This window comes from Athene noctua, chromosome 1, assembly GCF_965140245.1.
Source record: "Athene noctua chromosome 1, bAthNoc1.hap1.1, whole genome shotgun sequence".
NCBI classification, from domain to species: Eukaryota; Metazoa; Chordata; class Aves; order Strigiformes; family Strigidae; genus Athene; species Athene noctua.
Window position 1 is genome coordinate 84,710,834 of NC_134037.1, and position 288,358 is coordinate 84,999,191.

The 288,358-nt window shown below is 42.0% G+C and overlaps 3 protein-coding genes and 1 long non-coding RNA gene across 6 annotated transcripts; 3 read left to right on the forward strand and 1 right to left on the reverse strand.

Annotated features, from left to right (window-relative positions):
- Positions 1 to 2,537: 2,537 nt before the first annotated feature.
- On the forward strand, positions 2,538 to 182,669 carry SLC35F3 (solute carrier family 35 member F3). Of its 2 annotated transcripts, XM_074925402.1 has the most exons (8): positions 2,538 to 2,598; positions 2,895 to 3,124; positions 132,114 to 132,438; positions 169,098 to 169,317; positions 175,467 to 175,592; positions 178,051 to 178,243; positions 179,796 to 179,885; positions 181,055 to 182,669. In XM_074925402.1, exons 1-8 carry the CDS (start codon positions 2,546 to 2,548, stop codon positions 181,297 to 181,299), a joined length of 1,482 nt encoding a protein of 493 aa, XP_074781503.1. In that variant the 5' UTR covers positions 2,538 to 2,545; the 3' UTR covers positions 181,300 to 182,669. The 2 variants fall into 2 exon arrangements, with proteins under 2 accessions (XP_074781503.1, XP_074781511.1); XM_074925410.1 differs by lacking the exons at positions 2,538 to 2,598; positions 2,895 to 3,124 and adding an exon at positions 116,144 to 116,297.
- Positions 182,670 to 192,527: 9,858 nt separating this feature from the next.
- On the forward strand, positions 192,528 to 194,311 carry COA6 (cytochrome c oxidase assembly factor 6). The gene is made up of 2 exons (XM_074925422.1): positions 192,528 to 192,806; positions 193,877 to 194,311. Exons 1-2 carry the CDS (start codon positions 192,663 to 192,665, stop codon positions 193,970 to 193,972), a joined length of 240 nt encoding a protein of 79 aa, XP_074781523.1. The 5' UTR covers positions 192,528 to 192,662; the 3' UTR covers positions 193,973 to 194,311.
- Positions 194,312 to 194,988: 677 nt separating this feature from the next.
- Positions 194,989 to 233,599, reverse strand: TARBP1 (tRNA guanosine 2 -O-methyltransferase TARBP1). The gene is made up of 30 exons (XM_074896750.1): positions 232,750 to 233,599; positions 232,551 to 232,648; positions 231,595 to 231,664; positions 230,596 to 230,744; positions 229,434 to 229,486; positions 227,925 to 228,022; positions 226,548 to 226,683; positions 225,377 to 225,473; positions 224,463 to 224,552; positions 222,560 to 222,698; positions 221,693 to 221,789; positions 221,212 to 221,387; positions 217,915 to 218,012; positions 215,824 to 215,985; positions 213,995 to 214,185; positions 213,046 to 213,301; positions 212,767 to 212,955; positions 209,385 to 209,584; positions 209,189 to 209,260; positions 207,934 to 208,054; positions 206,493 to 206,603; positions 205,816 to 205,965; positions 203,825 to 203,911; positions 202,729 to 202,925; positions 201,720 to 201,801; positions 200,223 to 200,394; positions 199,788 to 199,979; positions 198,677 to 198,801; positions 197,453 to 197,589; positions 194,989 to 195,372 (listed from the first exon to the last, which is right to left on the reverse strand). The coding sequence occupies exons 1-30, from the start codon at positions 233,588 to 233,590 to the stop codon at positions 195,207 to 195,209; spliced, it is 4,752 nt and encodes a 1,583-aa protein (XP_074752851.1). The 5' UTR covers positions 233,591 to 233,599; the 3' UTR covers positions 194,989 to 195,206.
- Positions 233,600 to 272,558: 38,959 nt separating this feature from the next.
- On the forward strand, positions 272,559 to 280,630 carry LOC141956315 (uncharacterized). 2 transcript variants are annotated; one of them, XR_012632889.1, is made up of 4 exons: positions 272,559 to 272,745; positions 278,782 to 280,024; positions 280,106 to 280,260; positions 280,389 to 280,630. It is a non-coding gene; the product is annotated as an uncharacterized LOC141956315 (long non-coding RNA). The 2 variants fall into 2 exon arrangements; XR_012632890.1 differs by having other exon boundaries at positions 272,573 to 272,745; positions 278,782 to 279,000.
- Positions 280,631 to 288,358: the final 7,728 nt, after the last annotated feature.

The following is a 288,358-nucleotide window of genomic DNA, read 5'->3' on the forward strand; positions in this document are numbered from 1 at the left end:
AATCATGCAGGATTCCATACTTTATCTTTTAATGTCCAGTGCCATACTGTAATGTTTGTTTTAGCTACAATGCTTAAGCACAATTAAAATAATACACACAAGATTTTACTTGCATGTCTCCAGCAGCTGCTATTTTTTTAAGAAGAAATATCACTACAGCAGGGTTTGATAAGATCCTAGGAGCTAGCTATGTTGATGTTGCCTCTTGCTACACTTTTGAAATATCATCTTTATTAAACATTTCAGTGAACTTTACAATTTTCACTCCCATGCATTTTTTTTTCCTCTCTTGCAACATGCATGCTCACTTTGTTTGTCAGCACTGCCACCCAAGGTGTCCAAAGTCACTTGCCTGCACGAGAGGAGAAAGTATTAACACCCATCCATCATTCCATTTACACCTTGAAATGACAGCAGCTGGGAAATAATAAAACAGCAGAAAAACAATCTTTATTAGACAGAGGAATGAGATGGTTCTGGCATATTAAAGCAGAGATGCATCTAAGAGGGCCTCTGACTTCATGGCTCCTGTTTGGGGCTAATACTTCAGTGATGGAGGAGAAATTTCTAGCTGGGCTAACCAAGCTAGTCCCTGCCAGTCTGCACCAGCCCATGCTGAGAGGTAGGCGAGTGCTCAGCAGGTGTCACCACTTGGCTGGTCAACAATATCGCTTCCTTTGTTGTTGGAACCTTTGCTTGCTCTGAGACTCAGAACTTTATACTAACTGTTCTCTCTCAGAATGTGGATTAGCCCTGTAGTGAGCACAGCCAGCCCAGGCTTATATTTCTGGACCTGTATTATGTTATTTTTAGTACACTTTGAGATTTGTACCTACAATAATGGAGGAATTTGACACTAGATACATGAAGTATTACAGGCAATTCTCAGATGAAATCCTATCCTTGTCCATCACTTAAAGCCAGAGCGAGCATGAGCTCTCCATACGGAATGATGCTGGACTTCAGAGGCCTGACTGAAATGTTTAATACCGTTCACAAGTGTTGTTATCGCTACTCCAGCCCTGAACTTCCTGAAGAGACTTAAATCAAGCCATGTAATCAGTATCTGTAGACTGAGTGAGCGCTGTGTTTTCATCCTCTCATCTTAACCCAAATCATCCTTCCGCATTGGTTTGTGTACCTTGTGAGGAGCTCTGTCACTTTGTAAGTAGGCAGCGTGAAATGCTGGCACAGTTTTTCTCTGCTTACACAGCTGTGCCACTGCTGTTCACCTGTGTTGGGTTTTGAAACTGACCTCCTCAGCAACAAAGCCTTTCGCAGCCTCCAAAGAAGGATTGCAAAGGAAATAAATTTATTGTATTATTTTAGTATGTGTGTATTTAAAATGATAATCAGTCTGGCTTTCATCTGCTAGCGGTTTTTTTACTTCCCCTTTCTGATAACGGTACGGTGATCCTGTAACGTTACCTTCAGTGAGAGCAAGAGGCTGCATTTAACTGACACCGCCTTGCTTCCACTTTCAGTCCCCTGATGTTTTAGTTTTCCAGGTGAACTGAGCTTGTGCAGTGGTGAAACGGAACAACCTTTCCTCCTTGGACTTCATGGTTTTTCCCTATGAGAGACATATACACAAAAAATTCCTTTAATTTCACTTTGTAGGTGATCCAGTTTTGTCTAGTATCTCTTACGGGATTTTAATTTGCCTGCTTGTGAATAAAACGCCCGTGCACGGTACACACCTGCACTTACAGCAGCTTAGCCGTGCTCTCGGCGCTGGAGCGAGGGGCGGCCCCGTACCGCGGCCGCGGGCTCCCTCTGCGCCGGGGGACCCGGCGGCCGCCCCACGCGAGCCCTCCCCGCCCGCGGGGGCGCAGCCCACCCCACCCGCGCCCCGGCTCCCTCGCATCGCCGTTCCACCGCTCCTTCCTAGCGGACGCCGGACGAGGCGACACGGCGCCGAAGGACGCGGCCCTTCCCAGAGCCGCGCTCCCGCACTCCGGCCGGCGGCGGCCGCCGCCCCCGCCTCGCACCCCGGCCGTGGGGCTCCCTCAGCGCCGGGGCCGCGCCCCGGGCACCCGACCGGAGCCCGCCCCACCGGCGGGGCGAGGCGAGGCGAGGCGAGGCGGGCGCCGTCCGCCCCTCGCTCCGCTCCTGAGCCGGCACCGGCCGGGCCTGCCCCGGGGCTGCCCCCGCCCCGCCCCGCGGCCGCCAGGGGGCGAGCGGCGCGGGCGGTTGGGGCCGGCGGGGCTCCCCCTGCTGGCGGCCGGCGGCACGGCGCGGGGTGGGGGGCGCGGAGCGGAGCGCGCCCTGCCCGGCCCGGCCCGGCCCCCGCCGCCGGCGCTTCGCAGGCGGCAGCGCCTCGCAGGCGGCAGCGGCGGCCCGCCCGTTCTCCCGGCCTGCCCCTCCCGCCGCCGGCGGCCAGCGCCAGCCCGGGGACCCTCTGCCGCGGGAGCCGCCGCATCCCCGCTGCCTCCCCTTTTCCCTTCCTTTCTTCCTTCCTTCCCGCCTCTTACCGGCCGGTGAGCGCCGCCGGCTCGCCCCGCCGTGAAGTCTGGGCGCCCCCCAGCCATCGCTGCTGCTCCCCATGGGGATCCGGGAGTTCCCCAACGGCTCCGCGCGGGGCAAAGCCGCCACCCTGTGAGTACCAATGCGGGGCCGGGCGGGCGGGCTGGGAGGGACGGGGACACCCCGCTCACCCCACCTCACCTCACCCGGCGGCGCCGCCCGCCCCCGGGGGTCCGCTCCGGTGGAGGGGGAGGGCGGTGAGGAAAGTTTGCGGCGCCGCCGCGGGCGCCGGGCCCGCTCACCTGCCGGTGGAGGTCCCGCCGCTCGCCGCCAACTTCTCCCGGGGCCGGCGGGGGGGGGGGGGGCGCGGCCCCCCGGCCCCGCTGACGCCCCTCCGGCCCCGCTGACGCCCCTCTCCCGGCCCCCAGCGGCATGCGGCGCTCCCCCGATGTCAGCCCGCGGCGGCTGTCCGACATCAGCCCGCAGCTGCGGCAGCTGAAGTACCTGGTGGTGGACGAGGCCATCAAAGAGGACTTGAAGTGGTCCCGCTCCGTGGAGGACCTCACCAGCGCTTCCGTGGGGCTCACCTCCATCGAGGAGCGGATCCTCCGCATCACCGGCTACTACGGCTACCAGCCCTGGGCCGCCAGCTACAAACGTGAGTCGCCGGCGCGACCGGGGCTGGGGGGGCTGCGAGGCGGGGGACGGGCACCGGGGCTTTGCGTGGGGGGCCCCGCGACCCCGAGAGGCCGGTAAGTGTGGGCGCAGGGGTCTGGTCGCTTTACTCGTGGGAAAAACTCGCCCCGTGGAACGCTCCCGCTCTCTGCAAAGCGTGCCGTGCCCGTGTTGCACTTGTGCTTAGGCAGCTGCCGGCTCGTAGGAGCGTCGCGCAGTAATCGCGACAGTCCCGTTCCATTAAGAAAATAGGTCAAATATTTGTCTTAATGTTGCAAACACACTTCGCGACGCTGTGTTTTTGACGGCTATGTAGAAGCCCCAGTGCGCTCACGCACATGCCGTTTTCACAAGTAACGCGTTATCAGTGCGTCTTTCCGTTGTTCTGGGAGTCTGTCAGATTTTCACAGCACTTGACCTGAATGCTATGCCTCTTCCTATGTCAAATGGAACTGGTTCTTCCATATGCCTGCAGTTGAGGAAGAAACAGGCTGATATCATTATGAAGAGAGACCTAGTTGTATTCCTCCATGTACATTTACAATGTGATACCTTGAGTGGTTGTAATATATCACCTAGTATTTTTGCATGTAACACATCCTATTTCTTGTCCATCTTTCATCACCATGATGGCAACTTCATATATTAACAAGTTCTAAGAGTAACTTACCCATTAACTGAAGTCATAAAGATATTTTGGTCGTTCATAACATCACAGAGATATTGTTGTAGAAAGGATTCTGCTGCAAGAGAAACCATTGCTCTGCTGGGAAGACTGGCTCTGGCAAAGTGATTGTTTTCACGTTGCACTTTCCTCAGTATTACATGTAAACACTCTGAAATGTTTACTCATGGATTATCTGTTTGGCAATGTGCTTAATCGTGGAAGAGAATGATACCTGGTGCATGATGCACGGTTCTAGTTCATTTTTTCTGAGGAAGAGATCCTGATTGCCCGACTATAGGACTTTACTGATAAATATTGTAGGACTTCTGTAAAAGCCTTTTATTTTTCTTGATTGTGCTTATGACAGAAATATCTGATGTTTGCTACTTTACTCACAGGGAGTATGGGATTTTTCTAAGAGCAATTCCATTGCCTGGACTGGGACCATTCCTGAGAGTAGAGCTTATTCAGGTCAGTTTTCAGGATCAGATCATATGCTGGTGCCAGACTGAGTTGGATGTTAGTGCTTCTGTCTGACAGAGTGACTAATAGTCCAGCTGAAGTCTCAGTGAGCTGCTATGTCTGAACCTTCTGAAGTAATAAAGGTCATGCTGGCTTCTCAATTATAACCTATTTGTTGAAATTTATAGCTCTGTCTGAAAAAGTTAATCGCAAGCCTAAGCCTGCTATTCTAGTTATATTTTCTCTTGTAACTTGTTCTGAATAACAAAATTACATACTTGAGGTGTAATGGTGGGGGATAAATATACAAAGTGTCTGAGTTTCATAAATAAATGTCTAAAAATAATAGGTTATGTGAAGTCACTGCCAATTTAAAATCTGTATTGCTAGGAATGTAGAAGAACATGCAGAAGAAAAGACCCATCTCTCTAGCTGATATAATATGGCATGGCTGAAGAAGATCTGTGCTGAACTGCCATCTGTTGAACGGTTGACTGCATGTAAATGGGGTAGATCATCAAAAACAGGAAGTTAGCTTTGTTAGAGCTACTTTGAAACCTCTTTGAATGGTCTTTCAGGGTGGGCTTATGCCCGGTTTTGGGTTATGGATTTGCCTTGTGATTTTCCAGTTAGAAGGTTTAATTGGCCCAAGTACTGTGAACAAATGTTATTTAGTAAGTTCAAATTCCACTGTGGGTACTTTTTGTCATCTTATTGTGCCTGTATATTTAGATTTAGATGCTGTTGGAATGATAATTATGGAGTGCATTAATAGTGGACTTGTTTTCTGGAAAGTAAATCTGTAATCTAGTGTGGTCTAGATTTGATCTCTCTCTCAGTGACATTCTTTTTATTGTGACTAAATCACCTGTAGGGCCAGATCTGGGTTTTTTTTTTCACACTGGAGTGTATTTGTCTCATACTTAATTTAGACTGTTTATATATAGAGATGTATGTATGTATAAAATTGTTTGAGACATTCAGAAAGCTTTTGCTGGTCTTTTTAACAAAATTCCGTGAGAGAAAGTAGAGAGGTAATCACAGGTAGTGTTGCCATGACCCCAAAAATTGGCTGCAGTCTAGTTTTGTTGTGGTAAAAACCTGGCCATTTAAAACATACTGGAATACCTCAAGGTTATATATCAGCTCCAGTATTTAATATACTTACACATTAGATGGAAAGAGGGGAGGAAGAAGTGAAAATCTGCTGAAGACACAAACTGATATGGGATTGGACAGAATGAGACAGGACTTGACATTACTCTAGGGAGACCTGACCTAGCCAGGTGAATAGCCCAAAGGTCAACAAATGACAGTCACATTTTATCACAAATAAAAGCCTCATGTTTCCTGAAAATGCTAAAATTACCTGCAAAATTTCACATCATTACATCAGCTAGTGAGAGGGAATGGTTTGAGACTGTACACAGCTCAGGGAAGACCTCTGCTGTTTGACTGCACTTGCAAACCAGATTTTAGGAACTGGAGTAAGGCAACGTACTTCTGTATTATGATGCCTTCAGAGAATTTAGTGGTACAGCCTAGTGAAATACTGTGTAATATTCGTTATCGCCTCTCAGAAAAGATTACGGAAGGCTCTGAAATGAGTAGGGAGAAAGAGTACAGACAATCTATAAAGAGTCTCAAGAGTTTTGGCTGTTTACTTTAAAGAGGTTGAAACAAAAGTATGGAAAGTATTGGCACATATTGCTCAGGCAGATGGATATTTTTTCTTATTATTATGTCATAAGAGACAAACAGTCTCTTATGGTGGACAGTCAATGAAGCTGAAAAGCCATCAATTAAAAACTGATAGAAAAAGAAATAATTTTTAAGAAAACGCATAGTTTGTTCTTGAGATCAAGAATTCAAGGGCTTGTAATTCATAGCACTGACAAGATCTCGAATTGTAAGATGGGAAAAACACTGGAGAGGATATTAAACTTCACTATTCAGAATTCAAATTAGGCCATTTTAGGCTGGGAGGGGACTGCTTCTTCAGGGCTTTTTGCATTTTCCTCTGTAGCGTCTGCCCACCTTCAGAAAGATTATAGGAGTGTGTCCTCATCCAATTTGGCAGTTCTTATTTTTCTGAAATTCTGACTATTGATTTTCAGGGTAACTAATTATGTGAATAACTGCTCTCTAGTCTAAATCAAATATTCATACTTGTCCCATAGGGACTATTTTGCAGCATCTGATTTGATTTCTTAAATGCAAAGGCAGAAGGGAAGAAACACATGTAAGATGTCGTCAGATTGTAGAATAGTGCTCTGATACAGCTACATCAATAACAGAGCTTAGCATTTGTGAAATCTTAGTTATCAGCAAGAATTATGTTAATTGACTTTTAAATTTTTTTTTAAACACATAGGGATCAAGCATTTAATTAAAAAAACTAGCAACAAACAAAACACCACAAAATTTTAGATTGCAGTGACAGGCTTTTTGTTGTATGGAGATCAAACTGTTGTTAGGGCTGTATTAGCAATGCTGTTCTCTTCCATGAAGGTTAAATAAATTACCATGATTTCTGCCTCTAAAAGCCTGTGACTTCAGTTTAATAGCAGAGACAAGTTTGGAGGTGAACTGCCATATTTTAACGTTTCCATTTCACGCCATTATCAGTAGGAGTTAGATTTCTAAATATGTTTAGAAATATCGTCCCTAAGAGCTTTTCTGTACTTGAGAAAATCAGGTGTCACTAAACACTTGAACTGTCTTACTGATCTGTATGGAAGACTTGTCTGTTTTAATTACTGTAGCAATTGTCAGGGTGCTTGTTTCCACCTGAAATGTGCACATCTAGCACCTTTGCCAAACATTCATTTTTCTCTACATTAACTATGTCTATTTTGTGGTGATTCAATATCCCAGTCTGTCATTATGTGATTAGTATTTTAAATATATTCATGTGGGCTTGAGCCAGCTATCCCTATTTTGCAGTCTTTGCCTCTTCCTACAGATCACCTGTTTCTACTACTTGTTTAAGATTAGGGTCTGTCTTCTACGGCAGGGACTTTCAAATATCCTTAGCATGTGTTCCTAAATACAGATGTGTTATGGACAGATCAGGATTATGTGGGTCCCTTCCTCCTTTTAGATGCCCAAGAGACCACCTGGCTTCCCACCTTTATTCACCTACCTTCTTCGTGTGCTTTACAGATGTTACTCTATCTGCAGAAAGAATATTAAGAAGTTCAAAGACAGAAGTTGTATTGTTTTCTCTGGGGAAAGCCATTTTCAGGCCAGCTGTGATTCATCTAAAACTGATTACTTGCTTTCCAATACATAAATACTGAATGTAATGCTCATGTAACTACTGCAAGACTTGGTGGTATTGTTGATGTTGCTGTTCCTGAGTCAAATGATTATGTGAGAATCTTGCTGGTCAGGTGGAAACATGGAGTAACCTCTAGATGTCTTCCTCTGTGAGAGGAATTTGGATAGCTGCCCCAGGGTCAATCTATAGGTAAACCATCCTCCCCCCCCCCCCCCCCCCTCAGCTTAGAAGACAAGTAAAAATATGTGCTTTATCACATTTTTTTTTTTTAATAAGCCAGACTTATAGTGCCTGAGGTCTCTCTTTTTTTTTTTTAATGCTTTTCATTGGCAATACTAACATAACTAATTATTATGCTAGTAAGAAAAGCTAAGGAAAAGTGGTAACCCCCACAGGTGAAAGAAAGCAGTGGTAATGAATTGCACTGCAGATTTAAAAGTACTGTAGCATTGTTGTTTCAAATGTCAGCTGTAGTTGTCTGATGCAAGCTAAACCTACAATGTGGTTATACACAAACCAGGGATATTACTGATTTATATCCACATGAAAGCTCATGCAAAAACTCCGAAAGCCATTTCCCCATATGGATAGTACTCATTGTAACTAAGAAGAACTGTCCCCAGAGACAGTCTCTTAAAACATTTCAGAGACCTAATCCTAGGTCTGCAGTGGATGTCCCAGAATATTACAGACGTTTCTCATGGGAAAGGGAACCCATTTGCCCCAGTGGGCTTTAACTCTTTGAGTGGTCTTGCAACTGAGAATGAGTATGGAGTAGCACAATCTGGCCATGGGAGACAGGGCAGAGGAGTACAGGTGATGAATACTGAGCAGCTGTGAAGATACCATATGAATATTTAAAGATAAAGGGAGATTGAAATATAGCCAGTCTTTCAGAAGTTTCTTTTTCAACACAGTCCCAATGGGGAAGAGACATGAAGGTTCTTTGGCTTTTGGCAGGTGGTAAGAAAAGTAATTTTTGGCCAATGCTATGCAGCAAACTGGTTCCTGTTACAATATAGAACTTCATTAATCACAGATTTTAAGTTTTAAATTACTTGCTGTCAAGCCAAGCAAATTTTAAATTAAGTCGGTTTACTAAACATTTTGAATTGTTTAGTAAATGGTAAATGTTTAGTGAACATTTAGTAACTTGTTTACTAAATAATTTTAATCTTGTAAAGTAACCACCACTTTTAACTAGGCGGCTGGATAAATATTTTGTATTTTGTATCTAGTTTTCATGGTGAAGAAACTAAAAATTACCATCTACAAAATGACCCCTCTTTTTTGTTTGTTTGCTGTTTAACAAATTAATTGGTCCTTTTTTTTTTTTTTTTTTCAGTGCAGCTTTAATTACATGTCATCTACAGGATGCCATTTAGGCAAAACAGTCTATGGGACAGCAAATAGGAGGCTGTTGGCTTCCAGCATTTGTTTTATACCTTTAACAAATGTTATCATTGAACATTGTTATTTTGGTAGAATATACTACTGAAGTCTCCATCATGAAAACCTACTACTAAAGCTAGCTGTACTTTGTAAAGTCAGGGCCCATGTTTTGAAGAGTGTTATCTGGCATTTGAGACTCCTTTCACCAGTGAATTGTATGTTTTTTAAATAGAAATATGAATGTGTTCGCTAATTAATGTGTTGAATCCATAATAATGGATTGTTGTTAAAAACACAAACTATTCTGTCTTGATGTGGAATAACGAAGGAGCAAGCTAATTTATTAAAAAAATAATTTGGAAACTATCAAGAATTATGAACAAATGCTGATTTTTGGAATTGTCTTTATTGAAGGCCTTTCCTTCACCAGGCTAAATTTCTGTAATAGTTCTGGAGTGTACTGTGTGGTGTATATTTGTAACTTAAATCAATAACTTGTTTAATAAAAGCAGTGAATTACATAACATAATGGCATTGGAATCTGGCTGCAAAGGCTGTGCTGGTCTACCATAATATCAGATACTTTTGTGTAACTGGAGTGTTACTGAAACACAAAGCCACAAAAGGACAAAGACTCTTGGGCCCAGATGTTTGTCCCTCTTGGAACTGCTTAGTGTATCACCACCCATGCTCATTAGCCTAATAGCTAATTTTACCAGATTCTGGCTCATTTTTTCATGTCTTCAAGGTGAGTTTTTCTGTCCTAATCTCTCTTTAATGTATGACTGTATGTATGTTTCATATTCCTGATGTAAATCAGAAGCTGCTGGTAATTGCTGCTGTTTACTTGAGGTTAAATAAGCCTCAGGATAAGGAGAGGGATGGAAAAGTTATATAAAAGCAACTTTAGCCCTCTGGCAAAGTGCCTTTTTCTGGAGCATCTGAGGGTGTACTTCTGTCCCTCTCTTTGTTTTGGAAGCTGAAGCCATAAACTTTCCACTGTTGCTTGTGAATGATGACCACTCTGAGAACAGCAATCCAATGAGCATTTGTACTTGGAGAAAGAAATTTATCTGCAGATCATGGTTCCTACCTAGGGAATAGCTAGCCTTTGCATGATACATCTTGTAGTAGAACCTGCTTCCCTTAACATTTTTGATTCTCTGACTATCTCCACTCTGCACACGTTATTTCATTCCTCAGCACATCCATGGAAGAAAAAAGATGCTGTGATTGCATGGAAGACCATAGAGAAGTATTTGCTTTATGAACCACTCCATGAAACATGTCATAGATAGGAGGGATGCAGGGGTGATATTCCCTGATTTCATCGTCTTTAAACTTTGGTGAGCTTGTGCTGCGCTCAGCCAGCTCCCCTTATAAAAAAGTGCATCCAAGTGCTTTCAGACACCTCTATTTTTCTCTTGAACTTGAGGGCCTCGTGAGGTTCTTTTTTGTAACAAATACACCTTATTTTGCTTGCTGTCATTTTATTTCTCTGAGTATATCTGGCCAATGTAAGAATTGAGCTTTTTTTTTTCTGAGAAAAGCTATTCCAGTAGTGTAGGAATTTAGGTGGCCTAACATTTAGAAAAATAAGGATGACATCACATAGCCAACAGGATATATTAACTCAGCAAGCCAGTCATACGAGGCGGGGGAATTTGAATCTTTGAGCTTCTCCAGGACAAGGGAGGATAACTGCCTCCTAAGTGAAATAATAAGGCCTTGATCTTGCAATTAAATATTCTTTTTGCTTTGCTGTAACTGGCCCCTGTGCAGTAGTTCATGAAAAAGGGCCTTATATGTCTAAAGGGAGCAACCATATTTTCAGTTTTGAACAGTGGCGCAAAGTCCTACCAGTCCCACTGCAATATAGATAATAGGTGGTAGCACTGATCTGGTAGTGACAACCTAAAAGGTTTCAGCTTTTTTTCCTTGACTTTTACATTGGAAATAGCACAGATTTGATGCTTTTCCTCACTATCTCTTCTTCACACCAGCTAAGGTACTGAAGTAGCATGAAAGTTGAGCTTGTTGTCCACTGTCCATGTGTACTAGAGCAGGCCAAATCATTTGACTCTTAAACTCTCTGACACTTTGTGCTGTGCGTGAGCCCTGTGGCAGTCTGGCAGCTCTGTCTCAACCCTGGTATCTTGCTTTGGCTTTGCCAGATCCCTGCAGTTGTGTGAACAGAGCACAGGCTTGTGATCAGGTGGGAAGTGAACTGAGGACCTGCCCCTTCACAGATGATGTGTTTGTGTGAGGATGAGGATGGTGTCTTCATGGTCATGTCCTGAAAGCCTGGAGTTGGCTTTCCTATTTCAAACAGTAACCTGTATCCAGACAATGTGGTTTGTCAGGTGTTCATTAGGGATTATCTGCTTGCAAATTTTTGCCCTATCTGAAATACTCAGTGCCAGGATTAACATCAACCATGCAGTGTTTGCATTGTGAAACAGCAAATATATCTTCATGGCTTTATGATTCTGTTGTCTCTCCTGCTCACTTTATGCAACATCTTTGGAAAGCTTTGAGACTGATTTAGTAAAATATGCAGTCATTTATACTAGTATTTGTTTGGGCAAACTAACATGGTAGTCTTATGTAACTCTTTAATTTTTCAACTTAAACACTAGCTACTGCTTATATTTTTGGGTTGTACTTTCCATGAAACAGAAATTAATAACAGAAAACATTGTTCTTTGTACTTCTGCTGCAGTTATTTTTTGCTGTATGACATTTAGTTTTACAGTGTCCTGCTGGCCTGATAACTTCTCAGTTGTGGATCTTTCTTCCTTTCAGAAACAAAGCATTTATAATGTAAAGAAGAATGTTTAGGTTTGATTTTCAGAGGCTAGTTAAAGAGAAGAAATTGCAAAATAATGTAAAACAAATGTAATAGAAGAAGGCGGGCAAAACCTTAAAAGTCAGTAGAGCCATGGAAAATGTCTGTAATCAAAGTTAGGCATTTGGATCACTTTCAAGTTGAGCAAGAGGAGTGAGAAAAGAACAGAAAGGGCTTTTTTTCCCTATATATTTAGTTTCCTGACACTTTTACATCACGTGTTGTGACTAAAGGCCTCTGTTGTTCAGGACTTGTATTTCAGCTATTTCTTATATAGGTTACAGGTATATTCTGTGGGCCTGAATTACAGTGCATTCAGGAGTTCAAAACTATATTCTGTGGGCCCGAATTACAGTGCATTCAGCAGTTCAAAACTAATCCAATCTGTCTCTATAGTCATGGGAATGACAGGTGGGTCTTGACTTGAAAATTAACATAAGTCCACATTTTATTAGTATTGTAGATATATTGTGGGACTCCTGTACCCAACGACATGAACCTTCTCCCAGTATACAGGGAAAAAAAGCCCTTTTCTAAAAGATTCTTTTTCAGTGTGGGAAAATACATGTGTTGGAATGAAAACAAGATTAACATGGAGGATTAGAGCTACAGTATGTATGGCTGCAGGGATTTCAGGAGGGTATCTGACTCCGGGATGGTTTCTTCAGCTTGCCAGGTTATCCTGGGAGAATATATGAAGAGTGCAGAAATGCATCTTAAATCACTGCTTTTCTACAGTTGGCTTGTGAGATTTATGATGATACTCTTAGGGGGTGCAGCGTAGAATTTGACCTCATGGTTCCTGCTCATGAAATTATTTCCTAGTCTTTGGGAAGTATCATTTAGTAAACAACATATTTAATAAAGAACTTCTTTATTTGCTTTTCTTGTTTCAAAGACAGAAAGAAAATATAGTATCCTTTGCTATTTCAAACTTTACACCTTAATAATGACTAGTTCAATTTCTGTAGGAAATTCTTTGTCTTTTGCAGATAGTGATGTCAAGAGATAGAGGGCTGTATATGTGTTCTGACTTCATACAGGATGAGAAGCAGTTTTGTATTTTATACTATTTCTCCAAGTGGCAGCAAAAATGGTCAGTAAGTCATAGAAGCATGAACAAATATATTCTTTGTCGAGAAATACATGGACAAGAAACATGTCTTGAATCTTGTACTGGGAGCAGTAATTTGGACATTCTGTTTCTGGCACATGCATAGTAGAAGTTGAATCTCACTGGAAATTGTTCTGGCAAAAATATTAGGAGTTCTGTATTTATTTCTAGAAAACTCAGAAAATGAAGATTTTTTTGCATGGCATCTTTACATAGGAATCTTTGCTATTAATATTACTTTAAAATGACACTTATATACCAGACAGTGTTTTCTTTTTGCGTGTCAGATTCTTTACATCCTACAATAACACTTCTCTAAAAGCACAAAGTCTCTTGTCTACATAATAAAAATACATTGGAAGTGGGAATAATATCAGAATCTCTGGAGTGTAAACCTAGACTCACTTATGATTCCCTATGTACTTTTTGTTTCTTGATGAACTTACTGCACAAAGGAAACTGGGAAATGCACCTCCAGTAGAGCACTTCTGGCTCAAAGTAATGTACTATTCAGCTCTGCACTCATAATATTGCAAATATGAGAGAATTAGAAAAGCTGCTGGAATGAATCCCTGACTCCAACCAAGCCCATGGCACTTTTGTCAGTAACTTCAGTCAAGCCAGGTTTCACCCACCGGGCTTAAGCCTGAGTTTGCTTTTTAAGCAGGCTTTCTGCTTTATATGCCAAACATCTGTTCCTAAGGCAACTGCATCCAATTACACCTACCCATACGTGGTCTTTATTATGTGTTCCTGAGCACTGTTGAAGAGCTCTATTTAAATTATAGAATAATTATTTCTTTTAATAGATGTGCTGTTTTAATTTTCTTTCATCTTGAACCTGGTATTTAATTAGTACTTAATAGCTTGTCCCAACATGGGTAGAAAGCATCTACAGCAATTGAGAAGAGACTACTTGTTCTTCCCATTGCCTAGAAAGCTGACTACCCAGAGCCCAGGTGCCAAAGGGAGAAAGAACCATATTACAGTCATCTGCAGTTTTAGGTTAGGGTTTAAGGATTGAGACCTCTAACAGGGCATGCTATAGAAGCACTGGGATAGGACGAGGTGGTCCTCAGACAGGTCTGTTACCAATAGAAAACTCATATTTCCCTAAGCCTGGACTCCCTCATTTTTACTAAATGCTAAATCACTGTTCATGTCTTTCCGATGAGGGTAAAGAATCTGCCTATACTAGTCCTGGGGACACTGAATGGGTCTGAGGTAGGAGCCTTTTAAAACAATAACAGAAAGGCATTCTAGTTCATCATTTGTAAAAGCTATAACTTGGGAGCTAGTTAGGCTTTGATAGCCCTGACTCAGTCAGCTGAGGAGTAAGAACATATAAAACCAGACATCTTTGCAAACTTAGACAAAGGATGGCGTGCAGTGGGATGAAATTACAGTGTTCCTGGAGAAATTTGAAAGGCTAAAGATAACAAAATGCAACTTAGTTGTTTTGGTTATTGTTAAACTATCCCACCACAAAGCCATATGACTGATGTGTAGAATACAGCTTGGAGAAACTCCTAGGTAGAGTTTAAAATCCATCTAATGAAGTTGGTTGATTGGGTTAGTACATTAACCTCCTATCTCTTTATTTTCAGAGACCGAAATCGTTCAGTCTTCATGTTGGTAAAACTGATAGAAGCTAAGAGGAATTTTGCCTGACTAAAACCAGCAACTAATGGTGTGAAGGAATACTGTAGTCCTGAAGGGAAGTGAGGGTTCTGGTCTAACTGGTTGTAATAGGTGTGTGAAAGCTGTGCAGTTTGGTGGGCTTGGACACTCATAAACCTCCCGAGAGTCCCAGGAGTAAATTAGCCAAAGTATTTTTTCAAACACAACGTGCTATCACAAGACCAGAACCTCTTTTCCTTCTAATTCTAACGCCTTCTGCACTTTTCAAATGGAAATGCAGAGTGGCTGGATCTGGTTCCAGCTGAGAGCATTCCTGTTGTAGCTATCTGTTGATGTAAACATGCATAGTAAATCCAGCTAAGAGCATTCCTCTTGTAAACGTCTAGCGAATTCCTTTGTTTTCTTCAGTGCAGAATGCAATTAGTAGGTATTTGTGATCTTCCAATTATTTATAAGAAAATGATCCTTTTTATTTATGCTAGGTGATGATAGCATGAGAGCAATGAAACTGTCTATCTGAAGTGCTTCAAAACAGGAAGAGGTGAAACAATCTCTAATGTTAAGACAATTTGTATCTTGAAACACATTTTTGGAGGGAGGATTGTAGAACCTTTGCCAAAGTTGCATGCCCAGCTGTAGGAATTGTACCAGAAGAGTAAGAGAGATCTAGATCAAGAGATTTAATACTAGTTATTTTGGATATTAACTGCTCTAGCTGAATTACTGTGCACTGAAGAATAGTTGGAAGGTACAAAAGCATCAAACAACAAATACAAAGGCTTCTTTCACTTGAGATGTATAGCTCTCAGCTAGTACAAGGTTAAACCAGTTGCACTGTAATCTGCTTTGTGCAACAGCAGCTAATTTTACTAAAAGAAAATTGATTATATAAATCTGAGCTCTGTGTTGAAGCTGGAGAATTTCTCTGACATTAACCAACCTTGCAAGTCCTGATCTTTCTTGCTTTTTTGTTGCTGTTGATTTATTTCTAATAGGCAGAATTATTCTATCAACTCATAAGGATGTTTCATTAGATTATTTTTAGAGTTAAAATTGGAGAAATTTTCAACTATTATCTACTTTAAATAGTATTTCTCAAATAATTTTGCATTTATGAGCTTTTGGGACTAACTAATGAATGGAGTTTAAACCTTATAGTAGTTACTATAAGGTAATTCCTCAAGCCTGTCAGTGTTGAAGAGGCATTTGGACAATGCCCTTCGTAACATGCTTTAACTTTTGGTCAGCCCTGAAGTGATCAGGCAGTTGGACTAGATGATCATTGTAGGTCCTTTCCAACTGAAACTATTCCATTTTATTCTATTCTTCATCTCTATCATTATTTTTATTATTAAAATATTAAGGACCTTAGCCAGTAAACAAAATAGTAACTGAAAATACCCATGGGTGTAAGTAGAGGGTCATGCATCTGCTTTATATTTGAAAGATAGGCCTTCAGTGGTTTTTATTCAGTTAAATAATAAAGGAACTATATTTCCTTGGAGCTACAGAGTTCCAAGGAAGTATCTCTGCAACTATTTAATACACAAGTTTCAAGCCTACAAAATTATATATGAGTAACTTAAGCTGTGCGGCAGCTGTGTGACTAAAATTATTCATTTGGATATATTAACTTCTAGTATGTTATTTATTTGCATTGCCCCATATAGCTGGTTTCTACTGACTGTGAATTTAAATTTGTTTTGAAAATGGTAATTTAATATTCTTCACAAAATAAAATATCATTTTTATTTGTCTATGCTAATTATAGCAATCTAGAAGATGTCATCATTGCTATTATATATACATTGTAAGTCAATTTGTGTGTGAATAAACCAAATAATTTTTCTGTGCAAACAGAAATAATTCCATTCAGTGTCAAAATACTTACATTCCCTTAATCGTTTTGTCCTGTCCACAATAATCATTGATGTGTTTTGATTTTTTTCGTCAATCTGATCTTGTTGTTTTTCCAGAATGTAATATCATAGAATGGTTTGGTTTGTAAGGGACCTTAAAGATGATCTAGTTCCAACCCCCCTGCTATGGGCAGGGACACCTTCCACTAGACCAGGTTGCTCAAAGCCCCGTCCAGCCCAGTCTTGAACAATTCCAGGGAAGGGGCAGCCACAACTTTTCTGGGCAACATGTTCAGTGCTTCACCACACTCGCATTAAAGAACTTCTTCCTTACCTCTAATCTCAATCTGTCCTCTTTCAGTTTAAAGCCATTATCCCATGTCCTATCACTACATGCCTTTGTAAAAAGTCCCTCTATGGCTTTCTTGTAGGCCTCCCCTTTAGGTACTGGAAGCCTGTTATAAGGTCTCCTCAGAGCCTTCTCTTCTCCAGGCTGAACAACCCCAACTCTCTCAAACTGTCTTCATAGGAGGGGTGCTCCAGCCCTCTGATCATCTTTGTGGCCTCCTCTGGATTTGCTCAAGCAGGTTAATGTCCTCATAACTGGGGGCCCCAGAGCTGGACACAGTACTACAAGTGGAGTACTCCACAAGAGTGGAGTAGAGGGGGAGAATCACACACATTGACCTGCTGGCCATTCTCTTGATGCAGCCCAAGATACAGTTGACTTTCTGGGGTGTGAGCGTACATTGCTGGGTCATAGTCAGCTTTCAATCCACTAATACTCCCAAATCCTTCTCCTCAGGGCTGCTCCCAATCCATTCTCTGCCCAGCCTGTATTTGTGCTTGGGACCTTGCCTTTGGCCTTGTTGTTTGCACAGGCCCACCTCTCAAGCCTGTCCAGGTCCCTCTGGATGGATCCCTTCCCTCCAGCATGTTCCATCCCTTCCCTCCATCACCACACAGCTTGGTGCTGTCGGCAAACTTGCCGAGGGTGCACTCCATCCCACTGTCCATGTCCCCAACAAAGATGTTAAACAGCGCTGGCTGCTCTCCTCTTGGACATCAGTTTTCCCAGTTGAATTGTGCCTCAATGTGGCTTGGGTAGCCAGCTAATGGCCTTCCTGATGTAGACTTTAGCAAGGGGAGATTGGCAAAGAAAAGAAAGGGTACCCATTTTTATTCTTAGATCGCACACACCGGTTTAGCAATATTTCAGATAATAAGTTGCAGCCAACAGCAGCCTGGAAAGCTAGAAATAGTTAGTTACCTAGTCTAATTTTCAAGTTTTGCATGGTTGGGCAGAAGACCAAGATCCCCAAAAGTTCTTTCTTCGTCTCTATATCTCATCTGTCACCCTTAGGCCTCTTTGTTTCTTCTGACAGCCAGCTGCACTACTAGCTGCAGTACTAGTCTTGGATAAGTGAAGATCAGACCTAAAAGAAAAAGAGACCCAGGAAGACTAAACAACATGTTGGGCACTGATATGCTAAGAAGAAAAACTACGAACACGTTCTGAATTTTGTATAGAAAGCCCAGAGCTACAAGGTGGCCAGTGCCAGAAAAGCAGTTCTCAAAGCAGTTGGGGAAAAATGTCAAGGGGGGGAGGCTGGGAAATCATGAATTATACCAGTTAATTTTAACATTTAAAATGAGTGAAGATAGGTTTGTAAATCACAAAAGGGGGTTTCAAGTTGGTATCAAGCTGAAAGTTAGATTTGTTTTCATGCTTTATGACAGGATCTGTACGACTCCTGGGCACCAGTACAAATATTATGAATATAAAGTAGTATTTGTCCTGCAGAGGAATGTATTTCCCAATCTGCTGTGTGCAGTCAGTTGTCTCTAAGAATTAAATGTTAGTAAATGGTATTGAAGCCCTCTGCCTCCTTTAAGCTAGCATTTTCTGGAGAGCCTGGGCAAGCTTTTTGGCCTTCCCTCAGGGATCCTGCAGGTGAAATGAGGAATGTCAGTTCACAAAGCAAAGGTCACATAACTCACCTGAGTTCTGGTTTTGATAGTTACGATAAGCTGGAGTATCCATATGCATATATGACAGGGCAATTAACAAAAAAGATTTTGGCAGTAACAGAACAACAGTGATAAAATGCAGAAATAAAAGGAAAACATTCTGAATCAATTTAGTAAATAAAAAAAATACAAAGCAAAATAAAACATAAAGTAAAAGAGATTGTTATGGAAGTGTAAAAGTATGTGGGTGAGAATGCCATATGGAGCATTGGATTTCAGGCAGCCAAATTCACATCTGATGTGAGTTCTGTGAAAACTTGTAAGGAAATAAATAGTATAAGAAAGACACTGAAGAACAGCAAAGGCACAGGAGAGGTTGTGAAAGCTTCAAACAGGTCTGAAGAGCCAGAACTAGGAAGAAAACTAGGCTTCTGCTGAAAATATAAGTGTCATAGTTTATGGTATGTTCTCATACTCTTACTTAAATAGATTATGAGCTGAAATATTAACACATGAACTGACTGTACACTCAGCATGTTTTGCTGAGAGAAGAGTACTAGCTGGGCTGCATTGCAATTGTTGTATTATTTTGTTTTGCAGGTAGGCAGATAGGAGAAAGCAACTTTATCTGAAATAACCAAACCAGAAAACCAGACAGCCTAGTATCAGTCAGAAATTACCTTTGCTTATAGCCATATAAATGCTAAAGAAGAGTATAGGGAAGATTCCTTCAAATAAAACATTTCCTTCTCTCTATCCTATATCCTAAGCATCTACAATAAACAAAAATAGTGGACAGATCTTGGTTATGCTTTTTGCTTGCTAATAGTAATGGGCTTTAAATTGGTTTTTGAGTATTTCCCTGACTTGGAGATTCTTTGGCCAGTAAACTCAGCTGTTTCTGATAAGGGAGAGGAAAGACAGCTCTTCCAGAGAAAGTAGATTTTGGGGGTAGGAAAAGGACATACAATTGGATGATCTTTGTACAAACAGCAAGTCCTTACATGTTATTATCTACTGACATTGTTTAGACTTGCCGAGTCCTGGACCAGTCCAGGACCAGTCCAGAATCACAGGAATGGAAAGGATGGAGTTACATGTTGATGTGATCCGTGCCATCTCCAGATGTGCTATGTACTGGGAATTTGGTTGAGAAAGGTACACTTTCCCCACTTTCCCCCCCCCCCCCCCCCCCCTCTTTTCCAGATAAGCTGTTCTTGACAAGGTAACATTGGAATCCACAGTCCTCTCTCCTTCCTTTGCTTAGTGGCTGAGCCTATACATGTGCAAAATCACACATACGCAAATCAAGATTGTAATCCTGATGTTACAGTGTTCTGTACTTGTTCATAGTTTTAAATATAAGCACGTGATTCAAACACATGCGAACCAAGTGCATGTGTGTGCAGTGTTAGCCAATGCTGTTGGGATTTAAGTGTGGCCTTTCTTGAACAGAAACAGTTAAGTTTTCTCATAACAAGTACCCTGAGAGAACATTATGTAATGATCCGCACTGACGTGTTTGGATGGTTTCTTTACACTGACTGATTGTCCTTACAGCTCACTTTCCCCCTCCCTTTGTAATAATTTAATTCATTCGCTTGTATAAAGCCCATTAGTTTTGCACTGAATTTATCATCTGTATCACAGCTATGGATTTGTTCATCTAAGGCATTTTTACAGAAGTCTTAATTTAGCCTTTTCTACAGTTGCAGCAGTGAATATTGTAGTTTGACAACTAGTTATTTCAAACTGCATACAGCACTCCTTGAGTGGTGTTCATAGAGACATGGAAAAATGAATATGGGAGTTTGATAGAAAATTCTATCTATGTATTATGCTTTTTACCTGTGCAGAAGAAATAAGGTAAACCTGTCTAGGGAAAAATAGAAGGAAGGCATCAGAAAAGAAATTTGTGCTATTTTCCTGACTAAACCTTAGTCTGTTTTAGCTGCTGTGCTAAGAAGTCTGTAAGCACCAACAGTGTATTAAAATCACTAGCTTGGGTACTCAGTAGAATTCAGACATACTTTTTTTTTTTAATGCAGAAAATGGAACGTGCATTGAAAAATTATTTTAAAATACTGTAGAAGTTTTGTGTGCTCATGATGCATAATGTTTAGCAGGTGATGGATGAAAGTATAATTTGAAATAATGTGGCAATACATTTATAATGAGAAAGTTTGAGGTTTTTTAATTACTACTTATTCAGTAAGACCTAGGATCCAGAGACAGGATACTGTAACTACAAGAAGCCACTTCATCTAGTATGTTTGCCAAACCCCAAATCAGATGTGCTTATTTGCCCTGGTGCTCATGATAATTTAGACTTTCTAACACTAAGACATAGCCCATTACCACTCAGAGCACTCCTTGCAGTGGTGTTACTTGTCGATAGAAACATAAGAATTGCCATGACTGCTATGAGTTGTGGCCCACCTAATTGTTATTCAGCCTTCAAGAGAAAGCAAGGTTAGGCAACTCTGAGAAGGTGTTATGAGAGAACCTCTCTAGAAAGTGGGGGTTTTTTCTGATCCCTAAGAGTTAGCCAGTAAAAATAGGAGTCAACATATTTAAATTCTAATTTTGAATGTTTTGGCAGCTGGTGTCTTATAGGTTCAGATATAGCCTTAAAATAATCCAACAGCTTGTCTATGTGTATTTAAACCGCAAGATAAAAAATACTGTGCCAGTTATGATAAATGATATAGAATAATTATCTTTGGCCACGCAAATAACTGGACTTTATTGATAAGATTGTCACTGATTTACTTCGGAATTCTTAGATAACTGAAAAGATAGAGCAGGATTAGATGATAACAGCAAGCTGATCATGAAATGATGTTTTGCTAAGCAGTGAGCAAAGCTTAGCTACCAAAGTAACAATGAATAAATACCAGAACATGATGCCATCCCCCCTTATGCCTTATACCTTATGAAACAAACTTATCTGAAATAGGAACACAAGCAGGTGATCCAGGTAAAGGAGTTTAACCTAAGGTCTTTCTGAATCTTAAAAATGTAAAAAGTAACTATACTGATACCTAAACATCCCATATTTCATTTGATGAAAGACAGGAAGATGAAGAAGGTAATTTAATTTTTAAAAGTATCAAGAGAAGATAGACTTATTTTAGTCTTGGTCTATGTCTCAAATTATATTAAAATATGTGTGTGTTTTTCTGAAACTGGGAGGCCTGTACAAAAAAAAAGTATATAATCCAGTTGCATAGGTATTCATCCCCATTAAGTAAGAAACAAACTGGTCACATACTTAAAGTGTTGAAAAGTACAGATAGATCTTTGAATGTAAAATATAAGTAAAAATGTACTTATTCTATTTCTCAATATCATCCTCTTACAAGTTTGACTTGATCTTTAATGGAGTTCAGATTTTCAATTATCTGTGCTTGAGCTCCATTGTCTTATAGAACTGTTCCTAAGCGGTGATGCATGGTGGTTTAGAGTTTTGAAAAAGTGAAATGGAGCAGCTGCTTAAAAACAAAGTTTCCATGTCTGATGATGAGATCAAAAGTGAATTGGCTCACTTTAGTCTTACTGGCATTTTCAGTGTAGGAACTGAATAAATTGTTTAGACAGTTTTAACAAGCTTAATAGACTTGCAACATGCTTCAAGACTGTAACTGAACAAGGAAATAAGAAATAACTTCTGACAGACTATTGACACTGACATGAGGCCATATGCATGTGTTGATACTCGGTGGAATGAAAGTATCAATAGAAAATGACATGTAAATAGCAGTTGTGGTTAGTAAAGCAAGGACACTTGTATTTATAATGCCTGTAATATGTTAGTAGTTCAAAATTCTTTGCTGGAGTATTTAATTCCAACAAAATTGAAATGCTTTTATTTTTAAACAGAAGATCAAAAACAATTAAGGAAGGAAGTATGAAGAAAATAACATTATTACTATTAACTGGAAACACTTTTCCCCCAACATTAGAGCACTCGCAAGGCCCACTTGACAGTGTACTGTTTAGAATGACCCAGGCTATGCTAATCATCTGCATCTTTGTGCGAAGTCTGTAACACAACATTAACCACCCCATGGTGAGTAGTAAGATGGGTTTTGGTTTGTCCCAAGACACGTGTTCCCAGCCATGCCTTCCTATCCCAAGATTTAGCACTGTGCATTGGCCAGGAATTCCTTTGCTTTTTGGGAAGAAAATTGCTTTAGGATAGTGCAAGAAAATTTAAATTGTGTTAATGTATTTAGATATGTAGATATTTTTTGTTGCATATTAGTATTATTAATTTTATTGATGTAAAAATAATCCATCAAAAATAACAAGCCACCGTGTCATAGTAAAATTGAAAAAAAGGAAAAAAGTTTCAACTTTACTGATTCTAATATATAGGGATTTAGTGCCTACTGAAGACAGAGGTATGCTGACCATATACTACAAGGAATGTTATCAGATCAGACTTGTGTTGGGTATGTGTTGTAAAGATTTCTTAAAGCAGGTTAAATGAGGGAGTCTAAATAAAAGCCTCTACCTCAATAAATTTCCCACTACAGGAAGAGGTGAAGAGTTTTGTGATGAAAGGACAAGAAGAGTCTAATTGTTCTAGCATCCATGGAGTTCTCTACCATTTCTCTTATTTAGGGTTTTATTAAGGCAACCTAGAATTGCATTGGGTTTAAATGTATTTGTGCATTGCTGAATTTTATTTTTAAATTAAAGTATATAGCTTAAGTTCTTGTTATGTTTTCAAATGTATTTACAGCATGTTATACATAAACCCTTTCTCCTGTGCTAGGTTTTTTTACATAGTGGAAGCACTTCTTCAAAATTTCTCTTCCATGCTATCTATTAAAAAACCCACCTATAACCTGAGAACAGGAATGAGTTTTGAGTATTGCTTCCAGCTGGGCCAGGAATTGGGTATATTCTGTGATTTTTGCCACTGCGTTTCCTCCCCAGTCCTGTTCTATCTGTCCTCTTGTTATACCCTTCTTTTATCCTGTTTAGCTTGTATGCCATGGGGGAAAAGTGCTCTGAATAATGATGCTTTTACTGTATGTAGTACTGATGATCCCATTTTAGCTGGATTCTGAATGTTACCACAATATTAATGTTATGCCCACTGGTTGTACTGCCCAGGGTCAGTGTGGTTCTTGCCTGACATGGGGAGGCTGCATACCTGCAAACCAGTTAAAGGACATACGTTGTGACACAGCTGGGAAGGAGGGACTATGTGTGGTTTAATATTTAATGAGCACTAGCTCACAGAGTCAGACAAAGCATTTGAGTTCTCCTGATTTTGCTGGATAAAAGACATCTGTAGTAGTTACATAAATGTTTCGCTTTAATAGGAAAAGGTAATCGAGAGAACTTTCCTGTTTATAACATCTATAAATATGAGACGGGGTGTTTGGATTTGCTGTAGAAGTTTGTTAGATAATGATTAGCAGAACAACACTGTTCTCTTTTCATCTGTCCTATGGCGTAGTTTTGGACCTTTACTTGCCAGCATGTGATGATCACGTTGTGACATGAGTGATCTCAAACCAGGGTGTAAGCATGGATCTTTCACCTGCATGCTGCTCTGCACCTTCGATCTTTTACAGATTTTTATTTATTTTGTTTCACTGATTCCAATGTGACTAGTGCATTCAGAATTATTATATAATGTTAATTACCAAGAAGTATTTGACAAGCTGTGTTCTTTTCCAGGGTGGAAAGGTGAAGTGCAGGAACATAAATCAATGGTGTTAAGCATTGTGCTGTACAGACTTTGAGATATGAAGTGACTAGTGACAGGATAGACAAGAGTCTTCTTTTTTTATAAGCAAACTAAAGCCATCTCTGTGTTCTTAATGAATGTAAGTTCAAGAGGAAGGGAACTACATTCAGTGCTGTTCTTGGCAGTGTTTTTTCTTAACACCTGGTCAGTTGGCCTGTGAACAGGTATGTGCAGGAAACAGCAGCAACCCAGGGAGGGAAGTAAGCAGCTCGAGTGATTGGCCTCTTCCATCTCAGGTTACTGCTGATGATGCCTCCCTCCTGTATTATTTTTCCCATGATTTAATTCCTTTATGCATTGCACAGGGAAGGGAGCACACTGTGCCAGGAATGAACTTCTGAGAGGACTTCTTTTCTTGGTGTTCATTCTTCTGCAATATGATAGCATCTGCAAGGAAGGCATCTCTCTTATTCTATGTCAGGCTTAACTATCCACTATACAACTGTATGATACAGTTGAAACAGATATTTCTCACTGCACATTCCACGATTTTCATCTTTTTAGGGTAGGGATATGCCTGCCTAAGGCAATTTATAAAGAGCTTTGCAGTGATGAAATTGTGCTTCACTTCAGAAACATTCTGAGGTAACAACTGAGGTGGGAGTTTCTGGGGGTCTGGACAAAGGGAACAGGCTTGTTTGATTAGCAGCACTGCACTGCATTTTCTTCCTTTTACTAGGATGAGATTTGCAAAGCCTGAAGCAGTCCTGGCATTTGCCACTGTTTTTTAGGGGACTGTGTTACACATCTCGCTTGTGCCTGTGGAAGTTTAGAGTCGCTTCACTTTCTTAAATGAAATGGAATCATTCCTCAACTGCAGCACAGTGGTTTCTTGCCTGAATTTTAGGATTGTTAGTGATGGACATGGTAAACTGCAGTAAATTTTCTTTTCTTTATACAGATAATTAAATATATAACTTTAATTATTTAAAGCGCTATGAAAAAAGTCTCGAGTATAAGTAAAGTCTCATTATGAAAATTTATGGGACTTTAATTATGCCTAAGTAAATACATTGTAATCTATCCAGATAATTTCAATCAAGTTTTTAAAACATGTGAGTGTAACAGCTTTCTTTGCTGTTGAAGTTTTAAGATATATCAATCATGAAAGAGGTGGAGATCCCTGGATGTTTAACCGGGACTGTATTTTTTTAAATAGCTGAGCCCACTTTTGGTATTTGTAGTCTCTTCTGGGGGAGTGGAAAGAATTTTTTCTCGATTGAATAAATCGAATGAATAAGCTTAGAAGCTGAAGATCAGGTTACAAAAAACAAGTTTCTTTTCTGGTCTGTGAATGAAGATGCAGTATGTGACTTTTTTTTTTTTTAATTTTTTTAAAAGGATGTATTAGTTCTGGACTCTTGAATGAGACAGTGACTGGGCATACACCATTACCACATCTCAGTTTATTACAGGAAATTAATATCTGTGTAGAGTGAACTATTTTAAAATTCAAGATATGTTATGGTAAACTAGCTTTTTGCCCCAAGCATCCACTTCACTTAGGGCAGTTGAGTTAAAATTAACCACAAAATTTTATGCTAATTTTGCAATGCCTATATCAAGTTGCTGTTTTCATCCAAAACCAGCATGATAAAACCATAACATATAAAAGGTTAATTATCATTAACATTAAGCAGGAACCCTATTACTAATTAAGAATCTGAGTAAATTACATCACTGTTTAAATGCTTGTATATCCTTACACTTGTTGGGTTTTGTTGTTTGGGGTTTTTTTTAAAGTAATTTAAGAAAAAACACATATGATCAGAACTATAATACACCTTTAATCTGAGGAGACACTAATTAGATTGCGATAATATGACATGAGACAAATGGGGCAATGTTACAAACCTATAAAGAAATTATCTGGTAAATTCTCGTAAAGAAATAATTATTCATTAGCTACTCAATGAAATGATCAGACAGCAATTTTCAAGCAGCCATGGTTGATTGGGGTTTTTAGTTTGTTTCTTTTCTGCACTTTTGTCATAAGATTATGTACCCCACTGACCCAGGATATCTGGAAGCCAAAAAGGAACAGGGCCAATGTTGGAGAAGGAACAAGACATTTATGGAGAACAGCTGTGTTGCTGGTGTCAGTCTAGATGCAGCCTCTCACTTGTCAGGTGCGTAGATGTCTGCTGTCTGAAACATATGTGAGAAGAGTAGGCACACTCTGCTTGCTCACACTGTTTCCTATACTTTTCAACAGGCATATGTTGTTGGACACTGATAATACTGGTTTTCCCCATCAGGACAGATGCCAGCTGTGCCTTAGCAAACAAATCCCCTCCCTCTCTGTCTTTGTGTTTTATTAACAAAAATGAAAAGAGGAAGATTGAAGATTAATTAAAAAATGTGAAAAGAGGGGGCTGGAGAAGGGAGGGAAAGTAGGGAAAGTATGGACAGATATTTGGAGAGAGCAACCCCACTGCTCCCTGAAGGCATCAGAGGATCTGGATGAACATTGCCCTGTAGTGCTCTGCTCATGGACATGACAAAAACATGGAATTATAGAACCATAGAATGATTTAGGTTGGAAAAGACCTTTAAAATTATTGAGTCCAACCATAAATCTAACACTGCCAAGTCCACCACTAAACCACGTCCATAAGCACCACATCTACATGTCTTTTAAATACCTCCAGGGATGGTGACTCAACCACTTCCCTGGGCAGCCTGTTCCAATGCTTAACAACCCTTTCAGTGAAGAAATTTTTCCTAATATCCAATATAAACCTCCTCTGGTGCAACTTGAGGCCATTTCCTCTTGTCCTATTGCTTGTTACCTGGGAAAAGAGACTGACACCCACCTCCATACAACCTCCTTTCAGGTAGTTGTAGAGAGCGATAAGGTCTCCCTTCAGCCTCTCTTCTTCAGACTAAACAATCCCATTTCCCTCAGTTGCTCCTCATAAGACTTGTGCTCTAGACCCTTCACCATTGCTCTTCTTTGGACATGCTCCAGCACTTCCATGCTTCAGCAGTTCTGCTGCTTGATAGTCCCACAGTGTGATGGGACCTCAGATGGGAAGGGGATTTAGAAAAGTGTAAGGGGAAAAGCACAGCCAGTAGTAGAGATACTGTGGAGGAGCTGTCAGAGAGGCTGCAGCCTGGTGTGTTTAAAGTACCTGTGCACCAAGGGCTCCCTTTGGCCACTGAAGAGGTTTCTCTCAGAGCTCCCATCACCTGTGGGCATGGTGGGGCAACTGCCCCGTGGAGCGACTCTTCTGTTCCTGCCCCCCATGGCTGTGGAGTTAGCTCAAGATATGTGCTGGCCCCCTGCAGTGCCACGTGGACCACCTCCCTGTGCCAGGACATCAGTTTGTGTCTGAGTGGGACAGTAAAAAAAGGAAATGGTGTGAGCAGAGCACAGCCATGAAGATGTGTTTCCACAGAGCCATTTGGAGGGAGCTGCCTGGAGTTCATGCAGCCTACTGAGGAGCAGTGTGAGTGATGTCCAGGCAGACTTACCGGGCAGAGGTAGATGTTGCTACTACGGCTAGGTGTGACAATGATTGAAGAGACTGCCTGTCTGCAGGGTTCTTGAGATGGAGAAAATGGTTGCCAGATCCAGGGCACCACTCGTCTCTTGGAGCCAGCAGTGGGAATGCTGCATGTGGGTTGTCCTGTCAGCCTCTGGACTCACCACGCCCTGTGACAGCCTTGATTATTTAAACCATAGTCTTTGGTCTCCTGGTTAAACTGGAACACAGCGTCTCTGATTAAATGGGGAGAAGAATCAGTGGAGCAAGTAATATATTGCTGATACAGTTACACATTCAACACTAAGTCTACAGAGCATCAGCACAGACAGTGAAGTAAAATAACAGGACCAAAACCATTTAGAAATATGGGCAGAAAAAAAACTGTTGAATTTGGAAAACTGTTAGGTTACATCTACACGTGAGTTTTACTTGATACAGCTTCAGAAAAGTGATTTTCAACACAGATATTTGGTAGAAAAAGGAAAAGCGTGAGACACAGCAGTACTGAGTGTGGTCTGAGAGTAGGAAGAATACTGTAGTTGTGAGTTTACAACAGGATATACTCATGGAGAAGAAATGTGACTGTTTATGCATCATCAGCCCATTCTGGGAAAAAGGCAATTGATGCAGTTATGGAATTGAAATGAATATATACTTAATTTGGTTCTGGACACAGTTTCTTTGGTATATTGTGAAACTTGAGTGAGCCCTAGGGAAAAAACAATTGTATTCAGTGGCTGGAGGGGACCAGCTTGTAAGTGAAGACTAGCAGAAATTATTATTTGCTTAAACATTATTTAGCTTGATTAAGAAATAAGGAAGAAAGGACAGAAATACAATACTGTTGGTCTCGTAGTTTAACAATTGTGTCTTGAAGTAGCAAAGGGACTATGATTCTGCTATTTTCCACATAGATTACCAGAATCAGCATTGCCTGAGAGAAGCATGTTCAAGAGCACATTTGATGTGCTTTTCTGCCTGTGAAACATTCCACCTATTGGAAGGAAATGTTTCTGGAGGTCTTGCTGGAGTTATACATCTTTGGTTTGCTGGCAGTCACCACATCATTTGTAATGCAGCTACTGAACCCTGCATTGTGCAAGAAACTGCCTTGAAGAGGAGTTGATGTGTACTACCAATGGCATGTTTAAAAAAAATAGATCCTGCACTGTTTGCAGGCATATAAATAAGTTGTGCCTTTCTGCAGGGTCTTATAAGTTATTAAAAGGCAGCATAAGGAGTAGAAGCTAGAAGAGATTTATATCCAGGTGGTATGGGCTGACACAAAGCAAATGGATCAAGGACACTGAAAGCCTGAGAAACTCAAGGAAAGAGTGAGCCTCCTGAGACATTTGCTGCAAATAGCCAAGCTTGCTTTGTTTTCCAGGCCATTTAATTTAATGAATAATGACTTTTTACCCATAATCATGACTGATGACATACCTCTTTGTCCTGAGGTTGAGACCAGAAGATGTTATTCTTACTGCAACCTTGCAGAGGTTCCCTATTAGTTTAGTTCACTTCCTAACTAATAGTCAAGTCATTTTTGCAGTAAATGAAGCCTGTAAATATTGCAGTATAATATGCTAGAGCCTCTGCTGTGCAAAGACCCAGTTTTGATGCCATGAAAAACGTAAAAGGAACTGTGGCAGACCTAGAGATGGCATAGCTGACTTGTGTTTCATATCAGTGACCTTTCTTTCAACGATCAGGGAAGGAGAGTACCATAGTATATTCCCTGATTTCTGCCATGTGGGGCAGGACCTGGATAGCTACTCTTATGAAAACTGGGAGACCTCCCTTCTGCCAGCTGTGTCTGAGAGTTGAGCCTCACACACCAAAAGGCCGTTTCCTGTCTAGCTATGGGTTAATGAGGTCACAACCCAAAATCTTAAATAAATAGCTTTTTTCTCTTCTTCCTTGTATGAGGCGTTTTGAAACATTTTCTTTTTCTTGATTTTTCTGTGAATTGTCTAAATCTGACTTAGTCATTGTTGTGGTTTAAATGCAGAGGGCAGCCAAACACCACGCAGTCACTCACCCTCCCCCACCCCAGAAAATGGGGGAAGAAATTGGAGGGAGTAAAGGTAATGAGACTTGTAGGTTAAGATTAAAATAGTTTAATAGTTTAATAATTGAAATAAAATGAAAATAATAATGATAATTGTAATAATAATAATAGAAAATACAAAATGAGCAATGTACAGTGTGACTGCTCACCACCTGCTTACCGATGCCTAGCCTGTTCCCAGCTAGCAATCCCAGAGAGGATTGCAACCACAATCTTGGAGCGAGAGAGAGCTTCCTGATCAACCCTTATCTATATACTGAGCATGACATTACATGATACAGAATATTCCATTTGTTGATTTGGGTCTGTTGCTCTAGTTGTGCTCCCTCACAGCTTCTTGTGTACCTGCACACTAGCAGGACATGGGAAACTGAAAAGTCTTGATTTCTTAGCAACAACTACAAACATCAGTGCATTATCAACATTCTTCTCATACCAAATCCTATACTGAGTCCAAAACAATGCACTATATATATTCTAGCTACTAAGAGCGGGGAGAAGAAACCCTAGATCTATCCCAGTTGAAACCAGGACAGTCATGTATGAAAGGGGGCTTGTATGAAGATGGCCTGACATGCACTACACAACATCACAGGAAAAATGTCAATAACCTTTGGTGTCCTGCATCATCTTGGAAGACTTAAAAATAAAAGGGAAAATAATGTTTCTTACAGTTTTTTGCCTTGATCTAGTTTTGTTCCTGTAAGTGTCAGTGGTGGAATTCCCATGGTTTGCAGAGCAGTCAACACCAAGAACTATGAGTGTGCAGAAAAGGGCTTTCAGAAGCACTAAATAAGGACAAATAGATCAGCTAAGTGCCCAGTACCCCTGAGGGATGTGATTACAGCTCAAAGGTTTTTTTAAACAAACAGAACCAGTACTACCCTGTCTTCCATTCACCTTTTCAATCCAGTGACTGTTGTAACTTTCCTGAGCAGTTGTGAGAGGTTTAGGGCATATTTTAGACCTATTTTGTGCAGAAGTTTTAGATGTCACCCATAGTCTCCTACCCTATGACAGACCTGGCAAGAGTTGTTAGTATGCAAGCCCCCTCAGTACAGTCCCATTTGCAGTGCACTTGCTTTGCTCAAACCTGGTGTCACCAGCAGTTCCAATTCAGATGCTTTAAAACCAAAGCTTTGCATGGGAGTGAGGCATTAAGTTTGCATTCTCTTCTACTGCTGTGAGGTAGGACAGGCAGCACAGTGGAAAAAAGAACTGGAAGTAGTGAAATCTTACACCACTGCAGCAAGATTGCCACAAAACATCTGCTAGTACTTTTAGGACGAGTTGTGGAGGAGCTGGACTATTTACTGTATTGTAGGTGAGATTATTGATAGTGCATAACACTGCAATTGATCATATAGTTGGTGCCATGTAGTGGTAGAAGTATATGGCCACATGGTTACTAATTGGGCTTGTCGTTATTATCAAGAGATGTTGAGAGATACTAAACAGGATTGAAATTATGCATGCCCTACACTGCCAATTAATTTAGTCATGACTGTTACCTCAGTCATGTACCTTCTATGTTTCTTCATCTCTTGTACATGTTTTGCAGATAGAAATAGAATAATTTAAACATGCAAAAAATTTTCATGTATATATCTAAGGAATCCCTTTTCATGAAGTGCCATTGAGATACAGGCCCGGTCCACGTGAGGATGAAGGATGAGCAATGTGTCGATCCCCATTCAAACGATGCTCAACCCATTTTTTTTCCTACGGTTGTTTCATCTACTGTAATTTCAACCTACTAGCAACTCCAGAGGCTTATACTACAGTGCAAAGCTTAATTATACCCATCTGAAGAAAAGTGACGATGAATCACCTCTTCACCAGGCTGAATATTAAAATGGCTCAAAATATTTGCTGCATTTACAGATGTAAAAGATTCTGTGGTTGCCCAGCAACCAGGGGAGAAAAAGCAAACAGTGAATGCTGCTCTTCATTAGTGGTGGGGAGCACTGGTGCTTCATCGTCACTGGCAGTAGTCCAAAATGGAAGACCACGTTTACTAATCTAGGTTTCTGCTCAGATGAACACATCCACCTTCTTTTGGACTTGTTGACCTTCACAAAAAGCAGGCATCATTAGCTAAAAGATCAATTGGCCATAGAAGCACTTGCACAAATTGCTAGTTGTGTAGCCAGCCTTTCTAAGGAGAATGCATGGAAGAGGAGTCGTCTCTGTAGAAAATTCATGGGACTTTGAGGACTGTCCGTGCCTCTGAGGATTTAATGGGGCTACACCCATGCTTGCTGTTGCCAGTAGCCACCCATCAGGGTGATGAATAGTTTGTCACAAACATCAAGCCTGGATCTATCTGGCTGTGTCTGAAGCGCACTTCTTTTATCCTTTCCCCCATGGATTGCAGACCATTATTCCCTTCCCCCTTGCAGCAGCTTTTCATGTTTTGGTAGAGTGTTAACACCTTCACCTCTGTCTTCTCTCTGTGGTTTTTGCATCCCTTTGACTTCTCTTAGTAGCTCATCCTTGCTAGACTTCTGATCATTCTCAGTGTTTTCTTCTGAATTCTGTCCAGATGGTCTGCGTTGTTGACAGCTACTCCAGCCATGACCTTGCCTGTGCTGAATGTGTGCAGCTCCTTTCCCAGCTGCTGCAGAGCAAAGAGGGACCTGCTTCACTCTGCTTAGGCTGCAGGACTGTGTGCCCCTGCGGCACTTAACCAGTAGTGAAGCATGTGCTGGTTGCTGTGCCTAGGCTCACACTGCGTGTCTGGAAGTCTAGGTGCTGGAGGCCACTGTAGGTGAGTCACTCCATGTGCCAGGGAGCACCCTCCCAGCCATAGCCTCACCGTGGGGGAAAGTGAAATGAAGAAATTGACTCAACACTAAAGTTTTTGCTGTTAAGCAGGTATTCTTTATTAGCAGCGCTGGGGTAGCCCTGGGGATTCTTCACCATAAGAGCTCCCAAGAATTAACAAGGGGCATCAGTTTACACACACACAAATCATACATATTTATGAGACTTCCTGGAAAGGGGTGTCTTTTGATAATGAGTTCCTGGAATTCATTTACATAGTCTAGGCATGCATAGTTAAAATAGAGTGGGGGTCTTCAGTGGTGGAGGGAAGAAGTAAGCAGTCTTCTTCATGGTGTTCACTAGTTGACCTTCTTTCCAGAGCATGCACTGTGAAGTAAAGTCTAGGTGCCTCCTTCCTAAATCAGCAAAATCATCCTCCCTATAATTGGGTCTCTGTGTCCCTTTGTTCATGTCCCCCTTATCTTAGTTTTCCCATTCTAGGAATTGCCCAAGTGTCCACTGAAGGCCTTGAGTACTGCTATCAGTGATTTATGTAGGGAGCCTAGAGCGTTTTAATCTTACCTAAACAGACGAAGAGGCCTAGGGAAACAGTTAAGGAGTCAGTAGTCCTTGAGAAATAAATGAAGCAAAACACAAGCAAAGCTTTCATACATCACAGTTTAGTCTTAATAATTGTCAGAAATTAATTTGTTTGAGCCCTTTCAAAAGTACTCTGAGCATACTTGTGCTAGATGTACCAGTATGTCTCCACATCTCTGTTTCATCAATGTCCTTCTCTTTATACATCCCAGAAAACTGCATGGTCTCGATGACTTCTGTTCACCTTATGATCCACATCAGCCCACATTTTTGCAGAAATACTACTCCATATTAGTGTTACTGGGTTTTTCCACCAGCACTCAGGACCTTGCGCTTAAGCTTGCTGAACAGCATCCAGCCTTTCCATCAAGGGGTTGGTGAGAAGGCACAAATTAAGTTGGTGTTTGGAAAACTGTTTCTGCCTTCCTTAGTGTAGAATTTGGGTATTGGGTACCAAGTGAACCAGGAAGGAAAAGTACATAATTACCCAGGGAAATTATGCCATTCCATAATGACTTGTGGAAAACAAACTCTACAACTCAGAGAGAGTTATAAGCAGGTATGTTTACTCCGGCACTGGGGTGCAAGGGGATTTCTCCACAAAGCTTGCACACCCACTGCACATTTTACCAAAAACTTATAGAGTGTGGATATCCATATTCATTGGGTTACATCACACAAACATACATATGCATGAGTAAGGCTGGGTTAGTTCGAAAGGCTGATGTCAGCAGTTTATGTCATCTTTGCACCTGCGCATTGCCTCCTGGTGGTCGTCTTCAGGGACCTCTTTGGGAGGAAGGCTCACAGTCCTCCTCACCTTGTACTTTTCCCTGGAGTATGCACAGATTCTCTTGGCCAATTTACTGAATAACAAGAGTGGTTTTCATCTGGTTTACACATTCTATCTTATCTAAGAGAACCAATGAAACTTCTACCGTCTGTATATGGCTATCTTTACTCATTACCAAGACCCAACTAGTTAGAGCACATCTGTTTCCCAAGGACAAAAACATGATATTTTGCTGAACACTGCAGTTCTTGGTAGATTTTCACAGTGAACTGCTTTGTTTTGATGAACACAGTAGTCCTTGGTAAAATGCCACAGAGCAGTCTGGGCAAGCAGGATTCTTAGCAATATTCAAAAATACTGTAAGTAATACTATAAGTTGCTATAAGTAAGTAAATATGTTGCTAAGCAGTTTGCTATAACTAAATAAGTAAAGAAGTCTCAAAACAAGTAAGCATTTCTCTGTATCAATAGGGAGGGGGGGAGAGAGTGAACAGGTGCCTGTGGTTTGAGGAGTAATGCCAGATTCCTCTGCTTTGACTTTAATCCCAAGGAACAGTTTGAGTGCTGAAATGGTGAAAAATAATGGAGATTTAAAAAATTATTCTCATACTAAAGAAATTAAAATGAAATTTTCAGTATGTAGGGAAATTCAGTACTGAAAATATGTTTTTTGCCTGCTTAGTGACCAGTGCTTCTTGCTGTGGTTTTGTCAGGCAGTCTGTAGGTCTGTAACGTGTGCAGAAAGGCACTAACTAGAAACTAACATACTTGCTATTTGATGCTGCCATTGTTGCAGATGAGAGTATTAACACAGTAATGATTTAACAGGAATTTTAGATTAATAAATAACAGCAGTTGATCATCTACAAAATAATTTAGAAAATGTTATAAAATAGCGACCTATTTACAGATTCTAGGATGACAAGATTCACACTAACTTACTTCATGGTATCTCAGTTTATACATGTGTACATGCACATACACAAAATGTACAAACACACACACAGAAACAAAAGTATTTGGATCCAGTAGAACAAAGTATGTACCCACACACCAGTAAGCAGAGAAAGAGCAGGTGAAAGAGAAGCTAGCTCAGAGTAAAATTTCCCTCTTCTTTAGTTTAGGGTAAATACTCACAATGTAATTGAGACTTGAGTGGGTTGACTTTGTCCTGGCCTTCCATCAGCTCTAACAGCAGATGACACCTTAAGGGTTTAGATACCTGAGAGGCGTCCCAGCTCAGGAGAGATGCTGGTCACAGACCCGCTGCAATCCAGCAGAGCTCAAAGTGTCTCCCTTGTGGTTGCAGTTTATAGGGTCCAAGATAATTGACTTTTGTCAGATACCTTTTGCTCACGCCCAGCTTGAACAACGAAGTATTCTGGTGCTTTCCAGCAGTTGCACAAGAACTTGATGAATGTACAACTCTGTTATTGTTCCCATCTGACCATATCCCAGGCACAGGTGTGCCAGGCCCTTAGGAGATGATGGGCTGTTATAACCGTGCAATCAATCAGGAGGGGCAGGAGCCAGGCTCATTTAGCAGTTCTTATCTCCATGGATTGGTGTATAGCTCAGGGAAGATGGATGGAATCACACGTAGCACCAAGCAGCCCGGCAGGGGAGAATTGCACCACCACAGCCATCAACCCTTCCTTCTTCGCTTTTAAAAATCTGTTATTTTTACTTTTTTCATGTGAAGACAGAAAAATGCCATTGTTTTTTTTTCTTTGGGAGAGTTCTCTTGCTGTTAAGAAGGAGAAATACAGAGGGGCAATATTACTTTCCTAATATTCTGGCTGGTACTTAACCAGCTTCTCAAGTGTGTACTTGTCCCTGGCACCATAACAAAGCCATTCTCATAAGTCTGTGCTTCATAATTGGCCTTTATATTTTTCCAGTGAATTTCTTCCACACAATTTCACACCCTGGATAAAACTGTGATTAAAAAAGAGAATCTTGCATGCTCATTACTTTCTGTGCTTTATAAACTAAAATGTATAATATCTATATATTAACTTTTTCAATTGTGAAAGCCTCAGATTGTATAGAGCTTTAGAGATTTCTAAAGCTTCAGCATGTGTAGAGGGTTTTTTACTACTACCTTTTGGTTTTAAATGCTTGTCTAGGCTACAGAATACAGTTTCAGAGCTTCATTAGTATCCTCTACCACAGAAACAGTATAGACAAAGCTGAGAAGTAAATGGTGGGAGCAGTACTTGTAGCCACTATTGATATGCAGTATCCTTCATTTCTGCATGTCAGGAAGGCTGATGATTAACAACTCTCCAGCAAGATGTGCAGGTGAGAGCTTTGGGGCTTATGCTTCAGTGTCATTTAAGTGTTTTTGGAAATTTTCATCAGTGTGTCTGAGTATGAATTCAGGAACCTCTCAAAGGCTCTTAAACAAATCTGTATTTCAGAAGTTCATCATAACTCTGCTAAAAGGCTGAAAATACAATTACTTTCCTTTCTTAAGGCTGTGCTGGCTATGATGGGGTTTTGTGATGGAACTAAATCTTACAAAATTAAAAAATAAAAAAACTTAGCTCCTGATGCTGCAGTAATTATACACATGCTTAATTTTAAGTACAGAAGCAGTTTGTGGAAGACTTTAGGATAACTGTGTAAGTAACATTTCACAGAATCACCTAGGTTAGAAAACACCTTGAAGATCATCCAGTCCAATCATTAACCTAACACTGACAGTTCCCAACTACACCATATCCCTCAGCGCTGTGTCAACTCTACTCTTAAACACCTCCAGGGATGGGGACTCCACCACCTCCATGGGCAGCCCATTCCAACGCCTAACAACCCCTTCTGGAAAGAAATGCTTCCTAATATCCAGTCTAAACCTTCCCTGGCGCAACTTGAGGCCTTACCTCTTGTCCTATCACTTGTTACTTGGTTCAAGAGACTCATCCCCAGCTCTCTGCAACCTCCTTTCGGGGAGCTGTAGAGGGTGATGAGGTCTCCCCTCAGCCTCCTCTTCTCCAGACTAAACACCCCCAGTTCCCGCAGCCGCTCCCCGTACGACCTGTGCTCCAGACCCTGCACCAGCTTTGTTGCCCTTCTCTGGACACGCTTAAGTCATTCAATGTCCTTTTTGTAGTGAGGGGCCCAAAACTGAACACAGGAATCGAGGTGCGGCCTCACCAGTGCTGAGTCCAGGGGTAAGATCCCTTCCCTGTCCCTGCTGGCCACGCTATTGCTGACACAAGCCAGGATGCCATTGGCCTTCTTGGCCCCCTGGGCACACTGCTGGCTCCTGTTCAGCCAGCTGTCAATCATCACCCCCAGGTCCCTCTCTGACTGGCAGCTCTCCAGCCACTCCTCCCCAAGCCTGTAGCGCTGCTGGGGGTTGTTGTGGCCCCAGGGCAGCCCCCGGCATTTGGCCTTATTGAAGCTCCTCCAGCTGGCCTCAGCCCATGGCTCCAGTCTGTCCAGGTCTCTCTGCAGAGCCTCCCTACCCTCGAGCAGATCAACACTCCCACCCAACTTGGGGTCATCTGCAGACTGACTGAGGGTGCACTCGATCCCCTCGTCTAGATCATCAGTAAAGATGTTAAACAGGAGTGGCCCCAAAACCAAGCCCTGGGGGACACCACTTGTGACCGGCACCAACCGGATTTAACTCCGTTCACCACAACTCTTTGGGCCCGGCCATCCAGCCAGTTTTTTACCCAGTGAAGCGTGTGCCCATCCAAGCCTGGAGCAGCCACTTTCACCAGGAGAATGCTGTGGGAAACGGTGTCAAAGGCCTTACTAAAGTCAAGGTAAACAATATCCACAGCCTTTCCCTCATCCAATAAGCAGGTCGCCCTGTTATAGAAGGAGATCAGGTTTGTGAGGCAGGACCTGCCTTTCATAAACCCATGCTGACTGGGCCTGATCTCCTGGTTGTCCATTATATGACATTTAATGGCATTCGAGATGACCTGCTCCATGACCTTCCCTGACTTGTTGTATTCTTTCTTATCTTTGTTTTACTGTTCTGTTGCGGGTTGATGCAGCATTGCCAACTCCTTTGATTTGCTTAAACAAACTGCACTGCAAAAACAGTACCTGTCTGCTGCAGCTTTGATTTGAAAGTACAGGACCTTTCCAAGGCCCCATTGTCCTTCAGCATCGAGGGCAGCAAATATTTTAAGAACATGCTGCTCAGCAGCTGTAGCGTATTATCTCTTATGACTGGACAGCAGTATTTTCCCTCTAGACTTCAATCTGTAAGCTCATAAACTCTTTTACAAAGTGTCTGGCATCTGCTCTCAGGAAGGTGATTTGGGGATAAGCAAAACCTGTGTGGGTTAATGAGATTATTCATAGGTGGTTTTTAACTGGTGATCTTGTATGTTGAGTAGCAGATGTAATTAATTGTGCTTTTCCCAACAGTGGAAGTATTCCAGCAGCAGAGATAATTAGTTCAGATCTACATTAGTGCAGACATACCTGGGGTGCTGCTGCTAATTTTCAGTCAGAGCAGTTTCCCTGGTAATTTTAATAACGTTGTCAGAAAGCTCATGGGGAATTCAAGGTGAACAAGCAGACCTGCATAGAGCAGAAGCTGCACCATCTCCTAGCACATCCCCTTTGCCTTGGGTTCAAAAGAAAGCGAGTGATGTAGGTTAGGGTAATCCCTTACCCGTCAGAGATGGTTGCCTGGGACCTATTGCTGCCCACCAGACCACAGGGGTTCTGTGGATGTGCGAGGAAGAGGCGGGCAGGCAAAGCCGTGCAGCTGGGGAGTGCTGCTGCAAGGGCGCAAGGAGCTGTGGGAGGTGCTGCTCTCCTGTGTGAGTCATGGGGCAACATCTACTGTCTTTCCAACCAAGAGGTCCAAGGGCCTCTTCCCAGGAGGTGAGAAGTCAGGTGGAACTGTGAGATGAAGTGAAAACATTTTTCTAGCATCCTGTAGATAGATATTTATTCAAGTTAGGTCCCTTTTGCTGTGTATTTGCTTTCAGTTTTAGTATTAATAATGGCAGTAATATTAAAACTGTCTGCAACAGAGGATGCACACAGTCTTGGTGGCTTAAAAAATTTTGATTCAATGAAACTGGTCAGGCAGTGCTATGGGCAAGGTAATTCAAGCAGGATTTCCATCCACTTTGTCTCCAGCTAGTGTAGCTTGATGATTCTGCAGACCTGAGCTTTGCTATGGGAAATACTGAGCAATGGCCATTTGTTCAGAGGGGATCGGAGGTGCTTTGCAGACGTAGCCACCTTGCAAGAACTAATACAAGGAAGTTTTAGCAATTCTTTGGTTGGTGCAGAAAAGCTGTACTGATTTATACATTTGAATACAAAGGTAATTGTAGACTAGCTCCATGTGCTTAAAAGCAGCAATTGTACAAAATGCAGAATGCAGCTTGAATTAGACTTAAAAGCCAGCAAATCCACAAGCCAGAGGAAAAAAAAACCTGGTGGGGATTTTATGGTCAAAAAGCAAATCAAAGCTTTACAGAGCTTATAGAAGAGATTTAAGCTTAAAGCCTCTATGAAAGCTTGCAGAACATATGCCAGAGCAGAAAATTAGCAACAGTTTGCAATAGCTAATTCTTTTGTCCAAAGTGAACTTTGTCACTTTAAATTGTTACTGCTTATAATCTGAATTGACTACAGCAGTTGGAAAAGGGAAAACTGAAGTGGGGTAGATAATGGGGAAATACGTAGCAAACTACGTGTGACCAAACAACAAAAATAAGTAATCCTGATCTTCAGGTAGTGGCATAATGCCAAGTTCAAGGATGATACTGAATAATTCTTGTTTTGTTAGTATATATATAGGTTATACATCTGTAGAATGCATTGCTGTACTGCTCTTGAATATGTAGAACTGGAAAAGGGATATAACTGCATACTTCAGTAGGATCAGCTTTTCAATAGATGATCCAAATTATTCTTAGTAGGTGATGAGAACAGTTGCTAATGCAAACAACCAAAGGTGTTTTCATCAGTAACAGGTCTTTGCCCACAGGTGATACCTCCAGCACATTACTTCCATTCACTGTGTACAGAGTGCCTAATACAATGTTTTATTCCTCCCTAAACATAGCAAAAGTATGATTAATATTAATAGCAGTAGCAATCTGGCTAATAGAAGCATTTAGTAACCAAGTCTATTGGAAAAAAATTGTGTCTCAGGAACATTGTATCTCTGTGATGCATTGTAAACTTTTCTAAAGAAAAATTCTTAACAATGAAGTTGGAACAACCCAAGGACAACTGCCCATATGGAGTCTGACAAATAACAGATTTGTATTTAGCTGGGTCAGATTGATCTCCTGGTCTTTCTTGTGACTGCTGCTGCATTTGTTAGGATGAATCAGTGATACAGACTCTGTGTTCACCCTCTGAGTAACTGGCATGATCTACATCAGTTACAGGAAAGGTCAGAAATGTTTTGCATTTGTTCTTAACACTTTTTCCTAACAATTGTTACAGAAACTCAGATGATCAGCCCAGAATTATTACATCAGTACTGTATTATTCCATTTTCTCTGATTCTGCCATTCACCTTTTTCTTTTTATTGTTAAAAATTCTTGGCTATTCTCAGGAACTGAATGTTTAAAATTGGATTTGCTGTTAAATGTTTGCCTCTGCTTACCAGCTGAATTTATCTTTTAAATAAACTGGCAGGGAAGAAAAAATATCCCTTCATTCATACAAATTCAATTGATTTTGATGGGAGATAGATTTAGGAACTTACTTTCGAATAATTTCAGTTATTGCTTTTAGGAGGAAGATGAAAGCCAAGGATTCAGAAAATAAGCTAGCAGAACAGTGACTGAGATAGCACAGTCAAGAATGAGTCTGAGATCTGGAGACAATTATGAATGGCCCAGACTATGGAAAGTCAGGCACAAAGGCAGTCCTCAGAAAAAAACAGCAGAGAAGTCTGGTTCTAGTAAAACAGTCTTCCTTTTAGAGCTGGAAATGTGGTCCAGGATTTATGAATCTCAGCATTCCTCAAAGTTAGCAAATAACTGAAAACCTGTGTGTGCCTCATGCTAACTAGCTGTGCTAATTGCATATCTAATGTCAGTTCTTCCACTAGTTCATGTAACAAAAAGATAGTGCATCCAGAAGGATTTGACCTGGCTTAATGAGTAAGGTTTCAGTAGGATGATGTGAGATTCATTTTTTCTCACTTTGCTTTCACTTTAGAAGTAGCAAAATACAAAGCATGCTAATTTAAATTGAAAACACTAAGATAGAAAAGTGCAGTAATTTGCAAATGCCAGAATTCAAGTTGCCTGTGCAACCTATGACCCAGTATATGAAGGTAAAGTCATCAGGGTCCCTGAATTCAGGCCACTGCAGCCTCAGGCAGCCAGTTAATAGCTGTTTAGATCAAAACAATGCACCTTACATCTTCTCCATGTGCTTGTACTCATCACTGGCCATAAAATACTTTTGATCCTCTAATTACCCTCCAATATAAACTTTAGACCTATTGAAAAGGACAAAAAATTGTGCCAGGAGAACGCAACACAAGAGGTGGAGGACACTGCTCATGTTTTAGGTCCTGCAGTTGCTGAAACTTTGTTACTTAAATTTTCCCTAGACCATATCACAGGGGAGGAAGAAAAAGAGTCTTGATGATTCTGAACACAGTGTGGGGCATGTGAGAAGGCACATGAGAGATTCAGACGTTGCTGGGAATGTTCATGCTATACCCAGCTATCTGCATGTTTCTGTCTATAACCAATCTTAGAGGAAATGAGAGAGAAGCCTGTTAGACTTGACAAGGGGAAAACTATCAGCTAACTATGAGAAACTCTGAGAACTGATGGAGGCAACATAAATATGATATGAAAAAAGTGCAACCATCTACAAAAAACTTGCAGTTCTCCCATAGCAATCTGAGCAGGGCTCTGTCTGCATCTGCCACAGAGTTGTTTGCTACATCTGTCCATTGCTTCAGGACAGGAATAAACTGCAGTCACCATTGCATATGCTCCAGAAGCAAGTACAACAACGTCATTGTACATGTTGAAGAGGTGCTAGATTTTCTCATCACCCACCCAGCTACCTGCAGTATAGAAAGCTGAGAGCCTACATGCTTGTATTCAGAAGAAGGTGGCTCAGGACATTTATACAGCAATGGATGCAGATTCATACCTCTGTCCCCAGGAGCTACTACAATAGTGAGCTCTGGGAGGAGCTGAGACGGCGTGCTTCCAGCAGCATCCTTCTACCTTCTGCTTTATATACTTCTCCTGTTTATATGGTACAGAGAGAGCTGTTGCTGTGGAGTCATTGTAGCAAAATAGAGTTTTGACCAGCTAAACCAAATGGAGAAATTGTTTAAAAGGCACATTCTGGGCTGGGTATTACAGGCAGAGTCCTGACCATCAAATTTGATGGAAGGCTAAGCAGGTGCTCTTAGAGAAGTGTGAGCCTGACTGCAGCAGCATGAAAGCAATGAAAAAGAAAAAAGCCACATCTCAGCATTTCTTATGTGCATGCCTTACAGCTTGCTTATATCCCTGTACTGAGTGCTGTGTTATTTTTTTCTAAATCCATGATTACATGCTTCCTTTATAAATAGGTATACAGAAAAACACAGTTTCTTATTTACATAGCTTTGTGTGTAAAGCCAGTTTGCAGCTTTAAGTAATCTAATATGTTCTTAATAATATTGGTATCTTGCATATGAACCAAATGTTGATAATTTAGATTTTTAATTCTCCTTTGGCAGGCAATTTTAGTAATTTCTGAGTCACTTTGTTGTCTTTTGCATGGTCAAACTATAGGTTTGCTAAATCTGACTGGCTTTAATACAAGTCATAAGAAGTGATTTTGTGGTTAGAGATGATTTTAAATGCAGCTTGTTTAAGACCACCGTTGGAATTTTAAAATTATTCTGATACTCTGTATGACCCTGTCAGGAATTGAAAGTAATGGGCCATTGTGTAGAAGTCAAGAAATATGTGCGAACAGTCATATTTGCAGACTTGAAGGTGCAATTCTTCAGAAAAGTTTTTAAACTGAGGTTTCTTCCTGCATTAGGATTGTCAAAGTAGTAATTACTCTAGAAGTGTAACAGCTGAGTAATATTCAGAACAGTTTTTCATTTCTGAAGTCTGAGACTGTTACTGAAAAAGTAACTGGACTCGCAATAGCATGTTTTTGTATTTAAAGAAAAAAAAACAATGCACTGAACTTACCATATGCTGGAGAATTAAAGGAGAATAAAAAAAATCCAAGAAACATGTCCCTCTTTTGCAACTCATTCATTTCACTTCGCAGTTTTCTTGCCACAGAAGAAATGTCAACATAATACAGAAATTGAGAATGTTTTTTTAGAGGTAAAATTTTAGTATCTTGATGAGTAAGAAGAGAGTAAATACCGTGTCTGTGGAGCTTATAGATGATAGAGCTGCAAGTTATTATGATGAGAGACAAGTGGATAGGAGTGGGAAAAAAAATCCTCTTTGAAAAATGCAGGCTAATACAATGAGGAATTTGAAAATGGATGAGGTGGACGCTCTAGTAGAGATTAAGGAGTATTCTCATGAGCACATCTGCAAATATGTTGCATTAATCAGAACATGCCTGAAGCTTTTATGACCTCTTTAGACAAGGAAAATATTAAGAATATTTTTCTGCATTACAGGTATTTTGATGTTTTATGAGGAAATTATTACCACCATTTTTTAAAATGAGTGAGTGATAATATGAGTGCAGATACACTGGCTTACTGTAAATACTAGATTCTCTCTTTTTCTCGTCTGGGATTCAGTCTAGAGTAAAACACAACTGAAGAGAGTTTGGTGCTCTCATATTAACATTCCCTAAATCTCCCTGCATGTTGCAAAGGCAGTATGGACTGCAATCCATTCATGCTGTGCTTGCAGCCATCCTCTGGAAAGCTCCAAGAACAAAACCAAACTTTAGATCCACTTTTTGACTGTCACAGACAGCGCTGCGAAGAGCTGGGGGTTATGGTTCCAGTGTGAAACCTCTGTTTACACAGCACCCCACGCACACTCAGTCTAACTCTTCTCTTGTACTTTCTTTCATAAACATCCCTGTTTACAAGATCCTCCAACAAAATATTTTTTAAAAGAGTAGGAGATGTATATTGTGCATCTCATCTCACCCTCCAGTGAAGCTTCCATTTAGTGTAAACATCAGGCAACTATGACAGCCTTCTTCCTGTGAAGATGATGATAAATTTTGACTTCAGGGGGAAGCACAGCTCAGCTACAGTCAGTGGCAAAACTCCAGCTGACTTGAGCGGAACTAGGATTTGGCCCTTGGTGTTCATCTCATCCCTAACTAGCTAAGGACAGAATAAAGCCTGGAAATCCATGTGTTTATACTTTGCATTTGTTCACCAGGTAACTTTCTGTCAGCTCCTTAAAGCCATCTGTGTTTTTCTTCAGCTCAGGAACTTGAATTACTGCCACATTCATGCTTGAAAAAAACCAAGGCTTTCCGTGTAGTCCTAGACTGAAAAATTAATATGTGGCTCAGATAGGTACAGCCATGAGTGTTCATTTTAGAAGTTAAAGCATGTTTTTAATTTTTGTGACTCCTTCTTGCCTTGCAGAGTCCACACACAATAGAGCAGGTATGCATTCTGTCCATCACTGTCATCAACATGTCTTTCCGCTTCGTTTTCCTTATCTTCTATAAAACTTCCCCCTGAACTTTAGTTGATGGCTCACAAACCCCTTTAAACTGTATGAGGTAATGACAAGGAGATTGTACAATTCCAGTGTGATTCAGACTTTGCCAGCAGAACCTTGCAAGGGAGGCAGAGGCATGGGATGCTCTCTGCCACTAGTCTCTTCGTTTCTGGACTGCAAGAGCGTGTCCCTCTGAGCTAAGATGAGAACACACTGTGTAACACACCGTGGAGCTCTTGTTTCTCTCACCCTGCAACTGTATGCACCCATCCGTAGCTCGGACCAAACCATGCCATGCAGGTAGTCAGGCTGAAACATAGTTTCAAAGGTGTATTAGATACTTCGGTTTTACCACAGGAGTTCAGAAACTAGGGTACTAAATGTGCCTTACAGAATTAGAGGCCCAATTCTTTTGGACCAGGTAGAGCTTTGGTTGCTAGCAGCTTGAAGCTGCTTTTCATTGGCAAACCAAGTAGCCTTTCATTTTATCTGCACAAGATGGCAACTTGTCAGCTTTAACTTTTAAAACATATCTTAAACATTTCTGAGATATTTGCTAAATTATTTTAAGTAAAACCTTCTAATAGATCCTATATAGGAGTTACGTGACTGACCAGACTGTTGACTTTAAATGCCATTAGAGATGTTTGCAAGGAACCCATTTTATTCTGACCACTTGGTTATATATAAAATAACATTAAGATTTTTTTTTTCCTTCAAAGGGTGTATTTTGTCACAAGGTCAGCAAGACAAATACTTTATGCAGACCAAATTTAAAATAAATTAAGAACTTGCCATTTAATCCTGCTTGGCTTCAGTTCTATAGCTCTTGACTTTTAATCTGAGAGAATGGTGGATGATGTTTTGCTTTTTTGTGTTTTTCTTAAACTCGCATCCACAATCTGGAAGTACAAGTTTTTTTAAAAAAATAATTTAAAAATCCAAACACAAAACTCCAAAACTTTATCCCATCTGGGTGCTATCCATTTGCTTTTGATTTGTATAACCTGATTTTTTCAACAATCAGAGCATATAAGGAAGCATTATTTAAATTGTTGTGGACATCATTATGATTTCTGCTGGAAAGACTGAAGAGAGCAAATATCAATTAAGGGAGGAAGAACATGCCAGCAAATGATTGGTTTGGGTGTTGAAATGTTGCAGACAGAAGAAATAATCCTTTTTCTAAACTGACTCTGTAAAAAAGGTTTTTTTCTGAGAAGCTTGAGAGGAAGTGACCTTAATGAGACCTTGACGGTATTTGCCATAATATTGTCCTTACCTGAAACTTGTTCTGCCTTTGGTGCTTTATTTCCAAATCTTCCTGTTTCCTCCTCCTTCAAATTCATCCACTAAACTACCAGCCATGCTTAGTCTTACTGTCAAAATACTGAAAAAGGGACATTCTCCTGTATGATGGATCTCTATGTGTGTTTACTGTGCTTGTTATAGGATGAACTTGTGGGATAACAAAAGAAATCGAAAGCATAAGCAGGGCATAAGAGAGGTACAGCAGGTGAATATGTGAATGGAAACTTGGTGGTTAAAAGTGAACACTAAGGGAAAATGGGAGAACTAGATGGATGCGTGGCAGTGCAACAGAGAAACTGTTGAGTTAAAAATACAGTAAAGAAGTCTTGTTTAATTAAATTTCAGTAGAATAGCAGAGGAGACTGGGAATGGAGATTTTTTTTTTTCCAGGTATTTTTATTTCTACCCCTGTATTATCATTCCTTGCTCTCAGTTTCTGTGATACCAGCAGAGCCTGTATCCTTGGTGAAAATGTGGCAGGAGCTGAGCCCAGAAATATACTGGAAATGCAGCTCCCCTGCTCCCCCCAAACCACATAGAGATCATTTGTAGAGAGCTTTGAGAATAAGATAAATAAAATTGTTCATTTCAGTGGAAGCTGTAGAATCAGTGCAGGAATTAAGAGGAAATTAAGAAAGTAGAAGAGTGTAGAAGGAATTATTTGAATGCAGGTCATGGCCTTAATCTAGCCATACTTCAGTTTTGGATGCTAGTTTAAAATCCCAGAGGAAACAGTAGCAAGATGGTCTGGTCTTCAAAGTAAGAGTTTGACTTACAGAGCACCAGAAATGCAGAAGCTTTCTGAATTGTTAGATGGTACAAAATGGTAGACTTACAGATTAGGGGCTGAACTACAGATTTTGGGGAAGTTCACAAGTGAGGTAGACACATCAAAGTTTATTTACAGAATATGATTAGATCAGTGATTTTAAGCATTATAGTTCAATCAGCTGTCATTGACAGACATCAGGTTGGGTTAGTAATCTTAGTTTTGGTGGGCGCTCTGGTGATGAATACCAGTAGGATAGGTTTACTCTCTGTCTTTATCCATGCATCCTCATACAGAGAAGCTCTCTGGGCTGCTTAAGCAGGTAGTATAGACTTGTCAGCAGTGGGAGGTGCACAAGTCATGGTGCAGCAGATGTTGCATTCCAGGGTAACTTAAGCACAGGACAAACATGTCCAAGAGTCTCTTGCTGTGCCTAAGAGCCTACCAGCAACATAAGGCCTGGATGTTCTGGCTTAGGTGGAGAGCATGGCATAAAGGCAGCCCGTGAGTTGGAGTTGCTGTGTTGCAGTTTGGTTCAGCAGCAGCAGCAGCACACCACGCAGCCAAACCATCCCTGCTAAGGAGCATCATGCTGTAGTGCTCAAGAACATGCAACCACCTAGTAATGGAGGGCAGAGACAGACAGTGGCAGGGAGGCAAAGTCTGAGTCCTGCATGAATGACCCCAAGTGTCTTAATGAGCTCTGGATTCTCTGACAGATAGGGTAAAATGTCTCAGATATTGATTCAAATTAGACCTCTGAATTTTGAATTATTTTGAATGTGGTTCTTTTGAATGTGCTTTATTAATCAGGGCGAACAATGTTTTACCTCTTGGATTGATGTTTACATTATCTTTAAACTCAATACCTCTCTAAACACTTATTTCTCTTCCATCTCCATGAAGTGCCATAGGCATTTCTCAGTGAGTAATCTGTAAAGTTGAGGTCTAACACGTTTCTGTCAGGAATAATACATTAATATGATTCTCAACTGGTAGTCACCACTGAGCTTAAAGAGATGTCTGTTCTCCCAACTTGCTTCACGTTTTAGAAGTAAATCCTCTATGCAGAGGGTAGGGATTAATAAACACAAACTCTCTGTTAAAATTAAATTAAAGCAGACATCTCTCACTGCAGGCACCTTTCTGTGTTTATGACTGGTGGCTGAATACATTTTAGAAAGCGTTTGGTGATACTCCCTTAAAATTCTGGGGAAGAACACTCAGGTTTCTGATATTTATGATTGGAATTAGACTGACTTGTGATAGTGAATGTAATAGATAATATGATGGCTGTTAATTAACTGTTTTTTTCAGAGAGTCTCCTAGTGTCCTCTAGGGTGACTTAAAGTAAGTTTAAAAGGGCCAGAAATCTCTGAATTTGCTTTAATGTGTTTTTAGTGAAGTCTTTTGCAAGGGAAAACAGCCTTCTCTATGCAGATAAAGTCTATTTCTCTGTTTTGCTTAACAGGAAAAAGCGTGTTTATAGATTATGGTTTTTTGATATATATTTTCATTTTTAGTATGATAGTTGGTTTTAACATTTCACTGAAACCTTAAGTTGTTGAAATGAAAAATACCATTTGTTTGAATAACTGAGGAATTCTAGCATGACATCATGGATAGCTTCAGTCTTTTTGCATGCTACTGTATAGAATTATTCAGTTTTCTGGTAAGTCTAATGAGCTTCTTTCAAGACCTGAAAGTGATAAATATGTGTAAATGTGAGCATAGACAGAAGATAAATTTGTCAAGAAGAAACTGTTTTCAATAGAAAGACTTGATAGTGTTTCTCAGGTACCTATATAAAATTTTTAGTCCTCCTCAACCTTTGTAATCATCTTGTATATATGATGTCTTCTGAGTGCTTTGTTTTGAAAACTGACCCATCAAGATACTTTGGCAATCTTTGTTCAACCATTTTCTGTAACTCTGAAATTATGTCTTTAGAGTGATACAGTGTTGGAGTCTGTACAAACCTGTCCAATTTTTTCTGACCCAATGTATGCACATTGTAGGGAATACCAGATCACAGCTACATCTAAACCAGTGTGTTGTTTCTTGGGGCAGGCATTATCAGATATTTTGAGAACAAGGTAAGAACACGACACATATAAAATAGTGATTTCCTGACAGGGAATGACTTCCCTACTCTTGGAAGTCATTTGCTAATGGTCTTGGGGTTTTGCAGTGAAGAAGAGTACACCAGTACCTCTTGGCACATAAATGGGAGGAGAGGAAGCAGCCTGATGGTGTGAAAGGGAGAAATGGCTGTGGACAGCAGCCGCTGGGTAAAACATTGTGATAGCAGAATGCCTTTGAGTCTAAGTCAGCCCCACAGGCTGTTGAGTGCTGTGGCACTTCCCTGCTTGGAGACCTTCTGTGTTGGAGGTGGTTCTCAATGAGGCTCAGCACCTGTGCTCACACAGATAATGACAGGGCAAAGACAATCTAAGCACAAACTAACAGGGACCCCATTGCTCCCCATGCAAGATAGTGCTAGCGTACTAACACATTTTAGTTGGAGTTTTAGTTTTCTTTATAGACCTATCCACACATAAAGCACAGTTACTTTTCTGTAACGATACTGTGCCCTACCTACATGACATAATGTTTTTGATATGTAACCCTTTGTGATTTTTTTTCCCCACTGCTTGAAATGAACCCTCAGAAACTTCTGAATGGCATTCTTCACACCATCACATTTTGCTTGCCATTGATTTGTTCCCATGCTTCCAGTGGAGCCAAAACTTCAGCCAGTTTTGTAGTTCTTTCCTTCCTAAAGCCTCAACATAATAATTGATTCAGCCAACAATGTCCACACAGCCCTGAAAGTACGGTTTAACTTATGCTTCCTTATCTGACTGCAGTGATGTTCAGAAATGGAAGTCCACATATTGTAGCTATTTACTTGAAGGGCATTTGTTTGCTTCAGAATTTATTTTACTGTTTCCTGGCAACAGAGTGGTCAATATTTCTTGCCTTCACATCTCTTTAATAAGTATTTAGTTTTGGGAATGCATTTCCAACCAGGCAGTGATTGTTAAATAGGTCAAATTTGGTGCAAAAAATGCCTATGCATTCTTTTTAGAACATTATATTCTAAAATTAATTTGTTCTCTTTCTGGATAAGTTCTCATCTTGAGTATTTCTTGTGTGCTATAGCTTCCCCATCTTTAGTCAAAGGCAAAAGCCTAACTGATGTCTTGATACTAAATTATTGCTGCTCTCTGCATTGTATCTGTACAGGTTTAGTTACATGTCATCAGAAAATAGCGTCTCAAATGCTGGTAGATACAGAATGTAAATAATGCTGGATATTAAGTGTATACAAAGGGATGAACCAAAGTAAACCAAAACTTAGCATAAAAACATTCACTATTTAATTCTACAGGATATGTGTGAATGTACAGTACTTGGCAAAAGACTCAATTCTTTAATGTTGCCTTGTACGTCCTCTTTTTTTTTTTTAATGTTCAGTGGTCCTGTTTCTGACCAGGTCTGAGGGTATGAAGTGCATGCAATGTGTGATGTAGTCCTCCTTGAGTATGTCTTTTGGATACAAAAAGAGCTATACTAGGTCATATCAAAGGTCCATGTCCTTTAGTATCCTCACTCTATCAATATCTGTAAACAATTACCTAAGGAGGAATAAGATCAGGACAAGCCCATATTGACACCTCTTTCTAATACTCTGCCAGCGTCCAGAATCTGCATCTCAGTGACTTCCTGGGCAAGATATTGTTCATTATACCTAATAACCTTCAGTGGATGCTTTTCTTTGAGCTTGCCCAATTTCCCCTTGAATTCTCACAAGCTTTGAACATCCCACAATATCCTTTGGCAATGATTTTCACAAATCTACTATGTAGTGTGTGACAAACCACTTCCTTTTCTTTGTTGTGAACCTGGTTCCTACTGGCTTTATTTGAAACCTGATAGTTCTTGCACAGGAAGAGACAGTAAACATCAATTCCCGTCCAGTCTTTTTATGACATTTATGATTTGGGTAGACCCTTTTTACACTCCCCAAAGTAATTTCTGTTCCTGGCTGAGAAGCTCTAGCTTAGACATGTATTCCTTCTATAGAAGCCATTCTGTGGCTTTGATATCCCTTTTTCCCTACTCTGAACCTTTTCCAGCTCTCCCATTTCCTTTCTCAGATGAAGGAATGAAAACTGCATGCAGTATTCAAGGTGCAGTAACCACAAATTTACATGTAGTGATGTGTTCGTCTATTCCCTTGCTAATAATTCCAAATATTGGATTGCCTTTTTTGCCTGTTGCTGAGCATTGAGCTGTTTTCATGATTTATCATGACCCCAAGATCTCACTTCTGGCTGATAATGATCATCACAGAGCCTTTCATTTTATGTGTGAAGCTAGGATTGTTTTTTGACATATGCATCACTTATGTACATGAATATACATGAGCTGTTGAAAGTGGAGTCCCCTGTAGATATTCTGAGGATTTGTCTAGACTACTGAAGTAAGTCACGATGAGTTTGGTGTTGGCTAGTACATTTTATCTCTGTTTACACATCACCTTAGGATAGTGAAAAATGAATACTTTTAACAAAGTAGTTTAGGATCCAATGGAGATTCTTCAAAATGCATGCCTCAGCTGGCTAGGAAAAATGTACTAACCTGTATCTGCATGAGTAAGAAGATAAAGTTAAGTTATCACTAGTGGGGAAAACAAGTTAGCTGACATGGACCTTGAGCCACTTGTCTGCATCTTGACAGATCTTTTGTCCATTAGTTGCTGTGTAGTACCATGGATTAGGTATTTCATTACAATAATTTCAGGTTTAATTGAGAAAAAGAACTATGTCTTGGGTTTTTTTGTTGTGGTTTTTTTTTTTTTTAAATAGACTTTGACCTTAAATTTCATTTATTCAAAATCCATGTTGCACCACTCAGCCAGTATAATGAAAGCTTAAAATAAGCACAAATGTAATTTGAAGCCCATTTTTCTACCATTATTGTTTAAAATGCTTTTGGTATAAGTGATAATCAGAGTCCTTATTTTGAACATAAAAATAAAGAAGATTATTTTATTCGTGGCTGAAAAACAAAAAGCACAAAGTATAATTGTATTCTTAAGCACAATCTGAGGCCATTTCGAAATGAAGTTTGCATTACCGTAAAAGAAAAGAAGCATTGCTATTCATTTCTCTAGTGTATACTCTTTTGTTGGATGTCTCATTAGAAATTACACAAACAGAACATAAAAATCTTCTTCCCCTTTGAGTATATTTTAGCACAGACCGTTTCACTTTCCCACTCTTTGTTTTGATGTATCTACAGATAGAAGTGTCCATTACTGTGAAGTACCTGGACACATCTGCAACTAATTTTCAAGCTTTTGAACTCTTCCAGATCTTTTAATTTGTTAGTTGCATTCAAATTTGTTATGTTGGTGCATAACATCCATTCAAACAAAAAAAACCTGTGATGGTGTTATTTGATGAACAGAACTAATGAAGTTTCCCTTAAAACAAAAGAAAGGATGGGAAGCAATCTCTGGCTGTGCTGAGCACAGTAAGGACTGAGCCACTGGGAGCCAACACCAGCTCCTGCTGTGTCCTCTCCTCCCCTTCAGTTGTTTAACTGACTAATTTCAGTGCTGGTGCAAATCTGTGCACCCCATTCTGTCACTCCTACTCCTCTCTATGGATGTGGGCTGGATTCTACTCTGAAAGCCCAGCATCATCATATCTAGCATCTTTTTGTGAATCAAACCCTAACTACATTTTAAACTCTGAAAGCAGAGAAATGCAAGTTAAAGACATTTTAAAGCCTCCTTGTAGTGTCAGACTTATGCAGTTGTGGTTAAGCAAGAGTATTTATGCCAACTTATGGTATCTTATGAGTCATTCAAATAGCTAATAATGGACAATCTGTATTCTGTAGATTGATTACAGATTTATTTTTTTTGTAATTCTTAGGTATGAGACATGAACTCTGCTGGTACAGAATGTGTCTCATCCTTGTAGACAATAAAGGAGCTAAAAAAGCTTCAGAGAACTCATTAATTCAAATTTCCAGGCATCAAAAATAAGGTGAAGCCTTTTCATTATGTATGAAGAAAATAAGCATCAATTTCTCACCCACTTGACTGTCTTTTCTGTTGTACTTTTTTTCTTGAGGGAAGCCTGTTAGCCTACAGGTGAAGTGGATGTGTTTATGATTTGAAACAATAAGTAACATGGACCACCAAATCATAAGCACTGTGTCAGCTACACAGGCAGCAAAGTGGGCAAATACTTGTTTGCACCAAGGTATTTCCAGCTGGGGTGAGAATACAGTGTGGTCTTTGAAGATAGCGAACTAATTGCTGGGTTATGGTATTGTGTACCAATGTGAGCTGAGCTTGTCATCTCTAGCATGCTTGTATCTGGTAGGAGGAATGAAATGGAGGTTTTTGAAGACATCTTCCCCAGGGCAGAGGGCAGCATGGAGCTCTGTTGAAATTTCTGGGCCTTATTACAGAGATTCTGGTGATGATATCCCTGGCTCAAATTCTAGTCTTTCACCCCTATCAATTATTTAAGCGGTTCTTTGTGAGCCCTTAGTAGCATCTAAAAGGGCCCAACGGGTCCTTAAGCCACTTAGTCCCCAATTTTGGGGTTGCATGCTGTCCTGGGTCTCTGGAAGTAGAGCACCAAAAAGTACCCTTAGGTAGCTATTTCGTATGAGTCATGCTCAGCACTGCACTTAAGGGTGTTTCAGTACAGGTGAAAACAATGAAAATTAAGATGTGATTGTAACTAAGTAGCTTTACGTATCCTCTGCAGCATAATATGAAAAAGTTCTGGAAAATTTGTAGTTAGACAGGTGCTTAGAGAGCTTAGTGAAAACAGAAGAGACCACATTGTGTGCAGTTACAGAGCCCTTTAGTGCCTATCCCAGCCACAGGATTCCCTCCCAAGGAAGTAAAGGCCCTGGGAGATGCTACTTCAGTCTCTATACAAAATTCTCTTAGTGTCATTTCCACACAAAATACACAGTTACATCAGACTAATAACAGCAAGAACCTGTTACATATATTACTTTATATAACTATTCCTTCCTAGCTGATACAGTAGAGTTCTTGCTAAGCCTGGGTTCATTGCTTCCTCCATTTACGTCTACAGAACATATGTATGTTATATGTCTTATACCTCCCTGGGCAGTCATCCTCAGTGAAAAAAGACAGTGAAACATGATTCACTTCTGACAGTGCCATAAAGCTGAAACAGTTGTTCTGTACACATAGACACTATCTGATTGACTTTGTGTTTTTAGATTCACAACTCAGGAATCTGTAAAATGTGCTTCTAAATGTTATATGTAGATAAAGTTACTTTAGATATTTTATGAAAGTACAGCCAAGACTGTATTGTCTGCAGTCAGATACCTGCATAATCCTCTTAATTCTGAGTACCATGAACACTATGAAAACAGAGGTTTCATCCAAAATAGCATAATTTTAACTACACTCAAAATAATATAATCATATATTACTGAAAGTTTCAATGTCATTTTACTATGGAAAACTACCTTTTACAGGCAGGTGGATTTTTATCACTAAAAATAATATGATTTATAACAAAGGAGTAGCTATCTCTCCTTAACCACATAAATTAAATCACAGTACACACTTTACTCCAGTGGACTCATTCCCTTTTTTAGAGCAAGTCACTCATGGCATTATAATTCAGAAGATCCTCCCTCTGTGCTGTTTATACAGCTATTCCACAGCATGCTCCTAACAGTTAAGTAGATGATGCTAGTTTCATGATCATTTTCGTAGAGAAACTTCTTCACTGGATTATCATCTTTGTGTTTTCCCTGCTATGATGCAGAGAAGCATAGAAGACATCTGATGGGCTTCCTTTTGAGTGTGATCCTCTTTTAAACTGCAGCAGTTAAGTCAACATCTACATAATAGTTGATGTAGGCCATGTATATTGTCTCAGTATTGACCTTTATGCTATTGATGGAATTTTTAGTAAATTTGAAAAGTAGTATGGGGATTATGGGGATTAAAAAAAAACCACAAACCCCAAACTACAACTTGCTTGAGTCCTCCTCTCGGTGACATTGATCTTCTCCTTGAGCTGTCATAGTTTCATGTTAGCAATCAGGAATGTGTCTTCATGTTTCAGCTGCCAGTGATAGCATAATCCATTGACCTTTCCGATTTTTATTTTCAGCCCTTTGGTTCAGAACGAAACATGACTGGAAATCATAGAAGCAAAAAAAAAAAGAAAATCTTGATTTTTCTTTTTTCTCTTCATTTCTGTTGTATGGTTCAAGGTAGTTTCCTTGCCCACTCTGCCAGCTTTGTTTATGTCAGCAGTGTCTCTGTCTGAGGATACACTGGTGTTGATACAAGTTTTTAATTCTCTGCTGATCTACATGCCAGATCTTGGTTTTATCTTATATCCTTTTATTATTATAAACACTTTAGGGGAAGATTTTTTGCATTTGTCCTGTGTTTTGCTATTTTGAGTGTTGATTTAAACATAATGAGGGGGGATATAGATGGCATTTGGTGAGCTGACTCTTCACAGCATGATTTTTAACAAAAAAAAAAAAATCTGCACACTCCTTTTCTTCCCTTGGAAGGAATCAGTAGCTTTTTATGTGTGCAGGAGAAGTGGCCAAGTACCCTCAGCTCAAAAGTACCCTTTAATCTTCTACGCAGGAGTGGACTCTTGAGGTCAGAAAAAGTCTGCTTCAGCTGTTGCTCACAAAATTTCAACTTTGAGATTAGAGAAAAGGGAAATCTTCATTAATGGATTGGGTGGGACTGTGAGATTTATCCTGTGTCCATTTTGTACCTGAACAATGTCAGGGGAAGTTTCTTACCAAAGCTAATTCAGTCTAAGAATTTAATATTCAGCCAGACGGCCAGAGGTATTCCACCCGTAATTGAAATGATATCCATGAGGTAGCACTCTTGTTCTCTACCTGTTCTGCATGATGGTGTAGCTTTTAACAGTCTTTTGACAGGAAAAAAAAAATCCCTCTTTTTAACATGAGTGACTTTATAACCATGTAGTTTTCTCGATTTAGGACAGATTTCAAATCCCTTAAATTTACCCTCATGGCCATTTTATCAGCAATCTCCTGAAACTTAAATTAATGAAAGTTCAAATTTAAATCTATAAACTTGCTTAATATATTGATGGTGTGGTTTACCTGTGAGTGCCATCTGTGTTAGGAGATTCTTTATGAGCTGCATCTGAGTACCATGAAAAGGTTAATAACTGAAGATTGTAGTGCAAAAATGAAATTCAAAGTGGAGGTGTGGAGAAACAATGACCTTGTCTCCTCTGCACTCTTTTCCTCCATACATCTGTGACAATGTATAGTAGCTGAGGGTCTATTTCATTAACTTCTGTGTCAGACAGCCTCCAAAAGCTTTATTTCATAACACGCTAAAGTAGCAAGAGCCATCTCTTGATTTATAATATTATTCAACAGATATTAATTTGAAGATTACATTAAAATTAATTTATTAGTGGAATTAATGTTCTGAAATGTGAAACTGGGAGGTACAATCTGCAAGTGAGTTAGCTTAATATCAAACAGAATAATTTTTCTAAGCCATATGAATAGTTAAGCTGTCAGCATCCAAACCAATGTATGTGCAGTTAGCCACTTTGAGCCTGTTGGAATTGTGTGTGGGCATAAATCATATGTCTTAGAATAAGCAGTTGTGTAACTGGGTTATTAATTTTTATTGGAAAATGAGACACCAGCAGTTGCAGGAAATGCTCCTTATTTTGATCATTTGAATTGTTCTTGGACCATCACGAAAGTTATTCTGCCACAAAATGTAGTATCAGAGATTATTCAGCTGCTCAAAGCTATAAGAAAATGCTAAATACTTTGCTGTGTTTTAAAACTTTTCTTAAAATATTTTCTTTGCACATACACACTTTATTGCCTGTTAATATAAGATATTTGGGAACTAGCTTGAAAATACTGAAATGTTTTGTTGGAGATTATTGCGTTGTTAATGATAGTTGCTAGTATGCTGATTTGTAATTTTACTCAGAGGTTAATGTCCTTATTCCAATTTGCATTGCAAGGCAACTTTGTGTTGGTGAAAGTTAATTTTTGATCTTGCTTTGTCTTAGACTTTACTTCCTGATGTTTAGAAAATAACCCTTTAAGATGTCTGGAGGACATAAAGCAAGGTTTTCTGCTGAAGTACAGAATGTAAATTATTTCAAGTGATAGTGAATTTTAAAAAAGCTAATTTTTTAGAGAATCTGTGTACTTTATAGGCCTTTCTATAAAAATGGACCTGTTCTAGATGAAATTAAAAAAAAAAAACAAACCAAAACAAGACCTGTCTTCATTAATTTAACTTTCATCAGTCCCTATTTTTGAGAAATTATGTTATCTTAAAAGCTGTATTTCTGGCTAAAATATTTTCCTACATGTAGTGATTTCTTAAACTTGTTTAAATCAAAATGAGACCTAGAAGTAGATACACAATTTAGCAGTCCCAGTTTGTCATGGTCTTTTCAATCTGCTAGTGTTACAAGTTCAACTAACAATGCAGGTCACTTGTAATCAAAGGTACTGAAGGAGAAAATAAACTTATCTTTTATTCAGAATATGCTCACTTTGCATATATGGTTTATAAGAAGGTTGCCTTGTGCATGCAATAATTTTCTGTTCTGATTTATGGGAGATTTTTACAAAACAAATGGGGAAGAGGGAGAAAAGGAGAAAATAAATAGTACAAGGGCAAATACTACCTGGAGGAATTAGACTAAAATTGTAGCTAATTTTTTTTCCCTAATATTTACTGATCTTTATCAGTAAGATTTAAAATTCACCTTTCATTTAAAACTAATCCATATTTAAACATTTTTCTCTGTTCTTCCAAACCAGTGCTCTGCCTTGTATGTTGTACCAATTTTTAATTCATAAGGTGTCCAGAGTATTTTCCTGTATTCTGTAATGAATGTATACTTTGCAGTATTAGGGGGTTGGGAGTCTGATCAACCTGGGGATACATTTTTTCATGTATGTCCCAACCTTTATCCGGTTGTTAGTTAGGAAAATAAGGAAGACTTCTTTCTCATGCATAGAACAGCTATATCTTGCTTAACCTGCTTGGGTAGATTTTCAGCCAGAGTTTAGGTGAGGAGGAGCTGAAAGGTACCGAGGCAATACCTCTAGGATGTGGATAACAAGAAAAAGCTGGTAGAGATTATGCTGTACCTTTTGAACGAAAAACTGAAGTTAGTTGGTTTTTTTTTTTCCTCAAGCCAATGATTTAGCAGGCTTATTAATCTCAAAAAGATGGTTTCTTTAGTTGCCATGTGTCACAGAAGCATCTGGCCTTTGCAGTGGCAGTGATAGTGGTTAGTGATGTACAAGTCTGTGGCTGTTGTTCCAGCTTCAGCACTGTACTTGTGTGTGTGCTGTTTTGTATTTAGGACAGGGAAGGGGAGGGTTGGGTTGATCTTGACCTGCCCTGCTGTGGATGGAGCATTACTGACACCTATGGTTTGGCTTACCTAGGCAGTGCCCCTATAAACTCTCCTATGGAACTTCCTGAAATGTTCATTGTTTAGGACTAAGTTTCCAAAACCCTGTTCCTGCCTTTTTTTTTTACCTGGTTTGGGTTTTTAACTTGCTGTCTGCTGCATCAAACTGGGTCACTGGTTAGCAGAGGGAAATAAAATTTTTAAATGTGGTATCTTCCAACAATTGCAGTGCTAAAAGCAGCCAGAGCTGGGAAGAGGAATATTTCCCTGGCTTAAAACATCTTTAGAGAAAATGACTGGTTTGAAGTGTTAGAACAAGTCCTTGTCAAAATGGATTACTGAGCATGGAACATATGAAGCTGTCAACAGCACATTAGGACAAGAGAATGGGCATGCCAGTTCAGACCAGAGGTCTGTCCAGCCCAGTATCTTATCTCAAGTAGTGCCAGCAGCAGACTATGAGGGCAGAGTTGCAGACAGGGTAGGAATGCAGCCATAGCTCCACAGAATATTCTCCCCGGCTTCCATGGTTTGTGGCTCAGGGACTCTCTGAGACACAGTGTATGTATCCTTGTGTTTGGCTGCCTTTGATAGGCACTGTAAATGTGTCACAAAGTCCTGCCTGGGCATCTGCCCTACAAGAAAGCTTGCATGTGTATTAGGACACAGCTGGTCACTGTGTGGGTGAGGAGATAGCAGGTCACTGGACCTAGTCAGTCACTGCGAGGCATGGCCCACATGCCCAGGCACTGCTGTGTTTGTTGACACTGTTGTGGAGATTCATGCTCATGTTATATTTTCCAAGATTTTAAGAAAAATAATTTTAAAAAAATAATGTTTTGCATAGGTGTCCACCCTTGTTTTCAGGATTTGAATCCTGGACCTTGCATGCGTCTTAGATTCTGGTCACTTGAACTTCACAGGCCTCCAGATGTCTCGCCCTCTTAGTTCACGATATAAAAGTCAGCAGTGGGACAGAGCACTGCAGGACACTTGCCCCCATCATTTGCGGCAAACTTAGTGAAAAGGAAAGCCCTGTGGAAGCTGAGTCATACCAGGGTGAGAGCCAGCTGGCTGGTATTTCCAGGCTTCAGCTTATTGCCTGATTCACATTAGCTACTACATCTGCACTAACTGCAAAGACAACTCACCAGGGTAGACAAGTTCGTAACTGATGTTCTCCTTCCCTAACAGGGAGGATGTGAGAGGGAGAGGATTTGCTTCAGTCTTTTCAATGTAAACAAAACCAACAATATTTTATTGATTCTGTGAGATAGTTGAGAGCTACTTTTTGCTTTCTTTTTTTTTCAACCGTATGTCTCAAGTCCATTTTGTGCTCCCTGAATTGGTGGGAGAACATATTTTGAGCCTGTTAGGGAATGTGAGTAGATCCTATCCTGGTTTTCTTCTCTTCCTACATTCTCTCTTAAACACAAAGGATACTACCATCTTTCTACTCTGTGTGCACACAGAAAGAAACTGCACCTTACATACTTTACACATCTGTGCAAAAAGAGTGTAAAGGGATGGAGAATATGACATGAATGTTACATTCACTTTTCAAGGTGGATATAAACTGCTTTCAGTGTTATAAGCACAGAGGCTTAAAGTATCAGAACTTAGAAAACTTCATTTAACTGTGTGTGGCATGTCTTCAGGGATTCATCAAATCCTAACCCATACACTGTGCATTCATTTCTTGTTAATCAGGGTCTGACAAGTTCTTGCTTGTCACCATTTCAGAGACCATTCTTCCACATTCTTTTGATTGGAAGGTCTAGCATGCTGTCACTTACGACTCAACCATACCATACTCATGATGTCACACCTATAAAGTACATTATTTTATTGATTGTTTTTTACTAACATTTTTGGTGCTTATCTCTGCAGTATCTGAAGCATAGCAGCTTAATACATTGACAGGAAACCTTTAAGGCAGTGTTTCACACAAGGTTGTTCTGGCAGCAATTCTGAAAGAAAAAAAGCAGCTCTGGTGGCATGATAAAGGGCATTCAGGAGGAAGAACAGAAAGGAGGAGGGAAGGAAACAGGAAAGCAGTCATTGCTCACATGAGGAAACACAAAAATCAATTGATAGGAGAGCTAGCACAAGTAGCAATTGCTCACAGACCTACAGTATTTTTCATACAGGCTTGAATCAGGGAAGACTAAGATGTGAAACAGAAATGGTAAATGAATTTTAAACAACGGTGTCCAAAGTTACGCATTCAAAAATACTAGGTTGGGGGGGGATTGTTTTATTTGATTTTTTTTTTTTTGTTAAAGAAAAGTCATAATGGTAGCTTGTTTCCTTTCTGGCATTACCCTGATTTGTAAGTTTATTTTATCTGTTGTTATAGTTGTATCTTGTTTATCTACTTCCTTTCATCTATCTGTAGACAACTGTCTGAAATAATGATAAATGTTCCATAACATACAATAATTTTTTTATCACATATATATATATAATCCTAGATGTGACCAAGAAACAAACTCTGGCGGTATGAAATACGCTGCATTGGGCAGCTCTGCAGCTAAAGCAGAATTACAGGTTGCATATGAGCAGGAGGTCAGACAACAGAGATGTGGCCACAAACCCAAGGGTGTGGTCTCTGACACCTCCATGCAAGTGGTTTGTATGATATGTGCTGGGCTTTTACATCATATAGTTTGTTAAAACTGTTTGCTAGATAAAAGGATCCTGGCCACTTCTGTCAGATAATGCCAAATGCATTTTTCACTCTTTTGTGAAAGTTGGGCTGTATTTGCAAAAGGTACTGAAACCCATTTCGGACCAGAGAAGCACCATAGGAATTTGAAAACATTCAAGCAAAGAAAGCACCACCTCTGTTTGAAGCCAAGACCTTTTGTAAATTGCCCTGCTTTTATCTTTGCTTTTTTTCATGCTTCAGCTCCTTCTGTGTATCTCATCTTCTGCTCTCCTCAAAAGACCATGAATCTGTAAATCACAGTCCTTTACAAGGTCTCCTGCATTCTCTGAGAGCTTGAGTCTACTGTGGGAGTAGTAAAAACAGTGGGTCTCATCACTTACAGGCCCCTGTTTGGAAAATTGCATTGTTACACAGCTTGCAGAATTATCAGTCTTCATCTGGAACCTCCGATGTTGGTAACTCAGAAAACAGAAAAATTATTTTGTTATTTGAGCGTCAGAGTGCTCAAGCAGTGAAAAATAATTATGTAAAATTTGGCGATATGTTAATATGATCTGCATTTGCTGAATATCCTGATGCATGTAGTTCATGCATGCTTAGCTGTAGAACTTTAGAGGTGCTTCTGCACTTCTGCACTCACACCTTATGCATAATCCATCACTTGTACCAAATTCTCCAGAATAAAGGGAATAAAAATACAGAAAGGATGTGGCCAATTTGAAAAACTTCAGAATCCTCAGATTAATGAAACTGATGGATGTGAGGCAGAATCAGAGAGCAGCCCAGATTGGAAAGAACCTCAAATGATCATCTGGTCCAGCCTTTCATGGAAAAGGGAGCCTAAATGAGATTATCTATTAACCTGCCCAGTCACATCTTGTAAACCTCCAGTGATGGGGACTCTCACCATGTCCCTGCGGAGGGTGCTCCAGATGGGTGTATGACATCTTAGAACCAAGTTATGAATAGCCTGAAGAGGAAGCATTCAAGAACAAATGCTGAGAATTGCCTTAAGGGGGAAGTAAGGCACTTTTTCTTTGTTTGTGTTATGTGTTACAGCCACCTAAGTGGACCAAATATACCTGCTAAAATTGTCTTGTTAATTCGTGTTCACTTCTTGAGTACAGAAAGGGTGTTTTACAGCTTGTAAATTGTATGCTAGATTTCATATCAGGCAATTAATGGGGTAGTGAAAGCTGGTAAAATGCTGTCACAGTAGACCAACAGAATAGAAGACAAATGGCTGCAGGTTTCAATGCAGGAGGTATAATATTAAAGGCTGCACTAGATACACGCTTACTTCTTAATGCAATAAATTAAATTGCAAGGAGAAAAATAATTGTACATTGTCTTGATTTTAGCAGGATTCAACTGAGAAAACATGCTGCCGTAGACTTAAAATTAGGCTGGTTTGACTTGCTAGAATCTGTCTTTTCAGATTACATGGAGATGCTTTTGAGACCCAAGGAGTATCGCTAAGGCAAAAAACATTAAGAATTACATTCCGTGCTTCAGGCCAGTGAACAGGCAATTTTTACACTTGGAATTTACTTACTAGTCTGCACTTTTCACCCATTGCACTCAACTCCCAGGTCAAGCTGGTGCTGGAGAAGATAGCCAGGTTTGTGTAAATTCTTGATCTCCAACTAAAGCGTTGATCTTTCTGAAAAATGGAGATGAGTTTGTCATCATTAGAAAGGAGAATCTGTGCTGAATCTGATAATATGAAAGGTCTGTTGGGAAAAGAAATTTTTATCTTCAATTTCTAATCAGTTTGGTCTGAATAGCTGCAAGTTTATCAGCCAGATTTCAGAACAGCTTCCCTGGAGGTGAAGTCATGGATATTTTTCTAGACATCACACCTCAGATTATGTTAGGCAATAAAGAAGTACCTGCATCACGGCTTAGACACCTCATTGTTGACCCCATGATGTTGAGGCTTATCCCAGAGAAGAAGGCTTAAAAATATTTATTATCTCTCAGCTTAGTAGATTTCAAGGGTCTCAGCAAGGTCAAGGGCCTCTCTAGACAGAGGAGTTCTCTGACTTGAGTATATCTCTTCTTATGCCTGAAGGGCTCAATTGTAACGTTTGAGATCTAATTTTGCACCGAAACCCAGCTGCTTCATGTGTTAGATTGGGCTTCTTTTAAGAAAATGAATTGCCTTAGGCTGCCTTCCTTAAAATATGACTCTTCCAGATGCCAGTTTTCCTTAAAGGAAAGAAAGGCTGATATCTAAATCAGCTATGTTTAGCAAACGCCTCTCCCCAGAATTCCTGAGAAACCACTTACCGCAGAGCTGCCCAGTTTCAGCCCCAGGCTTGTGGGAGATTTGCTTAGCACTTGAACAGGGATATGAGCTATTTATTAGCTCAGCATGTTTTTTTATTGTGAAATAATAAAACCCACACTGTTAATGAATGCAAATAAAAATACAAATGTATTTAATGTAATATCCATAGTCAAAACACTGACAGGACTCTCTTGACAATGGGGCGTCTCTATAAGATTATGTATCAAGAAAGAATGGCGATGGTGGGGAAACAGACTTCCAAGTGCTTCTTGGTACCAAGTGGCTGTTTCTGGCCCACAGTCAGCTGCAGATGCCAGCCATCTACCCACTGCTTACATCTTTCAGACAAGCACATTGTTCTTCCCATACTTGAGAGGTGCAAACTGCCTCATTATTTTCATTCTCATCATCCTTTATGCTTTCTTTTTTTGGTCGTGTCTTGCAAAAGTCATGGTGACTGATTTGTGTAGCCACTGCCTGTCTTGCTGACCAACAGTGAGTTACAGTGTGCATGCTGCCAGCCTTGTCCATAACCTTCTGTTACTTTTTGCCTCATACCTAGATCTTCATCTTTGCTGAACCCAGCAAAGCTTTTCTCATTCCCAGGGACTCAAGATAGACTAGATGCATTACTGGTAAGTGGAGATTCAGGTTGACTTCCTGATTCCATGAACTCTTTTTGAGCTGACTTCAAGAGTCAATGTTGTTTGAGGTTGTTCTCCTGGTGAGCAGAGGGTGCATTCACTTTCTTAGTATGATCCATCATTTTTCTGTATTTCTTTAAACACTTTTAATAAAAATTATCTCTGTGCTTGTGTTGCAGGAGGAATATGTGTGAATAAGCCTTGCAGCCACTATCAGCCTTGAGACAAATAGGTTGTGTCCAAAGCATGGATCAACAACCTTTGTCAAAAATAAATGCATAACATGAAACATCCTGCAATTCTTCTGCCCTTGAGTATTTCAGGTACTTTGACTTCTCTTAAGAATATCTTGAGTCTCCATCCTTTGAGAAAAGCTATAAATTGTTCCACTGAGAACAGTATTTATGTGCTTTGAATGTTTCCTGGTCTTCAAGTTTTGTCTGTAGACTAAATGGTGTAGAACTGGGTTCTGTAGCAGTGACAACTCAGAAGCAGAACTGTCAACATCCACAAGAAAAGCAGCAACACCATTAGAAAATGTGTAAATCTTTGCAAGTGGCATCTGCATCCTGTGATGGTGATACATACTGTGAGTAGCCTGTCATCAAGAAGAGAAATTCTTCATGGTTTAGAGATCAGATGAGATCTTACTTATCTGTGGCTTACTGAAAAATCACTATAAGTTACCCAAGCTCCTTTAGAAGGTTTCTTAGGAACTTTTACATTCATGACATGAATCAGTAAAAACACATCTGTCTGTCTACAGAAATACTCCTGTACGTCCAGCGGATGTAAATGCTTCTGCTGGGACCTTTTAACATCTAGTCAGGAACAACATCAGGAAAACCTCTTCCTAACAGAGCAAAGCCTTAGGGGTTTTAATTTTTGCTGCTTTGCATTGTGTGACAAGAAACTTTTTCTAGTGGTGTACACCCTGAATTCCCTGGTTTTGTCCAAGCTGTTCAGGAGCCTCTCAAATATTTTATTGAAAATCATCCCAACACACTGTAAAAAAAAATATATAAACTTGGGACTCTGGGCAAACAGATGAGTGTTAACCATCAAGGTCTTCCACATCCAACTTTGTGTTTCTACAGAATACCTGTCATCATGGAAATACTGTGTTCTGTGCTATATAAACATTCATCCATGGAAAGATTTTTATACAAGGCTCTGCTTATCTCTGAGCCTCCCTTGGGAGCCAAATTCACAGAAACCCATCAAGGAGTTCTAGATGGTTTCAAATTGCCTCAGATGTCATCAGTGATAGAGGCTTCTTATGGCAAGCCTGAATTATTGGCTCTATCGGTTGCAAGTGAAAACGGATTTTTCATCTTCTCAACCAATTTTGCTAACAAGTGTGGCCTGACAGCTCCATTCAGGATGCTGATAGCTTTTATTCCAGGCTTCAGAATACAGTGCCCCAGGGAACACTCGGTGAACTACAGCAATTACAACTTTTAGCTGTGCTTTCTTTGCCTCTTAGTTTCAAGCAGAGGGATTGTCTGATTTAAGTCTTATCCTGTCATCAGGTGACATACTTGTTATCCAGGGTCTCAGGTCACTGCTGTTGGCCCACTGGTGCACACATCAGATTTCCTGGTGTCCATGAGTCAGATTATATCTATTCAGTTTTAAACAAATTGTATGCATGTGCCCCGTTTAGTATAGGCTCTGGATGCCCCACAACTGTGTTTACAGGTGTCTCTATCTATGCTGTTTTACCCTGCCTCTCAGACTGGCTATTTGACTTAGGTGCCATATTAAAGTGCCAATACTATGCCCAGGACACAGTTCAGCTAATTAAGAATTAGTTCTTATGCCTTCACTAAACTCCATCATGCAGAGTAGAAATTCTCTTCTTGGCTCTTGTATAGTTTTTGTGAGACAGAACTGTGTATTTAGTATTTTTTATTAAAATGGTCTTGGGATTTTTCTTTCCTTCTTCTACATCTACAAGCCAAGGAGTACCTCTGAGTTGAGTTTTCTGTCATGGTGAAGTATCACATGAGTTGCTAGATAATGTATTTTTTCATATTTTTCCTTTCCCTTGAGAGTATTAGATAATTTTGACTTCTGTGCTCCTTCCTGGCAGTGAATGGATTTAGTAATGGCACTTGCATGGGAAAGAAGTTGTTCAGATTTGTTAATAACTGCTGCTTTCTGAGGCCAGCAGGTTACATGTTGTGTCTAATTACCACTGTCCCTGCCTGGCGAGAGATTTTAATTGCAGATGAAAACTAGCAGGCTCAATGATCATGAAATATTTGCCCACTGTGGGGTCCTGCGTTCTCGTTTTAAGCACATGTTTCTAGCCACAACACATGGGAGGTAACAGATTTGAAGGACCCGGAAAGAAATTATGTTCTCTGCAAGGATGGTGCTTTTGTCTTTCATCTGGAGATTAATATTCTGTACTTCCTCAGGACTCCTGAGAAACATTGTCACTATGCAAATAAATAGTAGACACTTTCCTACTAAGTACAACTGTTTCACAGGTGAAAAGCATTACTTTCTCTTCCAGCAGTTCTATTAGTGACATTTGCTCTAGGATTTTCATACTATATTAAATCTCTCAAACCTGCCTTCTGATGTCAGCTAATGATAACAATTTTTCCACCACGACCCAATTCTGAATTGCTTTTCCTGCTACCTTCACAGAAATCTATGACACTGGAAGCTTTCCTAGAAGTCTATTTCCAATTTTCTTCCCTTTTGCCATTTGACATTTACTAAGGTGACTGGGCCTGGTCTTAAGTTTAGGAGTATTATATCCAATCTGAAAATAAAACAACTTTAATATATCTATTCCTTGACAGCATACGCTTGATCAGCAAGAGAGCAAAGGAATGAGTTTGTGAAGGTGTACTCCATACCTTGAAGCCCACAGGGGACATCAACGCAGGGCAATCCAATAGCACACAGTAGCCCTGAATGAGTCTGCTCCAGTGTCGCGGTTTAGGCCCAGTTGGCAACTAAGCAACACGCAGCCACTTGCCCACTCCTTCACCCCTGGTGGGATGAGGAGGAGAAAATATAATGAAGGGCTTATGCACTGAAACAAGGACAGGGAGGGATCACTCACCAGTTATGGTCGCAGGCAAAACAGACTGGACTTGGGAAAAAAAAATCAATTAAATTTGTTACCAATCAAATCAGTGTACAATAATGATAAATAAAATCAAATCTTAAAAGCACCTTCCCCCCACTCCTCCCTTCTTCCTGGGCTAAGTTTGGTCATGATTTTCTCTATCTCCTCCCCCCAGCAGTGCAGGGGGACAGGGGATGGGAGTTGTGGTCACCACACGTGGTTTCTGCTGCTCCTTCCTCCTCAGGAGCAGGACTCCTCACACTCTTCCCCTGCTCCAGCGTGGGGTCCCTCCCACGGGAGACAGTCCTCCAACGAACTTCTCTGACATGAGTCCTTTCCATGGGCTGCAGTTCTCCATGAACTGCTCCAGCCTGGGTCCCTCCCATGGGGTGCAGCCCTTCAGGAACAGACCGCTTCAACATGGCATCACCAGTCCTGCCAGCAAACCCGCTTCAGTGTGGGCTCCTCTCTCTACAGGACCACAGGTCCATCAGGAGTCTGCTCCAGCATGGGCTTCCCATGGGGTCACAGGCATCCACCTGCTCCAGCGTGGGGTCACCCAGGGGCTGCAGGTGGATCTCTGCTCCACCGTGGACCTCCATGGGCTGCAGGGGCACAGCCTGCCCCACCAGGGTCTGCACCACGGGCTGCAGGGGAATCTCTGCTCTGGGGCCTGGAGCATCTCCTCCCCCTCCTTCTTCACTGACCTTGGCGTCTGCAGTGTTGTTGCTCTCACTCCTCTCTCTGCTGCAGTTTACCCAGCAGGGGTTTTTTCCCCTTAAGTATGCTATCACAGAGACATAACCACCGTTGCTAACTGGCTCAGCCTTGGCCAGCAGCAGGTCTGACTTGGAGCTAGGGAAGCTTCTAGCAGCTTCTCACAGGAGTGACCTCTGTAGCCCCTCCCCTGCTACCAAAACCCCACCACACAAACCCAATACATCCGGAGTCAGGAGCTCTGAAATATTTTCAGCACAGTGCCAGACTCAGCCTATGTGACTCTGTCGAGGGATGGAGCTGATAATCAGCCTGTTGGCACAGTACTTTTTGGTCTCACCAGATGTCTCTCTGTGCAGATGTCCCTGTCATTTGTTATCAGCTCACATGAGTATTCCCAAAACAGTGCTCACCACTGTTGAGATGTACCCACAGAGAGCTTTCAAGTTAGTCCTTTGCCATCCACACAGCAAAGCAGTGCGTAACGGGTGGTCTGTTATCATGTGTGATGTCCCACATTAAGTTCACTGAAGACCTTCCTTTGACTTTCCATGCAGTGTTCGCAGGGAATTAGCACACAAAATCTACTAGTAAATAACTTGGAAGATGAGCAGGGAGAGGTGACAAGAGTACAGGGTTACAACACTTGAAGACTATGCTGAAATTCATAGGATTTGTGTCATCTCTTTGATCTTTAATTTCCGTTTCACTATGTAATCTCAGTAGTGCTCTCAAACAAGTGGTGTTGCTGGTATGTGATGGTGGTATGAAAAATAAGAATTCAGAACAAAGTGTATTATGTTCTATCAAAAGGCAAATGTATTTTAGACAGCCTGAGTGTTGTTCTCATTTGCATTAAAACCTCTTTCTGTAATTCTAGCAATGTGAAGAAACATTAGAAGATATTTCTACGTATAGTTTATACTAAGAGAAGTTTAAAGGGGTGAAGGGAACTGGCATGAATGTAATTAAGACTTTCAGTGGAGAAATGGTTCAGGCTCTCAAGAGCAGAAGGCTTCATAGGCCAATGTAGAGCACTAGTAACAAATTACTCGATTCTTCCATCCTAAAGATAAGTTGGGAGCTCAAGCAGTGTGCTCCAAAGAGGTGGCAGTGGCAGTGTTGAAGAAAAACTTTCTTCTAATTTTAAGCCTTATACTTGCATATTTCCCCTAAGGACTTCGGAAGCTGGTAAGGCAGCTGCAAGGGCTGGAAGGAGGCCACTGCTGCAGACCAGTGTGCCAAACTGCTGGGGAGAAGCTGTGAGAGGCAGTGGCAGGGAGGGCAGAGAAGCAGCAGCAGTAAGGAGGGGATAAGTGGGAAAAGCCAACAAGAAGGGGCTTGAAGACTGTGCTTAAGAGCAAGTAATGATAAATTTTTTAGCACATTTCTGTTACTCAATATTGAGTTTGTTGCCTTAGCATTGAAAGGTGAATAAACCTAAGACAGCAATCCCAGGAAAAGTAGTTTGATAGAGCCCGTTGAGATTTATGCTGAGATGACTTTACAGCATCCTGGCAGTTTCAAGAACTCCTTAGAATTGATGGAAATATTCTTCTTGTTCATTGTTAATACTTTTTCACTGTACCAGTGTACTTGAAAATGAACTCAGTGTGACTCAGGATCAAGGATGTTTCTTCATACCTAAAGCCGACAGACAAACGGGTCATGTGTAACCTGACAATGACTGATTAGGTTCGGGTTTCTGTTTCCAGACACCAGCTGGGGGAAAAAGAGACTTTTCCTTTCTTCTCAGGACAGCAGCACTGGATTCTGGCAAGCGTTATCTGCAGTACAGGGACAAAATATTATGCCCTTTCAAACCCCAAATCATTTCTTTGATTCTAAAAAAAATGGCTGTTCGTGCTGCTCTGTGACAGGATGCTCACTAGGTCCCTGACACTCTGGGATTGTTGCATGGTTTCTGTTAATAATCATCTTCCTAGTCAAAGTAAGTGAAGAAATGGGCTAGTACATATATTGTGAGACTTATACACATGGTGATTCAGGATTTGCAGTTATTTTCCAGGTAACTTCTAGATGTAAGATGAATGAGCTGACTAGGGTAAGAGATGAAAAATTAATGGAGGAGTAAGGAGGAGTGGGATTTGTTAGTCTTGAAGTCTGAGACTTAGTGAGAAACCTTGCTATCCTGCTGTTGCCATTTCTTGGTACTTACTAGCTTGGATGCTGGGAACGCCACTAATGAGAAAACCCATGTGCTGCTTGAAGGATCTGTCTTTCATTTCCATTTCTTGCTGTCTGGTTCTCTGAGGAGCTTGAAGCTCTCACTTTTTTGGTCTCGTGGTGAAAGAAGAGATGTAGATTTTTGTTTCCTTTACTGCTCCTTCCTGTTGGATGGCAAAAGCCTTTCTGGTCAGCTGTTTCCCCAGGCCCAGATTTTTGTGACTATATATCCAGGCCTCCATTTCACTTTATACTGCACTAGTAAATTCAGTACCTACATCTGCTACTTTCTTAGATGTTCAGTAATCACTAAGCATTCCAGAACTGACAGTCAGAAGTCCTATGAGAGGGAGGGCTTGAAAATCAGTAGATAATAAAAGAACATTTTATGGCCCTTTATTTTATCTATTCATTTTGTCATCTATGGTTGAATGCCAGACTGAACGTGCATCAAGTTTTCAAACTTTTCCCCTAACCAGCAGCACTAGGAATGTTTTTAAAGGTATTTCAGATTCTTACAGGGACACATCCACAATTGTGGTGGAAGGAGAATAGCAGGTGTCTTGAGAATCTCCATGAAATTGGGAGAACTGACAATGCTATAGATTCCCCTCAAAAGTCTGAGCTTAATAAAACCTATACAATTCTTTGCACAAAGATTTCATTGTGTTTATCACTGCACTGGGATTTTTTGCAGCCAAAAGCAATGCTTCTTTTTTGGTACTGTGTCGCAGTACCCTTAGATGCATCGATACTTCCCTCTCCTTCGTAAACTAGCTAGTGGGTGGTTGGCTTTTTTTAATTTTATCTTAAAAATCTGAGATTTCCAAAGGTATACCTCACAGGCCCCCACATATTGTAAGTGAGAGCATTCCCCTAGGATGCTCTTCTTGCTGTAATATACCCTGCATGTCTACTTTCTAACCAGACAAGACAGTTTAACGCCTTCTCATCACTGAGACAATATGGGTTTGAGGCTATGACAACAGAGTGGGAGTCGAGCCTTCCAGATTATAGCAGCCCAGAGCAATTCAAAAAGCCATGTAGCTGTTCTGCCTGGGATCAGAGCCTAGCAAATGGAAGATGGTTTAGTCTGGAAACTGTAACAACGTTCAGCTGAGCTGAGCCCTTCAGAGGGTGCACAGCGGTCTGCACCCAGCCTTGAGCACAACCCCTGAGATTGTCTTGGCAGCGCTGTCACTGCTGCTGACTAGTCCGAGATCACTGCTGCATCTTCAGTGTCTGAGTGTCCCCACCTGCAAAAGGGAGACTTTCTTCCTTCTTTGTAAAGGGGTAGAAATGTTCACTCTCCTTTTAGATGTGGGAAAACATACATATGCATACATGCATACATACATATATATATACACAAAATATATATACATGCATACATTTACAGAAGAAGTGTCTAGTACTCCAGGATTTATTTTGTTCAAGGAGTGAAAGTCATAACTCCAGGTTTAGTGTTTTTTTCGTGTTTCTGAAGTAACTATAAATCCTGCCTGATTTTGATCTCTTATTTCTCAGGCCTCAAATCATCATCCATTTATCTTCAGATTTCATGCATTGTGTGATGTGGAGTGTTCTGAGTTTCTAAACAGCTTCCATAAATTATTTAGAACCGAATATGTCATGTTAAAAAAATAAAAGCAAATAAACACAGCATCTCTGCTGGTGATGAACCCTGAGAATAAAAGCAGAGGGGTTTGTGCTCCCTCTTCTGGCCAGGACCACGCCGTGACCAGTCAAAACATTATCACGAAGCCCAGGATAGCAAAATCTTTAGCATGACTGAGGAGGTCCACATGACAAGAGACTTTTCATACTTCAGGAATAAAGATTTTTTCTGCAGCTGCAGTCTGAGGTTAGGGAGAGGGAAGACGGCAGCTTTCTTGCAAAGAGTTTGAGAGCATTTTGATTGATCTGCCAAAGGAGTAGTCAGTGCATGTGGATGTTTAGTTCCAACATATCCAGGTAAGCAAATATTAATGGAATTCCACCAGTTGCAGCAGGAGTCTGCAGAACACAGGCTCAAAGTAGCTCAAGCCTCTGAATCTTCTATCTTGTCTTCGCTCTTTCCATCTTACTTTTTGAACTCCATTTTTTTGAATCTTAGTTCTTTAAAATAGCTGTGTTGTTTGGTGAAGGAAGGGCTCACACATTCGCACCTAAAATATTTGAAGTCCTCTTAAAACTTAAGAAAGTAAGTTGCACTCTAGAGTGGAGTGGAGCAAGGACTGCCAGGTGCCTTGTGTTATCTCAGCTGCTTGGGCTGGGAATGGAATGCTCCCACCCCATTAGCAGAGGTGACAAAGGCCCTGGGAGCCACACTGGGGCTTTATAGTGAGCGTGGTTGAACACTGGCACAGGTTGCCCAGAGAGTTTGTGGAGCCTCCATCCCTGGACATATTCAGAAGACGTTTGGATATGCTCCTGGGCAACTGACTCTAGCTGACCCTGCTTGAGCAGGAGTTGGACTAAACGATCTCCAGATGTCCTGTCCTACCTCAGCTCTCCTGTCAGTCTCTGATGATAGTGGCCTTTCACATCTTGGAATTAGTGTCCTAACTGAAGTCCTTCTAGCTAGAAATGGCATCCAACAGACTGTCACCAGAGTGAGGACAATATGTAGGCCCAGATGTGCTGGGCCAGTTCAGCACTTAGCAGTGTCCAGCAACATTATTCATGCACTTGGTAACAGCCAAGGTATGGCTGGTGTTGGTGCTGCTCACGATCAGGCACCACACTGCCATCTCCTGGGATAGCAACTCCATGACTTCAAACTACCTGGAACCTCCTGCTCACTCTCTTGTCCTTCCCCATCCTCACTAAATCACATGTCACAGTGAGACCAGCAATATCAATGAGGATACTAATAGGCCATGTCAGATGTTTCTGTGTATGCTATTTTGGAAGGTCGGTGGCAGGAGAAGTGCTCAGGAATTGGTAAAATATGAGTTTTAGAAATCTCTGCCTCATGTGGCGTGAGTTTTTTCCCCAGAACAATGCCATGTGACTTTGGCATCCTGGAAGGGATACTCTTGTTAGTTCCCTTCCCTGGAGCAACCACACTAAACACTGCAGGAATGAGCACTGCCTACTGATACTCCTTAGGAAGAGTACATCAGAGCAGTTAACTGAACCATGAAGCTTCTCCAGTCCTAGGGTAGTACCAAGTGGTGCTGCATGTTTGATATTTGTACTACAAGGAATGAAATGGAGCCCCGTGTCCAGCTAAATGCCTGTGTGCATCCTCAACTTCCCAAGACTGCATAGCACCTTGTAAATGTATCTCTATCTATCCATAAACTCTAGTTTAGATGCACCATTGGTGTCTGTGCTGTCTGTGGAAACTGTATGTGGTCAGGAAGTCCCTGAGCTGTGGTGATTAAACTTCTTTTGAAATGTATCTAAATGTAAATTACATAAATTTATAAATAAATAAATCTGCTGCTTTCTGGGTTTGAGAAGGACTTCTAGTTCCTTGTGATATTGATGAAATGTCTTATAATATGCTCAACTTCCATCGAGTTCTCTCACTTGTGCCACTACTTTTGGGTGAATTTTCAGCGGTTTTTTTGAGAATGATTTCCTATACTTTCCCCACTGGACTGCCCTGGAATTCTGCAAGTTTTCTGTTATAGAATAAAAGTGACCTACTTTAGTGTTGTACTGCATACAGAGTGATTGCTTGCCTTTTCTCAGCAGAGTTTTTGCAGTTAGAAATGAGTTGTTTATAAATTCCAACACTCCCCTGTGTGGAGAGAGATTAAATCTGGATCTATACTTGTATATAGATCTTTGTGACCTATTGTAATCAAATTAATGTAATTTACTTGACTGTTTTTTTGCAACATACTGTTCTTGAATGTTCCAAAATCCAGCAAGTTCATCCATTCTCCAGGGACTTTTCCTGTTTCCCAGTTTATCTAGGAATGTCCTGACTGCCAGATACTGCTGCAGTTTGAGGCATTGGTTCCCAGCTCTAGAAGAATCTGGCCTCTGAACTGAGGTCCCTGGGACTCTGGGAAGTTTCAGGAAGGATGTTAGTGTGAGGAGCAGATTCTCCGATGTCTGAGGAGATGCTGTTAAACTAGTTTTAGGGTGACTCAGTTCTCAGGCTGAAAGGCTTCATTTGCACTGATAAAGGTTGAGGGGTTGTTAGGATTATGAATTGTATCTGAACACAAGGTGGCACTACAGGAATTAATTTTATACTGTTTAATTCATTTTCTGAGTCAGTGCTCTTTGCCGTGCTCTTAATAGGCACACAAAGAGTATTTTAGCTTTCACATCTATATTTGCAGGAATTGGTATAGGCATATTTACTGTAAAATGAATAGAAATCACCCACAGTAGCATGGATTAGCTGATCACAGGCTCTGGAATTTTTGCTCTGAAAAATATGAGCAAACACATTGGAAATACTAACCCCTTCCCCCTACTGAGAGCACTTTCATTCTTTGATGTTTGCAAAAATTTGAAAATGTAGAGACTGAGGAGGGTGCTGACTAACTTACTGACTTGCTAAGATGGACTTGTTTTCATGTTCATCATCCATCTCTTGTTCTCTGTTTTGCTTTGCCCTACACATGAACTGTAAGATTATTGGGCCAGTGGCATTATTTTCATTCTACTTTTTATAGCGCCTCATAGGGCTATCCAGTATGTGATAGGACTTCTAACAACTTAGAACAGACATCAGTTGCAAGTAAAAACCCATGCTTTTAGCTATTACTAGTCTCAAGAAGTTTATCTCAAGGACAATATATATGCAAGATCATGATAGGCAGTTAAAAATTTCTAAGTTGAAGACAAACTTACTTTACTGCCAACTTGGGTCTGATGATTTCAGATCTCTTTGGTTAGAAATGTAGTGGAACAAGATGTTCTATTGACTTTACAGCTGATTTTCTGAAGAGCTTCTCATTCTTTCATTGCTATGTCATGTGATGCTTAGGAAAACACATCTGGTCATTGTTTTCCTTGTTGGATGGCATAAAATGTACCATGCACATGTAGGACTAGGGAGGTTGAAATGTGTCCAGTATTTTTTCTCAAGGTTTTCGTGAATACCTGATAGAGCTTGTGGTCCTATCACCAGCCATATGCACTCGGAAGCCATGAATTGCCCTTCACAAAGTCATTATCTTACTAAACACAATATACTTATTTATTTTTACAGTCCTGAGCCTAAATATTGTGACTATGTTTTTTGAGCCTGGTTTCTAAGGACATGAAGGTATTCTTAGATGATGGTTTGAAGACTTTTTTCCCCAGTGTTATGGTCTATAAACGTTTTTGTTGCACAGTCTTGAAATGCTCATGTGATCAATTGATCCAAGCACTGGAACTTTAGCAGAAGAAAATATGTGATAAAATAATAACTGTTGGAAACATGTTCGAGATTTTGTTCACACAACTGCCATAGCACTGAAGTGTGGAACTGTGAGTTTCTCTGTATCTTTTTAACAAGATGCTTTAGCTATGAGTGATGGTCTTCAGACAAATAGAGGGTACTTTATGTCTCCATAGTTTTTTAGTCCCACCACTCTCTGCACTGCCTGCCAATCATGGTATCACACAATGCTGATATCGGCAGAATGGGTAAAAGCAATGTCCTTTGTCATGTGGTGCTAATACCTGCCAGTGAATAACACATTCCAGTTAGTACTGAGAAAGTTTAGAGTTCAGCTACCAACCTAAAGATTTTCCTCCTACTTTTAGTTAGTGGCTCCAAAATATGTCAGTGAGTCCATGTCAGATAATTTTATCAAAAAAGTTTGATATAATTTTCAGATAAAAGCTTGTATAAAAATGATGTATTGTGCTCCACAAGGAAGCTTGAAGGCTGAGCATTGATCCAGAAGGCTTGAGGTCATCTGGTCTTCACTGCTATCTTTTAAAACTTCTCTAGTTTGGACAGTGTTTCATAATCTGGAAAGAGACATTATATAAGGAGCTGCTGAGACCTCCCAACTGAGTCCTACTGCACTACTTAATCAAGCTTCTGTCAGAGCCCACCATACAGGCAGTCTCTGAGACCCTCAAAGCCATTTCTCAGCTATGGCTAGTCCCATAGCCAAAACTTGTAGGTGTCTACATGTCTTTCCATGTGCAAAGCCACCAGCATGCTGAGAATGTCTCACAGCTGGAAAGCAGCAGAGAGACTTGTCTCAAGGAATAATCTTGAGTGATGGGAAGCTGTATCCTCACACTAGCCATTTTCCTAGCTCAAATTGTCAGAGAAAACTGATCCTCTTAATATGTTCATATTGCACTGGAAAGAGAGATGTTATCTTGATATGCTTGTATTTCTTCAGGCATATGGGAGAAAGCCGTCTTTCCTGTTGAAAATATTTCATGTTGTATAAATAACTAGACCATTCAGTCAGAGAAAAGCACTTGTTCGGGCACTTTTTTTCAGAAACAGGGTCAAATCTCTCTTCCAATAAACACTTTAGTATTTAAAGTGGAGAAACTGAGAGAGGTTTCCTTTGGACTCAGATGGGCTTGGGAGATCTGAACGTGGATAGCTGCTTTGGAGCAAGGATGTGACTGTGATACTCTGTATTGCCAGTGGGTCTTCTGATCCTTAAAGAAACGCACATCCTACATCATCTGTTGCGTTCTACATCTTGTATAGGGACCCACAAAATTTTGTCTCACTGGCAAGGCTGGAGACGGACCACTTCACAGGACAGGTCCTGCTTTGGGGTTTTAGCTCATGCTGGATCTCTGAGCTGCTAATTTGGTCTCAGGTGGCAGCAGTCCTGAGAACACTTTGTGCTCAGTTCAAGATCCTCTGACAGTGAAGCAGCAGTTTTGAAGGTGGTAGTGGTACCAAACTGGCGTGTAAGCACCTTCTCTGTTCTTTTTATTTTCATGATCTGGGCCTCAGTGCCTAGGAAATAATTTGTTCAGTGGATGTCAGTTCAGTGACACATGCTGGGAAAGCTTGGACAAGGAGGATATGGGTTTGGGAGTGATTAGTAACTGATTAGTTGCAGGCTTTATTCTCAAACTACTTTGAAATGTGACAGCAGCAGAACTAAAAAGAAAAACAAAAACTCTATTACTTTTTAAAAATTATTTTACTATTTTCAAATATGTGAAAATGAAACCTGGAGAAATACATATATATTTATTAAAATATTTAACTAGGAAATTCTTAGGGAAATAATCATCTTGTCTCTTATAGTTGCAGGAGTTGAGAATGTCTTTGACAGTATCATATTGAGAATGGAACAAAAATATGTATTTACTAAGTTGTTTTTCTCATTTACCAAAAAAAATAGGGAAGTATTTCAAGTATTTGCTCTTTATGCTGTTGACAACTGTCTAATTTTCCTATTGGTCATAGTAACCACCAAGTTAAATTAATGTGCTATACATGCTAATTGCAACGATTATCCGTTTAAGACAGTTTTGGAGATATTGGGTTGTTTATGATACCATCTAAAGCAGCTAAGAGTTTAACATGGCATCCATTTCAGTCTACAGCCTCTGTTTTACAAGGATACACCTAGTTACTAAATAATAAAACTAAAAAGGTAATATTGGTAGGCTTAAATTACAGGGTTTTTTAAAATTATAGGTAAAATGTTAGCAATCAGAACTTCACAAAAAGTGAGAGTGCCTGGAAAACAACAGAAAACATTATCAGTACAAAGGGTTAATTCCCTTTTTTCCTGGTTTGGGCTAGGCAGGTGTGTTAGGGGGTGGGCAACACGAGAAGTATATTGTTGTGGCTTAATGAATCGGTGTAAATCAACTGAGCTGCCATAACTACCATGTGCTCAAATGCACATTAAAGCAGTTTCACTGAAGTCTAAGCTAATGCATTTTGTCTTCCAGTTGGAGTGGGTGGTGAATACACACAAGGCCGGGCGCTTTGGCTGGGAGGTACCTCCACGGACACAACTGTGTGACCATTACTCTCAAATAGCCCTCACACTTAGGTGATACCTAAGCCTTATACCTGTGATTTTACTGGAATGATTCTTACCTGGAGCATTCCAAGTTATCAGTAACAGAAAAATGTAATAATGCAAATCAAAAGTGTATGAAGTTTGCTAATGATAATTAAGTGGATCTCAGCTTTTTTTTCATACAGGTACAAACCTGTAGAGTGAATAGCATGAATGCATTTCACAGGAGCGAAATATTTACAGTTACCTCTTGAAAACCTTGCAATGCTCTTATTGAGTAGCTGAGGGAGAAGGATTTTATTTGGTCATTATATAGAACATAATTTGGATCAGTCTGATTTTTTTTTGTAGATTGAATAAAGTCCACTGATGCCTCTGATTTACACAGGAAGATGCTGTCAGCTCATATCTGTTTCTCTGTGTTAGTCTATGTGAAAGGAAGATGATCAAATATAAGCCAAAATCTCACTCCTGAGTGACAGATTTCCTCTGCCTTGTTCATGGCAAATTAAAAAGACACTTGAAAGCAGGAAGGTTTGAGCTAGTTTGGAAGAAGTAGATCTCCAACCTATAAATAGTAGTTTCAATTGATCTATATTAGTTATCTGCTTATAGTGCATTACTTCAGAAGATAAAAACTGAAGTTAGAAAAAGCTTCATGTTTCAAGAAATAAGCCAGTCACTCTTTTGTGAGAGGAGACAAAATTTTTCTTGTAGGCTGGAACCTCCGCAGATGTCCTTAGTGACCCTGGTGAGGCATCCCTCTTAAGCCTGTTATAGTGCCACTATACAGCACCTTCCTGGGGAGCAGGCACTGGCCTTAATGTCAACCTCTAAAGAGTCCTCCTGACCAAAGGACTTGGAGTTGGACTCATGGCCTGACTTTTTCCAAGTCCTCCCCTAAACCTGAACATATGCTTCTATACTGTGTTTAACTACAGCAGTTGATGCTTTTCAGGATCTAGACATCAATATTTAAATTGAGATATAGCAGCTCCATCTCTGTTTCAAGGGTACTGTTTCCTGATTTCTCTTGGGCATTTCTATATTCTGGCATAGAGATGCCCTGAGCACTCTTCCCAAGGTTTCTGTAACCTGGAAGAGTGGAGCAAGGTTTGCTCCTCGTAAAAATCTTCCCATAACATTTGGGCACACTGCAGCTAAAAAAAAAAGAGCAAAGGAAAGGCAGGGAAAGAACTGTGAAATTACAGAATAAATTACTAAAATTAGACCTTTCCTAAAACATGTGAAGCTTTGTCCGGAAGGACTGAGAAGTTCACATCAAGGTAACAGGGTTACTGTTTGCTCCAGATTTTTCCCTTAGAAAGTACTTCTTGTCATGACAATAGAAGTCAGGACACCTATCTTGAAGTGATGTATATGATGGAAAAAATTGATAAAAGAAGCCCCATCATTTGGATGATGCTCTTAGTCATACAGTTTAGTTTTAGGTAGTCCTTCAAGGAGCAAGGAGTTGGAATCGATGATCCTTCTGGGTCGCTTCCAACTTGAGATATTCTCTGATTATATGATTCTATATTTAACAGAAAATTTTACAGATTTACATCTGGAAAGGGACTGCTAAACAAAGAGAGGACATTAGTCTCTGCCTTACAAAGTTCTTAGGCTGCAAACTGCTAGAAGGCAGAAGGACACACCAGAGGTATCGTCGTATATTCACCCTCTCCTTTACTCCTTCCCAGAGCTCCTGCACACAAAGTATGTGCCCAAAACCACATACACATGGACAAACACATATGGGCAATGCATACTGAACAGTTACATTAGTTTTCTTGTTTCTGTTTTTCATGTGCAGAGCATGGCCATGGGCCCTTGTAACCCTAAAAGCTGCCAGCAGTGTCTGCCCTTTAGCTGATTACATTTCCTCACAACTAAGAGATGAGACTCTGATCTCACGCATCAATTCAGTCAGTATTGCAAGAAGCTTAGCTCCCCCAGTCTCTCCTACCTTGCTGTGCATGGTGCTGTTTCTCAGTGGGTACGTGGTTAGAAAACTCGCCAGTGTGCAGGGGACAATACTGAGGCCCAGAGTGAGTTGTGTGTATTGAGCATTCCCAACTCAACCCCAAATTCTGGGGCCCTACCTCTGGACATCAGAAAAAAAAAGGGTATGTTTTTATGGAGACAGAATATAATTATTCTCTGTTGCACTGAAAAAAAATCAGATGGAGATTCAAAATACTTCTTTTGAGGTGGTTTGTTTTTCTTTTTAAATTGTACAAATAGTAATATGTGTAACAATTTTTAAACAATGTTTTGCCAAGCAGTTTCCTGAAGTCATGGCACATTCATATTTTAAGTGTGAAGTGGAAAGCCTTTAAGTGGAATTTAAAATAGAAACAAATGAGATTCCTACTTTAAATAGTTAAATTATTGCAAAATTTGCTCAAGAGGTTTTATTTCAAGCATGGTATAAAAATGCAATCATTTCTCAGTAATAGCATTGCAGCTGTGACTTCTAATTAGCACTGTGTCTGTGGTGAGTGGTATACAGTGATGCTATGATTCTAACATAAGACAGAAGGTCTTAATACTTAGTACTTCTTGATAAAGAAAATACTATGGGTTGTTTTTCATATTGAAAGAATTATTTTCACTGAATGACACAAAGGTTCACAACCTGCTAATGTATTCCCATCATTTATTGAACTTCTTGTTAGTGAAGTCTCTGGGCATTTACAATCTTACGGTGAAGAAAAGGGACTGAGCAATCAACATATTTCTAAAAAGCCTCATAGGAGATTTTCTTCCAGAAAGCTAATACAGGGCCATTTTGTGAGCAATTTGACATGATCAGGCATTGACAGAACTCACCATCCTGAAAAACTGATTCACGTTAGTAGGAGCTCTTCTGATAATCATCACTGACACTGTTGACTTCCACCAATGTTTGTGTAACTTTTTCCCCTTGCAAACCGAAGAGAGAGCAAATGTGTATTTACAGAGGAGTATAAAGGCTCTAAACTTTTTGCCCCATCAGCATCAGCTGGACACCATGCATGCATTGGGACACAGGAGATAGAGGTACTTTTGTGGCTACACAGACCTTTGTTTTCAAGTATCCTGCTCTATAGATTAAAACTGCATCATCCATCTTTGGCCAGTTGTCAAGTGTCCTGCAATGGTTAACCTAGTTAAAAGCCCACAGATACACTCAGACAACTTGAGAAGAGGGAAGGTATAAAGTCAGATCTCTCATCCACTTCCAATTAATGAAGGAGGTGGTTCTGGGAGTCTGTGCTCATATTTTTTCAGGTAAATTGCTGACAGAGACATTGAAAGGTTTGGATTAGTAAGATCCACATGGATTTTTTTAACAGCACCAATTTCAAAACAGGCCAGTTCCAAAGCAACATGATTTGCAGCCATTATACCACCCTTTCCCTGTACTGAAACCAGATATTTCAAACCTTGTTGGCTATAGCTGGCATCTTAGAGCTGTATTCAGTCATCTCAACTCCTTAGAGACTTTCTGCCCAAAAATTCAGGAAAAGAGTAACAGAATTCCAGCCAAGAACCTGTTAAAGCCAGCACTGCTGAAAATGAGACCACTTATTGAGGCGTGACAGTACAGAGCAAGGACTCTACCTTGCCCTATTGTCTGTGAGGCTCAGTATCCAAGCCTCACGCTGCCTGTCAGTGCAGATCCGTTGTGCTGCAGCACAGTGAAACACAACATCTGCAGTGTAAAATGGAGTTTGTTCTTGAATGAACTTAGCAAATGCTTATTAGTCATTAAAAGGGGAACAGATCAGAAAGAGTGAGCCAGAACTGCATTTTCATCCCTGGAAGGGCAGACCAAGATAAATTATGTGGAGGAATCTCACAACATAAGCGGGAACTATCTAGCAAAACAAGTGAGTATTCAGACCTAAGTCCTAGAGCAATAACCATTAAGCCATTTTTGCTGAGGTGTCTACTGAATCTATACATCTTGAATCCACAATATGTTTGGAGAGGCTTTGAATCTAAGTAAGTAATTGGAACTGATGTGTGGGGTAGTCTGTTGGGCTTTACAACAAATTTATATTATCCATGAAGATGAAAGGTATAAAAACTGTTTGCATCTGAAGATCTATAATGACGTTACAGCTGATTTGGTTTTGAACCAGTCAGACAGTCTTAAGGTTCTGAAAAGTGAGGAGAATCATCTTCCTACTTCTTTCAGATAGTCGCTCACCTCTCAGGAAAGCGAGGGTAAGATTTCTTCCAAAAGAAGAGAATAATGCTCCCATTCCATGCTTTGTGCTCCTTAGGACGTTGCAAACCTCATCCTTTCCCTTCTAAGGTCTTAGAAACTTAGTTTCTGCTTTACTAACAATACTTTGGTAGTAAATAGCCTTTCCTGCTCTGACAATGTCAGCATTTATCACTGCCTGTTCAACTTTCTCAACAGCTGGAAGAACACACAGGATACAGGTAGTGATAGAGTTCTGAAGCCAACTTCAGTAGCAACTATCACATTGTGCATATCTTATGAGCAACAACAGAAATGTGGTTTTGAGCAAGCTCTGTTTACAAAGGGAATATGCTTGCCTTATTAGTAAAGTGGCAGCTAAAATATGTATGTCAAACAGGTATCTATTGTGTCTATTTAGTAAAACTTACAAACGGCAACAAAGGAAGATCAGCCACAAATGGGTATGGTGGATGAGCAAGGGTGAACTGGAGCAAGGCAAAATTCTATTAGATATATCTAGTTTTGTTTATTAACTACATTAAAGAACTCTCCATGAAGGGCTGACAGTTATTTGCTCATGCTGGCAGTATCTTTTTCTAGTCACCCAAAGAAATCCCTGTGGATACAGTTAGAAACTTTTTCATTTTTTTGATATTGATGACCCCAATGTAGTGGCTTACGTGCAAGAATCTTTTATTATTAAGGAGTTAGATTTTGCAGACTTAGGGCATTTCAGCATCCCTGTGTTATAAGATTATATTGTAATCATCCAACTCTTTTTTGCTCTCAAGACACTGACATCCTATTTTATTTTCATTTTCAGGTAAAAATGTTTTTTCACCATTCATGCAGATATAAGCACACAAATTGTTGCATTTATATACTTGTCTAGGCCCAACTGAATTGTAATGAAAGAGGAGCATGTAAAACAGATCTGATTATTCCATCTCAGTTGTCAGGGAGGAGTAGTTCTTAAAATGTGCTTGTCATAGAAGTCCATGCAGGTTTTCCAAAGTACGGAGAGCAATACTACAATGTCTTTACTGTTATTGACGTGGAGTTGAAGATTTGCTTTGAGGAACTTGCCCATAATAGGCAACTGAGAGGGTAAGATAGTAAAGAAAATATAGAAAATTTAAAATACTAGAGTGGCCAAAAGCTCCACAGCTTCAGCAGCTAGAGTGCAATGTGTGCTTTTCAGTTGATCATTTCAAACAGCAGGATCCTATTGGCTCTTGTTCCAGTATATTTGCTTTCATCTTCAAAATACTGAGTTGAGAGGAGGTGTGGCAGAGTAGAAGAATGTGAATTAGAACCTCTTAAGAAGCTTTTTAAAGGAGTTTACCAGATATATTTCATTTCCCTAGCCTAGAATTCTCTCTTTGAGTTTCTTGGATTTGTTTTCTTTTCTTTCCCAATCTTCCTTGGAAGCTATTCTGTTAATTAGGTGTTAACCTTTTTAGCACTGTACTGCTCTTGTTCTTAGGAGTCATTATCCTTTCCATATCTTTTAATTTGCACTGTTTAAATATTTTTATTAATATTGCTTCCCCCAAATATATAAATACTCCCTTCCCTACATCACATCAAATTTAGAGGGCTTGCCTTAGGTGGAACTGTTCTCATTGTTCTTTTACTTCTGGCTCCAGTGGAGCTGTCTTTCACAGCTCTTAAAGAGCTCATTCTGCAAGGATCAGGATCTCCAAGGGATAAGCCACCTGGATGTATTCACAAAGCAGACTCAGTTAGGTAACTGCTATGGTAGCCCAACATTTTTCTCCTGAGAGTGGGTATCTTGTACACTCACTCTGTTCTGCCCTCAGCTGGGTGTGTTCATGTGTTTGCATGTGCAAAGACAGGTTTTATACCCTGTCACATACTTAGCAATGAGTTTATGTTGTTGACAGCCTAAGCACTGGGGACTACTCAGGGGTTTCCTGGTGGGGCTTCAGCTGTATCAGGGCACTAGGAGATACAGAAGTGGAGGACCTCTGAAGCATCTCAAAACCCAAGGCAACATGTGCTTTTGTTCTACAGTCTCCCCTGCAGGCACGTGAAGGGCTGCCAAATGTGCATGAAGTGTTAGGCAGCCGATGAAGCTTCCAGAGCAAGTGCTGTCCTTGAAAAGCACAGCTGGGGGAGGAACTTCACTCCAACCAAAGGATGACTGATGTAAAAATAAAATGATGTGCAAATGTAGAATAACGCTTTGAAATTTACATTGAGATTACCTACAATTGCTTTCGAGGAAGCCTTTCCCATGTAGGTTAAGTTTTAAAAGTTTACCAACAATAGATCATTTCAGTGATACAGTTTATGACATATTTAAATGTTTCATCTGTTTTTATGAGTGATAACCAGCAAATATTTTGTGTTTGAATCTTGTACCTTGGGAAAGTCACCTTCAAAATTAGTAAGGCTAATAATATGTATTTCAGAAAGAACATTAGGAATTAGTTTACTTCCCAGACTACACATTAATTTCTGGTGAGTAATGCTTCATACTCACAGAGTGATTAGTTGTATTTTTACGTCTCCCACTATTTATCATGATTAAACTCACCACCAAGTGCCAAGCATACTCAGATGTATTCATAGCAAAGCAGCTTTTGCTTGACAAAACTATTGCAAAGCACTGTACACCTCTGATTGACTTTAATCAATTGTTATTAATGAGACTTTCTTTCCATTGCATTCGAAGATGTTTCAGCATTCCATTGCTTCATTTTATTTGAAATCCTGATGACATTTTAACTACATAAGATACAGATACCAATGCTACCATTTAGTTGGCCTTTTTACAGATACATAGCCCTTCTTTCTGTGACCCCATGAGCATAAGTTCAGTGTAAGTGTTCAGCATTTCATCTAAGAGAAATGGGAAAATGTGGGAAGTGCAACCTCTTGTGATTTGTGGGGTGTGTTAGAACAATTCTGTAAGGAACTTTTGCAGAGCAAGGGCTAGATGAGGTATAGCAGGAGTCTGGACATCAATCTGGTCATCTGCTACCATCTTAATAGCATCTGGTCAGCTGAAAACCTCAGATACAATAATTTCTTATTGCAAAACCAAAACATTTTATGCAACGTGCAGAATATATGTACTTTTATCTTGAGTGAAAAGATTGTTTTGCTAATAGTGAAGTATTTCCTTTGATTTTGCTATGTCAGCTTTTAAGTTTAGTGTATTTTTTACTGCAGTCGTGGTATTTTATGCTTGAGTGATGGGACTGTTTCATCTGAAGTTTGTATCATTTAACTGCTTTTCAATTTCAGCTGAAAATTCTTGTTTTGCAATTGTTTCATTCTCTTTCTCTGAGCAACAGAGTGTCTGCTTCTTCATTCATTTGGGCATTCATACTTCTTGACCTCCTTTTACTCTCTGTAGTTCCAGAATGAACTTGCCTCATTACTTTGCTTGTGCTGATCCAAATATAGCTTTGAATTTCAGACTCCAAAACTTTTCATATCAAGCTGTTTTTCAGGTTGACAGCAATGCACAGGAATTTTCCTTACCTACTTAAATTTTAAATATTTAATAAATCATATAGAAATGCTAAAAATAGTTCAGAATGTTAATGGCCCTATTTGAAGGCAGCAAGACCACTGGGAGAGAGATTTCACTTTAAAGCGATACTACTTTCATAAAATGTTAATCACATGGGATAAGATCCAGTCTGCCTACCCAACTTACATCTAGGTGTTGCGACTCTGCATCTGGCTATCTAGCTTGGATCTGACTTTTAGATGTCTAGAAGAAAGCCTCCTAAAATAATCACGTGCATTCTCTGTCAAATGAATGAAAATCTCTGAAGTGGTCCAGAGGGGGATCCTGTCTGCTTAAATTCAAGCATCTAAGTAGGTATTTATCCCTCAGCTCAGTGGCTGAATTGAAAAGGTAAATTTTACTTTCATAATTCAATAGGTAATCTCTCACTGATGCAAAATGGAAATGAGCAAATAAAGATCTGCTTAGGCAACAGTCACACCACCGGCATGTGTAGGAGAGAAAGTAGGACATGATCTGTCCGTAATTCCACCAGGAACGTTACCAACGGCATTTTATCCTGTGCCATTATTGGCATAGACCGTTCAAAATAGTTATCGGGGAAAGCTTGCTTTACTTGGAAACCAGGTAAACCAAGATAATTTCTTCTTAGAAAACACATTTGCCTCACTTTAAATGTATTTTTAAAAGATTTTTTTAAAGTATTATTTATAACAAATGAATTATGATTTTTATGCTAGTTCAGCAGCAATACCGATGGATGTGACTGTCACCTTAAAGATGTGAAGGGTTTTTGTAGTGGTCCGAAGTGAACACTGTCAGCAATCAGATGTCCATTTGTACAATAGTTTATGATTGACAGAAAAAAGATGTAAGACTCCTGTTGGTGTTATAATCTTGGTAATTTAAAGGTAACTTTTCAGCAGTATTTTTCAATTAAGAGATATGAGAGTCCACCCTCAGTAAGTGACAAGCAAAAAAATAGATAAACTTTTTAAATACAAATGTGAATCTTAATAGAATTTCTCATCTTGGGGGTATGAGGTGAACTATTTTTCCAAAGGTGCTGGACAACATGGCTCTCTAAGCCAATTATTTTGAATAGATTTCAGCTTGACATGGCTTAACATTATTAACTTTATGGAACTGAAGAATCCTGAGTCCAAAGAACAAACCTGAATTTTAAAATAAGTTACAAAAGAACGCCCATGATCAGAATTTGACTGATGTGTTCCTGTTACTTTGAACAGGTTTCGATACACACGTTTTCTACAGTAGTTCTTAATTTTAAAAAGGGTTGCCATCTTAATGAAGTCCATGAACACAACAGAAGATGAAAGACTGTGTTGTGACCAGTCCTGCAGCAAGAGAGCCCAGTGTGAAGGACAGACACCCCCTTTTGGCCATGGCCAGCTGGCTGCTTAGCACCGTAAACTGTCAACTACTTTGGTAGCTGCCTGGGGAGCAGGCAAGAATTGGTTTCTTTGGCACTGCAGGACTTGTTTCTTTTTCTTCATGCCTTCAGTTTGAAATCAGAAAGTACTTGACTGAGTTGCATGTAGTGGATGTTGATGTGGGCCAGAAATGTGTTGATGTCTATCATAGTATCTGTCCAGAAGCCTTCCAGTTCAGTAACGAGTGAGCAGAAACATCCCCTCCCAGCCTAGTGTGATCCTTTCCCCACTTGCCTCTTCCCCAGGCTGGTGGGGGCATCCATATTGGTGAGCAGTGGCAAGTCTAAGAAATGCATGGGCATAGGAACCACAGTCTTGTAGAGAATACCGTAAGAAATTTATATGGCTTTTACTATTCCTGCTTTGTTGAAGAGCAGAGAATGTCATCAATGTTGCAATTTCTTGTTGCTTTCAGATAAAAAGTAATTAACTTTCAATCCACTTGTAAGGTGAAATTAGCATTTCTTTTACTACAGTAATTCTACATTTCTTTTGGTTTAAGTTTTCTGTGTTTGGAGCTTTTTCTATGAGTTACGTATGATTTTGCAATAAGCATTTTGAGTCTATGGAAATGTGAATCAGATCTATAGCAAGTCAGTTAAGATGATACATATGAAGCATAAAAGTAAAACTATTGATTTGAAATGGTTATTGGGAAGGAGGTTGAGAAGCTATATTTATAAATGATGGATGTTTCACATAGCTCAATGTTGCCAGTAAACTTAATGTTTCTTCTTTTCATTTCAGTTTTTGTATCTTGTGTAACACATCCTAGGATTTAAATAACCCAAATAATTTCTAAACAGGATAGTCATTGGTATACTTTGTTCTGAGATGAATGTCAATTCAAGTGCAGAAAGCAGCAACTGTTAAGAGGATTATGAAAGTCAATATTTAGACTATTACCAGTGTCTAATAAAGTGGATTCTGGAATACATTTAGTGAGTATATCAAGTGTATTGAAACAATGGGCTATTTGTCTACAAAACACTTAAAAGAAGAACATTGCTGGCAAATATTATTGGAATAACTATCCCTATGACAGCCCTCCTGCTTGAGGAGTGTGTGTGTTTATATGAAATAAGTCAAATTGTGTTGATATTTTCCTTTTTAATAGGATTAAAACCAATTCTAATAATTTGATAAGCATCTGTCTGTCCCAGTGTACCCTTGAAAACCTTGCCCTTCAGTTAGTATTACTTTTAAAGAATCTTCAGCTCCCGAATTAGTCAAGAAACATTTGACAATTTGTTTCTTTGTAATTTTTTGAAATATTTTGTAAAAATATTTTTTAAAACTTTTGTGTGCCTGATGCATCTAACAGATAGAACTAACTGCTGAAAGCTGGATTTTAGTCCAGGTATATAAAAATAGTGAAGCACCCAAAGATGCAGAGAGACACCTATTGATAGAGTTTTGGGGACCCATTAATTTCAGTGGAAATTTGGCATATTACCAGCTTCTGAAGTTCCTAATCAATACATACTAGTACCTTCAGGTTATTGACTTTTAAATATCTCTGTCTCAAGGTACTTTGTGTTTAGCTAACTAACCTTTGTAATTTGTTCCTTGAACTTAGCCATTCTAAATTCTTTTCCTCAAGATCAGCATTAGGGTTGCAATTACTTGATCTTACAGCATTTCCCAGTGGGAAGGTGAAGTACTAAGACACTAATACTAAGATTTTCCTCTGCATGTTCTTGATCCCGCATGCTACAGCACTGACTTTTGTTCAGCAAGGATGCTGTGCCCTGAACAACAAGGTCTCGGGTGTGAAAGTACAGAAAGTACAGTGTGCAGGAGCACACATTCACACTGCAGCGTAAGCAGCTCCTGTCCTTGGGAGATGGTCTGTGCCTGTTTGGGGGGGTGATCAGGGCTCACAGGTTAGAACCCTGAAGTGAGAGGAAAAGAAGACAGCATAAGTGGTGAATAAATTAAGAGAAAAGGGTGAAATACATTTTATTTCTAAAGACCATTTGTATTCTATACAGAGCACGTACTGGCATGCTTCAGCGCAGTGCCTACCATGCAGAGACAGTTTTAATAGCCATCCATCTCTCTTCACTGCAGCTGCAGAGCATCCCTGCTTGCACTATGGCATATTCATATGCTGAGAAGTAAAACACATTTTTATGTTTCCTACTGTAAAACTGAATTTCATTGTGACTCATCTCTGTTGAGTTATCCTCAGAACTCTGTCCCTGCTTTCAGTTCGGAAGCCAAGTCTAATGATGGCTTGGTTAGACCTTCCATCTAAAAGCTGCTTTCTTTCATTCCTCTGCTGAGATTTGGTCATTTCCTGTTACTAACTTAACAGCAAGTCCCTTTCAGCAGTTCGGTAGACCAGAACCCAAGTAATATGTGGTCTCCCCCAACTCCAAACGAAAAAGAAAAGGAAAGAAATGTTTAGTATTCCTTTCACACAATTCTGTGAAATCAGGAAAAAGAACCTGGAGTATGATGCAGTTTTAAATAACAGATTTTGAGGTTCAAAATAGTCTTCTTATGAGAACTAAGAAGTGCTGCTGCAACTCAATTCTTGGGTGTGTCTGTAAAATTGGAGTGAATGAAAAATCAGTAAGAGGAGGGAGAATTGTTCCTTCAGCAGACTGCATTGAAGAGAGGACCCCATAAAAAGACCAAAAAAACCCCAGAAAACAGGAAACTTTGGCTGCCACCTTTTAAGATGAAAACCAAAAGTAGTTAAGTGCATAGGATTCTGCCAACTCAGAAGTTAGTATAAATAGTAGTACCTAACCTAAACTATGATCTTGACAATAAAATGATCTTGAAGTAATTTAAGTCTCATGAATAATGCTGAAAGTCACTGTATATCCTTAAAGATCTCTGAGGATACAGTGCACCTCAGCTGTTAATCATTGATTGGGTTTTGGTCTAAAAGAAATCTGATATGGCATCAGACATACTTGCAAAAGTCAAAGACAGTGCATGGGTCACCACCAGCGGATCGCAACTGTAACGCTGAGTTTGAAGTATCAGGTTATGGATTGCTGTTAGGAACTTCAGAAAGAAACATAACGAGTAGGTTCAGGTTGTGCAACTTCTCAGCACATTTGCTGAGGGGAAGGCTCTCTGTTGTGGTTTAAGCACAGGCCTGGGAGCCAGGAGGTCTGGATCTATTTGTGGCCATGTACTATGACCTTGAACAAGACAGGTTAACCTCTCTGGGCTTCTGCACATCCAGTATTATATCTACACTTAGATAAGACCATTGCAAAGTGTTACTATTGTGGTCACTACACTTCCCTGTGCTTTCAGGCAATGGGAATGCTAGGAGGATGAGCAGGAGCAAGTTTGGGTTTTTTTCTGTGTGGAGTCAGTGTTAGTAACCTCTCCAAGTTCACATATGCTCAACTTCAGTGTTATATATACGTCTTCCCTTCAACAAGTGTCACGCTATATGCAGACGGATTAGGACCCCCTTCCCTCCACATCACCCCAAAGTTAGGATCTGTGAGGAAATACTCCCCCTTATGAGGTATCTTTTTGGTCCTCGGTCCAGACCCCAGTCAGCCAGGACACATCAACTAAAGACTCCTGCTTGAGCCTGATATGTCCCCAGGGCATCTCTGTGCAGGACAGGGATGTGGAGGGGTGGCTTGTAACCTGTTACAACAGGTTACACAAGCAATGCTGCTTGTGGAGCTGGGTGGGTTTATATTGGACATTCCTCATGGACTGGCTGCTCCAAGGCAGATGTTGCACATTCTCACATCCATGTGTAGGTCCCCATGCGGACAACCAGGCAGGCCTAGAGTCCTAAGGGACCTTGATGCAAAGCCCCAGGTCTCAGCAACCTGCATGGCCCTGGCCAGCCTCGGTGGGGGCTTAGCTGTTTGGCTGTTCTCCTCATGCAGGGGAACAGATGGCAATAAGCTGGGTCTGCCAGCCTGGTCTAAACCAACAAGTGTTTCTGTTAGTTTTTACGTGATTTAATGAAAGTGTAACCTTGATGCAGCAGTTGTAAAGTCTGTGACCGTGTGACGGCTGAGCAGTGCATGTCTGGTACCTAATACTGTGAACCCCTTGTATGCTCTTGAGTAGCATGTAAGGCTGTAAAATGAAAGAGAAGTGCTGAGAGGAAGCAGTAATAAGATCTCTGTCTTGTTTGTGGACACTAGAGGGCAATATAGTAATATAGTCTCCTAAATCAACCCTTGCAGTTCGAAGGTTGTAATAGGGATTGACATTTTTAGGTGCTTACCTGAATTGTTAGCAGTCCATCCATTGCTAATCATACAAATCTCTGGTGTTAGATACAAAAGACACTCACTCTCGGGTCTTTGCTATACAATACATGATTAAGTAACATTATTGTGTCTGGACAAGGCAAAGAGAAGGCATCATGGATTTGTTCGTTCTTTTTGTCTTGTGGCTGGTTCTGGCTCCATCCCCTTCTGTGCTGTGCTTCCAGATCAGGTCGTGGAGGAGAATTTGCACAGAGGTGCTTGCACCTTTCCCTTCTGGCCACAGAGCAGGTGGAAGCTGGTATTTTGCTTTGTCTCTAGCCATGCACTAGGTAGTAATAGCTATATAGAAAGAAAGAAAAAAAAAAAAAAAAACCAAACCAAATCAGGAAAACTAGATCACTGAAGCCACTGGAAGATGACAGTGTTCTTTGTGCAGCTCCGGGGGTGGCTTTTGTGCAGGAGGTCATGCGTGGGTTTGATTTTTCGCTACCCTGTGACGATGGGAAAATAATAGTTGGAAGATGAAAATTAAGAGCAGTTTTCTTTACTGTCTGAGAGAGGGAGCTGTGAAATGCTGTCAATAATAATATCACAAGGGGCAGAGCAGTGTTTTTATTAGGCTGTTCTGCTACAGTTTTTCTTTCCTGCAACAGCTCTGACAGAACAGCAGCAGGAGGGAGAAAAATAAAAGGAATTAACCTGAATTTTTACTGCAGGTTTTCATCACAGAACAAGAGTGGGAGGCAAAAATAATAGGAGCACACTGCCATCAGGTAGAAAATTAATAATGTAGAAAACTGCGTAAAATCTCAAACATTTGATGTCACATGCTGTGTAATGGGGTTTAGCTCTCCTAAGCGCTCGTAATTTGCAAAGAACAGCTGAGAAGAGGCCCTAATGCCTGAGTTATTGCGAACTCTGTGTTTTCAACCTGAAACAAGTTCTGGGACTTCTGTATGAGTTGCAAATTTTAAATGCATTTAGTTTGTGGTTGCATAAAACACCTGGAATATTGAGATACAGAAAACATTGCACCTCAGAAAGCTTTTATCTGGTTGTCTCGACACCAGCCTCAATATATTTGCCCCCACCTTACTCCCATATCAGACTGATCTCGGCCTCAGCCTAAATCCTGCCCCGCATCAGTCATACCTGCCTGCTACTGTCTCTGCTTTAGGAGATTTGAATCTCTGGCAGTTCACAATTCTATGACCAGTAGGTTGAATGGCCTTCTTTTACTTGGAACTTAAAACCAGGTCTTGATCTCCTGTTCTTTTGCAAGCATCAACAAACTCAGCCTTTGTCTCTACTGAAGAAGGTTTTGCAGATGTGGCTGCACTGACAGAGTGCAGTCCTCCTAAATTTACATCTTACCAGGAGGGGTTTTGCCTGTACAGCCTAATCCAGAAACAAAGCAACGTAGGTCAGCAAAAGGGTTTCCTGACAGTGTGACAGCTATACTGGGCCGTTTTCTGGTGAAGTCACATACTTTATGGGTAAGATACTTCTTCATGGTCCTGACTGGTGTAATCGTTCTAGTGAAGGCTCTGGTGTGTAGGTGAGGTCTCACTGACACCAGGGCAATGCTGAGTAGCAGCAACCTCTCACTTCACTGGGGCCTGAAGAGGAGAAGCAGGCAATGCCTCCTGTTACTTTTGGAAGGCAAGGGAAGGAACAAGCTCCAGATTTTTCTGATATCATAGTCTCTGCTGGAAGAAACTGGGGACATGTCCACGCATAAAATGAAGGTGTGGTATTAGCTCCTTTTTGTCAGCTTGCTCCAACTAGTTGGGAGGACAGGGATTTTAGCACACAGTAGCAACCAACCTGTGTGCCTGGATCGCCACAGGCTTCTGTGCCCATCACTAGCTCACACAGAAGCACCCACCACTGCTGTCCCTGCCCTGCCATGGCTACCCAGGCTGGCGCGGCTGACCTGTCCCTGGCACCAGCCAAGCCTGACCTTGCTCCAAGGTGCCAGCAAGCCCTCAGCACCCTGCCCAGAGGGAAAACAGCCTTCTGCTCCACCTGTGCAATGCCATGATTTGTAACTTCTGTGTCTTTGTGTTTTAAAGATTTGAGAGCTCACGCCATCTCCCTGGGTAGCTGATTTTTTCCTTACATTACCTTGCATATCACCGTAGCCAGGCAGAGTCGCTCTAGTTTGCTTTTTTTTTTCTCACACAGTGGGCCAAATGGTGATAAGCTCCTTTGCCATCAAAGCCTGCTAGATATTTACCTACTCCTCAAATTATAGTTTAAGTGTTTTGTTTCATCCTTAGGTTGTTAATAAGTTTCAAGCTGAAGCCTTTTCTCAGATGGCATTGCAAATGTTATTTCAATTACACACTAATGTGTTAGTGGCACTTCAGGTGCTGTGAGATTGCTTGTCAGAGAAAAAAAATGTTATTTACAATAAAGGCACTTAATGGATGTTGGCATATGTGGCTTTGTAATGTTGTATCTGCATGACTGCCAGTGAAAGCCAAGGTGAGCAGCAAAGGTTTCTTACCATCTTTGACTCACTATTTGGCAGAGGGGTACTAAACTGATCACCCTATGTATTGCACAGAAGAAAGGGCATGAGGCTTTCAGTTGGCATGTGCACTTGATGCCCATTTCTTATCTGCTTGAACACATGCAGAAAAAGCCACAGTAACAGAAATAAATTAGTTATGGATGAAGCGTCCCAGAGAACATTTCCTGAAAACAGTCTCAAGGTATTTGCCTCGAACTGTGTGAATAATTTCAATCCCTCCTCTCTGCAGCACTTTCATGAGATCATGTTCTACAGTGTAGTTTTCTACTCTGCACTTTGTGTTACTGATTTAATTCCTACCACAAAAGAGGTGCCAAGGCATTTCCAAAGATGCACAGATTCACATGAACTTAGATAGGAAAACTGAGGTGACAAACCCAAACTAAACAATATAATCCTCCATAGATCTACAGATTAACTGTGATATGGTAAATTTTGTCCAGGCATGCATGATATTCTGAGAACTTCAAGTACATGAAGTTTATTCCAGTCACTGTCTCAAATTCATTTTCCGCTAAAAAATTAGATTGGGAATAGGATGTATCTACACTAATATTGAGAGAGTGTTCCACTCAGTGGATTGTTCTTAAAGACCAAAAATTGGAAGTCGTATATGCTGTAGTAGTGAGCCATATGGAAACAGTTGTGAGTTTTAATGAGCAACTGATAGGATACAAATGTCTTTTTTTGTCTCTTCCTCTAGTAAACACTTACAGAAAGAATCCAGCTTCAAATCATACATTTGGTCTGTGTTAGCAATAAACAGCCATTTGTTAACAAAGATCTGTTTTGATAACTGTTCTTTGACATTTCAGGGTTTCTTTCTTTGAAGTTGTTCCTCTGTGCTACCCAAACTGCAGTTAACTCTTCTCATGTCACTTACAGAGCAGCTGGAAGCTCAACTCTTCAAATCCGTTCATGCTGCTCCATATCCAGAGTATTTAACAATCTCAGTTTTAACATCTGCTTCCCCAGGGCTCAGGTATAAGGAAATGTGGCTTTTCAGCCCCCTATAACCTGGGAAGGATTTGAGGGAAGAGAGGGTCAAGGTGCAAAATCTTGAAATTAAGGAACAGAAATATGTTAAAAGAATGGGACAGGAATGAAGGGGAATCACAGTTGTCACAAGCTGAGACAGAAAGGGATCAGTCAGCAGACACGTAGCACGGACCATGACCTGCCATGGGGCAATCCAGAGGAAAGTTAGGCAGGAACCCTGCTTTCACTGCGTGTGGGTCAAAAAGCAGGGATGAAATCCAGAAAGAGCAGGCAAAACAATTGACACAGTGTACCATAATGCATAAATCTGCCTGTGTGACACAGTGACATGTTACGGACAGCCATGTAGGCACTTCCTTGTCTCTTGACTCAGTCTAGTAGGTAAAACCTGCTAGGCTGACTATAGCTGAAGACAGCAGCTGATGGTAAGAGATTGTTCAGGATTTACAGCCTCCACTATTATGTACTTGCCTAGTAGTATTATAGTGAAAATACAGAGATGCATTGGAGAACTTTTTGACACTCTTCCCATACTTACAAGGTGACCAAAGATGGCAGGGTCACCCGAGCACTCTGTTTTCTTACTGAAGATTACACCACAGTGGTAACTTTTAACAACGCTTTGAGCTTTTATGAATACTCATCTGATTCACAGTTTCATGAAATAGTTAAGGAATAAGGGGATTTTTGTTTATTTCTGGTTGAAGGGTGAAATTGTGAACAGAACAACGTTTACTTCCTCTGTTTAAATTTCAGTTGCTTTGTTTGAAACCGAAGCTCAAGGCAGAAGGCTTTGAAGCTTACCTTTGGTTGCTTATTTTAAGCATTTTGTGGGCTGCAGCAGAGTAGGAGAGTGTCACTGGCAAATAAGCTTTGTATTTTTGACAGGGATTCTTGTGACATTTCAGTAAGTTGGATCCTTGTGCAGCAGGAAGACTGATATGTGTAGCAGCATTTCTCATGTGTGAGTTTCTTCATCTGGAAAAGAAACTCCTTCCTTTGGTAGTAAGGCAACTTTTGCATCATCCTTGCAGGATGAGAGAGACTGACCTACTGGTTCAGATTGTATACATGCTTATGTCATACAGCACATCCAAGAGACATGCCATTGATTCTGTCTGAGGATTTGTTTGCAATCTTTAAAAATCCAGGTCATTGTAGGTTAATTGTTTAAGGACATTTTTAAAATAAGAGCAGGATTGACACTGGGCAAAGCTTTCACTTAGGATAACTGTTTTTTAGGATTTCCATGAACTTGAACATGTCAAGACAAATGATTCACTTTCTTTGTGAAAGTTTCCCCTTTCTCCTCCTCTCCAAAATACAGAAAGCCTAAAAGGGAGCCAACTTGTGTTTGTCTGTGCATCTTCCCCACAAGGTGTGCAGAGGTTTCAGCCCAGAACACATTGGAGAGAGAAACTCTGTATTAAGTTCATACTCAGTACGTTTACAAGAAAAATATGTTGTTTTCTGTCTCAACTATTAAGTCACTGGGGATCTTATGCAGGAAAGATTTTAAAGCAATTACCTGTAATACAAGTACCCATACTAAAGATATTTCTAAGTGAAACTTACCTGGAAAGGATTGTTGATGGTGTGCAAGGCAGAAGACAATCTCAAGTGGCCACCCTTAAAGCTGTGCCAGTTTTTCAGTGTTCAGACAAACAGAACTTTAAATTGGCATTTTCACCTGAAATGAATGAGGAATAGAATGGGAATGTGTATTTTAATAATCACTTTGCTATGACTCAGTAACACTGGATAAAGAAAGTTAGAGATGCACTTGAATTCTGGACTCTGCAGTGTACCATGGGCTAGAGAGGGGGAACAAACCAAAGGACACTTATTAAACATGGAGTGTTTGAGATATTTGCACCCAAGCGCCACTGAAATTAAAAGTCAAATGCCATCATTTCTCAAAGAAGAACTTGTTTTATGAACACATGCATTTTTGGGGCTGACTATAGAATTAAGCAAATGATGACAGAAAAGGACACCGAGTGTATTCAAGATATCACAAATATAACCCAGGGCACTATTTGATAGCTTTTATCCTACAGACTTCATAGACCAGTTGAAATACCTTCTTCTTGAAATCCTTCTAATTTTCATAGGCCTTGAAAAGTATGCATCAAAATATATTTTTAGCTGGTCATTAGGCAGTTTTGGGGTTTTATTCCTATCCCATGTATTTGTTTCACATTAATTATTTTTCCTACCTTATAAAAGCTGTCAGACTTATGAATGGTGCTGCTAAGATTACTCTTGCTTCATATTGCTTCTAAAAATACCTTATTTAAAAAAATCTGAAGATGAATGACTAGTCCTTAGTTTAAGGAGTGGAAGGAGGGGCTGCACACTCAATATTACTCTTTTCAGACAGTTTCCTTACGTAGTTTTCTTACTGTAAATGTTATCAGCTCTATAGCTCACTCAAGCCTGGATTCTTTATACCTGTAAGAGAAAGCTTCCCAGAACCATACTGCAGGTGTGGACCTACTGTCGCTCTTAAGAAGACTATTTGCAAGATCTTCAGAAGAAACTCCTGATGATGTTCGAGAGACAACCAAGAGGAGGAGGTGAGGAAGAGAAGGGAGATGTGTTATTCCTGTCTGAAGTGCTCACTGGGTGTAACCCTTTCACTGGATCTTTCCTGGATGAAATCCTTTCCCCCATGACCAAAGCATTTCATCTTCACTGCAGGGCAGACACAAATTCACCCAAGAGTTTTTTCCACTGGTGCTACTCACCTTTGGGTCATACTGACTGTATGAAAATAATGTTTTGGGAGTCAGTCAAGAGGTAATTTCCACTGCTAATAGCTAAACACAACTGAAACTCAAATCCCACTTTACAATATTTGTAGTATAATCTTTTGATCTGTTTTTAATACTGTCAGCAACGGAAGTGTTTCTACCCTTTGCTGCCATGTAGTCTTCTTGAAAACTAATTGATGTACCCTGTAACAGCTCAGAATAACAAGCCTCTGCTTCTGTCTACTCTTGTAAGATTACTCATTTGTCTTCCAGCCTTACAAGTTTGTTCCCCTTTCTAGGTTTCTGGAATATAAATATCTTTCCATACAAATATATTTTTGTTAAGCTGAGAGGTGGTAAATGATCTCTTCCTTGCATTCTTTGCCTGTGAGGTGGTGGATAAGATATGGCAGGGCTGATTTCTCTGTTATGCTTGGCAATAAGCACCTCCAGTGCCGATGGGTCCCTTCATAGATACTAGGCTGCAGACATGAGGGGTTTCTGCACACCCCTCTTGGTTTGGATTTCAGACTACTCAGGAAGTAGGAAAAACAAGAGTCATTAATTGTCCCAAATCTATTTCAAATATTAGTCTAAAATGCAAACAACAAGTTTATTCTGGTGAAGGGTGGTGTTCTGGATAATAGAAAACAAAACAAAAAAGCAAAGCAGAAAACAAGAGCCTGCAGTGTCGAAGTACCCCCTCTGCATGGCAGCCAGGGCTCTGAGTGTGGAGTTGGCAGTGATAGCCAGGGTGTCCTTTCAACAGTAATCCCCTGCCCATGGAGTAAGTCTCCAAAACTGCCTAGCAGAATAGGCAACTTAGTTTGCCACTCTTATTTGTCTTGGGAGCTCTCCTACAGTTTGAATCTATACTGTTCCTCTCTTTAGGATGGATTCTCCTCTTCTGATCTGTCATCTCAGTCCTGCTGCCCATCAGCAGGTAAATTTTGTGCTTATGAGCAAATGGCTATGGTGAGGTAGCCTTTTACCCTCTTCTCTGGCACCAAGCTCTGAAATTAAAAAATGCAAATACAGTAAATGGGACCTTTCTTTCTCTGTTTCTTAATTAGCACATTCCTTCAAGTTTGAATGTTACTGCATTTTATGAAATAGTAACTCTGCTAGTTACTGATGATAGCTACATTTCCAGGACTGTGTCATATTTATAAGTCATGTACCTGAAGTATTCACTATGCATATCCTAACATACTCTCAGCTTTCTGTTTGGTTTGGATTATTCAAAGACAGCACACACAATATACAGTAATACAGATGATGCTCTTACCAGTACTCTTTCCATGCACCATCCTCCCCCACTTTCACTCAGGGATTTGCTCCCATCATAGCCCTTTCTGTGACAAGTCTCTGCTTATGTGGCTTCACGCTAACAACAGCCACATTTGACCACAGCAAATGCCAAATATACCTAGTAGTACTGCAAGCAGAATGTCGTCTCAGCTCTAAAAGGCATAACTGAGAGAGTCAAATCAGAACAATCTCAGCCTGATTGTAACAACCATCCAAACTGGCTGAGTGAGGAGGAAAAGTCCTATCATGCTTTGTGTGAAAGTCTAATACATTTTGCTGACTTAGAGTCCAATTCTAGTGCTGTGACAAAGATGTTTTATAAAAGGCAGAGTAGCATTTTCTATTGCCTTTATGGTAAGAATCAAACCAAAGAGAAGTATTTGAGATAGGCCGTATCTTAAGTGCAAAATAAGTCATTATACAGTACATCATTGGTTCTAATAACAATCTTCTCTTATTTGTTCATTACCATGCACCACTTATGTATGAATGCAAGGACAGCATTAGGAACCAGGTAAAACTAGATGTATCACTAGAATTACTTGAACAAGTTTTTCAGGATTTTTTCTCTCTTGCCTTCTAGTTGTGCAAAATTACAGTGAGTTTTCTGTAAATAATGTGTCTATGTGAAGATTTTTTTACAATACTTTTTTAGATGTCATATGTACAGGTTATAAATATGATGTTCTGAATACCTACACATTTTTCATTAAGTTCCCATATCATTATTTTATCTGAAGATCAGGTGTCAGGTAGCTGTTTACAGATGAGACAAGTCTGGCCTCTTTAATCCCTTGCTCTGGTTCTTTCAACCTCCACTGAAAACCTTCTGCACTTTACAGTACTCCCAACATACCCATTCACTGCTGAAGAAATAGTGACTTTGTTGAAAGTTTCCTGCTCTGGGACATTTTCTTTTCTGCTACAATTCCATGGACTTCAGCAGGAATAGGCCAACTGAGCATCTAGTGAGTTACCCAAAGTTGCCTAAGCCAGGAGTGATATTTCCACAGATATCAGCAATAGCCTTTCTATTGACTGCTGTGGAATTTGGATCTCACCCTTAAGACTAGACGGCAGATACCTTACTCCCGAGGGTCCATAGACATAGTTCACACAGTAGGCTTGTGCAAATACGCTCAGATAATCAGGATATCTGCTCCTGCAAGTAACAAACGAAGCTTCCAAAAGGGAGAAAGGGATCCTTTCTGCTCCATTGAAATTCTTTGAACACATCCACAGAAGCAGCAGAGAGAGAAGTACTTGCTCACAAATTCTTCCCAAAATCAGTCAAATGCTGTAGGAGGCTTGAGGTCTTCACCCGAGCTGGCTTAGCAAGGCCTTGTGCTTACAGAGCTCCCAGGTGCCGGAGCACACATACCTCTTCTCCTCACTCCCCAAATGCCTGTGAGAGTCTTGCGCCTGCGCCAGGCACCCGTGCTTGGCCTGGGAAGCTGGCTGACACCTGTGCTCTGTCACAAATGGGTTTTCTAAAGACAGTGTGAGGTGCCCATGAACATTTTTTGTCATTTATTTCCACATGGTTTTCCACATGTAACAGTTCATCCACAGCAGCGCACACTTTCCTCACCTGCTGTTGTTTGGAAGTCCAAGCTGTGTCTTGGTTTGCAGGCATCTAGAATCTGACTGTAGTGCTGCTTTATTTGAAACTTTTGCTACTGAGAAAGTAATGTATCTGTCTCATGAGATTTAAAGGGTGGGCGGACATAAAGTAAATGTAAATACGCATTGTCTAAGAAAGAATAGGCTACATTCTTGATCATAAACCTGAAAACATAGTTATAAATAAGAATGTTAAAAAAGGAAGACATGAGATAAAACCAAAGATATATGTGAGATATTCTAACTGTCTTCTAATCTTCTTCTGAGACATCTCTTAGCTGTTACAGCCAAGGGCTAATCAACAGGTCCAGGATGCTGCACTGTAGACTATAATAAATTGTGGGTTCTTTGCACACAATCTCTGCGTTGGAGTTTCTCTGACATTTAAGAGTTGTCAGGGTGACAATATGTATAAATGATATGTCAAAGTAGTTTTAGGATGTCCGCTTTCTTATTAATCCATTTAGGGAAATGTATTGTATTTGCAGCCTGGTTGGCTACAAATATGCTGGAGACATTATAATGGATATATTGAATGTGCTTGTAATGTTGCTCAAGCCTGTCTAGGTTGGACTGTGCAAAGCCTCTCTTCATAGGGGAGATGACTTTTTACAACAGCTGTATCCTCCTGTTAATTACACTGCAGTCTCTTTCTGTCTCAGACAGAATGATTTGTAATGTGAACATTTCCTCCTTCTTGTAGGAAAATGCAATTTACGTATCATGAAAGGCAATACTTGTACAGCATTTTGGTCTCACAGGTAGACTTTCAAGAAAGACACACACAGCCAGCTCTCTATCTCCCTTAACATTAAAAACATTAAAATGCAACTTAGTATTTTGTGTTCCTTCTTTTCTTTCTCTGACTTTTGTCAGAGTTGTTGGCAGGACTAATCACATTAAGTCAGACCATTACATTTAAAGAAGCACTCTTCTCACAGACTCTTTCTGGGTTCCATACTGAAGTAGCATATTTCCCCATAACTATAAATACATCATTTATTACACCATATTTAGCTGTTGTGGCCAGTTTTGGCCAACCTTTCACAGACCAACTTCACCAGGAACAGGAGAAACACAAGGTGGGTAAAAGACTAGAGTCATAGAGAAGTTACAGAATGAAGAGAGGATGGAAAGACAGAGTTGTTTCATTAGGAGAAGAGTTAAATAGGAGAGTGCAGACAAAACAAAACAAAAATATTTAGAGACCATATTTCAGACTTGTCTTGTTTGAATTTTCTAATAAAACAAGAAAGTGATTACTTACCAAATAAAACAGATAGTCAACAGCTGTGAAACTGAGAGCAGTATTTTTCACATGGGGCAAAATTAACCTGTGGAACTCTTGCAATGGAAAATATACTGAGACCGTAAGTTCAGTAGGACTCAGGGGAGGATGGAACTTTTTGGGTGGAGTTACACTGTACTCTCAACAGCATCAACTGAAAGAATGGGAAACGTGTGCTCTAGAGATAAATCAAATAGATGATGTGTAGGGAGGGAGGCTAACCAGCATCAGTAAAGCACTGATGCAGATTTTTAGCCTTAAATATCTACTTAAACCCACTCAGGAAGTCACTTTGTAAGCAGATACAGATCTCTGAAGATGTGCTCAAGTCAGCTGAAGTTGAAGCTTCATTATTTGTTTTTTTGATTATGTGCCTGGACACTTTTGCATAGTATGAGGCCTGGAATTGCAACATGCTGAGAGGTAATCTCAGCACCAAGTGTGCTCTCCATGAAATTGTAAACCATGCAATATAGCAGAAAAAAACAGAACACATATATATCAAAAGACTTAACATTTGAAAGCAATCCTCCCATTGCCACTGCCCTGGCTTGAGCTGATGAAACATCCAGCTTCCTAATATATATGGCTATTGTGAGGAATCAGGGCATGTTACTGACATGGGAGATAAAAGTGGGTGACTTACAACACGCTAATTTATGTGGTTATAATATAAATTATTTTCTGCTATGCTCACTTGCATTCATTCTTGTGAATCTGAGGCTCAGTTACAAGTTGTTCTTGAGACCCATGGTAAATCCCTAAGGCTTCTTCACATTGATATATATGTTGAGGAGGGAAAGTCTGAAAAGAAAAATGAAAACACAATGAAGTATGCCTTTGATTGAGATTAATCATAAACCATTCTGACACAGTCTTATATCTTATGTATACTCAAAGTTGTTTTGACTTTAACATCCAGGTGTATTTTGACTCCTCCTCTCTTACTTAGCCTTTGAAGTCTTGTAATCTTCCTTAGTGCTGAACAGCAAAAAATTTTCCTGCAAGCCTGGAGGATCTTCTCTGTTCCCTTTTATCCATCTGTATTATCTGCAGCAGAAGTAGCAGTGATTCTAATTATGGAATTTCTGTAGTCATTAACATTTTATAAATGATCTGTTTCTTCTTTCAGATGGTCATATTCCAGCATCAGATAGTCTCTCACTCCCTCCTATTACTGGCAAATTATTAAGTGTTTGGCATTCCGCATCCAGTGAAGTCGCAAAGAACCTCCCTTCCCCCATTTGGTACATTCATGGATATCACTTTTTTTTGCTAATCTCTTTCTTAAATGTAGTTTGTTAATGCTTGTGGGCAGTATACAAGCAGACAGATACTAGATACTAACATCAGAATGTTAGTATCTAAGTGACAAGAGAGCAGTAATGACTTCTGCTTGTTCTTCAGTGCTTTTCACCCAAAGTTTTCCAAATCTTAAAAAAAACCCCACCAGAAACCCAAAACTCTCATCACTGTTCAGGCAGTCATTGTCAGTCATTTTGGGTAGCAATTTCTTCATACCAGATGCATTGTACTTAATTTGGATTGGAAAGAAAAAAATAAAACAAAATTTCTCCAGGTGAAACACAGGAAAACCACAAGATTCAAACACTTTACTAAACTTCATGCTGAATGGGGTAAAAAGAATGAAAGACAGGAAAGGCAGAACACAATGACCCTGGTTGTTGACAGTGTATAATGACATCACGCTAACATTTGCAACAAAGTCTTTGGTGGCTTTGAGTTACTTTCCTTGAAGCAGAGAAAACAATTTTGAAACTACAATGTATCTGGAAGTGAGACCAGGCTGGCTGAACTTGTTATGCAGCTCTGCACACTGAAATGCAGTCATTTTGATGGTAATGCAATAGGATATGGTGTCTCTTCTGTTAAAAGACTATTTTTTCTGTCTAAAGTAAAAAACAAAACAAAACAAAACAAAACCCACAATTAATAATAGGAAGGGTAAAAATTTCTGTAAAATAAAATAGACAGAGTTTTTTCACTTTTCATGCAGTGACCCAGAAAGGGAGTAACAGGTGGAATGGAATATCCACACCACAGGTAAAGGCTTTTTCAATTAATGCAAACCACTGAGCACTAATTCTGGTGGTATTCAATGATTAGAGCATGTGATGAATAGATGACACTACTGCTTAAGGGTGAATTGTTTAAGATTCTCCCCGATTAGCAATAAAATATGACGAAGTTATATTTGATAAGATATAGGGGAAATAAGGATGTAGTGAGATAAAAACATGTATTTTGGCTCAGTGCTAACATACTTAAAATGATCAGATAGAATGTCATTATCTAGGTATTGTCTTAATTGAGAAATAATACTATTTGGAGCAGTTGTACAATCCTCTACAAGATAAAAAAGGCTGCTTTTTAAGCAAAAGGACTTAAACCAATCCTGCTGCTTAAGGGGTTAGCAATAAGACATTACCTGGCAGTTAAATTGGTTGAAGCTTAATGCAGGTGGAATAGATTGACTAAAATGCAAACAGCTTATTTTTATGTATCTTATACACTGCCAGAGGAGGGAGAGCAGGGTCAGAACTCTTTAAAATATATAGCATTAATTTAGATGAAGCCATATTATTCCTGTTCTATTTACACTGAAATACAGAAATTAAGGGCCACATTTAATCTAAGTGTAGTCCTCTAAAAGTTAGAATTGTAGTTTGGGGAATTTCTCTGTAGTGCTTCTGCAGTTAATGGAAGATTGGCCTAAGGGATCCACATCTGGATCCTGTCCAGAGTGCAAAAATGTTCCTGTTTTTTAAAGTAATTTTCAAGTAAACTGCTAAAATAATGAAATGTTTGCAGGCTATCTGTGAATATCTGTTTGGATGCTGGTTTGGACTGAGCTCTGTTGCATTTACCTCAGCAAAGCCAACTCGCATTCCCAACATTTGCCTTGTTAGCATTTCACGTCCTCCCTTTCTGTAGCCTTAATTGCACTAATAAGTTCTGTATGCTTCTGCCTGTCTTCTGCCTTTGAATTGTTATCTTCAGCTGATGCCCTGTTTGCTTTGTCAGACACAAAAGTATCATTCAAAAAAATGTCTCCCACAGATACGCCTTCTATGACCTTATTTTACACAGTGATGATATGAGTAGTTCTTAAATGTTGGGATGACAAAAACTATTCTGAGTTCCTGGGTAACAAAACCAAGTTCTTTCCTCCTGTTTGACTGGCAGGAATTTACCTCAAGCTTAGTCATGCAGTGGTCTTAGATCCTTGTAGATTTAAAGCTGTGGTTTTAATTCTTTCATCTTATCTCAGCAAGCCTTCCAGGTATGATTCTGCTTCTCTACTTGGAACCTCCCTTGTTCATCTGAACAATCTGAAAAAGAGCACCAGATAAGCTTTTTGATGGAAAAAACAAACCAAGAAAAACCTTGTCAGTTCCCATATATAGTCTTGTGCCTGGGGAATATATATGTTTTCTCAATTAGGATTCCTAAAGTTCCTTTAAATGCAGTAGCTATGCCCTATAGAGTGATTAAAGGCTTCAGCAAATAGGGCCTGAGAGCCTCACAACCTTCGAGTCTCCTATAAATGCATTTGCTTACTGATTTTCCCTTTTCTTTAAGCATTTGTTGTTGTTGTTGTTGTTTTAATCCTCTTTAGAAAGTCAGTCCTGGACAAATGCCATTAGTGGGGGAAAGACTGAGCAAACAGTACGTCTCATGTTTACTTCTGATGAAGTGCTGGCTTATTCCTAGAGGTGTCTGAAAGAGCCAGAGAGCCTGGACTCAGTCTAAAGCTTTATTTTTTAGGTCTCCATGAGCAATACTCAGTTTGTTTTACATTTTGCACTAGAAATGCTAATATCCAAGCCAGGCTTAAACTGACACTGAAGAGTTATTTCTTTTCAGTGAGATACTACAGAAAACAGCTATAACTTATCTGCAAGGTGGTTTATACCACCAGTTAATCAGAAAAAAATTGTGGGCATTTGTGCTATTTATTTCCATTAGGTGGTATGGGACCTAGATTTATGTTTTGAAGCTTTGAGGAACTGTGTATTGCATTGCTGAAGGCGTTAGACTGTTCTATGAAAGAAAAGCAGCTGAAGAAATATATGCTGCTGCCTGAATTATTACACATATCTGAATAACAAGGCCCCAGCCACATTTGCCTCCTGCCTGTAACTGCAATAAAAGGTACTTTAATTTTAATTACTTAGAGCAAAATTCAAGTGATTTGTTAATATCAACAAAACCCTAGGACAGAATTATAGTAATGTTTTATATACACTTGGGGGAATGCTGGTGGAAATAATGTGCAGGATATAAATCTACTTGCCTGCTGCTTCACAGTTCAGTGAATATTTAACCTGACATCCAGACCTGCATCTGCTGGGAGTGGGCGAGGGGAAAAGAGCACAAACAGCCACCCCAGGGGGAAGGTTTCATTGTTCCAGATCTCGGGAGAATGAATCTGCCATCAGTGCGGAGGCTGGAGCCTGCCTAATGGAGGTTCAGTACTGTCAAGAGGGAGATGGATAGGCTGTCTCTTACTCTCTGGTCCCTTATCCTACCATCATCCAGGCATCCGTCCAGTTCCTAGCAAAGATCAGAGCATGCCTTATCCTACTGTAAGTGACAGCAGAAGCTGATGCTCCCCCAGGGTTATGCTAAGACCATAGCGTACCAGCCAGGGGAGTCTCAGATGAAGTGCCAGTCTTCTCCTTGCTACTCCTACTTCATATCCATGTGCCATCCAGTGAACACTCCTGTGGCCATATCTGACAGGTTTGCTTTGCGTGATGGGAGGGATACAAATCAACTGGATTCTCCAACAAATTTGTCCTGGTGGCCATGGTGAAAGGATCAAACTGCAGCCAAAGAACAAGTTGGAAGTCTCTTTACACAAGGATATATGTTAACCCCAAACAACACATTATAGGTTAAGGAGCCTCCTTGTAATAGAAATCTGTGCTTTGAATAGCCTGGTTTTCATTCCAGCTGAAAGGTATAGGATCTGCTGAATTCCCATGCTCTTTCCAAAGGACACGTGGACTTCCCTACCAATAGGCAGGTGCTTCAGTTTTCCTGAATTAACCCAATGTTCTTCTGATTCCAGGTGTGTTTTGTATTTGTGTTCTGATACTTCCCTGAACTATTGTCCATCTGTCTTTGGCTTGTCCTATCTGGTGGTCCTCTCTTTCATTCTCTATCTTAGATACTTCTGCCTAGTTCTTTGCCCTCTTTTAGCTTTCCTATGGATTCACAGCTTATTGTGACCATCCCTCCCTCTATAAGCTAATATTTTTAATTTGTCTACTTTTAAAAATTAATTTCCTTTTTAGCTGTTTTATTATTACTGTTTTATCAGCAATGACAGTTCCAGTGTTGAGTGCATTGAGTGCAATGGCAAAATTAGTTGAAAAGAAAATCGTCTGAGTCGTGGGAATGTAAAACCATGTGCATAATCTTATTACAGATATCCCTGGTACTGTTAATTAATGATCCAGATTCATTCCCCAAAAGCATTAACCAAATCCAGTCTAGAAGTTGAGGGATTAATGATAAGCAGCAGCAGGTCTTTATAAAGAGATGTCTTGTTATTTTGTAAAATACAGGGCTTATAGCATAGAATGACACATCTTCATGGCTCACAGCCATTGTCACGTAAGCATGAAACTTGAAGTTTCTACTCCAGCATCTCAAAAAATCATCATGTCTATTTTAACAAAAGCTGTACAGATTTAGCAATGACTGGCTAGCAAAAGACAGCAAGAACCCATTAGACCTGCTTTCTTCTCATACTGCAAGAGAAAACCAGACAAGATCCATCAATCACATCCCAACAAAGATTGTAGAAATCTCTGCTTTTTGCAACAATATGTGAATTGCAAACTCCTAAAAGTTGGCAGGAATCAAGTTGACAAAGGATAAAAGTTGTGTATCATACAGAACCTCCACAAACAGTGCACATACCTTGGTGCCTGTGTGGGTGGGGGGGAAAGAAGGTATCTGTAGTAAATGTGTGCCATAGTATGGTTTCAGCTAAAAACAGAGAGAAGCACAAGGGTGACTAAGAGAAACCACCACTTTCTCCTTCATCCTTTCCTGACATCCTGACCCCCAGGCTGTGGTTCCACTTATCTGATGAAATCAAAGGCAACCTATTAGACTATTTAATCAACATCTGGTCAGTATGTATGACATTTTTTAGAGCTAATCTGATATTCACTGAATTTCCAAACTGTAGAATTTAAAAAAACCCACAATGCTTTTGCTTCTTTTAGACTGAAGTTCATCAAATAGAGAACGTAATGTTACAATCCTGCTTTTTATTCAAAGTATTTCTGTTGGAAAAATCTTCCAGTTTTCCTCAGTCTCATGACTGATTTTTGAGGGCCACTACAAATATAATGTTACGGTCTATGTAAAAGAGTGAATTCAGTGCAGGTTATTTGGGGTAGATTATACTCTTTGCTGCCCGTGCATTCCTCTGACATGGCTGAACTGAAATCTGAGGAATCATTGTAGTTTTACATTGTTATGAAACTCCTGACTGTATCCATCATCTTTCATATAAAGTACCTCCTTTCCAAAGGGACAGAGCAGCTCTCCTAACTTTCCAGCCACAACCTCAAGCTCATCTCCTGTCTTTAACTCTGCGCTCCAATCAAAACTCCCATGGCCTTGAGGCAGCCCAAAGGACTTGAACTTTTTCTGTGGTGTTTCCCATGAATATGAGGCAATAAACCTTTGCTGCAGGTATTCATCTATTGTTCAACAATGCAGTTACAAGGTTAAAATTATTCACTCTATAAAGATATATAAGATTATTAATAAATTTATGAATACCTAGAATATTAAGAGAGGTACTTCTTGGTCTAAAAAATGCTGTTGCACTGTAATTTCAAAAACTGAGATTTAGTGTATGACCCAAAGATTTTAATTATTGCTGCACTAGTGACAAACAACAGTAACAATACATTCACCCTCTGCACTAGTTATAAATTCACCCCCTTTATTAAGAAAGGGTGATAAATTATAAATAGTAAGCCTGTTAAATATACTCCAAGTGTTTAATAACAATAATGCTCAGCTGTTCTCAGGGCTTTTCAGCATAGGTTCTCAAAAGCACAGTAAAGAAGAAGCCAAATTATGTCCCAAGGTATTCATGAGTAACTCGTGGCAAAAACTTAACTCTTGCCCTGTGTCGCGGTAGTGGCAGAACCTGAAATGGAGTGGGAGGATCGTAGTGCCGCTGCTCATAGCACACACCAGTAGGTACTTTTAGATTTATATAATAGACAGTCCCACCCCGGCGTTCTCTCACTTTTCCTTTTCCCAGTATCCGAAGGCAGGTATTCTTCTAGGAAGCAGGTTTATATTGCTGTGTCATATTATAATAAAATATCTTGGGCCCAACTATATTAAAATCTTCCTTAATAGCTGCTGAAAGAAGCAAGAGGAGAAGCCCCCCAAAAAGAGAGAAGTAGTCAGTGAGCTCAAGAAGAATCAATTGGTCTCTCCAAGAGTGGGAGACTGGAGTGATAAGGATTGCAGGGTAGGGAGGATGTAATTACAAATCACTTGGTGCTAAAAGGTTCATCCCGTATAATGCCTTTTAAATAAAATCTACGCTTCAAGGAGGAACTCAGTGTGCCAAACTGAATGCTCTCTCTGAGGGCAATCAGCACAACTACTTACTCTGAACCTTTCAGTGAGAGGTCCCAGGAAATTAACCTGTTACTTCCAGGGATCTGACTTGCTGCTTCCCGAGAATTAACCCAGAAGTCCACTCTGCCGGACCTTGCTTGGAGCTCTGGTAAGGAAACAGGGCAGACTTGGAAAATTTGTAGAGAGGCTGTGCCCAGGGCGTTATTTTTTCATCATCATCTTGAATTCTTCTGGACATAGCACCAATAGTGTGCACAGGCAGAAATTTAGAATCACAGAGCAAATGGTAGGAGAGCTTGAGAGGTGTACAGCTTATGGACAGCTGCGGTGAATTTACTTTGAAGCTGTAAATTCTGAAGTTTAAGACACCTCCAGAAATCCCAGTACTAGCTATTAAGGATTGTGATGGACATGAACAATAAAAAAAAGAACCCACAGTTAGATGTTTTTTGCTGTTTGTCTGTGTAACTTTATAAGTGGATGTGGCATTCAGTTCATATTGCAAGCTTTTTAGCATTAGCACTGGAAGAAATGTGACAAAGGAAAGACATGAAAGAGGAAAGGAAAAGACAATGCAAAGAAAAGAACAAAAGAAATACATAAAAAGTAAGAAGAAAGACAAAGTGCAGAGTATATAGGGGAGAACAGGGAAAATGTAGTTATTTAAAAGGTTTAAAATCAGTCTTCCTGGTAGAAGGGCAATACAGGAATAGGTCTGGACCTGTTAGATCTTATTCATCTTTGGATTTTAGATAGGCAGCAATATGCTTCCTGTCAAATATCTAGCAAGTTATTTATGTGAGCTGAAACCCTCTCCAGTCCACAGGCCACTGGGAAAGCTTACATCCTACCTAATTTTTGGTTCAAGCAGCTGGCAGTAAAAGTTAAATTTTACAGACATTGTAATTTTCATCTCAGAGCACTGTCCATAAAAAGGGTGACTTGAAATACAGAATATATTTTCTCGGAGGTGTCTTTACTGTTATTTTCTGAAAGATTTTTGGATGTCCCTTTTTCATCTCATTTTTTGTTCTTTTCTTTCCTGATACTACTTGGGAGGGTAGTGCAGAACTCTGTAAATATTCAAGTGAGAAGGAGAAAAAAAATGGGAATCTGTCTTCAGTTCTCATGGTCTCTGTTTGTTTGTTTGAGGCTGGGAGCGTATGCTTAATTTGCTCAGTCAATTCTGAAAGAGCCTTTTCTTTGAGGACGAAAGCTTGCCTCACAGAATGAACTTTTTTCTTTATGAGCCAGAGTCTGAACAATAAATTTTTTTAATCTTCTTTTTGGTTTTAGATGTTTTAATTCTGTTTTCATATGTTCCAATCTTGGATTTTTTTCATCTATATTTTACAATGCTAGAAGTGTGAGCTACTGCCAAACATGGTCTTCTGGCCTTTGCATCTTTACTAGAGGAGTCAGGTCCTCCTAGCCTGGGATGTTACAGCGGTAGAGGTTTAACCCATTTACACACTGTTTCTGATGGTGGAAAGCATGTGCAACTAAGTTTAAATGCACTTCACATCCAGTGCTTTACAAAGACAACTGGCCAGGTGTGGGCTGTTGGTGAAGAATATAGAGGTGATGCCCAGTTATTCTTAATGTGGTATGTATCCTAGATAATGAGAGGCTTAATAAATAGTTGCTACTGAATCCTTGATATTTATGGCATCTTTTGTATGATTTGTGGTCATTAAGATCTTGCAGTTAGACAGTGTCCCATGTACAAATAAGCAAGGAAGAACAATTGCCTGATAAACCCAGGACGGTCATTAGAAAAACTGCCAGGCTGTTAGGATATGGGAAGACTACTTTCTTGTCTCCAGCCACAACGGCACGGGGCAATGCTAGCTTTGGGAATTGATGTTTGAAATGGTTAAAAAGTGACAAGAGACAGAAGGAGGGTTGGTGGAGTTGTCAGAAGCAGCTAGCAAAGAGCAGCTTCTACCGAGCAAAACTGTTGAGCCTGCTCGAGTTCCCAGGGAATGACAAACTGCAGAAAGACAAATGGGCATCTTAAGTGTTTTGCTGGTTTATTCCCCTCCGGTTTCTCCAGTGTTCCCACTAATAATACCACGAAGTGCTATATATTTAGTAGTCTGATCACTGTATTTCATTATATGTCACAGGTCCTAAAGGCAAACCTTGCAGGTGGCCTCACTGAACAATCAGTCACCAGGTGATGGGTTGTTCCTGAGCTGCCTGGTCCAAAAGTGGGCAGTTCCCATAAACTGCACCTGAAGTAAAATGAAGACCGAGTCCGAGTGGCTTTGGGATGCCCTTGACCCCTGGCAGTGTCAGAAAGGTTTGAAGCAGCTTTGCAAACATCTGATTCCCTTATAAATGTAAGGCTTTGTTCACAAAACTTCACAATCCCATACCTGCCCATGGGCACTGAATTAACCTTTCTTTAAAATTCAAAGTAACATAAAAATTGACAAAATATTTCCCTTCCAAAACATGGTTAAGACATGAATTTTTCCTGTCAAAATCCTAAAGCACAAATCTGAAAAATAAAGCTACATAGTCCAGTGTTGAAACTCTGAGACTAGTCGCTTCTTCGTACATTTTGTGGAATTCACCAGTATTATTTGAAATACATGTGGTTTTTATGCAGAAAACCATGAGAGTTTCTCAGAAAATATAGGAAACAGTTAATATTTTATGAGATTTGGAAATAAAATCGTCAGTGTTTTCTCCTCCAGTAATGCTTACAGCAGTTATAAACAGGTTAAAAAACCTGTGAAGTACTCTCACCAGGACTTTGCACCTGTGTCTAGGAATTGTTGGATATATGGTCATATATACAGTCTGAAGCATTGATGGGCAGCTCAGATTTGACTGTTTTCTGTAGCGCTGTATATCTGATCAAATTTGAAGAGAAGGCATTCAGGTAAAGCAGTAATTCTATAGCAGTCTCTGTTCCGTGAAGCCTGGCAAACACCTCTAGCCAGACAGGTCTTAATCCTTCCTCTTCCCTTCACTGTCTTGTACTGTGAATTCAAGATGTGATACTGAAAGTGACTGAACTCTTTTGGAATAAGGAAGATTGGAAAGACGTCATCCTTACAGCTAGGCTAATATTGCAGAGAAAGACTGTATGTAAATTTGACAAAAATGTGAATTTGTTCTGAGTGGAGGTTGTGAATGTAGGAGGCGTGCAAACAGAATAGTGGTGGATGGTCACCAGACAGTGCATTTAAATGCAGGTTTCAGAATGATTGCAAGACAGCAAATACCACTTCCAAAATAGCTATTATTTGTGTTGGAAACGTGCTTTTGACATCTATTTTTTTTTAGTTAGGAAATATAATCAGATTAGAAAGTTATTAGACAGTAGCCAACAAAACTAACACAGCTCCTCACAAACAGACTAATAATTATTTGCAGAGAATATTCACCAAATAACTTCAGATAAACTAGAGGAAAGGATGCTCTGTTCCTGACAGATTGTGGGCAGTGTAGGTTTCGTGCATGTATTTGACTCCTGGCAGATGAATTCACTCTGGCATGAGATGGAGCCTATTAGGAAACTGGCTACACAAGTAAAAGTCCACACTCCATTTCCTTTAGGGTTGCTAAGCACAACAATTATTGCCCTCAGTGGTAAGGCAAGCACTTAAATTAATAAATGTCCTATTAATGAGTACACTAAACACAAAATGTCTGAACTGGAAAAATACCAACTGTACATGTTACCAACTGGGTGCATGTTTCATGTTGGTTAAACAAACTAAGAGAAGTCAAATGTTGTAACACACATAACTATGAGAATTCAGTTTTGTCTTGAATCTACCTTTCTATGTCAGTAAGAAATTTTTCAGAAAAGCAGTGATGATATATGAGTTTGAAAGCAGTATGATGCTGGGTGTTAGCACACTCATATATAGGTTTATGTGTAAAAAACGCAACCCAGTGACTATAATTTCTTAATCTAACATGATGAAGGGTAACTAACTGACTGTACCAGTTCCTTCAAACTATCTCATTCCAGATTTTTAGTCTGACCTTGCCTTTTTCACATGAAGCATCCTTGCTCTCGATTAGAAATGAAAGTCTGCTTTCTCCAGTTTTCAAGCTTTGAGAGTTTCCTATCCACATTTGTAAGCTGTCTGCAGCCCAGATATCCATCAGCTTCTCCTCCTTCTCTCCATCCTGGGAATGGTGTTGTAAAGGAAAAAAAGACATAAATTTGACTTGAAATTTTACCCTGAGTGCATCATTTTTGCATTGTGCACACTTTAAGAAGCCTACTGTAAATTAAATTAAATGTAATCCAGCAGCAAATGCGTTAAGGCTTAGGGAGGTGGGGAGGCTGCAGCATGTTACAAGTTATGGAAAGTAACAAGCCTGCTGCCAAATGTAGCTCTCCCTGTAGAAGCCCTGCAATACAGTCCTCAGGCACTCTAGTCTTCGTTAAACAAACACAAGTTTTTGTTATTGTGATATGTGGCTGATATTTTTATGCACAGTGCAAGACGGGGGCCCAGTGTGGATCTCTGGTGAAAGTGTGTGTGCCTGTAAGGGCAGCAAAAGAAATCATAGACTGACTGAAAGTGCTCTGGGATCAGGGTCAAGCAGCACCATCCTCCAAGTAAAATAATGTACTTACTATGTTTTTCCTTTAAAAAATAAGAGAGCGTAAACCTTGCATAAAGGGTGTAAGAGTCCAGCAACAAAGACTTCTTAATAAATAGCCTTTTAATTCTTATGAATGTCCCACTGATTACAAGATAGAGCCAGTAGAGAAGTCTGATTGTCCTGCCTTGCACAACCATTTACCTCTAGGAAAAGTAGCTGAAATCTGGATGTAAAATGCTGGTTTAGTAGTCTCCTGCTTACATAGCAGAGGCTCAGGTGATCCTGAGAGGTAAGCTCAGAGCAGAAGCCAGCCAGGGTTATCCAGGTTCTGTTCCTCACTGATGTTTCTTGGTCATCTGAATCTGAGAGAGTCACTTAAATTCTGTGGCTGTATTTTACCCACCAGCAAGCCTGAAGTTTCTTCACAGAGGCAGTGTAAAATGAATTAACATTTTGTAATGTGCTTTGAAATCTTCAGATAAAAGGCACTGCAACACTGCAAAACGTTTCATGGACAGAACCATTCGAGGTGAGATCTGCTTCTTTTTATGTAACTTCTTTCAAAGATCAGAAACTAATTGGACTTTGAGATTAAATAGTGCAATGAAACACGATGGACTGCCAGTTTCCAACGTGCCTATGATCTGTAACATCACAGGAAGCCGAATGGATCAGATAATTCTACTAAGAAGGCCTGGAAATAACCATGAAACCCAGTTCTTTTTTTATTTGACCAAGCTGAGCTTTTGTGGTCTTACCACTGAGCACATGAATATACCCCTCCAGAAGGATCCCTTCGAAAGGAGCCTAATGATATTTTTATAAAGCTCATCCCAAAGGCTGACACAGAAGAGGCATAGGAAGTGCTTCATCAGACTGCAGATCACCAGATGAGGCCTGTGCAAACGAACAGTCCGGATCTGACCCACCGGGAGAGCTCGCCTCTTAAATATAAAGAGCTGTCTGGCTGGCACAAGTAAGGTGGTGTTTTCCCACGGTTTGCTAAACAGTCTGTTGGGGCTGCTTTTCAATAGCTAGTATTTATATAATGAACAAATACTTTGGTATGTTTGTGGAGTATTGATAGCTGCCCAGTCTTGTTTGCAAAGTGCACTCATTTTAATTTGACCAAATCTTAAGAAAGGTTGAGTATTTGAGTCTTTGTCTGCTGACACATCTCATATTGGAACCTGGTAGATGTGCTAAGTATTTTCATACCCACAGAAGAAATGACTAGGAGTAAAGGGTGCTGAGCTCACTGTGCTCAGCATCTCGTGAAAGATGGTTCTTTGCTTATAGCGATAACAATCATGTTTCATATTCTTTCATTAGGATGTGTTCTCTCCTGGATCCAGTTGCATTAAGCCTTGTTAATTAATACCAGTTAGACTTCTGCATATTGACAGAAGGGTAAATCTACCACATTGTTGGTATGTCATGACTGGGGGTCTTAAAATTGTTGCTGAATAAAAGCCCACCATAAGAAGTTGCTACATATGAGCAGCATCCAGTTGCGAAACACCACATTTTATTTAACTTGGGTGGAGGTATAGAGATATTTTGTTTCCTGCCTCAAAGAGAAGTTGGTAAGCGGTGTTAAGAACACTGTAGAGTATGCTACTGCATGTATTGGAATATTATTGATAAATCGATGGCATATCCTCATCTTGAACACTGTGTCTAATTTTGGTCTCCCTCCTAGGAAGGACGCAGCAGGAACAGAAAGGCTGTGGGAAGGATGGTAGAAATTAGTGGAGGCATGGAGGAAAATCGACACAGAACAGTAACTGGACTTGAAGGAAGATAGAGGAGGGATATAATATGGGCAGATGAAAAAAAAATGGTTCGGAGAGTGTAGATTATCCTCTTCCGTACGACAGTACGAAAGGAACGAAGCAGACCCTGAAAAGCCAGGAGCCCTTTTGGTGCGGTGCGGTAGCCCATTGCCAGCAGAAGCCGCCAGGGCCGGGAGCGCGGCTGGCCCCGGGGGTCCGGCTGGCCCCGGGGAGCCCGGGCAGACCGGCGGGAGCCCCAGGGGTGTCCGCAGCCGCATTATGGTCCGGGCTGCCTGCGGGCTCTGCCGGAGCGGTGCCCGGGAAGGCGGCCCCGGCGCTCCGAGGCTGGACCGCCGGGCAGGCGCCCCCCGGGGCGGTGGTTTGAGGGGGGGGGGGGGTGCGGCAGCGCCCCTCGCCGCGGCGTCCGGTCGCCACCCGGCCTGGACCCGGGGGGGCGGCCCCGGGAGCCCTGGGGGCGGGCGGGGGGGGCCGTGCCGGTGACGTCGGGTTTGCAGCAGCCCCGAGCGGCAGCGGGCGGGCGAGCCCCAGCCCCCGCCGCCGCCCGGTGCTGCGGCAGAGGGCGGCGGGCCGGGAGCCGTTCCGGGGGAGCGCCGCCGAGGAGGGCTCCGGCGGCGCCAGGATGTAGGCGCGGGGCGGCGGGGGAGCTGCCGCCGGCGACGGGCTCGCCATGAAGAAGCATTCGGCCAGGGTGGCCCCCCTCAGCGCCTGCAACAGCCCCGTCCTCACCCTCACCAAAGTGGAAGGTAAACCACGGCGCTGGGAGCGGGACGGGGGCACCGCCACGGGGGTACGCCGGGGGGACCGGGTACCGCCACGGGAGATGCTCCGGGGCCACCGGGTACCGCGACGGGCTATGCACCGGGGAGACTGGGTACCGCCGCGGGGGATGCTCCGGGGCGACCGGGTGAGGTGCTGGGGCGATGCCCGGCGGCGGGCGAGCTGCGCGACCCGTGGGAGGGCGGCGGGGACCCTCCCACGGGTCACGCAGCTCCGCCACCGCGGGGCATCGCCGGCGCCCACCCCTGTCCGCCGCCCCTCTCGGCTCCGGCTCCTTCCTCCCCCACGCTCCAGAGGCAGAGCTCTGCTCCTAGAGCTCCCCCCGGGGCCCGGGAGCAGCCCCCAAGCCCCTGGGCAAACCTGCCAGGCGGGACCCCTGGCAGGAGGGAAGGGAGGGTGCTGGACAGGTTTGACCCCCCGATGGGAGGGACACTGCCCCGTGTGCCAGCCATCCGTCCTGACCTCTGGTTGCCAATCTCAGCTGCATGGTAGCCGTGGGGTTGGGTGTCTGTGGCCAGGAGGGACATTAGGAGCCCCCCAGCAGTGGGGGGTTGACAGAACTTCAGGGACCACGGAGACCTTTGGAGACTTTCAGGGATCACGGCTGGGGACCTTGAAAAGAGCAGGGGTGTGCTCAGGAGGGTTTCCCAGAGAGCTGTGAAGCTCTGGGCATAGCTAGTGGGGAGGTCTGGCGCAAAGAGCTGCGATCTTGGGTAGAAACCTGTAGGCCATGCCCTAGGGAGGCAGAGCAGGTTAGATGGGGGGTGTGATGTGGAGGCAGGAGGAACAGAAGGAAGGTGCAGGTCAGGGAGAGGAGCCCATGTGAGGGGAGAATATGGACAGTTCCTGAAGGAGGGTAAAAGAGGAAGCCACTGGTTTGGGGGATCTACTGGGGAATGTGGTCCTTGGTTGGGAGAATGGGACTGGTGAGAGGAAAAAGGTTGTCAGAAAGGAATGGAGGGAGGAGAGGCAGAAGGGGGTGAGCAAGATGAGGCATAGAGGAACAACTCAAAGAGAATGATTGAACAATAAGAGGTAAAATATGAATGTGAGACTCCATAGAAAGCTTATGCAGAAGAAAAAAAAAAGTAATATTGAAAAACTGAGGAACAAAGAAAGGAAAAGAAAAAATAGTAGCAATAGGTCTGTGGAGGAGAAAGTGAGAAAATGCAAAAATGCCTAAGAGGGAGAAAGGAACTAAAATCAGCCAGTAAAAGCGGAAAATCAAGAATACCTGGAGGTTGTTATTTCAGTTCATGGAGAATACAGCTGTTGCATTCCCCCAATATAAAAAACATCTGCTGTAGAGATAGGAAAAGGGATCTCAGTTTTCTGACCAAAAGAAGAGCAGTCCTGATCTTCATTACACTATAATTAGAATTTTAAAAAGCCCTTGGAGTAAACCCCATGCACAGTAGAGTGTTTCTCTCAAGGTTCACATTGGAGGCTGCTCTGGGCAGCGAGCACGTCTCCCTTTCTTTTGGTGCACTGCACGTGCTTTATGAATCATAAATAATAATAACCTACCAGGTTCCAGCTTTGAAATGTGGGTCATCTCATTCCTCTTCTATCAGTTCAAATACAGTTTATTACCAACCTTATATAGAAACAGAAGTAATACAATCTTTCCCTGTACTGTAAAATTGAATCCTTTCAAGCCTTTCCATGTTTGCTCTGTCTACCAGCTCTCAGATACCTTATTACCGCACACCCGGGACTTTATTAACTTAGTTGGACTTTTCCTTCTTTGCTTCAGATTCTTTTTTTCTTTATCATCAGTGGTAAAATCTAAATTGCCTTGATGGTGTATGATAGGGCCCAGAGGTTGTACAGAGGCAGGTAAGAGTTTCCTTTGTTATTTGCTTCCTTTTAATGAAACCAACTGGCTTTGTTTGAGAGCTTCTTTTTCCAAATCAATCGACAACATTTCCTTTCAGACTAATATTGACTAATTTTGCCAGCTGGTGTTTAGAGCCGTATGAAAAAGCCAAGATGTAGTTACAGGCAAAAATAAAGTGTGGCAGTGGGCATACTGTGGACTGCTTGCTTCCCTTGGTCTGGCTGCTGTACCTCTGACAAAGATTTACCTTCCTAAAGTTCTCTGGTAGCCCAAGTCCCTTGCAAAGAGCCAATGCTGCAAGAGCAAGACAGCAAAAACTTTCCTCTGCTTCATAGTTATGATTATTTTCTCCCCTATCAACCACCATCAAAGCATTTCAAGGATCTTTGGCAGAACCACAAGGAATATGTTTCACTCTAGGATAGTTAGCCAAGAGGAGCCTTTCATTGATATGCATTGCTGTAAAGCCTTCCAGCATTCCCTCTATTTTCCTGTCAGTGCAGTAGTTTCTTCGCTTTAAAAGGGAGATAAGGACTTTGTGCGCCTTCAGAAGCGTGACTGTCATTTCAAATTATTTCAGAGATTGAATCATCAGTATGCTCTGAGCCTGCTGTACCAGCACTTTTCAAGACAACTGTATCTACATGCATCACTCAGGCAGGCAGTAACCATATCATGTGTTTTCTGTGCCTGGTACCATTGCACACACTTCATATTTTGAGAAATGTAGGCTCAGTGCCCGATTTGTGCTGGTTCATCTTCGTGTTGTTGTTTCTGTCACTAGTGTCCACCCATACCTCAGTGGCCATTCCTCTCACACCAGCCAATTGACTGGTTTCACCCTGTTTGTACATGAAAGCACAGCGTGCTTTGAGGACTGACTTCCCTTCCTTGGGAAGGTAAATATTTCCTTCCCTGCTCTGCATCTTGGGTTCTTCCAGAGATAGGTAATATCAGCGTTCATGAGGAGCTGCAAGACCATCACCTTGCCAGAGAAAACCCATCCTCCACTTAATTAGCCCCTACTTAGAACTACTTATTCCCAGGCTTCCAACACCAAGGAAGTGGTATGGCAGCCTCCCCATATAGCACTTTCCTTTGCCCTTTTCTGTCAGGAATAGTGACTGGTGATACTCAAAGTTGCTTATAAGGCACATGATAGCTCTCTGCTTTCAATTATTACATGTAAATGTCTAAACTGGGTTGCTGTGGAACCAGATTCTGCCACATGCTCAGCTGGAATAACCTTGTCTGTCGCACTGGAGTTACAGGAAATTTGTACAAGTACAAATGAGAAATTAATTTGGCCTTTAGTATATTTGCATGCCTGCAAGGAACTTCACAAGTGTATCAACACTGTAATCACTTTAATAATAAATCTTTTTCACTTCTTTAGCAAGGACAAACTGAAGATCCCAAGCACAGCAGAAACTTTCATGAGTAGCTGTCTGCTGCCTTAAGAGATGCAATTCTTATTATCCGCATTTTGCAGATGGAGCTGCCAAGAAACTGCAGAAGGAAGCAACTTGTCTAAAAACGAGCAGCACATCTTTTCACAGAGCAGGCAAGAAGAGACCTACAGTAGATAGGAATGGACCCCCAAACTCCCCACACATTTTCTGGCCACGGGAGGGCACTGCCACAAATGGATGCAATAGGGGTCTGAAATCAGGGATACTGAAATCAGTGACTTCAGGTTCCTACTAAAACTTCTCTTTGGGAAGTAAGCTCAAATGCTGCATAAATATGTATCTGGATAAATGCTGCGTAGCTCTTAGCAGTGTTCTGCTGGTGGCATCTAGAGGTTTTGGTAGTCTGGCAGTCCTTGCTTGTACTCTGAGCGTTAGGGCAGACCTTGTGAAAACCTCACCCAGGAGTTAGCATCTGCAGAAGCAAGAATTGTGCCCAGTGGTCTTTTTTTTATGGGAGAGCTGTACATTATAGAAACATTCAGTGCTTGTATATTCTAGAAAAGAGAAGCAGCTGAAGAGCAGGAGAGGCTGGTGGTTCAGTGGCTCAGCAGGGCTGTGGGTTTGTGTGGGCTTCCCCACTGAGGAGGCCTTCGCAAGGAATGTGTGCTGGCTTCTGCGTGGAGTAATTAGCTTGCAAAATGTTCGCTTGTGTTCAGGCTGTCTTTCTGCACAGAAGACAGTCTTCAGTGTGAACATTCACAATCAGGGCAGAGACCATCACACCCACCTTGTGCTTGCTCCATAGCTGTGGTAGCAGCTTTCACTTACTCCTAACTGGAGCTGGGATGGAGGGAATGCTCTAGGGATGAAGGTAATGGTAGCACATTTGTGTGCAGCTACAGGAATGAATGGGGGTGTAAATTTACTGTGGGGCTGCTTCTCCATGGTACCTGCCAGTGTGCACTCTGTTATTACAGAGTGAAGTCAGTGTGACTTATTCCCCTGACAGAAGAGCGGTACCCTCTGCCGTGTTTAATGTGGGTACTGAGTGTTAGGTGCACATAGGCAGTAATTGCACTCTGGCTTTGCTCCAGGGCAACTTTTGCCTAATTCTCCTATTCTTTGCAGTATTTGCAGTTAACACAACAGTGTATTTGACCAGATATCCAAAATCTTGTTCCAAAGACGTGAGGAGTTTCTTGTTGCATAACACCTGGCTCCCTTCCCAAATGGCACCATGCTTTCTTAGGCTTTAAACAGCCTCAAAATGAGCTGCTCTTAGCTGTGCTAGGCTTACGCACTGGGGATTCCCGCCAGCTCATCTTTGATCAAGTCCCACTGGTTATTTCGTGTACCATCTTGCCTGTGCAAACCCCTAAGCTCTAGGTTTGGAGGTGACTCATTACTTCTGCACTGTGTGTCCCCTCCCCAAATGATACAAAAATAAAATGAGACCATTCTGATGTTACTAAACTAATGCCAGAGCAGGAGCTTTAATGCATCATGAAGCAGAAAGATAAGTTATTAAAGATTTATTCAAGCTTCCTTACTTTAGTGGCTGAAATGAGCCAGTATGTACACACTATGGACGAACATCAGTTTCATTTACCGTGACAGAACTTCAGAATAACAGCAACCATTGGATCATCTTCTCAGACCTTCTGTAGATCACAGACCATCGCATTTCACCCACTTATCCTTAAATGAAGCAAGGTGCATTTGCTAGTTGTCTTGAATCAATTTAGGCATTTGCTCTCAAAAATAAGTAGATTATGAATCCATCTATTTATTTTTCATTTCCCCCATGAGAAGTTGGAACAAGAACTATTAAAAAATAAATATTAGGTCACCAGAACTCAGCATTCATTGTCTCCTATTTTAATTTTGTAAAATAAATGTTGTCCCTCTTTCCTAATGGCTGACAATTATAAGCAGTAGGATTTGTAGCACAGAAGCAGTTTAGTTTAAGAACCAACGTTCAGAAAAGACTGGTAGTTCAGCATAAAAGTCTGTGATAGCTCAACATGTATTCTCCAGCAATTTCCCAGTTATAAGCCCCATATATAGCATTATTTATGCTGTAGCTTTCCTAACACATTATACTCAGCACAGCACATTTACTTATATACTAAGTGGCTTGGTACTTGGCTGGAGTACCATCGCCAACCTTTAGTCCACAGCCCAGTTAATCTTTGTTAATTATAAACCGTGAGATGCCACTGCAGACCTGGATAGCATCCTGCGGAAGCAGGAATTTGGCCAATAAAAGAGTAGATTTACATTGTAATCTTCACTGAGTTTTGCTGGCAGCCACTGCAGTGTAAGATCAAAGGCAAGAAGAAACAAGGTGTTCTTAGCAGTGCAGAGATGGCTTGTTTTTAGGCAGAGCTGCCCAACAAATGTGTAGGCGCTTTGTGTTGGAGAAGCCAGGAACCACTGCCAATGTTAACTGCCCAGTGTGAGGAGCTTGGATCCACTCTACCTAGGCATAATGCAGGAGTACCTAGCCTGGAAATTTTGTGAGTCCTACTCAAGGCATGATTTTCACCATGGGATCTAGCACCCTTGGATTATACAAAAGTTGTATGTTGACTCTTCTGAAAGTAATAGATGAACATTTTGCTCAGTATCACTAAGTCTGGATAAAACCTCCTCAAATTAAAAAAAAAAAAAAAAAGGTGAGCCTTGTAATTCAGTCATGGAGAATACAGAAATGAAGAAGTATGATCTAGAAATGCCTCTTCCACAATCACCTCAAATTCCCTAGTGCAACTCTCAGTATTTATGGCTGAAAAAGGCATGAGCCTGTCTCCTGTAGCTGGTTGAAAGAAGTGAGGAATAGCAGGTTGCAAAAGCCTTTCTCACTGAAAAGGGGAAGAGGCAAGTATCAGAGAGAAAATAGAAACTAGAATTTTTGCATGTAATGTGTTTTTGCTCAGAGTTATACTGAGTGCTTTTGTGCCAACATGGGTTTAGCCAAACCTAGCTTTTTTATCAAAGGAGACCTAGCTTTTGTTGAGCTTGCTGGTGAGAGGTGAGGAGGCATCCTCTTTTTTCTTCTGGTAGATCCTTGAGCAGCAAATCATGTGGCCAGTTGTCTGGATATATGTGCATTACTCCAACCGCTGTGAACACACCCAAGTCCATGTCAAGTCCACACTAAAATCTGGTTATTGGTTGACAGAGAACAGATGCTCCAACTATCTTGTTCTGAACTTAGTACCGGAAAAAAATCATTGTGTGTGAGGTTCAATAGCATGTTAACCCTTTAGCTTCTAAGAGAACAATCAAGTTAGAATTCTGTATGCAAGAAACCAATGTGCTATACCAAAATCTCTGTCTAAAACTGTTTTAAAGCCAAGCAGCTCTGAATTTTTGAAAGCTCCATAAGGGAGAAAGAACATCATCTTGGTTTTGATAAAATGCAGCCAGCATAGCCTCCACAGTTAACATGTATACACTTACCTTTTAATATAAACACCTGTATATATGTACTGATATAAATGTGCATATATATTAGCATAAGCAGTGGAATTCCCTTGGAGATAAAACTCTTACTCAAGAAAGGCATGTGGTACTCAAATGTCTAGCTAATTAATATGGTATTTTTATGCAGAGAATCCAGTCTGGTTTTTTCACCAGATCAGACTATCATCTCTCTCAAACCTTTGTTCAGCGTGCTATTTGCACAGACTCTGATCAAAATTTGTCTAGACTATAGTTTTGGTCATAGCTTATTTTTGTTCTAATGGAACAAATGCTTACATGGAGATGCTGGGCTTCTCAAAGTAAATGGTGAAACTCCCAGTGACCTCACTAGGTAACTCACTGAAAGCTTCAGTCCAATTTTTATTCAAGAAAGGAACGCAGAATAATGAAAAAAAACCAACTCTTTTTCCATACTATCAAGAATATGAATTTCATAATCAGAATTATTCTTTACATGCTTTTATAGCTGTTACTTTCCAGCACCTCAATGGTGGTACTGTTATAAGCACCCAGTATCTTTTGTTTTCACTCTGGACTTCAGTCATGCGTTCTGATTAATAAAAAGGACAGTACTTTGGGGAGCTCACCACCCCACAAAATTCAAAGTGGAATATCATGTTTTAATGAGGCCCATTTGAATGCAGCACTTGTAGTAGAATTTCTAAGCAGTTGCCTCTGAAGATAAATTAAATGGATTAAAGTTCAAATTGCTGCAGTATGGAGTTAATTTTTCAGCTCTCTCTGTATCACTAACAGGAATTAGAATATATATTGTGCAGGAAGCCTTGCTGGAGTATTTGACAGAGGAAGAAAGGCATATATATGTATGCTAAGGAAGAGAATTTAGCATATCTTCAGCAAATACATGCAGATGATTTAATTCCAACTCTTAGTAAGCTTAGGTATAATATTTAGCACAGGATAAAAGAGGAATCCATATATGATAACCATCAGTGATAGAAAACAGTGTATCTGTGAGTACTTTAGGATCTGGGAGTGCTTGTTACAAGAAAGTCATGCCTCTCTGGTACAAATTAAGCTAGATGGATACTCTGGTGGTATCAGTGATATGGGACAGATTTCCACAGACAAGAGGACAGGAGAATCATCTTGATTGCCTGTAAGACAATAGACCTATTTCCTGCCCTGTGGAAATTGAAGTGAGATGATCAGATAGGTTTGAATATCCTGCATAGGTTATTGTAACACTTCACTTTGTATAATTAGATAATTTATATTACGAATTCCAATAGCAGAAGAGGGTCTGAACTCAGAATGCATTTGTCTTGCTTTGAATCTGCGTTCATGCAGTTTTCCTCATTTTCAGATACCTACATCCCTTATTCTAGAGCTTCAAGCAAATTCAAACCTTCTGACCTAATAGGTTAATACCCTGGTTTTATTCTTTAAAATAACCTCTACTATGGATCTATCTGCTGTATTGATTTATTCTTAATTTAGTCATGCCATTCCATGATCAAATTAAGTAAAATTATTTTTAGCTGTTACTGTAAAAGCAAAGTATTTAAAGAAAGTGCTTTAAACTTTTTGTTTCCCAAATAGCACTACACATCCATATGTGCCATGCCATTTTGACCAAATATTCTCATTTAAAAAGTGATTTAATAAAGGTTTATGGGATTTTGTCATTCTTCCATTGTGATACATTAATTGGTATTAATTTAAAAATATACTGCTAGTCTGTTAGATCTTCACCACCAACCACAGTTGGAAAGTTGGGGAAATGTGTGTAAACCCCAAATCACTGCGACACTAAGCATTGCAGTCCCACCCGCCAGCCACCCATGGGGACTCACAGCTTCTCTGTAGGAGCCCAAAAGCAATTTCCTCAAAAATCACACACACCCCCGCCATACCCGACCAAAGGTCTGTCTGGTCCTGTCTCCAGCTTGGTAGAATTGTTCAGGCAGGTGTATTTTCTAGCCCAAGATGCATCTATTGCAGTGTGGGTGTGCTGACAGCTGCAGTTTCCCCAGATGTAGGAAACAACTTTTTTCTCTGTTTTCTGCTCTGTTCCTAGTAATTTTCGGCAGTTATTTTGCTTTTGCGGCTGCTGCTGAACACTGAGTTGCCCTTTTTGTGGAGCAGCCTGTGAAGGGCTCAGGATCCCTGGTGGCAATGGGCAGAGCCCATCGCTGAGTGTGCAGCATGTGGGTTGTTTGTTTATTCCCACCTGCACCTCTTTATCGTCACACTTCTCCATCTGCTGATTTATGACCCAGTCACGGAGCCTGTCATCCCTCACATCTGGCCCTTACCCTTGCTGACCTGCCTAACTTCATGTCATTAGGAAACTTTGTCACCTCACGGCCTGCCCTCTTGGTCAGGTTACCTGTGGTTATGGTGAAACGTGCAGGTCCCACAGCAGACCCCAGCTACTTCCCCCACTGCTGTATTTACTCCTCACTGGTTTCCTATCTTGCACTGAGCCTTTTATCCATTCCAGCACCTTCCCTGGCTGCTTGTTTTCTGTAAGGCCCTTTGGAGTGGGATTTTGTCAGAAGCCTTTCAAAAACCTAGCAAGTAGAGTTGCAGCTCCTTTATCAATGTGCCTGTTGACCCCTGTCAGAGGACACCAGTGAGGCTGCAGGATGAATCATCTAGCTTGCCCGGTAGGTAACGCTAAACAGAGACCTGTGCTTTATGCCATGCTAGGATGCCTGTTCCTCACTATTGCTCACTCTCTCTAGCACTTACCATTCTGTTTCAGAATTGAGTTGACAGCTAAGTGGCTGAACCCTTTCCTTCAAAAAATGGAGGTGGAATGTTTGCTGTTCTTCAGTAGCTCAATGTGTAGAGCAGCCTTCCACCCTCTGTGCTAGAAGGAGCAGAGTTCCTGTCTGCTCAAGAGGGTGCCCTAATCCACAGACCCTCCAAGGCCAGGGGAACCCAGATACCATCAAAGCTGGTCTGCTCAAAATAGAATACATCCTTATTTATTGGGAAAGCATGAAGTGAGGAGGTCATTTGCCCACAGGAGGAAAAGTGAGGCTCTAGGCCTTGTTCCAATGACTACATCAAATACAGAATGGAAGTATTTCTTGGAGATGACTCTTAAAATGAGAGATGGAAACTCTCAAATGTGTCTTTAAATCCTGACAGGACCTGGGTGTAAGAGAGGCACAAACCTGCTTGGGAGTCATGGTGCTTAGGCATGCCCAGGAACAGATTCTTTGGCATCTGAGGAGCTCCAGTGGGACTGGGAGGTGGATACAGCTGGTGCAAGCAGCCTTGGCAAAGCTAAAGCTAGTTTGGAGAAGGAAAGAATGTCCCTTGATGCAGAAGTTGGGCTGTGCATGCTCTCATTACTGATCTGTGCAGCAGAAATGTAGGCCTTTGGAAAGGTTGGTACATGGACATTACTGGCTTCCAAAATGAAATTTTAACTATTCCTTACAACCAGCTGTCAGGATGACCTGTGAAAGGAGAGGTCATCATTGACAATGACATGAGAAAACTGTACTAGCTACTAAGTGATCTGCCAGGCAACAGATGAGTCCCTAAGACCCCATTCTTTAACCTGACCAACTGTGAAGAAAATGCCTGGGCAACATATCTGAATAAATATCAACATTTCAGATTTAGGCAACTACAGTGGCAATTAGAGATGTAAATCACTTTGTGGATTTGACACTTCATCTTCTCGTCACAGGATGATGCCTCAGCTGTTTTTTTCACAGCTTAGCTCAAAAATCCTGGACAGCTAAATAATGCATAGCTAGTGTCATGGACAGGAATGGGATAAGAACACTTTTGACGAGTTTGGGAGTCTGCTACTGAAGCAAATAGTATTGTGTGTCCAGAAAACCACCACCAGTAGTCACTGTCTATGTACTTAGGTATGTTTGTAACTAGTAAATAATTGTGTTGGAACTAATAGTTTCCCACTGATCTCTCTGTGTAGCAATTACTGGGAGAAGAGGAAGTCACACAGCATTCAAGGTTGTGAGAATATACCTTGTTCAGTGTCCAGCTCCAATCCCCCTGCATGTCACTGGTTTGTAGATATATAACCACGCTGAAGGTCAGGCGCTGTCCTACAGGACGTGCTTCAGTTCCTTCTCCCCAGTTTATGATAAGCATATAATATTTTTGCAAGCTTTACAAACTTGTTCTGTGTGATGCCCAAGCAGCCACAAAACATTTGAGAGGCTGGGAAAATGGAAATGCTTTGAGGATGGCTCATTTGTAATCGTTACAGAGAACTATGAGGATTCTTCCTTTTGTCAGATTTTTTTTTTCCAGAAGCCTGATTTAAAGAGCTGTTTAAGAATATGCTTATGTTGAAGCACATTCATAGCCTGGGGAAGCTGGTGGAGTTGTACATTACCAGCAGGCACATGTTTCAGTCCCTAGTAGGCAGGACCTTGGTCTGTGAGGGTCACTTTCTCACTCTGAAGGGTTGGCAAGGGCACCCAGCACTTTTGTAATACTTCTTTCACCCATTAGCTGGCTAGGTAGCAACAGCTAAAGCAGCTGATTGGTGACAGCTAAATAAGTTTGTGTGGCGGGGCCCAGCTCTGAGCCTACCAGTGCTGTCTGTGGTGGCTTTACTCTCTGTTCCTGACAGTACTGGTGGAGAGGTGGGACTCATCTCACCCAGCTTCAGACACCTACGCTAGAGACATCTACTTCTGAGCTTGTCGCCCCAGACTGTTTAGAGCTGGTGGAAAGAAACAAGCACTTGGAGAGGGTGATTCATCTGGCTTGTTTTAATCGTCTACTTTAGGAGGAGATAAATCGTGCTATGGAAATGTCTTTTTTCTGTCTACTAACTATGCAGAAAGTGTAAATGACTGTCTCAGATACACAAGTCGGCACAACAGATGTCTCAAACTGAGCAGATGAATGCCACCCTTGGTTTTTATCAGTATCACATTTTTAACATATACAGTGAGGTACGGTGTGGTCCTATGATAAGCCTTTAACTGGCTAGCTGTGCATAGGAGTCGTAAGCTTTAAAGCCCTTTTGAAGTGGTCTGGACAGGCTATTTAAAGGCGTTACCACTGCTGATGCAGATTTTCTCTAACCCACTGCAAGCATCTGTAGTCAATAAGAAAAGGCACATCATGTAAGGCATCTACCTTCCATGGGGTGTGTAGTGCCTTCCAGTGCCTTTTTTCCTCCATGGCCTCAGCTGGGAGAGGGGGTGAGTAGCTCAGGTTTAGATGTCCCTACCACAGGTATCTGAAGTTAGCTGAGAGGGGTCTCACCCGTAATGGAGGAAACAGAAGGATGGCTGTTTTCTGGGGTTGGGGAACCCTGTGAGTAATGGCATTGGCAGTAGCATTGGAGGTGATTTCCTTCCATTGTTTCTGAATGCCATAGGAGAGAGGTTGGCTGAAAGGGAGGGAGGAAGAGTGGTTCCAGTTGGGATTTATGAAACAGGAAAATGAATGAACAAAAGGGAGAATGAAAAGCCAAAATTAGTAAAAGCAAGATAGGCATTTTTCCTCTATCTCAGCATCTTCATTTACTCTTTTGGGGGACACAGTAGCATACAGAGCAGTCTGCTGCAAGGAGTGAAGGAAGAAACCCATTAAAAGTCTGGAGGAGGATTTCCAGAAATAAAATTCTTTAGAGTCCTGCCTCATCCAGTCTGAAAAGCCATTTTGCCATCTTTAAATTCATGTATATTCTGTTGCCAGCTGGCCCTTGAGCAGTGCTGGAAAGAGAGTGAGGATCTTCTCATCCGTGTATGGGTTTGATGTCACCCCATCTGTGCACCTGCAACTTGGGTAACAAAAACTGTCCCCATGGGGACACAGGGACTGAGCAGGGAAAGGTACAGCTCTGGTTGTTTATCATGCTAGCTGGCAGGCAAGTCTCCAATGTGGTAGATGGGAGGATGGGACAACATGGATCCCATTTCCAAAGACAGATTACATGCTAGGTATCCTCCAGGACAGTGCCGAATCCACTGGAAGAGCCTATGCCCATTTGGCACCTAGCCCTCTGGCAACACAGGCAGTCATGAGGGCTTGGTGCAGTTTCACTGATGGATAGTAAAGTCTCAGCTCGTAACTGCTAATCAGCAGGTCAGTGATTTTTACCCCAAATTAGGGGGCCCATTATGTTGAAATCCATCATGCCTAGGATAAGTTTTTACTCCATCCAGCATGTAAATGCATCCAAAGAATGAGCACCCCTAGAAACGTAAGCCTTGATCTGCAAGATCACTTTAGAAGTGATACATGCAGTATTGTCTTTTGCTGAAAGTGAATGTTTCTGTTGGTGCATTTAACACAAAATTAAATGTATGTGGACAAATCATTTTGCCTATGGAGCAGAGGAAACATCAGTGAAATTTAGCTTTAATTTGTAGGGAGCAATTGCCATGGAATAGAGTTAAAAGGCAGTGATGCTCATGCAAGCTGTCCAAATGAGCCACTGACTCATGCGTATGTGCACAGTGCTATGGAGAGGGGGGTGGGCAGCTTCAGCCCTTGGTGGGGAGAAGTTCCCCACCAGTGTCTGTTGTAGGGTGTTCACCAAACACTGCATTATTTTATATTGAGTGTCTGGTGCATCAGATGGTATAGCTGTGATCTTCTCCCTTTTCCATGATTGCCAAGACTACTGGGCCAGAGGGCCAGACATGTTATCTTGCTGTCTCAGTGACCAATTCTTATTTTAGAAAAAATAACACAGCTTCCGTATTGTCATTCAGAGCACCTACTCATCTTGGGATATCATATACCCTAGTGGCTTAAGGCATGTTCTATTGTATTAAGTATCTTCAGCAGGAGGGGTTTAAATCCTGGTTTCCTGCTTCCTGGGGGAATACCTGCAGAGAAGAGAGGGCTGGCGGGTACCCTGCTAGCTGTTTTCTAGAAGGACAGACATTTTTACTTACCTCTCCACATAGTTGCAGGGTTGCAAACTGTGAGTGGAGGAAGGCCCTTCCCTGCATTGACACGGTAGCACAAACACCTCCTAAGCTTCTGCTTGGCACCCTGGCTGCCTAGATTCATATTTTTCTATGCCCAGCTCCTCCTGTGGTCCATGGGAAGGATGCTGGAGTGCGTTAAGGTGAGTTACATTTTTGATGTTGCAAGGATAACACCCAATAGGAAAACTTGAGAGGAAATGAAAAATTCAGTAACATTGAGGGACTTGTATGGTGGACAGCAAAGAGAGCGTTGGCAACTGCCCATTAAGTGGTAAAGTGAAAAGAAATGAATGTACTGTTGTTCAGTAAACTGAACCCTGACTGATCTATGCAGCAAGAAGCACTAGTTTCAAGCAATGTATTACAAAGAAAATGTATTAAAATTATTTTGAATGAGCTATGGGTTCACAGGCAGACCTTTTCAATTCTAGCTTCTTCTAACATTTAGCAGGTAGCTTGTAACCTTTCCATTATGTGTTTAATACAAATCCACTTTGGATAATTCATTGGCCTGCTGGTGCATCTCCTGTTATGTGGGAAGCTGCCCACGCAATCTTCTACTGGAAACTGAAATAAGTGGAGAGATCAGCAACATCCCCATCTCTCTTAAAGACTCGAAAAGACTAGATGTTTATACCTTTGCTGCTGTACACTCTTTTTAGATTTCAAGTTATCAGAGGCTACAGTTTTTCCCATTACAAAATACAGCTTTACTAGGCAAAATAATGGCACTCTTAGCTCAGATGATGCATTTCTTATCTGTAAAGAAATAATTAAATAGTTCTCTCCATCGGAATAAGCTTTTTCTTTACTAATGTATTAGCTCATGTAAATACAGATTTAGGTTAACCTGAAATAAGAGGCTTTAAGAGATTTTCCATTCCAAATACTGATTTTCACCAGGATAAGGAAGGATTTTTTGTACATGGATCTCTTAGTCTGCCTTGAACGTATATAAATGTTTGGCAATAATACCGTCTCTCATTGTCCTGGCTGTACTTATATTTCTCCTTTCACCTTTCAGTGCATGTAGTGACCTCTGGACGCTTCTGAAGTTGTAGGTTCCTGGCTTTCAACATGAGTTACTACTTCATCCTCCTCCAAGTAAATGGACCAACTAAACTGAAGTCAGTCTTTAACAGATATCACTGCTGAGTGTTGCATGCAGGTGACCGGTGGCTTTAGCGGATGTTAAATGGGGTGAATTTAAGGAAGGCAGGTGAAAACCCCAAAGGCAGTGGCCTGCTGCTGAGGTCTGCCAGCATGTTTTTATCTCCGTAGGTACTGGACCACCTAAGGTCACTTTGCTCATTTATTCACAAGCTGGATACAGTATCTTCCAATTCTGGAATGATAGCAGGGCTATAACAATTCATGTTTAAGGGGCAAGGTTTTTTAGGAGAGAAATTTCCAGCAGCATGATAGCCTCAGTTATACTGAGTCAAAGTTCCAGTCCAGTCTCATTTGGTGCAGGACTCAAGCTAAAAAAAGTTAGGTCTGCCTAGTCTGAGATGCTCTTCAGGGCCACCTGTGGGTCGGTCTAATTTTTGCCATCTGGCTACAGCCTCAGGAGAGCTGTTTTTCTAGGGATCACTGAAATACCTGATGATCCAAGTTTAGTATTAATCATGCTACTTACATTGTGGTGATCATGCTTAACTGCAAGATTAAATACATTTGCCCCCTCCTACTTTTAAGAAACATCATATTCCATAAGCCGCCCATTTTCACATTTTCCAAGACAACAATTCTAAGTGGTGTTGTAATCCCCTTTGCTGCTTTATTAAACTCAGCGCTGTATTTTTCATTCATTTACACATCCTAACAGCATCAGTTTAAGTGGTGTGTTAAGCCTTTCTGTGTACATCAGAGCAACATGTAATTTTCATTTCCATTTTACCCAATGGCTTCTAAATCTAGAGGTGATAATTATTATTTGCATTGTAATTATGCTTCATTTGAACCAGAGGCTTTGCAATGATCTAAAAATGAAGGACATTTTGTGGCAAGATCTGGTGGGTTCTTTTGCTGGTAAAGCTCCACGTGACTTCAGAAGGGCCTAGGATTTGCAGACTAAAATGCAGGCTGGCTTTCCTTAGTATAAGCCTTGTGTTTTCTTCTCCCCAGGGGATGAGCGCTCGCGGGAGTCTCCAGCCCCAGCCGAAGCACAGATGCAAGCTGGGGCGGAAGGTGGTGGAAGGGTGAACCGCTGTTGCTGGAAATGCTCCGTGACGCAACTCAAGAAGATCTTCTGGGGTGTGGCTGTGGTTCTGGGTGTCTGCTCTTCTTGGTCGGGTTCAACCCAGCTAGCAAAACTGACTTTTAAGAAATTTGATGCACCCTTCACTCTAACGTGGTTTGCAACAAACTGGAACTTTTTATTCTTTCCTTTGTATTATCTTGGACATGTTTTTAAGTCAGCTGAAAAGCAGTCTCCAAAGCAAAGATACAGGTATGGGAGCTTTTGTTTTTATTCCTGTGGCTCTTGCATGCTGCTCTATGTCTAGCAGATATTTTATTCAAATCAGTCAGTTATATCAAACTTGCTTTTGCTTTCCTCTCCAGGTTTGTTAAAGGATATTCTGAATTCATTATGTGTCCTGTGCTAGATGCTGTGTTATTATTCTTAATACAATTTCACTCCAACAGTAGGAAATCCGTGTTTATTTCCAATACATACAGGTCTGCATTTTCTGCAATTGCTTCTCAGAAGTTTTCAAACTTCTGCAAACATAATTTTTTTATTAATATTTTCTTCCTCTACCCACAGCTGACTTTTATGGCAATCTCTGAGTAAGCTAAGTAAAGTTTTCTTTTCCAAACTCAGGACTAGTGCAGTGCCTTGAATAGCCAAGTAAAAAGTATGGCAGTATTTTCCTGGCATTATGCCCCTGATATCAAAAGCCAAGCTCTGATCCTGATTAAACTTGAGCTGGTGTGTTCCTCTTTGGGAGGAAGCACAGTCATAACCAAAGGCAACACTTTGTCTTCAGCACACCTTGCCTTTACAGCAAGCTGAACACACAAAACTTGAAGCACTTATGGAAAGCCCTGAATGCCCATCCTCCATGAGGGGCTGAGTATGCTCTGTCTTCTTGAAGGACTGCTTCTTGGTGAACACTCCTTCATCTCATCTCTTCTTGGCCTGAGAAGTGTCTGGGACAGACGGAATGACTGAGCCATCAAGATGTCCCATGTCAGAGGGCTTCCCCAGTATATGGAAGGATGTGAACAATGTTTTCCCCTTCTGTTACACGGTGGGACTCACAGCCTTTTATTGAAGTAGCTCAAGAAGTAAACAGTAAAGAAGTACATATTTCTCAGCTTCCAGCTGTGCAGCAGTGAGTTGGAAACTTACTACAGGAAAAATCTAAGAAACCAGGGTACTCGGGAATGCTCTACCTGAGATGACTAGGCTTAAGATTTTAAATGCTGAAATTTTGCTGCTTAGCCATTGTTACCGTTTCTTCATCTTCTGAATCATCAGGGGCTGCAGATAAGGGAATTTTACTGTTCACTGCAGGTCCTAGAGCAATATCTAGAAGTTTTAAAGGCATTTTCATAAGATGCCATGTTTCCTCCACTTCAGTCTTCAGTTTTGTATTTGTTGTTTACTCCACAGCAAACATGGTTGCCTCAGAGATGAGAGAAGCATTAAAGAAAGCAACAATTTATTCTAAAAACAATAACAATACTAGTCCAAAACAACTACCTTCTCATTTCTTTGGTTTTTAAGTATTTTTCTTTCCAGCTGCTCTCAGATAACATTTTAAATACTGCTGAATTCTGGGGTGAGTGGTTGTGGTTTGCCAGATCCCTGGGGTTAAAACCAGAGCATTATACTCTTTGTTGCTGCAGTTAATTGATATGGTTGGTAGTTTTATGTCTTCATTTAATTAAATGATGGCTGAGTTGAAGAGCAGGTGCAGCCTGTTTGGGATGCAAGGGGACATCATTACAAGTAAGCTTACAGCAGGCTTAGTAAAGAATGTGCATTTGTGTATCTGACCAGTAGATTGAATAGGGTTAATTTACAGAGGTTTTTCTTGGTATCAGGGCGCCTGACCTGGGCATTTGATTCCTAGCTTTGCTGCAGATTTGTTTTGTGGTTTTGAGCACATCGCTACAGACCTCTGAGTTCCTTGTACTCTCTGCTCATTTGGATGAGACTCCTTTAGGGAGGAGGGAGGACTGTCCCTTACCATGTGTTCACACATAGCATGTCCACTATCTAAACTGAGACCTTTCAGTGGTGCTGCACTAAGAATTACTGTGAAAAGAATTACTGTTCGTCTGCTTGCTGCATTATAGCTGAGATGTCACATGTATGTATATCAGAAAACGCAAGCATTGCATTCCAGCATCCCCTCTTAATTATTTCCCTCTTTGCATATTTTATATGTATGCATATATATAAAGACATAAAAAGAGACTTTGCAACTCTATATGAGGTATTACGATCTTCAGGAAAGCTTGCACTCCAGGCATAGTTGGACATGTTCAGGAGGGATTTCATGGACTTCTGGATAGTTAAAATAAGACAATTCTCACCTGGAACTAACAAGAAACTTGCATAATCACTTTTTGCTTTTTCTATGCACCTTCATCTATATTTTATATATTATCTGAGTTCTCTGTCAGGAATTTGCATGAAATGAAATTAAAAAGTGGTAGTGGGAGAAGGTGGAAATATGACATCTAAGTCACCTTAGCAGTGAGGTAGTAAAGGAAGGGATTCTCAGATCTTGCCCACACAGATTGCTAAAATCCGCAGGCACCTAATGTTTTTTGACAGCCAAGCTCCCCAAGGACACCTGTGCAGCCGCCTCCTCCTCAGCAAGGCTGGGCAGCTCAGCCCTCCCTCACTGCGACACAGGCAGTGCCTTCACACCGCCCCTTCCTCAGTGGGTGGCTTTGCGGGGCGAGCCAGCAGGTGTGCTTTGGGCTACCTCGTTATACAGCTAAAGAGCATATAAAGAACAGCAACCATTAGGAAAAATATACAAAAGGAGGATCATAAAATGTAGCAACAGTCAATAGATGTGGCCCTCCCACACAGACTATATGGTTTATTATGGGTTTTATGCCTATTGCATTCTACCAGTATGTATGTGTACTGTGCTGTAAATACATGAATTTGTATGTTCTGTAGTTTCACAGAAGAACGTGGACACAAGCCAGTTTAAAGCTGCACAGATTTTTTTTCCCATTTTATAGCACATATTTTACAATGGCATGTAGTGATATGATAAGGGGTAATGGCTTTAAACTAAAAGAGGGCAAATTTAGATTAGATATAAGGAAGCAATTCTTCACTGCAGGGGTGGTGAGGCACTGGAACAGGTTGCCCAGAGAAGCTGTGGCTGCCCCCTCCCTGGCAGTGTTCAGGCCAGGCTGGACGGGGCTTTGAGCAACCTGGTCTAGTGGAAGGTGTCCCTGCCCATGGCAGGGGGGTTGGAGCTAGATGATCCTTAAGGTCTCTTCCAACCCAAACCATTCCATGATTCTATGATTCTATGATATAATTGTAATAAATCTGCTACCAAATTTTGTAGTAGCACATTAAATTTAAGAGCAGGTTTATTCAGTTTCTTTATAAGATTGGAGTATTAGACCATAATGTAAAGTATTAAGGATTTCTGCTTGACCCATATTGCATGGTAAGGAACTTTCTATTTAAGCTGAAGTAGAATATGAGTTGTATCCACAGCATGGAGAGAGAGTCACTCTTCAAAGCAAACCAAGCTCATGCATTCACATCCAGACTGCTCCGGGCTCCCTGTGCAGCTCCATCAAATGCCAGAGTTTGGCCCAAGTGCAGATTGTTCAGGGAGAACTTGTCCCATGGTCACTACCACTGGTGCATGCACCCTTGGCACAGGACTGCATGCATGGGGAGTGACGCAGAGAGCCCTGGCAGGCCACAGAGGAGCATGCCAGGGTCAGTGCTGCTCTCTTACTTCTTGTGCAAGTACCCACTAGCTTAAAATAAAATTACAGTAACTAAATTATAATTCATTTCAACCATTGTCCAGTACAGAAATAACACATGTAATGATTTATGCACCTAATGGATCATTTAAGAGTACTTCATTTTGGCTTCATACTTTTTGCTTCCAAACTGCTTTATAAAATGACACGTTTAATCAGATGAGCTACCCTCCGTCATACCTACATTATTAATTTATGAGGTAACATAAATTAAAAGCACTAGAGCTTAAAGCTCCCTGGCTACCTGAAAGATTAAATTAAAATCTCTGTAATATATTGCTTAGCTTTGTGTATCTCTAGGCAGGACAAAACACACTTTTCATCAAGATTCACTCTGTGTGCCACTGGGGGAATAACAGGGTTGTGTTCATATTTTAGGAGAAGAATACCTCAGAAAGCTTGTTTATTTTCATGGTACAGTCTTATCCAACAATTTTTCAAGAAGGAAAGGACAGGACTTTCCAAAATGGTTTGCAGGATTATTTATTTATTTATTTGTTTATCATTTAGATCTTGATTTTTATTTCATAAAGCATTAGGGCTAAAGCAAACACCAGAAGCTAAAACTAAATCTCTTCTACAGCCTTGAATGCACTTGCTGTATTGGGTGGATGAAAGAATCATCACACCTACCTGCACTGATCTGCAACCATGTTTTAACATGTTCTTTTGCACTGAATCAGAGTTTTTCTCTATTCTTCCACCAAATTAGTTGCCACTAATCTTTCAGAATTTGAAGATTTTTCTTTGAAAAGAAAGAAGTTGCAGGTGACACTGAAGTATAGTTATTTCTTTGAAACTGAACCAAAATACTGGGGGCAACAATGGTAGAGAACTAATGTAGTAGATCTCACTTACTCTGGTTTACCAACATAGTAACTTCACAAGAGTCACTTTTGATTTATATGCATATGGGCTCAGAATCGAGTATTAGCTCTTCAGTGGTCAGAAATTGTCAGTGCCACGGCTTCACATGATGTGCAGGAGAATGTGGGCCAATTTCTAAATGTGTTTCACATGTATTTCTTCTAGCATGGAGGAGACAAGGCACTAGCCCGATATCCCCAGTAATTCCAGGAGTTGGGTCCATTACTTTGATCCTGACTCATATGGAAGTGCAACTCACTGCACCATGGGCACTGCTCTCCTCTTCTGCAGCAGGCAGAGAACCCAGCCACACAGCACTGCCAACCAACTAACTGCCTGGCCACGATGAAACTCTAAGGGGGAAGAAGGTCAGAGCTTGTTTTGGCGTGACTGGATGCTTTTTTACTATTGATTTTCAGCATTTTCTATTCATGAGTCTCTCTTACCCAGCAGCATTAAAATGTTGCAATGTGGTTGACTTTTGGTATCCTACTGATTTATATTACTACTTAGCTGGGAGCTTCACCACCAGAGCAGACAGCATTAACAGAGTCATAAATAAGCTACAAAGGCATCAAGACATGATGCATGCAAGTGTTTTTAGCAAATGTCACCCAATGAAGCATGTTTTCTTTCAAAAAACTTCAGTTTATAAACTCTATTTGTCTAATTCAGTACATTAGCCTTAAAATAATACCTATTTACTTTGTGTTCCTCAAAATAAAATCACTTTACAATTCAAGTTCCCATTAGCTTGTTGGGGAAAAAAAAAAAAACAAACAAACAAACTACAAAACCAGCAGCAAAAGTACAAAAAGAACCCTTGAAATTAAAAGGTATAGCATCTGATTCTTACCCGAGTTAAGACAGATATAAGCCAGAAGTAACTCCAAATTAAATTAGTTTAATCTCTATAGCAGTCCTCCAGGATTTACCTTCGTGCTTGGTATTGAAGCATTTAATTAACAGAAGATGTAGATATTGTGCAAAAGGTTTATTATACTCATGGTCATCTCTATTATTATACTCATGGTCATCTCTATCTCTCCTGCAGATGTCTGAACTATTGTTAGTGATATGTTACTGATGGGCCACTATATCACTTACTTAGACTGCTTTCACTGTATCTGTGTTTTTCTTCCAGGGGTTCTAGCTGAAGACAAGGCCAAATTGTGCTATTAGCAAGTAGCAGTAGTAGTGAAGCCTTCTGCCAGAACAGCATGGTGTTTGTGGTAGGGGCAGTGCTGGTGGGCATCTCTCTGATGTCCAACCTGCTGCTCATACAGCATCAAGCTCAGTCATGGAGCATTCATCTGGGCTTCACCCAGATGAAGGCCAAGCCACAGAATGCTGTTGTTCACTTCTGTTTCTCAAAGTTAAGTAATTACCTCTTCCTGATGAAACCTGTGGTAGCTGCTGTCTCTTTCCTTTTGAAAAGGAAAGTGTGTCCCTATGGGACATGGGATAGGGGTGCATCACCCCATGAGAGTTCTGGAGGTGTCTCCTCACTGCTGCCTTTACATAATACAGCTATGCTGAATTATTGCCAGATGATCATATAAGTTATCATTTCAGCTGCTTCCTTGGAGAGACTTGTTTTCTTAGGTGATAAAGATTAATGACATGGTTTCTTGCTCTATGTGTCTTCTGAAACAAAAATTTCTTAGCCAGCTGTCAAAAATATGCTCTCCAGGCTGCTTGTTCTTAAGAAAATATGTAGTCCTCCAGATTCAGAATTTTTCTAGAGTAGCCTCCTGTTCACATAAGTCTTCTCTACGCACTGAAAATAGGATCAGGGGTTAGATTAGCAAGAAAATTTGCCACAGCTAGTTCCTCAGTGCCACACTGCATAACTGAGCACTGCTGGCTTGGAGCTGAATGCCCTGTTTCCTCCCAAAATGCATGGGGAGATCAAACACCTACAGAGGAGACACAAACGTGAGTCATGTAAGGTAAACAGCAGAAAAAGCTGAGGAGAAAGTCTGTTGGCCAAACTAGCTGTTAGTGGGAGCCCTCCACCATCCCAGAGTAAAGAGCTTAACTAGACTTGAGGTGGCACTCCTCTTGATGTTTTCCATTGAAAAGCTTAAAAAACTGCTCCCAGACCCATGTTCAAGGTGGTAGTTTTTCTGTTCCTCAAATGCATGGTATGGGAGCTTGGTACCTACATTGGGCTCATGATGTGAGTGGCTGGCAGAATGCCCCAGAATTAATGCCTAAGTCCTAACTTCTCTGGAAGTAGTTCTCACAATGTGAAGCCTGCATGGTGGTCTCAGGAACATAGGGTGGCATTTATATGGTTACCTCCCTTTCTAAACCTACCTCAGCTTTTACATCTCCTGGAAACACCTTTAAAAGAGTTTCTTTAAAATTCTGTTTGACTAATTTACTAATTCCTTCTGTTCAGGTAGCTAACACTGCCTTTGAGAGCTTGTGTCTTAGCTTCTGTGAGAAAATGGTCGTGGGTCCTTCTTTAGGAAGTCATTCCTTTCTAATTTAGCCTCCCAGTTTATACGAGTAGATTGCGTTTGTATTTCAGACCACGATGTTCTGAAAAGTGCTTAACATTCATGCCCTGTGAAAAGCTTTCCCTTAATCTGAAGATCCTTCATCTGTTGAGGATCACCTCTTCTGGGCTTTCGGACTTTTGTGGAATGCTAATCAGGAATAAAAATGGGGTACTGCCTGATCAGGAGAAACACATCTTCTTGAGCCTGGTTTGCAAAATCATTCCAAGGATGATTGAATTAAGTGGTGTCCTGTAATTTTGTCTTGTTGTTCCATTACTTCTGTCTTCTCTGCTGTAGCTCAAACAGATGCTTTAAAATAATTACATTATATGCCTCCTATGAGGTAACAGTGCTTGAGGCAAGGACTAGAAAGAGAAGTAATTGTTCTTGTTACCTGCAGACAGGACATGTGCTGTGAAACAATGTGTTTATGTAATGGATTTTGCTTGGAAAAAATGTCGTGTCTTGGATCTCTGGTCAGTAGTTAAACTGCATTTCATTAACTGACTCTTCCTCTGGTTAGTAAGCAAGCTGCTAAGCTTCCACACTGCTAGTGCTCTTCTCAGGAGACCTCAAGAGCAAATCCATCTATACTGATCCTACCCATGCTAGTTCCTCTGCACTGACTGAGTCGAGCCAGGCTGAAGGGACCCCGGGAGTCACCTCCTCCCTTCCCGACTCCAGGCATAACCTACACGCACAAAGTAACTGCATTTTATGGCTGGCAAAGGGAAAAAGGGACTGGGAAAAGAGGGTGTGATCATGTTTCCTGTGTGGGGAGAGAAGCAGAAAGCTGAGGTGAGCATGGGTATGCTGTTTTTCCAATCTTCATGACATGGAAGAAGACACAGAGGGGTCTTCTTGCAGGAAGTGTTTTTACCTTGGTTGTCATATCAAGTACCTTGACACAGCACGCAAACTCGTTGAATGGGGATTATCCTAGGCAGGTTCTCCCATGTTGCTTACAACAGCAATGAAAACCAGCAGAACTTAGGAAGGAGTGATAAGGAATTCTGTATTTTTTTTCAGCTCAGATCTGTGTCAAAATATCTTGAAGGCAGCTACCTTTAAAGCTGATTTAAAAAAGGAAAGTGCCTGTATGGCAACAGACTTTGTAGCTATAATTAACAGCTCTCAATAAAGATGGATGATACAGTGAGAAGTGTTGGAGGCTGGCAGTACTACAGAAGTGGAAAAAACCTTTTTGTCCAGCTGCCTAGTGGTTATGGACTATGTCCAGATTTCCCAGGATTGTTTGTGTTTTTATGAAAAGGCAGCCTCATATAAATACACAGGTAACTGTATGAAGATCCTGTTCAGTCCAGGTCTGCAGGAGCTGGCCACCCTTACTTGCTAGTCAAAGCTGTAGCTGGTAAAAAGGGAGAAATAGCCAAAGGTGAAGGTTGGCAGCAACATAGGTATATGAACAAGGCATCAGAAATTGAAAAACCCTGTCAAGCAGCTACATCACGTTGTCTGTGAACAACCATAGATTTTTCAGAGGTAAACAATGGCAAAATATGAGCTGATGAGCAAACAGGTTTGTGTATGTACTTGCACACCCATGTACAACCATTTCTGTGTTTTCCAGTGCTAAAACACCTTTCCAAATGGTAGCTTCCTGCCAGAGAGTCTGATCCAAAGTGGAGAAGACAAACAAAATCTGGTTTTGTTACCTTTTTCACCTGCTTTGACTGGCAGTTAGTGAAGACCACTTCTCTTCAGCATAGCTGTGAAAAAGAAACAACCCTCCTGTTGATCTGTTTTTCAGTCCTTGGGTTTAAAGGAAAGAGCCTCATTTACTTTATGGCCTTAGAGTAATTTGGGTCTCTTGCACTCAGCAAGTCTACACTAACCAAGTCCAGTGTGGCCACCTCTTCTCTGTTCCTTGTATCTCCAGCTGAACGCTTCCCCATTTCGTTTATTTCCCCTGGTTTCATTTGCTCATGGTTTGTTATTTTATAAATTTCATTCCTTCTCTTTGGGTCTGGGGAATTGTTTACTTATTTGCTTAAGGTGTTTATTTCTGAGCATTTAGAGACTGCTGCATGTTTCCTTTCTATCTTGAAGACCTTCCTCTGCTTCAGTGAAACGTTCAGACTGGGCTTCTGGAAGTCTTAAGTGGAGGATGGCATCTCCCATCTCTTTCAGCAGATGCAAATGTTAAACCCCAGGGATCTCAAGTCATCGTGAATGTCCCTTCATGACAGAGCGGTAATAGCCTTCACATAGTACATGGCTAACATGGGGCATCCTTGGATGGGATGAGCCCAGTTCTGTTTGCTACAGGAGTTCTCTGTTCCTCTATGTCATCTGGCGTTTGCCCTTGCATCTAAAAAATGCTTTGCTTTGCCAGAATACTGTGAGGTTTTTTTCCTTAATTCCTTAATTCTCTTCACTGTGTTTATTGTAGAGGCCAGCCAGGCCAACTGAAAATTGTATCCTTCTTTTTCTGCACTGAAACTACAGCTTTCTTCACTAGTCTGGCTTATGCTTTCAGCTAGAGTACATATAGATTTCCAAGTACAGAAAGATAATTCATCAGCTATGAAAAGCTCTCCCATTAGATAGCACACTAGAAAATTGCAAGAACTGCACCTCTACTTTCAGTATCTCTTAATAGTATCCAGAATAAAAATGAAGCTACATCTCTGTAATGCTGTCTGATATTTTCATCATCTAACAAATGGTGCTGTTGTTAGACCATCTCACCATGATATCCTGAACATCAGGTCATAGAAATACAGATTAATTCTGGCTGCTGGGACCTGGAGAGGGAGGTCTGTTGTCCAACCTGCTAGCACAGAGCCACATCATATCTACTTTTTTATTTTGTTAATGGTTAGTGATCTGCAGAAACTGAATGAGGCATAACTATTATTATTTAAATTTATGTATACTTTATTGCATCTTTTAATGTGCTGTCTCTAGGTATCCCCAAATTACACATACCAGAATGTGTTGGCATGAATGGTACCTGTTCTGCTGCTGTTTGCCCCTCTTTGCCAGAGCCACCTTAAATATTTGTCTGCCCTCAGCAAGAACATGTGGATTCAAACCCTGAGGATTTATTTTTTATTAACCTTGAATTTTTTTAAAAAAGGTATTAAGCCACTGTAAAGTGTTTCTGCTTAACTTACTTTTAATAATCAAACAAATTTTTCACTTCATTTCATGAAGTTCTCTATATTAAATTTGATGGGTCCAGTCAGCACTTGACCCTAGCTGGCACAGCTCCACAAAGTCCCATGACAGCATGCTGATTTTTGTCAGAGAAGGGTCTAGGTCAGTGAATATTGAAAATCCTAATTTACACTATTTAGATGTGTTTTGTTTTTCCTTTTTTCAAAGAACTCAGGCTTTGTCCAGGTGGAAGTTCATCCTACTCCCCCACATAATTTTTTTAAAAGCATCTTTTTATTCCAGAGAACTGAAGTAGAAAAACTTAACGTTGAAAAATAGTATTTCATAAAAAGATACAGTGACATACAGCCAAATGATCAGCTGCCTTCTATTTTAATGTACCTGCTGACCTTCTCTTGTTCATGAAATTTTTAGCCATTAAGGCCAACCCTCTGAAAGTCTTATAGCATTTAACAAAGAGCTCTATTGATTTCATAGTTAAACAACTGTGCCCTTCTGTAGTTCCAGGTAATTCACATAACACCATTACTTTCTGCCTTACCAAGTTCCATGTGGCTTTTTTAATAGAGTTGCACTCCTGATCATGTAGAAGGGATAACTGTAGCGGGGATATGATAAAGGTCAGCTAAATCGAGTATGGGTTGGAGAAGGTGAGGAAAGAGCTAGGTGGTATTAAACAGAATGAGTGAGGTGTTTGAAACAAGGGAGGTGGTTTCTGTCAGTGTGCAACTGAGCTGTCAGGAGGCTGAAAAACAAGAAAAGCCCAAAAGAGTGGTTAGTGCATGCTTGAGAATCAGAGATGGTGGGCCAGTTGTGGCATGTTGTGGGAGCAGATTGCACGAGCTCTGCTGAAACATAACACTCACATGAACAGTAGTTCTTGTAGCTATTCTACGAGCTAAGCTAAATCAGTAAATTCTATATGATTTCAATGGATGGTGTGCTCACTGTAGTATTGCTCATGTGTTGAGTCCTGTGGCTGGTTGCAGGTTCATAGCGTGGGATATTCCAGGACTTGGTTGGGCTCAGCAGCCATCCAAGTTATAGGGATCCAAACAAGTCCCTTGGAAGTATCTAGTGAAGATTTAATCATACCAACAGCAGTTATTTTATGTGTTAACAGATTTGTTTCTTGACAAGAATGAATGTACAAATAAAATTTACCAAACTGCTAAGATGTTTTCTTGGGATCTTTTCAAAAGTGAGCAGCAAATTGGCTTCATTTTTAGGTAAACAAGCGTCATAAAGAGGACATTCCTCTTGAAAATCACATCAGTTATATGTATAGTTAATTGTGGACCTTACTTTTGGCTGGCAAGTTGCAAAAACTTTGTTTTGTTTTAAAGGATTACAAACAAAACCAACCAAACAAAACCAGCTGGCTTCCCGGGTATGTTTGCTGCAAGAAACCAGAGACAAGTAGTTTCAAGAAACTGGAGACAAGCTTGTTTCCTCCATAGCAATTCTGCTAAAAACAAACTGTTCTCTTTGTCCGTGTGGCTTCAGACACTTTCCACTATTATGCTGCTGGTATCTGGAGTCTCATTACCCAAAAAGCCTTTGATAGCGCAGAACAGTAAATAACCACAAATTTTAGGCACATGTAGAAACATCTCATTAGGGAAATTTGAGAGAGAGATGACAAATAATGTCTTGGAATCAATCTAATGTCATGATCCGAATGTGCAATGGCAAATCATCCTTCCTCAAGTAACTCAGCTACTGAAGGCTACAGATGGGTTTGCCTTCAGCTGGAAACTTGGCGTTTGCATGCCTTTGGGCTAACAGCCATGACCACGAGGCTCCTCCGCATGAAGCGTGCTGATGGCACCTACTAGATGTTGTGCAGCTGACAGGAAAAAGATGCAATAGTTCATTAATTTTGTCATTCTGTTTAATTCAGACATTTTCAAAAGGAATAGCACTGAAAGCTTTGTAGTACTGAAGGTGCATAATAATTGCATCAAAATTGCCCATCTGCAGCTAAAGTGAGATAATTGCCTAGGCGTATTTGCGTTTGCAGAAAAGATTTTGAATAATAAATGTTTATAAAACCGTTCTGTCATCATGTTATCCAGTCCTCACCCCATGAGCCAAACTCTCAATTCATTTACACTCTTTTCAAACCAAAAATATCTCTTGTTGGCGCAGCTCTGGTGTCAGTGAAGATGAGAATCTGGACTAGTGGAAGTCACCCGAAATTGGCTCCCAGCTCCCCAGCAACGTTTATGAACAAAATTGAAAGAGTAATCAGCAAACCCTGCTGATTCCTTGCTAGTGTTATTTGCTGTATCTTTAATAATTAATTTGGAGTTTAGGGGTGCTGGTACTGATTTTCAGTGATGCTGAATGGCGCTCCTTTCTGAGGGGCAAGGCTTGTCACAGGGTTAGATCCACAAAAAGGCTGAGACACATGCGTCATCCTGCAAACAGGCATAAACATCCATGTGTAGTTTCCAGCAGACGCTTCTCCCTCCTCAGAAGCCTCTCTTCTCTCTCGGAGGTAAAGCCGGAGCAGAACCATCCTCACAAACACTTAACATGCTGAGGATATTGCGGGACTGGCAGCAGCAGGTGAGATGCAAGCCCATCTTCATCAGGTGTATCATGGCTGATCTAACTTGCACCTGTAGATAAGCTCGTTAGCACGGGCTCAGCTCACCCAAGACTTTGAACACAGTCCCTCCATGCTTGACAAAATGCAGAGAGCTGAAAAGATGTGTCCTGATTTAAGTGCGTGCTTACCTGGTCAATCACTTCTCCACAGGGACACGGTTTGTAACCGCTCCAGCGTTCTGGTGCGCTCCCTTTTTCTGGCAATTAAAGACGCAGACAGTGCTGACCAGACAAGATTTGTTGATGCAACTTGTTATCTAATGCTTCTCCGAGAATGAATTAATTGATTTTTCCATTAGACTTGATACAAATCATGCTGATGTCTCTGTCATCTTCAGTATGCCTCACTGATTCCTAATAGCTGCCTTATAGCCTTCGTAACACATCTTGTCCCTCTCCCGTGCTCTGGTGCAGTGACTACAGCTGCTTGCTCTAGCCCAGCACTACTAAATGAACAAGCATGGATGATTTACAGTGGGATGGGAAATGTTTCCAGCTAGATGACAGGATCACCTGCTTTCTGCCACTGCATGTCATTGGTCTTTCAGCATGAGCAGAGGAGCTGCTGTTCCTGCTGTGGGATCCCTTCAGCAGAAGAGCCACCTGCCTCCCCCGCAGTCGGCTCGCCCTGCAGCTCTTCAGCTCGTAAATCCTTTGTGCTGTAATGAGGTTTCAGCAGGCTGTACCTCTTGGGTAGCCCCAGCATGAGCATAGCAAAGCTGACTAGCTCTCCAGCACTGCAAAAGTAGCCAGCAACCCTAGGAGATAACTAAACTGGTGTCCCCAGCCACCTAGAATCCTACACACCTCAGAGGTGCTTTGCGCACCTGCATTGGTGATTTTATTCAGATCCCTTCACTGTGCTAACAGTGCTCTGCTGGAGGAGCAGCACTCTCACTGCTAGGGATCCAGAAGAAAGTAGAGTAGCAAAACAGGCATCATTTTTGCCGGGTTTCTGAAAAATTGTTTCACCTCAGAGGCTGAAACCACATTGCTGTTCTTGTCACTCTTCCTAGGAAACAATCTGAAAAGAAATTCAGATATGACACTAAAATTAGTAACAATATGAACTACTGTTCAGTACATTTTTCTCTCTCAAGGGCTTAAAGCTTGTTGAGTAACCTCTCTCTCGCTCAGTTTCATCACAGAGCATTAAGTTTTGAGAAAGGGATGAGCCCAACCACTCAATCTCTTTATTCTAGTTGTGTAGGTGCGGTATTGACAGAGCCAAATTTAACACAGTTTACCCAGTGCACAGTTACAGTAAAATGAGCCAGATTTTGCATTGTGTACGCTGGGGGGGGGGGGGTTGGATAGGGATATTGCAGAGCACTGTGACTCTGAATTACTCTGTTCCCGAGACTGAGTGAGGTATCAGGATATTTTGGGTAGCGTTTTTGAGGTCCTGCTGCTGGGTTCTCTACTCTTACTGAAGACTGTGGTGAAACTGTAATGACTTAGTTGGAAGGAGTGGAGAATCAGCACTGAAAGCAGCTGGAAATGTCTTCTTATGGTTGTGTACATGTGTGTGTGTGTATGTGTACATATGTATGCATGTGTGTGTATATATGCACCATTCATTGAATACACCTGCTGAGACCCTTTACCCTGCAAGAGCAAAGATATCCCGGAGGGGTAACAGGCTGGTTTACTTTTGACAGCCTTCATACAGTGTCCTGCAAGTCAAGAGCTTTCCTGTAAAATACAAACTATTGAGGAAGAAAGGAAAATGAAGCCACAGATGTTGTGCCTTCTAGCTTTAGGATAAATGTGGGGTTGTGCCATTGATTGGGGTGGAAAAATTCCCTCACGCAACGAGTATCTTTCCCTGTGGGTCTCAGTGGGAAATCACAGTCTCCAGGATGAGGCCCCAGCTTGTTTGCTGAGGGAGCTGATACCTGCCTTCTTGCAGCAGGAAGGCTGCTTGTTCTCAAGCATCTGCCTGTAAGTGCTGCCTGCTGCTGCTCTGAAAATCCCTTCCCCTTGCCCATGAACAGAGCTGGAGCCCCAAGAGGGGGGACAAGGCACCCCCAGCATTTGCCTGTCCTCAAGCCTGGTGATGCCTGCAGCACAGGATGCCCCTGTGGCTTGTCACCGGCCCACCACCACCACCCTGGGCAGACCACTGGCTCAGGGAGGCGGGGGGAGGCGCGAGGGAATGGGCTGCAGGACAAGCTCTCACCTCCGTTTACACCAATTTCCATCCCACTCATGTTCAGTATAAAATTAATGCCCTTGACAGCCCTCTTCATTCTCCATACACCTAAAAATTTTTTAAAATCCTTAGCTTTTGGTACATGTTCCTTCCTCCACAGCCATATGTAGATACTCTCCCCACTTCCAAAAGGCAAAACTCCCCCTCAGCAAGATTTTTCGACTCTTTCCTGGTCTGGAATCCCACCATGGCTGATGCCCTGTGTGAGGGATGCTGTGCTTAACCTTCCTACCTTTATTTTAAAATCCAAATTTGATCACCCAGAATTCCTTTTGAAATCAGTGCGTGGTGACAGTCCCGCCCACTGGAAAAGTCAGTGTGTTAGGTACCTGAATATAAATTTATGTTTTTAATTTGATATGATCCTCCTAGGATTTCAGTGTGAAGGTGGAGGAATCCAGTAATTCCTTGCAGCTTGCTGTCTATGGATTATCTGTCAAATTCTTTTTATATTATCTTTGTGAGAAATTTAATTAATCTCATCAAAACCAGATCATTTGTCTCTGTTGGTTTACTTTCTAGGATGATTTATGTATACATTCAGTGTGATTGTGAGCCATTTCGTAACACATGTAAACCTCAGTTTTCAAGGATTTATGGGGATGCACTAAGTTTTAATAACAGCCTCACATGAAACACAGTTACCCCATTCTGGCAGTGGGCATGAGTAAACATGGATATGGGGAGTTAGTAAAAAAAGTTTATTATTTCACAAATTATACTCCATAATTAGGAAAAACTCTTTTAAGAATGCATTGACCATGTACCCTAACTTGGTATATTCATTAATGTTGTTACACGTGTTATTGATCCTGAAGAGAAAAGGTTAAATATATTTTTCTTGAACATGCATAGCAATAAAATTCACATTAAAAAACAAAGAGCAAATATAATTAGGTATATTTTTTTTCCACTATGTATCCATGTTTTCCTGTTGGGCAGCTGACATTGTTTGCTCCCTTCTCTCATGTAGTCTTGAAGCTCTCTGCTCAGCCTCTCTCACATGCTGGGAATATTTTGGTTTATGGCTCAGCCCACCTATCAACTATTTCAGCTACTGAAATGCAGTGAGCTAATTAATGCATCCATCATCTTCCACATTCTTCAGATGCCATGAGCAATAAGGAGACTTAGCCTTAATCTTCTTCTTTGTCTTATTCTTTCTCCCAGGCTCGGCATTGGCTTAACTCAAGTCCATACACATTTTCCTTGCTGAACTGTTCATTCATGTATTTTTCTTCTCTATTTATTGACTTCTAATTCCCTTCCTCTCTTAGCATGCACGCTAGATTAAAACTCCATTATCTAAGCCTGTGTCTCCTTTGCCTAGCTCACACAGCCATGTAAGTATCATTATTGCTTAATATTTGTATGAAATTAGCAACCGGCAAATCCTGATCTGCACCAGGAGCTTGTGCTAGGTGCTTTTCCAACAGGGAAACAAATACAGTGCCTGTGCCACAGAGCCTGCAGTCAAGGTTGAGGCACGTATCTGCTAAAATATGCTATTTTTCATTTAACTGGTGATTGCTGACTTCTGCAACTGCTGCTCAGTGCCCAGTGGAGGGGGGATGTGGTCCCGCAGTACCTGCTGGGGGAGGATTGGACAGAAGGATGAGGACATCAGGGGGATGCTTTTCTCACTCTTGCATGGACCTCACCATGAACCTAAGTAACGCAGCATGTGATACAGTAGCACAACCTAGCAGATAAACAGAAAGGGAAATAATTACAAATGTCCTTACAGATGAGGATAAATTCAGGATTTTCAAAAGGCCTGATTCCTCTTCTGTCTGAGATCCACTTTCTGCCAACGTAATGCCTCAGTCTCACCCTGTTCGTGTCAGAACATAATATAAGATGTCCAGATCCTGTTAATGACAATGAAAGAGAAAGCCCTATGTGAAAAACAGGCAAATGACAAGTCTCATTGTGAAGCTTCCCCAGAAAGCTTGCAGCACTGAGCCCAGCATGGCTGGGCTGGCTTAATCAAAAGACGTTTCATAGAATCATAGAATGATTTGGGCTGGAAGGGACCTTAAAGATCATCTAGTTCCAACTAGATGACAGGCAGGGACACCTTCAACTAGACCAGGTTATCAAAGCCCCATCCAGCCTGGCCTGAACACTGCCAGGGAGGGGGCAGCCACAACTTCTCTGGGCAACCTGTTCCAGTGCCTCACCACCCTCACAATAAAGAATTTCTTCCTTATATCTAATCTAAATCTGCCCTCTTTCGGTTTAAAGTGGTTACCCCTCATCCTATCCCTACATGCCCTTGTGAAGTCCCTCTCTAGCTTTCTTGTAGTGCCCCCTCCCCCCTACTTTAGGTACTGGGAGACCATTATAAGGTCTCCCAGAGCCTTCTCTTCTCCAGGTTGAACAACCCCAACTCTCAGCCTGTCCTCACAGGGGAGGTGCTCCAGCCCCCTGGTCACTTCATGGCCTCCTCTGGACCTGCTCGAACAGGTCCATGTCCTTCTTCACTGGGGGGCCCAGAGCTGGACACAGCACTGCAGGTGGGGTCTCATGAGAGCAGAGTAGAGGGAGAGAATCCCCTCCCTCGACCTGCTGGACACAATTCTCTTGAAGCAGCCCAGGATACAGTTGGCTTTCTGGGCTGCAAACGCACATTGCTGGGTCATGTTGAGCTTCTTGTCAACCAACACCCCCAAGTCCTTCTCCTCAGTACTGCTCTCACTCCATTCTCTGCCCAGCCTGTGTTTGTGCTTGGGATTGCCCCAACCCATGTGCAGGACCTTGCACTTGGCCTTGTTGAACTTCATGAGGTTTGCACAGGCCCACCTCTCAAGCCTGTCCAGGTCCCTCTGGATGGATCCCTTTGCCCCACAGTGTCAACCGCACCACATAGCTTGGTGTTGTCAGGAAACTTGCTGAGGGTGCACTCCATCCCACTGTCTGTGTCTCCAACAAAGATGTTAAACAGCGCTGGTCCCAATACCAAGCCCTGAGGAAGGCCACTTGTCACTGGTCTCCACTTGCGGACATCGAGCCATTGACCGCAACTCTTCGAGTGTGACCATCCAGCCAATTCCTTATGCACTGAGTGGTCCATCTGTCAAATCCATGTCTCTCCAATTTAGAGACAAGGATGTCATGCAGGACAGTGTCAAATGCGTTGTACAAGTCCAGGTACATGATGTCAGTTTCTCTTCCATTATCCACCAATGCTGCAATACTGTCATAGAAGGCCACCAAATTTGTCAGGCAGTTTATGAAATCCAAGGTCAAAAGAAACCTGAGTGCCTTAGAAAGATGTAAACCTGCTTTTCCAGATAACACCAAGTTATCTGGTTAAATTAATCTATGTCTGAACTTAAACTGAGGTAAGTGCTTACAGAATATGTAGGCTGTGATACATCCCCAGCAGTAATTCTGTTAAATTTTTCAACACCCCTGCTATGCATGTGTAAGGATTCGCAGGCACACCGAAACAGGCCAACTAACTCTTCTGCTTTTAACCACTCTCAGAACAGCAGTGTGCCTCCCCCTCGCATGCTTTTTGCTATAAACCCAACCATTTTCATTTTCCAGGCAATCCATCGTATGAGACTGCAATTGCACTGACCATAACTGCAACCAAAGGGTATCCGATCCAAATTATGTAGCGCATTCTGATATTGGCCTCTGGAGCTGCAGATCTGGGAGAGGGCCAGAAAAGCCATTTTACAATTATAGTCTAAGTCATGGGCTTTATAAATCCGTTATTAAAAAAAAAAAAAAAAAAAAAAAAAAAGACAGAGCAGGCATGCCCATAAGGCAGGCATTAATCATGGATAGATAAAGTCCACTTCTCTCCTAGGTGGCAAGCTGCAAGGTTTCAGCAGGAGCTGACTCCTGCTGCAAGGACACCTTGCGCTTTTTGCCCTAACAGTGCTTTTGCCCTGCAATAGCAGGGAGCAGATTTTTCACTGCTGTGTGTGCAGCTGCTCTGGAAGCAGAGTATGATCCTGGAAGTAAGGATCACAAGGTCATTTTCCACAGCAAAGGGAGGAATAAGCATGTCACAGGAGGAGAAGGTGGAAGACAAATGAACCTGGTAATTTATATCTGCCAAATACTTGGCTCTCCTCACTGCTGCTCAACTTTCAAAAGCAGCAAGCAGGAGGGAGGCTCACTGTACAGCCCTTACCGTCTCACTCAGAAAATCACAGCCCCACACTCCCTGTAACTCCCTCTACCCATTAAATCCAGGAAGATGCCATAAACTGCAGCTGTATGTCACAGAGCTATTTCATTTTAGCCAAAAGTGAGTGCTGTAAAAATGGATGTGCTGCACGCTTCGCTGATGTAGATTAAAAGGAGCTTGATTCCTGTAGTCAAAAATAGTCAAGGAACAGAAATTACTTTTGTGACTCCAAATCAGGTTATAGTACGCGAGGGTCTTTCCTGATACTCTTACATTTTATTTTAGAAATCCTCTATCATAGAAGGATGTTAATCTGTGATACAGGCAATCGCGTGGTATCTGAGCATCTAAATGTAAGAAAACTCTTTAACAGGCTCTGTTCCAGACACTTTATTAAAGCCATTACCAGAGGCACATCAAAATGTAATAAACACAGAAGCAGATAATGGTCAAAACGTATCTAGCATGAAATGCACGATCTATTCCGATTACAGGAAATCCAGGTTAAAAGCTGTCATTTTCATTTGGCAGGTTCAAATGTCACAGTCACATTTCTGAGACAAATTCAGATACCATGTTCCTCAGTCACCTCAAGTTTACTGTCAGCAGTCAGTCACTGCCACTTAATCATCAAAGGGGTCTTCTCGCAAGTCTTCCAGGAGCTCTCGCTAGACGGTGTATCTCCACTGTAGATAATCCTGACTCTTCCTCTGTCTGCTATGCTAATTCCCAGAAGGTAGTGGTACTGTTTTCTCTCCAGAGATGTAGTCTTAGTGAATCCCAACCACCCCGTGGAGCAGCACTGTCACGGCACCCGGTATGGATGGTGCCTTGTCGCAGGAAGAAGTCCCAAATTTGGCAGACCAAGCACACAGTGCACTCCCCAGGGCTCGCAAAGTCCAAGCTGAGCTGAGCAGATGATCAGGAGCTTATCACAGTGGTTCATATCATTCTGTCAAAGACAGTAGAGCTGTACTTTGGCTGTGCACTTACACCTAAGTGGTTCAGAGTGCTTTAATTAATGAAATGGTAATTAATTCTCAGTGCTCCTGAACTGCAGGGAGCTACACTTGTCTTGCAGACTCAGTGAGGGTACATGGCTAATGCACCCAAGGTGGATGAAGTGGGAAGGCAGGAAGAGAAAGTGGCAGGTTGTCCTATGGGATGAATTTCTTCATGTGTGCCATGTCCCCTGTGCCTCCGCTGCTGGCAGCTGCCACAGACAAGACAGGGCTTGGCTGGACCCAGGCTGGTAATTCCTGTGTGGTCCAGGTCCATCCCTTCATAGGCACCTTTGAGTGAATGCCTCACTGACACAGACCGGGCTTAAGCTTTATTATTATTTCAATAATTTTAATGCTGAAAACATGAGTACGGCATTTGGACCAGCAGATGGGTTTTCTGGTTCATTAACTCAGGAGTTCAGCTTCTTGTACCAAAAAGTTCCTGTGTTATTACTGTTGCAGATAAGGGCTCCTTCTGGTTTCCAGTCTTTCACAAAACAAATCAGACCCTTCAGCAATGACTGGTTGAAATCCCAATTTGTGGATTCACAGCCAAGATCAGGATGGTGCATTAGATGATAGCGAGGCACCAGCTTGCTCCTCATCGGGGCAGTTTTCAAAGTGCTTCTCTGAAGAGAACTGTTTTCTTTGCACTGAGGATCTCACAAAACAGAGCCAAAAGAAGCCATTTAGTAGGCAATAAAAATATAAAAGAACAAGTACATAAAAAATGTCACTAGGAAGGAGAGCAGCGTGTGCTGTAACAGCCTAATCCAAACCACACTGACATTCCCCCCACACATGCATGGTAATGACAAGACCCTCCTGCTTTGTTTTTTCCTACTTCTGTGGCACCAGACTCTGGCCAGAGATTTTTGATGCTTCACCATCTCTTATCGTGTAAGAGTGAAATATTTCATATAAATAGTTTCAACATTTTTAAAAGGCACAGATCTGCACTCTGAAGCACAGTATCTGTGGATGGCTTGTTTCAAAGCAAATGTCTTCCTGGCCTCTGAAGATCAGCTACATATCCCATCCAAACACATAAACAAAAATGTCTAGTGTCCCGTTCAGATGGGTGCTCACAGCTTCCAGCAATTTTTAGTCGCAATCACCATTTTGCTCCACCATCTCAAGTCTGGTTTTTAAATTTGGTGAATCTGAAACCTCCTTAAGTTCTACTTCCTTCTAACTCCTATTCCTTACCACTGCTCTCGTTTCTGATCTCTCCAGGGACTTCAAATAGATCTCATTTTCTTATAACCTCTAAGCAGTGTAATCACCTCAGTGCCATAATCTCTTTGTTTACTTGTAGAATGAATCAAATGCTATCAGATCTCTTTCTCCCCTTATATTTCTTCTCTGTTCTTTTTAATATCACGCTTGTTTTACTTCATTCTGAATGAAACAATCGAGGGCTAATAACCTCATTAGGTACTTATGTTCTTATTTTGTCTCTAATGAGGATATTGGCTGAAAAGTCCAGAATAATACATTGACAGCAGCTGGAAGAAAAGTCAACACTAAATGTGGCTGCTGTAATAGCCAACAGTGGGGACACAAGGGTGACACATGTATGTGCCACTCCACACTTTCAGTAGAAATCACAGGGGTAAATAAAGCTATGCTATTCTGGAGTTCAGATGAGCATAAGACTTAATAGACTTGGCAGCTGACACCTGCTTTAAAGACCTGATTTGTCCAGTACAACAATATGCATAACAGGGTCACCGTGGCTCTTTGGGGTATTTTTTCACTATTTCTCTTGCTTCTGGACCCCAAGGTCATATCAGCATCAGCAGGCAAGGCTCTGCTGGAGTTTGTCATTCCTGCCACAGCTGCGGAGCATCTGTATCTGTTGCTGTCTAAGGGACTGCTTTGTAGCTCTCCTCTGTCAGTGGCCACATCCTAGAGAAGATGCATATGAACATGTGGCTGCTAATGGCATATCTCTGGAGACACCTTTTTACACCCTGTGCATACCCAGCCCCTAGGCAGCCCTTTCTCCCATGCAGATGACACGGCTCTCAAGGAGAGAATGGGCTGTAGATCCTTTGGAAATGGAGGCTACTGGCATCAGCAGGAGGAGGGGCAAGGGTTACTGCCTTCCAGAATTTTGAAACATCAAGGGCTTTCAACCAGGAGTCTGGGAAGTTGCAAGGAGTTGATGGAAGGAGATAGAAATTTTCTGAGCTGCAAGAGACAAAGCATGTCCCTGGAGTTGCTCTGTGATAATTCAGATTCCTCTCTGGAGGAAGGACCCATCATGAAACATAAGTAGTCCTCCTCTCTTCTTTGGAGGGTGTAAAGGAGGACAGCCTGCAGAATGATGGAGGATGAAACAGATTCAGCTTCTGAACCATATCCGTAGGCATAAAAAGAGCTCCAAAGAACAACTACAAGGATGTAGACCCCTCACAGTGCAAGAAGACTGAAAAGACAAATGTGACTTGCATCCATCCTCTGGACCTGTCTCTGTGCTCAGAAAGAAAATTAAATTGATGCTCTGTACTCTTATGTCTTGAGCAGAGTCTTCAGAGAAAGTTTTTACATAGAATCACTTTTACATAGAATCCTTATGTAATACTGCCTGTAATTTTACAGACTCCTTTGTAACTCTGAAAAGGAGGAGAAAATTCCTTAGAGACAAGGCTCCTGAACTGGCATGTGCGTGATCTCTCTAGCAGAATCAAGTTTATGGTTTATTTTAATATTCCCTCCTGTGTGTCTTATTTATGAAGATAACTACCAACTATATTGTAAGGCTATAGAGGGAAAACTCCTCGACCTCAAGACATACTTCTTCCTTGGCTATGAAGCTTGGGTCAGCATTGCCTTTTATGCAGTCACATTGAAGAGTTGTTAAGGGATAATATAAAGGGTCATTAATAGACTTTCTTTTTCCAGGAGGGATTTTGAAATTTTAAAAGAAGTTCCAACTGGATGAAAGGCAATATCCAAGAGTATCCACAGATGGGAAATGAAAATGAAACTGAAATCACCTTTCAAATACAATACATTCTTGCCTATTCTTTTTTAATATTATGTGCTGATTTTGATCATCACTTCCATTATTTTCCACTATAGATTTACTTAATATTAATTTTGCATTGAAAAGGCAGATTTCACTTAAAATGTTCAAATAGAACCATTTAAAACCTCTTTCAGTACTTTTTGTAAGGTTTTTTAACCTGTATCCTTCTTCAGAAGCTTCTGTTTCAGTGAATGATCATTTTGTTTCACTGAAAACTGAATGAAAATAAAAATTTGCAACTTTTCAACCAACATTTGTAGAAATGTCCTCAAAGATCCAAACCACATGAGTTCCCAAAGCTCTTCACTGGAGCTATATCTACCTACCTAACTCTTCACAAGCACAGTCTCTTGGAGTTTCAGCTGCTGTGGCTCTATTTCTGTGCTATCCAATCCTTCTTTAAAAACACAGTGGGTGTCACTATTTTTTATTTTGCCTGTTTACTGTTCAAACAAGAAAGTGCTTATATGGGCGACCAAAAATTACATATTTCTCTTTGACAACAGGCAATTGATTTCTAAGCCATTCTCTGTTATTGTATGCCACTTGAGAGACCTAAATGTTCCAGTAACACAGAGAGAAAGCATTCATGTTACATTTCACTCTATTTTTACCATTTATACTAAGGTCTTGCACAAAATTAATGCAGCCAGCAACAGCAACGTATCATAGAACATGTTTTCTGAAGGACTAGCCTGTTGGGAGAAAGGTCATAACAAGTAAAGCTGTTTGGAAATATGAATCTCAGAAGTGCTGTACATCATATTTTATAACACCACCCTTTTGGCACCAAACTCATCAGCTGTACTCCTCCACTTCATGTGACGTAAGACTGCCCAGTTTCTCAATCTCTTACAGGCTGCTTTTTCAAAGATCACTATGTTCTGAAGGGTGCTGTGTAGATCAGGCTCTGGGATGAGGGTAGATTCCATCACAGTGTCTTGACATCTCCTCACTCCACTTCCATGGGTTATTGAGGACTTGCTCCCCTACCTGCTGCACTGCTGTGTGTGGGATTGGGATGACACTGCTGAACAACAGGGAGTTAAGGGAGTATGGCACAGAGAGTGCTCTGGTTTTGTGTTAAATGGACATCAGCAGTGCAACTGAAAAGGCAAACAAACTTCAGACAGAAAAGAGTCACCTGTTCTTGATAAAAGGTACTCTAAAAATGACCACAAATACAAGTATTTAGAAAAGTTTATTTCCTTTCTATATCCTGGTTTACTTAATGCATCTAGGGGCAATTTGTGCGTTGTAAATGTCGGCTTCTCTGTTAGGTCAGCAAGCTCTCTGCTTTCTCTTTTGTATAACTTTCTTTCTTTTCACTGACCAGCTGCCACGTTGATGGTGTCTCTTGGTATCTCCTGACTCATGTGACTTCCTGTTCCCAGCTGTCCCAGTTCCCTGTCATGCTGCCGAGAAATTAGTACTTAGGCTATGAAGTTGATTTATTTCCCTCATTTTCTGTATTACAGCATGATGCTGCTATGGAGTGAGGATTTACAGAGCCAATAGTTTATGCCCATGGCCTAAGCATTACCAGTGAGAAGGGCTGTGAGCTGGCAGGGCTATGCCCAGTTGGAACTGTATCTCCATGCAGAGTCTTTCTGACAATCCACAAGCATAGGAGTCCAGAGTAAATGTGCGTGTGAGTGTATGTATACTAGATACATGTCCCAACCTACATATATATGTGTTTCAGTAATAGCTATCTCAAGGTGTTTGTATAGCCAGTGTTATTGCTGAGACATTTCTGTTCTCCTCAATTGCCTCGTCTTGTTTCTTCCCTCTCCCAAGACACAACAGCACTGTTCCCCTTCCTGTCAGCACTGTGCTTCTAAATCAGCAGAGCCAAACCCCAACATTTCCCGAAGCCAAGACAGAAGCTATTAGAAAAGCATTTTACTCTTGCATGGTTTTTTTGTCTGCCTATACCATCCACAAAAATCCGATTCACAGGAGGCCAGCTGGCCATCTTCTCCTAAAAGTTTCATTTTTGACTATTCCAAAAAGTAGGAAGTGGTTCAGGTCACAGCTGAAGAGCACAAGCCAGATATAAATCACATCAGGCCATGCTTAAGATATCCACAAATGATAGCTGTACAGTTTCAGACTCTGCAGGCCTTTCACACCCAGAACATCCACTGACGTCAATGGAAATTTTGAAAGATGACGAAGAGCAGTGACGATGTTCACTCCGGCTGTGAAAGCCTTGAGAGCCTAATGTTTAGGTTTTCTCTGCCTTAGTTTGTATATGCTGTCCCTCACCACACGCTGAATGCCGCACTAATGCTTGCCTGCGTGTACCTCAACACAGACCTGAGAAATAACAGCGAGCCTGTGCCCTCACACCCCGCTGCCGAGCCGAGGGGGGACTGGCTGTGACTCGGCCATGCTCACACAGGGAGTTTGTGATAGAGCATACCCATGGACCTCAAATTCAGCCTCCCAGTGCCCTTTCCAGCACTTTCCCTGGGAGACTTTCTATCTTTTCAGTAAATGAAGTGTAACATCACTTGAGATGCCTCTCCAGACTGCTGGGACATGCAGGAAATTGCCTAGTCCACTTAGGTAACATTAAAAACAATGTGGGGTTGGGATTTTTTTCCCCAAATATTTCGATTAACTCACATTTTGAAGGCCAACATTAGCAAACACATTCATGTGAAGTCTGGGCCATGCAAGACACAAGTGAGGTGTGACTTCGGTGCCAGTGTATCCCGTGGGCCGCCCCGGATGCAGGCCCTGCTCCCCCGCACAGCACTCTGCCTTGCTGGCTGAGGAAAAGGGCCCTGAAGCAGCTCCTCTGACAGCTTGGGGTGCCCTTCCCAAAAGCTGGGGTGCAGCCCCAGGTGGGGAGGCTGGAGCGGTACTGTCCCCGGCCCAGAGTGGGGCTGCACTGTGCACCCAGAGGAAAGCTGAGCCCACGGAGGTGACAGGCTTTCCCTGCAGGCCAGCAGTGCCAGAGCTGAGCCCTGCAAGGTTTTTTAATTTTATCTGTACATGATAAAAGTGAGGAGGAAGAGTCCCGGGGGGGAGCAGTCCCTCTGGAAACCAGTGTCCCCAGGCCACTTCTACCTGACTGGTGCATCAGGAGGTCCTCAGGAAGATGTGACTTCATTAACACTCGGTTGCTCCGAGCAGTCGGTGCCCTGTTTTTGAAGATGGCAGTCATTAGGCGCATAGTATAAGCAGGAACGGTCCTGCCGGGGTCAGGCTTTAAGGGCACCTGCTCACCAGGCTGTCTGCTGAGCTGAAAACTCTTGCAAGCAGCAGGAACACCCAAGCTGTGTCAACGTGCTCCCTGAATCAGGCCTTCCCTGTCCTCATCACTCCTTGATGAACCAAGGAGGAGGAAGAGGTGATGCAGTGCAGTCTTTAACCAGCAATGGTGATCTTCAGAATTGATGCCAGCCACAGTCACCACACTAATTAGATTTAAAGAATCAATGTTATATTTGCTTTGGGCAGAAAGGCAGTTTTAAGGGCAAAGTTACAGAGCCCTGTTAGGAATTCCCTGCTTCCATTGTTGGGCTTTTTTGAATTATTGAGTAAACACTGTCTGGCAACTTGCTGCTGCTCATTTTGCCGGTTTGCTCCATAACTCTGTAAGGATCGTCATTAGCTTCAACACAGCTCACTAACTGCTCTTCCCACTCTGCTTTGGCCTGCCTGCACATGGCTTGACATGGCTCTGTCAGAGCCAACAGTCCTTTCTCTTTCCTCCATTTGGGCATGACATCAGGTCCCAATGTGACATAACCTCCCTCCCTCACACCCCCCACCCCCCATGCAGATGGGCCAGATCCCTCATGCTAGTCCTCCAGCCCAGCCCCAAACTCTCAGGAACCATCCCTCTGCCGTGGAGATGTCAGAAATCCCCAGGCCCCTGTGAAGCTTTCATTCCCCTTGCTGCCCCTTCCAGCTTCAGCCATTGCTGCTGTGGAGAGGAAATGTCCAGTCTGAGAACCTTCTGGCCACTGGTCTCGTGGCCTCTGACTAAGATTTAAGGCCGATCCTGCATGCTACACCAGACTAAGGGTTGCATCTCCTCATGGGCTCAGTAACCAGCTGCTCCATTAAGCAATCTTTGATAGTGACTAAAAAGCTCATCTTTTTGTCCAAGTGTGATGTCTGCCTGGTCTGTGGGTGTTTGGAGCTTGCATATAGCAACAGTATTGCATTTTATTTGTATAATACTGATTATCTAGAAGAGTAAAAAGCAATTTAGGCTCTGGGTGCCCCTAGGGTGTAAAGGCAGAAAATGTTGGATAATGCACCATGTGATAACTTCAGCTGTTTGATCACTGAGTGCATGTTGTCACATTAAAAGCTGCTTATTGCCCGCAATACTTGCTGCAAAATGGCATGTTCTCTCTGGCTTGATAGAAGAACTGCAGATGCCAGCCTGCCCTGTGCAGCAAGCTGAAGAGGAACTTTGGAGGGACCATCTGGTCACTGTGATAACACACCCCAGAGTGAGCTCAGCTCACTCTGGTGCTTGTGGATAGTTGTGGCTCTGTGGGAAATCTGTTGCAATGTCTGCTCACACTGCTACAGCTGGTGCTCTTTCTCTAAAGTATCAGCAGTGCAGTGGCGCTGCTCGACTTTACCTACTCCTCATGTCCCATCAGAGGTGGCTTGTGGTCCTGCTCCCACAACCTAGATGCAAAATTCTGCAGTATGTTCAGGTGCAAAAATTAAATTAAATATTCATCCTATGCAGCCTTTGCTGCAGTCATGTGCGTAAAAGCTGTAGAGTGTATCCTAGGCTCATCACTGGACATGGATGGAGGCAAACAGAACAGTTTTAGTGCCCCAGACACAGCAAACTGGGATGGAGAACCATCCCACCCAGGAAGCTGCAGACTTTTCCCTGTGCTTCTGAAGCCCAAGACTCCCAGCCTGATGTTTTGTTAAGGCAGTTTACAGTATGTGAATCTTCCCTGTGGTTTGGTCTTGTTCTTTTAAACTTTTTTTTTTTTTTTTTTAATGTTAGTTTAAACAGTCTCTCATTAAGGTTTCTGAGTGGTGCTAAGACTTGTCTTGGAAATGTGTATTCAGGTGGTTTGTAAGATTTGTATTATTTGCTTCTTTTGGAGCCATTCTGGTGTATTATGTAAATCCATAGCTGAGCATTTCCTGGGACCATTTATTGTGCAAATGCCTAGTTTGGCACGTGTACAGTGCTGAGCAAAACCAATTGCTTCTGTCTCTTTAGTTCAGAGAAGAAAAATCAGCCTGGAGATTTTTTATTTCATTTAAGAGAAGACAATTTTCTCATTTTATTGCCTATCAGAATGCATTTTATGCAAATGAGCTGGAAGCTCCTAGAATAGATGAAAGGCACGTCGAAGGACAGCACAGGAGGGGGGATCCCCTCTGGGGCACGCCAGGGAGGGCTGAGATCCTTACTGTGGTGGCTGTGGATGGATGTGCTTGGCATGGACCTTGGCTCATTGCTGGGCTGGGAGCAGCATGCCAGCATGGCACAGCACAGCACGGTCCGTGAGTGACCTGCTGTTTGAATTTCCTGCCACGTAAGATTTGTAGACATGATCTCAAATTGACCTGACCCTGAAGACAGGAGCAATTAATTAAAGAAACTTTTCCCTGTGAAATCAACAGCAAAAATGATGGTTTTATGACAGGCTGTGCTTGCTATCTTGTCCTTTCTAAAGACAGGGTGCTCCAAGCCTGAGATTTTCTGACAGTAGCCAAGCATTTCTTCAGCTCTTCTCAGGCACAGATCTGGTAAAGGAAAAATGCCTGATCGTGATGATTCACTCACTAAACAGCTTAATGGTGCACCATCACCAGCCATTACTGTGGTCAGTATTAGTTAAACAGCCACTTCAAACATGCCAGGCTTTTTCTAGGAAAAAAAAGGGACACCCCTTGCCTCCAAGTCCAAAAACCAGTGCTGTCACCGGGGCTGATGTTACCTGCCAGGCTGCAGGGCTGCATTCTCCCATTAGGCAGGGTATAAGGAGAGAACAAAGGGCCAGGCTCTGCAATTCTAGTTCAGTCCCCAGCACAGACAGACCAGACTGGATAAGTACAGGGCCTGTCTGAGGAGCGACGCAGCTGCTCGCCTGGCCCTGTCCTCTGGCTAATGGCCATGGGCTGTGGTGTGCCTCAGCAGGCAGTGCAGGCAGTGGGATAGGCAAGGGGCACTGGCACGCCCAGGACAGGTCTTGGACTGGTGGAAGCCGAGGAGGAGCTTGTGCCCTCCCAGCACTGGGAAGCAGCTTTCCTGAGCTGTTCTGGGTACACGGGAGGAAAGCTGGAGGCAGGGGTATACAGGTTTTGTTGTAGGAGCCTGAGACCAGTGGGGCAATAAAAGCTATGGCAGGATCCTGGGTACCTCTCTGCAAAGTGCTGAGGCTAGCGGATTTATTCACAGCATTTTATGATCTGGGACACGCCACAGGAGCCTCCGTGCAACTGTTCTGCTGGCATGTGAACCTGCAGTGACTCAGGAAAAAAGGCACTTGGGGGCTGTCTTGATAAGTAACAGGATTTGACTATAAAATAAATATGCAGGAAAAGCAAATCCTCAGGTCTCTGAAGGTACAGCTTACAGGCAGCCTTAATCCTGCCTCTGCACCCAGGGACTTCACCTCTTTGTGCCCTAGCTTGCACATCTGTAAAATGGGTTTTATGAGCTCACCCTTCACTTGCACTGCTTTGAAATCTGTCCACCTGAGAGGCTGATTTTGTCATGACTGTCCTTCAGGTCAGCACTGACTCGAGGGTGAGGGAAGTGGAGCTGGAGGCATAATCCTATTTTCTGGGAAACACATCATGTATGTTCCTGGAGATAATTTTTGAGGAATATTTTGGCTCAACTTGTGTCTTTTACCTGTACAGCAGTCTTTTACCTACATCCACTTGTGAGCGTAATGCATGAGGGATGCTGTGGCCCTAACAGGGTGAATTATGAAAAAATGTCCTAGGATATTTTTTTTCACTGGGAGAAATTAAACTTGGTTTTACTTTCCTTAAAAGCCAGGGCATCTTGTCTGTCTTCTTTGCTTTTGCTTACTGTAACTGCCTTGCAATTCCCTCCAGAAGGCATGGCATGACATTTTAGTCCATGTCTCTTCTTCCGTACCTTGAACGGAAAATGTATGACTGTTAACAGTGGATCTGCAGATTATTTATCCAGGCCTTAGCGGTGCGGGGATTAGCTAAACACGTTTTGCCTGCCAATCTCTAATCAAGAGGCCAGATTCACTGGCACAGTGGCGGCTTGCTGTGCTCCAGGGAGGCAATGCTCATTCTGCTGAAAATCAGGAGCAATTTAGCCAAATTCAATTTGCAGGTACAGACGTTGCAAGGTCTAAGTAAGAAGCACAGTCTACAAAAAAAAATATCACCTGCTTTGGAGGAGAAGGCTTCAGTATGAACACTGAGGCAATGAGAAAATTGTAACAAAAGTTAACAGTCTGGAAAGGAGAAATAACTGACTTGTGCAAAGTATTCCCTTAGGGTGTGTATTTCTCCCAGATATTTTCTACTTTGCTGCATCTTTCTCAAAGATGTTATGGCAGCTCAATGGCTTATTATCCTTTCTGGCATAGGTTTGTTCTGCAGTGAGTCAAGAGACCAAACCCCCAGCCCAGGGGAACACAGTGTGTGTTTTTTGTGGTTCTTGTCTACCTTTCCACTCCATAGGTGGGATATTTTTGCAAAATGGGGGGAAAAAGCATTCCTTCTAGTCTTGGCAGAACTTTATAAATTCATTTGCATGAGGTTCAAAGCAGTGGAGAAACATCCTGACTACCTAGCAATAGTTAAAGACAAAACAGGCAGTGGAAGGTGAATAGTGTTAAACATATAATTGTGAGCTCAGTGGGGAAAAAATGGAGCTTTACTGTCATATTTCATTTGCAAGTTTTATTTGACTGCAACACCTGCTTTCAATGTGATTAACTCTTACTTAACATGCAATTTTGGTACTGACGACTTCTGATTTACTTCACTGGGGATGCTCGGTTCCAGTGACAGAGGTATTTTGCTAGTATTGTGCTGTAGACATGTCTAATGGGGCAGAGCAGATTTGCCATTTGCCTGGTTAATGAAGATACACACTAAAAAGATTATGAAGAAAAACAAGAACTAGTATGTGAAAGATGTGAAGAACCAGCAAACAATATAGAGTAAAAAATACAAACAGTAAGATCTCTATGCCTTAGGCTTTTCTGTAGTATCTTTCATCCCAGCACAGTTCCTGTAGTGCCATAGCAGCTACGTGTTGTTCCCAAGTGACATTACACATTTCCATCAGGCCAGATTGTCAGGGCACCCTGTGACAAGTGGCAGGGGACCAGAATCCCCATTTGGGAGAGGAGCGCTGGTATGTGCAGCCTGGCTGGTGCCGGTCAGGACTTGCTAAACCCTGCTTGGGGGCTGTTACTGAGGGGAACTTGTGACATAGCGGCAGCAAAGTGGGTTGTGTCGTGCCATGTGGTGCTCACTGCTTTACTTTATACCTACAGGCAGGTTTCCGTCTGTCCCCATGGCTGTCTTGCATGCAGAGAATGCCCTGAAAGCCAGGCAGCTGCTTCTGCTCCCAGCTGGGCTTCATAGGCTTTATGCCAACCATCCCGGTTGGCATCCTGAGCAAGTGGGGAGCAACCAGGTCAAATGTGTCCTCCTCTTTCTCACCTGCACCCTCCCGTTACCCTGACACACAGCAGAGATGCCTGCTGCAGCAGCCCCCTCAGCAACACCCCACAGTGAGCACATCCACTGTGTAACATCTCTCTGGAAACACTTCCCAACGGCCACATGAAACCAGGCTGCAGTTCTCTCAGTTTGCATGTATCCTCCCAGCAGTGTAATCCTGCCTTTTATTTCAGTCATGAGCCTTCAGCTTGTCTGTGAACATGGATATGACACTTCTGAGTGGGAGCAAGCTTTTCTTTATTGCTGCTGCAGCGATTAATCCAGTACATTTCCCTTCCTTTGACATTCCCATTCCAATCTTACACAGGCCTTTGCTGTTGCCTTGGCTAATGCCTTGCATTTATTTTTTAAACCAACTGCTGTGATTACAATGGAGCTCTAGCTCATGAGGGCAAAATCAAGGAAAATAATGCAGGAAGCTAGTTTATCTCAAAAATACAGCATTACATCCTGCAACACCAAAGCTCCTTGCCAGCAGTTGTAGGAATTTACTCCTTGCATGGAGGATTACACAGAGGTTGAGGAGAAATCATCTCAGCAGGGTGGCTCTGCAGGATGTCTGCAGGGCGGCTTCCCTGCCCAGGAGGAGCCGTGCCCAGTGTGGCCAAGGGATGCACAGGGCCAGGGCATGCCTGAGCTTTGCACCAGCATTTCCCCATGGCCTCTCTGTTGTCCACACCCGAAGTCCCACAGCTCAGTGTGCAAAGCAGGGTGAGCCCAGCAAACAAAATCGTATCAGCAAGAGAGCAGCAAGGCAGAATTTGAGCTGAGGTGGTAGGTGAGACTGGCAGGCATAGGATTTCTGGTAATGTGGGCTGCAGGTTTGGTCACTCTTTGATGAGTGATTTCTCCTTCTAGATGTGTGCCAGAGGTGCCTGTGTCTGTGCTCCTCACCTGGGGTTCCCTTTTAGAGCTGAAGGAGAGGAACAGAAGTAGCATTTCCCTGGGCTCAGTGCCTCCTGAGTTGGGAAGCAAAGGCAGCTCAGGAACATGCATCTCCCGTGACTCTGAAAGAGCCTGGGTTCCTGGCTCAAACATCAGAAGTTGCTTGTACATATCTTAAGGTCAGTGGGCAGAAGCTCCCCACTACCACTCTGTGTCCCTGGGACTCAGAGCCACACGCACGCACATTCATCTCACAGGGCACTACCAGAGCATCTTCAGGGCCTCCTCCAGCTGGATGTCTTGAAGGTACGTTATAAATATACACTCTATAAGTAAGTAAGGTTGCTTGTTATTAACTGCCATTATTTAAGATAGGCCAGGGACTCTCTCTTTTGCAGGTGTATGGCCCAGAAGGTCTTTGAAAGCTGCCCACTGAGTCTGAGGTATGAGGGGCAACAGCACATACTTTGTGTGAGCTGAGAGTGGGAGCCTACAGTGACGGACAGCCTGGTTGTGTGTGCACACTGTGACAGCCCCACTCGGCTCTGCTTGCTGGAAAACTCACTCTGGGGGCAAGTGCCAGGAGCAGAGGGGAAGGGAGCACCTGTTTACAGGATCCTTGTTTGCTTTCTTTGCAAAGCACACCTCGGGCACCTCTGCCCATGTTAGCGAACAGCAGGGATTTAGCCCCAGAGATGAACCCAACAAAGAGAAGAGTCTGCAGCTTCCAGGCATTTGGTAACCCTCCCTCTTCACCTCAGATGAGCTAGAGCTAGCTGTGCAGCAGGACCAGCTCACCAAAGCCTAAATAAACTGAAGTAGAATTTGTATTTTATCTTGGAAATGAGGCAGCTTGACAACTGGCCCCAGCAGACAGAGCTGGAGGGGGCTGGTGGTCTCCCTGCAGAGAGATGTGCTTCCCCAGCAGCTCTTCCACTGCCACTGCATACTTGTCCTGGGAGGAGGTACCCAGTGCCACCTCACCACTGACCCAGAGTCAGCCAGCTTGCTCTGGTGTGAGCAGAGGACTCCCTCTGTGTCCTGCCATGGGCAGGTAGATCTGCAAGAGGCTGTCTTGTAAAACATCAAGAAATCAACCCCAGGTCCCACTCTGTCCTGTGGCTTTGGGAGACTTGGGGTCAGACCTCACATGAGAGTCCACAGTGCTGAGTTGGGCTTCAAAGGGCCCTGAATGCTTTTCAGACTGCCCTCTGGGTAGGGTGTTTTTTGTCTTTCTTAAAAAGTAACATATTTTTTTTAGCAGATATTGTTAAAATATTCATAGACAGGCTCTTCTGGCACAACCAGGCATGCCTGAAGCACCACAGGACACAAGCTCAGTTTTTGCCAAAGAGTATCCATAAAACATCAGGATACTCGTTGGGTACAAGGTATCCTTGTGGGCAAAACTGAAATTACTGGACAGCAGGAGAAACTGTGTCCAAAATGTTCTGTCAGAATATTTAAAGTTGAAGGTTGTTTTTTCTGGAGTGATTTCATCCCCCAACTGTTTTGGGATTACAGTGTAAATTATATCACAGTCCTGTCTTGCTTCCCATAACTATTTATCAACCGTTACTGATAAATCTCTTCATCAAATGCTTCCTTGAATGGCTTCACAAGCTGCTTTGTGGCACCAAGGAAAAATCAGTTTCCCCGACAAGCAGTAGGAAACCTGGGGACACAATTAATTGTGTGGGGGTTATTGTACAGTATATAGTCATCCTGGCACACAAAAACATACCACATTTCCCCTAATGCTCCTCAGGCTTCGCTGAAGATGCCATGTCCAAGAAAGCCATCTAACGCATCTGCTACCTCCACAAAGAGCCCACGGTTCAGCAGTGCACCCGTTTTGGACAATGGCGCTTGCTGTGCACATGGGTGCAGAGCTGGTAGCACCCTCCACAGCCCCAGCTGTCCTCAGGGAGAAGCTCCCTTACAACCCCTTGCTGGACGGAGGAACCTCTGCCATAAGGAGATCTCCTTTGGAAGCTGGAGCCAGCCTACAAGAAGCAATTCAGACTTGGTGAAACCAGCCAAAACAGCTAAAAGGAAGCTTTATTGTATAGGCCAGTGAGAGGAGACTCCCAAAAGGGGAAATGCAGCTCAGGGTCCTGATCTGTGCCAGGGTGAGGCTGTCCTTCAAGGCATCACCGCACTACACTGGGTGCTTCAGATATGGGGGTGAGTGTCAGGTTGTGCTACTGTATGGATCCAGTGGTAGCTGCTAAACAAGAATCAGGCCCACAGTACAGTAAAATCATGTGTTTCTACTGTATATGAAAGAGTGGTACCCAATTCTATATGTGGGGAACAGATTTTTGACAGGAGGAACTTTCTTTTTCCCAGAATGAATCCAAATATAAATTCCATTTTAGTCCTTTGACTACAGCCTTCCTGTCCCTCTCATACTAATCTTACTTAACATCATTTAATTTAAACTGTTCCTGCATTTTTTTGTCTTCGGAGCATTAGACTGCCTGCCTGTGACACCCTGGGAGTCAAACCCTCCCTGGTGTCTTGAGAAGCAGGTTTAGGCCTCTAGTGAAGTTCAGGACTGGGTTTTACCAATGTCTCTCTGCATCCCCGTGCACTGCCTGCAACCCCTGTGGCAAGTGGCTGAACGAGACAGTGCTTCACAGGGCTAAAAACCAGATTTGAATAGGGTATAGTGTTTGGGGAAGGGGAGAGGGGATCCAGGCCACATGCTGAGCACAAGCAGCTTCTGTCAGTGCTGTGTGCATCCCCAAACAGCTCTGCATGGTGCTGGCAGGTGGGAAGTCAGGCTGCAGTTTGTGGTGCAGAAGGGTAGCTCTTTTACTGATAGAGAGATGCAGTTAAGAGGTTCAGCCAGGAATAGGCTGCTGCCAGCAGGTAATTTTGTACAAGTCAAGGGACACTGATGTGCTGGCTGTAACACTGAGTGACATAATTCAGAACCAACAGTTCAGATGAAAGTGTCCGTGTACATCAGCCAAAGACCAGGGTCATCGCATCCAGAGATGGGCCAAGTTCTGCACAAGAGATGGGCAAGTTCTGTGCAGCCATAACGCTGTATGAGAGACTGGCAGGCAACAAAATGCAGCAAACACAAAATATGTATTTTCTCCATCCTGCAGCCTTGTACCTGCTGCCACAGAGGGGGTATAGACAACCATAGAGCTAGTGATGCGGGAAATCTGAAGAGGCTCAGAGCATGGATTGGTTTCTTTAGGTAATCGCCTGAGACATCCCCATCTTCTGAGAAAGTGAATCAAAATCACACTTCCACCAGACTCCAAATTATGAGCCTTACATACTGAGTCTCAGGAAACAAACAGATTGAAATTCAAGGCAGCAGTGAAAACCTATTGGGCATTGATTGTCAGTGAAAAATTTAATTTTGTGCAAATTTTGTCAAAGCACCTCGTTGTAGTACTTTAGGGCCTCAGGGGTTTTGCAGGTTTGAAAGCAAGGAAAGCCAGTACAGGCCATGGCACCACTGTTGACTGTCCTCAAGTGCCACTGTGCCATGCACCGGTTTATGTCCTCGCCCCAGTGGGAGCAGGCAGCTGCCAGCTGCCTCCTCCTGCCCCTGCTGCTGTCAGGGCTTTGAGCCAGGTCCCATGGCTGCAGCAGGAGTGGGGAGCAAGGGGCTTTCCTGCCAGCCCTGTCCCCTCAGCATCCCCACAGAGGTGAAAGGAGGAGGATGACCCCACACTGTTTCAGGATGTCCCCTGTGAAGCTGCTCATGACAGAAGTGAGATTTCACCTCTCTGCTCGCTCTTCGGTTGCTGTCCCTTCTGTGTTTGCAGCCTCCGTGTGTTTATACCCGGTGCAGGTGCAGGCTGTTGCAGCAGATGCTGAAACTTGTTTTTCTTCTCCTCTTTAAGGTGTGTGCCCCTCCTTCCCCAAAGAAAAAGAAGATGAGCAAGAAAGAAAAGAAACCCGTCTATTTGTTGCAGACTGTGACTGGCTTGTGTAATAACGCTGCCTTTCTCTCCTTGTTTTAGGGAGTGCTGCCGATTTTTTGGAGACAATGGCTTGACTTTGAAGGTGTTTTTTACCAAAGCAGCACCCTTTGGTGTTCTTTGGACCCTCACAAACTACCTTTACTTACATGCAATAAAGAAAATAAACACTACGGATGTCTCCGTGTTGTTCTGCTGCAACAAAGCTTTTGTGTTCTTGCTTTCATGGATCGTTCTGAGGGACAGGTTCATGGGAGTGAGGGTAAGTGACTCCTTATCTCTGTCTCTCTTCTTCCCCCTCGCCCTTCTGCCTTTCCTTTTCCCCTTCCATCCAGCGGGCTGAGTGGAACCCCACGCAGATGGCTGAGCGGGCACAGAAATTCTTGCAGAGCAGGGACACATCCTTCCCATCAGCCTGCCCAGGCATCCGTGAGCTCCCAGAGCCCCCATGTCCCCCAGCCTGGTGCCTTTGCACGTTTTGCTTCAGAAAAGAGTTAATTTGCTCCAGAGTGTGGCACAAAGGATAGCTGCTATCTCCATGTTGCTGTGGACATGTGTCAGCCTTTTCTGGGCCCTTCCAAGTGACTATTGTCAGTCTGTGGCACCAGACCTAGTTGTTTCTAACAGCACATTCCTGCAAGCCCCAGCTGCACACTACGCGTTTCTGTTCCCAGCCTGTGAATTTAATGGGGCCCTCACTTTCCTACAAGCGACAGCAGGCTTGCAGGGTGACACGGTTATCCTTTGCACCCATGTCAGTCAGCAGCAGCTGTGGAGAGGTGAGGAGAGCTGGGCTGCCCTCGCCCACCCGTGGACGAAGCGTGTGTGTGTGTCACAGGTGGAGGATCGGCATAATGCTAGTGCATGGGGACTTGCAGCTGCCCAGCGACTGTGAGCACAGGGCCAGGCAGCACAATCTGCATCAGGGCAGCGGGTCCACCTCTCCTGGGACTGCTTTCCTTGTAGCACCCCAAATGTTTGCTTATGCCCTTAGTCCTACACCCTATGTGAACACTCATGTCACAGCAGCAACAGAGCTGCACGTTGTGAGCGTTATTGGAAACGTGCTGACCTTGCTGCCATTTTGGCAGCCCTCAGCGCAAAGTGTCCTCTGGCATCCCACTGCCCCAGAGCCAAGGGGGCTCTGCCAGGGCCAGGAGTAACTGCAAGGAAAAGGAACCAGACCGTCTATCCTGCCTCTCTGCACTAGCAGGCACTTGTTAATGTTAGCAGCAATAATGATAATAATACCTATTTTCCGCCCACCGTTTGAGGAACTGTCTGCTCACATACCTGGGCGATGCTTTCAGTGCTCCAAAGAGGCTGTTATACCTCACTGTGTGGAGCAAGCAAGAGTTAACCTTTTGGGAAGCACTCTCTCTGCAGGAGAACTTGGCTGGCATTGTGGTGGTGGCAGCCAAGAGGCTGCAATGTGTACCCGTCAAAGCCCAGCCGGTGTCTGCGTTTGCCCACCCACCTGCCCAGGTAGCTGTACCCTGAAAACAAATAAGCTAGGCTTTTTGAGTACAGAAGCAAGGGTGTCCTGAAATGATCCTAGAAGCAGTGAAGTGCCGCTGTTATCCCAGCTGGACATGCTGGCCATTTTGATAAAAGTAAAAATTTTTTTAAAAGCATATTTTTGTGTTCTTCAGCTGTCTTGTGGCATTGTCAGCTGTAGTGCCGGTAGGATGCCAAGAGAGGAGGTGTGTAGAGGGCTGACCGCGGCTCTCCTGCATGTGCAGCTTGCTCCTTGGTCTGCACATGCCATCTCTCACCACTGGGTACAGCTGAGGTATGGGAGGAAGAAGCCCACCCATGTGTAGGGATACACACACGGGCATGCACACGCCAGAGTGGAGACACTTCTCATGCTCTCCCGGGTGTGTGGTCATGTGTGAAGAGCTGAGGTAGTCAGGGGCTCTCAAGCAGCTTCACAGCCAAGTTAGGTCTTGTGCCACAGCAGGTGACAAGCACTGGGGGATTAATCCTGCTCTGGATCCCCCCTTCCCAAAGGGGCAGGAAGGAGCAGAGGGAGCAGGGAAGCAGACCCAAGTGGTGGTCACAGTCATGACCAGATGTCCTTCATTTCTTATCAGCACTGCCTTGGGAAAGGCTGACTTGCTCAAAACCCAGCAGCAATGAAGCAGAAATGAAGCAGAGATGCAGAGTGGGAGCCAGGGCAGTGGGGGCCATGGGATGCCTCTGCCACGTGTCCCAGCCCCTCACAGTCGCATCTGGCAACTGTTACAGGGGTAACACTTGGGGGGGGGGGGGGGCGCGCATGGAGAGGTGGCTTCCTGAGAGTCCACCTCCATGCCCACGGAGTAACATGGCCATCTCCCACCCTGGTGACAGGCCAGCAAGGGGCCTGGGCACAGGGGGAAGGGACACGCAGGAGGACTGAGCTCTATTTAGTCTCAGGCAGACCAGACGTGGCATCCTGACATATGGCAGAACATGTGTGAGGAGATGCTTGTCCCTAGGGACTGTCAGGGCACGGGGCAGCACAGCAGTCCTGCTGCCCAGCTTTGTGTGACACAGTGGGAGTGCTGGGGACACTCCTGTCTGCAGAGGGAGGTAGTGTGAAGTCTTTCAGTGAAATGCATTTTCTTCCTTCTTTCCCGCCATTTCTGTACAGCCCATGTGAAAAACAACCAGCAGCAAGGGTGGTGCTGCCCGGCATGCTGAGGGGTAGCCTCAGGATGAACCCCAAAACAAAGCTCTCCTCCTGGGACTGGCAACCAGGAGCAGGGACAGCTGCTGGGGTTTCTCCAGAAGGGATCTATGGACTGTGAGCCAGCACACAGCACAGCCTCAAAGCCCGTGGTCCTTCGGGCCCACACTGTGTCAGAGCTGCTGACCTTTTTAGAAGCAACCTTTGAGAGGGTATCTGGCAGATGAGGCTGCAGAGCGGACAGTGCCTTCTCCTGTGGTGAGTAGGAGCCCTCTCACACTTCCTCTCCATCCCTGCAGCAGTGCAGCAGGATGGACAGTGCCACAGCAAAGCTCTGACTGCACATTTTCGTGTCCCTGTTCACACCCACTGGAGGGGAGGGCAGGTGTTTAAGCACATACAGGTATCTCACTTGGCCTTCAGAAGCGTAACAACTAGCTCTACAAGCACTAAATCACAATTTGGCTGGAATTTAAATGTAAGAGCAAGCTACAAAATCCCACCCTTGCCACTCAGGCACTTGCAAGTGCCTACATCTCATGTAATGAAGTTGCATTTCTCCCCCTTTCCCTTCACTGTGCCCAGAGCACAGTCTGTCCAGCAGAGCTGTGAGTTGTTGTATTGCTTTCAGGGAAGACACACATGTAATGAAGCTGTGAGTGTCTGAAGTGTTGCCTCTGCAAGCCCTGTGGTGCTGAGGCATTTGCAAGTAACAGCAGACTGGTAGCACTGACGTGGTGCAATGCAAGCAGCCTGTCACTGCTGCTAACAACGTTCTTGATAGACAGACTGAAAGGCTTCCAGAGAAAGCATATGTGGCACGCCTGGCATGTCAACAGGCAAGGCCAAGACTCATCTGACACTCACGACATGCTTGACAGAAGAGGCAAGGACTTCTGCCCCATCAAAACTCTTTGCAGACTGCATTTATTTGCTTTGATATTGGACTTCGGTGTTTCCCTCCATGCTTCAGTAAATAAAACAGCTCAGGATCAAAGAGAAACATCACTTGCAAGTACCTCCTGTGTACATAATGTATAGACAAGCACACCTGCCAGTGAGACCTGGAAATAAATATACTATCAAATCCCAAATGGTAGTCTTCCTTTCCAACCAGGCAGAGACCCAGCCTCCCAGAAGGTGCTCTGAAGTCAGTCAGTCACTGATGTTAAAAGAAAACTGGATGCTTTTTATTCTGCAGTTCATTAATGCACCCTTCAAATTTCCACTGCAGTGGAGTTGTAGCTGCCAGCAGGGGCTCAGGCAGGCTCCCTTCACTGATGCGTGTGGAGGTACCCAGTTTGCCACAGCCTGGCATGTGGCTGTGGTCTCCACCTGGCTCTCCAGTGAAAGTCAGACAAGCCCCACACATCGCAGATGGTAGACAGCCATGCCTGGAGCAGATGCTACCGGATACACTGCATCATCCAGTCTTGGTCACCTGGCCCGTAGCACAGGTGATGTTGAAGGGCTGGAGTTGCCATCTTTCAGATAAGCCCAAGCCATGTGTCTTGCATCTGTACAAAGAGCCATGCTGAGTCAGAGCAAAGGTGCGTCTGCCCCAGGAGCCTGGCTCCAGCAGCTGCCTACAGTGGACACCTAGAAAAGTCTGTCTAAACAGGAAAAGCCTATAATGATATTTTCTGATGAGACTTTCCAGCCTCCAGCAATTTGAGGCTCAAGGACTTCCTGAGATGGAAGCAATGTTCCTATAGTTAATAGTCCTTGATGGATTTTTTTTCTTCCGTGAGTTTATCCACGTAAACTTTTCACATGCACAGTGTGCAACAGCAAAGCTTTCCTTGGCTCAATTATATGTTGGGTGAAGACAAATCTCTTTTTAGTTGTTCTGTACCTGCCCCATGTTAGTTTCATTCAGTGACCTTTTTTCTTGTGCTTCTGAAGACACACAGAGTGTCTGAATTTTTATTTGACAAGCACCAGCATGACATGAGAAAACTGCTGAGGGCTGCTGAGCTTCTTCAGTCCTGCCTATCTGAAACAGCCCCACATTGCTGTAGAACCATGCATTGGAGGGTTTCCTCTCCTTGCCTTAAAAAGAAGCCTGTCCAGAACCATGGGGCCCGGTTACACCACCTCCAAGCTTTGCTTTAGAAATGGTGCCCCACAGCTGTGCATAGAAAGATCTGATGCCAACAGGGCTGCAAGCCAAGATGCTGTTATCTGAACCTCTCCAAATTTGCAGTGTGTGCACCCAGCCTTTGCACCTTGCAGTGGGCTCTGCTCTGCTCAGGTCATAAATCAGCATCTTCAGAATGTGCTGCCCCTTGGCTGGGCCATGCAAGGGGTTGAGCAGATGGGGGAAACCCTGCCTCTCCACAGCCTGTCGAAGCTGCGCTCATGCAACTTCTTGAACAGAAGTACATCAATTTCTAGACTCAGGCCCCTTCTTCCTGAGATGCTGTTAGCAGCTGCCCTTTCCAGGCAGTGTCAGCTTCTGCTGATTTGGGCTTTTTTTCCACTCTTATACCACCCTGCCATTCTACAGCAACACCTTTGGAGAAATTGATCCTCTTCTGTTTGCAAAAATTAGGCCTTTTTAAGTTAGGGAAAGTTGAAGGTGTTGATGTCAGTATGCAGAAGAGATGTGCTGGGTGATTGTCTGTGGAAGATTTATAGGTGCCCCCTGGCACCAGCCCCAGCTCAATCCATGGAAGAGGCTGCTGGTGCTGTTGGGAAGGGGACCTGCAGCTGGTAAAGGGGTGCCCCTCCACCACAGCTTGCTCATCAGGTGGCAGCAGAGCTTGGCATACAGGCTTTCCCCCTGCAGCCCCACCATCGCTAGTGGTGAAAGGGGAAGGCGAGAGGAGACCATCGCTCTTGGATGTGTAGGCAGTTGCAGTCTGTGGATGGGGCCCTGGTCTGGCCCCAGGAGAAGGGAGAGTTGGCTGGCACTGGCCCAGCTGTGGGTCAAAATAAAGTCCTTTATCCCAATCATCTTAGAGGCATCACCATGACTGTACAGCCAAAGGGGATGTGGTCCGTGCAGGGCATCCCTCACACCACTGCAGAGCCAGGAAGCATAGAGCACGCATAAAGCTGTCTTCACCCCAGAATTACCACCTGGGGAGGCTTGAGGCATCTGGCAGGAGGAGCTGGGGGTCTCTTGCTGACCCTGCTGAATCAGGGGCTGCCTGTCCACTGCCTTCGTGAATGCTACCTTCCTTTGCACAACCCCCCCTCAGACACTTCTGTGCGCCAGGCTGGCTAACTAAATCTCCCCCTACTCTCTGAAATGACACTTCTGAACTGGAAAGCATTTGCATGATTTTTATTCCCCTGCTTATTTCAAAAATCTTTTTCCTCCAAAACCTCCACAGGACTCAAAGCCTTTCCTGCAAGAACCAGGGAATTATTACTTGTGTATTATTGTCACACACAGGCTGCAGGGATCCGCTGATGGGGAGGCTCAGTGACAGAGATGAAATCCCCACTTCAGCTCAGTTCGAGACGGGGGGCCGTGCGGTCTGGCCTGCTGCACACCCCCCAAGGCAGCCACTCCTCCACAGCTCTGTCTGTAGCTTCTCTGCAGCCAGGGAAACCACAAGGGGAGGCAATGTCGGCTCTGCCAGTACTGACCTGGGCTTGCTACTGGTTTTCTACGTAAGCAGATGATGCAGAAGTACTGCCTTCTCATTTAAAGCTGCTCTTGCGTTTTCCCACGTTGGGGGTTTTCCAGTAACACTTTCTTTCTTTCTTTCTTTACCTCCAATCAGATCGTGGCTGCTATATTTGCTATTGCGGGGATAGTTATGATGACGTATGCTGATGGGTTTCACAGCCACTCCGTTATTGGGATAGCCCTGGTGGTGGGCTCTGCCTCAATGTCTGCTCTCTACAAGGTAAGCACACCTGGGTCTTCACCCCCAGAAAGATGCCAGTCACCCCCATCACTCTAATTGCGCCTGCCTTACTTGCAAACCTTCATGCAGTTCATTGCCACGTGCCCTTCTTTGAGGGGCTCTGCTGTAAACACTGACGCTGCAGCACTGCATTCAGGTATTCCCTTGCCTTGATGTCTGCCCTCACTTATAACCAAAACTCCTACCTCCTGGGAAGAGCCTTCTCCAGGGCCCACAGGAGGACTTACAGCTGTCCCACCTTCTTGAAAAATGAGGCTGCTTTTCCACAGGTTCTGGGTTTAATCTCTCTGGAAGCGCCCTGCAGATCTAGCTTTTTTTAAATTACTTTGTAACCTCCCCTTGCCAGTCCTCCTTCAGTGGCATACATAGCCTACACTGGGCTTAAAGTATTGCTTATCCTGGAAGTAATCACATGCTTAAAACCCAAAGCACATGCCTATGAATCAAGGTCTCATCCTGACCAGCTGGGTAAGCTGCACTATGTGTCAGATGACACGCAGCCTTCTCTGCTTGGGCAGAGAGCCATTTCACTTAGCCTGAGACATGTAAGTGCATTTGCCTCTGTGCTGCTCATGGTGCTCAGAGTCACAGTCCACACTGAGTAATAAGCACTTGCAGAGTGGTTCACCTACCCTGGCTGGGACGTGTAGACTAGGATGAGGTGTAGACATCTCCATCTGGTCTAATGAATTGCACCATACCAGTCCTTCCACAAAAATTGTCAGGCAAGCCCTGCAGCCTTAACACAACTTGCCAAACTGAGAAGCATCTGCCTGTGTCCCTCAGCACTGTGCTGCAGTGCTTTCTGTTCACTTTTTCAGATCAATGTATGTCTTACGTAAGGGAGCTCATGAAGTTTCATACAGTTCTTTCCTCTAAAAGAGCGTTTCCTTGCCCTCCAGACCTGGGGAAACACCATGGCTCTGGAATCATCTGCAGGCAGGCAGGGTTATTCAAGGCTAGAGCCTACCTCTGCCCCCTCTCCTATGGCACCACAGCTCCTTGAAGAGATGGGGGTCCCAGGGCCACTCCACCAGAGCCGGTGCGCGGGGAGGTGACAGTGGCAGTGCGGGCAGGGTGTTACTCTGCAGTGTCGAGGACAGATGGAGCATGCAAGCACAGATGGAGCTATATAGCTTGTTCTGCAATGAATGTCACTCTGCTGTTGCCACTTCGCTCTTGCTTTCTGCAGCCTGGCTCAGTTTCCATGAGCTGTGCATGCTGAAGGGGCAGGCAGATCTGCAGGCAGAAAGCTGCGCCACGTGCAGCAGAGCTGCCTTGACCTGCCTTCCTACCCCAGGCATGGATGCTTCAGTCTGCCTGTGCCGGCTACCTACCCTGCCAGGGTTAACCTGCCGTCCTCAGGTGGCAAATGAGGAGTAAGTGGCTTTCTGGACATTTTGCTCCATTATGCAAAGCAGCAACACAGCTGCACTGGTCAGTGATGGCTGTGAGGTGATGGGAGCAGGCAGCAACCCCACGAGCACGGCAGCCCTGCAGACATGCCTGTGGGGCTCTGGGCAGGCAAAGGGAAGAGACAGCTGACACTGGCGAGGGGGCCTGCCATCCCAGGACAAACCAGTAAGTCAGACTCCATCAGCTCTCCTGGTTTGCAGCCTGTGGAGGGAAAAGCTGTACCCAGAGCCCACGGGATCCACCAGATCCTCTTGCAGTTCTGCGGTGGGAAACTGAGGCATACTCCAGACCAGACCCATCTGTGGGGGCTCCCCAAATGGGCCACTAGCATCCCTCATTCCCTCTCTTTACCCCTTCTCCCACTGACAAACCAAAGCTTTTAAATCCCTCTGTGGTCTCATTAGTCAGACTGCAGCTGGGGTCCAGGCTGCAGGGCTGCGGTGGCACTATCTGCCTTCTGGGGACGAGTTCCCAGGGAGAATGTGGTCCAGCACTGCAGGCAGGCCATGGTGGACTGTGCTTGCTCACCACTGCAGTGGTCTTCAGGTGGCAGCTCAAGGCCTGGACCAGTGATGTCTTACACAGGGAGATCACCCATGTTGCTTCCTCTTCTCCCCCTGCCCTGCTCCACCAAATCTTCTGTTTCTCCTGTCAACTTTTCTGGAGGTTTTCCTGAAGGGAGCATGCAGAAAGAAGACTGAAGGGTCTAGGCTAGTGTGAGCAGCCTTCCCTTTCGGGAGGTGCATGGCCAAAGGTGCTGAGTCCCCTTCCCACGTGGGCTCATTTGGCAGCTGCCCCTGCCTGTGTTCGAGGGGTGTGCCAGAAGGCTGGGGCACATAAGCTTCACGAGCAGTGACCTCAAGTGCCCAGCAAGCACCACCACTTAGCTGCTGACTGACGCTGCTTGGCACCCCGCCTATCGGCCCCAAGCACTGGCCAGTGGGCCACGATGCCAGGAGCCACTGGAGTCAGGACACCAGGCTGGTGCAAGAGAGTTAAAACTCACGTTTTCCTCTTGTAGGTTTTATTCAAACTTCTTTTGGGCAGTGCTAAATTTGGAGAAGCTGCCTTATTCCTGTCTGTGTTAGCTGTCTTCAACGTCCTCTTCGTTACCTGTATTCCTGTCATCCTCTATTTTACCAAAGTGGAGTACTGGAGCTCTTTTGACATCGTTCCTTGGGGAAACCTCTGCGGATTTTCGATTCTCTTATTGAGTGAGTAGACGGGGGGGGCTCTCACACTGCTCAGGGTGGAGGAGGGTGCCAGAAGCTGGCTGCTGATGGAAGCTGCAGACCTCTGATGTACTGGAACTGTCTTCCCTTCTTCTCAACCTAATTATTAACTTGAGAAATCATGCAGAGTGTCCATTCCTAGGTGGCAATGTAGACCCTGCTCCTGCTGTTATTACCAAACCAAAATATTGTGGCTGTCATTAGAAGGTGCTGTGGGACTAAACTGTAAAGCTTTTCCTAACTCCTACTCATGAACTCTGTTTCACAGAGACGAGCAACACTTGCCCAGGCCGTGATGGGAAGCAGCCCTGCCCGCAGGGCATTAGCTTGTGCTCATCAGCATCCCCCGAGGAAGCAGGTTAGGCCAGGCCAGTCAAGGCCAGCCTCCTGCACCTCTGCTGACTTCAGTAATAGCTAATTGCTGTTCCTAAAGAGCAGCAAACTTTTGAAAATGTAGCATTACACAGTGCTGATGGGAATTTGGTAGGTGGTGCTCCTGTCTTCTGCTGCCACTGCTGTGCCACCAAGGGAATCAATGATTCATGGTCATCAGAAATGTGATGCTGTTCCTTGTTAAACTAATGTGTTGACTGTGCTGCCACAGTTGGTCCCTAAACTGGATGACGGCATCACATCTCCTAAAACATTCCTTTACTTTCTGCTAGAAATAGCCCTTCTCCATCCTGATGTTGAGTCCCAGTTCCTCTTTCCCTGAACAGTCACAACACTTGACTCCAGAAGTACCTTCCGTTTGCCTATTAGTGGACTCAGTGGAAGGTTTCCGTAAGCAAGTAGTGCAACACTTTGCAAGCAATCGCTGGGTGTGCAATGTATAGCTACTACTAGAGGATAGTGAGACACCAGCTCCTGACGAGTTCAGTATTGGAAAGGCTCTCCTGACTTTGCTAAAGCTAATAACCTTAAAAAAGGGTGAATTTGGCCCAAAGCAAGTATTAATTTCTCATGAGACACTCCATGAACAGTGTATGGTATTACAATGGAGTGATACTATAACCAATCAGTTATAATGATATTAATAATGATATTATAATTTCATTGCATGAAATTGTATTTAGCAAGTTCCTGTCTGGAAGAGGGTTAGATTTACAGCATCTTTCACCTGTGGCTGGAGGCAGCTTTTCTACAAAAGAAGTATGCAGACAGAAGCGACTGTTTGGCTGAAATCTCCCAGATGAAAAGTGTTCAGCCTTTCGTCGGGGCAAAGGGGATTTGTGTAGAGAGTGGGAACCACTGCACGTTACACTGAGAGACAGGTGGTACCCAAACCTCACCCTGATCCTGCCACTGGACTCCAGCCTGATATAGAGTTCCCCAGAAACAGCAATGTCTCAGGCAGATGGACATGCAGCAGACAGACATCTGTCCACAGATATCTTCCACAAATAACCACAGAAGTGAATATGCCTTCTATTTGAGCAACATACAGAGGGAGTAATAAAGCATAAATGTTTCAAGTGACATGCCCCCTGCCTAGTTTCACTGTAATAAAAGGTGGTTTTCTTTCCTTCTTCAGCATTCAATATTCTACTAAATTTTGGGATTGCTATTACTTACCCCACGTTGATTTCTCTCGGAATTGTACTGAGTGTCCCAGTGAATGCGGGTAAGAATTTCTGCCTTTTACATCTTAATGAATACATTAAATCTGTGGCCTTTCAAATACACAACAGGGACAAAAGCAAATAGCTTTATTAAACATGTTTTGCATCTTCTTGCAAAGACTTACGGAAGTGACACTGATTAAAAATGTATACTTTATGTGTTAAATATGTATTGTATAATATTACATGAATATTCATAATCTCCAGAATGGCTTTTTAAATTACTGTGCAAAGAAGCCTGTATACTGAAAAACAAAGTAGATTTGAAGTCATCTGTCTCTTGGCTGGGATGAAAACTCATGGATGAAGTAGAAATCAATTAATTATTTCTTCAAGGCAGGCTTAACACTGAATTGAAACAAATAAAATTGCTTAAATTTTGCAGCAAGTATGTACTAGCAATTCTGCTTGCCTTGGTAAATAACATTGCAGGTGTTTATCCAGAGCACTGGACGATTCAATTTTGGGCATGGCCTGGTACACTTCTCTGACAGTTTTCTGAAATTTAGCTAAAGCCAAGAGACTGCAGACCCTGAGAGGGCTGGGCAGGGGAGCGCAGAAGCAACCCTGGCCCAGACCAGAGCCACCTCTCCCAAACCAGGTTCCTAAAACCCATCATGCTGAACTGGTGCCACTGTGCAGGCTGTAGCTCCCAGCTTTGTGCTGACTACAGGCACACATTGCCGGGCACCGCTGACTGTCCCAGCAGACTTTGGTACCGAACGGTGAGATCCCCACCAGTGTGTGCACAGCTTAGCATGTGCAGGGTTTCTTACTCAGTGAGGCAGTCAGGGTTAGAGGAAAAATTTACAGGAATGAGCTGCTGTGGAAGGGAAATACCCTTTTCTCTGCATACCTGGACCTCAAGCGGGAGTTCCGGTGCTGTCGGCAAACAAGGGAGAAGATGCTGCTGCAGACAACAACTGCAGCTCCAGGCATGGTGCCCTTTTGCACCCTGAGCCCACAGGCCAGCTCTGCCTGCTCCGAGGGGACACGTACCCTGCTGTGTGCTAAGCCAGCATCAAGGGTGGTCTCCCTGCCACCATCCCCTCCACAGCCACATTCTCCTGCCACAGCTAGCCTTCTGAGCCGGGGAGGCGAAGGGGCGGGAAGGGGATACTGCCCTAATGCTTTGTCCCGTGTAATAACACCCGTTCAATGTCCCACACAGTTGTTGATCACTACACGAGTGAAATTGTCTTCAACAGTGTCCGAGTAATCGCCATCATCATTATTGGCCTGGGCTTCCTCCTGTTGCTCTTACCAGAGGAATGGGATGTCTGGGTAATAAAGCTCCTCACACGTCTCAAAGTCCGGAAGAAGGAAGAAATCCCCGAAGGGAATGGAGACATTACTTCAGGACTGCCTAACAAAAGCCGGAGAACTCGTCCCTCCATGTCATCCTTTGCTCATTAAATGCTCTTTTTACCAAAACTTTGTGGTTAACCTTATATATGATGATGCAAAGGTCTTTCCTTGGGAAGAAGCACACCTGTCCAACACGGTGTACATACCTGTACAGTTTTGATATGATCACCATCTAAGGCATCGAGTCTTGGCATGTCCAGTTTGCTTGTACTTTTTTCACATCAGACCTTTCACTTAAGTAGTACACTGAAAAAAACTGCAAACCAAGAACCTCTCTTCTCTTTTTAAATGAATGTAATATATAGTCTAAATATATTTGCATAGGTTATTTTAAAGAATGATTTTCATGAAAAGCAGGGCAGACATTTTGAACATTAGGTACTGAATGATGCATTGCACACTGTGATTTAAAAGAAACAAACGCTATGCTACATCACACATTTATTTTTTGACCAGAGCTGTACTCTGAAAGTTTTCAAGGAACAAAAAGGGAATCTTTTGGGGGACAGGAAGATGGGGGGAAGAGAGGAAGGAAGGAGGTTTGGAAATCACTCTATGTAGATGAGCGCATGTTGCGCTGCAACCAGGAGAAAATTCAAGCACTAAAAATGCTTGCACTAAAGCACTAGAGAGAAAGCAGTCTAGAGCCCAAATCTCCTTATTCTGCACATGACTGTAGTCCACGTTTAAAATCATGCAAGAGAAATCCAGTGCCTTCTATAGAACTCTTGTCTTTACCCACGCAGAACCAGGTCCCGCCGCGAGGTACATGCAATGGCAGGGCTCAAGCTTGCGGCCCCAGGGGACCCCAAATTCCCACCGACATCAGGATGTGCCCCCCATAAGCGCCATGGCTTCTGTGGGAATGCGGGGCCCAGGGGACTGCAAGTTAGCATGCAGGAGACCTGGTTCTCTTCTCACTTGCACAGGTTTTACCCCTGTGTGGAGCTGCGCTTGATTAACACCAGTGTGAGGAAGGGAAGTCTTGGTCATGTGTGGGACAACCCGACCCAAAATTATCAAAGGGGCTGGCAAGAGCGTGGTTGATGTACAGTCTGAGAGCACGGACTAAGGGGGTGAATCACCAGTTGCTTTTACTCCATAATTGTGAGTGTTAAAGAGTTTAAAATGTAAGATATTTACATCAAATGTAACACTTTTTATGAAACTTGTAAGCACCAGGATGTTTACTTACGCGATTTTGGTTCGCCATTAAATTTCTATCTGTGATAGACCACATGCTATGTAAAAAGGGGGGGAAAGGTTATAGTTTACTATTTTTGAAGTTTACATTGTTGCATACAAAATTAAAAGTGTTCTTTTGAACTGCTGCCATAGCCTAAGGGTCCCTGCTGCCACTGAGGTCCTCTTTGTCTCAGGCAGGGGTGGCACCCACTTCAAAACATTTTAGCAAATCAACTTTGGACTCCATTATCTGTTTGGCAAAGCTAAATAATAAAAGATTTTAAACTCAGTCTTGGTCAGTGCTATCTGTTTCCTTCTCTTGACTGCACCTTTATTCCAGTTTTACTGTGGGTAGTATTTGGCCAAAGCAATCAGAAGGAAGAGACGCAATCATCAAAGCAACCAAGGCTGCAACTCAATGCACTGCTTGCCAGTCTGTCCTCAACAGTAAAGTCTGATCTAGACTTCCTGGACAAATCAGTCCAGAGGGCTGATGTTAGGCATCAGTCAGGAAACATATGTCCAGCAGAAGTAGACAAAAGGAAAGGCTGACCTAGCAGGTATTTAGGGGCTATGTATGAGACATGAGTTTCTACGTTAATAATTAGGCCCTAGTCCAAGCTGTATGTTTGTTCCCTGCATATCTCTTCATGACCAAACAGATGCTACTCACTAACAGTGATTACTCTCACAGGCAAAAATCTCAGGCTGTGGGAAGCTGCTCACAACCACTGTCCCATTCAGTGTTACACACCTGAATTTTTAAAGCTATTTCTTTGGGAAGCAAGGGAGGGTAAGGTATAGGACAGGAGCACAGGTACAACTCTAATAACTGGTTTGAAGGGCACATAGAGAGACTTGATCTCAAAGCTCCCAGATTAGTTTACTCCATCTTCATCATATCATTTTGTCATGCCTGAAGTATCCACACCCCTCCCCAAGCTCCCTGTCTGAGGTAAGGCCAGAGAAGAATGTACAGACAGTCCTTCCATTTTCCATAGTCCCAATAAATGACATCTTCTGTTATCTCTGCACGCCATTTTACTGTATGTTTGATACAGTCGGGTAGGTATCCAGAAGGTTCTAAATGCCGCTTTAAAAACTGCAACTAATGTGTGTTTGTTACTAATAGAGCAGCAGATTTTTTTAACATTGAGTATGGATTGTGGGGGGATTTATGCACCAGAATGGATAGCAGCATCCGTAAAACTCTCTGATTTACCAGATGCAACTGTCATTGCTTCTGTTGGCTCATCCTTCCTGAGAAAAGGCTAAACACACAAGGGCTGGGATTTCAAACAGCACTTTATTACAATCTCTCTCCTGAGTGGGAGCTAAGCAAACTAGATTTACCCATGTTAAGCAATTCTATACTACATATAGACAAATTCAACAGATTAAGTGATTTATATTTCTTCAGGCAACACCTTGCCCTAAGGATAAACACCTGACTTGATGGCATGCTGCTGCTTACCAAAACCTTCCACACAGCAAAGCTCAAGATGTGACTAGGAGAATGTCAAGAAAGCAGCATGTCCATATGGGTGCATGTGTGCATCTATAAATGCCAAAGCTTCACCGATCTGGAGCTGAGGAATGAAAGGAACTCGAGTTGTTGGCTCTCACCAGAAGGACAAGGCAGAGAGCAAACCCTTCTGAGAAGGCATTAGATATAGCCAGGCCACCCTCCAGGTGAAGGCAAGATTGAGCCCTCATGATCTCAGACTGTTAGAGGAATCCCAGAACAAATTCAGTGCCTTGGAGATGAGGGTAAGTTGTGGCAGGCTCCTCTGCTCGCCCTCATGGGCTGAAGCACTGGGTACAGTCTCTGCAGCACTCTGTGAGTCAGACCCACTGCTGGCCTGTATGGAGCCCAGACAGTTCTGCAGGGCCATACCTCCTCTGCAGAAGAGCAACGTAAGTGGGAACCAGTACTTTTAGCCCACCCTTGGCCACTTCAAACCTCCTCCTGAGGCAGAACTGCAGGTCCCTGAAGCATCAGGCCTTGCTGCCTGGTGTCTTTGAAGCTTCATTGTCGCTGCGTGGCTCCTGCCCTCATAGAGCACTACCAGCCACCTGTGTGCACCCTTGTTCAAGGGCTGACCTGCATCAGCTGATTTCTGCCCCAGCTTAGCCCTCACAAAGTGTCTTGGCTCCTCCAGCAAAGGGGGAGATCAGTAATTATCCAGTGGACTTGTTAAAACAGCAAGTTGAAAAAAAATCTCAGGAAAGTAAATAGCATCACCAGACCCCATTGCAGCTGCCAGCTTGTCCTGCCACACAATACAGCAGCAAGGAATCCGAGGAAGGAACAGTTCTCCCCCTCCCTTGAATGTAATTCTCTTTGGCCTTTCTGTAGTTGTCTCCTGCTGCTACCTTTATCATAATTTTTTATTTTTTATTGCAGCTCTCCACAGTGACTGCATGAGCACATGAGTCACAGATGGGCTTATTTTAAAAAGTTTCTCCTGCTCTTCTGTCTAGGATGGTTGTATTCATATCAGTAGTCTTCAGAAAATAGATGTGAGAGGCAGAAATCCAACCACAATACTCAACAGATGAACAGAAGACACTGAAACCAACATGTAGCTTAACTGTTTTGGAGGTTGTGAGTAGACTAGCAGGACCTGTAAACCACCAAGTTCTTGGGCTGAATTAATGTCTCCTGTAAACTTGGGGACAAGTCACCCTCAGCTCTCCTGAGTGCTCTGTAACAATGCTAGCACAATATTGAGTTAGTCAGGGTTAATAGAGGCAGTATCTTCAACCTACAGTGAAGGTTACATCACCAGTTTGATGCCATTTCTGGCCAAAAACCTTTCTGCTACTGTGCTGGCAGGCCTGCAAACTCACTAGAAAGTGAAGGTTTCCCTGTGTAGCGAATACAGAAGTCTGAATCAACTTCTGTACCTCTGGATCATATTCCAAATAAACTCACAAATTTGCACAACAGAAACACACGTGAAACTTCCCTCCTCTTCACCAAACAGGATGTCATAGGCCTCCAGTCCTAGAATAGCACCAGTCACCTACCTGGTCTCAGAAAGCAGGCTGGGACTGGGGGTTTCTTCAAGGAATGGGGAAAGCACAGAAGCCAGAAACAATGAAACAGGTGTGAAGCAGGAGCACAGGAGAGCTGCTGATGGGATCAGGACAGAAGTGCCTTTTGAGAAACACTTTCCATGGGAAGATGCCCACCTGTCCCTTGCTACAACCCCAGTTCAAAGAAACGGGCTCTGAGCACATGCTGTAAAGTCATAAACTACATGGAGTTTGGTTCCATGTCCCTGATTCGTACTGCAGAAAGGATGAAGTCCTTCACGGCCTCCAAAACTGAGCTACTCCTTGGCAAAGGCCAATGCTGAGAAGTATCTTTCACAGTCCAGTCCTTGTGCAAGCTTGCTTTGCAGAAACTGCCAGCAGTAATGGATTTTGATGGATGAGTTTAATTAGCTCATCACTAAGTAAAGAGAAGCAGATTTTCTTCTTTAGGTGGCATGTTCTAGGTCATTTTCATAATAACCTGCACCTTATCTAAAAGTCCTGAACATTAAAAAGGGAAATAAGAAAAAAATATGAAAGATCTTGTGAAAGCAAAAAGGAAGTCAAATGAACAGATGCTCACCTACAGTCTAAAAATATTCTTTTAAGCGGAAATCACATTCCTAAGAACAGGACTGGTAGCTCAAACTAACATTTCTGAAAATAATAAGACTCATATTTCTCTCTTCTACCTGAAACTCTGTTAGAGAGATCTTTATATATGCACAAGATCATTCTAAATAAGGCAGCAATGAATATTTCTCCACGCACATTACAGATACACTAGGATGCAACCAACTCACTTCTCAGCAATGAAGAGTGGAACTTGGAAGGAGAGCTACAGTTCTGGAAAAGCCTTAAACAATGCAGGCTGTGAGGCTCACATTACTCATCTATTTAAGAACCTGTTAGATGCAATTTCTCTGCAATGATCTAGACACATTTCTCTAATACTACTGCTGAACTAGATGATCTCTTCAGAAGGGAACTCAAAAGAGTTTTGCAGCTCATCATCTCCAGGTTTCCCTCCAGTTCTAGATTCAGTCCACCTAACATCTCAAGACAGCCATCAATACATTGTTTGGGAACAACAGCAATCGACTTGCAGAGCATCTTTCACCCAAATGAACAGAACTAAAGTAGATGTTCTTTAACAGAGTTATCCACCATAAATTGAGGATCTTTCTGATGAGTGACAGCAGTAAATTTAGAGCCCCTCACTATGTATTTTAGACTTTTTCACCATGTCTGTTACCTCGTGTCTATTAATACTGAATGCCACCAGCTATTTTACTGCCTGGACACATGACAGTGAGAGATCCTCTCTCAGTTTTAGTCTTTACTCTCCTGAATCAGTAAAAAAATATGATCAGTAAATGTTTTTTTACTGACCAGTCATTTATGAGTACATACAAGAAGACAGGCCTCAGCACAGGTCCTTTGGTAATCTCTCTCCTTTTGAACAGCAATAATTTATTCCTGCTCTCTGTTTCCTGCCTCACTAACCAATTTTTAGTCTACAAGAAAAACTTTTGATCCACAGTAGCTTCATTTCTTTGGTAAGAAGCATCATTAGAAACTTCAGAAATCTAAGTGCAGTGCTTCCTATTCTCAAAAAAAAAGGGCCAAGACAAATCTGTTGAAAGTCGCATTTTAACATGAAAGGACAAGACCACTGAGAGCCTGAGACTTCTCCTTTGCTGTTCCTTAGGGGAGGGCTGCCCTGGCTAACTTCCACAGATTATTTATACTGAACTCCAGCTTCTGCACATACCCACAGCTGACCCAGATGCTTAAAAGATTCTTATAAGATTCTTACAAGAATCCTAAAAGCTGGATTCCAGTGAGGTCCAAGCAGCAGGACTTGTAAGGACTTACAAAATGTGAACTTCAGCTTGGATTTCCTGCCCTGCTGGCTATGGGCATACATTAAGGGCCAGTGAACATAGCTTTGCTGTCTCCCAGCAATAGGTCTCACTGTCCCTCTGGCTTCTGAAGCTGCCAAGTCTTTAATGACTGCAGCCTAGTGAGCAGAGTAAGTTGCATAATACTCCCCTTGTGATTTTTGGCCAATTATACATTTTAAATGCCTTTCTGACTCTCTTTCATTGTGTGATTTTGGATTTGGTCAAAGGCATGTCACTTGCTAGCTTGGCTGCTAAGAAAACTGATATTGATCTTGGGAACAAATACCATGTTTGAGAACGGTGTTGCCTTTGTGCATGTGTAAGCAATCCCATCTGGTACAGTACACCTACGCTTCACAGACAATGTTAACAGTAAACATAAGGTAATCGGTACAGCTGATGGATTGCTAAATACAGTACCTGAATGCAAGCACGCAGCTGGATTTTAATAAAGAATTTTAGGATGTGTTTCAGTCTCAGAGACAACTAGGAACCACTTCTTTGCTTTTAGTATATAACATGCACAGAAATTTGAAAGCATCCAAATGAAACTCAAAAGATGAGTTTTCTTCTTCTATTTACATAGCTTTGAAAATTAGAGTCTGCTTGTAGAACAGGCAGATTCCCAGTTTCCCATCTAGCTTTCTCACAAAAAGCTGAGGATCCACACTGCTGCGAAGAAAGCTTGTCTCATCCTTGGTAGGCCTGGAGAAATGCTGATCAGGAGCCAAGAGAAGAGTAAGAATTAGTCAGTCTTCCCACCTTACCATAGCCTGCTTTTCCCAAAATATTTCTTTTTCTGTTTTCTTCCTTCCTAATAACTGAACAAAAATGGAATACTGGCACTAAAAACAAGTGCCTATAATTGATGTAAATTACTTCATCACCTTAAAGGAATCCTAAATCTCCAGTTGTTTTTTTTTTCTTCATTGTAACAGCCACTCCTCCAGGTAGCCTAGTGATTTTCAGACTGTGTTCCACAAAGTACTCCGCCGATGTCCATGAGAGGTCACAAAGACAAGCAAGCCTCTTCTCAGCAGGCTTCAGGTCACTTCGGATCACAGATGAAAATCACTGTTCTGTCTATTCCTTCTCATTCTGTCTCCATACCAGCCTGTACAGACAGCTTAGTCCTTCCTAGTCAAACCCCTTCAGCGCAACCTGATGGACCCCCACACCCAGCCCTCTGATACAAGTAGAGAAGTCTGTCTCTCCCTCACTGTCCCAAGCCATGTGCTTAATTCTCTATATTCATGTCACATTGGCACTCCCTAGTGCAGGGATGCTCATCATAACACCCAGCAAAGACAGCATTATGAGGAAATCAAGGTAAGAGCCCCAACACACAGTTAGGTGAAAAATAATAATGCACATTTTCTTAGGGATTCAGAACATTGATTTCCTAAGGCTGCCAAACAAAAGCTGAAGTTTTCTTTCTCATACACTCCTCCTTTAGTCACTCAAAAACCTAAATTTTTGCATCCAAAGAAGTTTAAGCATCTTGTTATTAAAAGGAAATTAATAAAACTTGACATGAAGTCTTTATGAAATAATGGAGTGCTTTGCATAAGGCCATAGAAAGTACAAGATGTATTTCTTAAACATTTAGAATCTAATGTGCTCCTTTCAGATTTTTATTTGCAAATGTTTGTTATTGAATGCAAGGTTATGTAAAGAGAAATAACTTTTATTTATAATCAGAGACAGATCATTTAGCATTATCAGTGACTACTAAATAATGAACTCATTAATTAACTAAGGAATTAAATGCCTGCCCGTTCTTAAGCAATTCTCTTACAAAGCTCAGAAAATTATCACTCAAAATATCAATGATCTTCTCAGAAGCCTGATTCTTCAAGAGGGATATTTAGTTTTGAAAAGATTTTTGAAAAGCTGTTTTGAAGATAAAAATTACCTGTTAAAGAAGGACCTATTTGAAAGACAACTGAAGTCTCACTGAACCCTAATAATTACAAAAATAACTTCAGAAAGCAACATAAGGAAGACTTTAAACAATAAAGATGTATAAATGCTTCCCCTCCACAAGAACAGAGTGTTTCTACACTCACCTTTGCAGACTGCATCTTCAAAGATTACTCTACTGGCAAGAGTAATCCATGAGGGTCTTTAGCCAGTAAAAGGAAGAAAGTAGAATCTGAAATTTAGTCACACAGGATCTCAAGAGATCCACTCAGAGAGATGCTTGATGTTCAACCATTTAGTAATCTCTGTTTAAATGTTTTCAAAGAGAAGCAGAAAGAGGTGATGACTGTTTGCAGTTCATGGTGTTACTTTGCTTAATTTACTCCTTTTTAAAATAATAAAACCAGGCACAATTAATCATTGTGATTGTTTTGCTTTTGTTTAATTATTTTCTTTCACCAGGCATAGCAAGAAACTGTAACACCAAAGGAGTCAAGAGTTACTTGATAGATACAACCTTAATAGACATCTGAGAAGCAAGAAAGAGAAAAAACGTTTCTCTTGCATTACATATTTTTTTTTAGTTTTTATTAAAAAAAATTGTTGGTGCTCAACAACAGAAGAAAACGTCCCAGGCAACGTCAGGTAAGATTCTGTTATTATTTCCAGCAAAACAAATAGTTGGACACTGGGCTATATTGCTTAAAGAACTTGTTTTAAATTCTGTTCCCTGAAAATCTATTACGGATAAGGATCATCTATCAGAACCCTTCAGTGCAAGAAAAACAAATGAATTGAGCTCCTGGTATAAGCACAAAACTGAACACACTATAGTACTTCAAGGAGTGCTTGCATTATTAGTCCTAGGGACACCTGTAACATGCTAATTACTTCCAAAGTGAAAGAAGAAATCATTACAGTTGCCATTCCAGAATCTGCTGGGCAAGTTTCTAATAAATATGGGGTAAGTAAGGCTGTAGGTGAGGAGTGATCTGTCAGATGTTAGCTGGAAGGCAAAGTGCACACAATGCTGTATCCCAATTAGCAAGAACAGGCAGAAGAGAGCTTGAGAGCCAAACCACTGTATAAACTTCACACAATTCACTTTAACGCATTGCTGGCAAGAGTTTCAGTGGGAGCCGGGCATCTATTTCTTTAACATCTATCTCATTAATTGCTAAATGGAAATGTAATTCAAAGGCTTCAATTGTGCAACCATGGCACCTAACAAATCTGGAATTTTTTCAGCCTCCCATCTTTCTAGAACATTTGCCTCTGCCTGGCTATTATAAATATCTCATTTATTACTTACTGGGCACATTTCCCAAAAGTAAAAGACTAAAGATAGATACTTAGAACTGGCTAACTAACAACAAAAAAATCCACCCCCTTATGGTAGCAGTTTAACCAAATGGCCATTAAAGAATGTATTAATCTGTCTTTTGTTCATATTCATGCACTATCTAAAACCAGATTGCTAAACTTGCATAATATCCATTACACAGTTATTTACAATTGTCTCCAGCGATTATTTCTTGGGCTACAGGTCATTAAAGAATAAACTATTTATCACAAGTATCCCAGATGTGCTATTTGGGGTTTGTGATTAATTATATATAATCACATTATCCCCTCTGTTTTGTGAATGCAGTAACTGAACAGCATTACACGCACCATAAATTTTTAAAATTAAAACACAAATGACATTTCCTATTATCACATTTCAGTCTTGAGACTTAACATTCATTTTCTTCTCAGTATTTGTGCTTCTAAAAGCTTGCTTCACGAAAGCCTGGATGCAAAAGGGTCATGAGTAAGCTGTAATATAAATTTACTTCTAAATTCTTTCCAACAGAAAAACATAATTGAAATTCTACTTTTGTAGTGACTCGCCTTAAAACCCCTGTTCTATTAGAAATTAAATTACTGCATTTCTCTCTCCTACCTATCATAGTCCAGCAAACAGGTTACTAAGCAAACAGGCGAGGAAAAGAACATGGGCTGTGTTATACACCGTACAGCGTACAGCAGCAGTCACATTCACTTTGCTCCAAAAAAGTATCCCTTCCAAGGGCTTGGTTAGGTGCTTCGAGAGACAGACTCCCCTCCAGATCTGGCTGGCTTACAGGCGGCTCTGCTGAAGGAGTGCAAATCCTTGGTCTTTTCTTAAGATGCCTTTCCTTGTATTAAGACAAGCGAGACACCCGCAAGGAGAACCAGGCCAGCATGCCCACCACCACCTGCCAGAATCAGTATCTGAGGAAGAAAAACAGCTCAAGGTAGGTCACAGCTACACCCACTCCCCGACCCGGCTGCTGAGCAGCCTCGCTCCAGGAGCCCTGGCTACCCACAAGCTGCTGGTAAAGCTGCCGGCCAGGGCCCAGCACCTCGCGGAGTTACAATCTCCCCAGCTGCCAAAACATCCCCCTTGGCAACGCCGCAGCGCGGTACTGCGGAAACACGCGCCCTAGCTTCAAAACTGCAAAACTGCTCTGCGTTTCCCAGAGGTCAATATGGAAGTTTATCAATTCCTCGGCTACTGGGGCTGCGGCGGGGAAGCGCCCCCGAATCCCAAACGAAGGAACGAAGGGGAGTTTGCTCCCGAACGCTCTCCCCCGGCACTGCAGGCTTCGTGCCGGGTGTGGCTGCTAGGCTGGGCTCACCGCGGCCCGCCCGGCCGGCCCTCAGGCTTAGGGTATTATTTTATCGCCCTCGCTACGGCTACATTTTTCTTCCACTAGGTAAAACCAGTTCGTCTTCCTCGATTTTATTATCAGCTTGACTTAGCGACAGAGTCCCTCATAAGAAACCTTTCCGGAGCGTTTTTTGTTTTTGTTTTTTTTTCTGTGAGGCGCACAAAGCTGCGCGCCGGCCGTCGACACCAAGGCTCTAGGGGCCGTTAACCCTCCCTGCTCCGGCCGAGAGGCCTCAGCCGGGAAAGGCGCCCCGGGAGGGCCCGCGGACGGAAGGACGCGGGGACCGGGACCGGCCCGCCGGGGGCGCGTGGCGCTCCGGCCCCACGGCGACCACGGCCCCGCGCGAGGGGGCGGGAGAACCGGCCCGCCCGCCAATCCCAGCCAGGGCCGCCGGCGCCGCGCATGCGCACCAGGCAAAGCGGCGCGCCGCTCCCCTCCGGCGCGGTACCGCTTCCGGGGCCGTGACCTTCACTGCGGGAGGCCGGGCCGGGCCCGGTGGGAGAGTGAGTGCGGTGTGCGGCCCGGGGCCTTCCCCCGGTGCCTTGGTACCGCGGGCAGGGCGGTGTCGGGGCCCGCGGAGGAAGCAGCGAGGCACGGTGAGGGCTTGCACCGGGGCGCGCTGGAAAAAACACCGTTTGCGTTCAGGTCGGTAGCGAAGATGTCGGCGCCGACGATGGAGGAGAGGAAGGCCTGCTGGGGGGCCCGGGACGAGTTCTGGCAGTGCTTGGATCGTCACGCGGACGACGCCTCCAAGTGTGAGAAGCTGCGGCTGTCTTTCGAGTCCCGGTGCCCGCAACAGTGGGTGAGCAGCCGCCCGGGGCTCGGCCTCCCTCCCCTCCCCGGGGCCCTGCTAAAGGAACGGGACGTTTCTTTGCACGTTTGTAACGGCCTCGACGAGGCGTTACGCTCATCTTGTTAATGACGACACCTCCCGCTTCTCGGGCTGCAGAACGCGTGCGGTCTTAGGCTTGGGAAACGTAACTTGGTCTGCACTAGGTCTTGCCGGGAAATTAAAACTCCTGAGCAGACCACGGACTGGCCCGGGAACTATGGACAGTAGTGTAAAATACGTACTATTAGGGGAAAAAAAAATACGATCTCAAACTTTAAGACAGATGGTCAACTATACAAGCATACAGGCTTATTGTTTAATTTTGAAAAAAAATCTTCTGAAAGATACTCAGAAGCTTTTAGAAGTGCACAGAAATTAGTTACTGAAGAAAGGCTAATAGGGAAGGGAGGTGACACACAGGGCTTGCGGTTGCATGGCGTCGTAACTTTTTTAATAGGCATTGCCTTTTAGTACCATTAGTGCCTGAGGGTCTGAACAGTTTGGAGCTAGTAGACTGAAGTCAGTTAAAACAAGTACATTCACAGTTGCTGCATTGATTTACACTTTGAACACTCCAGTTCTGCCATATGCCCTCTCTAGTGATGGTGGTTTCACCTGCCAGTGCATTGTTCCATGCACAGCAGTGGCTTCAGGCAATGAATTCAAAGGTTACATAGTCTGTGACGCCATAGAATAGCTGCTGGATTTATCTTTGTATTACCAATAATCTCTGCACATAGCAGTGAAAACAGCAAAGCGATAAACTTCTATTAGGTGTCCATGGAAGTGGTTATGACAGGAAACTGGAATTCACTTTCAAAATTATTAAAACCACCCCCAAAACACAAAAAAACACACATACCTCAGCCCACCTGTAGTCTTCTACTTCAACAGCATGTGAAACTCATAACTACTGTATTCAGTTAAAATCCTCCATAAATTCAGTGATCAAAGACCCTTTATTCCTTATAGTCTTGTGATGCACACAAAGCCCCTTCTGCTGGTTCCTTCTGATGAACATCTTTTCTCTTTTTAAACAGGTTAAACACTTTGATAGAAGAAGAGACTTTTTAAAATATAAAAGAAAGCTTGAAACAGAAGGGTATCATCCTTCAGAAGATGCTGGAAAGTCTTAGGTACTCTGCTTTCAGAATAAATCTAGTGAGAATAACTATGAAAGGAAGAAGCATGAGAAAGCAACTGAAGCTGCTTGAGCTCAAGAACTGGTAACATGACTGTCTCCCTGAAATGCAGGCTGCTGTTCTTGTTGCAAGGTCTCATGTGTCTGCTGAAAAAAAGATTGTCATCAACAGCTTTTTCATGAGTGTAAGTTAAAGAAATAAGGTGCAGAGCTGTTCACAAATCTAAGGTTTTGAATGTATAATTAGCCAAATTGTTTTACAAGAATAAATGATTATTTAATAACGTAATGTATGTATTCTAAAGAGAACAATAAAACTTTTTCAGTAAGTGAACCAGCTGTACCTTAAAAAACCCCCCACCTCCATTCTAACTTCCCCTCTTTGGCAAAAGGGGCTGGTGGTATAATGTAATTTATATTTGTCATTTACAAAGTATTTCAGAGTATTTTAAAATACAGTTTAAGTAAGTTAGACATCAGTTAAAGAAAACAGGCACTAGAAGACCTAATGCATCCTGTGCATTTGATGCAATTTACATATTTTGAATATGCTCATTTTTTATAAGCAGTAGGAATTTTTACAGTAGCAATAACATTTTTCAGTCAGTATCTCTGCTGGAAGTATAGCATTTATCAATCATGATTCTCACATGGCCTTTTGCATAATTGACTGAGTTTGATTACCATACTGATGCAACTCCATTTAAAGATAGACTGTTTACAGCAGGGTTAGTAAACTTGCCTGTGGAAGGCATTTAAACAAAAGGCAGCATTTAATGTAATAATGTAAGTGAATTTACCTTGCAAAAATTGTATAATTTAGTATATCTAGATACAGCATTAAATACTTTGGCTACAGTAAGTTTTAATTGTTGTTATAGGAAGGCACCACTCCAATTTTAAGCAGGATCATCACAATTGAAATAACTGCAGTAAAAATCCTATGTTTTGAGGTTGGGATTGTTCACAGTACACTATGCTGATGTTCTAACAGAAAAATCACACACCACATGCAATATAAATAGTATTTATTTCAATGCAACAGTTTTATTTAAGGAGGTAAAGTATTAAGGCATTTAAAAGTCAGTCTGAACATTACAGAGAACAAAACATGCAAAACTTAAGAATACTCATTCACCCTGAGTTTGTATCACATCTATTCAGAATTCCATGTTGTAGCACCATAGGAAGTCACTCAACTGTACTATAAGGCACAAAACTCTCGGCAGTTATTTTTGTTGTTTTTGCTTGATCACTTGTTGCCTTGTGTACTCCCAGATCAGCAGAGCTCCACTTACATGAACATTGAGTGATCGAATAATACCCTGCTGAGGTATTTCCACACAGACATCCAGGTGGTGAATAAGGTTCGCTGGGATTCCTTCATGTTCATTTCTAGTAAAGAAGAAACAGTAACTTGTATCTGAGAAGAGACAAGTGTTTCAGAAAGGAGATGCAAAAATCACAACAGCATCCAAACACCATTTCACAAATGATGCATCTGCCCTTGATATAACTGATGAGGACAAGAAATTTTTTTAAAAGCAGTAACACATTACAAAGAAAACATGGGAGACCTGACTAAGCTTTGACATAGGAAAACTGGCAGAGCACTTTAATGCAGTGGTCCAGCAACAGCTGAACACCCAAAACAAGGACTCCGTCTCTGCCTTTATTTTGAAACTATCCATATATAGCAAAATAAACAGCTATAGATTGAATGACCAGGGCATGAAGGTGCTGGCACAGCAGGGATGCTCAACTCCCCACTTCACATTCAGTGACGTCTTCGTATGAGAGAACATCAAGACTGATAGAAGCCTTGAACTAGAAGTGTTTCACCTTTCCAGAATGAGCACACCAGAAGATATGTTCTGCTGATTAAGGATACCAATTAAACTCAGACATGAGAGTGAAAAGAGCAGGTGTATTTTACAGTGTAATACAGAAAACATGCAGTAAGAAAAAGTAGAATAGTGCACTTAAAGCAGCAAAAAGGAAAAAACAGGGTAACGCATTAAATCATTACTACATGGAGAGAATGGAGATTAAGAGAAATACATCACCACTTGCATGTATTATCATCATCCAGATCTGCAGTCACTGGGGAGCCCCGGTCACAGCAAGGATTTGGAGAGCCTGTCCTGGCAAGTGGGAAATCCTACACGGTGTGTCCACCCATAGGTGAGACTTCCAAAGTTGCTGTGAGTGGGTCCAGCCTTATATACCAGAGACTGACAAGCCAGAATAGGTGGCACCTTTGTTTTGAGTGGAAAATTTCTGGTTTCATTCTCCTGTTGGATTCCACCCAAAGTCTGGCCAGGGCTCAGGGGGGAAACCAAGGGAGTTTCTAACAAGGCCAGATACGTGGGTTCTCAGCCTTGAACAAGGCTAAACAAGGGAGGTTGGATACATTCTCTCCTCACTACTGACTATATTTTGTCTAAGCTGCGTCTCACTAGCGAGTTTACATACTTTATTAATGATTACAGACTAAGCCACTTCGACTTGGGGCCTGTTGTTCTGGCTTCAATACTTCAAAGCTTTAGCACTTTTTACATCAGCATAAGTGCGTTGTTATAACTTAGTACAATACCTACTAGCACAATGGTTTTCAGTTATAAAATACACAGGATTCATCTATAGGTCAACTCTGGCTTGGGCCAGTTGTCCAAGCCTTAGCACTTCAAGATACCAAAGGTTATCAGTAATTTAAACTATGCTTTTAATTAGAAGAGAATAAGGTGATTATGAGAACTACATTCTGAAGACAAGGTACACACAAAAAGGTTTGAAAAGCAAGTATTTCTGCCTGCTTTGTCCTAAAAGGATAGGCAGGGCCTTCCTCCTGGTCTCAATGGCCCTGCAATTCCACTAGCTTTCTGACATGTAGGCACTTTCCTCTACATTACCTGAAGCAGCCTCCCCTTTGTCACATCAGGCTTGCCGGATTATAGGAACTGATTATGGTTTTTCTCTGAAGTCATCCCAGCCTCTGCTTGTACTGCAAAAACTTACTACTTTGTCCTGCGCCTCATCCTTAAAATTTGAAGCATCTCCCAGCTACGCACGCTCCAGTCCTCCTCACCAAGTTAAGTAGGGCAAACAACAGGCAGCCCTCCTTGCTGAGCTCACCGCAGCCTAAACATACAGGGCCCCATATTACTAAAGCAAACAGATGGTGTCTGTATCACACCTGGAAAATGCAATCCATGCTGTTGCTACCTCCACCCATAAAAAGAGGGGTTATAGTGTATGGATAGGTTAAGTACAAGGAAAAGGATCATTCAGGAGTAGATGTCAAACCCCCCGCTCGCTAACAGACACAGCCAAGCTCTGACATTTTCATAATCACTTCCATTCTAAATCCACCTTTACCAGTGTCACTGTCACTTGGTTTTCACATGACTGAACGCTGACTAGGAGAAGAGATGGACTGCAAGAGGTAGATTTACAAAGAAGTCTGTGTTCTTACCCCAGCAATAATAGTGACTTCTCTGGGAAGCAATATTCTGTAAGATCAAAACTTTTAGCTGTCTGCTCCACACCAATAATAGTGTAGCCTTCTGTTTTTTTCTGCTGTAAATAATCAACAAGCTGAGATGGCTTCACCTGTCCATCAGCAGAGAGAAAGATACAAGTATTTAAATCTTACCATTTGTAAACATCTGAAGTTACTGTAAAAATCAATTTACTTGGACAGCTTTTGAGATTAATGACTTTTATCCCCAAAGACTCTGTCCATATACATAGCTTAACATTTTAAAACCTCTTCAGCAACAGCACAAAAGGTTAAGTAATGCCACAAAAATGCACTCCATAAATACAATGAACAAAGGCTTTTCTATGCTTCTGACAGCTAGAAGCCTTACACCTGAATGTAAAAGAATCAGCCTTACATAGGGACAAGGTACATAGCTATTATTTAACCTGGCATTCCTTCCCAGAACAATACAACAGCCAGTACTGAAGCTGTTGCCTTACACGCCTGCATTACAGCTTGTGACAGCTTGCAGTGAAGAATTTCTTAGTTGTCTTCATCCTACTCTCTAAACTGCTTATCTGTATTAAATGCCAATTTCTTCATCCAACAGAAGCTCCATCATCAGTACACTTCTGTACTGAGATTAGGCACGGCTGAAAATAAACCGGGGGGGGGGGGGGGGGGGAGCAGAATGAAAAGTTTGCACTGATTTTTTTCAGATGACTTAAAGCTGATCTTGAAAAACTGATTATTATAAAATATCGCAAATTCTACCAAATACTAAACATACAGGTTGAAACTCTCATTTTTATAAGCTAGACAGTAGGTTCTAAAACCTTGGCACAAGCTAGCTTCAGGCAAACTCAAATTATCCCCATGAAGTTACCAAAAGCAATGGACCAAGCAAGATAAATGAAGTGTTGTCTGACTTTTACAAATAAACATTAAATTCCAATGCACCACTATAAAGCAGAGTAAGATGTAACAATGACAGCTCACATGAATCAAGTTTATCACAGCAATAAAAAAGTATTTTTAAAATTCTTTATGAGGTTGGCCCAAAGTTTATACCAAAATGCTCAAGATTAAATCTCAGATAACAGTGGGAAATTCTGTTCAATAAACAGTTAATTTTTGCAAGATAAAGAAAAGACTGAAATAAGTATCTGAAGAACTGGAGATGTATACTTTAGCTATTAAAATACTTCCATTCACCTCAACAAGGGGGAGCCACTGCTCTGCAGAAACACTAAGATGCTGAAACTGCTTATCCTGTATATAATGAAGACTGCCAACAACGAGCGCAGACGCCCCAAATATTTCACTTGTACGACACAAACCTACGAAGAGAAGAAGTGATTTTTTTGTGTAGAAAATAAACACCAAGCGAGAACCTTTTAGCAAGTGAAAAAGGACAAAGAATCTGAAAGAGAAGTGGTTACTTCAGTCTCCTATTTTTATTCAGTTTCAGGTGCTTCTTAGGTCTATTCCTAGCCACCTTGTTCCATATAATTTATCAGAAAAAGAAAAAAATTGAAACTTAACAGAAAGATAAAAATTAGAAAAGCACTATGTCTGACAATGTGCTTCTATATAATAATTGTACACAAAGTAATGGGTGAGTGTACAAGCCTTGGCAGGGATGGACACACACATATGTGCTTAAGCTTTAAATCCAGTACCTGTTTAAATGAAAGGCTTGAGAGAATGACACATCACAGCATTTCAATGCACACAGCACCAGCTTGTGGGCTTATTTTTCATTAACAGTCTCACTGCAGTTATTTAAACTGCTGACAAGAGCGAGCACAATGCAATAAAGAATTTGCAGGATTTATTGTATCATAGCTTGCACAACTTTTTGAATGAGTACTTAATCAGGAACAGGTACTTTCCTGTCCAACAGTCATGAGACACTAGTAAGTCTACAAGATTTGGTTTAACAGTTAAGCAAGTTATTTCCTTTAAGTGCCTAAACAGTTGAAAAACTCAGCTGTAGCAAAGAATATAGAGACAGTAAGAAACTAAGGATGATTTGCAGCAAAGTTATATTGAATTAATACATGCTATGTGTAAGTACGTTTTTTTCCCCCTAATTTTCCTAAAAACAATTCTTTAAAATGTAACTAGAGAAGACCCCTTCTTGTAAAGCAGGTAGTATTTCATTTGGTTACCAGTTTTTTTCAGGATAATGATCTATTTCTCTGAGCAGTACTTAAATAATTTTATAATTAGCAACATCAGCTGAAATTAATTTCTATTATCCAAGTGGGCTCTAAGTTTAAAAATTAAAAATAAAAGTTTAAAAATTTGTTATCCACCTTACCTCCTAAATTGGTAGGCTTATCGATAAGTGAAGCCACCACAATCAGTCTGCTGTTTGATTTACCGAGTTTAGCAGCACGATCCTGAAGTACCGTTTCCAGGTCTAAACTAGGAGTACTGTTTTTCCAGGGTATAATCTTTTTCTGAACATCAGTCCATTCTGTCTGGCTATCTGTTTCAGCTGAATTTGAACCTATAAAAACAAATAGTAGTCATATGGATATGCAAGAGCCAGTGAAACTACTGCTTCAGTAAAGGAGATTATCTAAATGGTCATAGTGTAGACACCACTAGTCATCCACTATTATTTTATGGTATATACTCTGCTCACATAGATACAAGTCTACTTCAGCTGAAAAACACAGATACTGAATACAAATGTATGCAGCTACTACATACAAATAATTATATTTAATATAGATTAACTATATTTTACCCATGTCTTGCTGAGACCAGTCACTTGGTTTCAGATCACGAAGTTCCGTTCGAGAATGATAGCACTGAAATGCTGGTGAAAAAGGAACGTCGGTGAATCTGTCAAATTTAGAGAGTGAGATCCATTCATCTTCAGCAAGTTCCGAAAGGCGGGGAAGAGTGTAAAATATTGTCTGCAGTGTAACACAGTGTTATTAGCAGAGCACCACTAAAGCAAAACAGATCAAATTACCAGAGATTAATTTATTATCGCACGTCTTATCTAGCATTCCATGATTTTAATAACTTGTTTTTCTTGGTACTTGATAAATAAGTCTCTCAAAATTCATCAGTTTACATATAGTGCTATCCCAAACTTTTGTAAGCCTAGTCTCTTTCTCCCTCTGATTAGACCTTTTTTAAGGACTGCACTGATCATTGTTCTAAAATTCTAGAATACCAAAGAATTAATGCTATGCTTCTCAGCACAAAGATCTTGTGAAAATGTTCCACATGTAACACTAAAGAGCTTTCAGATGCTCTCACGAACTTTTAGTAAAGAATGTGGATTGATTTAATGTCAAAAGGAACACAGTCAAAAGAATTAAAATCTAGTGATAAAATCCAACTCAGCACTACCCATACAGCTAACCACAATTTATCAAGGAGGAACAAAACACACACCCCAAGGGAAAGGCTGAATAAGATGAAGAGTTTAAAGCCCAGAGATTTTGTTTATCAAAATGCACTCTCAAGATGAAGATAAATATGCGCCCTGAATACGTTTAAATACTTAGCAACTGTTAGCCTTAGTTTGTTGGAGGTTTTTTTCTCTTGTTCAGGATTGTTACTTCTGAATTTTACTGTGGTCTCTCTGTAAGTGTTCACAAAAATAATTCACAGAACATCAGTTAAAGAAAAAAATTGCTTCTCTGAAAGGTGGCACTGTTTGTTCCAGAACATATGTACCCTTTCTCATGTTTATTTTGTATTTTCATCTTAATTCCTCTCTTTATTTGCACCCTTATTTTTGCCTTCCTTCACTCAGTGTTTATTCAGCTGTTAGTTATTTAAGTTACAGCAAAAAGGATAGCTGAAAAATATGCTCTAGAAGTTATAAATCTGTATCCCATTCACATCAAACAACAATTGAGTTAAGCAACCTCAAGTTACTTCTAAGAACAGGAGATGTCTCAAAAATCCCAACAAACTACACATGATTAAGTAGATGCTCTTCAGCTATTAGCCATGTATATAAAACCTGAATAACTCCCACACAGATGGGCACATTCATTACACAAACCTCCTCCTAATTGACCTAGGTTTTTAACACAGTATTGATTAGAGAATTAAGCTGCAATCTTAGTCTAAAATCCATTACAATTTAGATGAAGTAATTTTTCAGAGTTGTAAATGAATAATAGTTCATCGTTATTCATCCTACATTAGAACATAAAAAGACAAAAATATAGTTGCAAAACTACAGAAATACAATGATCAGCAACAGTCTCAGACTTACCTCTAAATTATAATCCTCAAGTGGATGAAATGTTGCAAAGAAGAAGTGATCTTGGATTCGCTGCCAGTTCCTTCTAGCATTCCTGCAATTGAAGAAAGTAACGCAAGATGCACAAAAAAGGCATTGCACTGAGGTTTTTTTTAAATTTGTCAAATTGGAATAAGGCAACCTGACTGTATTTACAAGAAAGAGTATCTAGGCCTCTGAAGGAAACTGAATACTAGCCTGTGGTTCAGTGACAACTTTTAGCTGTCAATAAAAAAAAAAAAAGGCAGACTCCTCTCTCTGCTGCTTTGTTCTATCCCATGTCCTGAAAGGCCAACTTGGATGATTTAATAGTGACACTGATCAGGGAAATGAATACTAAGGTTCTCAAAAAAAAGCTGCTGTCAGCAGCATTCCCAAGTTTGTTGGCTGACAACAGTCAGGTCTAATTTTAATTAACTCCTAAAAATGGCTAAAAAACCAAACACACAGATAGTACAAAATTTAACAGAAATGTTTTATTTCCAAATCAATAAGCAAAAAATCTATTTCTGTAAAGCTCATTTAATAATCATGCAAAAGTAATTTCCCTATCCATTTTTCTCCCACAGAAGTTTTTTCAAATATTAACACTGAAAACATTTTGGATTTTTATATTTGAGAATTTACTGGTATCAGGTAGTTTGGAAGAATTAATTTTATTGCTTTAAAACCCATCAGGTAAGAAAATTAAGCATTCCTGACTCTCTTTTTGTACCCCACCTCTAAATTATGAGCACTCTTCAAACATGCCTTGATTTTTTTCCTCTTGCACTTTCAGACTGTAACAATACACTGAATTATCACCTCATTTTCTTTGCTGATAATTAGATTTCAACTTCCAAGTTTTGGTTTCTTTTTTAACAGAGTTGAAACACCCATAAAACCCCACAGAAATTATCAACTGCTATTTTAGAAAATTAGACTTGCTGCAAATGGCTCTGAAGACCGATGTTAAGCTGCAAGTCAGAAGAGTGTTACTAACCCTGTGCCGTGCATGTTTTCCACTTGTTGAAGGCTAGATTCAATAACTGGTGTCAGAGCTTCAAATTCTTCCACGTGTAACATTCTACACATACCCCAAATTTTTTTAAGGGCAACTAATGCATAAAGTCGAACACTGAAATTATGATTGAAACACCACTGTAGAACAACTAGGAGGGCTTTCTTCAAAGCTGGCTTCTAAAAAAAAAAAAATGAAGATAAAGACGTTTCTTTCATTTAAGTCTTAACATACCATTCAGAAGTAGAAAAGTAAGAGTGGCCCAAGAAACAGTGGCTTCCTCAAAAAAACAGACTTTCAGAAAGTCCAAAGCTTTAACAGTATGTATATGTACAAATACAGGCTTCAGAACATGGTCCAGATTTCCTTTCTTCCTTTTCACTAGGGCACTACAGCCCCACTTACGTTTTGAAAATGTGTTAATTTGCTTTAAAAAATATTATTCTGCATACACAGAAACCTCTATTTACTACCACATATAAAGCTGACTTTTTTAGCACTTAGAAAGCTGATCTTGCAAATGCATGCAAACACTAAAAAAAATATCAGCAAATGCCTGGATTGCTACAGATATGAAGTAGTTGATTTAATGTAATATCTGACTATATTCCATCCTCTTTTTTGAAGTTCAGTTAAAAAAATTGAGAATTTCAAATAAAGAATTCTAAATGTAATACAGACTAGCTACTGCCAAAGTACTCCATATTTAAAGGTTATTATTCCACAGAAAGATCACCTTCTTCCAGGTTATCTCTGCCCAATTTTATGCAGATAAAACAAGAGCAACAAGGAAACCCAGGTGCATCCACACGTTCAGTTAAAACTGGAGTAGCTATTCTAGAAAAACTCAGAGGTAATCAGGCCCTATGTATCCAGAACATATGCCATTTAGCTAATTTTCATAAATTCAGTATGTTACGGGGTAACAGGAAGAGTCAGTGTTTTCCGTATCAAAGGATACCTTAGTAGGAAGTGTATTAAAAAAAGTTTTGCAAATAGACTACAAAAATGGTTTTTGTTGTAGAAATCTATATACAGTGCAAGTGAATAAAGAATGAACACTTTTAGTCAAACTTACTTTCTCTGAGGTATTTTGAAGAATGATGTCAAAGTGTGATAATACTGATAAGAATGTGCAGATGCTTGTTTTAAGCTTTTCTTCATCCTAAAGCAAAAGAGAATATAACAAGAAATATGCATTTATAAAACATTTTTATACCCTAGAAGTTTTCACACCATGTTCTGCAGATGCAATAGGATCAACACTATTAAGAAAACCTCTATGTGTTTCCACAGCAAAATTTGCTAACACACCAAGTTCATACTAAGATTTCACTTTTCCTAGCATGTTATTTGCTTTTTACTAACACATCAATCAGAACAAAGTATACAGCAGTGTAAATGAGCTAAAATTCAATCCAAATTCACTGCATTCCCTCCCCACCCCTGAAAAACCCTACACCCAGTAAAAACCTTGGGGATTCTTTACAATGCTCTCGCTTTTCCATGTCATCACAAACATGGGTATCGGACGCAGAATGAATGGCCTGGCATCAGCGCACGTACATTCTGTACTGGAAGAAATGAGTTTCCACACTTCTGTTCACCACTTCTATTTACAGATACAGCTCCTATTCAATCATTCTGCCACAGCATTACACTGGGTGCTCAAATTCAGCTTATTTTTTCAATGTGATCCTGAAAATCCTTTTCAGCGTCAATGTTTTCCACGATAGCCTCGGAAAATACAATCTGCATTCCTTTTTCATAAATTTACATGTTTTCCGCTTGTTCTGTTTGTCTGAATGGACTCACTGTGATTCAGTACATTTGTTACCAGCATAAGATCGCTTTGATCCAATAGCTTATCATCTACTAAAATGACAGCAATTCCAACTGCCTGAGCTCTTGGAAGGAACTCTGAAATAGGAATAGGCTATATCCCTTACAGCACTTTTCAACTGTTCAGATAGACAAGACAAGGCATCTTTATGCACTTAAGATAAATGGTAAACCAAAAATATTTTTCCCCTGTGCAGAAAAAAAAAAAAAAAAAACCACAAAAAAACCCCCAGAAGTCCCCAAAACCACAGCATACATCACTAGCAAGCAAAGCTGTCTCAGAGCACTATTAAAAACTTGCCTGTTTTGGGGCAAAAAAATGTATGTATAGTTTTCCGTGGTTTTTTATTTAATTTTAATTCTTGTCCTACCGTTTGGCTTTTAAAAATGCTATGGTATCAACTAGACTATTTGATAAACAAGAAGTCATCTACATTTAACTACTCTGAGTGGTGAGCTTCAGCAGAGGCACCACTGCAAATAATGTAGTAAGGTCTTCCTATATGCACTGAGAAGAGGCAAGCATGTATGTTTTCTACTCAGCCCAAACGTACAATGCTTCTAAGTTCAAGGATATCAGGACACGCAATTACTATTTTCACGGGTCAACTCTTACAGGTAATTACTTAAAAAAGAATCTAAGACAAAAATGAAATGCTAGTAAACCAGTTCTCCTCAGTCAACCTTTTCATAACTTTTGGGTACCATAATTCAAACCCTGCCTCCGGTTTTGAAACCATATTAGAGAACTGCATTGCAAGAGAAGTCAGATATTAAAAGCTGCAAACCAAACATGTGTTACACAAGTCACGTTCCCACTGACAAACAAGATGCAGATGACAAAAGCTGTGTGTCAAAACCACAGGTGACTTTGTGGTATCTTCCCAAACTCAGAATCTAGGGCATCCATGTGTTCCTGATGGCTCTTACATTGGCAACTGCAAAGAGTACTCTGACTCACTATGCCAGCTCTACTCTGCCCAGAGTAGTAAATTATAAATGGAAATCTCTCAACCAGAGGAACTCACTTGTCTTCAGACACTTCTATATCACAAATCTCTAAATGTCTCAGGCTATAGTTCAGACTCACTTCCAAGCTAAATTGGCTCAACAACCTACTTGATTCTAAAGGAAAACTGGAATACACAGAAAATAAGGTATGACAAGATAAACTGTACCCTCTTTGTTCAAATTACTCTTCAAGTGAATGCCAAAGTTCTTACTTACATAGCAAAAGCAATCCCAGAATTTATTAAGGAATTGGGGGTATTTATGTAGACTCAAGATAACAATCCATTCTATAAAGTATTTCACAGATGCCTGATTGTTACCAAATCCAGCCTGAAAAACTTTGTCAAGACTTCCACACAAAAAATTCTGAGAAAACAAAATCAAATAATCATTTAGTATATTATTTCTGTAAGAAAATAATTTTAAGTAAAAGAACATTCTCAGCTTTATATTAGAAATATTTTTAATACTCAAATGAAAACATTTTAGAAGCATCTAATTTCCATATTATACTTTTCAAATATTTTATTATGAAGAAGCATTAGATGAAAGAAATTTCTCAATCTTCTGAGTATTTATAAAATAGCAATATTTTCGCTAAATGAAAAGCTTTAAATCAGATAGTCAGTACAGAGTTTTAGCTAGCTTTAATAGGAACAATCTAGTCTCCTATAATTCACAAATCCAAGAACCAGTTTTCAGCGACCTCTAGAAATGCATCATAAATCTGTGACTTCAGACTGAAAGAATGAAACTATACAAAATTTCTACATCAGCCACAGCGATTACATGCCTTTTATACCCTGCTGTAGTTTAACATATGCGGTTTGCATGCCACCAAATTATTCTTGAAAGCAGATATCTATTTAAGAATTCATAGTGAAGAGCAATACCTGGTTAAGCTTCGGAAGAAGAACTAAAAGTGTCTGCCATACCCGGTTTTTAATTCTATGCTGTAAAGAGTTTGCATAATAGCGTGTTCTAGATCTGGATACCAGTTCATCCTAAAAGCAGATCAGAAGATTTATTACCTATTCTTCCTTTAAAACTGAATACATGGAAATATACTCTACTGTACTGAGAAAGCAGTATCTACTGCACAGCTAGTATCAGCATTAAATATAGAGTTAGGAAAAATATATTAATTTTATTTAGAATTAAATTTTGAAACTTGTCCATGAGAAGATGAGTAAGTTGAAAAACAAAAATACAATTCAACTTAGTATTTTTACTTATGAGCACAAAACATGTTAGGTATTAAGATTCTTCAAACAGCAGAAAGTTGAAGAATTTACAGCATCTACTGTATATGAACAATTAAAATAGTACTACATAAAATGGAGCAGGAAGACTCAAGCTGTCATTTAGTTATAAAGGTACTAATGATCCTGAAGAGATGAGTATATAAGTGAAAACATTTCTACTTCAGTGTTTAATTTTATGTTTTAAAAAAACAGGTTTAGTCATGCTATCAATTAGATCAGCTTGTAACCACAGCTCTAATTGAGACAGAAATTGATATTCTGCAGTAAGATGTTTTATGTGAAAGAAAATAGATTAAATAAATGGAGCTTGAAATTCATATTGTCGTATAGCTTAGATTCTTTTCCCTATGTACACTGGTTTTGCCTTCAAAATACATGACACTCAAAACTATTTCCTTAAGTTTTAAAAAATAAAATAATTTGGTGATCCAAGTTAATATTTACTATTAAAATGCAAATACACTTTGTTTTTACATGTTTAAGCTTCATATTTAAGCAAGTAAGGAAATCACTTTTAAAGCTCACTTTTCACACTTGGTCCATCTGACAACACAAATATTATCCATTTTTCTCCAGTAGTTAATTGACAGGAGTGAAGGACCACCCATTTCTTGTTCTTCAGACAAAAGCAGAATTCTGTAGTACCAGAATGCATGGGTCATGTCTTAATAACAGCTGCAGTAGTTTAGCAGTGACTTTACACTACTACCAATACATAAGCAGATATGATAAAAATGAAAATCAGATTCCAACTTTCTCCATTAATTCTCTTTATAAAGGTCTTCTAAGGGGAAAATAGCACTCTCAATTCAAAAAGAGTAGTCAGTCTGCAATTGTTAAAGTGAAATGCGGTGCTTCAAAATGCAGCCTAAAGGAAGACTCTTAATGGAACAATTACTGCAATTTGGATTATGTTCCATGAAGTCAGAAAATTTACTAAAAAGAGAGAAATAAACCAGAATTACATTTTTTACTATTTTGGTTTGGCCTATACAAACAACTGTAAATACTTTGCATTCTAGTAATACTACTAACATTACATTTTTATACCATGAGAAATGAAATTTACTTTATCAAGTAGTTTGATGAAAATGTCTTCCATAAATGTCTTATGCAAGATATTTGATCCATCCAGCAAGCACAGAAATTTAATAGCACAAACCCGAACGTAGTGATCATCTCGATTTGCACTGTAAAATATTAATTAAAAAAATAAAAATCAAATTCTACTTGTTCAGACATAAATATAATTCCTGAATTATAAGAAAACCCACCAGACATCATCTTCAACATACAACCATCAAGTTGTCTGTAGTAAGACAATATGCAAATACCCAGAACCAGAATTTTATGAAGTCTGTTCATCATTGCTGATAAAGAAAAGTAGTGAGTTCCAGATAACCTGCCTCTGCTTCTATCTACAGGTCTTCAATAGCATCTAAGTGCTTAAAATAATTTTCTACAGAAACAGTTGTATCATAAAAACTTTTTGAAGGTCTGTGCCCATACATATAATCTCAGAACAGCTAATTTATGCTTGCAGTTTTGGTCAAAAGTTACAGTCCAAAACAAAGCTTGATTTCTATTAGCTACTCAGAGTAACCTGGAATAATTAATGCCATGAGCAGAATTAATGACATCACAGGCAACAAAGCACCACACGGTTGAAGACTTCCACAACCAGACATTTAAAAACCAAGTAGTTTTGGGGAGCAAATACAGAAGTAGTGAACTTTGGCAGCAGATTTTTTTTTTTTAAAAGCTCAGGTTTTATCTGCTACTAACAATTCTCAAAACACTATGTTAGAACTGTTTCTCTGACTTTCTTCCACTGAGTAAAGGTGGGAGTAAAACTACAAGAAAAGTTCAACAATCCAGTAGCCAGTGTCTCTGTCTCAAAAACTGGAGGCAGAGCCTATTGCCAGCATGCGAGCTAAAAAGACCTATAACCAATGTTAGAAAGCCAGTCTCCAACTCTGGCCTCCAATGATAAGGTACATCCTAAAAAGTATTACTTTTATGAAGTAAAACAATGAGGAAGTAATTATTTCAGTCCCATTTGTGTTAACAAGTGGGATATATCTTCCTGAAAATACTTAGTATTTTTCTACATTTTTTATCTGAATTATTAATATAATGATAGATAATCCTTTTACCAATATTTTAAAAGGTTATGAATATACTCCTTATGGGTCCCTTCAGACTCAAGATATTCTATGGTAAGAAGCTAACTTCAAAACCACCATCTTTCTCATTGTAGCATCAATCATAATGAAGACACAATTCACACCAAATATTGTAAGATATAACCTCAAAATCATTACCTTTCTGTAACAACATTTGCTGCACATTTTTCTCCAAGATTTTCTATGAAGGCATGCACATCCTGAATAAGTCTTCACAGATGAAATAAGACAAAGCAACAAAATTAGCAAAGAGCACACAAAACCGGTTTTCAACAGTTATCTCAGTTTAAAACAAAGCACACAATATACAGAACCACAAAGATTTTTTTTGTACCTTTGATCTCTCCTAAATACAGTTCCAAAGACACAAGCCTCAGTGATAAGTTCACAATAATTTCCAGCATTTAAGAAAGTATTTGACAAGGCACTTCTCTCATCAACAGTGGAAAATATCCAAGATTGACAACAATGACTAAGGACTACATTGAAGACCCCGGTCTTTGTAGTGGACATATCTATGAGCTTGAAAATTATCTGAAAAGAAAAAGAAATAACAAGACTGGAAATCTAGTTTTCAGAAGTGCTAGAATTATTAGAATAATATTGCAGTGATATCTATTTTATCAAGTCTGAGCATCTTCTGCATCCTATCTCTGCTCAGGTTAATGCTGTCTTCAATCTATTCACAATTCCCTAATTATAAGGGCTACTGAATGGGCAACAACTGGCCCAGTACATGCTTATGTTAACAAAAGATAGAACTGACCTTTGCTTAAACAAATACAACATCAGATGCTTTACCTGAATCTCCTGATAACTGGAACAAATGCACCTGGGCTTACTTCATGAATACATACCTGGTGTTTTTAAATCAGTCCTTATCAATTTAGAAAAAAAAAACCAAAACAAAAACCTTAGACAAAATTTCTTCCATAGGGTAGCCATATCACTAATTCCCTTCTTTAATGAGGTTTACATTCACACTGAAGTTAAAGTTAATATCTGAGTTAGTGGAAAAATGTCTTTGTACCATCTACATCTTGTTTGATGACATATTTAAGATATATGAAACAGCTATCTAGAATTTCTCCAAAAGGGATCAAAACAAAACAAAACAAGAAAAATGGCCCCAGAATTTTCCTTTCATAGGCTAAGTGCAAGAGTAAACTTCAGATACAAACTAATTTTTTTGTAAGAAATTGCAAGCATTTGGGAGAGGACAGGGAGATTTGGAATGAACAGGTGGGGTTTTAAGTTAGAGCTGTCCATGAGAATGGTTTTCCAGAATGTGACAGCTCTTACAAGACAAAGCTTCTTCTCTTCCCCAGTCTGAAATGATACTTTTGATAATATGACAATTCTTTGACAGTAACTCCATTTTTATAGAGAAAGTTGTTCTGAATTGATAAGGATTAAAGTATCAAGTAGCTCATGAAGAGCTTAAACTAAAATACTGAAGTGTGTTCTGAACAAACACTTTTTTGAAAAAAACCACCACCCTAGAAACATTTGGTCTTTTTATAAAGAATTCAAACTTTTCTTTTAGTGCAAAGACAGGCATTGTAACTTTCCTAATAATTCCAAAATTTAACTATTGTGTTTCACCTGTAAGGAAGCAGCATGATGTGCATTTCTCAATCTTGGAATGTTTTTCAGTTGTTTCATTAGCATAGTAAGAGTACAGCACACACAAAAGAAGTTTAAGTTCTAGCACAATAAACATTTGAATAATCACAAAGGAAAAGGAAAAGTGCAGCAGAAGAAATGAAGCCTAAGAACACAGTGCTCTGAGCACCTCTGCGGAAGCCCTTCTGGATTTTACCATACCAATATTCTCTTTTTTGGCTCAAAAATATCCCTTTGTTTCATCCCTCTAACTATTATTAAAAAGACAGAGTACACTGTGGTGGACAAAATTAAAATTATGCTTCTGTGACAAATCAGTATCAGGTGGTTTCATTTTTTCATTCACTTTAGCTTAAATTATGCAGCCATTGCATAAGGGTTCAGTGGCAACAGAGACTGACGAGGAGTGGGATAAGAATATATGTAAGCAGGCACTTGCTTGGGAACTTTTATATTCATTTTCTTATGAAGGGGCAGAAGGTGGCTTGACCAGATGCCCTCTGTTGAGTTATAGGAGACCTTCATTAGCTCCTTGGTGCCTGCCGCCATGGTATGTCCCACTGCAGACAATGGGACAGCTGTCACATGGACTAAAAAATCTCAACATTGGCAAAATACACCTTACATAATACTTAAAGTACTAACAATAAAGACAGTAATTATAAGAATTTTTAAAAAATTTAAGATCGAAGAAAACTAAAGGTTTATCAGTTACTACAACACTGAGCATAAAATTTCCATTACAGATACCCATTAAAAGAAAAAGCTAACTGACTCCTAAAGCTGAAGAAGTATTTTACCATCTCTGCATATGTATCTTATTCTGGCTTGGGTCCACATAAAAGCTACAAATGTAAAGTGTTATCCACTGTTTAAAATAGATGACAGTAGCATTAATGTGAAGCAAATTTTCAAAAAGAAAATAAATGGGATTATATTTTAAGATACGTAAAGCTAATACGGAGATATCACAGCAGCTTTACATAGCTAGGAATTGTCCATTTTTCTGTATTTTATTAAAAAACATTTTGAAGTGTCTGGGCTAAAAATACAGCTGAGGCATTTGCTAATACTTACAGTTATGAGTGTGACACCAGGACAGAGCTACTTATGGTGACTTTAAAGCAAAACTGCAGCCCCTCCTAGTATGATTTTTAAGTTAAGTGCAAAGCAGCCCATGAGACCATAAGTCTAAGCATACATATATACTTGTAATTAATATTTAATGTATTACTACTCTGGTAAAAGTCTTGCTGTCATTGTGGACTGTTCTGCACAAACTTTTAATTGCTGCTCAGAGGGGAAAAAAAAGAAAAAACCCAAGAAAGGTTATTTAGAAAAGAAATAGTAAACAACTTTCCAGTGTATAAAGCCAAGATGAAACAAAATCCCAGTACCCACTATTGAGCACAGTTATAGTCATCTAAAATGAAAAAAGAACACCATGACATAGGCAAGAACTTTTGGAGTACAGGAAACTGTCTACACCTTACAAAAAAAGAGTAAAAACTAATTTTTCCCTCTTCTTAACTATGAAGGCAGCTCTGCCATGCAGCATTATATTAAACACTAAGGTAGCTATAATTATGTTTTCTACACCTGGACCCTGAGAGACAGAAAAGCCTTTGAAGAAGCAATTAAAGTTGACTTATTGAATAGCATCTACATTCATTTAAGAAAGTATTTTCATAAAGACTACACTGTTAGAAAAAGGCCTATTTTTTTAGAATAATAATAGATTATGACAGTTCAGGTGGCAAATCCTGAACGAAATATTCAAGAGGAAGTACATAATGTAAAAATCAAATAAAAGATAATAAAAGGCCAAAAACCCCATTTCAGTGTATGCAGAAGATACTAAACAGTCTAAAAATCAAATTATTAATTTTCTGCGTTACAAGAACAAACAATTCATTTGTTTATCCTTGATCTAATTCTCAGATCTTCTGTTTTAACACTCTCAAACTAGTACCTTTTTGAAAATGAAAAATTCACAACAGTAACTGAAGGGAAAAGAAAAAGTAAAATACATTTTTAGATCTAAATAAAATTTATATTCTCTTCACAAAAAAAGAATGCTTAAAACTGACCTCTTTTATTTTGGCATACGCTTGACCCTTTGCACTTGCAGCAACAGCTAGAACCTCACTGTCAAAAAGGAACTGAACAAAAGCTTTTAGATTGGACCAAAATATTAACTGTGTGTTGCTCAAAGAAGATACAATTTTCCAAGCCAAATCAAATGCTTCTATGCAGAGAGACTCCGATGAGTCCAGAAGCTGAAAATAAAGAGAAGAACAAAGTGTTACATCTGACAAAAAACACCCACAAAACTATTAATATCATGCAGTAATTTTTTTTTTTTTTACCTTGGGAACAAGGACCTTCATGCAGTCAAACACAGGTAAAACTTGGTCTGAAGGAAGAATAGTTAGGGCTTCTAATGCAGACTGTAGAATTTTTCTAGACCTTTCAACTGTAGATAATGCCATTTCTGAAGTTTCTTCATACTCTTGAGCCAGTGTTGGAAATGAATTTAAAATGAAACGAAGGCAAATCCACTGGTCATGAACATAACGTGCAACAATTTTCCCCCATCCTTGAGATGTGCCTTCTTCATCTGAGCTGTAAGAATATTACTCTTAATATATATTGTATTAATTTATCCTGCACATTTCTACTCTACCAGGAACAGCTTAACTGTATGAACTCACTATACTTCTTCAAGATGTAGAAATTTTACACAGGTTCAAGGGGAGATTAGACAAGTTCATGGAAGAAAAATCGACAAATAAAAAGCTTTTTTAAACAGAGAAAAATCAGTTCTGGGCTCAGGTAGTCTCTTTAGTCATAAATATCTGGGAGAGTATTCAGTGAAAACATCACTATATGTTGGTCGCTTTTTTTTGTTACTCAAATATTTGACTTTTGGCCCTCAGGCTTGCTCTGGGCTTCCCTTTCCCAAGTAAATAATTTCCATATAAACTTGCTTGCGTACGTTCTATGGCTTTGTGCAGTGCATATATATTTAAAGTGCCATAAGGATAAGCAATGTTCAAAGCTAGCTCTGGCTTCACAGAACCAGAGGACTGAGCAAAATAACTTTTGGTCTGATCAGTTACAGCTGCTTTAATGTTCCAAAACCTGAATGTTAAGACAAAAGAGCAACTGAATTAATAATCTGTGTTCAGAATTCTTCATTTTTATCTTACCAAAAAGTTATCAAAGAAAAGAACAGGAAATGCCAGCATTTTAATCACTGCTCCACACTGATCGAATTTATTCTGGAGAATTACTGAAGCTATACCATAGACATACCTATTTTCTTCAATATAAGATGGCTTCTTTAATACTTCATTGAATTGAGAAAAGGAAATAAATCTCTTCAGAGCATCCACAGAAGGCAGAGATTCAAGGTGCACTTCAGGTTTCCGATCCATTATCTCACAAACTGCTGTAAGTGAAGCCATGCTAGCTACCTTTTTAATTTGCTCTTTAAGCTTCGGCTCCTAATTAAAACCAAATCATACATGAACAAACATGCACCGACTTCAAGACAATACAAATAATCTACAGAACATTAAATAATCCTCCTATTACTATTACCTCAGACATCGTAAAGTAGCAACTCTGCAACCTTCTACTTCTTTATTTTCTTACCCTATGCATAACACAGCTCTGTTTGGCTGGCTCAGTGCAATCAATCACAAGCTGCAAGCATTGAAAAAAGTATAAACCTTGCAAATTCAGTCACTTGTTCATTAGGTGTAGGCACCTAACTGGACTATGATGGAACACGTCTATTTTGCCAGGTAGCAGTTTATATATATTGCTGAATAGCAATTTGAAAAAAGATGCGGGTGCACATAGTCAGAAACCCAGTGCAACAAGATAGCTGAAATTCTGAATACCACATGCTAACTGCTCCAAGAGGCTCAGAGGTCGCTACACCTAGTATGATTATTTTGTGTGATAAATGCAATTATTCAAAGAGGCATGAAAAAAGTCTCAATAAAAAAAGTCAGTAAGTATATAGTCCCCCAATAGTATTAAAAGCTCAATGTTATTATCTTCAAGTTACTTTCACCTGTCGAGAGCACAGAAGAGATTTTTCTCATCTGTAACTACTCAGCAGTTTTTCTTCTTAAATTGAAGATGTACTATACATGTAATTGAAGAAATCATCATGACAATGTAATTCCACTGAATTCAAAATAAGTTGGTAAAAGCTCCCAGCGAATGCTGTTTGAACCAGAAAGTGTTTACTTTGAAACAACTGGAATAAGTACGTAATTCACATAACCAAAGGAAAAAAAAAAAAAAGCCTTGCTCTTTGTTTCCTTAGAAAAGTAAACCTAGCAAATCAAATACATTCTTTTGTACTTATAATCTTGTGTAATGTGTTATTAACTGTTCTTGGTATATTGATATTTTCTGGGTTGAATTGTTGATCAAGAATATATCAAAGATTATATTCCCCAACAAATCTTAAACGTCCTCCTTTTATAGAAATTATGAATGTTTCTATACCTTTTGAAAATATATCTATTTCAGATACACGAGCTTAACACATACAACTATAGGACAATGAACATAAACTATATGAAAAAGCCAAAGCAATGCTGGGTTCTGGACTTTCTTTTTCTCTGTATGTTCCAGCTTGGAAATTCAACAGATCATTAATACCAAAGACATTTTCATTTAACAGTAACTTCCTTCGCAAGAATGGTTTGTGTTTGAGGAAGAAAAACTTGAGTACACACAGCCCATTATTACAACTGAAGTTTTACTTTAGCTATGTAGACTTCTGAAAAATGTAAGAAAACAAGAGTAGCAAAAATCTTAGCTACGAATATTATACATTAATGTTACACTGTCAACTAAAGCCACATATACATTAGGGAATATATACACATATATATTTACACAAAAACTTTTTATCATTTTATATTATATATAGTTATATTAATATGTATAATAAAATGTATTTATCATATAAATACTTTTACATTAAGTTATATTTATCATATGTTTATATAATTGTTTATATATCTAAAAATTATACAAGCGTTACAAATAAAATATTTATTTTCATCAATATTTACCGGTTTACTTTATATTTACTCTTGTAAGTAATGTTAAATTACCTCTTCACAATTTCTCTCCTGAAGATTATGAATAGAGGCATTTGTCAGGGACAAAATGAAATTCTTGATAGAAGGTACTTTCTTCCAGCTGACTTGCAGGCACAAATTCACTATCTCTGGAATTAAAGCTAAGTATAGATCACAACGATCCAGATCACCAACCTAAAAATGAGGAAACAAAGGTAAACTGAAGCATTAAAAGGAGGAAACTTAAACTGAAAAGAAAGAAAATACCAACAACAGCAGAAGGAAAATGGCAGCAGTCATTGCAGTTGAACAACCTTTAATTTTGGGTTGAGTTTTGGTTTGGGGGTATTTAAAATTATTTTTTAAATCTTTTCAATTTACAGGTTCTTTTAGTTTTAGGGTTCTGGAGTATGCCTTAGAAGAGACAGTGTGAAATTCTTAAAGAAATCTCTACTTCTTTTAATCGGTAAATTCACCAAACTCCCCTTTCTGGGCCCAAAGGAATGCAATGTAAAAACATGTGAGCTAGCCTGAATATCAGAAGCGGTGTTCAAAGCCAACCCAGTTATCAGATCATAGCACAGCACTGCACCCTGTATATACACAACAGTGTGCATTGCACTTCTTCCCCAGCTACACTTTACCTCATGGTTGTATCTTGCTTGTTCTGCTGCTTTTTATTCTCCTCTTGTATTTGCAACTTCTTTTCACATATCATGAAATGCATGTCTATATAAAGCCATGCACTCAAGGAACTGTGTGAATAAACAACTTTTCCTTCTTTAGTTTTGAGAGAAAATATACCTTTGAGTTTCCAGTGACTTTCAGATGCCATTTTCCTGATTCAACTCTAACCTTTGATTCAGCACCGCTTTTCATATCAATCTTCCATCACACTCACATCTTGGGGGCTGTTCACTATCAGATTTATTTTCTTTGCATTTCCCTTTCAATGTGTCCTTTCCATACTGCTTCTGAGAAAGTACCCAAGAACCCCATGCTCCTCTCCAAGTTTCCACCCTTGCAGAAACACATTCTTTTCCTTCCCCACCAATTTACAGAGTTGTTTCACTATCCCAAACACAAGAAGCAAATTTGACTTCTGTTCATTGTCATTTCTGCACAGTTGTCCATGTACCTTTCTCCATGAAGCCTAAACTGGTTTTCTTTTCTAAACTCACTATTCATTAAATAATTCTAAAAATGCCACTTTATATTTTGTCTATCTCCCTGTTACAGTCACTTCCTTTCCAATCTTCCTGGTCTTCTTTTTTCCTAACAGTCTATCCACACCATCTACTGAATTAACAATTTTAAGCTGATGTCTTCTCTTTAAATCTCTGTTTTGATTTTCTGCCTTTTATGATCCAAAATTAAAGGTGACAGAATTAAAGGTCACAACTGAAAGAAGTGTGAAGATCTTACAACTTTGCATTTTCTCTTACTCCATGTCCTTTTCTTGAAACTTCTAATCTATTTGTACCTTGCTTTCAAAGTTCCTACTTCACATTTCATTGAGCTTTTGAGAATTAGCCTCCTTCTCAGTTTCCACCAATCCCACTTTCTCAAATCTGTTTTCTTCCAACACCATTCTCCTCATCAACACTACATTCTAAATTGCCTTTTCTCCATCTGGAAACATCCGTAAATGTTTTGCTTTACGTGTCTTGTGTCTTTTTATTTATATATGACTTGAAAGCTCTTTAGAGAAGGAAACATGCACCATCTCTCTCTCTAAAAAGTACTGCAGTTCTTTGATACATTCAACAGGGTATTTGTAAAAAAGTCAAACTCCTCTACCATCAAGTCACTTTGCTTAAAAAGTCACAGGTTTCTTTGCGGTATAAACTTAAACAGCAATGAGCAAACTGAAGCTGAGTACTAAAAGTCTCCAACTGTACTAGTAGAGATGATACAGTATGATGTGATACTCATGATTTCTTACTACACAAGACACTGTTTTTTTTCCCTGTATTTTTACTGCGTCTAGTCAAAAAGTTAACCGAAGTGTTTCTATGCAAATTGACCTTCTAGGTGTTCAAAGATTTGATAAAATTAGAAACACTGGTAAATCAACCTGAAAAGCAAAATTACACTGAAGTATGTCTCATAATAATTACTTACAGTGCTTAATTCATTTGCAGTAAGTCGTCGGAGAACAAAAGCAAGAATACTCTCCACTGGTATCATGAGAGATTTCCAAATAAAAACCAAAACCCTATCTGTGAGAAGAGAAAAAAAAAAAGTATTAACATACAATTTCCTTAAGAAATGTATTCTATCGTGCTGCTTTAATTAAGTTAGAGTCAAAGTTATACAGTAGTAAGTATTCAAATACCTAAAACTACCTTAAAACGGCTCTGTACTATTTAGCAGTGTCAGCCATAGGGCTGAAAGAATCAAACCAGATGATATTCTTTCCTGAGATTTATCATGATTATTAGTGAACCAAAAACTACACAGGACCAGAATACCAAAGCATAGTTTTCCAACTTTTAATGCACATTTTTATCCTATTCCCAACCCTCTGCACAAAGAGCTTAATGATTTTACTCTTTAATAAAGAACAAGTCTCCATATCCAGCAATTAATTGCATGTGAGAAAAATGCAGTTATCCATTTGTAATATGTATATAAGCTAAAACCCTTTTTTGTTGGGTTGTTGGGTTGGGGTTTTTTTCTGTTTAGAAATAATTCAGCTTTGGATACAGAGTAATCTTGCAAGATTTTGGTTATGTAGCTTCCTGGCTTAACACTGTAAACAAAAGCACAAGGTTGTAACACCACATGCAATACCTTCTATAAGAAAAGTCTAGACTACAAAGTATACCATGTGTATATCATTTCACAAACAAAAAACCGCAAGTTTATTAAACAAGGCAGGTAGGTCACTGGTAAAACATTTAACTATAAACACACTTCAATTTGTAATTCAAGGGTAAGGGCTTGCTGAAAGCCAAAGAAATAACGTATCAATATGAAAATGAAGTTAAAATACTCTGCACGACCATGCTGTTCTAAAAATATCAGTCATTAGTTTCAGTATTTAGGAGTTAACCAGAGGTTATAGCTGCTGTTTTTTTCTGGAGCTGACCCCAAGCTACACTTCATGTAATGAAATTATTATGAAATGGAAGACCTTCACAAGGTAGAAATATGAAGGGACATACTTCCAGAAGTTCCAAATCTATATGGTACTTACTTTCAGTGTTCTTTATTAAAATGGCTCATTGGACTATATTTCCAATCCTTATTTTGTTTACAACAAACAGTTTAACTATGTCAGATTATGACCACATTTCATCATAAATCTCAAATCACTAAAACATCTGCAATTAAAACTCAGAAATTCTTCAGATAAACAAGTTGGGACATAAAATCCAATTCATTATCAGCGGCTCTGATAACACTATCAAAAAAAAAAAATCAGCAAAAGCCTACTGTTTAAAATAGTGAAGTCTAGCAACAGTACAAACAGCAAGACCTGTAGAAAAATGCTGCTGATTTCAGCATGCATTTCAGACATGTCTATCCCCATTAAATAAAACACTCCCCAGTTGTTATTATTTCTGTTTTACAAGCTTAAAATTCCTTCTTCTCCCCTCCGATTTTATTATTTTCCATTTGACAGACAGGACTTTTCACCTTCTGTTTAATCAACACAGAAGTAAAACTTCTGTGTTGTACAGTATTACTCTTCCTGCCCCTCAATGCAGTCAACTCACAGCTGCAAAAACAAGATTTATTACTTGGCTCTCCTCTGCAGGAAGAAGCAGCACAAAAACACTGTAGGAAATAATGTAAGAAAAGAAAATAATCCTTGTTTAATTTAACACAAAAATACATAATATTACAAGTTCAATTCTGAAAGCCTCCTGGAAGACTCTACTGATGATGAGCTGGACTGGAGTACCTGTGGGTTGTTCAGACTGATGGAGACACTGTGATGCTCAGCCCCGCCATACCTTAAGAACTCTATTAGCAGAACTTAACATGCCAAGTAAGGCATCAAAATTTTCAAAGCAGAAGCAATCCATTACACCCACATTTACAAGCATATAAGGAAATAAGGCACACAAGGAAATTTAATTTAGACAGTTCAACTCTAGATACTAAAAACCTAACATGCACTCCCATCCGTTTTGTAGGGTTCTGTTTCAGGCTTGTAGCCTCGAGCTGTAGAGTGACAATGTGTAACATTGGCAGTTGGGGCACACCTTCCAGTTTAATTTCATCTGAAGGAATCCACTTCAGCAGTCAGAGACCATCACACAATATGATCTTTAACAGCCTGCATAATTAGTGCCTAATATTTCAGTCAAGCAGCTAAAATTCAAGAGGGGGGGCCTGAATGTATAAAGCACATTTTAAAATGGGGGTAAGAATTTACTTTAGGGCAGCATTTAGACATCTTTATAAAACTTGGATGCAGAACCTGAAATAATTACTTCCTTTTCCACATCTGTGGCCCCCACTCCAAAACTACTCTTGTATTCCATGTTACAAAAACACTGAAAAAAAATCCAAAAATAATCTGGGGAAGCATAAACTAAACACCAAGATCCCTCTTACTCCAGTTCAGCATACTAATTAATGAAAGTAATAACTGCAAATTTCAATTTGCTCTCAGGTAAAAAAAATGTAGGTCTATTCTGGTTACAAACTGAACAAGTTCCCACAAAAGGAGTAGTAAGGACTCCATAGCTTTTGTTCAGACTCTCCTGAAAGGTCTACAAGTTAAAGTGCTCAACCTGTGGAGGGCCAAAACTCACAAAGTCAGATCAGCAGGCTTGTGCTTAAGTGGGCACCTCTTACCTCCTTTCTTCTAACCAAGGTCAAACTAAAGCAAGTCAGTTAAGCACACCTACTGAAATCATGCCTAATACTGTGAAATAATCAGAGACATCCTGTCTTGCAGTCTAAAGAGTGTTAGTTGGGACAAAATTACCTCCCAGTCAACTCAGAAAACAGTATGTCCACTTCATGCCCTCAGGAAAAGCTCTGGCTGAACGTGTGGCCACTAAGCAGGTTAGACTGGGTTTCTGCACTAACTTCTTTCTGAAGTGTCTAAATGATTTATGGAATCCGTATGTTGGCAAACAACAGGCCTATAAATAACTCTAACGCAATCACACTCCCCAGATTTTAACTAACTGCTATTCTAATCCTAATAAACAACAATTGCTTTCTCAGAAGGCTTACATATTCTCAAATTCCCAGTCCTTGGGACACCTTCAAAAGAGCTCCTCTAAGACGAGACCCAAGCTCAATTTCATTACAGATATGCCAGATTGTCAACTTTTACATTTACCACTTCTAGGCTAGTATTAATTTGACAATATAGCCTTAAAACAGTAAGTACTTTAGTTTAAGTTAGACTATAATTAATATAAGACACAGTATACTGAAGATATCACTAACCATCTTGCGTATTGGAACATTTTAACGAACAGGTCTGCAATAACTTCAAGAGAAGCTGTAGGCTTTTATCTGTTTTCAGTGTTGGTATGTAAGCATTACTGCCCAGTTTCATCAAGACATCCAGAAGAGGGTTCAAGAAAGCCTCTAGTTCAATCCATTCTATGTTGCTTTTTCCACTACACAAAAACAAAAATTAAAAAGAAAGTCTTCTTCTGAGTATCTTCCTTAAGTGCTGAAGTCACTTACGGAAATAAATAGAACACGTTTCCAAGTCACTCAAGTATCTTTAGAAATGTTACCCAGTATGTTTGCAGCAACAGCTGGACAAGGTCTAAGGAATGATCAGGCTGACCAAAAGTCCACAGAGAAAAACAGACAGCTTCCTGACTTGATCAGGCTTCTACCGGATCCTTCAGGAATGAGGGATTGAAAAGAGAGAGAAAAAGGGAGAGAAGTGTAAAATAAGATACTTCATACTTACCTGTGTTTATTCCTCATCTGCTCCACATCTGCAGCCAACAGAATCATTGTTGCGACAAGCTTAGCTTCAAACCAGTCAGGCATAAAGCAATTTTCTCCTGATTAAAGATATTTTAAGGTTTCCACAGTATTTAAAAAATACTTCCTATTAATTTTTAAAACTTTGGTTTAATAACTTATTAAAATAAATTAGTAGTATAACAATTAATTCTAGCAAGAATATTACTAGGGGTTTTTTTGCATTCTTTTTTCTAGATATAAACTAAACTCATTCAAAATTGCTTTTCCTCTAACCCTCAAAGAGGGTAATCTCATTGGCCTCTATGCTGAAATCATCTTTAGGTGTTACGTAGTAGCTCCCAATACTTTTCTACTGCTTTTAAAAATACATTAGCATATTCAAATGAAGTTAACCAAGAACATCATTCCACTATGCTTCATCAGAAATATCAGCTGTGATTTTGACTAGCTAATAGTTATACAGAGAACTGAAACTATTCTGTCAAAAGGAAATTAAAAAAAACTAACTGAATTTCTCTTTTCATCAATCTTTTATGCAGGACTACACCTTTGTACTTATAAAATTATTTATTAAATAGTAGTACATAAGCTGGTTTTAGGGTACAAAGAACCTCCCTTGGTTCCTTGGTCCTTGGCAACTCATCTGCTGCAAGTGGTCCAAGATCAAAAGAACATCACTACGCAGGAAGGTGTTGTAGTGAGGTGCCAAGGTGGCTAACTATACAGCATCTCTCTTTATAAAAACACTCAGCCATTTTACAATGCTCTGCTGAGAAAGACTACAGAATGCTGTAAATTTTTTGTTTAAATTATCTCCAAAATCTTTATTAATAAGCATTTAACTTACTTTCAGATGCTGGTGTCTTAAGGTAATCTCCCACAAGACTGCATACATATTGACATAATGATGATGTCTCTTGATGTTCAAAATCAGAGGTTACAGACTTTCTGAAGCATCTGTCATTCACTTGCAACCAACTGCAAAGCTAAATTAAAACCAGTATGTTACTAAACTACATCTGCCAGCTGTGCACTGACATTAACAACATAACAGCAGCACACTAAAGCACTGTTAAACACAAGCTGTTACATCAACAAATCCTCACTGTGACAGGTGTTCACTGGAGCTACCTTGAGGCTTAGCAGACTATTTCCTTCTAATATAGAAAAATGTTCTTCCAGAGAGTAATTCAGAGCACTCAAACAGATCGTTAGTACCAACATAAGAAAAAAATACTGGTACCAATATAAGAAAAAACAAGCAAGACTGGTAAAAATTTCCTGACCTCAAAAGGGCTTCCCACAGTTAAGTGTTATCTAGTGAGGCCTACATTTATTTATTTTATTTTTTTTTTACACTTTTATGCCAAAAATGAATGGAATAAGATGTACAGTATAACTAAACAAGAGGACAGTATGCAAAAAATAATTTTTATCATTATATTGCTGTACAACTAACCAAAAGTTACGGCCATATGTTCAGCTGGCTACAGTATATCCTATATACAAAATTATTTCTTCTTTGAACTGTTTTTTCACAGCATTTTGCATCTTGCAAAGACATAAGACATATATCCTGCAGAAAGTTGAAATTTACGATCTCACTCTACACCCTAGGCACATTTTTCCCTTTGAGAGCACCCTGTTATTTCTGCCAGTGCTGGGTTCATCCAAACAACATAAAATCAAGAGGCAGCTCTTACACATTTCTTTTAGCCCATATATTGGCCAATTCAGGAGAGTCTCAGGATCCATATTATCTTGGACAGTAATTTCAAAACTAAAAGAAAGGGAAAACATGCACCATACTAGCAAACTATCCCTCTAAAGACAGAACAAACAAAATAATGTTCTTTTCCATCAAATAAAATTTTACAACAGATAGTTGAGGGGAAATGAGGGGGAAGTAGCCATTAAGAAAATACAGATAATAGACAAAAATAACAGCCTGCAAAAACCAATGAGCAAGAGCAGCTCCAGCTGAGGATGTTACATCGTTAACAGAAGAGAGAAAATCTCAGGTTGTAGCCCTGCGGATTCCATAAGGTGCCCTGCTTTGCACTCTCTCCATGAAGTCACCAACCATGTAAAGGAGTGAGCATGGATCCCTGACAGGAGAGGTTACAGATACGAGTACAGTGTTACTAATAGCAATTTTAGTTCCTACAATCATGGCAAAGGATGCAGAACACCAGGACGGTGATGAACACACATAAGTCTCTTAAAATGACTAGTAATCAGGGACCAAAAGTCTCAGTAAGACCTGATTCTGATTTGCATTTCAACATGGTCACAACACAACAACGGCAACACCAAGAGGAACTCTAGGAAACACAACAAAATGCCACGTACAAGCTCTGAGGGAGTTCAAAAAGACCTCTGCCTCAAGAAACAGCCTTTTCTTCTGCAGAACTGAGAATTTCTGCATGTATAAAAAAAAGTCTTTCTTTTTCTCCCCTCCCACCTTACCCTATCTCAAACCACCTTAGAATTCTTCCACTTTGAATCTGCTTAATAATTTGTTTAGGACTAGCATTAACACCTCTATAGGCATTACAAAAAAAGTTCTTCACAGCTTTCAAGTGAAACATAAATCCATCAGGACTCCACATACAGAAATTCCAGAGCATACCCATGCAAAAGTAACTAACCATTTAAATACTAAAGGAGCAATAATAAAACATGGATTAGTATAAGTATTAAAAAATGTTTGGTGAATAATGTCTGGTGAAACCAGATTCAGTTCTCACCTCCATCCATAACGCAGTATCTCTTCTTAGGGATTCCTCTGGTCTAAGGGACAGAAGAAAGCTTGAAACTTCTGGGAGGGACACTTTCTCCTGAAGAAATTAATCAAGATACAATAGTTGCCAACAGAATATGAAACAGATAGCATCTATATAACAATTCAAGAAGTTTGCTGTCATCTGGCAAAAGTTTCAGAAAAAGAAATAGACTTTTTCCTTTCCATGACACAGACCCATTTTTGCCTCTTTGGGACCAACTTATCTTTACCAAGGAACACAATTTAATTTTCCCAAGTATTAAAAATTGATCTGAAAGTTAATGAATTACTAGAAGAACAGTGCTACTCACTGATGACATCTTTTAATTAAATATATATAAGTCACTGATAAGTACTTTTTCTGTACAAGTTTATAGCCATAACACACAACATAGAAGATGGTCTACTCTAGAAAGCGAGTATAAGAAAACCAATACATGAATACTTCGACTACTGAATAATTAAGGTCTTGCTATTTCAACAAAAATGGTAGTTTTATCATTGGTATTATGAATTATTTTATTCTCTTAGTTATTTCAGGCAAGTCTATTTAGTTTCTATCTGTTAAAACTTGAGTTTATACTATGGATATCATAAGATACTATTCCATAACTACCATATGAAAACCCTACAAGAAAACATCAATTAATAAAAGGTAATGAAAAAAATACATCTTATGAAAACCAAAGTTAAAAGAAGCATACCCATATCTAAATAGCACAATTTTTTAAGTAGTCACGATCAAAAAATGCAAACTCAGCAAAATCAGTTGTTCCATGTTGATTTTAGCAATTTTTTTGAATACTGCTTCCCCTATAAAAATGTCTGTGTATTTCTACTACACCAGGAAGAACAAAACCACACCAAAACCAAACTCACCACATCTGTCAAATGCATAGTTGCTTGAAGAAGATAGCACTGAGCTGCTCCACGCAACAAAATCTGATGTGTAATCATAGTACACTTCAGGACATCTCTGGAAAGAGGAAAAATATGCACTGTAGAAAACACATGTGAACTTACGAAGTTTAAACATTTTCATGCATTTGCTAATTATTAATCATTTTCAATGTATTAGATTGTATTTAACAAACATATTCTACTAAGTATAACACAATCATTGCCTGATCAGACAGCATACAATCCAGAACCAAGAGTACTGCTATATATACTTTCAAATAAGGATACTAAAACTTGGATAAGCATATGCCTGAAAATAAAAACCATGGCTGAGGGCAGGGGGGCAGAACAAAACCAAAATTAAAAGAACAATACCCATGAGCACCTAAGTTCAAACTGGTAATTTAGTATTTGCATTTCTGTCTGTAGCAAATGCAGAAATAAAGTACGTTTGCCATCAAATTCTCACTCTAGCACAAAACTGAAAGAAATCTTCATCGATCTTCTGTCAGCAGAGGTGTGTCTTAACTTTTTTTTTTCCTTTTTTTATTTTTTTGGTAAACTACTTTTATCCAATACTCCTTCAACCACCACTATGATTTTATGTCAAAGCTCCATCTGATTAAACTGGAGTAATGACTGATGATTAGTGGCTCTAGGAAGTGAAAGCAGATAGGAAACATCAGTGTGATTATCAGTGTGATTAAAGACAACACACATGCCAAGAACTTTTATCTAGCCTTTTATTCACAAGTCTTTCAGTTTTCAGTTTTGTGGGCCGTCCCCTGATATAGACTCAACTGCCATTAAACAAGGTTTTAATATAATTAGAAGAAAAGGAAGAACTCTGATATATATCAGTTAGGAAGCATGGGAAAAATGACCAGGGAAAAATGATGCCAAAAAAGAAGCAATGACAAAGGTCTGGAATGCAACACACTCATTTAAGTCACACAGAGATATAAATACATTGGTTGTTAAACTGCTTTCCTCTGTGAATTAGGCATAAAGGAGAGAGAATCTTCCATTCCCATACACAACCATCACATCCTCCCAGAAGTAACAAACATATGAATTAAGTCCTGGTTCTACAGATGTTAAGCACATTTTTTTAGAAGTCTGCAAGAACACAACGCAGTGTACATTTTACCTTAAAGCATGAAGTCCTTCAGCGCCCAGTACTTTACACGCAGGGATATATGCAAGAGCCATGGAAAGAAACAAAATGGGAACTGCACACCAATGCCTACTTGTCATCTTTTGAATAAATTTTAGCAGGAAACTACCTTAAAAGTAAACAAAACAAACAATACAGAATGATTTCTTGTTCTCCAAAGCATTTAAATGACATGGACTCCAGTGAAAGAGTGTTACGATCATTTCTGAAAATTAAATGAAAGACAACATTATAATTTCCTAATTATTTCAATGAAGAAAGTACATTCCAAAGAAGTCTGTCAGTAAGGTAATATGATAAGGAGATAACCAGAAATAAACTTGAGTTTAGCTTTGGTGATCTACACTAATCACCATAACCAGTAATGGAATTTTAACTCTGATTGTTTCAAGCACTGGACAATGCCTTTTCTAAGCTGCTACTCAGTCCGTTTGATGGCAGACCGAAGTACATGGCAATTCAACCAGATTAATAGATGCTGGCACAGCCAAAGCAAGACGCAACAAGACACCACAGCTACAATCTGTAAAAGCACGTTACCCAGTCTCAGAGTTGCTAATCACAGATCCTCCATTTTGTGATAAAATACATGACTTGAGACAGGGCAGAGAAATAGAACACCTAAGGCATTAGAAACATGGAAGGTATTTCCTACCAGAATATGTACCTGTAGATACAGGGTACTGAACAGAGACTGTTCTATCCTGATTTAATCCAATTAAACCAGATAAAACACGCTGGTCTGTCAAAGGTTGCTCCTTCTTTTCAGCCTACACTAACACCAACATTTGGAACAATCTCAGAAATCTTCCTCCATCCACCTCACAATAAAAGAATCCTTATTCAGCTTCTGCTTTAGCATTTGGACTGGCTCTTTTGAATGCCTAACTACACAGGTTGTGACTTAAGTCTGAAGTTTTTTAACGTATCTGCCAAACAAACCCAAGCAAAAAAAAACCCCACACCAAGACCTCCAAAACAAACAAAAAAAAATAGTTCTAAAGATTTTGCTCAGCACAGTATTATCTACACTGACAAAGAAAAAAAAAATCTGCAAATACCGTTCACCTTCAGAACTTGTTAGTCTGTTGGTTTTTTTCATTAAAAAAGTAAGTCTGCTCCAGTGTGCCCCTAAAACAATTTTGTAGCTTAATACTGCTGCATCCCTCAAAGCCTCTGAAGACCTCTCTCTCCTCTGAAAACTCCACTGCCACAAGTAGAACTATTCTTTTTTTCTCTCAGTGTAGAAAAATAGTGGTAAAAGTTTAGATGAGATACAGAAAACAGGTCCATAGTTTTTCTTTGGTTCCTGTATTTTAAAAAAAAGATAAAGGTGAAAATGAAACGTACCTTTTTCTTCCTCTGGAAGAAGCATGACATACGTAGCCAAAAATTTCTGTAGCCTCATTCCCAAAGGAGGACAGGCTCCCATTAACTGACCTGGTGTCCTGTTGGGTTTTAAAACATCAAATACACAACTGGCATGTTAACAGCTACAAGTAGGATTGCCCCTAAACAAAAACAAAGTTCAGTTCAGTGGTTAATTCACTGCAGAGACTGCTCCAACAGGCCATAGAGATGGCAGTACATCAGTTTGAATCCTCCACATATCCCAATATTCCAACAGCAAACACACAAAGGATGTAGACAGTCACAACAGCATCACTTTCCCTGGCCACCTACAAGGATTTGGTGGTGACACACTCCAGCATTCAAGCACAGCCTCAAGTCAAGTTACTTAGGATTGACAGCATCTCACACTAAGCCCACACCCGCTGTCCTTTCAACCCCGTGCCCACACCCACAGAATGACAAGGAGCAGGTTGCCAAGACCCACAGGAAAAGATCAGTTGCATGCAGTGGAAATGCAACCAGCCTGATTTGGAGAACAGCAAAGACAAGCTACCTACACATGCCTGCTAGGGAGCAAGATTATAAAGTCAGCATAAAGAAAACTACTGACCGGCACAGAAGGTTTTAAGTAAAGATGCAAGAAACACTCCATGAGACCAACAGAGACAACCTGTGTCTCACCAGAAGTCTCAGGATCTGGGCTATCAAGGATTAGCATCAGTCATGAGATTTTTACAGTTCTCTCTCATACAGCTTGACATTAATTGTAACATCTTTGTATATTCTTGATATACACAAACATGTACCCTCCTCTACATATACCAACACATTTTATCAAAAATACAGAAGCTAAGAAAGATTATGAAACATGGATTCAACACGGTTCTTAACATACACACCAAAACTCTCAGTACTCTCCATGCAACTAGCCCAAAGGACTGAATGCCATCAGTACACTGAATACATAGCAACTTTCAACTCCTCAGACTTCTATCTGTTCTTTGTGTATTTTTGCCAAGGGAGGCCACTGTCATCTGTTGACCACAAACAGTCTCCTGTGAAAAAGTATTCACTTCCCAAAAGATAATCAGGCACTGTCAAAAAAACACTCGAACCAGTTATGAACTGGCAACAACCGAAACAGTCCCTTTTCTGTGTGTGGCAAGAATATGCGAAGGTAAAAAAAATACTAAAGTTATTCATTTACCATATCTCACTTCATTTCCAAATTAATACATCAACATCAGGTCTAAAATACGCCCTTGAGGCATCCCTATGTTGCTACTACTAGGATTAAACTGAACCTACTTCATCTTACTTGCAGCCACCCACCTTTCCCGAAAAACTCCTTACCTGTCAGGAATTTTAGCAACACCATTTGTTTATTAATATGGTTTCATTTAACCAACATTTTACCCACATATTCTAACTAGTATTATTAAAATACATTTCCAACAATCAGTACATTTGAAAAAAAAAAAAAAAAAAAAAAAATCAGTGGCTTACCTGCTATAGAGGGAACTTTCTGAGAGGGCATCCATTAACGGTCCAATAATAAACTGATAAAAGGAAACGAGAACAATAGCTAAATGTACACTTTCAAGACACTGTTACGTAGAGGCTAACCAGACTTATTTCATCTGAGAGATGAAGAGGACACTCTTGATAACTGTAAACAGTAGGAGCAAAAAGGGAAGGAAGCTAAAGAGAAAGCGAAGCAGAAGAATAAACAAGCAAGCGATTTTTTCACCAGGTACATTTCACAGAGCACGGTGACAGGTGCAGGCAAATAAGAAATCCTTTGAGCAAAAGACAGAGAAAGGATATTTAAACAGGAAATAAAAGAAAGACTAGGGGCCAACACAGGTAGAAAGAGTTTGGGTGTATTTTAAGGATGACTGGATTTCAAGTGAGTCATCAATAGGCCGACCTAGTTTGTATAAATCAAAAACGTTAACCTCTAAGGGCAACACTCCTTCTATGAAGGAGAGAAGAAAGAAACAGTAGTATAATATAGATCATTCCTTACTAAGGTGTAGGTTGGTAGGGGAGTCAACCTACATATGACACTAATTAAAAAAAATAACTTTAAACTTACAGTATTTCTCTCACATACAGAATATTTTAAAGCGTGGTTTTTAATGGGATACAGTAATATACCGATTACACTGGTATACAAAGACATTCACCTCCTCACAGGGTTATCAAGCAATGGATCTTCAAAATCCATCCTTGAGTAGGAGACAATATGCACAGACTTGAAGTCTGTTGACCAGGTGTATCCAAGACCCTGTTCAATCAATTAATATTAATACTTTTGGAGAGGTTCAGGAGGCTTTGAAAATCTGAAGCACCAATCACCCCTCTGAGAATTTCACTTCTGATAACACATCTCAATAAATTAGGAGCCAACTTTAATTAGAGAGCATTAGTTTGAAATATGGGAACAAATGACTGCACTCAAAAATGCATCCCCTCCAGCCTAGCCATTTTTCAAGTAATTATATATTTGATGCCACTTACAAATATTGCTATCACTTGCACACCTAAATAAGAGGATATTTTTACAGACTGTGTCTAATTCCAACACTACTGAAGCAATTAGTGTTAAGGTCTATTACGAATTAGAACATCTGTTCGTTCTGGCAAGTAACAGTAACATCCTTACCTCCGAAAAACCAAGTGGATTTGGAAGATGCTTTGTTTCATAAAGCTCCAGAAAATGAAGAATGCCTTCCTTTGTCAATGTTTTATTCTCACTCTCAAACATTCGTTTATAAATGCACATGTGCCATGATGGGTGAAACAACCAACAACCTGTTACAAAAGCAAATTCTTCTAAATGACACAGGAATGACAGTAACACATTAACATACTAACACTCTGGACATCATCATCAACTCACAGGATGTTACAAAAAGACAATTATAGCTATCAGATTTGCAAAAATACCCTGCTGCATCTCCAATATAAACAAAAAAATTACCATGGCTTTCAAAACCTACCTTCTATATTTTAGTAGATACAAACTAAAATGACTAACAAGTGCAAAATCCACATCCTTTTTCCTGCAACTCTCCTCATACCAACACTGTATTCACCTGCAACGCTTTCACATTAGTAGTCTTCCCACTTTACAGATCTCTAACATCTTGCACTACCCAATCACATGGGCTCCATTTTGCCATACAGATGACATTACATCCTTCAAAATGCTGTCTCAGCACTCATTTTATTTCTTCTCTTCCCGCTTCCAACAAGCTGGGGGTATTTTTCCCCCCCTTTTTACAGAGTTCTGCAGGTGACTTGGCTCATATGACCCACCCCAAGAATCTCTGGCTTTATTTTCACATTAGCTTAAGTAAAGCAGCACACAGGGGAAAAGGATGGTTTAGTTGAGTTTGCTGACAGAAAAAAATATTTCAAGATAACACAGTAAGCAGTAAATGCTAGGATTTCTTCTTCTTGAAGCAGTGTTGCCTGCATGTCTGTCAAGCAACCTATGCATATGGCAGACCCACAAAAACTGGAACAGCCATCCCAAAGACAGGTAGTTTGCGAAACAAAACACGAGAGAAAGCTGCTACTAAAACAGCAGCAGAAGAAAAGAAAAAGTGACTGAACTGCCCAATATTTAGGAGGTATTCCAGAAAAAGTTATGCCTTACCTTTTTCCCCTGAAATAGCATGCTCATATAAACTGTTTAGTTTTGGTAATACCGGCTTTATAACATGGATCTGAAAGACAAATCAGATGCAATATAAGTGGTCGGTTTCTCTCTCAAACCTAGGAACTGGCACTTATTCATGGGCTAGAACTTACTATTAATAGCTTTACTATAGTAATTGACAATATAACTGCATTTGAATAAACCTGCAACGCCTGTGCAACTGATCCTGGCACCGGGTGCGTAACACTCAATAGCAGTTTAGGACTGAAGAAAAACTCATACTTCCATGCTACTGTATCCTAAGAACAATACTTCCTAATAACCAATCATTCTATTCACCAAAATTACAATAAGAAGAGCACAAATCTCTAAAATTAAACATTTTTTGTAAATACTACTTCTCTCAGTTACAGGACAATCACGTACAAATAAAATACCTACAAAGAGGTAGTCACAACTACTAGTTAACACCACAAGATGACACAACTACAGAAGCCTCAAGTCAACAGGAATCTTTCTGCCAAGTACACTGGACGCCGAGTCAAACTCGGTATTTCCACCCAAGGCCACAAGCGCACACAGATGTAGTCCCCCCTACCGAAAAGAGGCTATTGCGTGCAATAGCCCCATCTTCACTAAGACCCGGGGTTACCCGTGGTCTTGCAATAACCTGCAATCCAGGATTTTCCTTCTTAGTTCAATCCAGTGCTTTTAGCGTAATTATTCCAAAGACAGAGGAGGGGTCTGAATTTATTCCAAATGGATTACACACGTTGCATTTTAAATATCTGAAACTCGAAATAAAGATATCCCTGTTAATGCTTACTTGGATACGCTCAATCGCCAAAACTGGAAATATTTTCCGCCCCCCCAATATATTTATTTACGCAGACGTGCCAGAAGCGAGGTACCGCCTACACCGAGGACAAGCACAGATTTCCCGGTGCCCCTACCTGGTTTCCTTCCAAAGTTTCCATGATCAAGATGTAAGTTTCCCAGAACTGCAGGAGCTTCTCGTTCTTCTCAGCAGACCACCAGAAGAGGCTCGGCTCTAGCAGAAGAACACCCCAAGAGAAGGAAGGGGGGCGGCTGCCTGCCGGCCGCTCGGCCGGGCTGGCGCCGCGCCCCCCGCCCCGCCCCGCCGCCCCGTACCGTCTCCGCCGTCCGTGGGGCAGCGCAGCTGTGCGCGCTGCCCGCCGCTGAGGTCCAGGGCTCGCTTCAGCAGGTAGCGGGCCCGCTTCCGGCACAGCCCGTCCCGCTCGGTCAGACCCTCCTGCACTACCCGCCAGAACCGCGGGCACAGCCGCGCATCCAGCGCCGGCCCCGGCGGGCCCCCCGGCAGCAGCGCGTCGGCCAGCGCGCTCAGCGCCAGCAGCGCCCGCCCGGCCCGCGGCGGCCCGCCGGCGCCCAGCAGCCCCTCCCAGACCGGCCGCAGGGCCGCCCCGTTGCCGCCCAGCGCCGGCAGCAGCCGCCCGGCCACCAGCGCCGCCGCCGCCTCGCCCTCGCCCTCGTCCCGCACCAGCGCCAGCGCCGCCGCCACGCACCGCGCCACCAGCGCCGGCTCCTCCAGCCGCGGCGCCGCCGCCACCAGCGCCTCCACCGCCGCCTCCGCCCCTCCGCCCGCCGCCAGCTCCGCCAGGGCGTCGCGGGCCAGCCGCGCCGCCAGCGGCGCCCCGCACAGCTGCACGCAGTGCCGCAGCGCCCCCCGCGCCGCCCGCGCCACCCGCACCCGCTCCCCGCAGCCCCCCCCCGCCGCCGCCTCCCCGCCGCGCAGCAGCGGCCGGCATCGCTCCAGCGCCACCTCCCAGGCGGCCCTCCGCAGCGCCTCGGCCTGGCCCGGCGGCGGCGGCGGCAGCCCGCCCGCGGCCAGGCGCTGGAGCAGGAGGCGCAGCGCCTCCGCGCGCTCGGCGGAGAGCGGCGCGCAGACGGCCCGCAGCAGCGCGCAGGGGTCCCCGCCGCCGGCCAGCAGCGCGTCGGCCAGCACCTCCTCCATCCTGCGGGGGGCAGCGGGGCCGGCGCGCCTGCGCAGGCGGGCGGGGCCCGGCCGGCCCGCGACCGGCCAACGGCGGCGCTGAGGGGCGGTGGGAGGCGAGGCGAGGCGACCGCCGCCGCCGCCGCCGCCGCCTCCTCCTCCTCCTCCTCCTCCTCCTCCTCCTCCTCCTCCCCCCGCCGGGGCCCGCCGAGGGGTGCCGGCAGCTGAGGGACGGGCAGATCCCGCGGGTCGGTCGCAGAAGTCGCGCGAGCTTTGTGGCGGTGGCGCCGGGGCTGGGGAGCAGGCGCCGGGGAAGCGCTGGGTTCTGGCGTGGCGGGGTGCCGCGCACACCCACCCGCGCCCGGGCCCGCACGGCGCTGTGGCTCCGCACGCGTGTTTCCCGCAGTCTCGGGTGCCAGGCAAGGGCTGGCCCCCTGCGTGTTCTCGGGGGCTGAGCGCAGGGGGGCCAGACCGAGCTATGCCAGGCGTCAGCGCTACATTTGAGGGGGTGAAGTTCCTTCACTAACTTAGAAACTCTTTACGCTTCCCACGCGTCACAACGCAGGACCAAGCAGCAGCAATAAGACAAAACGCTCGGGTTTTTTTCATCTGTCGTGCCTGTTGGCATCTGTGCCGATAGAAGTCGTTGAAAAGAGTCCGTGTTGTCATCACGGCATCCCATAAGTCTGCCCGAGTCCCCTCATCTGCCCCAGAAAGATACTGGAGGCGTTCCTGGGCGCTGGCTCCGTGCTGGTGGCTTGACACAGGGGTGCAAGGGCCGCTGGCACCCGAGAACGACTCCCGAGCAGTTTAATGTACTGGTGCAGCCAAAGCGTAACTAAGAAAAGCAAGCTGATTTCCAATATGTGTAAATTCACTCTACAAGATTACAATTCCCTTCAAAGAATTTAGGGATTGGCATATCGAAAACGGTGGCAAACCACTCTCCTAGAAGACAGGGTCATAGAAAGAGACACACTTGGAACCTGCTGTTTCCCCAAGAGCAATGGACAGCAAATTCCTCGTGCAGTAGCACGGGTACAACATAGTTTCCAATGGGTGTGGGAGTTACCTTGGCTAGGCCGCAGTTGCTTAAGCGTCTAATGAGGAAAAAAAGACTTCTTAAAAGTTTTCAGTGTTGACTCCCATTTGATCATTCTCTCCACAGCACATGAGAACAGTCTCTCCTTTTCCTGGCTGTCCATTTTCCCCAAACTTTTTTGGAAATTTGTTATCTTTGAGAGTCTACTGATTGCAAAAGCCTCTTATTAGAAGTGGACATGTAGTGTGACAATATATGTGATATATTCTAGAAAAAGAAGGTGGAAAGGAATTATTTTAAACTCGCTAATTAACATCGTTTCCATATGTCTTATCACTCTGCATGTGTTCCATTACATATACAGAATACAGAAAAAACCTCAAGAAAACTGTTCAAACTATTTACTTAAATGTAAAATAAAACCTAGTACCTTGTTTCACAGACACCAAAACATTTTTCAGAGGAATTAGTATATTGTATGTGAGTAAATAGAATGCTTAGAGTTGAAATCTCCTTCATGTCATAATACATTTTGTTTTCTTTTCCATTGTGTTTAGTAATTGTTCCATTTCTTACTTACAGCACGCAGCCTGATGAATTGTGGGTGTTTCTTTTATCAGGCTTGGAAAAGCGCCAAGCAGGGTATCCCTTCTTTATTACCATCTTACTCTTCCCTTCCAGGCACCTGTAAGACTTAACTAAATGAAGCGTTAAAGGTCTGCGCAGCAAGTAGTAATCAAAATGGAATAAAATACTAGGTGCTGTGCCATTTCTCCATTATAGTCTGAATTCTGCCCTGCCTTTATTTTTATCACAGTGGGACGCCAAATCTAAAGTCTTATTACATCAAGTTAAACATCAGCATTTAAATTTGAACTGTTTCACTGCAGATCATCTTATCAGACAAGAAGAAGTGAGAGAGAAATTAAGTCCATGGGAGATCAGGCTTGGGAGCTTCTGAGGGGAACAAGATGTGAGAAGACAACAACAACAAAACCCCCCAAAAACCAGAAAGGTGGATATGAAATTATGAGAGAAAAGGAGCAAGGTGCAGCATTTTGCAGTTTTCAGGTGGCAAGAGCCACAGCATTCACACCCTCGCTCATTAAGTGTCCTCATGCTAGGACCCTAAATTTGTGCCTTATAGCTCTACATTTCTAACATATACCCATACCTCACCAAAGACCGTGTCCTGTTCCATTTTCTTCACTTAACAAGCTTATCCCAACCTTTTCCTGCCTTCTTCCCAAGCAAATGCTGCCCGCAGGGCCCCAGCCTGCCAGCTGCAGCCTCCTCTAGGCTCCCAAAGACCTTCCAGCCTAGGCCTACTGCACTGCACCAGCCTCAGCACTCAGAACATTCCACACCTGCCCCTTTCTCATATACTCCACACTCTTATTTAGAAGATAGTTTGTATTCCCTGACCCATCCCGGTTCGCTCCAACCTCAGCATATGGGCTAGATCAAAGGCCGAAATAGCTCAGGTTTTTTTAAAGAGGACAGCCTGCGGCTGCTTGCTTTATTTCTGCCATAGGAGATATTTTCCTTCAATCAGATGAATCTGTTTTAGAAACATGAGACTGAGAGGAATTACCTGAGACATCAAAATCAGTCCACCACAATAGCAGACAGCCCTGAAATAAATGGCCAGTCTGGATATGTCCTCTTCACAAGCCACACAATACACCTCAACTCCCTGTAACATGTAATGTAGGGCTTACTACACACTCCTCTCCCTAAATCAGAGTCTCTGTATTAGAGTAATACTATTACTGAGCCTATGGGAGGCAGGACAGAGATGAGAAACACATATTATTGCAGATTCTTATCTGAACTTGATAACAACGCCTTTGCTGATGGTTTGGGTTTCCAGCACATGATAACTAGCTGACCAAGTTGGGGCTGATTTTTACAACTTAGATACTTAATAGTAGTTTATAGGTTTTCATCAGGTCCTGTAATGCTACACCAATTTAGCAATACAAGAGGAATGAGTTTCCTTCCTCACACCCCTAGTTAAAAAATCAGTGCCTTATTTAGCTGCATACTCTTTTAGACAAATGTATACTTGTTTTGATGTAAATATTTTCCCCTGTGATCAAACAATTGGGCAGTTCTGTACTAGGAGCAATCTGTGGATGATCATTCCAGCGGTTGGTTGTATTGGAAAAGGATCATGGACAAAACTACAGTATAAACTGCAGGCAATTATTTATAAGTCTTGGAAATCCCCACTTAGAATTTTGGAAGGATGTGTCATGTCATTGCCGTAAAGCCACTGCTGAACTGAGGCACCACATTAGATTATTAGAGCCCAGGCCAAGTACATGTATTCAGAAAGTTTTGTGTTGATGGTGGATCACACAAAATACCTTTCTTCTCATGAAAACTCTCATAGTCCCATACTATCCCCTGCAGATTTACAGGTAATTCTGCACAGTTCATAAGGAGGACAGCTTAGCTGACCCCACAGCATGATCTTCTTTCCTTGCTGGAGTCCATGGGAGCATGTCTGCATAGTGTAAGATCTCTAGGAAGGGCAGGTACATAACACAGCCCTTTCTCTCCTCTCCCACTGCATGCAGGAGAAGTAGATGGAAGATTTCTGAAAAAGAGTAATGAAGAAAATTTCCCACCACATGCCTATCCCACAGTAAAATGGGAGAATGAAATGAAGAGCACAGATGCACTCCATACAATAAATCTTACCAGAAAATTAGGTATAGTTGCATCCTCTTCTAGATTTCCTCAGTGCTGTTGTAAAACAAACAAACAAACAAACAAACAAAAAAAAACAAACGGCAGTGCACATAGCTTGTACAGGAATCTCACTCCAAGACAGCACTTGGAGTGAAGAGAATAGATGGGAAAAGGGTACCAGATACTATGGTAAAGGTTTGTACCCAAGTACAGACATATGTAATCTGGACAAGGTGGGTGGAAGTGGAGGACTAGAAAGGGGCTATTTCTAAGAAACTTTTGCTCCCTGACAGGGGATAAGGAAAAAGAGAGTTACAAGAAGTGAGAAAGGGAAAGCAGAAAGTCACCTCATTTTAGTCAGCTTGAAGTTCTTGATCCTCCTTGCTAAAAGGGATAGAGGCAGAAGTGTTCAAACTGGAATAGGAAATAATTGATACACAGCCAGAAAAGCTAGTGACACTTCCACAAGGTGGCTGTGCTGTTATCACCTGATCCTCTCATACTAATTCCATTTGCCACTCCCCCCACCCCCATCCATTGCTTTTAAACCTTTCTTCCAGTTATTTCACATCAAAATGCAAGTATGTCTTAATCTTTACCATTTTAAAAAAAGATTCAGCTTGTCCCTCCAGCTTTTGCCTTCTCTCCCTCCTCCCTTTCATGGCTGAACTTACTACCCACTTACAGTGAGCCTGGAGTTTGTCCTCTCCAGTTCCATTTCAGTGTTAATTTCAACACTTGCATTCCAGTCTGATGCTTATATCCCAATCGCAGTAACAGTATGTCTACTGTTATTATCGTATGCCAGCTATCACTGACCACAAGCTACCTGTTGAGTAGCTGGCCCCACGTTTCTATTCCCAGACTCTATTATGAAAGACAAGCAAACCTTGTATCTTGTGAATACTGTCTGCAGAATTTCTCCCAAACATGCCCATTCCTATCTACCCACATACTTAAAATTACTATCTGGGCTGTCATCGTAATGCATTCTCATCCCCTTCCCTGGCTTAACAAAAGCAATCTTACTCTAATTAGATCTTGCTGTTGCGAAGATCTGTTTCTTAGCCTGCTGTTTTGACCTCGCCACCTCTCCCTTTATGTCCCTCTGCTGGCTCCCTCTTCTGTGTTACATCAAACATATGCTGCTTCTTTACCCTTTTCCTTTCCAGACCCATTAGCCTGTCCTTCCCCATCCTCTTATCTAATACCAAAACGTTGACTTGCACACTGACCTACCCATGCTGCCAGTCTTAATTGTCCATATATTAGACTTTCAAGTAAGACTTCATATTTCATGCTTTTTCTCGTGCTAACTCCCACCTCATTTTCCTCTTCCCTTTGTTGGAACAGTGACACAAATTTTAGGCAGCACATGGTTTATGACCTTCTGTGGTCTACGGACTTCTATGTGGCCTCATAATTTGATCCCCTGTCTGTGTGTATCTTGTCATCTATTCGGGCTGCATATTTCCTCCTTGATGACAATCAGTGCAGTACTTTCGATAGAGAATAACACTAATTGTCATATTTAAACAAAAAAAAAAATAAAACAAAATCAGAAACTGGCAATGTGTCAAGCCATGGGGAAGGAAAGCAAAAGTAGCTTAAGTTTTGCAACTGAGCTTTTAGGAGGACAATAACACAATTGTAAAGGTGGCTCACAGAGATAAGTGCTATGAGAGCTGAAGTTTTTGTAGACTTTCATATACCCATACTTCCTCACATACATTCAGACTTGTTCAGACATTGAAACTCCTGAACAGTTAGTTCAGATCCAGGTCTAGCTCCAAGTTTTTCAACCAGACCCATCTTTGAAGGACTCAGAGAAACATGAGAGTGAAGCCTTCATAAGCTCTGCAGAACAAAAGATGGTGCTGTTGTCACTGATATGTGCCTTCCTTTTTTTTTTTTTTTTTTTTTTCTGGTGAAAGCAAGCGATAATGGAGAAAAAGACAGGAGAGGAAAGTAAGAGGAAAGGTATAGGAAGAAAGGTAACTGACATTTCCCAGAATTTTACTGGAGAAATTTAGAAACTCAAAGAGAAGAATGATTACTGCACAGAAAACAAAAGGACTGTCTAAAAGAGAGCCCAGATCTGGAATTTTCGAGAGGTGTTAATACAGAGGGAAGTGTAAAAGTCGTTAGGAGAAGCAGAGAGGCAGCACAGAGGTATGCTGGATGCACTCTACCCCATTTCACTGAAGATACTACAGGTTTAGGAAGGTGCTAGATAGGTCAGTTCCCCACTGACTACCTAAGGAGCTATTATCGATCATTAACACCTGGGAAAATCAGGCTCAGTGCGTCTCAAACCAGGCACTGGAAAACAGAGACATCAAAAACCAGTGGGAATTTTCCAAAAATCGCTTTAAATAATCGAGTGGGAAGAAGGAAGAATCAGGCAGGCAGGCAATGACAGGAGCCATGACTGCACAACAGGTCCTCTCACACTGAAACATGGACTGCACACTTTTGGCATTATCAGGGCTGCACTACATGGCTTCCTTTTTTTATCTGCACAGGAAAAAAACAGTAAGGTGTCTTTAGGGCGGTGCTGTGGGATTACCCACATCTAAGAGATTCCAGCCTGAAATACTTTGACTGTGCAGGACAGCTACATTCACCAGAAGCACTCTGATAGACCTGGTCTTTTTAGGATGTTTGCTTTAAAAATGAAGCTAGAGTTCTACTGTTGGATCACTGTAAGAATCCTTTGTTCAGAAACAGCATTTAAAAGCAGCTGATGAAAAGCAGTCGTGTCCAATTAAACATTCCTAATGATGGGAAGTTGCAAATCCATACTATGCAGTTTGTCACTGTGAGCTATAGAGAGGAAGTTAAACTGGTAAATCTCTAGTTAGACTGAGTGCAGTGGAATGGTCAGGAAAAGATGAAATAGGAAAAATAATTAGATATAATCCTTTGCCATCTGTCTTTATTTTGCTAGCCTACTTGACAGGACACTATTGAAATCGGCAGTCTTTTTTTATCTGCTTCATGGAGCTGAAGAGCATTTGCTGTACAGACTAGAATTAAAATGCTTCCCAGTAACAGTCGGCTTTCCCATTTGTTGACACCATTTGCTTTCCTTATTTAAAAAAAACCCAAAAACCTAGGACTTTCCATTCAGCTGTAGGCTGTACCATTCATTTCTGACCTCTTCCCCCTCGCTAGGACTCAGAGCCAGGTGGTAAGGCTTATATATCATAGATTTTACCATTGCTCTACAGGGGAGCAAAAGGGCTGTTAAAATGTATGTAATCCATGCTTCTCCAGCTTTCAGCCTGAAATGCACATATAGAGCTGGAAGAAATGTGACAATTGAGAGAATGTCCATATGGTATCACAGTTTCTCCATAACAGCTTTTGTCTACAGGTCTTCATCTAGCAAGTCATGTGTAAATACGAGCTTATCTCTGAGCACATGCCTGGGTATTTTGCTGCCTCTGGATTTTAGTGTACAGGGGATTCTATTGATAATGAACCAGATAAGAGGATCTACTGTAGTGGGGAAAACACTCAGTAGCTTCCGCATGAAAATTTACCAGCTGCAACCCTGGGAGTCTTTCTAAAGCCCTGGTGTTATTACTGGGAGTAATACTACAGGAAGGCGGATTAAAAAAAAAAATTCTCAAATATAACCACAAGGACCCATCCGGTTCTCACTTACTTCCATGGCAATAGATCAAAATGCCATTTTATTTTGGGGAAGGAGGAAAGAAGGAAGGAAGAGAGGCCAGGAGGCAGGGAGGAAGCTCTCACTTCATTTCCAGCTCCTAGGTATTTTTCTTTTCAAATGTGAAGGTTTGCAACTCACTGTCTTTTCAGAATGCCGGGTATAAGGAACTTTGTAGCTCCTCAGCTTCAGAAAATACACCAAAGGTGAGTAGCTTTTCAGGGATGTGCTAAAGTTAATCTGCTGTCCATTCTGGGAGCATAGAGATAGTCCACTAGGTACAGAGAAGTTATCTTTGGTTTTCAGATCAGTGGAGGAATTGGACAGGCACTGACCAACTTGAGAGCAAGGTTATTTATTTCCTCAGTGGGAAGTCATGAGAAAGGCCCAGACCACTTCTGCCTTCCAGCTCTCACAGTCTTTTACATCAGTGTAAAGCAAGGGAAAACAGGTTACAAATATTCTCCTTTATCTTCCATAGTAGTTTAGGTTATGCTGGTTTAACTAACCTCACAAGGAAAAAAACTGGAGTCAGTTGTGTCAAGGTGTAATTTTCACGTTTTGACTTGCGCATTTGACTTCAAAGAATTTCTTCCAAGTTTATTTTGAATTTCCCATACTAAAATTAAAGACATAGAACAACTCATCTGTTTAGTTGAGAACAGCAGCTTTGAAAGCATTAGGCAAGAAGAAGCTCTGGTGTTTTGAAAACAGATCCTAATGCTGTTGTCTTTAATGGGGATGGCTAATCTTCCCTGTTTTCTCATATTCCCAGTGATTCTCTCCAAGTGGAAGCCTGCCAGTTATTCTGCAAAACTCCTGACTCATTCCAACATCATTTAGGGCCTTCTTAATTGATTGCAGGATATCTTCAAAGTCAGAGGAGGGCTCTTGTTTGATGCCGTAAAAGGTTTTTCAAGAGGTTACAATCTCTTTGGGTTTTGTAGTGTACTTTAGAGGTAGTGGGATCAAAGGACAAACCCACAGATCATCTCATTTTTAGAAATGCCTCACTTTTACAATTTCATTATAAAGGCAGTGGGTGTTTCTTTTAAAACATTTTCCAATTAGAAATTAATTAATTAATTACATTGGCCTTGCAGGTCTACCTTGGTTTCTCTTCCTGCTGTCCATACAGGAATAGTAAAAAAAGAGGCATTTATCATATTGTCACAACATTTCTTTTTTGCTTCAACCCTTAAATCTCAATCTCGTAAAAAATTATAATAGTAGTCTTTTACACATTTATGAGGTCTTCCATTAAAGTCCATTCAAAGCATTTTATAGATAGTAATGTATGAAACCTCAAAGCACACTGCTGAGGTATTCATTAACCCATTTTTACACTCAGGAAAATGTGCCACAATAATCACACAACTTGAAGACCACAATAACTAGTTATCAGGTTTGGGGCAATAGAAACACTTTAATGGAACCCATCATTCAGAAGCTGAATCATTTTCTGTAAGTATGACTCTCCTCTAGTAGCTGCCCAAAAATGGAGGCATCCAAAATAGTTCTCCATCTTTGAGAATCCTGACATTAAGATGTTTTCTTCGACCTCCATCTCCTGTCACTGCATCTAATTAGTTCTCTTTTTTTTATTCAGTGTTGCATAATTCTTGAAACTTCCCACTGTAAAGGATAACACTATATTGTAAAATAAATGCTTTCTTTAAAATAAAAAAAATAATAAAAAAAAAAAGGCATTTTCCAGAAGCGTTTGACCTTAGCCTAGACGCCTTTTGGTTTCCGTTGAAATTACTGTATATATGAATGCTGAGCAAAGCTGTTTCTTTGGAAATCTTGCAATCTTTTTCATGGGAAACTGGTTTTATAATACATGCTCATATTGGAGTTACATTTGGGTAAGCCCACTCTAAGAGATCTCTGACCATCTGTGCTTTAAAAAAAATGGTGTTTACAGATCATGGTGCAGATTTTTCCTCACAACAACATTTGGGAAACAAAAGCCAGTAAGAAAACTCCCAACATTTGATTAGCTCTGCAAGCAAGTTCTCAGACAAACTATCTTAAAAGCCTGTTCTAGATTCAGCATCATTACCAGGTCAAAATGCATGTTCCTTCTTTTCCTTTCTGATGAGATCTTCTCACATACCAAAAAGGTCCTAAACGTCCATGTTGATACATAGTTTTTGACACTAAATGCACAAATGCTAACTAGTTCCATATTCAGGACTGTGAGGCATCCTAAAATGTCTGCTACTATGAAGAACAAGTCTGAAAATAGCATGTTTGCATGTTTGACTTCGTGTGTGGAAGGGGAATTCAGCATTTCTCATCTCTTGATAATTCTATGTAAATATACTCAGTTCATATTATATAAATACTTTCCCCACCTAAACAGCATTGAGGCAGATTCATCCTGGACTCTGAAGAAAAGAAACTTTTGTGTAGCTTCTAATTTGTGGATCTCTGTTCATAAAATGTCGCAAGAGATACTTGGTTACTCATGACTTATGATATCAAGTCCAAGCCAAAATTCTGTTCGTGCCAGTATGGAGTAATACCCAGTTAAGAAAGAGTCAGTTAGAGACAGGAAACCACCTACTTTTTTCAGTAAAATGTTCTTTCACTTTAGAAAGAAAAATAACCAAAAATGAACGTTTTTATGCTCACAAAAACAAATTAAACCTTCCCCTTCTCTTAAATAATACCCTCATATCTGGCAACAAATTTGGTAAGATATGACATTTCAGTAAGGATTAGCAAAACTTTATCATTCAGAACTTCATAAGTGATAAAATATACCAGAGAGATGAGGGAAGGGGAGAAGATTAAAATAAGTAATCATGTTAAAAAAGAGCCCGACTTTTAACTCCTGCAGTAACAAAGGAAACCCAGCAGATGGTGGAAGGAGACCACAGTGCTGAAGAGGTGCGCTTGTCATTTTGTTGCAGTTACGGATATTAGCCCTTAAAGGAAGTTACTGTCTTATAATTCATAATGCAATGTAAGTGTTTAAAACAAACATGGATCAGAATTGTTTCGACTATGCATTTTGTGTCCAGAAATTTACGTGAGATCCTGTAAGACTGATTTTAACTAACATGGCAAATGCATTCTTTTTAACTGTGGAGCTGAGGCTTTGTTTTAAAGCCAATTCGCATCAATGACAGTAAAAAATTACTTAAGGAATAAAAATACTGGTGGCTGCTCTTATTTTGTGTCTAATTACAGGGAAGGGAGTGCATTTTATTTGTCTTTCTCTTTTGTGTGTGTGTGTGTTTTTGCTTTGCAAGCATTTTGATTTATTGTTCAGCTGGTAGCTGGAGATCATATCTGCATTATCCAAAGATGTAACAAAGAGAAAAAGACATTACACTTTTCAGCCCATATTTGCTCTCTGAGTGACAAGACCCTGCAGAGCTCCCTAACTGCAGTAGCTTCCTGTTGTGAGTGCTAGCAAAGACCTGGAATCCAGCAATATGTCTGCTGTAATCTTAAGAAATGTACAAATGACGGCTGACATCTTGTTTTAGCTGGTTCATTCTTTCAATATTCTCTCTCTCTTTAACTTCTGTGTCTGGCTTATTCCATATCACAACAGACATAAGCACCTGAGAGGTGATCCAGATCAAAGGCACCCCGATTTTTCTCTGCAAAGGATCAGCATAAAAACCAGTATCAGTGTTACTGCTTTTGGTGGCACTTTCAGTAATTAGAATGATCTTCAGAAAAACCAAGACAGAAATGCTAGCAATGGGGAGCCCTCTTTGCAGTGCTCTGCAGAAGCACTGGATGACAGGAGGTAGGTCTGAAGTGTCATTATGACACACCTCTTCCTACTCATTGTTTTGGCACCTGAATCTCCTGTCCCACAAGCACCCCAAGCACTCCTTGGCCTTAGCAGAAGGCCCATAAAAATACATTCTCCAAATAGTTTTCAAACAGCTAGGCTTGTTTTATTACAGCAGGCTGAAAATAAAATTGATGGGAGCTTAGGCCCTTTTTTGGTTAGTGGATGTCCTATCATTTTTCTGTTTGGGGCTTGTATCTTCAGCTGAGTGACTCTTTAAGTGCATTTATTTTGGTTGGTACTTTTTGCAGACTTGGTGGTCATAGCCAGTGGACACCCACTGCTCAAGCTTGAAAAGCTTGACATCAGCACACCATCTTTTCCAGGCTTCAGGGATGGAGTGGTTGCTTATTGCTGCCCTCAGTGCAGTTCCCCAAAAGGATGTATTTCTAAGGTGCACTTCCGAGGTCTCCCAGGGTCACCAGGTACGTTGTTCCTCCTGCCCTTTGCAGCAGGCAGGGAAGCCTGACCAGCCACACCCGTGATCCCTGGTGTACTGGGGCCCTGCTGCTCCCGGCCTCCTCTCTGCCTCCCACCCAGCCTGCCAGCTGCCTGCTCCCTGAAGCTCACAGCGTTGCAGTGCTGGGGGTTTATTCCTTTCTCTGCACCTCCTGTGCTTCTCATCAAATGCTTGCTAAGGTGACATGATCCTCTGCCTAAGTATCCAAGTCCATGACAAGTCCCAGTTGAGTGCTTCAGTTTTGTAGCTTGGGTCACATTTGAGACCACAGCATTAAACATGAATAGCACAATCTACATGAACCTTTAAGGTACCATTGTACTCGCTCAACATCTGTCTCATTTTATAGACAATGTACTGCTTTTTTTTTTTTTCTTTTTTCTGTTCACTTATTTTGGGAGCAAGGCTATTTTTCTCTGATCTGAAGGGGCTGTTCTTTCATGCCAGAGTACTGTACTGCCTCGTGCATACACCTGGAAGTGGGCTTGATGTTGGAGTCGGTGTATCACTCACTCATGATCACAGATGACTGCATTCTGTTTGAGTTCTTCAGCAATGTGTTTTCTGGGGTATTGCATCTGTTCCCACAGTCACTGCTCTTTTTCTTCTGCTTCAATCCATGCCCTGTCAATCAGGTCTGCAGAGTGCATAATTCACTGCTATCTCTGTGTCTTCTGTGCACAGCAGGTTAATGTATTTGAGGTTTCATGGAAATATGTGTTTACAAATGCTATATTACATAAGCAAGAACTTATATGCTCAAGAAAATAGTTTGCATCCCAGAACATGATTATATCCAGAGGAAATAATCTGATAGGAATACTTTCTCCTGCTGATAGTTCTGGGAGGTCTTTATTTCATCACTCACGGAAGGCTTTGGCTTTCACATATTTCTTCTGTTTGTCTGTGATTCCTTTCATTGTTGCTAGTCACAATAATGATGCCACTGCTCAAGGCACAAGAAGATGGAAGCAGATTGAGCCAGGCTTTCTGTGAGATGGTTTCTCCATTAAAGAACGGAGATGCTACGTATTTTCTTCATGTCTTTGGCATTAATAAAATTTCAGGTATTTCAGTGCTGATTGGGCTTTGCCATTTGGTGGCGATGCTGTGGTGATGATGGAGGTGAGTGAATTTGAGGATGGACTGCAAGGTCTGTGTTCCCACCACATGGGATATTCTGCCCACTGCAGTACTTCATTGTTTTAAACTCATCCACTGACCAAAAGTCTGAGTAGCAGCCCAAATAGCTGGATTTGGGGTGGGGAGGTGCATTCCTGTTCTCCCCATGGACGGTGGGAAGATCAGTGTTTCCACTTCTGCTTTGCTGGTTGGCCTATACATGCCACAACAGACCATCAGATGTTGGCTAGCCTCTGTCATACTTGGCCAAGACAGAGTATTACTGGCTTCCGCTGCACAGACCACAGCTCCAGAGAAGAGCTGGGCAATTTTCAAATAAAGTGTCCATTCCCCACAATCTGGGTATTGTGATTTCCTGTATATTCAACCCATCTCAGTAGATCCAGTACTCTTGAAAATGGGTACATTTTCCCCTGCTTTCTGGCCTTTCCAATAGAAATAATAGAGGTCACACAAAATTTCTTCTTGGGTTTCTTCCAAATCCTTTAAGTGGTGAACTTGACTTGACTGAGGCTTTCTGTGTCTTTACATTGATTCTGTCAGATTAACATTCAGCTGACATATTTTTGGACTGTGTACAGTGCAGCTATAACCATGTCAGCCTTTTTCTTCATTTTGGATACCTAAAACAGCATGAATGCTTCACAGGCATGTGCTGAAGATGATGCAGGGCTGCCAGCAGCAAACTAAAATGCTTGACAATAGTTTATGATCACTCTCTGCTCAGGTGGTTTCCTTCTCATGGTTACACTGACTTGTAGGTATTATTGAATTCTAGTCCTTCCACTTGTAGATATTATTGAAAGATTTCATTTTTCTGTTAGGCTGTGTCTCTCTGTTCTGCTGGAGATACTAAAATCGAACTACAGTTTAGTAAGTGCAATGTGTCTTTTTCTAAGGGCTAGCACTCCTCATTAGCAATATGTTATATATCTGCCTCTTTATTAAAGGTGAGATAATTAAGTGTTCTTTCACACATGTGATGGCTGCATCTTGTGATGATACCACTTGTCCACCTTGCATCTTTATTCACGAGCTATAGCAATGACTTGCACATGTGAAAACTGTGGAAGAAAAGTTGCCAGATAGGTTACAAATCCCAACAGACTCTGGATGGAATCTGTGCATCTGAGAGTAGGAAGCTGCTGTATTGCTCTAGAGTGCTGAGGTCAGTCCTGGCCCTTGGGAGATCAACAGATGTCTCATACAGGGTAGTGCGAACAATCCTAACACCATTATGGTTTTATTCAGCTCTAGATCTATTCCCTGACTCTTTCTAACTGACAGATGAAGATGGGATCATGATGTATCACAGCTTCTGCCACATGATCTCTGCCTCCATCACCAGAACATCAGCAGCCATTACACTGATCCCTCAGAGTCCTTTTAATACATCTTGCTGACAGCGCTGATGCTCTCCCACCTCACATCTGATCCCAGTGGTGCTCTCAACCATTTGCATCTGTGCTTTTCCTAGATGTGGTGAGGTAGTTTCTTTCCTTATCCAACAGTTCTTATCAATACCCCATGTACCATGAATATGTTTGTTCTCGCCAAGCTGCATATTTCCTCACTTGTAGCCATTCAGTTGAACACTCTTTTAGTGCTTGTTGAAGTTACTTCACTGCTTCTGTGACTTGTGGTGGCCCCTGACATTAGTTAAAGATGTCTTCCTTTTCTGTTCCCTCTACTGCTCCAATTATTTTTTCCTTTTATGCTGTAGTCACTCCTGGAGGCACCAGTTGTAAAGATGGAAATAGATGAAGGCAATTATATGCCTGGAAGACATCCTCCCCTTCAAACACTTCTTGATATGCCTCCTAACAGCTTCATTGCAGGGAAGCAAGTGAATATTGCCAGCTCAGCACCTACAATATTTTTTTAAATTTGTTCTGTTTGCATTGCCTGCATGAGTTGTTTGCTTTGAACGTAGAGGTCTTGTGTGGTGACGAATTCACTGGGTGCAGCTGAAAGCAGAGGATTTGATGTTGCCAGCATCACTGATTTGACTTGTAATTTACTCTGCCTAATGGCATGGGGTCATTGCATTGCTTTATTTCAGCTTTGCATAGTTATAATTCCTTTCCCTCCTTGGCATAGCTCTAAGGAAGCCTTTGCAATCTAACACATTTTGTATGTCCTACTGTCTCCCTAGCATTCATTCTCCTAACTTAGTGCTGCTGCTGTCTCTTGGCACATAGCTCAGAGTTTTCTTTTTGCCCTTTTGCTCCATATTAATGTCATCATTGTGCAAATTTTCCTATCCTGTGCACATTTTTCTCACAGCACTAAAGGTCTTCCCTGATGTTCTCTGTTTCATATTTATGCATTTGATTTTGATATTATTTTATGCTTCTCAGTTCTAACTTCTGAGCTAATTGTGTCCACCCCACCTATGCTCCCCTTTTGGCTGGGTGCTTTTACAGCAGCTTTAGACACTCCTGTATTTTACTAGCAGTAAGGACAGCTTTTCTTTCAGCAGTCTTGTTGCACTTTTTTCCCATTTATGAATCTACCACTAATTACTTCAGGTTTTAAGATTGCATACTCGCATGAGTCAGACATTTTCTGCACGGTTTGGCAGTATACCGATCTATTGTTTCTCCAGCTTCTTGATTACACAACTGTGGGGCAGATACCTTCTCTATGTGTCATTTTTCTGAGGACTGGAAATGCTTCTGAGACATTTCTAGGATTTTGCATGGGGTTCTTCCAGTCTTCAGTTGGTATACATCCAGATGCTGCAGAAACACGTGGGAGCCATCACTCTGTACAGCTAGAAGCATGAATGGGCTTATTTTGCTTCCTGTTTACCCAGCCCCATGGCAATGGGTTATATTTCCCATGAGACTTTAAGGAATGGCTACAGAGCTGTTGCTGATACTTCCTCTTTCATTTTCTGCAGCTTTGGGACAGGAACCTGTATGTACCCATGATGTCTTCTCTGTACTTCTGTGTTTTAGGGAAGTGTAGGGTCAACTCTTTTTTCCCAGTCTTCATAGCTGCCTATAACACATGCCCGCCTAATCTCTTTTGCCACCATATCCAGTGTCCATACTGGCACTGAATATGAACCTGACACAGAGAACCAGGGAGCCAATGCTGGTTGCTGGTGCCTATCTTATCCCGTTTCCCTCCGCCTCTGGGAGTGCTACAGCAGTAAGGAGCTCCCCTGATTTCAAGCAGAGCTACCTCCTCTTCTGGATCTCACACAGCCCATCCCAAAAGGAAATTGCCAGCTCTTCCTTTGTGGCCTTGCAGGCTCTAAACAGTCAACCAGGGGAGGACTGCTGTAATGGAGACTGTGGATTTTGTACAGGAGTCAAAGCAAGAGACAGCTGTGCAGTCTGAAAGATGATCAGAAGATAAAATGGCAAAGGCTGACTTTCTGAAACCATTCTAATGCCAATTAGAAGTCTGAAATCTTCCTGGCTTGCCCTGCCCCAGAAATTCAGATCAAATCATGTACTGAGTTGTTCCCACAAAAGGAACTGGAAATTCAATGGCACGGATTGTCAGCTACAATAAGTCCACTGACTCCAGGGGAACTACTCCATTCTGTCATCACAGAACCTGGCACCATGACCATGAGCTGCAGATTTTCCACACGGCTGTTTCCTTGGGAGTTGCATCATCACCCTGCACTACAAGGAGAGTCCAAGGTCCCAGTGTAGGAGGATTTTTAAGGAAGCAAAGCAAGAGATCCAAAAAAAGCTCAAGATCATGTTATGCCTTCATAATACCACCTGGTTTAGTAGACTTGTGGATCAATATCTTCCCACATCCTCAGGTGCCACGTGATTGGTGCCAGACCTCAGTGCTGAGTCTTTCACTCACATCAGAAATGGGGCAAGTCAGAGACCCACAGAGCAGCTGTGCTATGGCTTTGCTTCTAGCCAGTCCCACGCCATCCGTGATGCGAGGATCAGGTACAGACAAAGAATGCCTTAAAAGCATTAGTTCTCCTTACTGCTGTCTCCTAACCTGCTGTTTATTAATATAGAAAGGAATATCTTGTAAGTCTTACAGTGAGAACCCAAATCATAAAATAACATGTAGGATTTCTAGGATGAGCAAAGTGAAGGGAAAGGAGTTTTGGAAATTTTGCCTGAAATTCCAAAAGCATGACATTTGCCTCTAGGCAGAGAGCCTGCAGACAGTTCTGTGCACCAATTAATAGGTGTTAAGTCACCCATTCAGCCTCATGTGGGCTGTTCCATCAGTGAGATTCAGCTAAAAATCACAGTTAGGAAGAATTTCAGTGCTGCTATGAAGAATGACCATTACGTAACATACCTCTCCTTGCAACGGCATAAATTCAACGATTTAGTAGTTCTTTCCCATTACTGACTACTGTGATCTTACATGCTGTATATCATATTAACAAAATAAGAGCTTTGGTGTGATCCCTTCCTGTCCCCTGCTGTCACCCTGAACTTTTTATGTGAGGACTGAAAATCTAAACTATTAGTTTTAAAATTGTCAGGACAGCGGAGGAAAAAACTCTTTAAAATGAGCTAATTATTAATGTGAATACTTTTCACATCCATCTCCTACTAACTATCTCAATGGAATGATTCAGATGAACATTGCACAGTGAGAAGATCCATTTGTCATACTTCTTTAATTTTTTATCCATTTGTAAAGCATCCCAAAACCCAGCCAGCAATAAAACAGCAAAGAAATTGCCCAAGGCATCCTCTTAAAGAAGCAGTATGGGCTGGGTTCTGTTCTGCCACAGATTAGTCTAAATCAGTAGTTATTCCATGATGTCAGTGAAACTGAACTGCCGAAATGCAGAGGCGAATCTGGCCCCATGATCTAATTCTGTGATGAAATTGCTAGTGTAAATAATGACTGTTGCTGTTCAGCTCTTCCCCCCCACTCCCCAAAGTGCTTTGATGAATAATGAATTTTATGAATAAACTTTAATGAATGACTGAATAGAGTTTAATGGCCAAATAAATAAGACTGTAAGTTAGAACACTTCCCTTCACACTTTCCTCTCCTCTTGTAGCCCCTCTGCCTTACTTTGCTTCCTTGAACCAGAGAATTGCCCCTTTAAATTGCCTGTCAATCACACATACAATTACCACATCCTGGCAGGAATAATCAAACTGCAAAAGTGGCCATTTTATAGTTCCAGGAAAGACATTCCATATTTGTTTTAAACATCTAACTTATGTGCCAGAATGCAAGTGCTGAAACAGAACAAACCTTTAAGTATTTACTCCTTCCTTTCCCTCCCCACCCCAAGTTTAAAATCCATTCATTTCAATCAAGTCATTCAGAGGAAGGCTGTAAAATGAGTGACATAATTAGCCACTTAATATAGTGCATATGGAATTTTAATTCCAGTTGAAAATCAGAGACACTTTTCTAAAGCTGTTCACTGGCAAAAAAATAGTGGTACTTGAAGACAGCCAGTGCTTTTCATTTTAGGGCTACTTTTTTGTTTGGGTTCCCTAGTACTCTAAGCACTAACAAACACACTTTCTTTACTTCCACCAGAAGGGGGTAAATAGACCATTACAGGTGGGAGAAGTCAGGAAGACAGTGAGATTAAGGACCCAGTTTTGCCATGTTACAATGCAATCACGAAGAACAAAGTGACTGCTCCTCTTACGGAATACTATGGGAACCAGTTTGGGGACAGTTTTCTGAAATGTCTTCCAAGTGGCTTAAGCACAACATTCAAAAATAGAGGCACCTCCAATCAGTCCATACTTCTGAAAATTCTCAGTCATGCACCCAAAGCCATATGAATAACATGTATCTGATCCAGCAGTTTTAACCAAATGCCTTCTGACAAAAGCAATGGGATTGTGTGGGCGCAGCTTAAGAATTAGTCAAAATAAACAAATAAAACACCCCTTACAGAAGAGCTTGAAGGCAACTGGGCAGTTTGCTATCTGATGAACTTGACTGTCTGTAACCAGTCCACCCTGTTCAATCCTGGCCGCTCATTTCTGTCCTGCTTGTATTGACATATACTGCAGGCTTTTAACCATGTTACTGAGGCAGGTAACACTAAAAGATGACCCATTAGGCAGTTAGATTAAACGAGAGACGCTAAACAGCAGATAATAAGCAAAGGGTAGGGAATGGGAACAAGTCAACATTACTCAAGGGGTTAGAAAGATGTTCCAAAATGTAATCTCAGTGTTCATTTCGTTGAGTAAATACACAGTCAACCTCCATTTGCACAAGCCTTGATCACATGAAGTAATCATTTCTGAGGAAGAAAGCCACATTCCACCAGTGTGGATTTTGTGTAACAAAATACTCTCCCCAACACATGCTTCTTCCAGGTTTCAGGAGTGATTTCATTCACCTGCATTACTTTCACTGCCCACTGATTGCTCTCAGATCCATATGCCCATACCACAGGGAATGCAGCAGGAAGTGCTATGAAAAAAAAGGCCCAAGAAAACACTGGAAACAGAGGGAAAGGTTAAAAAAGCATGTGTTTAAAGTGTTGAAATCCCCTGGCATTGATCTACACCCCTGATTACCTCAATTGTACTCTCTTCTTTCTTTTTTTTTTCTTCTCTTCTTGTGAAAACCAAAACAGCCATATTAAACATATACTTATCGATATAAATCTTTATTAGTTCTGTTATTTTGTTTGTTTGTTTGTTTTTGTTTTTTTTTTTCCCCAAGGATTGAACTGAACTTTGTAAACCTGATTTGCTCTCTATACTTCGGGTTGCATGTGGGAGTTATTTACTTATTTTGTTCTGAGAGAGGGATTGAGGAGGAACTTCCTGATCCAGATGAATGGAAACCTTTGAGGGTTCCCTCATACCACATCATGTCAATCCCATGCACTTTACTAGTTGTGTAACTCCAGTCACTGCGACATTATTCTCAGCCTAATCTGGCATTCCTCCTGCTCAACAAAGCAGCAGAAGGTCTTTATGGAGATCTGCAGCATCTAAACTCTAAAAGGTCATGGGGTCATTTTCCTGAAGAGGTGTCCGAGTTGAACAGACGGAGCGCAAAGTCTTGTTTCACTCCTGGCACACACAAGATGGAAGATATGCACCAAAGTTTTGGCTTTTTCTTCTATGTCCCATAGGCAGTATGAATCTACAGCGTTGTTGGCTCTCTGGGGGAGGTACAGGCCTTGTAACACCACTGAAGCCCCTTTCCAGAACACTAGGGCAGGAGCTTAGGCCAGCAGTTAAGAGTCACGTGCCAATTTTTCACTTTGATTGCTACACAGGATTGATTGGGAAAGAGAAGGGAACAGTCCAGTTTTTCCAGTATTCCTGCTCTCAGCCTCTTGGGGACTTGGTGCTGAGGCAAGAGCCACTGCTCTGATCCTTTGTGTAACTGGCCCCATGCCCGACACCCTGTTAACCTCTGGAGCCCCACAGCCTCTCACCTTGCAGCTTTACTGTACAGTCCTCAGCTGTTAAGCATCAGACCTCAAAGTGAAATGCAAACATTTTATTTTCAGGTGTTTATAAAGGTACCATCACAAAATCCCTGGCCTCATATAATAATCAATAAAATACACCAGCAAAGGCCCGCAGACAGTTAAGTTGTCTCACTACAGAGTTAAATTGTACAAGACCTCCAAAATCATCCTTTCCAGCCTGAGCCAACACAGAGACTGGCATTGCTCTCTGACAGTCAGCATATTTGGAAGCAAATGAGGGACCCAACACTGATGCCTGACAGTCTTTGAAGTATAATATTACAAAGACTTATAAAAATGCATCCTAGAGTGTCTTCCTTCCATGCACCACTTCTTTTCTCCTTTAATTATTTGATGTTTTTAACTGCAGGAAACACCCCCTGCCCTTGGAACAAGAGCAACTGTGTCACAGCGATCATGGTCCCTTTAAAGTTCATGTGGTTACAACATTGCTGTCTCACTTCTATCACAAACGGTGTCACTGCACATCTGGTCTGGCTGTGTCGGCTTTCTGCATGCCCTTTTCTGCTTAGGGATCACCCTGAGAGGATGTCACCCTCCATCCAGCGGCTGGTGAGCAGCCATGGTGGCATCTGTCCAACGGAGGAAACTGATGAGCCATCATGTTTCCCCATCCAACCGTCAGGGCCCTGGCTTGATTGCCCTCTTGAAAACACTGCATCCAGATGGAAATTCCCACTTGGAGAAAACTCTCCAAAATGAACGTATCCATAGAACATTACTAGGCAAAACCAATAAGAGGAGTCTGTTTATGTCTCTAAAGCCTGCCTCCACACTAATTTGACTTCAGGCCTGTTATTCCTGTTGTGCTCACTGCAATAGTTTACCACTGTCAACAGGAGGATTTATCAGGGCAGACAAGCACTGACTGACTCAGCACAGTCAGAGCTTAAGAACTCCACGAGGATGGATGGACAGAAGTCAGCATGGAGGATAGTGTTGCCACTGTTCAGCCCAAAATGGCTGAAAGGGGAAGCTCTTCTACAAAATACAATACAGCATCCTGGCTGGTGTTTAATATCCCTGGCCCACTTTGTGAGATGTAAGAGACATGCACCATGGCAACAGCAAGCCTCAGCATGCTGCTTTCCCACAGTACTGAGTCTTGAACTACTGACCATGCTTGCCACCTTTGCACCATGCTTCCTGAGTGGGTTAGACCTACAGACCTTCTCCTCCATGTTACAGACCCACAGCAATCTCCTGATCTCCCTGCTCAAGAAGTCAACAAATAGAAAAACTTGTGGCACGTCTTCCACAATGCACAAGCTTCTCATCATGGCAGGTGTAGAGAAAAGCTGTAGAAAAGATGGATGAGTTATTTTCTGCACACTGCCTTGCTGGAAGGACATTATTTCTCCATATTTTCCTGGGTTGCCATTTCAGACATAATGCTTTGAGTGGGATTTGTCTCACCCTGCTTTAGATATCTACATCTGAGCCAGTCACCTTTCATATGCAATGAAAAGAAATAGGCATGTCTGTGGTGTGAATCATCTGGTTTACTTTATACACCTCCTTTAGACTCAGATGAATCACACCTGAGAAGTGCTTATTTTTCTCCGTTGACTATAAAGGAAGCAAGATGAATGCTCAGATACAGACATCTACATCTGGTCAGATGACTCTTACCCTGCACCTGCTGGGAAACAGCTTCAGGTAACATCCTCTGCACAGGCAATCATTACCCTGACTCTGTCTGTCACTCACCTGTGCCATAGCCTAAAACCAGGACAGTTGTTCACTCATGGTCCCACCCCAAAATCTACTACATGCCCAAAGCCAGCACAGGGATCTGAACACCAGTCTTTGCTAGAACAATCTACAGAAATTAACAGGGGAAATAACTGGGAAATGTATTACTATATTGGTGGAAATCCCAGAATGGAAGGGTAGAATTGGAGTAACATGCATGAAAGGAATTACGATTATCGACATGGAAGACGGGATCCCATTTAAGACAGTTCAAGGTAGGGGCTCTGCTACATCCTTCCACCTACATGAGGACAGACATGTCAGCCAACGATCAATGGCCTGTCTCCCTACAGTAGATACCCATTTCAGTCCATAGCCATAAGTAGCCTGTGAATTCTGTTGACGCCTAGCCCTAGTTCAATTATATCTGCCCTGTACGGTATTCTTATTTACCAGCTTTTGTTCATATCATCAGCCATGTGCTGCTTATATTTATCACAGGCAAGCTGGTTGAAAGATTTCATTGAGGATTAGCTCATCTCATGAACGTGACACCCAGCACATGCTGTGCTTTTTCAGAGAGATCAACTAGAAACATTACCTTGCTTGGGATATACTCATTAACCACAGCACTGTTTCCTTGACCCATCAGGGCATTTTCATAGACAAACTTTGTGGATGTCCTTAAGGTTCAGAAATCTTCCTACCTCCTGTTGCCATCCATGCCCTCAAGAACACACACTTTCCATCAGAGGAGTCCAAAAATACAGCATACACTTCTCACATGAGGCACGTACTAGCCAGAAATAACTAGTGTTTCCATTCGGCATGGCTATCTACCCTTTGGTCTTTCAAGCATTCACTATACCCACATTCTGCAGCTATGCAAGGGAACATTCATTTGCTCCTTTTCCTGGCCCAAGTCTCCAGCAAGAGATTTCCTAAGTCGGGGCACAGGAGGACAAGCTGGGTTTCCTGCAACTGACAGACAGAGTCATAGCACTGTTGATATCCATTAGCACAGACCTATAAAATGTCCAGGACAAACATGAGTTTTGGTTAAAAACAAACAAAAACATTTTTTTTTATGTTGATGAAGTATTAAAAGATCATTTTATTTTTACAAAGACAATTCAAAACATCTGGAATCTCAAATAAGTCTCTGTACACACTGTTTTAACCCAAGTTCCCTAATATTAATGGAATTTCCCTTGTACTTCACTCCGAGCAGAGCTGACTGGCTGAGGTGAACCAAGCTTCTTTCCTGAGTTAGGAGAAACAGCTGAACACAACTTCTACTTTGCGTGGACAAACATGGTTAGCTGATGAGCCATTTTTTAATGGGAACATTTGGCTGAGCAGCCATCCCAAAAAACAGGCCTGAGTCTCTAAATACTCTGCCATCACAAAAGGACACGTGATACCCTTCTTCATGGGCCTAGTGTAGCTCCTCCCATGCTACCATAGCGCCTGTCACCCCCTCCATGCAACTTATGTGTTGACTCACCTGTGGATGACTCATTTCAAACTATACTCTGAAAACAAAAGGCAAGATGCTCAGTGCTGGGTCTCTAGATATGCTAGTCACTGCTAGTGCTATTGCTTTCCCTTCCATGAGAGAGGGAGTCAAGAGAAGCCAAGGCAATGTTGACCTTCAGATTGCAACTTGAGGACCTGTGCTAACCATCAGAAAGCCACACCTTCCTAACTCGGTATTTCCTTGGGCTGCTGCTGACTTTCTCTGCTTACAGCAGCAGAAAGTTGCACCATATGACACCTGCCCAGAATATTGAGCATTTGGCTTAAAAAGCACTAAGTCATGGGGAAATGATGACTAACAGTAAGTCACGGTGGAATCCTGTCCCCAGGGGAGTACCTGCAGACAGCCTAGCAAATTGGTATGGATGTACATTAGCTTGCCAGACTTGCATCCAGGGCTAATTTAATGGAGTGTTGCTGCAGCACAAACAGAGACAGGGTTACTGCCTCGTCCTCCAGCGACCAGTTTCAGCGAGCTGTTTCAGAACATACTGGATCAAAACTACTCCAGTTAAGTTGGCATGCTTAGATCAGGTGTAAGAACATGATGTGACAAATCTGCACCAACCTCTGAGGATTGCTTGCTTTAGACAGATTTAAAAGCTGGTCAGCATAATCCCTGAAGCCTTTCATCCTAGCATCACACATGGAAAGAAGACATAAAAAGTGCAATTTATATGGGGCTTTGTATATTGCTGTCAGTGTTGTGAGGGTACTCCTACATCCACTGAGGTCAGTGGCGAGGTTCCCACTGCCTTCTCTGGGCACACAGGCAGGGAGTGTTGAACTGCACCCAGAGAAGGGGAGGAAGCATGCTTGGAAAGCTGATAGGATGTGCAGAGCTCAAGGGCAAGCTGGCACCCACCTCCTACAGCTGCAGCTACTCAGTGACTGTAAGCAGTACTCCTGTGCGACAGAAGTTTCAGGGATTCAGATATCACTGGGATTTTCAAAGCCTAGCTCTCAGCAGTACAAAAGACCTCAGCTTGCAGCTTTCTGGGACTAGGAGACAGTTCATTCACAGCACCATAAAAATTCAAACCTATTCAAGAGCTGACCTTCATTCGACTATTTGAATAATGATACAAGCAGTCAGGATAGAGCAATTGTGTTTTCAAGGCTCTGTTTCTGAAGGTTTTGCCATGTATTTAACTTTACCTCAGAAAACGCCCTTTGCAGCAGACAGGAGCCTCGTGTTATATATAGAAATGCTTGATAGCAATAGACAGAGAGGAGCCACAGGGCTGACAATAGGAAAGGGTTGAGGCTTTGAAGGAAAATTTGGGGCTCATTTCACTTGGTGAGAATTCTGGGGTCTATAGCAGGCGAATGGAGGGAAGGAGGTGATCCTGGGAGAGATGAGTTACAAATTCTGTCTCAGAGGAGGAATCTTTACACTTCTCCTTGCCCTCCCCACATTGCTGACCCTGCTGTGGGGGCGGCTTCTCTTTTTCTCCCTCAGGGAGACCTACAGCACAGAGGCAATCTTCCTCAAGAAGGCAACCACAGCCCCTCACTGGCCTCTGCAGCAGCCAAGACGCAAAAGCAGCTACAGCTGGAATCAGTTCTGCTTCTGGCATCTGAGTCAAACCCAGCTGCTCATCTGGGGCCTTGCTCCTTTCTCTCGCTGGGCTGGTAGCCTACAGCCAAACACCCCTCGATTTGGAATTCGGTACTCTCCACCTGCCTCCAGCATATGACCCAGTCCCAGTTTTGTATTAGCCTCATGAGTCATGTTTTCCCCACCTCCCTCTTCCAGTCTGCCCAGCAGAGCGGAGCGGCAGCACGAGGACAAGTGTAGAACAAACACCCACCACTATCTGGCTACAACCCCAATGAGCAGCAGGCTCTGGGGAAGCTGGGGTGCGGACCGAGCGGCTCAGCAATGGTTATCTCTATGTGAGATTCAGGCATCACAGGACTCAGGGGAAAGCCAGTTCTCCCAGCACGTCCAGACAGTGGAGGGCAAGGTTACTCCTCCCTAAGGCTGCCTGCCTCTGGCCTCAGCCCTCTAGTGGGTGCCCCATGGTTCTCCCACTGAACTGAGTCACTGGTCTCCTGTCTGCTGAGGGTAAAGCTAGCCATGCCAGTCGGAGACCTGCCAGGTGGCAACCGTAAGGAGAGACAGACAGAGGGCTTAGGCAGGAGTGTTGGTCCCCTCACGAGTGTACATACATGGGCATATACAAAAGCTTGACCTGAAGAGCTTGGTAGTTTCCTTGCTGCTAATGCAGGTTGCCAGATCAGGGGGCTCAGGAATCCCTCTCCTGCCCTGCAGCACTGGCCTAGCTGCAGGCAGGGACCTTCTGCCTCCGCTTGGACCCCAGCGAGCACCTCCCTGCCCTAGCTGCCTGCCTGCCCATTTCAGGAATACGGATACCTTCTGCAGCCTAAGGAAATCGCTCTCCGTGGGGTGCTACGCAGGAGGCAAATTCCACCTCTGGGTTCAAATTCCTCAAGCAAGGAATCTGGAAGTCCGTCAGTACTGGACAAAGACTGCAAAATAACAGTGCTCACAGGAATTGAGTTTTAACCAGCAGAGCTGCTTTCTCCTCTGACCGTCTTGGTCGTGGATTGTGTGAAGTGCGTACGACAGTGATAAATTATCGTGAACGCTTAGTAACACTCCTTGACCAAAATGAAGTTACTCACAAAGTGTTTTCTTAGAATGACTTATTTGCTTGCTCTTCCCAAACTATTAAATTACAAGTCTGTGATTAATTACTACAGCAACTGCACAGTAAACTTAAAACTGTCACCTAAGAACAAAAGGTCTTTTAGATACGGGATGTTTACTTTCAGCTGAAAGGGCACATGCTCAAATTTGGTCAAGTGTACCTTACTTGCATTTTAATTCTTCAAGTTGAAAATAGCAGCTGGCTGCATGGAGAAGCAGAAAGGTGAAAATGTCATTGGATAAAACCTCCGACTATTTCTCACAACTGGCACTAACAAATGGTTTCCGGAAGCTAGAGGTCACTGCACACACAGTCCTACAGCTTTCAGGCATTAACCTGAAGTTATTGTGTGTAACTGGAATTCCTAAAGCAAGGTCAGATAGTTTATCCCAAATGTTAGCAAATTCCAACAACTAATCTAACACAGACCCTTTCATTCCCTCCAGTGGGATGCTTCAGAGGCAGAGGAGTGGTTTTGAACAGGGCTGCTGCTTCCTGAGTACATACAAACAGCAATCATGCTGCAGATGGGCTTTCTGTTTCACCCTGATCTGACTGTAACTGCTGTGAACCTCCCCCAAAAGGTACTAAGCCTGATCTACACAGGTATGTAATTTTTTAGTGCATAGGGCAGTGGGAGACACTAGCTACTCTGTCACCTAAGTGTTTTTGGAAGAGGAAAAAGAACTATTCAGCATTAAAGATTCAGGAATGTCTGTTGACATATTAAGGAAACAACCTCGGGGGACAGCTGACACGGCTCCAAGAAGCATTACCAAGGGAACAGTGACGCAAATGTCTTCCATTTTTACAGGCTGGCAGCTTGCCAGGTTCCCTCGCCTGATGGCTGATGTAATGCTAATCCCTATCTGGGTTAGCGCTCAGATATCAACCACAGCAGCTCACTCTGCTGCAATCAATATAGCACACTTTTTATAGAAGAGCATATAAAAAAAATCCTGCTCTAATCTACTAGGAATATGTACAGTAGAGTAATAGCAGGGGAAATCTAATGGCTAGGCTGGAGCTTACCCAGTGTGTGCTTTTGCAAGCATGCACGTGTGTATGCAGGCTTACACAAACCCATCTACACCTCAAATAATGGCAAGTCCAGGCGAGGCCACACATTGAGAAAGGGCTGGCTGTTCATCACGTATAAGACGAGCCTTCCAATTCCTTTATTAAGCGATGTACCAGCAGAAGAAAACAAGGAAAACGGGACTGGAAAATAAAATGGGCTCTCAGTTATAGCATGGAATAGAATTTTTTTTTAATGTAATAATGATGACATTTTTTTACTTCCGTGAGTACCAGAGGGCTCTGTGGGGATAAATGAAGTCTCACAGCAGCTTTACAGGGTAGACAGCATCAAGACAGAGTGAAGGACTCACAACGAGTTACTAGAAGCCAAAACCTGTCAGCCCCACAGCCAGTGTGTCAATTCCTTCATAGTGGACATCAATAACATACCTTAAGACAAGAAATGAGCAGGAGAGGAATCCAGGGATCCTGAATTACCAGGTAACTATCTGAGTAGTAATTTAACTTGCTCCCAAGAGAAAAACTTTGAAATCCTCAGTAACCTCCAGCGAACATAGTCCTGATGTTACACCTTCCACCATGGAAAGATCTTCCAGTGCTTAACTGGCACCCTAAAACCACTCTAGAGCACTGGTTTGCTACTTACTAATAGTGCAGCTTCCTGGATCATCACCCTACCTCCTGTAAGTGATAACCCCCCACACCAGTTTATTTCGCAAGATACTGGTGTCATAACTGGAAGATTCTAAGGGTGTTCTTGCCCCAGATAAAATTTTGAGATAAACTTTGTGGCTAACAAAATAGATGAATTCCAGCCTGTGACCAACACCAGCCTCATAGATGAGGACCTATGCACACCAATACATTGTTTGCTTCAATTCCTTCTTTATCAGATAAAATTTAAGGGGAATTTTAGGAAACGGTCCTTTAAATAGAAGCTGATGTTCCAGTAATATTAGTCCTTGGGTTAACGCCTGGCAGATGTGAGAAGAATATTAACCACGTCATTCAGGGTTTCCAGTGGGGGTTAGCTTCACAGAACAGCCTGAGAGCTGGGCTGGTATTTTGGGAAAATGCAGTTACATGGTCTGCGGAGACTAAAAAGGCAACACTCTCAGCCACATCATTTCCCAGGCCATGCTCAAGACAACCTTTCCACAGCTGCTGATGTTGATTGGACCAAGAAACTGCTCCTACCTTTCACTGGCACCAGAAATGAAGGAAATCATTGTCCATCCACCTTAGCCCAACCTTCTTAAGCAAACACATGGCATAAAGCTCCCCCGAAGATGCTCACCAGCACCCGGCTGCAACTTCACACATCCATCAGTCATTTCCTTGCATTTCTGCCTCCCTTTTGCCAGGAGCCGCCATGGCACAATGATGTTGCTGGCCACCCCTCCCTTCTCTGGTTTTCATTCCCCGCCAGCCAGGTCCTGACTGGAGCAGCAGTAGCTGCAGGCAGGGTTGCCTGTGGAAGCGATGTGGGGGTCTGTTGTCTGCAGGGAGGGTTTTCTGGGTCCCTCCAGCAGGCAGAAAGGCTCAAGAAACAAAAGAGGGAAGACAAGAGCAGGGAAGGAGGTACCAAAAATGGCAGGGCAGGTGTGGGGAGATGAACCTCATAACTTCTTCCTTGATTTTGACACCTTTGTCCCCAGAAACCACAGCCCCCATTCAGGTGCACAGTGCTGCCTGGCCCAACATCAGCTCCTCTGCTTTTAGTTTTCAAAAAGAATACACTTTAAGTGAGCAGACCAGTTGAGAGCATCAATATAATTATATTACCCTCTCTCAGATTTGTAAAGAGGTAAAATATTTGATGACCAAAGATCCTCCCTTCTCCAATAAAGGATTTGACTGGGTTTGCTCACATGAAAGCAATGGAGGAGAGAGTGTATTTCCCTTTCAAAATAAGTAAGGAAGAGGCAAAGAGGTTAAGCAAAGATACAGTTTAGCACACCATATATACACCAGTGCTCCTGACATGCCCTCCCTTTGCAGCACATAACACTCGTAACAGGGAGGAAACTGCAAGCCCAGTCCTCCTCACTGGCAATCAAAGATGACCTCATGGAATTATGATGCAACACCAATGTGAAAGGAAAATCCAGGTCCTTCCTATGCAATCCATAGGACATTTGCACGGTTTTTAACATATGTGTTTATATTTCCTTATTATTTAATGAAATGCTTAAGAAAAACATGTTCTAAAAATGTTGATGTAATTACAGTTTGTTGTGCTTGAATTCTGAATGGAGAACAGTCTCCATTATTTTTTCCACATGCTCATACTACATTATATTAAAAACATATTCTACTCAGTCAGACATGTGTTATGTACTTTATAAACACTTTGCACAGTTGGAAACATTTATGTTTAGCAAAAATACCACCACCATCAAATGCAATGTGGAGAACCTCCTTTACAGAAAATGCTCTGCACTCTGATCATGGGAGGTGATCACCAGGGGCCACGTATAAAAGGCCTGACCAAAGGGACCTATTCTGCATCTGCGTACAGCTCAACTGGGATCCTCAGGGTCCAGCACTGCAGCATGGAGGGCTTTCCTCTCCAGAGGACACAAAGCCAAGTGAGAAGATTCTAGACAAGTTCATACTCTGGTCTAGGTGGAGTTTGTTTTCTTATATTTTAAAATACAAAATACATATCACTTAGCATTAGTTCTCTGGAAGGTTCATTGCCTTCCCAGCCTCTTTCACACTTATGGTGTGGTCCAGTAATCTCTGACAATAGAGTTAATGTGGCTCAGGTGTTATCACACAATCTTGCTTACTCTAATCGCCCTCCTTCACTGCGGTACTCCTAGAATTAGTCAAAGAACTCCAAAAAGATCATTGTACTATTTTGTTTTTAAATGTTCATGCAAGGCTGATGTTCATAATCTGTAGTGACCAATTAGTAAAACTAGGTGGTTTTCAGGGAAAAATCCTTAGACAAAATTCACAGGAGTGAGAAAATGTCAGTTTTTCATTCTCAGAGTATACACGGTCCTGTGTTTTCAGTGAAAGAATCATCCCTACCCAGGCCACTTCATGCAGCAGCTGGGGATTTCCACATTTTTCTCATACATAAACAAAATAAACCTGGGGTGTGGATCCATCTTCAGTTCCAAACCCTCTGATTCCTTTCCAAAATGAAAGCCCTGTCAGGTGCAAAATAGACTCCGCTTTCCAACTGGAATAATAGTGCATTACATGCAGAGCTGGAGTCAGTGGGTAGATGGATGGATGGATGGATTTGTGCCAGTTCCATATTAATGGAAGGGTCAGAGAGGAAACATTAGTCACCCAGAACATTTTATGGACCTTCCCTTTATGATGTATCATCCTGTGCTACATAAATATACATTGGCAGCTTGTGAGAGATACAGCCAGTTCTTATGTTTTAATGCCTGATGGCATCATGATGTGACAACAACATGGTTCAACAACATGCAGGAAATACTGCTGATGGAAATAGGCATTTAGCTAAACAACCCAAACATTTCTTTGCCTGACAAATGCTGAAATGACAGCATTCTTTCCTGAATTCATGGGAATCCATTTCCATTTGTTCGTGATAGCAACTGTGTGGCGACTGATGATAGTTTTCCTCATTGTTTTCATGTTATACTCTCTTTTTCAATACGTGGTTCCCTGTCCCAGACACACACTGGTCAAGGCAAGGCTGAGATCTGTGAATCCTCCTATATCCCTGTGAAAAGCAGGACCTGTTCTCCCAGTCAGGTGATGTGATTACGGACTGTGCATGCTGTCCACTCCTTCAGCTCATATCTTTCAGAGTAGGGCTGTATCCGTTCCCACATGTCGTGCTGGATGGAAAACCAGGCTCCTCCAAGTGTGTAATGTGAGGACCACGGAACACAAAAGTCCTGTTCCTAAAGCTAGTGAAAAATCTGCTTTAGCCCAGAGCACTGGGGTCTGGATTTCTTTTCACACTCAAGTATCAATTCGCTAAAGAGGGACTCCACTGTTCCATTACAACAAGCTTCACATAAAAGTAGAGGAACACTAACCTTGGTCTTAACAGCAGCATCTGCCTCCAAAGGTGTATTTCTTACTGTGAAAACACCCATCAAGGCAAGCATTTGGCCTTATGCCTTAAAATGAAGACACAGTTTGCTGGAGAGTTAGGCTGAGACCTGGCTAGGCGAACATTGCCCAACAGTGCATTTGAGGAAGCCAAAGAGAATGACACTTCTTTATCCTATCCATTATGCATTTGTGCTCTGTCCGGCTGTGTGGGACTGTGCCACCAAGTCTCTGACCATCAGAAGAACCATGCTTGGATCTGAGTAGCTGGAATCACTCCACCCCTGGGTCATTACAATATTCAATTATGGCTCTGTACTTAAGTGACACAATAGATATGGGAATTGAAAGCACAAAACCTCCTAACCTCTGATCCTGTCTCTACAACAGAATCCCTTAGTGGCTTTAGGCAAGGTACTTAACATCTCCACTTCGGTTTTCCCATTTGCAGAAAGGGGCTAATAATGCTCAGCCACCTACTCCACAGGGGAGTCCTGAGGATTCATTACTTAATGTAAAGTGGCTAGAAGATGAAAACCTGCATGTAAGTGCCAAGCGTTATTACAGTTACCCAGGTTTAGCTTCAATTTTTGAGACCTGCTTTCCTCTTTGAAATGAGGAAAAGTATTCCTTTTAGTCACCCAAGATTAGTGTTCTGCACTGCATTTCCTACAGAAATGGGAGGGAGCCTTGGGAGAGAAAAGGAGAAAAATGTGTCCCCTTGGATCCCAATCTACCTTTCACATCCTCTCAGGAAATTGTTTTGAAAGTGCCCGACACTTGATGCAATATGCTGTAGTTGCAAGGCAAAGTTTCAAGAATGTTTTATGAGCCCCAGGAATAAATCATCTCTAGCAGGGATGGTTAAGCATAATGTTGAGAGTCTGTGATTTTCCCCAGAGGTAGAGAAATCATTCCAAGCTTTTCTTCAATTTGGTCATGAAATTTTAACAAGAAAATACTGAGGGCCATTCTGGCACATCACTGGGACATGTACATTAAGACAAACCAAGGGGCGTGAGTGTTTTGGTTGACCAAATTATTTCCTTCAATCTCAAAAGAGTTAAATGTTCAATTTCAAGTGACAGTTCTGGTATGGCAAACTACGTTCATGGCAATGTGGCCAACATTATGCTTGGTCAGCATCTTTAAACAGACTGACATAACTGCTTTTGACAATATGACAGTGATGGAGAGCAGAGGAACTGGTCATCCTAACATGAGCTGCACTAAGAATGCATCTCCAATAATCAGCAAACAAAAGGACCAATTCAGTATTTGCAAATGCTAAGATTATTGGAAACAAAGGAAATAATTTTGTCACCCCAGAAAAAAAATATGTCCTTTTATGATTGTTCTGAAAAAGCCCCCCTGCCATGAACTGCTGCCACTCCTAAGAATTCAGAGCATGCAATTAATGCACATGGCTCTGCTTCCAGCTTCATTAATAAGAGATTTTGGCACTGCAGGAGAACCTCCTTGTGTGTACTGGATCTGGATCTGGCATAAGCACACAATTATGTTTCTGTTGAATTAGTCAGAGCACACGATGTGATGTTTATGCCAGTTTTATGCTGACTGTAGGACAGACGTTACCTGATTCAATACAGTGTCTGCCAGAATTTGTCAAACACATCTCAACCAGCATAGTTTGTGCTTGTTCAGTGCTTGGCAGCACATGGCTGTGATGTCCTGGTCCAGCACAGGGAACTTTTTATGCCAGATTTTCTATACCATGGAACTGTGATTTAAGATGTACAGTGCAGTTACATGCCTTGCTTATCTTAACTAAGCTGCCCTATCCTTCTATTGTAAGGTGTTGTTTAATTCCCATATGCATAACAGGGATTATATAATACCAGAGTAAAGGCTCTCCTTTGATGCTTACTCCAGGGCTTCAGGTTTCTTAGTGATGCAGTAACTGCCAGGTCCATCTGCCTCCTGAGTGTAAAATGTTTATGTCTCACTTCAATAAGTAAATAAAAGTCAGCAAGCTAATATGAGCAAAGCATGGAAAGAAAAGGAGTGTCAGTTCATAAGAGAAATCTACTATCCACTCCTGCTTTTCTGACTTCCCATTGAGTGGGGTGTAGAACCAAGCCACCCTGCACTCTGAGTTGCTCCACTTTCAACAAATACCAGTCAAATACTGAAGGATCAGAGCCAGCTTTGGGATTCTGAGACGTGCTGGCAAGAGGATTTTGCTGGGATCCTCCCTTCTTCATCATCCCTCCCAAGCAGAACAGAGTCATTTGCAACAAAGTGGGTGGGGAGGGTTCAGAAATCTTTGAGTCCCAACAGCTTGCCCAGGCAACATAGAGGCCAGCTACATGTACACTGGGGATGTCAGTGTCTCAGCTATTTTCTAGAAACAATTCCCTTGGAAGGGAGCAGTCCTTCAGACAAAGCCTTGTGACATATCCGGGTGATTTTTAGGCTGTTTTCCTTTTCTTCTAATTACTTAGTCATGGAACCCAGAATAATCAGCCATAAGTGGTCAAAAGAGCCACAGAAACAAAATGCCTCTTGGGACATTGCAACACAATACTGAACTAGTAAAAAGAAACTTCATTAACTTAAGAACAGTGTGAGTCTCTTTATTTCACCTGCTTTCTCCCATGTCTCTGTCTTATTTTTCATCCTTCCACCTCTGATGTTTCTGTCTTCTCCACATCATTCTCTCCTTTCCTTGTTTGCATTCCCTCTTCTGAAAATACTTTTCTTCTCTTGCTCATTATGTCACTCCTTTTCTTTTCACAGTGATTTTACCTACTTATCGCTTTTTCCCCTGGTCATTCCCATTCATTCCTGGCCACCATCCTCCTCAGTTTCTTTGCTCTGGTTGGTCAGTTCGCCCTTGCTCTTCTCTCCACCCCAGTTCTCCCTGTCCGATGTTTTCTTTAATATTTGCATCCCCGAGGAAATTAAATTCTCCCACCCCAAGTCTTACACCTACTTATTCCCCATTTTTGCAGTCCTTCCGTTCCTTACACTGTGGTTTATTCTCATTCCCTCACACCTCAGTACCCTGCAGACTTTCTGTATCCTTACCCTTTAGCTATACAGCAAAATGTCTGTCACAATCCACAGCCACAGGAGCCATAGTCATTGGAGTGATGTTTACAGAGACAAGACTGGGCTGAAAAGAAGCTCTGCTTGTCCACAACCAAACTCATGGGGTGATTCGGCTTATCAAAGGGTGGGCCAGCAGACAGGAAAATCCCAAGCTCATCTATTTCTCCTCTGGACAGCTATGCTTGTTTTGTCACTGTTACTAATCCTCTCCTGCTTTCCCAAAGAGCGTTGTCAGTGCTGCACGAATGAAGAGCTGCTGGTTGCCCCTTCCCTTGCCTCTCTTGGAGGTGGGGATGGTTGCTGTGGTCGAAGGCATGCAGCAGCAGAGCCAGATCCCCTCTTCCACTTATGCTGGTATGCAGTTTGGAGCCGAGTCAGCTCTTTGGATGAGATGCTCTTTCCTGTGGCTGGAAGTTGCATCAGAAGTTCACCGCAGAGGACAGCTGAGCCACCAGGCAGCAGCCAGCCAGCACCTGGCAGGGTGCTTTTGGATTTCTTTCATGAGCTTTACCCAGGTAGTTCCCTGCCATGCTATGAGATGATCCACAGAAAGGATAGCCATGTACAACCAGAGTGCTGGAGCTGGTCACTGGCTAATTGTGCACAGTGTGCTTTTAAGTTGCTGTGATGAATCCCCTCTGCTCATGGCCAGCCTCCATGTTGAATGCTCTCTGCTACCCGGACTAACTCCTTCCCAAGGGCACCATCACTAAGTCAACAAAGTTGTGGTATAAATGCATGTGTCCCATTGTTAGGGGTTGGAGAGCCAAAATTGACAGGGGTTTGTCAGGAACACCCACAAAGATCCCTAGACACAGAGGAACCAAGTGTAAAGCTCCAAAGGCCAGCATCTTGCAACAGCAGGAGCCAAGCACGGTCAAGCAACATATGAACATTTGTTTTTCTGCTTCATATGCTTCCCAGTACTTTCCTTGAGAAATGTAGAGGATTCATAATTTTGGATACAGAGCCTGAGTTCACACAAACACGTATGAAACCAGCAAACAATACCCCCATTAAACACACGGAGAAGCTCAGAGACTGGAGCAACTCACCTCCAAGAGTTTCACCGAAGTCCCACAGGAAGGCTACAGAGAAGCCAGAAATAGAGCCCAGACCTCCTGACTCCAAGCCCTGGGCCCTAACAAAAACAACGGCTTCCCTCCACCATCCCTCTCTTCATACACTACATTGACCAGACTGGAAAAGGCATTCAAAATAAATAACACTCGCTTCTTGTGCCAAGTTTTAAAAAACATTTTCTTGTCATGGCTGGTTGTTTTTCTCCTGCTAGACGTTAGGCAGTCTCCACCGAGTGAGACAGCTCTCCTTTCTTCTCCAGGAAACACAGTTGTCTCCCACATGTTGCACTCAATGTAGCTCAAACGAATGTTTTAGGAAATTCCCCCTAATTCGGTGAAATTGTTAGCTTGGCAGTGGTGCACTGGAAACAGGACTGAAAGATTGCCTTGGACTTTTTTTTATTTTTCCTCTTTAAAGTGTACAGGAGAGCTCAGGCTTCAGACAGGCTGCTGAGGAAGACAGAAATTCATGTTACATATGAAGGATTTGGCAGGCCTGAACACAGAAATTTCCAGAAGTGTTTGCGTGGCAACAGCTCTGTGCCAATCCACATTTTTTAGCTATTCTGGCCGGATGCCCAGGCGACAAGAAAGTCTTGTATCTCCACGCAGTTCACTGGCTTCCCTGAGGAGTTTCCATACTGCATGGCAACGTTGGATAATCTCATTTGCGCGCCAGAAAAACTCCTGCTACTTACACTGTTACTAAATACCAGATGTGCTTAATAAAGAGTAAGTGGAGCCAAACCTAGGGTAATCACATAACCTATCATTAACATTTTCTAAAAACAAAAAAATGCCATTGGAACAGCAGATTACTGTTTTGCTTTGTTTGCTTTACGCCCTGTTACGGGAACCCCTGGGGTGCTGGGAAGGGAGCTCGGCAGGAGCAGACAGCTCTGGCACGGCCGATGACATTGTTTACAATCACACCCCTGCACATCTGAAACATGTGTGAGAAAGTAAAGGCTAAGCAGATTTCCCCTGCACTGGAGAGGGAGGGAAGGATTGCAGCAGGAAGTCTACGCCACCAAGAAAGTGGTGGAGTCGTGTTTCTTCATCCCGGGGAGGTGGCCAAGGAGGGGGGATGCAGCAAGGGCAGTGTGAGTTTGCTCCTTCATGACATGTACATCCCCAAGTCCCTGGTGCACAGGAATGTGGGAGTGGGCCTTGTTCCTTGAAATTTAATGTCTGCCCAAATCCTCCAAGCCCATTTAATACACGTTTTTGTGTGAGTCAGGGGGCCAGTCACTGCACAAAGTGTGTGCACACATTTATTATGGATTTAAATGGATGTTGCACATGTGCATATCTGATGCTGACCAGACCCTTCAGGGAAACAGCTCAGTCATAGCAATGGCAAGTGAATTCTGCCATGACAGGCTGTTAGGAGAAGGAGGGAAGCAGAGGCACTCTGACATTTGCAGATGCTGTGTGGCCCTTGCCCAGAGCCCAGAGAGCTGCAGGCCACCTGGGTGTGAGGGGGGCAACCCTCCCAAAAACAAGATGTGGGTGAAAAAGCTGGTTTCTCTCTCAGCCATTTCTGCAGTTGACATGGAAGAAAGAAATTAAGGAGAGGTTTTGTCTTTATTGTAGTATCCACTGCTATCCAGATGGAAGAGAAGTCTGGGAAATGCACACTGGCTGGATCCTCCCAAGGATGGCCATCCCTCACAGGTCTGCTTGCTCCAGCTTGGTGGAAACCAAGGCAAGGGGATGGGAGCAGGGACAAGCCCAGGCCCTGCTTGTTGTGTACATGAAGGCGGGGAGCAGTGAGTCATCCTCATCACGCAACAACCCAGAGCCATGTCATTGCTCTAGTCCCTCAGGCAAAACCCTGACCCACATCAGTGGGAGTTGCAGCTATGCAGAGCTGGGATATCTGATGCCAGGAGCCATGCCAAGGGCATGGGGTGAAGAGGTCACAGCGGGTGTCAGCCTGTCACAGCTCAGGAGCAGGAAGGCAGCCACAGCCCCACACTCACGTGGTTCTCAATGTGACTCAAACCCAGCGTTTTCCACAGGCTTGTTGCAAGAACAGAAAAGCCAGCAGAACAGGGAAATACAGTGGTCTTGATGCTGCAAGCCCTCTGCCTGTGCCCTCCCTGCTCAGCCCCTTTCTCTGCACCCACTGTGCAAGGTTGGGCCCAAACTCCATTTCAGCCCACAAATTCAGCAGCACCAGTCTTGAAAAGCTGTGCAAAGTGTCAGCGAGTAGCACTGCTGCCTGTGTGGCCCCCCAGGCCAAACAGACTCTACAATCTTGTACTCCTGGCATGGGAACCAGCTTCACAGTGGGAGCAATGGAGTAGCTGGTCCTGCTTGGGCCAGGTTTTGCTTGATGTAAGTATTGCCGGGTTGGCCCCCAGCCACAGGCTTAGGGCAGCAGACAACTCAAGGCACTGAAACAGCTGTGTCCCTACCACCTATTCTGCCTGCAGCATGGTCCTGGACATCTGGGCTTGCTGCTGCCACCACTTAGGGGTCAGGCTGGGGAGGACATGATTAGCCTGTTCGGGGGGTGAAGCTCTAGGTCAGTTGGGTCCTGCCCCACATCTCCCCTTTCCAGCTCCATCCTTCCCCTTGTCCCACGGCTGGAGTGGCCCTGGCTGCTCAGCCTTCAGCTGGCAAGACTCAGTTTTGCTTGTACTACTGAGAAGGCCCAAGGAGGGTCTAAACATCCTCCAGTGTGCCAGTCTTGTTGCAGGCACTTTCTTGTCTTTGACACCATAATGTCTGGGGCACTCCTGGAGGGCTGAAGGAGCAGCGTGTGTCCTGGCAGCCGGAGCAGGAGACAGGAAGCCTCCTCCACCCACAGTACCGGCACAGAGTGACCAGCTTTCTCAAATTAAAAACCTGGGGCAGCAATGAAGTAGCCAGCAGCACACTCCCCTTGGTGTACCCACTCCCTGTCAGCCAGAAGATTTGGTATCAGTGGAGGTCCCAGTTTGGGGAAGCCTCACCCCAGCAGCTGTGGGTGGCATGCAAGAGAGCCAGGAGAAAATTAGGTAGCGGCTGCCCAGTGCTGCATCACTGTTTCCACTTCAGGCTTTAAGGATCTTCTAAAAGAGTCAGGAAACAGCAGAGAGGAACAGTTAATCAGCTGCATAAAGGCACTCCTTCCTTCCCCTCACTGCTGCCTGGGACTCTTGGCCCCCTGCCCACCCCACCCTGACAGACACCTCCGGTCAGCTGCCTCCCCCCCTTGGCCTCCTCCTGGGAGGCTGAAGGGTTGCTCGGGCAAGGCTCATTGACTGCAAGTATCCAGGCGCTTAGACACACCCCACCAGATCTGCCTCTTCCTCGCTGCACTGCATAGGCCGTTTGCTTCAGTTTGTAGGTGAACCAACAGAAAGATGTTTTCCTGCAGCTGCTTCCAGGAGTCCAGCAACTGTACTGCTCTTTGGAGTTTGCTTTGTTTGTTGTGTTGTAAAGGGGAACCCATCAGATGGTCCTGAAAATGAACACCTAACCCCAGCCCCAGTTGGCAGCAGGAAGGACGGGTCCTGCCAAGCAGTCACAAGGCACGCCACAAACAGCTTGCTTCACCTCCCCGCCAGGAAACAAAGTCCAATGCCATTAAGAGGCTTCAGTTTGCAAACTGAAGATGTTTCCCCTGCCTCCGATCCCCATAGGTCAGACTCCTAAAAGACCAAGTCCTGCTCCTCAAGATTTTCATGAAGGCCTTATTTCTTGGATTTAGAACTTCTCTTTTCTAAAAGGCAAGTCTTTTTAACCTATATTGTTGAAATACTTACTGCTGCTGTGACCTCTTCTTTGCTATGCTTCATGGCTAGTCATGGTACTCTAGAGACATGAGGTCCCATGAGTCCAATGGGGCTGGCCCATGGGACAAGCCAGCCCACTTGGCAGAAAGGCAAATTTAATACAGAGATTGCTGCTCTTAACAGTGGATCAGGATGCATGTGGGGTTTCTCTGTTCTGCTGCAGCCATGTGCAGGAGACAGGCAGAACTGGATCTGGACTTGGCAAGGCCTTGTACAGGTCTGAATCACAGGGCAGTCCTTGACCTGAAGAGCTATCTTGAGAGAGACAAGGCAATAAAAAAGATTGAACAAGGAAGCGGAGGGGTCATAAAATGAACTTGCAAATACCACCATAGTGCCATGATCAATGTGAAAAGAGATGGGTTTTAAGGTCTTTATTAGGAAAGAGCTAATGGAGAGGCATGAGAAGGGCAAGGGCAGGAAGGAGCAGGGAGAGTAGAAGAGACAAGGCTGAGAGGAAAGGAAAGGGGAAAGGGAAGACAACCCTGACAAGTCCCACTATACCTTCTCCTGATCCCCAGCAGCCAAGAGATAGGGGAAGGTGCACAAAATCGTTCCTTATATGTGTAGTAACGATGGAGGGGGTGACTCCTTCATCACTTAATTTCTTACACTGGTGAGCCTAAGCTGACCCTGTCTTTTCCCATGTCACAGGGCTGCCGTATCTGTTCTAACAACTTCTCCTAGCTTCCATCAGTCAGAGCCAAAGTTGGACAAGCAGGCAACACAATGTCAGGAACAACTGCAACCTAATGCACACAGGAAAGATCTGCTAGAGCTCTCCAACACATTGACAGGTTTTATCTTATCTGTTGCCAGGAGGGACGAAGAGCTAGAGGGACAGTGAAGGTCACTCAGGCACTTAGGAGAGCTCAGAACAAGGGAATAACTGATTACACTGAAGGACATCACATTTGCAGTTAAGGCTGAGCTCCAAAAGTATGGGGGGAAGTGTTTCTCTTCCCCAGCCCAGCATAATAAAGGCTCCCCACTGGCCATGCCTACAACCATGTGGAAGTGTCATTCTCCTTCCTGAGTCCCCACCATGGCTTGAATGAGGGAGGATGAGCAATAAGCCTGTAAGTACTTACAAGAAAAGGCTTAGCACAAAGTGCTTCTGGGCACAACTCTGTTGCCAGTAAAAAGCGTGATGAAAAGCATACTTTCTTTGATGAAGCCTCATTCGAGTGGTTTATGGGTAAAGGTGAATCTAGTATATATCATATTTGTCTGATGGCAAACAGAGCCCACTTGTGAAATCCATCTGACTAGATGTTCTGAGAAAATCTTCATGAAACATCTGCAAGCTTTGAATCACTCCATTGTTGTCAGGGTTTCAGCTGGAAATTGTTCTGGATGTGAGGGAATGGTGGGTCACTAATGGCTTATTTCTTATTAAATGCTTTGGGTTTAGGGACTTTGAGGATATGTAGATATTTTTCTCATTTGCAGCTTCACATGAAGCAAAATAGTAGATGAAGATAAATAGCCAGAGCAACTTTCCTTTTGCTTGAGTAGTAAAGACCCAGGTTATTGCTGTGTTAAGAAAATGTGAAAATATGTGAAAAGTGATTTTGAGCCTCTAGAAGAGAATAGCTCTGTCACTGATCCAGATTAACAGACCTTAAGATGCAACTGCAGTGGGTCAAAGAGGAAGGTATGTGCTCTGATTATGTCCTGGAGAGAGACAACACATCTGGCTTAACCTCCCAGCTCTGTTGTTGACATCCTATAATTTTATCTATCTCTCTTGCTTTAATACAGCAATTTGAGAACACCAAAACTAATTGACTGTTTGTGTTTTTAGAGTTAGATACTCTGCTGGATGGCCCTTAAGTCCTCTGGTCAAAAATGGCAAGTGTAAGATGTCCCTCCTGCCAGCTTCAGCCCAGAGAGAGCAGTTTCATGCTCTAGGGAACTGCTGAGAAGATGCATTTGCTGGACACCCTCCCCATCACCTCTGCTTGCAAGCAAAGCTTTGCAGGTTATCTCCTAAGTTTCACTGGAGGGAAAAAAAAAAAAGTAACTACAGCTGTCCGAATTCAGTCCCGCCTTGGTGGAATTTCTGATGCTTAGGGCTACCTGCTAGTGTCCCCACTAGCTCAGTCTGCTGCCAATTCAGCTTTCTCTCACTTCATTTCCTCAGCTGTTAAATGATGCTGAAGTCACAGTCAGGGAATGAGAACCTCCATGGAAAGATCTCCTGAAATAACGAAAAGTGCAAAATAAAACTGGCTTAGGTGTTTGAGCGCTGCATCTGTGTGTCATGTAGCTGTGATGTTGGCCTACAGACAGCAGAATGAAATTGGCCAGTGCAAGCTAGATCAGGTCCAGACCCCTTCATGACAACTCCCACTACTCCAGGTGCTGGTTAAAGCATTGCACCCCTGCCTGGGCGCCAGGCATGGTCTTGTCTTTTCCTTTGCATGCACAACCTTTAAGACAACTAGGAGCAAGTTGGGAGATCCCACAGACGTTGCTCTCACCCCCTGGCCCTGTGGCTCAGCCACACACCCTGCCCTACGCTGACAGCAGCTGAGGGGTGATCGTGATGGGGATTTTGTGAGTGACATGTTAAAAAGCTGCTTCACAGGCTCGCCCAGGGGTTGCTGTGGCTGATTCTGCTCCCTGTCGCACCTGCCGTGCCTGCAGCTAGGACTGTGCTGGCTGCAACTCCCTAGGATGGCTTCTAGTGCTGGGAGTGACAATGGGCACAAGTCCTTGCCTGGCCATGTCCCTTCAGTGTCCTACTGGGAGGGCTCAGGAGTCTCATCCTTCTGTCCCATTGGTGGGGCTCCCCCTCCTTTCCCCACATCTGTGCCACGGTCTCTCAGCTATAACACTGCTGCAAAAAATGGTGGTCAAACACCAGTGAGGTGAGCTCTTTGCAGCTTGCCAGAGTATTAACAGTAAGGGGCAATTCTGCAAGATTTGGCCCAGGTGTAAGTGGTCATCCTTAGCAGCCACATGGCTATGGCTGAAGCCCAAATGGAGAGCAGAGTATCTGCCACCGAGCAAGGTGGTGGAGGCATGGCAAAAGACCACCCCAGCCCTCAATGTTTAAAATACAAAAGATCATGACCCTGGGGGAAAGGAAGTGATTTTACGGTATTACTGAGAGGAACAGAGGCAGGCAGCTCTTGGGATCTCCCAGTATCACACAGAAAATGCATTACATGATCAGGAATGAACACACATTCCACAGTTCCCAGTCCAATAGCAGCCATCGTACTGGTTCCTGCCCAGTATGGGCCATCAGGATGCATTCAATACTTTGAAATGTCAGCTGTCTATTTATGGCTGCTGCCTATACTACTCCATGAAGCAGCATCTTTCTTTTTTTTACAAACTCACTCCAAGTTTCCTTGAGTACCCCACTGACACAGGGTAAATTTCTGAGAGTAATCTTTCCTCCTTTTTCACAGGAAGAGCGAACATCTGGGACTACTGAGATATCATCTTGTGACATTGGCTGACTTTTTTCTTTAACGAGTTTCTGTGTAACAACTTCATGATGTTTTTCCTGGGAGGACAACTGTCTCATCTAAAACCTTGTCTCACATATTCCTTTATAGAAGGATGTTTTATGCTAAAGCTCTTGAAAGAATTTCCTTTCATGCTCCGTCCCCACCTTTCCCCGTTTAATTTCTCCCAAATGTCTCTCTGATGCTTAACCTGCAGGTCGCCCTATTCACCAAAAACAAAGCAAAATGCTGGTTTGAATAAGCTCAGGATACATGGATGTCATTTCTGAAGATTAGCAGGCCACATGATACTATCAACTTTATTTGATCCCATTTGCTGGAGCAGCCTGAATTTCGCGGGGGCAGGGTTTTTTTAATCCTAGTTCATTATTGTTCAAGCCCATCAAGCAAATGGCCATGGAGCGGAAGCTTGAATGGGCTTGTTTAATAAACAGGCGAAGTCATTCATCTGCAGCATAGCAGCTCTGCAGCAAGGCTACGTCTTCCCCCTCCTGTTTCTTACTGGGTCTGCGTCAGCAGCAGTTGTGTTAAACCCTGGTAGGGAAGTGCTAGGGAGTGTAAATCTTTGGTTTCAGGCTAACTGCTTTTGCCTACTGCAAGAAATCATTACTGAAACAAATGGTCTGATTGTTTCCATGGGTCAGTTGCCTATTTTAAAATTATTTCTCACCTCTCACTTGGCACTGCTGACACGCCCCACAGCAGGCTGTGTTCTTTATCTGAGTGAGGGACAGGCAAAGCAGCAACCAGCTCAGGCCCCAAGCTGTAGCCTTGGGATCTGTTGATGATACATTTGCAGCTCCCTTCAGTTTTTCTCATTGCTGCCATGGAGAGCAGAGATATGCCGTGAAACCATGGCACCTGCCAGCTTTGGGAAACTAGCCCTAAACTGTCAGGATGGGCATGTCCCAATGAGCTAGGAGCTGCCCTGAGCTTCTTTACCCCCTTGACTCGCCCCATGTTTGAATTAAGGATCAGACCCTCAGCTGGCATGAATTGGTGCATGGAAATTTGGTGGAGCCCTGCCAGGTAGCAGCAGCTGAAGATCTGGCACCCGAATCTATCTTTTATACATAAAACTTGCTATTTTTGCAAAACCTTTCCTTTCGCAGCAATGCCAGAAAAGCGCCCCAACTGCATTTCCCCTACAAAAGCGTGAATGTAAGATGTTGTTGCTGGACGCTGGCACCAAGGACATGTTCAAGACAGATAACTGCTAGTATCTGTCATGGTGCCATTTCTGTGCCGAGCAAAGAAAGTACGTGGGAGCCCTCCCCGTCCCCCCTGCTCCCTGCCTTCTAAAACTCAACTGAAACTCATTACATACCAGGAATACCAACGTCCCCGCAAAGCCTGTGCTGTGAGGAGGAGGCTCTCCCTCGATCTCTTTTTTCCCTTCCGCCCTGCTTGGCTAGGTCTTTGGCAGAGCCCCAGGACTTCAGGGGGGGGAGCAGAGGGGGGTTGGGAGGGCAGCGACTTCCCGAGCATACCCACGGCCTCATTTTGATCTGCGGTACTGCCTGCTCATTTCCACTTCACAGATGCTGCTGAGCTCTGCCACCGAGAGACAAATCCCAGAAGGGGAAGGGAGCGTGGTGGGGAGGGAAGAGATGAAAGCAGAAAAGAGCCGCATTTATTAAGCTGTTTTTCTTTCAGTGAAAAGAAGCATTTATCAGTGATTTCATATATCATGTGCGATGTGGCTCCCTGCCAATTTCTAGGGATGCAAACAAGCCACTGACATCATACACTAAATATAGAGCAGCTCCTGCTTTAGGTGAAATAAATAATGCAGATGCAAAAGCCCAGGTCTTCAGTTACACATTCATTACCATCCATCTGTCAGGTTCTCATCATCAGCAGAACAACGTCCGACTTCAGCAAGGAGTGACAGGTGAAGAATGCAAAACAACTGCAGACAATAGGTGATTAAGCAGAATTTCCTTGTTCTCTGCTTTTTTGTTACAGCTACATTTTGTTGCGGCAGTAATCCATGGTGCAGCTTTTGCAGCGCAGCTCTGCCACCTCCCTCCCTTTCCCTTCAAGCCAAGCTGGAAGTGACAAGCCTGGGTGGGGAGAGCCTGAACAATGAACACGGCCAAAATATGGAAACTTCCCTAGGCGCTTAGCAGGGGAAAAAAAAAAAAAAAAAAAAAAAGAAAGAAAAAAACAGAAGAAAGAAAAAGGGGAAAGAAAAAAAAAAAAAAGGCTCTGATCAGACTGTGCAAGCAGTAAAGCAGCAGCATCCCCCTATGAAAAAGAAGTTTTCCATGCCCTGTCAGAGAGAGGTTTAAATTAGGGTGTCCTAGGGCTAATTGCTCTTGATTCACCTCGTGTTTTTATTTAAGGCACACATTTTAACAACTGCACAAGTGAACCTGTAGCTGGCTCCACAGCATATTATTTTAGCTCTCAGAAAGCACCCCAAGAAGGATTAGGATTGATAATAAAACCCAATCGATATTTCCCCCTTCTCCTCTTTCAGATCAAAGGCACTGAGCAGGAGGAAGTGTCCCAACCCATCCTTACTGGGGGAGAACAGAGACAGGAGACCAGGAAACAAGAAGACAATGCACCATCAAAGCTGCCGCAAGGTGTTGGATCAATGACAACATCTGCATGAGGGTCTGGGCTACAATAGACGCTGTTACCATGGGAACGGGTGCAAAAGCATCAGGCTGGAGGGAGCAGGCGATGGTGAAAGGTGGGAAAGCGGGAGAGAGTATTTTTAGATCGCTTAGGAGGAATGCTACACAATGACATCATTCTATCTCATTATTTGCACCCATGCTGTATAACGCATTGTGGCATCTGCCCCAGGCTGTTAAATGGGAAAATGTTATTATGGATGTGAATTATAAATACTGCGGTGAAACTTGAGCTCAGGAGTTATTAGACATCACTATTCTGTAATAAAAGAGAGCATTTAATACACTGTGCTGTACAGATTCACTGTACGGTGCAAGAAGCACTGTGTCTAGGATTTTAATATTCTCAGAAAGTAATTATGAATCATCCTTTTATTGTTATTAAAAAGCAGAGTGCAAGTAATTTTACACATTTGATATCCCACACATCAACAAGCCTTTTGCACTGGAGAAGCATGGCCTAATTTTCCAGAGCGCTGCGTGCCAACGTGCTCAGAATGAATGTGGTAGTAGTCGTAGGTGCTCAGCACTGCCAAAACTCCAGCCATCCATGTCACATGTGAAAGAAGCCTCATTAATCTCAAAAACACAAAGTGTACGTTTCACTGCCTGTGTTCAGCTCCTTGGGTAGGGCCAGACCCCTTGTACAGTGAAGGACTCAGTAGAAACCCACGGCATTTGTTGAATATACCCCTGATTCGGGGGGAAAAAAGTTCTGACGCTCAGACACCACTCGTGGCTGACAGAGCGGAAACCCTCCAGCCTGGAGAGGTGAAACAAGCTGGAACTTGTCTGCCTTGTGTGGGACACGGGTGCTCAGAGAACCCACTGCACTGGAGAGGCTGGAATCGCTACTCCCATCACACTGCTGGCAGTGAAGCTGTAAGGATAGATCCAGAGGAACATATTTCTTGTGACTGAGAAACTCTGAGCCTGCTCTCTGCCCTGGAGTAACCATGGTTAAATGCTGCACTCAGCCAGAGTGTGTCCGGGGCCACCAGGGCCTGTCACTGGAGATGGGTAGGGACTGAAATTCCCAACCCATGCTGATACTCACCAATGCTGCCAAAATACCGCCGGGTGAGTGACAAAGCTTGCCCTAGCTTTTGCCCTGTACAAAGCGAAGCATGTGGGCCCTCAGCCATTTGTTTTCTCACTTAGGATGAACCCCTGTGTCAACGGGCAAGAACAGGAGGCGGGTAACGGGAGCAGTGCTGATCCTGGTGCCAGGGGAGCCGGCATGGGGCAGGCAGTGGAGCGCAGCCCATCTGCGAGGAGCGAGCCAAGCCAACACCATGCTGTAGTGCTCCTCTGAGGTGAGCTAAATATACCCTCCCTTGCCTGACCCCCATGGGCATGAGCGGGCATGGGTGGCCTGGGGGTAGTGGCATGAGCCTGGAGGCACGTGGCCACAGCCCTGGCCTCTCCTGCCCTGCCCTAAAAGGCACTGGTGCACAGCCCGGCCAACTGGGGAAAGAGAGCAAGAAATAGCACAGAGACAATGGTGGATGAGCAGAAATACAAGCAAGCCAAGGAGTTACCACCTGGCTGTAGGCAGAGGCTGCTTAAAGCAAGGACAATGGGTACACCACATAACCACTATGTGCAACTCTTCTCTTTGTTTAAGCTCTCCTTCCTCACAGATGATCTGGCTCTTTAAATAAGTAATAAATAGTGAAACATGCTGATGTATGTGTGCTACTTCCGATCCATCTTTGGGGGGAGAAGATGAATGTTACCCAGCACAGCGCAGCTCAGACTGCCAAGGGTCCCATAGGGCACGTCTACGAAGCAGGATTAGAAAAGGTGAGTGGATTTAGCTGAGCCTGAAATAGAAACACCTGAAGATATTTTCTTTCCTAGTCTAAATGCAGACTTCTAGCTCCAGCATCCCTGAGTCTGTTGTACTTAAATCTCCTGACTTAACTAGACCATGCCTGAAACGGTAGCCTTTTTTATGATATCATTGGCTAACTTGACCTATTCTGCGCATCAGGTTCATTCAGCTTAATCTCACCCCCCATATCTAGTTAAGCTAATGCCCAGCACAATGTTAAATAACTTTTGCTTTCTTCCTGGCAGCTCTTTTTTTGGCACTTCTCATTTTATTTTATTTTTGAGGGAGGAGGTTAGGGTTCTACATCTTACAATATTAGTGTTGGATATAGATGAAACAATATTTCATACAACTTATCATTTAATTTGTATTGTATGTTAGCTTTGGCAGTGCAGGCGTTGTAGTCATGCCAGTAGAGAAACTTTGATCTGAAGGAGTGTAAAACTCAGCCAGGCTTGAAGTAGGGTTGCAGAAAATAATTTCAAATATTAAAAATCTGGCCTGTGCTTTTGGGGATATGGGTGTTGTTGATGCCCTAAATATCCCATTTAATAAGAGGTATGACCTCCCTGCAAAAATCAAGGACCATTTTAGGTCAACATACAGCTAGGGACGAAGAGTCACTCTGGACATGTGTGGAATTCACCAGACACATTTTGGGCACTGCCCCAAGCTGAATCACAGCAGTCATGGACATGTACGGCTCGAGGGACCTCCAGAGATCATCCAGCCTCTCTTCTCCTCCCCTTCCCTCTCTTCCTGTCTGATATCCCCGACTGATATTTGTTTAACCTTTTTAAAAATTCTTCGGCGACAGGGGCAGCCCTCCACCAAGGCAGAACTCTCCTGCTGGTTACAACATGTTTTCTTTAGCTCTAAACCAGCTCACTCTCACCAAGAAATAGCTCACCTTCTTCTCTGCCTACCTGAAGACTAGTTGGTCTAATGGCAAACCTTACATAGTTGACACATTGCCATGTCTGCCCTCATCCTCCACTCTTCCAGCCTGGACAAACCAGTTCTTTCAACCTTTCCCTATAAGCCACATCTTTCAGGTTACCACCATGTCCCACTCACTTCCACGCTTGCCTGCATCACCCTCAGAGCAGTGAGATGCCGTCCTCTGCCCAGCTCAGCCCAGAGGAGGGAGGAATGGTGATTTCCTCAGCCTCACATCTGGCGTGACCACTAACACCTCCCACTTGGCCCCTTCCCTGTCTGAGAACATCAGCTGCTGCCTTGCCTCTCACCTGGACCTTCCCTGCTCTGCTGCTGCCAGCCCAGCCCTTCCCCACGGCTTTGTTATCCTCTTGAGTCCTCATTCTAAGTATGTGCTCTGCACTCCTCTGTATTGAATTTCGTTTTATCGATCTGAGACCATTTCTCCCATTTGTCAAGACTGCTTTGATTTCTAGCCCTCCAAAGTGCTTGCAAAGTGTGTTACCCCACTTGGAGGTACCGACCGATTTTAAAGTGTGCTTTCTATCCCATTACCCTCCTCATTAATGATATAAATAATAGCAGCATGATCCAGTGGTGCTTGCTTGCTTGCTGCTCTCCCTCCCTGCTGACTTTGCCTGGTACCGGGGCAGTGAGCATCCCTGCCCATGAGATGCAGGAGGGACATGGGCTTGCCACCAGTAACGGCAGCCCCCTGAAGACAGAGGGTAAAGCACATTGTCCCACACAGCAGCATATCTAATGCTGCCGGTGTCAGGCATTAGAGCCTTGTGTCTGACGCAGGCATGCCTCTGTCCAAAGTTAAAAAGCTGCTCCTGTGTGTGTGGGGGAGTGTGGAACCTTAAGCCTGTAGCCAGAAGACAAGCTGGGCTTGGTTTGGCTCAGCAGGACTGCTGAAGCTTGGGCTACCAGAAACGTTTATTGAGTGAGATTGTGCAGCTTGAGCTCAGGCTTGCCAGGGACCCAGCTGAACAATTAAAGGAAATATCAGTTCAGTCGCAGGTTGCAGCACACTCATAGCCCTGCCTTCAATGAATAAAATTAATCATTCTCACTGATTCTCTAATCAACCCAATCCTCAGAGGTGTAAATTACGCTGGCAGATGTATAATCAGGGAAGTTTTCCAAATTAACCTAAAAAAACCCCAAGAACCCACTGAGTCTCTCAGTACTGGCTGAGCTGAGCAAAGGCTGTCTAAAACAAGTGCAACACAAAACAGGGCGGTAGCAACCATGCCTTGCAAAAGCTGATGGAAAAACAACCATCTTGGAAGGGAGGGCTTTGATTCAAGATGATGACACCCATTCTGGGCCAACCTTTCCCCACCGACCCTGCCCAGATGCTCGAGATATGCCTCCAAGCACATATTTGCATATAAATCCCATCAGGATCCTACATGTCAGCAGGTGGAGAAGCACCTCGGGAAAGGTCCCAATCCCTTTGGCCAGCAAACCTGTAGGAAGAAAATAAACCTCGTCACATGTGGTGGTATGACCATCAATTGGTGTCACCCTCTGCTAAATGCACCCCCACCATCAGCCTCGGGCTGGCTGTTGGATGGAGGGGGACATCAGCTTGACAGCTCTGGCGTGGTTTGTCCTTTCTCTGCTTTTGTGGTGGGAAACACCAGTGGTCCTTGGAGAAGTGAAGGTGGCTGCTGCATGATAGCGCCTGGGAGACGGCTTACGTGAAACAGTTATTCATCCACTGACCTGTCTGCAAAGGTCTTGGAACACTATTTATTTTCCCTAGAGATGTGGATTGAAATAACTGTACTGGTGTGTACTGAGTAACAAAAAGGAGGAGATGTCAGAATTTTAAATGCAGCATTGGAGCCTTTAGAGAAAAAGAGTGTAACAAAGCAGCAAAACCCGAGTTACAAGTGTATTGCCTGTGTGACCTGGGGGCATGAGAAAAGTTTGGATGGGTCCCAGCCTGCTGCTTTATGTATCCACTGTCTTATTATGTAAAATAAAAACAAAATGGATTCCAGCAAATAATGGTAAATATTTGATGATATAATTATGCCTTATTAATGCAATGTTCATTCTTTTTCAAATTAAATTTTCGCAGGAATTCATCACCCATTTAATTTTTATTATTTAGGCCATGAGTATGTCACAGTTGTTTGTTATGTACTTTCATAGCCATTTGATTAATATTAAATGTTTAAAATAAAAACTCCATTTATATTTTAGTTATAATGCCCTACAAAAATATTATGAATACGAGTCAGTATTTATGGCCCATATTAGTTCTTAGTACTACTTTCAATATTTTTATTGCTGTACAGCACATGCACAGTTCATTACATATGAAAAATAGTTTAATTTTCAGGAGCTTTGTTACAATCCACAAACCGGAGAGTTTTCCTTGCCATACTGCATGAGCCTCTTCATTCTCCTGCTCCCACCTCTTTTACCCTGAAGAAGGGAGACCTTAGGGAGGGACAAACCTACCCTATCTTCATGCCTGGAAGCATGGATCTCTTAGACGGTATGAACACAGGAATTACGAGTTTTGAAAATCCTGACAACATAGCTCAGGTCCACCCAAATGTACAGATCTGACCCATGGCTGGACAGGAACTGAGGAGAGTGTTAGCTACAGGGAATTATCTCACAGGTCTGTAAGGCATCTTTCATGCCTGTTGGATGTGGTATTAAACCGAACCCTGTATGTTTGGCAATTACCCCATATAGAAAAGGTCCTTGGGGCCACTGCAGCCGGTACCCTACTGCTGTGGGTTTCAGGATCCAAAGATGCCTGGGACGAGCAGACTCTCCTGTGGCACCGGGAGCAGCATTAGGTTTTCTGCTGCAATAGCTCAGGCAATTTCAAGTGTTCCAGACTTTTCTGCAGTATTTGCTGTGGCTTCTATCAAAAAACTAAAAAAGGACCAGAAAAACCCCTCATGAGTGCTCCCCCTGTTCTCTGCCAACCCATTGTGAATCAAGAAATCTCATGCAAGGAGCAAAATGGCCAGTCATTACTGTGCGTCGGTAGGATGTCAGTCATAAACCAGGTACCTACGAAGGCCTTGCTTTCCTTTTGCTACACTGTTTTGGTGCTCTGTCAGCTTTGACAGCATCCTTACAGACTTTAATGTCATTGTATCTCCCACCAGCCACAGGCTGCGTGCACAGAGCATCTTCTTCCCAGCTCCAGTTATGTTGTATTTCACTGGCATGCTTGCATGTTGCCTGCAGGAAGAGAATCGGATCCTAGGATTTGCTAAACGTCCTGATGACAGCAGGAGATGAGGGGCTACAGATGACAGCACCTGTCCCCACCACCACTTCCACTACTGGAAAATGACGGGTCCCGGCTCCCTCAAGACAACAGGACACAGCTAGGCTTATCTTGCTCAGCTTCCTCTTAGCAACTTGAAAGATGCACACCTACTTCCAGCTTCACTGGGCTTTTATGAGACATGGTGGGCTTCTGCCATGCACCTCATGCTCAGCTGAAGTGGTGCAAAGTGAATACAAAACCTCCCCTGTCTGTCCTGATGGCTTCCTACCTGCCTTGCCTTGCTACACCTGACTAGCCGAGGTGAAGGGCTACAATGGTGGGTCCGTACAACGGCAGTATGCTCCTCACCTGTGTGAAGCCAACTAATGGTGCTGGACTCAGCAAGTTAAACAGTCCTTATAAACATTCCCTGCTCCAAGCCTGCTTCTCTGTTTCTGAAAAACTACCAGCCAGCCATTCTACCTCTGTAGTGGGTAATATCCCCTGCGATTTGGAGTTTGCTAGGCAGAGCAAGCAGACGCAGCCAGCAACAAAAGACTTGTATTCTCTTCTGCGGCTACTGACTGAAGTGACATTTCAAACAAGCAGAGAAAATGTTCCTGAAGGTATAGAGATTTAAGTACCAGAGGTAAAAGCAGGTGCTTCCCTCTGCACCGCCAGCGCTTTCTCTCAAGAGCTCATCCTGATTCTCATTTCCGTTCCCCAGGCTTTCCACTGAACTGAAACCTCTCATTTCAGGTGATGTTTAGCAAAATATTTTCTTTCTGAGGGTGGTTCAGGAACTTTTGGACTGTGAGAGGACAGGCACAGTGTGTATGGGCCTGCACATGCTCTTTTCACCCCTTCTCTCTCTCAAACACATGCACACACATGCTGTCTCCACCCATGAAGACCGTGAAGAAGCACAGGCTGTGCATGGCTGTGGTCGTGACATTTTCATTGCAACCCCATTATGGCTGCTGGATTTGAAGAAGTGAATCCAGACCTCGGTTTGCAGAGGCAGGGGAGCCAGGACCCCTCTTCTAAGTGCAATTGAAACGCCTACCAAGAGTGAGGGCCCTCTCTACTGTCAGAACAGGCTGTGCTTTGTCTCCTTCCAGCACCATCATCTCAGAAAGCAGGAGGGGAACAGCACCTGCAAGAGGGTTTGTGCCCCCCAGCCCCCCACATTGTCCTCCACTAACTGGACTGCCGCTTTCAAATAAGGACAGAGTGCTCCATGTTTCTCAGGTGATATAGGCTGGGGAGAGGGTGTCAAAGTGAGTGGCTTGATTAATTTGGTTTGAAGGTAACAGCTGCCATGCAAAATAGATGGCTGTTTGGCCCCTGGGTCCCACCTTGCATCTCTGCAGGTCTTTCTCCATTCAGAAATTGTGCTTCCCTTCATCTGTTGGGCTGCAGGATCTTTGGAAAGAAACAGAGCTCTGGCATGGAAACCAGCAGCAAGAACTGGGATAGCAACTGAATTATACTGTTAAAAATACTCAGTCCTTCGAATGAACTGAAAAAAATAATTGCTTCTTACAGACTAGGAGAAAAGATGCAACCACGATATCAGCTAGTGTTAGACAGTACACGAGAGCCACTGTACGGTGGCAAGGAGCAGGGGGGATGAAACCCATTGAGTCCCTTTGCCCTGTGTCATTCCCAAAGTGCAGAGCCCAGCCGTTTCCAGAGACACTGCTGTGCAGGGCACTGCAGCAGCCAGGGCCATCGGGCTGCCTCCTGTGAGCAATGTTCATTTCTGGAAACTGAAATACCTCAGCTTCCAAATCATGACAGCAGAAGGTGCTTTACTTAGGGTTGAAATTGGAGCCAAAATCTATTCCTGGCAATGACTTGAAGGTCACGCATCAACAAAGAGTTCCTACCCCATCGGTATGTGCTATTAGACAGATGCTGCTGTTGCTCTTTCTCTGACAGTGACAGATTTTAGGCTTAGCTTGCCACCCTTTCATGGGTGTGTTTGTTTTCTCCTCCAGTCTGCATTGCTCTCCTAATCCTTGCCCCCAGCTCAAGTTTCACCCACTTGCACCCTGCCCCAAAGGATGCAGTTAGGCACAATTTGTGCAAATCTTTACAGTAACAACAAAGTCCTTCCCACCTGCAGACTTCACCGGCAATGAGATGGCAATGCGACTCTGCAAGCCTGCCCTGCATAGCCTCTGGTCTTGGTATCCCCTGAGGTGAGCAGAGCAGCTCACACACGGCCCTTGCATCCATCACAGGAGGCTGGGGACAGACGAGGGAACTCAAAAGGGGAAGCCAGTCAGAAACCCCCTGAGATGTGTCTGTGGAGACGTGTCCCATTGCCGTCCTTCTCCGGCTGGTGGACGCAGCACTGCGCACCAACCTCTGAGGAAGCTGTGGGGAGCACAGCCCTAGTTTGCAGTGCTAAGGGTCTGGCTCCCTTCCTTCAGTACACAGCAAAGGTCCTTTATAGGGCAAATGTCTTGGTGTTCACAGCCTGTGGAGGGGTTCAGGCTCCCATGACACAGGTAGTTTATTACCAAATCTGGCCATTCCCCCTTGGTCTTCTCTGGAGTAAGACACCCACCATGCAGACCAGAGGGGAGCAAAGTTCCCAAAAGGGCTGCCCTGCTACCCCACCACCACTCTGGTGCCTTTCCATCTCAAGAGAATGATTTTTTTTATGACGGCTCTCTGCAGGTGTTTGGCATATAAGGAGACATCAGTAAGAAATGCATCAAGCTGAGGGTTATGAATGGTGGCCTTGGGATGGGCAAGTCAGTCAGGGATAATTTGGGAGTGAGGAAAGAGGAGCCTGGTGCACTACTGATCCCCACGGACAGAGATGGATTAGAGCAAACGGTTGCCTGTATTTATAACCTTCCCAACACCCTGCTGCGCCCAAAGGAGAGGAGAGAGGAAGAATCACAAGACCCTCACTGGCTAGGGCTTGGGAAAGGAAGTCTCTGAAATGTGAACGCTGGACATCCCCTCCTGGGGTCGAGATTTTCCATGGTGTCACTCCCGCTGTCACTCGTGGGGGGAGAGCTCTTCAATCTCCAGCCCACAGGAGAGTTTTTCAGGAGTTCAGAGAGCCAACCTGAAGCGAGGCAGGGAGAAGTCTGCCCCTCTGGTCCCTGCCCCTCATCTCCTTCTACCTCCAAGGGCTGGTGGAGCTAATTGATTTCTTATGAGTACAGTCCTTTTCAGTGTGAGTCTGTGTTTATGTTTACTTTAGGAGCTAGAGATGGTACAGATGGCTAATTTGTTTGTTCGGTATTGTTCTTTCTAGCTGCCTAGAGCTGTTTTTGTACTTCTGTATTTGTCATGGTTACTGCATACTCAAAATCTCAAGTGCCTCTTTTCCTGTATGGCATAAAGCTTACTAAAT

Coding starts and splice junctions, on each gene's coding strand:
- SLC35F3 (XM_074925402.1), top strand. CDS start 2,546: ATGGGGATCCGGGAGTTCCCCAACGGCTCCGCGCGGGGCAAAGCCGCC. Junction 2,599..2,894: donor CGGGGCAAAGCCGCCACCCT/GTGAGTACCAAT, acceptor CCCGGCCCCCAG/CGGCATGCGGCGCTCCCCCG. Junction 178,244..179,795: donor ATTTTCGATTCTCTTATTGA/GTGAGTAGACGG, acceptor TTCCTTCTTCAG/CATTCAATATTCTACTAAAT.
- COA6 (XM_074925422.1), top strand. CDS start 192,663: ATGTCGGCGCCGACGATGGAGGAGAGGAAGGCCTGCTGGGGGGCCCGG. Junction 192,807..193,876: donor CCCGGTGCCCGCAACAGTGG/GTGAGCAGCCGC, acceptor CTTTTTAAACAG/GTTAAACACTTTGATAGAAG.
- TARBP1 (XM_074896750.1), bottom strand. CDS start 233,590: ATGGAGGAGGTGCTGGCCGACGCGCTGCTGGCCGGCGGCGGGGACCCC. Junction 214,186..215,823: donor AGGAGAGAAATTGTGAAGAG/GTAATTTAACAT, acceptor GGTTTTAATTAG/GAGCCGAAGCTTAAAGAGCA. Junction 198,802..199,787: donor TAAGCCTACCAATTTAGGAG/GTAAGGTGGATA, acceptor TTCTCTTCGTAG/GTTTGTGTCGTACAAGTGAA.